We start from the raw sequence: 257,058 nt of genomic DNA, 5'->3' as shown, positions 1-257,058 counted from the left end.
TCCCTCTGTCTTAGAAAGTAGAGGCATGGCCCTTCCCGCTGCAAGGTCAGCTGCTCCCCATTGCCCCACGGTCGCTAGCTGCCCTCCAATGACAGGTCCCAGAGATCGGGTCTCACGGTGGTAAAAGAGCCAGCCTCAATCCCAGGCCTCCTTGCCTTTCATTTGAGGTCAGGAGAAAGCCAGTGTGCCCCAACCTTCTGACTCTGGGAGTGCAGCAAGAGGCCAAGGGACAGCGGTCTTGAGCAAAACCACAGTGCTGCAAAAGTTGTCCACACATCTCTCAGCTGTGTAGGGGTTCTGTGGCCCACTCTAGAGAGTCATGGCCCAGCACGGTGGCTCACGCCGGTAATCCCAGCACTTTGGAAGGCTGAGGCAGGAGGATTGCTTGAGGCCAGGAGTCCAAGACCAGCCTGGGAAACATAGCAAGACCCCATCTCTAAAAAAAAAAAAAAAAAAAAAGGATAAAAAATTAGCTGGGCATGGTGGGCATGGTGGGCAGGGTGGTGCATACCTGTAGTCCTTCCCACTCAGGAGGCCGAGGCAGGAGGATAGCTTAGTCCAGGAGGTCAAAGCTGCAGTGAGCTATGATGGCACCCCTGCACTCCAGCCTGGGAGACAGAGCAAAGCCCTGTCCCTAAAAAAAATAAATAAATAAAAATAAATTGTAAATAAATTAAAAATGGAGAGTTGCCTTTTCTCTATACAGCTTCACATCCCAGGCCAGCCAGCCTAACAGCATTTTCTGCGGTTTCAACTGGAGTGTGGGTGGAAGTATCCTCCTGCCAACTGTAGCCGAGGTGACAGGTTTTGATTGTCCCTTGGCACATGAACAGTGTCTAGACACCTCAGAAGATTGGGACACACTTTGCTGTTAGACACACCTGGGTTCCTATCCCAGACCCAAAGTTGATGCGCCAAAGATGGTGCATATCTGAGCCCCTCTCTCCTCCGGCGTTCATGGAGACAAGTGCACTTCCCTTTCTCCATTGGGGGGATTTTATGAGATGGCAAATGTGCATTCAGGTTTCCAGGAAGTGTTGCTCCAGCACCTAACCTCTTCCACAGCCATCAACAGGGCCTATCTTCACAAGTCATGTTGCAGTTTAAAAAGTATTTTGCATCTAGAACTTTGCAGGCACTTTGTTCCCTTGTTGTAAAATGGAAAATCACAATTTCACCCTCACACTTTACCCAGAGGCCAGAATGAACCCCCTTCAGTTCCTGAAGCACTTCCTGCTTGTGTTAGTTTGGGTCCTGCAAGAAGCAGACACCCATATGGGATGCAACGTGCGAGGAATTTATTAGGGAAACGTCCGTGTGCGAGAAAATGGAGAGGGGGTGAGGAAAGGCTGGGAGAGCTGCCGCCAGATCCCAGAGCAGGTCTGACCATGAGTGAAGAAAAGATGCTATGCAGTCTCATGAAGGTTTGGCAAGGCCACATCTAGGGGTCAGGGCACGGCCCTTGTCTCCTGGAACACGCCTGCATACTCAGTCGCTGGCTGGGAGCATAGACACAGCAGTGACATCAGAGCACGGCAGCTGGAGCTCTCATGGGGCTGTGCTCCCACAGTGCAGTCTTCAGGGCACCCCTCACAGGCACTGCAGCATCCCCTCTCATGTGCCATGCTCCTGCCGACAATACTCTTCTCCACTCTTTGCCTGAAGAATCCTGGCTTGTCCAGTGAGTCTAGAAGCAGAGGCTCCTTCCTCCAGGAAGCCCTCTCTGATCTCTGCCCCCTTTTCTGCCATGTGCTGCAACTGTGTGGAGACTCCTCCTTTCCGCCACTACACAGTGTGTCCTGCTGTCACTTACCCACTCCCCAACCCCAGCTGGCCTTGGGCCTGGGACTGAGCCAGAGCTCACGAATATGGACCAATGGTAAAGGTGGATAGATGCCCCCAAGGCTGGCAAGGGTGTCTGGATTTGGGAGTGCTGATTCTAGAACCCCGCGCCTGTCCCATTATGAAGCCCCCCAGCTCATATTATTAGTCATGGGAAGGGCCTGGGCACCAACTGGTCAGAATGGCAGTAGACATGAGCAGATGTCCACCCTGTCGCTGCCTCAGCTGACACCCAGGATACTGGGGCCCATGCACCCCTGTGCCAGGAAATAGGTACTCAGGGTCCCTATGGATGCTGGCCCAGAAAAGACAGATCCAGGAAGCAGAGTTCCACATCAATAAGCAGGGAGACAGAGTCACCAAGCATCCACTGCAAAAGGGACATCTGAGCTCATCTACTTGATAGTCCCCGCTGGTGTGCCCCACTCACTGAGCTGTCAATCGCCTTAACCCTCATGATCACCAGAGGGGGCTTTGGGGCACCCAGGGTCTCCTAAGCTGGTCACTCCTTGTCTGTTGATGCTGTAGGCTTTACAAATTTTATCCTACTGTACGCATGCCATGACCTTATAAAAATCCCAGGAGGCACCAATTCTAGTCTGACCCCATTATGCAGATGAGGAAACTGAGGCCCAAGAAGAGAAAGGATACCTATTCAGAAGCACCAGGAATGAGGAAGTCTGGGATCTCACCCCAGAGAGCAGCTGGATCCACCATCCTAGAACATCTCAGCTCTGCTGCTACCCACCTCAGTACCCCGTCAACTCTAGTTCCATCCGGGCCTCCATCCCCAGAGCAGCTTCCCCTCCTCCCACCAACACTGTGGCCTGGAGATCCCACATCCCTCCTGACATTCTCTGCAAAGAGTGAGCTCATCTCTCCAGCAGCACCTCCACCTTCTCTGGTTTCCCATCATGGAAAGACCTCGTCGGGGAAGGCATCATGCCGGAATAGGATGTTCAGCTAATAAATATGTATGTGGGATTTTTATTACTTAATAGTTGTAAGGTTAATCGTCGTGGTGAACGCCTATATTTAATGTGTCAATGGAGCTGCAAAATGCCAAACTGAATAGCTTTAACACACATTAGTTCTACTTGTGAATCTACAAATAGGAACCTTGTCAGAAAAGTATTCAAACCGAGATCAGTATTGATTGTGGTCCTCGGGAAAGGCACTGGACTGTGACAGTTTAAAATGATAAATGTCTAGAGAATTATTTGCCCGTATTGATAAAAAGAAGCAGATATAAAGCTGACAGTCTCAGAGGAGGCAGCACTGGTGAGTGTGGCCAGCACATCCAGCATCGTTAGGGGCTTGGAGCTAATCTCCCCTTTGATGTGGAGAAGATCCCCAAGGGATCTGGCCCTGCCCTGTGCTGGGACTTGTAGTAATTGCAAAGGAGGGGGCTCTCTGGGCATGCTCAGTCTGCTCCTGGATCCCTGCCCTGGCCAACCCACTGTAATTTTGGAAGGGAGCCTTCTGCAGAGACCCAAGCGCTTTTCATTCCATTGCTCACCTCCTGCACAGCAACTTTCTGAGGCTCACCGAGCAAGACTGAAGTCCTCAACCCAGCCTTAGAACTCTCATCCCAAATGGCACTGTCTCCCTTCCAACCTCACCACCCAAAGCTCACCCCCACAGAGTCTCTGCAGCAACAAGACTGGCAGGTTGCAGCTCCTGTGAACTCTTCCCCAAAGGCTTCACTCACACTCCCTGTCCATCATAGCTGCGCAAAGCCAACGTGTTCTTTAGGACAAAATCAACCCCCACATTCTCTTCAGGTCTCTACTCCAATGCCACCTCCTCTAGAAGCTTCCCCTGGCTTCCCTAGCTGGAAGAGCATCCCCTCTCACTCTCAGTCTCCTTACCCTGCAATGATATCTTCTGAGTCTACATCACCACCTGGAAAAAATGTTTATATGTTGGTTAAGGTTTGCCCATCTCCCCTACCCACAATGTAAGTGCTATAGGAAAGACACTCTATTATATTCATCACCATGAGCAGTGTCTGGCACATGGAAGGTGCTAGAGAAGCCTTTGTTGAGTGAATGAATGAATGAATGAATGAGTCCTTCAGGAAGCCTTCCAAAGAACTCCCAGCTCAGTGATTATCCATTCCACCTTTCTCTTCAAACTCACTCAGGACCTTTCCTGTCTCTCACCACTCACATCCCTGTTCAAAAACCACCCATGGCTCCCTGTGGCCTAAGGACCGGGCTTGAACTCCTAAGCCTGACCTGCAAAACCATACCCCATCTGGGGCCACTCCCAGGCTCCACCTCTTCTCCTCTCTTCTGAATCTCAGGCTAGGTTTCTACTTCCCTCCTGATGCACAGGATCTGGCTACGCTCTCTCTGCATACCACCTCAAGACTGAGGCTTCTGTGGACATCCTGCGTGACCCAAGTGTGGCTTCATATCATGGTTGGCTCCCAGTTATACAGCCAAGGACCTGTCCTATCCTGTCCACATCCTGGGGCCTGGGCAGCACTGCAGAATCCAGTCTGTATCTGAGCTCTCCTTCTTTCATGGGGACCTTAGTCACTAGCCTAGGGGCAGGCGCTCATGTTCACATGTGCTTCTACATGGGAACGTAGTATCCGGGATGGTGCCCAGATACTACTTTAAAATCCCAGCTCAGAGGGCCTGTTCTTTCCTGAGTTTTCTGCTCTCCCTTTCCTGTCCGTTCTCTCTGTGCACCCTTGTTTCACAAGATGCCGGCTACACAGGGGAAAGCAGAAGGCACCCATGAGATGTCCTGGCTTTTGTTTCCAGTGGTGTAAATCTGTTAGAAGATGTGGAGGCTTTGTGGAGAAAGAAAGCAGGAGAGCCAGGGTCTTAGCAAGAAGCAGGGGATCTTGGAAGAAACGTAAATGTGGAAGTATTGCTCCCAAACCAAAAGGAGATTTCCCCAAGCTGGAGGGAGGAGAGTAGTGAAAGCTATTCCTCGAGAGAGGGACCCTGCCTTCTCTGCTCCTGCTGAGCAAGAGCCCACAGCAAAGGCTCCTGGGGAGACCTCTGGGGGCCAGGGCTGGGGACAGCCACAGAAAGGAGCCTTGTGCCTTAGTCAGGGCTGGAAGGCAGCAGAGAGCAGGCTGTGCCCTGAAGGGGCCTTACAGGCAGGGAGAGTGAGGGCCCAGGGGCCTGAGGGGTGACACCCAGAGGACCCTCTCTCTGACTCCTGGGATGAGCCATGCCCAGAGAAGGAATCTGAGAGGCAGGAGGACAACCCCAGAGGAGCCGAGGTGATGGGTTTCCACCAGCCCCACAGAATGGATCGTGGAAGCAGCTGTGGGACAAGTGATTTGTGTCACCAGCTGAGTGAGAGGACTAAGATTCATGACCTCAGCAGCAGTACTGCTGCCTACCCTGCCAGTCTACACGCCCTGACAGCAGGTGCTAAGCTTCCTCCTCTCTGTCACTTCATACCTGCCCAGGTTGGTGCCCACATGAATAGGTGGGACTTTGCTACATCCAGAGGGCCGGCTCCCTGCACTTCAGGAGATGTTTCCTGCCCACTTCCCATCAAGGAGGCATTTGTCACAAGTGGATCCCTAGGAAGAACCATGGGATGAAGATATAGAGCATGGAACTGCTCACTGCCCCAGCGAGGGCTTCCAGGAGGGGCAGCAGGCAGGCCCCACACTGCACTCACTTTGGGGCCCCGAGACGAGGCCACGTGGGGAAAAGGAGCTGTCATGGACCTTCTTCCATGAGAACACCAGGGTCATCCCGTCCTGCTCCACGTGCTCTTGTCTGCTACCACAAGCTTCTCCTTCATGCCTCGAGAAAGATCCTGACATTACCTAGAGCAGAGGTACCCTGAAGAGGCCTTGACACATCCCAGAGTCAAACCACTCACTGTACAACTACAGGTGCCAAGGCCAGAAAGGGCAAGCTGCTCATCCAACATCACACAGCCGCTTGGCAGATCTGAGACCACAACCAGGTCTCTTGCCTTCCAGGAAGTTACTCCTTCTAGCACCCCACAGTATCTTGCAAGAGTTTATTTGCGCCTCCATGTAACTGCCAGACCTCCACAGCCACAACAAGGCTCTTCTAGTTAATATACCTGCTGAGGGACGTGTGGGTTCAGCAGGAGTGATGAGAAGTGGACTGAGACTCAGAGACCTGGGTTCTAGGTCCACCTGTGGCACGTCCCATGCCTGGGCCTCCAGGAGTCTGGAAGGCTGTTCTCCTCAAGTAGGAGGGGAGGGCCATGGACTAGGCCAACATGAATGGAGGCAGGGGAGGCATGGATGCACGTTAAGAGAAGACTCCAGAATCCACCCCCCTGTGGTCCTCCAAGAGGCTTGTTTCCAGGCAGCTTGTTTTCAAATGTCTTTCACTTGGGGCCTCTGCTTACAGTCATCCCAAAAGAGATTGCCCTATTAAAATAAATAGGTGACCCGCCAGCCCCAGCCTGGGCAGACTCTGTCAGAGGTTACACTGTGGCTCAGTGGGAAGAACTGCACTTGGGCAAAGGATGCCCCAAGACGGCCTTAGCCTCCGACCCAGCCACTGTCCCAAGGCAAAGTTTTGAGAAGGAACAGAAAACCAGCACTCTTTGCAGGCAATGTGTGTACTCTGAAGCAGGCTGCCAGGTGCTCTGTGAGACCACAGTGGTGCTGCCTGGCAAGACAGCTACCATCATCTTTTCTTTAAATGGCCACATCCAGGGCCCTCAGCCTGGTTTGAAATAGCTGCCCCTTCTGCAGAGCATGCCAGGAGCTGCTGCCAAGGAGAATAGGCTGGGCTGGAGTCGAACAGAGACCAGAGCGACACATCTGGCCAGCATGGCTTGGGTGTGCAGGGAGCACTAGGGTAGTGATGTTTCTGGGGTTCTGGGATGACAAGATTGGCAAACTCACCCAGCCTGCCCTCACACTTCCCCAGGCCTGGGCTGACACACACAGAAAGTCAGACAGAAAAAAGTTTCTTTTATTTCTTCTTCTTCTTCTTTTTTTTCAATGTATACCTTGGTTAAAGCCTCACAGACACCAGCACTGAGCTTCACACAGGGAGCACACCATAAGCGAGACACCAGGTATCAGGAGGCATCTAAAAGGTGACAGAAAAGAGGAGGTGTGGAAAACTCCAGAGTTTAGAAGGGACAGGAGTGGACCCTCCAAACAAGGGGGAATGCTTTCAGCAGTTTCTCTCCCTGCACTGTCAATGACCAGGATAACTTTCGAATATAGGGGCGCAAAATTTCAAAGACCTAAAAGTGAGGAAGGAGGGGAGACTTGGAGCTTGAAGTGCCTGGCAAATGAGGCAGCAGCGGAGACAGTGAGCCTTACAGTCTTGAGAGCCTGAGGCCCCGACCTCAGGGGAAGGCGGGGAGACTGCAGCAGGATCAGAGACAAATTGCAGCGAGTTTTCAAGAGGCTGGGGAACAAGAGGTCAGCAACGGAGAGGCCGCCGTGGCCTCCACTGACAGCTCATGCAGTTGATAGACCCCAGAAGGAGATGACCAGGCTCCATGTGGATAGGAGCCAGGGGGCTGCACACCCTGCTCAGAGCTGACAGCCAAGGGGGGCGGGGGACCCAGAAGAAAACAGCTCTGTTGTTTCAACACAGAGAGGACAGCCACCCACTGCCTGGGGCATTCCCGAAGACTTGGAGCCCCACTGGGCCTGAGGAGGCCGGCTGTGGGCAGTTGGCCCCTGGTCTCTGCTTTGCAAGAGCTGTTCTTGCCCCTCTGTGTCTGACTCCGTGGGGTCCTCACACTCCCTCAAGTCGCACTGCCTGTCTGCACAGACGCCACTATTTTTCTGGAGAGATCAAATTCAGCACAATAAAGCGACACTTGTTAAAGGACGTAGCAAAATCTGGTTTTCCAAGCCTAGTACTTTTATCATACGAACACCAGAGACTCTAAGGGATCTTGGAGCCCAGTGGGGGTCCAGTGCTTCTGGTAGCAGAAAACTGCTCTTCATGTATAACCTTCCTTAGAAAGCTGAATGTAGGACCAATGAAAGAAAAGCCACTGTGGTTGGAGTAAAGGAGGTGGGTCTCACCCCTGCCTACCCCCTTCCCTCTCCCCATCCCTGCCAGTGAGCCCCAGTGTTCCACAAATAAGAGTTTGGAAACTGACGGATTTGTCCAATCCCCACATTTTACAAATAGAAAAATGGGATCACAGAGAGAAAAGGGCGCTTGTTCAAGACCACACAGCACTCCAGAGTTTGGGACCTAGAACACAGTAAGAAAGGAACAGTCCTGGTCATGATTTTTCTAGTTTCAGAAAACCATGGCGCATTCAACGTGTGAACAGAGGTCCCGGGAGTCCCCAAACAGTCTTAGGCAAAGTTCCTTCCCCTTGGAGAAGCTGCACACCCTCCAGTAAAAAGAAATCCTCTTATTGCTGCAGAAACTGCTCTTCTCCTTCCTGGACTGCCTTCTTGGGTCTTTCCCTCCCTTTCTTTTCAACAGTCAGAGCAGACGCAGCCCCAAACAGTTCCCCGACACAGAGCCAGGAGCCCTCACTCCTTGCCTCTAATTACCCTGTGATAGATGTTGGCGTTGCTGCTAAAGGTATCTGCGTTCAGGCTTTATGGTCATTTTCCAACAGCCCAGACCTTTTAAACTCTCTTATGGGAGCAGGTTAAGATGATTATGCAGATGGATGGACCCCGGTGCAATATTATGTCAGCAATGGAGATGTAGGAGGTGCAAATGGGCCATGATTACCACCAAGAGGAGGCTGCTGCAGCCACTGCAAGCCGAAGGGAAGTACACAAGATCTCTGGGCTCCAAGAGCAGCCTCAGACACAACACACACTCACACACGCTCCTCCTCAGCCTCTCTAGTTACTTGTCTGGCTACAGTCAGACTGTTCCCATGGAAACGTGAAAAGTCAACCATGGCTGTTGGGATGCCAGGAAGACACAGGTCTGCTGGAAAGAGAAGCAGCCAGAACCCAGGGAGGTCCTGCTCTCCAGCTGACTTGATGGGGCTGGGGGGAACCAAGTCAGATGCAGAGCTGGACCCCAAAGGACAGCACAAAGAGCAGTCCTGGGGACCAGCAGGCTCCAGTCAATCACTAGACAAGGGTGAGGTTACACACCATGGTGTTAATGCTGTGGTCCTGGGCACCTCCTAGAAATGGGCTATGCATTGGGCTCTGTGCTTCCTAGCAGACAAAGCGGAGAGGAAGACGCAGTCTCATTCAGCCTGGTTTCCACAGATAAAAAGGAACTCTCCATAATCGGCCCTCCTTTTCCTGGTTCTAAAGGTGAGAAAAATGTCTCCCAGCAATTTCCTTAACACTCTTCCTCCTGCAATAGGCACAATAACTAGCTTCTTAGGGGCTGCTTCTCCCAACATCCTGCCTTCAATACAAGCCCAGGGTACCACACCTAAGTGGAGCTAGGTGGCAAGGCAATGCTACCTGGAACAGAACACACGGCAAGGTAGGGGATGGTCTGACTTCAAATGAAGGAAAGGCACAGGCTCTTCTGGGAGATGGATGGGCAGCACAACCTTCTGGTAACCCTCCAGAAACAGAGGGTCTCCTTCAGACTGCAGAGTTTATGGTTGTCATCTTGGAAGGGAACCAGCAGGGCAAACATGCTGTGTTCCAAGCAGTGGGTGTGAGTGATGTATGTGGAGCACCTGGAGAAAACAGGTCCCAAACAGCAAGACTTACAGCAGTAGGAGCGTTGAATACATGGTTGCTCCAGGCTCACCCTGGCCTTGGTCTTTGTAACTAATCTTAAGACCACGTGTGAATGGGGTTGATGTTCCATGCTGAAGGCCCATGTCTGGGCTATCTCCAGGGCTGGGTTGAGCCTGGGCCTGAGAAGAAACAGCCATGGGAAGCCAGGGGACAATGATGTGGGAACCAGGACAGGGAGGCCACTGCCTTTTCCATACAGATCCCTCCCCTGAGTCTGAGTTTAGGAGCTTAAGGAAGCCGAGGACCTACATCTTCTGAAGCCAGAAACTGGAAAGAGACAGAAGTGAATTATTTCTTGTGATAGAAGCAGGGAATCAACGCCAGCTCACATTGTCCCACACCATGATTAGAAGACCTCATTAGCCAGGCATCCAGTGTCAGGCACTGTCCTGAGTAACGTGCATTAATCACACTTCCCTATGCCTCATAATGAGCCTGCAAGGGAGATGTAATTATCCCTAGTTTATAGGTGGGGATACCGAGGCCTAGAGAAGCTGTATGACTTCCCCAGCGGTACCCAAGGTGCAAAGGGGCAGGCCTGGCAGAGGGAGCCTGCATAGGAGTCCAATAGACCAAAAGAATCAGCATCAAATGGCCCAGGCTTTGGGGCCAAGCTCATCTGGACTGGAAGCCCAACGTGGCTACACCTTACTGTGTGACCTCAGCCAAGTGATTTAACTGCTATGAGCTTCAGGTTCTTCATCTGGAAGTTGATGTTAATTATACCCATCCTCAAGAGTCATTGTCAAGACGAGTGATGTGATACAGGAAGTGCCCCTAGACCCACCACTGTGGGTGCCCACTAACTGTGAGAGAGGGTCGCACTCTGGGAAGGTGTTGGCTGCCCTGTCTAGTGTATCCCTCTACCCGCAGGGTCTCTGAAGGCTGGCACAAGATAAATAGGCACTGGTGAAATAGCTGGGGAACAAACATGGGGTTTTTTCTTATTGAAAAGCAACATATGCTCACAGAACACGAGAAATGGAAACATGCATTTTTAAAATGTCACGCCAGAGTCCCACCTCCAAAAAAAATAATCCCTGTTCTGCTTTTTCTTTTAGGTAAATCATTCGAGTCCTGTGAATTCCTCTTTCCCAGCCAAGATTTCTGCCCCTGGTATTTTAGCCAAAGACTTCCCCAGACAAACCAAGCCAGGAATTGTCCTGACGCTCAGGCCCCTCCTATGAAAGCCACTGGAGTGAGGACCCAAAGGGAGCTGCCTCATCCTCCATCCTGCTCGGATCTCTGCTGCCCACCCATCACCTCCACCTGCTCTGCTGCAATCAATATGGGAAGTCCTCCCTTCTCAGAAATGCTGGCTACTCAAGTGCTTGCAGCTTCAGAGCTGCCACCATGTGAAGAAAGTGTCCAACTAGACCCTTCAAAACAGAAGCCTTGGGGTGAAGGGAGGAGTGCCCAACAGCTCACTCTGAGATGTTTCTGGGAAGTGCTCCCTACCATGGCACGGTCTCCAGGACCCTTCATGACCTGCTCCCTGCCTGTCCCTCGCCCCTTCCCATCATGTCATCTCCTCTATGCTCCAATCACACTCAGCATCTTTGCATTCAGCCCCCACTTTCATGTTTCATTCCCTCAGCGTAAAATGTTCTTCTTGTGTCTGAGTGGCAAACTCCTACTCATCCTTCAAGGCCCCACTCAGACACCACCTCTTCCAAGCCAGGAAGCTTCCCCTAAATCCCCAAAGTTGGTGATTTGGCCCTGCCCTGTGTTTCCACATCCCTGGGCTTGCCTCCACTACAGTCCAACCACCCTAGTATCACAGCCTGGTCATTTGGCAGAGCAGGAGCTCCTGGCGGATGCAGGATGGTGGCTGGTAACTGTTGGAGAATTCTGCCACCTCTCAGTGAGTGCAGTGGGAGCTGTCCCATGTCTATGCCCCCCCAGGGTTTAGAGCAGGGCCTGGGACAGAGTCAGGCTCACTGAATGTCCAGGGTAGGAAAGCAGGGAGGACATAATAGGGAGGAGGATCATTGGGTGGGGAGACAACAGGAAGCTGAGTGGGTCCCTCCTGTGGGTCTGGGGTTGGCTACTTGGGCCCCCAATGTGATGAAGAAACACCAACTCCACGCTGAGAAAGCTGTTGACAAGCAGGCCCAGCAGGCTGTCTATGGGATGACCACCAACTGCCCTCTGCTTCATCTCACCCCTGTCCCCATCTAGAAGCACTCAGGATAGGCAAGAGGCAAAACTGCTGAGTCGTATGGCCTAGCGCAAGGGAAGAATTCATGGTGAGAAAAATGCTCTCCTCCCCTAAGCCAAGCAGGAGAAAGGCCTCCAGGAGAATCATGCCTAGAGACAGGGATGCCTCCAGCAAAAGAAGATCAGCACCTCCCCACCCTAGCTGGACGCTAGCTGAATGCGGAAGTGGCAAGTGCGGCCTAGGGGAAGGCATGGCATACGCCCCTGGAATGTGAACACAGGAAGTGGTGCCTTCTTGTCTGGCAGTCTCAGCAGGAAGGAGGCTGCAGCTTGCTGTAGAGGCCTGCACTTGCAAAATGAAAACAGACCAGAGTTTAGAGGGCTGGGAATAGGATGGGGGATCACCGACCTCATTTTTCCTGGCTTTCCCAGGAGAAAGGACCCGCGGAGAGGACCTTGAGTCTCCACATACACAAGCACGGAAGTTAGAGCTAGGCAGGAGGTGTGGGCTGCCCAGGTGGCTGCCACCCAGATGAGGTCCTTCCTGAGGGCACACTCAGGAATGAGAGAGGTGAAGTGAAGCTGGACGCTGCCCCTGAAGAACCCACACTCACCTTCTGCATGGAGACTACCACTAGAGAGGAGCCACCACTGGGACGGGCAGACGCACACCAGGCAGATGCAGCCTTAACCAGCCCAAGCAAAAGCCGGCCACCTCACTGAGAGGAGGCGAGTGAAGCAAGATGGTCTCCACCCTTCCCATCCTGGAAAACCCAAGAAAGGAGGAAGAAGAATGGCCTCAACATGAAAAAGCCGTTTCTCCTTCCCCACTCCAAGGAGACGGGTTTGACACAGCGGTGAGACTGCTGTTTCTTGTCAGACCAGAGAAGGTCCTGATACATGAAAGTGGCCAGAAGTTATGGGACAAAAGGAGTCAACAGAGTGAGGGGGACAAGAGAAAACAAAACCTTGTAATAACTCCATTCCACTGCGTGGGATCTTCACTAAACTAGTTACGGGGGAAGAAAGAGAGGCAGATGAAAGAGGTGTTGCAAGAAAGGAAAAGAAAGAAAGAATGGGGCAGGAAGGGAAGGTAGACTTGGACATCAGAAGTCAACACTCAGAAGCAGGCACTAAAGCCAGAACCCAGGTGTCCACATCCTGCTACGTATTGCTAATCCAAGCTGAGCCTCTCAGCAACTGGGCAAGAGCTCCCCTGAACTCCTGGAAATAGGTCTGCATTCCAGGAAAGGGCCCCCACTCAACCCAAGCTACACATCAGAGTCACCTGGAGAATCTTTAAAAAATATCTACCCTGACCCTGCTCAGACCAACAGAACCCAGCCTGGTCAGAGGGCTGGGAAATGATCAGTTTAAAAACTCCTCAAGGGATTCGAATGTCCACCCGGGATTGAAAACCATAAGAAAAGATGACTCTCAAAGGTTGCTCTTTGGACCAGAAGCAGCAGTAGCACCTGGGAACTTCTAGGAATTCAGATTCTCAGGCCCTGCCCCTCCTCCACTGACTCAGAGACCCTGGAAGTGGGGCCCAGCAATTGGTTTTGACAAGTGCTTCAGGTGATTCTGACATGAGTCAAAGTCTGCAAACCACTGGACTAGAGTCTATCTGAAGAGAGAAGGTGAAGCAGGGGAGGAGGGAGGAAGTGGTGGTGTGGGCTGTGGGGTAAGGAGAACTGTGGGAGCATGGGGCAGTGAGGCCCTTTCCAGGCAAACACCCTAGGTCCCTGACATCCCATCCAGGCCCACGTCCCCACGTCCCCCTCTCTCCAGTTATTCAGCTCCCCAAAGACCCGTGGGGCAAGAAGCCATGAGCAGAAGGCATCCTGCAATGCAGAGGGTCTTACTCCAGCACAAAATGCTGAGCTCCTGTGAACACGGTCTATGGATTCACTCTTGGTTTCCAAGGCACGTCAGGAGTGAGGGGAGCTGCTAGCGCTCCCATTAACCAACCCTGATTAAATCAGCTGGGCTTCTCAAAGGGTAGCACCACACAAATGGAAACTAATCATAATAATTTACTAATTGTCTCCAAGCTGGAGTCACTCTAATCTCCATGGACAAAAGACAGCAATTAAAAGTCTTCCAAATTCTGAGAGCTGAGGCTGTACCCTTCTCCCAGCCAGGAGGGTGCAGGTGGCAGGGAGCTGTTCTGAGGACCAGAGAAGCAAGGCAGAGGAAAGGGTACAGGGATGGATGCCTCCTGGATGGGGAGGTAGGCAATGACGAGAAGGTCCAGGAACTGAGGCAGGGAATGGCTGCCACCCAGGCTTACTGCTGGGAGTCCTACAAAAGCTCAGCTTGCAGCGGTCAAACTCGCTGGCCTTGGCTTTTACGCAGCAACTAGCTTCTGTGCCACCTCCTCCAGGAAGCCTTCCCAGGCAGCTGCGTGAGAAAATGGGCTGAACACACAGGTGTGGAGCTAAACATTGGGAATGTTCTATTCCTATGCACCAATGAGCTTTAACCGTGTTTTACAGTGGAAGAATCTGAGGCTCCAAGAGGTACCATGACTTGGCCAAGGTCACATAGTCACCTTGAGAGACAGCTGGGATTAAAACCCAGGTCTCCAAACACAAGACTCTTCTCTAAGGCAGAGCTAGAGGAGCGTGTGGGAAAGTAGCTGTTCTTTTAAAGCACTTTCTACCCAAGTGTCATCTTTTCAACTATTTTTAAGGTAATAAGTTGACAGGAGAGTTGTTTTGACTATGGTGAGAAGTCATTAAAGAAAGCAGTGTAAAAACAAGCCTGTAAGACACACAGAGCAGGCAGGCAGAGGGGTTGGAACTTTCGACACGCTGGCTCCCGCTGAGCAATGCACAGGACCCAACCCCCGGGACCCGCCCCCAGGCTCCCTCCTGCTCACCTCTAAAGCAGCTTCTCTTCTCCAGAAGCCCCCCCTAATCTCCTATTACCAGTTCCCAGACCCACTTATGTGAGACTTGACAGCTCCCTGTCTAGACTGCAGACTCCTAAAGTCTTAATTGCTCTTTCATCAACAGAGAAGGGCTGCTTCTTCGTCAAGCAGCCAACCACTCAGGAGTCCTTGTTGAGCTCCTACGGGGTACCAGGCTGCGCAGGGATTCAGAGATGCCTGAGGATTTGATGGATCATCTGGGGTCAGAGGAGGACAGTTCAGACACTGCTTGGCCCAGGCCTCGTGCCAGATGTGAGGCTCCCAGCAAAAGTGAGACTCAAGCCTTCTAGATGCTGCACTAGCCCCCCTCCGCCCAGAGGGAGGGTGAGGAGAGAAACTGGCTGCAAACAGCCTCCCCACGTTGCCTTTCAACAACCCATTCTCAAGGTGCAACAGCCTCAGAGTCCTCCAGACTGATGCCTTGGCACCCACTCCCCTCAGCAGGGATTCCTGGGCCCTCACCTATCACTCCACTCCTTTATTGGGCACTAGTATGTGCTGGGCACTGTACTCAGCTCTGGGAGAGTGGACAAGATTCACACAGCCCTTATCCTGGAGTGTAGCCTCTAGTGTGGTAGTTATCTGCTAATTTAAGGGTATGGGTTAATGGGTTACTAATGCTCCATGGGTCCAGCTCCCACTGGCTGCCTGCTTTCTCCCTATCCTATCTTCTAGACTCCTCACCCCCAACTCTGAGCCCACATAGGCAGCCCTCTCTCCCATAGCAGTCGGCTCTGGGCACCAGCGCTGCCTTTTCTCCCGGCCCACCCACTTCAGCCTCCGTGCAATGTGCTTATCACCATCTGGCTTCATGAGCTGTGGCTACAGCTGAGTGATGATGCCACGTCTCCTGAGGAAGACTAGGGCATGGGGTCCTTGGGCACCTTTGGTGCCTGTCCCCAAAGGATGGTTCCTCAGGGCTTAGTGGAACCACAACCACCCCCTCACATCCAGGGCAGAAAACAAGAGTCCTTCTCTGTCATCATTCTGGAAAGGATGGTTTCCTGGGGACAAGGCTCTGGGTTGTCACAAACAGGATTGTCAAACCAAGAGCCATTTACTCATCGCACAATTGTCTAAATGTCTCTGATTTTTTAAAAATCATTGATTGTGCACAACGTGTCAAGCCCATCACAGGCTTCCACCTTGAATCCCCACCACCACCTTCTGCAGGGAAGAAGCTGGGTTCAGGGTGGGAAGGGCCCTGTTCAGTAACCCAACAAGCCCAGAGATGCTGGAATCCAGCCCCAGCCTGGCTCCAGGGGCAAACCACTGCCCATGGGCACCTTGCCTGCAGTCGCTACCTTTACCACTACTCTCTCAGCTTCTCCAGGCAGGGGAAGGCATCAGCCTTGCTGCGGGTGCCCAGGGGATGTACTGTGGATTAAGTACCTGAAGCTGTGCCTCGCTCTCTCTCCCAGCCACCACTGCGGCAGCAACTGCAGTCAAGATGAAATAGAGCCTCAGAAAAACCAGCAGAGCTGAGGCCATAAACCATCTCTCTCTGCCAGGAATTGCCCAGTGCCTCTCATAGGAGGGGGGACGACTGTCTCAGGATATGGCAGCTAGAATAGGAGAGGGGAGAGCGAAGAGGTCCCTCCTTGATCCACACCATACCCTGGGAGGTTGGAAGGGGGAGAGGGGGAAAATGGATGTTCTGCTAGACAGAGGCCAGATGCTGTTCTATGGACTGCAAGCAGGGAAAGGGTGGCAGGTGGGGTGAGCCAGTCCCGTCTGCAGCTTTCTGCATTGAGGGACCTCTGGCATTGGCCATATTTCTGTAGGAGAGCCCCATGGTGGCCTAATAACAGAATAGTGAGGGCTGTACTGTACTGATATGTCCCTCAAATCTGCCTGAGGGGGGAATCATACCTTCCAGAGAGGAGAACAATGGACACCCAGCTGAGGATGTGTGTGAGTGTGTGTGCGTACATGTCGGCATTCTCCCAGACACTGCCAAAGGAAGAGATCAATTTAGAGAATTAGAGGCCAGCCCACTTTGCATGGCTTCTAGGAGGCATGTACGGTAAATAAGGATTCGAGAAAAGAAATGTTGCATCATTCAATTAATTTTAGCCTTGAATCACAGCGACTGGGTGGGGGAGATTGTGGGGAGAGAGTAATCAATACCAAGCATTCAGCTTGCTAACATGAAGCACATTTCATACAAAGCTGGACATTTTTCTCCTTGTCATACAGAATTATCTTAATTATTGTTTCAAGGAACAGCCTTATATAGCATCAGCTAGTAGTCTGGGAGGCGGCTCCGAAACTCGTCACTGGAATAATTTATGATTTTTCTTTCTAACATCTTGGTCTTGTTTGATATGCTTGCCATTTCTCCCTGACAGGGAGGTCGATTAAATCACATTTATATTGTAAACGTATGCATTGCTTTTTACCCAAGGCGCTGGATGAAGAGATACAGGGGCCCCAAGGGAGGGAGAAGCCAATCCACTTTCATATTGCAAATTTCTGCTGTTCGGAAGAAATGAATGGTTGCCAGGGAGAACTGGGAATTACTTGAGGATGCAAAATGTTATTTTAGAATCCTTTTGAGAGGGTTTTTCCCTCCCCCACCTCCTCCGGCATTTTCACATCTCTGGCTGCTAATGGGGGACAGCACCAATCTCTATACAAATGCCGAAAGAATGCACTTCACCGGCATTCTTCAGGGGATTGGCCTGAGCCAAATTTGGGCTGGCCAACCTTTAAACAGGCTGCCTCTTGGCCTCAAAGCTGGGCGGGGGACATGCAGAGAAAAAAGGAGCCATTCACATTCTGCAAGGCATTTCATCCTCCCATCAGAGGCTAGATGGGGCCACACTCCGGAAGCTGGTTGTTGGATTTGGGTTGGGAGGGGGCTTGTAAATAACAGAAAGTGTTCAAAATGAAGAGTGGAAAGGTCATTAACGGGACCAGGAAGAAGTGACGCTGCACCATCATTAACCTAACCGAACTAATTAGGAAACATTCAGGTTTTATAAATTATGCAAGACGCTCAATTTATACTTTTTCAAATTCCTACCATAACATAGATAATGAGGGAACATTTACAGTAACAGCGTAACCTAATCAAGAAACCCTTTCATTAGCATGAAATCTTCCAACACGGTGTTTGCGAGCACAACAAACGGAATTATAGAAGCCAGGGGAGGACAGGAGGAAGGCTGGATTGCGGGGAGGTTGGGAGGGGAGTGCTGACTTCACATTTGGCCGAGCCCAGGGATCTAAGAAACCTCCCCCTCCCACCCTTGACATGAAATGTTTTCCCCAGGTTGAGTCTTCCAAAAGAGGCAGAAAGGTTCCACTCACTTCCCAGCCCACTCTGGGTGATTTATAACTGCCTTCTCTGTAGTGACCCTCTAATACTATTAGACTGATAGCCACAGCTCAGACCAGCCCTTTCTCTGGGCCAAAAATACCCACAGAGGTCACGAGTCAGGCTCCCATAGAAGGTGTCATCCTCCATAAATGTTAGACACTTGCCTTCAGTTCCACTGCCAGTTGGTTTAAGCTTGCTGCCAGTGGACAAAACGTAAGGGGCATGGTCAGGGGCTACCATGCAATCACAGAATTCAAGGGGACCCCACCACATTGTCCCAGATCTGTGGAGCCCATTGAACGCCCGCATAAGAACTCAATGCCTCCTGGGGAAGTGGCGTCCATGCTGGAAAGTCAGAAAGGCTCTCAAAGGCTCCCATGGGGAAGAGAAGAGGAGCATTGGCTGCCCCTGACCTCCACCACCACTGGCCCACTCCATAGTGGGTTGAATGGTAGTTCCTGTATTAGTCAGCTCAAGCTGCCATTAAAAAAATACTACAGACTGGGTAGCTTATAAAACAACAAAAATTTATTTCCCATGTTCTAGAAGAGTCCAAAATCAAGGTGTTGGTCAGGTAGCTTTCATCCTGAGGCTTCTTCGTATGGGCTCATAGGCAGCCGAGTTCTCACTCTCTACTCACATGGCCTCTTCTTCCTGCAAGCTCTGTGGTTTCTCCTGTAACAAGATCACTAATCCCATCACCTCACAAAGGCCTCATTTCCAAGTGCTATCACACTGGGGGTTAGGATTTCAATGTATGAATTTTGGGGGGATGCAGATATCCAGTCCATAACCCCCCCATACTCAGAGCATGTGCATGTGACCTTATGTGGGATAAGAGTCTTTGCAGATGTAACTAAAAGGAAGGATTTGGATGATATCACACTGGACTGTCAGAGTAGGCCCTCAATCCAAATCAAGACACAGAGGAGCAGGCCATGAGAAGACAGGCAGAGAATGGAGTGATGAGTCCACAGCCAAGAGCAGTGCCAGCATTGCCAACAGCCACCAGGAGCTAAGAGAGGCAAGGAAGGATTCTTCCCTAGAGCTGTCAGACAGAATGCAACCCCGCTATCTTTTTTTTAATTTTTTATTTTTGAAATGAAGTTTTGCTCTTGTTGCCCAGGATGGAGTGCAATGGCCTAATCTCGGCTCACTACAACCTCTCCTCTCGGGTTCAAGGGATTCTCCCACCTCAGCCTCCCGAGTAGCTGGGATTACAAGCATCTGCCACCAGGCCCAGCTAAATTTTTTGTATTTTTAGTAGAGACGGGGTTTCACCATGTTGGCCAGGCTGGTCTCAAACTCTTGACCTCAGGTGATCCACCCACCTTGGCCTCCCAAAGTTCTGGGATTATAGGCATGAGCCACCGTGCCTGGCCCTGCTATCTTGATTTTGGATTTCTGACTTTCAGAACTGTAAGACAGTACATTTCTGTTGTTTAAAGTCACCAAGTTTGTGGTCATTTGTGACAGCAGCCCAGGAAACCTATATACTCCCTAAGCCTTAGTGTCTATCATCTGCAATGGCAAAAGTATGCCCAGCACATATGAAGCACTCAATCAATGTGAGCAATGATATTGGGGGACCCCAGATCTGCCTCTGAGTTCTAAGCATTGGCCCTAGCTCTAACCCACTAGTGTCTCCTGCGTTCAGAAACTTGAAGACAGGAAACTGTTATGCTAACCATTAAATACCCCTCATTCTTTCTACTGCCTCCTGAATGACATAGTTAAGCATCACCTCACTATTCTGACTGCTATCCTCTGGGCAAGCCAAGGTGTAAGCCATGAGATGAACACAGGTAGAACACAACAGAACTGTCAATTCACTTATTCTAGAGCCATCCATTTATTCACCCATCATTCATTCATTCATTCATCCATTGAACAAAAAATATTAAAGATCTTCTAAGTGGCAGGAGCCATGCTTGGAGCCAAGGATATGGTGCTGAAAAGTCAGAGTCCCTCCCTTTGCTGAGTTTATGCTTTAGGCTCGCCTTCATCCTACTTCTACTACCCAATGAGGACCCCATTTTGTGAGTAAGGGCCCAACTTAGTTCTAAGTTTCTGGAGACCCTGGGGCCTTGTATGGGTCCAAGCCCGAGCATCCATGATTCTGTCTCATTCATCAGGTCTGGCTTCCCCGCCACCACCCTCCTCCCTGTGCACTGGGGATATTTCAAATGCCGCCATGGAAATTACCTTTGCTATAACTGTTCGGAGCATGAGCTTCAATTACCCCATCTCTGGTTCTCTGGCGCAGGGAAACCCACGTCAGCACTGGAGAATGTTCTCTCCCACATCATTACCCAGGTTTCCATGTTCCCTCCAGTAATTTGCAGGCTGCGGACTATAAATTCTGCCAGGAGGAGCCAGGGACTATGGAGTCCTGCTTTCCCTCCTTAGCCGTGTGGGAGGGATGGTTCCTGGGCTTCTCTCCCTCTCCTCTTACCACTTGCAAAGAAAAGAGAAAGAAGCAAAATGTTTCCAAAATTACTCCCAAATGTTCCTCTAAAAACCTTCAGCTGACCCTGAATGCCCGTGAACTATTCATAAGGCGGCAATTTCATAAATCTTAGTCAGTGAGCATAAATCTCTGGTTTGGGGGTGGGGTGGTTATGGCCTCAGTTTTGGCCAGCATTTATACAGTTATTCCCAAACATGTAGCTGTTTGACACCAGAACAGCACATCTGGATAAGAGGTTAAAGGTTTCACATCCAGAGGTTTGGAGGTCAGGCCAAGACAGTGCAAACCAGTAGCTGAGATGACTGCCTTCTAAGGGCATCCCCTTTAGCAGCCGGGGGAAGGAAAGCACCCAAGCCCCATGCCTGGCACCAATTCCCACAAGTCCGCAGAGCCAGCCGGTAGAAAGAGACCTCTCCATTTTATAGATGAGGGAACTGAGGCCCCCAGAGGCCAGAGAAGGAAAGAGCTTAGAATTAACAGATGTCTTGATTAGATTATTTTTGAAGCTAGATGAGGGGATGATGTGATCCGTGTGGTCAGCAGGACACAAGGGTCATCTCCATCCAATGGCAGGGCCAATAGAGGCCTGGCAAGGTGCCATACAGAACTCGCAGGCCTCATCAGTCATTGCAGAACCAGGGATGTACACCCAGCCATAGCTATTTCCTCCACCACAATCGCCTCTCCATCCACTGGTCTATGTTGAGTTTGAATATTGCCCAGCTCTGGAGGTGAGAAGAAGAGGTGTGTATTCACCTCTGAATGTCGGGTCTTAGATATTTCATGGGCACAAGTAAAAGGTCGAGAGGCAATATAGGTTTTAATTGCATCATTTTTGCACTTTAAACTTAATAAGAGTAAGAGGTGAGGGTGCGGGGTGGGAGGAAGTACAAAAAGGGCTGTCTCTTAAAATCTAGATAAGGTTGAGGCTGCAAAAGGAAAATGAGCAAGGCTGGAAGTCCATACAAGTCAGTGCAGAAGAGGCTCTTCTGCTTATTGGCTGTTGCTTATGGTTGCTTGAAGTCCCTGGGCCTTGGTTTCTTCATCTGTAAAATGAGGAGAATAACCACTACCCTTTAGGGTTGTTGTAAAGCTTAAAACACTATGATATGAGCAAAGAGAAAAGCACAGTACCTGGTGTATTCTAAGCATGCCAACATTGTTGGCCAGTACTTAAGGCTGCAGCTAGAAAAGACAGTGTGTGGAATAGCAGGGAGGAGGTGTGGCCAAAGCAGTGGAGGGAGTGGGACTGATAATGCTGTACACATGCAACCTTCCAATGCCACATGGGGAGTGTCAACTTGATACAGTGGGAACACATGACTCACCTTGAGCCTGGATGACAGGATGAAGGTGCTGTTTGGGGGTTATAAAGGGTTTTTGAAGGCTAGAAGATCCTGGTCCACTCCAGAGGACTACTTGGTCAGTGAGTAGCAGTAGTGGTCCTCTTTCTACCAAGGCCATGCCTTGGACATTGGTAGACTTTACACTAGTCCTCCCCAAAGCCACATGTGGTATCCATCTTTGGTTCCTCTGCACAGCATATGGCCATGTATGGCTCTGGTTAAGCAGATATGACTTACTATTAAATATATCTATATCTATGTATCTATACATATATAAAATTATGTGTGTGTATATATATATATATATATATATATATATATGAGATCTCCTCTCTTGCATTATAAACTATAATCTAGAAAGTGGTGCTACAAAACCATTTCAACTTTCTGTCAAAGAGATTCCACTCTATCATCCATTATCCATCATCCATTCTTCATCCATCCATCCATCCATCCATCCTCACATGCTTTTAGCTGTCATATGCCACACAGTAGCTACTCATGTATAAAAATCAGTGTTGTATAATACTCCCTGCTTTTTCCTAACCCCCTTAAAAATAATCTGCCTCACCCCAACCACCATTATCTAAGAGATCGTCTTCTGTACCACCTGACCCTGTCCACCAGACACCAAGCCCTGGTGCTGATCCAAGAGTACTGCATCCATTCGTTGGCCAGCAACCTTTGTTGTATTGAGTTGGATTATAAATTCCTTTCTTAGAAATTGAGATCCAAAGAACTAGGAAACTGTGAGACGTAGCAAAAGGGCCAGGAGCCCAAAGTTCACAGGCATGTAATGGAGAAGCTCAGCCAAACTGGGCTTTGACAAATCCAAGTTTCCAGGGAGTGGAAGTTATGAACAGAAGGAGGAAGCCAATCTGAGGATGGAGGAGGGCAGAACCAGTGTGCAGGGAGAAGCAGTAACACCTGAACAGAAAGAAGCTGCTCCACACAGCACTGTAATTCCTCACTGGGCTCAATCCTGTGAGGCCCCACTAGGGTGCAAGTCCTGCATCTGGAACCCCATGATAGCCTTGTATTCTCCAGGTGCTTGAGCAGGTCTCTATCCGTGGCAATTAAATGAGCCCAACTGAAGGTGTCTGTGATTATGTCTCCAACTAGTCTTTGCCAGTTCACAGGGTCCATCCTTTCCTCCTCCAAGATACACAGGAATATCAACTTTCCAATGCACAGCCCTCTCTTGTGATCTCTGTGTCCTGGCTACAAGTGAAAGGGGGAAGTCACGGCATAGAAATGCCCAGATCCATGCCAAAGTCATTAGCTGCAATATTTTATTGACAGTCACAGCTCACCTGCTGATGAAATGCGAGTTGCCGCACCATGGCGGGACACACTCTGAGCTATTGGATTTTTGTTACCGGCCAGGGACACAAAAGTAAACATTGAAGATGGAACAGAGGAGCAAGCAAAGTTTGTTGGGGGCCAGAAGAGACAGCAACCAGGGAAGGTCAAGGAGGCGTCCCAAAGGGGAGGCCTTCTTAGCTAGATCTTGATAGAATATCCCCTTCGGGAAGGGTGGGGAGAGGGCAGGAAGGGCATTCCGGGCAACAGAATGGCATAGGTTAAGGTACGGGAGCATGAACGCATCAAGCTTATCTGGAGAATGCTGATGTATCCTATCGACCTCAGCTGGACTCATCAGCTATCAGCTGTGGCCACTAATACCTCTGGGGAACATGGGCTGTAGGGGAGAAGGAAGAAATGCAGGCATATTTTCTTTCAAATTCCGTGCTTTGCTCCTGTCTATTAAAGGCCAGTGATGTCACCAGATGTTATTGTTATGTGATACGATATCCTGGGGATGGGCTCCCTCCAAATTTCACAGCAGAGGTGCTTGTGGCCCAGAAAGGTGAAGTAATTTACCTGAGGTCACCCAGCAAGACAATGAAACAGCCATGACAAAGATCCATTTTTGCTAACCCCAGACCCCTAGCATCTTCCACTAGACCCTTCCCAGGACAGCCAGCTGTGAGCATCTTTTGATTCTCTCCCCAATGGACTCTATAGCAAGGCCTTCCAGGGCTTGGCCTTTCATTATGTTTAATGCTGTTTACATATGAGAGAGAAGATACCAAAGGCAGTCAGGAGGTATAAAAGGGCACTCTGTCCAATTTCAAGCCCCTGGAAGCCACATTATCTTCCCTTTCCTTCTCTACTTCTCCCCCAAATCCTCCTGGTTGTTAGGAAAATAATTGAGGGCACCATCTGACTCCCATCTGAGGGCTGGGGCTGGGTCAGGGAACTGATGGCCTCTCCTGGCAGTGATGGAGGGGCTGGAGGCAGAGAGGGTGAGAAATGCAATTTCACAGATGAGTTTAAGGTGTGATGGGGGAGGGGCTGTGGGGCAGAGGGGAGAGGGGATGCCTTGTCACAGGAGGAAGGAGCAATTAGTGTGGATTGTGGCAGAGGGTTATAGCAGCCTCTGGCTGCTCCACAGAGCCTGCAGGAAATTGAACTCTCTTGCCCATGGGTTTCTACAGAGGGTTAGTTCTTTCTTAGGGGAATGGCTTTTCCCCCTACTGATTCTCCCTGTCCTTTAAAATTCAGCTCACTTCCCCCAGGAAGCATTCCTTGACACCCCTCAAGGCTGAGCTACAAACCCCTCCTCACCTACAGTCTCCAGATATTCATCCACCTCAGCCCTTATTGCATAGTGTTGGAATTGCATGCACACATGCGTGTGTGTGCTTATGCATGCATGCATATATGCATTTGTGTGTGTTTGTGTATGTGCGTGTTGATGTGTATGCTTTGGTTCCTCACTGGACATGGGCTGCTTGAGGGGAAGCACCAGATCCATGCCATTTCTGTATCCCAAGAAAAAACCTCAACCTGTGAAGGCTGAACAAGTGAATGAAAAAACTCAAGGGGGAAACTAACAAATGAACTGTCTTCAGGACACCACTTGGAGGACAGGGACCAGCTCTAAGATGATCTGTCCACCCCCACTAGCGCCTAGCTTTTCTGAGGGTAGGGATTTTGTCCAGATCCAACACCTCTGGGAGCCCACTGTATAGAGCAAGCTTTCCCAACCCCAGCACTGTTCACATCTTGGGGCAGATTGTTCTTTGCTGTGGAGACGGATTCCGTGCTTTGTAGAATGTGTAGCAGCATCCCCAGCCTCTACGCATTAGATGCCAGTAGTAGCCACTGCCTCCCAGCTGTGACAATCAAAAATGTCTCCAGACATTGCCAAATGTCCCCTGGTGGGTAAGGTTGGGGGGGCACAAAATAGACCCTGGTTGAGAACCACAGGTGAGAGTATACCTGGCACAGAGTCAGCACCACCTAATATTGTCAACTAAGTGACTGACCTTTCACAGAGTGGAGCCATCTCTGGCTTGCCCAGAATGCCTGCCAACCCAGGACTCTGGCACCTGGGTCAGGACTGAAATGCCAGAGGAGCGTGAGGGCAGAACTTTCAGTCCCCATCCGCAAGATCAGCAGCCAGCACTGCGCAAAGATAGGTTGTGGAATCTGTGCTCACTGCTTTGAGAGAGTTGCCAACCTCCCCCGGCAGGCAGGAGCCACCTTTAACACACTCCAGCCCAGGCCTGAGATGGTAAGGATGGCACTTCCTGCTCCATCACTCAGCATTCACACACCTAACAGAGACTGACTCCAATTCCTGAACAGAGAATAACTACCCCCGTGGCTCCTCTGTGGAGCCTATTTCTCCAACGGTGCCTGAGGTAACACCCGGCTCTCAGGTGAGCTCAGCCAAACTAGGCCAAGTCTTTTGGCATTTTTCCAAAATGCCTCCCTCTGAGATTGATGTGTAATTGTTGTCTCAAGAAGAGGCTACCAAAATCTCCAGCCCCTAAGCCACAGTGGATGGTAAGGAATGGAACTTGGAGGCTCTCCACTTGGTGGGAGAATTGAGAAATTTCGTGTGTGTGCACATGTGTGTGTGTGTGCATCCCATTTACCTTTTCTGAGAGGGTATGAGACTGAGACCAGAGGCTGAAGGCTGCCAGGACAATGTCCCAGGAGTTGGGGGTGGTGAGGAGACAGTTATGACTTGGCTGAGGCAGACAATTGCAGAAGTACAAAGTAGAAGCTGGGCATATTTTCAGAAATTGGACCACCCATCAAGAAAAGTGGAGAATGAGAAGAGCCCAGAGGGCTGAAGGGCCTTCTTATGCAGTCCCTGCACCAATCAGCATCAGCATGCCGGGCACTCTTACCGGAACCAGGAATGCAGGAACAACAATGGTGATCATTACAGGGCTGAGCCTGAGAGGCCATCTAAGGACTCATTCAACTGAATCCACTGGTGTTTTTCCAGCAACTACATTGTCAGCATCTCAAGGGCAGAGACCAGACACCTCACATTATGTTATCTCCCACAGTGCTTTGCATATGCTACAGACAGTGATAAGCGTTTCTGGATCCATGCTTGATGGTTAAGACACCTGATGCACATTTACTTAGAAAAGTGGGCTTTTGGATACAGTTGGACCCCTTTGGCTTTCTGGCTTCAGGCCAGGTATACCTGCGGATTGCTGGGAGACAAGAACCAAGAGGCAGTTCTGACCATTCTTCCATTCAAAAAATAATCCTGAGAACCTTCTGGGCGACCTGGACCCCCTGCCATGTACATCCACCCACAACAGGGAGCTGGGGATACATGATAATAACAGAGAGAGGTTCCCTTCCTCTGTGGTGCTGAACGACTCCCAGAGTGCTAGGGACACAGCCACTACTTGGGAGGGAGTGTGGATGGAAGGGGTGTACACATGTCAGGAAGGCACCAGCTGGACTAGCTGGAGGGCCCTGCCACAGCAATCCTTCTAGCTAGAATCGCAATATACACCCATCCCTCCCACTTCAGCTCACTAAAATAGCCCTTCTCCTCTGACCCTGCCTGCCGCACTCAGCATGCAGACCCACCTGCAGGATCTTCTCCAGGCTCTGGAGGACTGAGACGCCCAAATTACAGCCCACTTTCTGTCTAAGCCATCTATTTACCTAACCAGAAGACCCCTATGGACTTACTAGTAACTGCAGTAATCCATGATCCACGGAGCTCAGGCCCCACAAAAGGCTTTTAACTGTGTAAGGGCCCACACACAAAATTACGTGCCTCTATAAACAACCTGAATCAACCTATATAAGAAGTAAAGAGACTAAATCAGTAATTTTTAAACTATCCAACAAGAAAACCCCAAACTCTGATCGCTTCACCACTGCCTTCCACCATTCAGAAAACAACAAATACCAATTTTTAATAAACTCTTCCAAAAACATAGAGGAGAAGGGAACACTCTCAACTCATTTTATGAAGCCAGTATTACCCTGATACCAAACCCAAAAACATGACAAGAAAACCACAGAGCAATATCACTTATAAATATAGATGCAATAATCAGATCTTCAGCAAAATACTAGCAAACCAAATCCAGCAACATATAAAAGCGTATAAAAAGAATCATATACCATGGACTAATTGAGATTTATCCCAGAGACATAAAATTGGTTTAACATCTGAAAAGTCAATTAATTAATACATTATATCAACAGAACAAAACAAAAATCACATGGCCGTCTCAATAGATGCATAAAAATCGTTTGAAAAAACATCAACAGTTTCATGATCAAAAACATGAAATGAACTAGGAATAGAAAAGAACTTCCTCAGTCTGACAAAGAGTGTCTATGAAAAACCCACAGCTATCTTCATTTATTTTTTGAGACAGGGACTCTCTTTGTCAACCAAGCTGGAATGTAGTGACACAAACATGGCTCACTGCAGCCTCAACCTCCCGCCTCAGCTCCCCAAGTAGCAGGGACTACAGGTGCATGCCACCATACCTGGCTGTCTTGCTTATTTATTTATTTATTTATTTATTTATTTATTTATTTATTTAGTAGAGAAGAGGTTTTGTCATGTTGCCCAGTTGCCCAGACTGGTCTCAAACTCCTGAACTCAGGAGATCTACCTGCCTTGGCCTTTTGAAGTGTTGAGATTATAGGTGTGATCCACTATGCCCATCCTTACTTCATATTTAATGGTAAAAGACAGGGTGCTTTCCTTCTAAGATCAGGAACAAGGCAAGGATGTCTAGTTTTACCAGTCCTATTCAACATTGTACTGGTGATTCTAGCTAGGGCAATTAGGCAAGAAAAAGAAATAAAAGTTATCCAGATTGGAAAGAAAGAAGCAAAACATGAAGACGGCATGACCTTATATAGAGAAAATCCTAAAGAATTCACTAAAACTATTAAAATTAGTAAACAAGTTCAACAAGGTTGCAAGATACAAGATCAATATACAAAAACCAATCCTTTTTCTATATACTGTCAATGAAAAATCCAAAAATAAAATCAAGAAAACAATAATTCCATTTGCAATAGCATCAAAAAGAATAAAATACTTAGGAATAAATTTAAAAAGAGAAATGTAAAACTGTGCTCTGAAAACAAAAAAATATTGTTGAAAGAAATTAAAGATCTAAATAAATAGAAAAAAAAATCTCACGTTCATGATTTGAAAGACTTAATATTGTTAAGATAATAACACTCCCCAAACCAATCTACAGATTTAAGCCAATCTCTATCAGAATCCCAGCTGGGTTTTTTGTAGAAACTGAGAAACTGATTCTAAAATTCATATGGAATTGGACAGGATAAAGAAGAGCCAAAACAATCTGGGAAAAAGAAGCACAAAGTAGGAAGATTCACAGTTTCTGATTTCAAAACTTACTGCAAAGCAACAGTAATCGAGACATTGTGGTCCTGGCACAAGAATAAATGTACATGTCAATGAAATATAATTAAAAGTCCAAAAATAAACCCATAAACCTATCATCAACTGATTTTGGACAAGGGTTACAATATGACAGTTCCGTGGGAAAATATGAATAGTCCTTTCAACAAAATGGAGCTGGGAGAGCTGGATAAGCACATGCCCAGGAATGAAGTCAGAGGCCAGGCACAGTGGCTCATGCCTGTAATTCCAGCTCTTTGGGAGGCTGAGGTGGGCAGATTGCTTGAGTCCAGGAGTTTGGGACCAGCCCGGGCAACATGGGAAAACCCCTGTCTCCACAAAAAATAAAAAATTAGCCAGGCTGGTGGTATGCACCTGTGGTCCCAGCTACTCAGGAGGCTGAAGTGGTAGGCTGAAGTTGGAGGATTACACGAGCCCAGGAAGGTCAAGGCTGCATCAGCCATGATCGTGCCACTGCACTCCAGCCTGGGTGACAAAGTGAGACCCTGTCTCAAAAAAAAAAAAAAAAGAATGAAGTTAGATGCCTACCTCACACCATATGCGAAAATTAACTCAAAATGGAGCAAAGACCTAAATGTGAGAGCAAAAACTGTAAAATTCTTAAAGAAAACCTAAGAGTAAGTCTTTATGATCTTGGACTTGATAAATAATTGTTAGATAAGACATTAAAAGAACAAGCAATAAAAAACAGATAAATTGAACTTCATCAAAATTAAAACCTTTTGTGCTTCAAAGGGCACCACCAAGGAAGTGAAAAGAGAGCCCACATAATGGAAGAAAATATTTGCAAATCATATATTATTTGATAAAACATTTGAATCTAGAATATATAATGAATTCTTACAATGCAATAATAAAAGGACTAATTACCCAATTAATAAAGATGCAAAAGATCTGAATAGATCTGTACTTCAAAAAAAGATACACAAATAGCCAATAAACACATAAAAGATGGTCAATATTACTAGTCAATATCATTAGTCATTAAGGAAATGCAAATCCAAACCATGATAAGGTAGTACTTATACTCACTAGCATAGCTGGAATTTAAAAATCAGATAACAGTGTTGGATGTGAAGAAATTAAAACCCTCATACACTACTTATGGGAGTTTAAAATGGTGTGGCCACTTTGGAAAACTGTCTGGCAGCTCTTCAACTGATTAAACTATAAGGCTACCATATGACCCAGCAATTCACTCCTAAGTAGATACTCAAGAGAAATGAAAACATATGTACATATAGAAACTCACACATGACTGTTTATAGCAGCATTATGTGTAATAGACAAAAGGTGGAAACAACCCAAATGTGAGTCAAAGGACAAAAAGATAAAGAAAATGTGGTGTATTTATACAATGGAATATTATTTAGCCATAAAAAGGGATGAAGTACTGATTCATGCTACAATGTGGATGAACTTTTAAAACATTATGCTAAGTTAAAAAAACCAGTCACAAAATACTATATGATTTTGTTCATATGAAAAATCTGTAGAAATAAAAAATAGGGGCCAGGCACGGTGGTTCACGCCTGTAATCCCAGCGCTTTGGGAGGCCAAGGCGAGCAGACTGCCTGAGCTCAGGAGTTTAAAACCAGCCCGGGCAACATGGTGAAACCCTGTCTCTACTAAAAATATTTTTTAAATTAGCTGGGCATGGTGCTGCATGCATGTAATCTCAGCTACTGGGGAGCCTGAGGCAGGAGAATCACTTGAACCTGGAAGGCGGAGGTTGCAGTGAGCCGAGATCGTGCCACTGCACTCCACCCTGGGTGACAGAGTGAGATTCTATCTCCAGAAAAGAAAAAGAAAAGAAAAGAAAATAGATTAGTGGTTTCTTAGGGGTAGGGATGCAGGACAGGGGTACAGGGAGGTAATAGTTAAAGGATACAGAGGGGGTTTTTTGAGATGATGATAATGTTCTAAAATTGTGATGGTTACACATATCTGTGAACATACCCCAAACCATTGAATTGTATCCTTTAAATGGGCAAATTGTACAGTATGTAAATTATGTCTCAATAAAGCTGTTTTAGAAAACTTTTTTTTAAGAAAAGAAAGAAAAAAACCACATGCCCTCTAACACATGGGATGGGTTAGAATTTTAGCGGAGACATCTTCCACTCTAACCTTGTCATTTTGTGAATTGGGAAACAGGCGGGGCCCAGAGAAGGGTCTTAACCAAACCTAGGTCACACAGCATGTAGGTAGCAGGGCCAGAACTAGAACTGCTCTCTAACTGCCACAGATTTGAGGCTGCATAGATCCTCTGACTCAATTTCCCTATTTGTAAGATGGAAACTCCCCTTCAGCCTTTATCCCCCAAACCCTGGTTCTAGTGCTGAAAACAGAGAGGATGTGTTTAAAGGTTCAGGATTTCAGGGAAGAAGGAGCACTGCTCCTACAGCACGGTTTGGGGTGTCATACTTATCTCATGTGTGCCTGAGCCTCAGCCTCAAGCTCCACTGCTTCCTGGAATCATCACCAGGGCAGGTTAACTATAAAAAGCGATTCTCCTGATCCTGATTCCCCAGACTGCATCTCACAGACTCACTGGGTTCTTGTTTCTGGAGAGTGGCTGTGATGGATTGGTGATGCCTGGAAGCACTTTACAACAAGTGACAAATCATGCTTAATCCTTCTTGTGTTCATTAGCGTGACATTAATCCTGATAGACTCAATTGGGGTATAAGGTGAGAGCACTCTGCACACCCAGTTCTCCGTGAACCACCCAAGTCTCATTCCAGAATAACTGGGAAACCCTTTTCTTAAAAAGTCCACCTGGGATTCTGCAGATAACTGTCTTTATCAGGAAGTGGAGATGTGACTGGGAGACACACTGGCGTCTCAGTGTCCCACTAAGGAGTGGAGGAGAGAGTCGTAAGGCCCTCCGCTGAGGAGGGAGAGAGGGAGGCAGCAGTGTGGGAGGTAACAATGCTGGCTGCAGTGAGCCAGCCCCTGCCTGGGAAGCCTGTGCTTAATGGAGAGGTATGGGGTTCTGAGGTCCAGACAGCAGTCTGGGCTCCAGCCACCACTGTGCCTGCCCCGCAACCCACAATTTCCTCCGTAGCATACCCAGGATTCCCAGACGTCAATGCCCAGCTCTGGGCCTGTAGGAGCTCCTTGTTATCCACAGGGCTCCATCCAAGCTCCTCCAAGGTCCCTGGACCAGGTGACAGGCAACCTGGCATGGAATCACGCTGCACCTCTCACCCAGTGTGCAGCCCAAGCAGGCAGCTTCTATTTGTAAGACTGCAGTTCCCTCATTCTTCAAATCGAAAGAGGGGCATGGTTGGAAGCTAGAACCAGTAAGTCATGTAAATGGATGGAGTGGAGGAGACTGGGGGTAACTGGAAAATGCAGGCTGTATCTAAAAGATTTTGAAAATTAACAAAAGTAATAATAATAGTTAACATCAGATGAGCCAAAGAGATATCTGCAACGGGCATGATCTTGTCTAGGGCCACCGGTTGATGATCCCCGACTCTAGGCTTTTCCCGAGGTCCCTTATAACTTTGATACTCTCTGGTCTTAAAAGCAATCTATTGAACCTCCCCAGCCCTGTCTCTGCCCACCCCCTCACTCCCATATCACCAGGCTGACTTGTTCTCTATGACCCTCTGCACCAAGCTCACCACCAGCCAGCTCTATGCTCTGCACTCATCATACACACCCTATCTCTCTAGGGCCTCTGTCCTAACCCTCCCTCCCTCCCAGGCCCAGGTCAAGGCTGAACTTGTCCCACCAGCCTCCCAAGGCCTGAAGAGCCTCACCTGATTCTCATTGCAATGACTGCAGATGTGGCTCCCAGAGATACATTCATCATTGCAAACTTCTGATAGCATTCATGTGGGCCTTTGGTGACGTGATGACAGGGGCCGCATGCTAAGGTGCAGAGAGGCACCAAGGATAGTGCAGAGGCCCAAGGCACAGTTCACTGATGCAGCGAGAAAGGACCTACCCCCAGCCAGGCAGCAGCCCCTTGTGAGACATGGGTCTGTGTGTTCCTCCACATTCAGCCCCTTTACCCTCACAACAGTCCAGCACGTTTGTTCTTTTACCCCAATTTTACTTATGAGGAAACTGAGGCTCTAAAAGGACCTAAGAAAGGCAAAAAGGGATCCAAAAATATTGGATGAACATTTGTCTTTGTGTTTTAGTAAAACAAAATGGCCACAATCTCCTCTTCCCAGCTAGAGCAGAGAAAGGGATGGGAATGGAGAAATGGAATTCTCACTGGGTCAGGCAAAGTCATCAATATCCTGTTTAAGAGAAATACATGGTTAACCAATTACGACATATGAGCAAGGGAATGGAGGCAACAGCATCCAACTCTCCTTAGCAATCCCTTCTTCCCACAATATCAAAACATTTTGGCATCTTTAAGATTAAGGCAGGAGACAGCCCCTGGCCTCTAATTGCTCTCAGTCAAAGACTGTAGCTAACATGTTATTAAATATGTAAATAATATGAAACCCAGAAGAGAATTAATATTTCATATCTAATGAAGTTAAGATGAATTCTCCTGTGTCTAATTTTCTGTTTTTAAATACATAATGCACTGTGGAGTCCAAAGTGATTCATGGTATTTTATATTGGCTAAAGACGTTCGGGGTTTCTCTGAAGCAGCTTCCTAAATGATTAACCTGAATATTATTATTACAAATAGGATTTGTTTTTTAAAAAATTAATTTTGTAGTTAATCAGAATAAAGAGCATGGTGTTATATGCTGGTGGGCCATTTTTAAATGGGGAAAAGGAACTGATATAGGGGTTACAAATCCTAACACCTAGAGGGGCCTGGCAAATAAATGACTGAAGCAGGCTGGGTGGCAACAGGGAGAGGTAGAGACTATGGCAAATTGTGACAGCACATGCCCTTCAGAAGTAGAGGCCAGAAATTCAGGTTGTTTTTTTTTTTTTGGTGAAATTTACTAATACATAAAGTTGGCTGTTCACACCAACATGGCACATATATACATATGTAACAAACCTGCATGTTATGCACATGTACCCTAGAACTTAAAGTATAATAATAAAAAAAGAAAAAAGTTGGCTGTTAATTCAAATATATATGTATGTATATATATACATATATATATATTTTTTTTTGAGACAGAGTCTTGCTGTGTCACCCAGGCTGGAGTACAGTGGTGCTATCTGAGCTCACTGCAACCTCTGCCTCCCAGGTTCGAGTGATTTTCCTGCCTCAGCCTCCAGAATAGCTGGGATTACAGGTGCACGCTACTGCACCTGGCTAATTTTTGTATCTTTAGTAGAGACGGGATTTCACCATGTTGACCAGGCTGGTCTTGAACTCCTGACCTCACATGAGCCACCCATCTCGGCCTTCCAAAGTGCTGGGATTACAGGTGAGCCACTACGTCCAGCATTTTATATGTGTGTGTGTATGTGTGTGTGTATTTTAAAAACAGAGTCTCACTGTGTCACCTAAGCTAGAATGCTGTGGTACAATCATAGCTCACTGAAGCCTCAAACTCCAGGATTCAAGCTATCCTCCTGCCTCAGCCTCCTGAGTAGCTGGAGTTGCAGGTGTGAGCCACTGCACCTGGCTTTAATTCAAATATTTTAAAACATCATGGATTCAAAAGAAGATGGCCCATGGCTTCCAGTTTACAACCTCCATACTGAGACATATGACTGGAGGGAAATTTGCTACCAGAGACAAGTCCTTCAATCTCTGGTGCAAAGAGTTTCCTCTCAGGTTGACAAGACAATAAACTGGTAAATATAAACTCTGATTAGTCAGCCTTTTAGGAGGGCAATTTGGCAAAATGCACAAAAGTGCAAATCCTTCAACCCACCAGTTCTACTTCAGTTCAACTTCTAAGAATGTATGCTAAAGTAGTAATTAAGAATTGACCAAATTTTTCACTGTAATGATGTTCTTCATTGCTCTGTTTATAATAACAAAAAAAATAGAACCAACTTCAAGATCCAAAAATCATGTCTGATTACTGAATTATATTGTAGCGCAACTAAAAACATTAAAACTATACAGTCTTTGACAAATATGAATAGGGATTTATAAATATGTTTAAAGCATGGGTGAAACAGATTTGTAGTGCAATCATAGTATTGTTTTTAAAAATGGACATATATTTATCTGCCCAGGGAAAAGATGGAAAGGTAACATGCCAAGCAATCAGCAATGGTTATCTCTGGTTTGGTGGTACAATTACTAAGCAAATTCTATCTTTTCTCTTTTTGCTTGTCTGTATTTGATGAATGATTTCACATGAACTTTCAGTGCTTCTGTATAAAGTCAACAAGAGAAATAAACTCTCCATTACATAGTACAATATTAAAAAATAAAAGTGGTCTTTGTTTGGAAGTTCACCAATCTAGATTCAATATTCACTCCTTCACTGAGAACTTTCACCTCCTTGAAGAACCTCACAGTTCTCGTCTGCGGAATGAATCATTAGGCTACATGATTTCCAAGGTCCCTCTGTGATTTGAGGCCACTGTTGAGGGACTTTGGGGGCAGGCCAACTTGCCTATTTATTCACAAGAATTGATTGACTGCCAGATAAGCCTTGTGCTGGGCTCTGGACTCAAGCTTGCCCTCCAAAAACACTCGGGAGAGGAGGGGCAGCACCCCCTCTGCCTTCCCATAGGGTGTTTACATACAGGAGTCTACAAGAATGTGGAGGAGGCACACTTGCTTTGGGGACGTTAAGAAAAGCTTCCTAAAACAAATGATATGTTAACTGAGTTGGAAAAGTTGAGAAGGAATTAGCCATCCAAACAGAGAGGAGGCAGAGAAAGGCATTGCAGGACAAACAGAGAGTGTGCAAAGGGACAGAGTTGGGCATGGGGTGCAGGGTAGGGGAGAGAAGAGGCTGCAGAAGGGACAGGAGCCTGGATCATAAAGGTGCCCTGTTCAGGAGTTTGGATTTAAAACTGGGGTAAAGGGACCCTTGAACGTTTTAAGAATTAGGGAATTTTTTGGACCAGATTTTTGTAAATCCCTGTGGCAGCAGGGAGATGGATTGAAGGGAACAAGGTACCAAAGAGCCTGCTGTCCTATTCCAGGTTGGAGATGGTGGTGGTGGCTATGGAGGAGGTCAGGCTTCAGGACCTACTCTGGAGACAGGCAGAGGAAGGAAGCTGGGAGGGCTCTCGAGTTTCTGGCTTCCACGGTTGGTGGATAAGTACGCCATTGACTGAAACAAGAATGACTGGACACAAGGACAATTTGGGGGAAAGGCCCATGTTCAGTTGTAGGAGCTTGTTGGATATCCAAGTGGACATGTCAGCTAGGCACATGGATGAACATACCTTGAATTCCAGAAAGAGGTCTGGGTTTGGGATTCATCAATGATGGGCTGCAGAAGCTCATGGTAGGGATTAGACGGCCAAAAAGAGAAAATATGAACTGTGCATGGAGGTCTGCAGACCACAGGCACCCAGGGGCCAGATGGAGAGAGAAAGAATATTCCACAGATGGGTAGCAAGAGAGTGTGACGGCACAGAAGAATAAAACAGAATGAAATCAAAAATGGCCAGCCGTGTTGAGTGCTTCTGCAAGATCGTGTAAGAGGAGTCATTGGTGGCTTGGGAGATGCAGAAATGGAGTCCACAAGGCAGGGAACACAGCTTCCTCAAGAAGAGTGAAAGTGTGTGAAGCAGGGTGGCCAGGGAGGGGAGAGCGACAGGAGCTAATGCATGTGGCAGCAACCAGCAGCGTGGTGCCCTTCTAGGGCCAAGCACAGGGCAGGGCTTCCAGAAAGACTGACTCCACTCACCTCCTCTCTCTGTGGAGTCCACTGTGTAGAATCACACTCCTCTCCTTCCCCAGCCTGGCCACCGAATGGGGATGACAAGTACATAAATTCCATCTAGTTGCAGTCAGGGGTTGTGGAAGAAGAATGGCTCTGTGGCCAGTTTTCTAGCAGCCTGAGTAGCACTCTGATGAAATGGCCTCATGCGGCTCTTCAGAACACCGTTTCCAGCCTGCCCAGAGCACTTGCAGCTGGAAAGACAGCCTCCGAAAGGGATCCCGCCTCCATAAGCAGCGAAGGGCTCTCCATGTGTGGCCCAGGAGAGTGGAGACAGGAAGCTCAGGGTCCTGGGAGGTACCAAGCCCTCTCCTCTCTGCACTACATGCTGCCTCTCCTGATCTTGCTCTGACGGCCCAGGGCCATCTTTCTTGAGATCTGCTGACTTCCTCAGCATCCTACTTAGGTGGCCACAGAATGAGCCCACAAGAATCTGAGACAGCCCCTGCTCTAGCCTTTCCCACTGTGCCATGGCACTCCACCAGCCTCTGCCAGGGTGACGTCAACCTTGGAGCAGCAGGAAGAGCTCTGCACCTGGAGTTCCCTAGGCCTGAAAGGAAGCCATGGCTCATGTAGCAGCCACTAATGCTGTTCTTCTAATAGTTCCAGCTCTCCACCTTCTGGACACGTAGTAGGACTGACCATCCTGGCCCCTTTGCTTGGATAGGGGCATGTGACCAGTCTGACCAACGAATTGTAAGCAGAAGTGACGTGCGTGACCTCCAGACCAAATAAAATCTCCAGCGTGAGAACAATATCTCAGATGGCTACAGTTTTGACAGCCTAGGTCCCAGAGGAAGGATGGTGAAATGCAGAGCCCCCAGCTGACCCCTGATGGACAGGTAACATGAGCAGGAGCCAAGCCCATATTGTCTTGACCCACCGAGCTCTGGGGGTTGTTACAGCAGCAAAACCTGGCCTATCCTGATTGATATAGCCTGGCTCCAGGACAACCTTGGGCAAGCACCCGTCCCTCTGAGGCCAGCATCCTCACCTGCAAAGCGAAGGCATGACCATCAGCTGCCCTGAGAGCTGGTGTGGATTGGAGGATGGGGAGCATGTGACATGAGCTGCACTCACACACAGCAGGCACATGTTAAGAGCACCATGCTTCCCATGGCAGGAGGCAGTGCCCCTGGGGCATGCCTATTCCAGGAGCCACAGAATTCTGACAGCTACACAATTTGTCCTCGGGCTCCCCCTTGGCCCTCCCAGAACATGTTCGCTCCTTCTTCCTTATGACAGCCATTCAGAGATTTGAGGAAATGTGGAGTGTGTGTGTGCACATTTGAAAAAAAGAGAGATGGAGAGTTTGAAGCTACCGTCTGTCAAGGCTAGCACATGAGGGGCCTTGTGCTGGGACTGTCACACGCCTTATCAATAATCCTCCCCTTGGGTTTGTGCAGTGTGTATGACAGTCGTCATTGTAGGGAAAGAAAAGAGGTGTGCTGGTATTCTCTATTCTACCCAGGCTGCCTCTCCATTCCTTGCCCTTCCCTGCCCTGCTCCAGCCTGGGAGGTGGCCCCTACTGACTACATCAGTGGCTCCCTCCAGCAGCTGGCAAGGATCTGGAAAGGAGCAAGGAGAGGGCTTGTGCATTTCCTCCCCTCTTCCTTCCTGCTCAGGCCGCCTCCCAGGCAGTGGCTGCTGGCACCCTCTTTTGTGAGTCTGGTTCTCCTGGGGTTTGGCTAGCACTGTCCCTCCCACCCCCACTGATCCTTCAGCCTTAGGGAGGGTCATGACGTGCTACTGTTGCTAGCCACTGAGAGCATCCTCATCTCTTGAGAATTTCCCTGATGCTGCCCACAGAATGACCTTGTCTCTTCACTGGAAGCATCTGGAGTGAATTCTGTTTCCTGCCAGAGCCCTGAATTCACACCCAGGCCTCTGCCACCAGGCCTTGCCTCTCTTATCCCCCAGCCCATCCCTGCCTACCTCCCAGGGCCCCTGCATCTTCTCTCCTCAGCAGACACATCCACTGCATGCACCGTGCTGTGTGGGACATGGTCTGGAGGCCCCTCCCTCCTCCACCTTACTCCCAGGGCATGGAAACTTGGGCAGGGGAAGGCTGGAAACAGTGTGTGGGCACAGCTCTGGGAACCTCTGAGGTTGCTCCCGCTTTGCTCCTTCTCACTCCTTCCCTGACCTGCACCCAGATGGGTGGGGGCCTTGGGCACTTCCTCCATCCTGGCTGACCCCAGAGCTCCAGGGCACCAGGATCCTGGCCAGACCTCAGGGCACAGCATTCTGGGAATGCTCAGAGCCAAGGCAGCCAGGGCCAAGGGAGGCCAGGCCTGTTTCCAGTTTGGCCTTCCTTTGTTTTGCTGTTTCTGCTGTGGCCAGTGTGTCAGATCAATGTCATCCTTAAACCAACAGTGTGCATGGAGCCATGGCCCTCATTGACCATCAATTACCACAGGCCTGTCACCTTTGAAAGCATGTCAGCTGGTGCTCAGCATCCGCTCCTGCCACCTGCACCCTGCAGCTGAGCAAACACAGAGTGACCAGAGCTCGCCAGGGTCAGCCAGGGGCGGCTTCATCTTCCTTCCCCTCCTTGGCCTGATCCCTAAACCAAGGGGAAGAAAGCTGGCCTCCTTGTGGGAAAGGCCCTAAACACTGCATGAGAGCAGGTCTCTGAGTAGCTCTGTGGGTAATGGAAGCAGTTAGCTCAGGGAGAGATTTCTGGGTCAGGCCTGTCTCTGTCACTTATTAGCTTTGGGATCTTAGACGAGTTCCTCCACTTCTAAGCCTCATTCTCATCCCTATTTCACAAAAAAAGAAGGGAGTCTTGACCCTTGAGCTGCTGTAAGGTGCACACTCAGTAACCATAATAATGCAAATATTTCTAGAATGCCTCCCATGTGCATGGCACTGGGCTGAGCACTTGAATTCCACCATTTGATTCCTCCACCATCCCATGAGGTTTTGCCTAGTGAGAGGCCATGGAGCAGAGGAAACCAAGGCTCAGTGTGGCCAAGTGGCTTGTCCAACATCTCACATCTAATGAAGGGCGAAGCTGAGATCCCAATCCTATGCTCTCTGATTTCAGAGCCCTCATAGTTTTTAATCTTTTTCCTTGTTTAAGCTTGCATCTCTCTGGCCTTACTTTTTAAGTTTTTGCTGTGGAGATTTTCAGAGATGAGCAAACATAAAGAGAATAATTCAATGAACTCCCATGGGCCCATTACCCAGCTTCTATGATTACCAACACTCTGCTGTTCTTTCATCTATCCCCATTCCTACTCTTTTTTCTTTTAGGGCATCTCAAAACAAATGCCGGGCATGGGATTCCACCAGTAAATACATGAGTGCTGCAGAGCCTTGATTCCTCATCATTGTCTGACCCTCTTGGATCACTCTCCATCAAGGCTCTGCAGATAGGCGGTACAGAAAGATCAGGGGCCAATTCAGACCTGGGCTCAAACCCCAGCTTTGTTATTGTGTCTCTGTGGGCTTTTGATATATTGCTGCACCTCTCTGACCATCCAGCTCTTCTTCTGTAAAATGAAGAGCATGGTTGGAACTTCTCTGAGTTGTCATGTAAACAAGATAAGGAATGCTGGTGGGCCAGCATGTGGGACAGGCTTAATACACCAGGTTCCCCTTCCTGGGCCCAGTGTATTTGTTTCCTGGGGCTGCTGTGACAAAACACCACAAATGGGGTGATTTAAAACAACAGAGATTTATTCTGCCACAATTCTGGAGGTCCGAAGTCTGAAGCTAAGGTATCAGCAGGGCCGTGCTCTCACTGCAGCCACCAGGGAAGGCTCTGCTTGGGCCTCTCCTGGCTTCTGGTGGGTGCTGGCCATCCTTGGCATTCCTTGGCTTGTGGCAGCATCATTCTGACCTCTGCATCCATCTTCACATGGCCTCTCCATCTGTGTGTCTGTGTCCAAATTTCCCTTTTCTTATAAGAACACCAGTTATTAGATTAGGACCCACCCTGATCCACTGTGGCCTCATCTTAACTTGATTACATCTGCAAAGACCCTATTTCCAAATAAGGTCACATTCACAGGTTCAGGGTGGACATGAACCCAGCACCCCCAAGCTGCTGCCTACTGCTCAGGTCTGGGGGAGTTTTCCAGGGCAGGTCTGGGGACCTCCCATGCTGCCTGCTTGAGACTGAGAAACTCAACTCCTGGAGGAGGAAAGAAGAGTCTCCTGATGCCCTTTGCCATGCACCAGTCGTCCTGGTCACCAGCTTCCCAGAAAGCAGCCACTGAGCTCTGGCACTTGAGAGAAGGAAACCCAGCCTCAAGGTGGCTGCCTGCCACATGCCTTCCCACCGCACTCAAAACAAAGTCCTGTTTCCTGGCCCACAGCCCTTGTTAGGCTCACCTCAGCACCCCCTTTGCCCCCTGCCACCCACTCCAGCCTTCCTCAGGGCCCTAAGTGCCCTGAGCCCAGCTGCCTCCTGGCCCTCGCTTGTGCTCTCGTCTCCACAACCCTTCACCTGGGTAACTCCCGTCATCCTTTGGGCCTCAGCTTAACCATCACCCCCCACCACACACACGGAGACCTTCCTGATCCCACACAGCAGTCCTTCATGCTGTCCTTTCTTGAAACATCCTGTTCTTTCTCTCCAATGCTCTAATCACAATATCTATCCATTCTAGCGTTTGCTTACGTGTGTCCTGACTTACTCCCCCACTTCCCCCACTATAAGCCCCATGTGGGCGGTAACCAGATATCCCATTTACCTCTGCACCCAGCACTCAACACAACATCTGGCACACCACAGATGCCCAATAAACATATACTCACCCACCAATAATGAAGTCACTCTTCAGAACCTTCTAATTGTGCAGGGGAGAGAGGTCAAAGAGAGAGGGGTTTCTTCCCTTGCTGAGAAGGTAGGGCCTCCATCTGGAGGCCCACAAATGCACCTTTGCTGGAAAATCTCTGCTCCTCATGGGCTCCACACACAGCTCTGGGCTTGGCCTCTGGAGTCGCACGGAAGCCCCAACACCTCTGCCCCATCCCTGCCTTTCCTTCATGAGCAGATGGCTCCATGCTCCTCCACACGGGCCTTTCCTTCCCCGTCATGGCAGCCCCAGTTTGTTCTTTTCCTCCCCTTCCATCAGGGTCCAGGCTTCACCCCTTCTCCTTCTCTGCTCCATTTCATCCATGTCCCACCTCAGGTTCCGCATCCAGATCTGAGACCTCACAGGGAGGCATTCCAGGCATTCAAGATGGAGGAGGCCCTTTGGCCTGAGCCACCAAATAAGCCTCACAGGGAGGGGTTCCATGCACTCCAGATAAGGGGGAGCCCTTTGGCCTGAGCCACCACACCTCAGGTTGGCCTGGCCCTTATTTTAGGCTGGCTTCCCCTTGACAATATGTGGGATTTCTGGAGGGGAGGCCCTGGACCCAAAACATGAAGTTAGCAATAGGACTGGCCCTAGGCAGCAGATGAGTGGGAGGTGCCTGTGACCCATGCATGGGAGGCATGGGGATAACATCATGATGTGACCCATGCAGAACTCAAGGCACAGCATGTGTTAGTGGCACCCCTCCCACACCAAGCCCTACAACCCAAAGATGCAGCTCATTTGGCTGCCACACAACATAAGGCCCCATGTGTGCCTACCGACCACTAAAATCCCAAATGGAAAGCCAGAGGACACGAAAGCACCCTTTTACGAGGACAAACTCTTTACAATCCAAATTAGACCCACAGGGTCTAGCTGGGGCTGAGTCCCACAGCCTTGAAGGTAAGGCCTTCACTTGATCCCTGATGACCAGATAGAAATGAGAGATGTCATTCCCTGAACATGTGGCATGGGAGAAAAATGACTATATAGGGACATTGAGCTGGAAAATGCCACAAACATTATCAGGTTCAGCCGTCTGCCTTCAAGTAACAGAGGAACCCTGATAAGACACCTGAGACCCTCACTGGGGAATCATCTGGGCCAAAGTGCCCCAGCGAGTTCGGGTAGGAACCAGGGCCCTGTAAGCCCTGGACAGTGTTTGCTCCACCACTGCTGCAGAAAAAGGCAGCAGAAGCCCATACCAAGGAGGAGGCAGAGAGGATAGGAGGACCCGGCAACACCCATTTACGCCTCTGCCAGCGCCTCTGGGCACTGTCCAGGACACATCCTGTACCCAAACAGCCCTACTCTACTGTGCTGGGAAGGCTGCTCCCAGTGATTTCTCGCTTAGCAAATGAAATTGACCATGGCATGTTAAAAATCTAAAAACCCAAGGAAATGGCAAACAAAGGGACCGAGATTTCAGCCAGTTTTTAAGTAAATAGAACCAGACCTTGCACCCCTGGCCTTTGCTGGTCCTCCTCTCCTCCCTGGTGTGGACATCTTCAGTCGCACTCTCTTGCCCTGAGTGTGCCTTGGGTGTCACTAGAAAACCTGGGCTGTTTAGGGAAAGACCCAGCCCTCCCCAGCTGCACCCCCACAAGGCAGTTATGGATGAGTTTCAAGCAGGCATCATGGAAATGTCACTTCCGCCAGCCGCACCCCTGCCATTCACCCCCACACAGCAGGGCCCTCTTCCCAATCCTGCCTGTCTGAAATGGGAGGCCAGCCCTGGAACTTTTCAATCAGACAGAATTCCCACTGCTCGGCTTTTGTTTTATTTTCTCTCTCTCTCTCTCCCTCCCCAGCATTAGTAATGACTGGCTTGGATGCTGGAATGAGTCAGCCCCACTGGAGGACCAATTAGCTCGTCCACAGGCAGCCCATTAACTCTTCCCAGGACCCCAGGTATCAGGCAGCAGTCTCCCCTCTTCGTGAGCCCCAGGGGCTCCTCCTTTGGGCCCTCTCCAGCCATGACATCCAACCCATTTCCCTCACCTCCTGCCACTCCCTGAATCCAGGTCTCATCACCTCCTCTGGACTTGTTCCCCACCTTCTAACAGGTCTCCCTGCCTTGGATACCATCTCCTGCTATTCTCTTCTCTCCCTAACTGCTTGTACAGTGACTTCATAAACCGAGATCTACTCATGCCACAACCCCGCTCAAAAACTCTCTGTGGCTCCTTATTGCCCAAAAGGGTAAAATTTACTCTTGCCAGACTTGCACTTACTGTCCACTCTAGAATCTGTTGTCCTCCTTTTCTAACCCTCTCTGGAGCTGGTCCCCTATGTGAGCCCTCCCCAGGGCCTAAACACCTACCCAACCCCTGGGCTCTGCACCTTTGCTGCTGCTGGTTCTCCTATTTCGAATACAATCTCTTAACCTGTGGAAATCCAGCCCCTCTCTCAAAGCTTGGCTCCAACCCTACGTACTCTTTAAAGCCTCCCCACCATCCTTCATTCCAAAACCACTCCTTCCATTCAGAACTCTATTGCATTTCTGCCACTCAGCACATAGCAAGTTCCAATTGTAATTTCATGGAACTATTCCTCACAGGCTTGGTCTTCTCAACAAGATTGGAACTTTCTTATCAACAACTTCAGTATTCAAGAATGAGGGATCACTTTAATAAATTACAGAATATCTATATAGTAGATGACTGTTAACCATTAAAAATAAGTGACAGAAGAAAGGATTGAAGATTGATACAAAAAGATATTGATTATATATTAATTTGGGAAAAAAAGATCACAAAACAAGGTACACATGAAGTGTCCAGTTTTGCTTGAAATACATGCTTGCATAGGAAAAGAGTCAGATTCTTCAACATAAGGCTGAATAGTATTTTTTAAACCTGGGTAGTATTATTATGAACCATTTTCTTTTTTCTTATCTGTATTTTCAATAGTAAATATGTATTATTGTATAATAAAAAGCAATAAAATGTGTATGTTTAAGATTGAGGGATTATATATTTTAAAGTACTTTGCGACCAGGAAGATGAGTTCTTCAGGCTCTTTTCGTATTCATCAGAGGGCTGGAAATATAGGGCACACTCATTTTGTGTGTGCAGTGGCAGTGAAGCTGTTGAGGATTATGAAGATCTAGACTTTTCAGCATCCATCAGTCCCAAACCTTTCCTTTTGCAGAGGAAGAAGCCCACGGTCTTTTCATCCTACTCTTGAGCATCTCTCTGGGCCAGGCCCTTTGCTGACAGCCTCACCAGTAGTCCAAAATCCACCATTCAGGAGCTGCCTCCTGGCTTTGGGAAAAAAGCCAGGAGGGTTAGGAGCTTCTTTCATTCCCACCTTTTTAGGTTTTGATCTAAAAAATGAGAGATGCTATTACCAGCCTGATTTAAAGATTGAGAGGAGCAGCACCTGCAAAATACAGCCAGGACAACAGAGTAGACAATAAATGTTTGCTATTATTGCTACAATATACTTGTGTGGTCCTGACAGACTCTAAGTGGGCACTTACCACTGCCATTTTATACTTAACGAAAACCAAGAGGAGTAGAGAACTTAAAACTTATACACATGGCCAGGTGCAGTGGCTCATGCCTGTGATCTCAGCACTTTAGGAGGCCAAGGCAGGCAGATCACTGGAGGCCAGGAGCTTGAGACCAGCCTGGCCAACATGGCAAAACCCCATCTCTACCGAAAATACAAAACTTAGCTGGGTGTAGTGGTGTGCACCTGTAGTCCCAGCTGCTCAGGAGGCTGAGGAACAAGATACCCTTGAACCCAGGAGGTGGAGGTTACAGTGAGCCAAGATCACGCCACTGCACTCCAGCCTGGGTGACAGAATGAGACTCTGTCTCAAAAAAAAAAAAAAGAAAAAAAAAGTACAAACACACAAATCAAATGCACACAAAAATAACCAAAAATCCTGCTCAGAGCACTGCATCTCAGAGATGGAAGAGGCAGATTTCACATTCAGGTCTGTGGACTCTATGGAAGCTATGCTTCCAGTGGTAAACTGCTGTGATATCAAGGACGGGGTTAGGGAAAGAGGGGTGACTTGTCCAAGGCCACACAACTAATTAGGGGCAGAGCTGGGATTAAGCCCAACATATACTTCAGCAAGTCATTTACCAAGAGGGCTTCAGAATGTCTGAATAGAGGTGCCTGGCACCGGAGGAGATAACTACAGGTGGACTCACGTGTCTAAGAGAGAATGGTGGGATTCAGCAGGGAGGCAGCAGGGAGCCGCAGAGGCATGGAAGAAGAAGGAAGTGAAGCAGCTGGCCTGGCCAGGATCAGCTCAGAGCCTGGATAAACTCCCCACTGCAAGGAAAAGGTAAGGAGAGATCCCAGTAGCCCACATCATGGACTCCTGCAATCCTAGCCACGGGAGAGCCCCTTGGCCTTCGTGGGCCCTGAGACGAGTAGAGGGAGCTGTGTGGAATCTGTGTGAAGGTTTTGTTCCAGAAAGACAGCTCATGCTGGGTGCCACACACCCCCGAGATGCAATCAGCTGCAGCACAGCGCCATGTTGAGATCCTAGCACCCACTAGACTGCATCCTGTCCTGGGGCCCAACATCCCCTGCATCTCCATATCCCTGGAGCCCCACTGACATCCTTCACACATCCACCCAGAGACCTGCAGCGTTGTGATGCCAGGACCTGGCCACTCCTGCCAGGTCTCCAGCATTCCAGCCCACACAGTGTGCTACACCCCAGGGAATGAGTGGTGCAGCACCCCAGGGAGGCTTCCCCTGAGACAAAGGGAGCTGAAGCACATGCTCCTAAGAGCCAACTGCCTGGGGCTGATATCCCTGACAGCACCCCCGACCACTCCAGTGGCAAAACTACTGGGCAGCTAGCTGCATGTGTCTTCAGGGGGTCTAGGGATTGGGACATCTGGGTGCCACCCTAGGGCCTGAGGACAGGCTGTCCTCACCCGCCACTGCCATCACTGGCATTTGCATATGCCATTTAGGGACTGAGGACAACCCCATGGCACTCACTGCCACCACTGCCAGTATCTGTGTACGCTACCTAAGGTCCTAGGAATCAGTCCACCTCACCTGCCACCACTGGCACTCTTGCACACCTTCCAGGGTCCTAAGGACAGGCCTGCCCCACCTGCTGAATTGACTCACCCTGCCTGCTACTGCCATCAGCATCCACATGGGTTGTCTTGGATCCTGGGGATTGATCCATCCTGTCTGCTCCAGCACACACTCTCTAGTAGCTGACAACAAGCTTGACCCACCCACTGCCACCACTGCTAACATATAAACAAACCATCTGGGCGTCTGGGGATTGACCCACCTTGTACACCATTCCCAGTGCCCACATACACACCTTCCAGGGACCTGAAGACAGGTCCGTCCTGACCACCTCAACTACCTGAATGCACTGACTGGAGGCCTGGGGATAGGCCCATCCTGCCAGCCACCAGCACCCATGTGTGCCTCTCTGGAGTCCAGGGACTAGTGTATCTAGTCTGCCTCTGCCACCACCACTGGCACCCACCTGCCCACCACTGCTCATGCCTGCACATGCTGCTTGGAGGCCCAAGAGTTGGCCCTCCACCACTGCTGCCACCACAAATAAATACTACACACACCAACCAGGGGCTCAAAGACATGCCCACATACTTGGCCCACTGCTGCCAATTCTGGCATCCAAACAAGCTGCCTGGTGGCCTAAGGACTGGCCCACTTGGACCCATGACCAACAACACCCACATACACTATCAGGGGCCTGAGGACCAGCATGCTCAGCCTGCTGCCACCACCACTGGGTACCAAAGGACTGGCCTGCCTAGCATCCCTGTCCCTAGTAAAGTCTTGCCACAGCCCCTACTAATGACCACTGCCTAAGCCACCGAGGAACTCACAAACACCACTGATGCTGATTACAGATGAAGAAATCATACAAAGACCACACTACTGCAACTATCCAGAATCAAAGCCAAAACACCCTACCCAACCAACACTATAGATACACCTATGGAAAAAAAGTCTTTTCCTACAAAAGCCAATCTATAAAATTGGAAGATGTAATTATTAAATTAAATGTGCAGATATCAATGTAAAAACACATGAAAATGCAAGGAAAATGACACCTCCAAAGGAATACAATAAGCCTCTAGTAATAGTTCCCAACAAAAAGGAAATCTATAAAACACCTGAAAAAGAATTTAAAATAATTATATTTAAGAAACTCGGTGAGATATAAGAGAACACAGAGAAGCAATACATATAAGTCAGAAAAACAATTTATGATCTGAATGAGAAGTTCAACAAAGAGATAAGCATAATTTAAAAAAAAAGAAATTCTGAAAATGAAAAATTCAATAAATAAAATTTAAAAACAATTGAGAGTTAAAACAATAGGCTAGATTAAGCAAAAGAATGTTGAAATAACCCAGTCAGACAAAACAAGAAAAGAAAAAAGAATGAAAAAACCTACATGATATATAGGACACCATAAAGTGATCATATAGTCAAATTTTAGGATTTACTGGAGAAGATATGGGCAATAGTATAGAAAACCTATTTAATGAAATAATAGCTGAAAATTTCCCATGTCTTACAAGAAATATAGACAGATACAGGAAGCTCAAAAATCTCCAAAAAGATTAAACTCAAAAAGTCTTCTCCAAAGCATATTATAGCCAAACCATCAAAAGTCAAAGATAAAAAGAGAATTCTAAAAAACAGCAAAAGAGTCAAGTCACATATAAGGAAGTCCAATTCAACTAACAGTGGATTTCTTAGCCAAAACCTTACAGAACGGGAGAGAATAAAATGACATATTCAAAGAGCTGAAAGAAAAAAAAAAACTGCCAGCCAAGAATACTTTAACAAGCAAAGCTATCCTTCAAACATGAAGGAGAAATAAAATCTTTCCTAGACAAGAAAAACTGAGGGAATTTATCACCACTAGACCAGGCCTATAAGAAATGCTCAAGGAAGCCCTACATCTGGAAGGAAAAGAACAGTACCTACCACCATAAAAACACACAAAAGTATAAAACTCATTTGTAGACCAGATATAAAAGTGACAAAAAGAGAAAGAGAAATGAGTCAAATATTACCACTACAGAAAACCACCAAACTGCAAAAAAACAATGAGAGGAAGAAACTAACAAAGGATATACAAAATAATGATAAAACAATTAACAAAATGACTTGAATACATCCTCACCTGTCAATAATAACCTTAAATGTAAATAGATTAAATTCCCTACTTCAAAGATACAGACTGGCTAAAGGGGAAAAAAGAAACATGAACCAACTATGTATTTGCTACAAGAAATTCACTTCACTTGTAAAGATACACACAAACTGAAAGTGAAGAGATGAAAAAAATATATTCCACACAAATGGAAATCAAAAGTGTGCAAGAGTAGTTAGATAAAACAGACTAATGATCTTTGTCTCTTTTTATCATTTTTGACTTAAAGATGATTATATGATGATAAAGTGATCAATTCAGCAAGAAGCTGTAACAATTATAAATATATATACACCCAACACCACAGCAGTATTACTACAAATAATAATAGTTGAGGACTTGAACACCTCACTCTCAGTTTTATAGGGATCATCTAGACTGAAAATCATCAAAGAAATATTGGATTTAAACTGCACTTTAGGCCAAATGAACCCAACAGACATTTACAGAACATTTCATCCAACAATGGCAGAATACACGTTTTTCTCATCAGCACATGGAACATTCTCTAGGATAGACCATAGGTAAGAACACAAAACAAGTCTCAACAAATTTTTAAAAATCAAAATTACATCAGGTATCTTCTCAGACAACAATGGAATAAAACTAGAAATCGATAACAAAAAGAAACTTTAGAAACTATAAAAATACTTGGAAATTAAATAACATGCTCCTGAACAACCAATGGACCAATGAAAAAATTAAGAAGAAAATTTAAAAATTTTTTGAAACAAATGAAAATAAAAACACATCATACCAAAACCTATGGGATACAGCAAAAGCAGTGCTAAGAGGGACATTTATAACAATAAATGCCTACATCAAAAAAAGTAGAAAGACTTCAAATAAGCAACCTAATGATGCACCTTGAGGAACTAGAAAAGCAAGAACAAATAAAGCACAAAATTAGCAGAAGGAAAGAGATAATAAAGATCAAAGCAGCTAAATGAAATACAGACCTATAAAACAATACAAAAAATCAATGAAAAAAAGTTGGTTTTATAAAATGGCAAGCAAAATCAATAAACCACCAGTGCAACTAACCAAGGAAAAAAGAGAAATGACCCAAATATATAAAATCAGCAACAAATAAGATATTACAACATGATACCACAGAAATACAAAGGATTATTAGAGACTATCAGGAACAACTATACGCTAACAAACTGGGGAACCTAGAGGAAATGGTTAAATCCTTGGACACATACAACCTACCAAGATTGAATCAGGAAGAAATAGAAAACCTGAGCAGACCAATAATGAGTAATAAGATTGAATTAGTAATGAAAAGTCTCCCAACAAAGAAAAGCTGAAGTAGCTTTACTGCTGAATTCTACCAAACTTTTAAAAAACTAACACAAATTCTTCTGAAGCTATTCCAAAAAATTGAAGAGGAGTAAATTCTTTCTAACTTATTCTATCAGGCCAGCATTACCCTGCTATCAAAATCAGACAAGAACACAACAAAAAAAGAAAACTACAGACCAATATCCCTGATAAAAATAGATGCAAAAATTCTGAACAAAATGCTAACAAACTGAATCCTACAACACATTAAAAAGATAACACACTATGATCAAGTGAGATTTAGCCCAGGGATGCAAATCCACATATGCAAATCAATAAATGTGATACATTACATTAACAAAATGAAGGCAAAAACCATATTATATGTCAGTAAGTGCAAAAAAATTTGATAAAATTTAGCATCCCTTCATGATAACTCAACAAACTAAGCACAGAAGGAACATACCTCAACATAAAAAAGGCCACACATGACAAACCCTAACCTAACATACTAAATGGGGAAAAGCTGAAAGCTTTTCCTCTAAGAACTGGAACAAGACAAAGATGCCCACTTTTACCACTCTTATTCAATACAGTACTGGAAGCCCTAACCAAAGCAATCAGGCCAGAAAAAGAAGTGAAAGGCATTCAAGTTAGAAAAGAGAAAGTCATATTTTCTCTCTTTGCGGATAATATGATCTTATATCTAAAAAATACTAAATACTCCACCAAAAAAAACTCTTAGACTAGATAAACAAATTTAGTAAAGTTGTGGGATACAAAATCAACATTCAAAAGTCAAAAAAAATTAGTTTTTTTCTACACACTAGTAAACTAGCTGAAAAAAAGAAATCAGGAAAACAATCCCACTTACAATAACTACAAAAAAGGATAAAATCCCTAGGAATAAATTTAACTCAGGAGGTGAAAGCCTCTACAATGAAAGCTACAAAATACTGATAAAAGAAATTGAAGAGAAAACAAACAAATGGAAAGATATCCCATGCTCATGGATCAGAAGAATTAATATTGTTAAAATGGCCACACAACTCAAAGCAATCTTCAGACTCAATGCAATTCCTATCAAAATGTCAATGACATTCTTTACAGAAGTTTTCATAAAACACCAAAATTCCTATGGAACCACAAAAGACCCCAAATAGCCAAAGCAACACCGAGCAAAAAGAACAAAGCTGGAGGCATTATACTTCCTGACATCAAAATATATTATTAGGCTATGGTAATCAAACCAGAATGATATTGGTATAAAAATAGATATATAGAGCAATGGAACAGAATGGAGAATTCAGAAATAAATCCATGTATTTACAGCCAACTGATTTTCAACAAAGGCACTAAGAACATACCCTGGGGAAAGGGCACTCTCTTCAATGAATGGTGTTGGGAAAACTGGATATCCATGTGCAGAAGAATGAAATTAGACCCATATCTCTCACCATATACAAAAATCAACTCAAGATGAATTGAAGACCTAAATATAAGACTCAAAACCACAAGATACTAGAAGAAAACAAAGAGGAAACACTTCAGAACATTGGTCTAACAAAGACCTTATGTCTAAGACTTCAAAGGCACAGGCAACAAAAACGAAAGTAGACAAATAGGACTACACTAAGCTAAAAAGCTTCTGGACACCAAAGGAAACAATCAAGAGATTGAACAGATAACTTATAGAATGGGAGAAAATATTTACAACTATTCATCCAACAAGGGACTAATATCCAGAATATAAAAGGATCTCAAACAACTCAACATCAAAACAAATAATCCCATTAAAAAGTGGGCAAAGGACATGAATAAACATTTCTCAAAGGAAAACATACAAGTGGCCAATAGGTATATGAAAAAATGTTCAACATCACTAATCATCAGGGAAATGCAAATCAAAACCACAATAAAATATCATCTCATCCTAATTAGAATGGCTATAATAAAAAAAATACTACCAAGGATGCAAAGAAAAGGGAACTCTTACACACTGTTGGTGGGAATATAAACTAATACACTCATACAGCCATTATGGAAAACAGTAAGTTTCCTCAGAAAACTAAAATTATAACTACCATACAATTTCACAATCCCAGTACTGAGCATTTGTCCAAAGGAAAGGAAATCAGTACATCAAAGGGATACTTGCACCCCCATGTTTAGTGGAGCATTATTCACAAGAGCCAAGATATGGAATAAACATAAGTGTCCATCAACGGACAAATGGATAAAGAAAATGTGGCATATATACACAATGGAATACTATTTGGCCATAAAAATGAATGAAATCATATTATTTTCAGCATTATGGATGGAACTGGAGGTGATTATGTTAGTGAAACAAGCCAGGCACAGAAAGAAAAATATCACATGTTCTTATTCATATGTGAGAGCTAAAAAAGTTGATCTCATGGAAGTGGAGCTTAGAATGATAGCTACCAGAGGCTGGGAAGGGTAAAGAGGGAATAAAGAGATGTTGGAAAATGGATACAAACATACAGTTAGAGGAAGTAAGTTCTACTGTTCAATGACTCAGTAAGGTGACTAGAATTAGCAATTATTTAACGTATATCTCAAAATAGCTATAAGAGAAGATTTAAAATGTTCCCAACAAAATAAAGATAAATATTTGAGGCAATAGATATCCTAAATACCCTGATTTGATCATTATACATTGTATCCATGTATCAAAATATCACATGTACCCCATAAATGGGGCTAGCCCATTTATGTTTAGCATACCAATAATGGAACATTAAGCATGCGGGAGTTATTTATGTCCTAATGCTCAAGGTCATCACGAAGGTCTGTTTGCAAAAATTAAAAAAATTGCAACCTCAGGCATAAATGAGTTCATATGTATGATTATTATACATCAACTTAAAAAGACATTTACGTTCATATGTCTTTCAATACTTTAATAAAACAATCAGGGTCATCCTTTTCATGAAAAACTAGTCTTTCAATATTGTGGCCACAGAGATCCAATTCTGGGTTTTCTAGGAATGGGTTTGAACTGGGCCAGATCCCCAAGGGCTGGGTCTGCTTGGAAGGCTTGTGAACACTATGCCTCAGCCATGTCTCAAGGAAGTGCTCAGAAAACAAGCAGTGTCAGGGATGGACACAAGATGAGCCTGCAAGGGGGTAGACACAGTCCCCTAGCGACGACCTTGTTCTCAGGAGGTATGAGCAAAGTCCAGTGGGCCAGGCAGCTTGCATGAAGTAAGGAGATCACCAGGTCAAAGGGGCTTAGACGCCAGCTGCCTTTATACCCCTAGATTGGTAGAGGGCCACATCTGTACTCAAGGGTCCACCAACACCCGCCATGAGAGGACATGTGTGGCTACACCTCAGCCAAGTACTCCTGCTCTACACTTTCTGCTGCATCAGCCATGGCCAGCCAAATATATGACCAGGGTAGTTAGAACTTCAGGTTGATTCTGCTGCTAGCAATTTGTAGGAAAAGGAGAAATTGAATATCCCTGAGGTCTCTTTTCTGAGACACTGTGAAACAGAGAGAGTTGTTCTCCATCCCCCAGGTTAATTCTCAGGACATAACACTACACTCCCCCACTCCTAACTCCCCACTCCCCACCCAGCCACCATCCCCATTCTTTTGTCCTAGCTCATCTCTGAAAGCACCCCAGCACAGTGGAGTCACGTGCACACCATATGAGCCATGGTGGGAGTTCTCATCAGGGCCCAAGCCCACACATGAAGCCTTATCTATCACCACTACACGTGAGTCTGCAAATAAATTTCAAATGTCAGCAAGCAACTAGGAGATGAATGGGTGAATGTAGTCACATGTTCCTTAGGTTTTCTACTGTAAGACAGCACTATATCAGATGTAGGGAGAGAACCATTTATTTATCAGACTTTGACTGAGCATCTGATGTGTACAAGACACTAGGAGAACTCATCCTTTTCCTGCCCCAGAAAGCAAACCAGAAGGACATCAAAGTCCCTGCCTAGCTGCCCATCCAACTTGGTGTTTCTTGAAGCTAAGCATCACTTCTGAGAACAATGAGACATCTACAAAGCTGTGATTTTCCCCCCACTGCATTAAAGATTGTCACTTATTAAAATAAGCACTGTGCTTTACAAAGCAAGCTACAGGACTCAGGCATGCATAATGCAATGCATCCTGCAGCTTTATACGCTCAGCATCCTTGCATCTCTTTCTGATGACCAGCCACTGTGTTACCATTCTTTCCTGTGCCTCTCGGTAACAAAGGAATGCCCGTCCAGGGCACATGATTGCTGTTTGCTGTGATACTGCAGTGAACGGCCCCAGAGTGCCGGAAACTCCCTCTATCTTCTCTCACTGTCAGCCTCAGCACTCCTTCCTTCCTGTCCTTACAGGTTCACAACACCCATCAACAAAAATACATAATCCCTGCCATATTCTTGTTACCCAAGTTCAGGACCCATTCATTCATTCATTCACCAAAGGCTCTCTGAGCACCTGCTCTGTGCCAGGCTCTCAGAGATCCCTAAGAGATCAGAAATGAATAAAGCCTGTCCCCACCTCCCTTCCAGCCACATTTGCAAACCGGGGCAAACCTACTTCACCTGTCAGAGCCTCAGTCTCTTTCCGTACCCAGGTGGGAGGTCAAAGCTGGAATAGTCCTTAGAGATGATCTAGAGTAAAAGTCCCCCAACTATGACCAGAAGGTCAAATCCAGCCTGTCATCAAGGAAAGTACATAAGATCTACATAGTCAAAGAAAAGAGCCCTCCACCTGACTCCCAGGTGGCCACCTCCACACAACCTTCAGGCTTCCTCTTTGGGCCTGGAGACACCCCCTCTTCCATGTGCTCAGCCAAGGAACAAGGATACAGGAGGAGGGACTGTGTCTCGCTCCATGTGTTCCTGGAAGCCAGGGATGTCTGCCTCCCTGTTGTGGGCCCTTGGCCTCTCCTTTGTGCCTGAATTCTTAAATGCCTGCCCCAGATCTGACTGCTCCAAGGGTAGAGTGAGCCTTTGGGGTGTAACTGCCTTCTTCTATCACCTGGGCTCACACTCGGCCCTAGGCCCATGTGCCACACCCCTTCTCTCTGGGATAAAATTACAGCCAGAGACAAAGGTTAGAGGTTAGGAAGGGATTCTCAGCCCACTACAACAGGAATACTCCGTGGAGGTTATTTTATAATCTCACCAACTAGAGAAACAGTCCCTTACACCCCCAAACACAGAGGCCTGGAGTCTGAAGGGGGTTGCTGTGTGATGACTGCAGGAAGTACACAGGCTTTGCACTGCTTCCCGTGGTGTGGACTTGAGCCTGTACATTACCTCTCACAGCCTGAGGGAAACCAGGACACAAATAAGGGGCATTTCACAATGATGTGCTGGGGATTAATGAGATTACAGAAGCAGAGGCCTAGCACAGTGGCCAGCACAGGGCAGATGTTGAGTCAGCCCGAACCTGCTCCCCGAGACACGTGCACACACCACCGCTGGATGTGGAAACTGCAGGCGCCGCAAAGGCAAATAAGTAAGCTGTCCAAGGTCACACAGCTAGTAAATGGCAGGGCTGGGGTTTGAACCTGTCTCCTACGATGGCCTGTGCTTGTTACCTCTTACAGGTAGACAGAAATTAAATCAGTAAACAAATGAATGGACAAGGTAGGGACAGGTGCTGCGAAGAAAACAAGTCAGGTGGATGTGATTGCCTCACGGGGACTGCATTAGATTTGCTTGTCAGAGCTGGCGTTTGAGCAGAGAAAGAGCCAGCTTTGAGAACATCTGGGGAAATACCTGTAGACAGAGGAGGCAGCAAGTGCAAAGGCCCTGAGATAATGCAGTGAATATTCATCACTCTCAGTTGAGGCTCCCCTTGAAAACCAGGGCCTTCCATAGGAGGTAAAATGCCAGATATTTGTTTTGTCAGTGATATGGTTTGGCTGTGTCCCCACCCAAATCTCATCTTGAATTGTAGCTCCCATAATCCCCTTGTATCATGGGAGGGACCCGTGGGGAGGTAATTGAATCATGGGGGCAGGTCTTTCCCATGCTGTTCTCGTGATAGTTAATAAGTCTCATGGGATCTGATGGTTTTATAAATGGGAGCTCCCCTGCACAAGCTCTCTTGCCAGCTGCCATCTAAGATGTATCTTTGCTCTTTCTTTGCCTTCCATGATTGTGAGGCCTCCCCAGCCACGTGAGACTATGAGTCCAGTGTTCTTCTAAAAAGAAAAGGAACCTCTTTTTCTTTTATAATTACCCAGTCTTGGGTATGTCTTTATTAGCAGTCTGAGAACAGACTAATACAGTCAGCCTGCCTTGCAGCTAGCACATGGCTCATTTAGGCTCCTCAATCAGACATGCTGATCCTAGACCTTGAGTCAGAAGTGAGTGACACAAAGGAGCTGGGGCTGTACAGGCTGCAGGCTGACAAGGGTGTCCTTAATGCAGTAACCATATCCAGTCTCTGGGGCAGCTATGGCTATGGCTATGTGGCAGACTTCATGTTCAGTGCCAGCACTGTTGGCAGGGATGGCCATGGTGTCTGCGCCCAGGAGCAACATCTCAGAGCTGCTCTACAGCATGATTGGGGATGCTATTTCTAGCTACATCACCTTTAATCTTAGTTTTCTGGCTTTTTAGGAGATTCAGTAAACTCCATAATATTGTTTTAGTAAATTTATTTTCTGCTTGAAACACCTGAAGTCACTCTCCATTGCTTGCAATTTGGAACCCTGACAGATACATGCCCAGACCATGAGTGCCCACCCAATATCCATGTGCTCCCCTCCAATGCCCAGCCTCCCCTACATTTGTGCTTGGGCTGTGTGACTAGTTCTAGCCAACAGACTGTGAGCATAAGCGACAAGTGTCAATGCTGGGCCAAATAAATTTCCCACCAGGGCCACATTGGATGCCACGCTTTGGGGCAGCAGCATCATAAAATGGAGGGAACCTGGATTCCTGAGTCACTAGGCAGAGAACAGACCTGCCAGCCCATATGAATAGTCCATAAAGAAGAATCAAACACATAAGGAGCTGATCCACTGAGATTCCAGGGTTTGTTATGTTACTGCAGCACAGCCCAGTCTATCCCAACTAGAGGCCAAGTTTAAGGGTGAGAAAAAGGTAGGTGGCATTGAGCACAGTGAACAATGGGGAGAATAGTCTGAAATAATACAGAAGTGACTACTGACTTGGGAAAATTTTTCTTGATTTTATTTTTTTTTTATTTTTTTTGAGACAGAGTATTGCACTGTCGCCCAGGCTGGAGTGTAGTGGTGCAATCTCCGCTCACTGCAACCTGCACCTCCAGGGTTCAAGTAATTCTCCTGCCTCAGCCTCCTGAGTAGCTGGAATTACAGGTGGCCGCCACCACGCCCGGCTAATTTTTTGTATTTTTAGTAGAGACAGGGTTTCACTATGTTGGCCAGGCTGGTCTTGAACTCCTGACCTTGTGATCTGCCTGCCTCGGCCTCCCAAAGTGCTGGGATTACAGGCATGAGCCACCACGCCCAGCCTTCGTGATTTTATTCTAAGTGTGATGAAAAGCCACTGGTAGGTTTTAAGCAGAAGCAGGCATAGCCAAACACCAAGGCAGATTGCCTTCCACACAGCTTGTAGACACAGGGAGCTTAAAGGGGCCTCAAAAGGCATTTCATCAACCCTCAGCTACTGTCTCACACTCTCCCACATTGATGCTTATAAGGAGTTTCCTGCCTCTTCTTGCACATTTCCACTAATAGGAAGTGCATGTCTTTCTAGGACCTCTCATTTTATTTTGGGATTGTGCTGAACTTTTTTTTTTATTATTTCCCTGTGACCTCTCTCTACTGGTAAACCCCAACAAATGTGAACACATCCCCTATTCCTCAGCAGCCAGCTCAGCTCTTCACAGAGCTTGCTGCCCTGGTTCTGCTCTGCTGAACACACAGCCACTGGCCATTGGCCTCCAAAAAATCTATCTCTAGCAGAACTGGATTCTGAAAGCAGAGTAGAGTATGGGATTATGGATCCAGGATCTCTGCACTGAGAGCATAACCAGGCCACTGTGCAACATTCCAGTGATGGATTCACAGGATCTCTTAAGTTTTCATCACCCTCCTTATATATCCCCTGGAGAAAACACAGGGGACATTTGAATCTCTGGGCCTGGTTCCCTCTGCCTGCCCTGGCCCACATCCCTAGCCTAACCTTCAGCTCCATGAGCTGATGCAGCAGGAATTTATTTACGAGCTCATTATCCCTGTGAATCATGTCCAGCTTGAGTTGGGACTAATAAGGAGCTGAGGAGTGGTCTTTCAAGCAGCTGAGCACATGAGGCCTGGGGAGAGGATGGGCCAGGACAAGCAGGGCCTCACTGCACCAGCAGCCAAGAGGGCAGATGGGAGCAGTGGATGGGAGGTGGCTCCTGCCAGCCCTGGAGTTTGTCCTGGCTCCAGCAGTTCTAGGGCTTTTCCAAACTCTGGCTTAATTCCAACACAGAGGCTGCAAATGGAAGATTTGGCTGGCCATTCATTCTTTACTTCTAAGCCCCAAAATACACCAAGGAATCCAAGAGGGGAGAAAAGCAAGTGACCAACATCTTTCTGACTTCTATCCCACCAGAGCAGCCCCTGCCCTCTGGCCCCTGATCCAGCAGTCCCCAGGTGGGAAGGTTTCACAGCGTGGTGTTATTCAAATGTAGGATATGATCATTAATCTATTCAAACTTACTTTACAACCATTGTTTTACTTGATGGCTGCACATAAGTTTAACCATGTCCATTTGAGAGAGAAGGGTTCAAGACTCTGAAGAAACTGGCCCAAGGTTGACTTGCAAGAAGTGGCACAGTCCAGGACTTAAACCCAAATCCTTAACCCTCAGCCCACTACTTAATCCAAGTCTCAATACCTGCCTCTTTAGTGAGCCTTTGTGCATTAGTGAGCCCAACCAAGACCAGAAATACAGAGTGATGTTACATCTTCAAGGTTTGCTCAGGGAAATAAAAACTCTCTGGGTCTTTGAAGCAGGAAGGTTATTTAATACAAGAAATAGATGCTGTGGTAGACTGTAAAATTGGCCCTGATGATTCTCTTCCCTGTATCCATGTGATATAAATTTGAATTCGGCCTGTTCTTGTAAAATGCATTAGTGAGTCCAACCAAGACCAGAAGAACCACTCAGCTGTGCCTAGCACAAATTCTGATCCACAGCATTGTGAACTAAATATATAATTGTTGCTTTAAGCAACTAGGTTTTGGGTGATTTGGTATACAGCAAATGTTATACAGCACTTAACAGAAATTTTGGAATAGCTGGAAAAAGGAAGGTCATTGGATATTTATATAATAAAGGTTCTCTATAAATTTTCAGAAAGTAAAAAAGTTGCAGGATCTGCAGCAGCTCCTGCAAGGATCACAGATGCCCCCAACACTGTTGCTTCAGGAAAATTTTGAGGTTGTTTTAAAATCTGCCATCTGCCAAAGCCCACCACTCTACTCACCACAGCTGAAGGTGAGTAACTCCAGGGCTGGCAGGAGCCACCTCCCATATGGCTTCGTCTTCTTTTCTGACTTCTGAATCTCATGCATCTGCTTCTCATGGAAAGATTCTAACCTGGAACCTATGTTTCATAGATTCCTGGAAATGTAGTTCTCAGGCTTCTAGCCCTTTGTGCAGAGAGGAGAGTGTGGAAGCATTGAGTTGTCACCCAATAATCCAGGCCCAAGAGCCTATTCTGTTCCAGGCATCACTTCTAAAGATGCTTAGCATCAAGAGGGACTTTCTATTCCCCTGTAACTCCCTCTACTACTCCCGATTGGTACTAGTTCTCCCTTTGGAAAGACATGGGCATTATTAGCTCAATTGATTATCATTTAAACTGGTTTGTCAGCTCCAACCCTCGTGAACCCCTATGAAGGTAAGACAATTTCACCTGTGTGCCTGTTATTCTACAGGTTGAACAGTAGAAGGAAGGAACAGAGTGCCTGGATGTGTTCACTAAACCCTATGCATTAAAATCTCCTTGCTTCCTCTCTCATCAGGCTAGTCTAGCACTCACCGCAACCAAGTAGTGGCTGCGGGTGCAGGTACCCAAAGGTGCAGAAGGGTTTGGATAAGTCCCCAGAAATGAGGACAACCTGCATCACTTCCTCAGCTGTCACTCTGCTGACTCCATCCTTCTTGTGTCTGTAGTAACAACTTTTGGGAGGAAGCAGCTGACAAAATCCAGTTCTCCCTGTTGTAGAGATGGAAACTGGTACAGGGTGTGGCAAAGTGTAGCAATGACAAGGTAACAGTGAAGAGCAGGGCCCCTTGGATATCCTCTCTTGGCCCTGAAGCCATTATGTCATACTAGGGCCTAATCATAATAGCCTGGGTTCAAGACAGACAGACAGGATTTGAGGAGAGGGGAGGTTTCTCTTGAGGAGAGAAACCAGTTCCTCTGAGAATTTGAATCTGTAAGAAATATGGACTGCTAGGTGTCTGCAGAACCTCTTTAGCAGAATTTGCTTCCCTGCTCCCCTGAAGGGTCAAGCTACCCAGGGTTGCCTTGATCTTGACCCTCTCCGAACAATCCCATCCACTCTTATGAACTCAATTACCATTGAAATACCCTCGGCTCCCAGATCTATCTCTTCAGGCCCACATATTCAACTGCCTGTTGAATATTGAGACTTGTATTGCCCACAGGGTCCTCCAAGTCAACATGATTCAAGCTCAGGACTTTCATCTAAATCAGTACCAATCATCAATTCAATTAGCAGCAGCATCAAGTCACCCAAGCCAAGTCTTTCCCCATCTCCCAGTTTGATTTCTGTAACCAGCTCTCCCTAATCTCTTGGCTTCCAGGCTTGGTTTCTCCAACCAGTGAGTCCTATCACTTCCAGAGGGAGCTTCCTAAATGCACACTTGTCATGACACTCACTTGACAGAAATATTCTGCTAGCTCCCTAGCCCCCATAGAATAACACCCCAACTCTTTGGTCTGGTGTTCAAGGCCTTCCCTGTGACAGTCTCTACCAACATCTTCAACACCATCACTTCTCACCTCATTCCCTGGCCACACCAGACTGCCTGGGATGCCCAAAGCTGGCTGGCACCTTCATGCCGTTAGCCTGCAACACCCTTCCCATGCCGCTATCGCCCCTGCCCCTCAGTCTGGGCTAGGTGCTCCTCCTGTGGGCTGTCATAGTACTCTGTTCTTACCATCCCTCTTTGTAATAATCTCTAATATGCTTGTTCTACCCCACAGAATTGGGAGCCCCATGAAGGCTGGGACATACCACCAGACTCATCTCTGTGTCCCCAGTCCATTAGGAGTAGACACCAACAAGTGATTGTTAAACAGGAGCTACCCCCAGTGCTGTGAATTTCATAGCAAAGAGTGTGTGTATTCAATCCGTAATAATAGCTCAATACTTTCGTACTTACTGTGAACCAAACAGTTTGATTAGCTCATTTAATCCTTACTACAACCTCAAGAGATATTATTATTATTCCTCTGATTTATAGATAGTAAATTGAGACCTAGAGATACTAAATAAGTTGCCTAGATCATTCAGCTAGCATGTGGTGAAATCAGGATTCAAAAGCAGGTGGTCCATGCCCCTAACCATTAGACATATAGCCTGTCTAGTATATATTCTTCACAGTAAAGTCAGCTCCCCATCACAACAGGGTGAGAGCCAGGGTGGGAAACTCTTCCTCTTTAATCACCTTCTCAACAAGTATACCTTATTCCACAAATATTTTAGGGAAGTGCTTGTCTACTTAAATGAGCTTTCTTGCTGCAAGACTTATCAGAGCCTTTAATATGCCAGCGTGCATATTAAGAGAAAAAAGATAAGTAGCATTTCCCGAACTCATTGGATCACAGAGCGTTTTATTTTCTCAGGCATCTGCTAGGAGTAGCAAACCATGGAACACACTTTGGCAAATGTTGACTCCTGGGTCCCATGCCTCAGGAGGCCCAGCAGCCCTTGTCTTGTGTGAGATAAACCAGATTCTTTCCAGTGAATTTCCTTCCCTGCTGAAGTTAACTCAAGTCAGTTTCCATTACTTACAACAATAGAACCTTGACTGAGTCATGCCCTCACTTCTCAGAAAGGCCAAACCTCTGGAGCGCGCTGGGATTACACTCAGGATAGAAGGCGAGGGAAGTGTCTAGGGAGGCACCAGCCTGTCAGATATGGTCATGGCAGGCTTCATCTGAGACCCACCACAGAGGGGTCATCCCCAGAAAAGCATGCTAAAGTGCTCATAGCTCTTTTTTGTTTTTAATTTTCCTTCCTGGTAAGAAATTTGCCATTTTTACATAAGAACTGTGACTTGTGTTTTCAGATTCCTGTAGCTGAGGTCATGTCCTTTGGACAATTCTATCCTGTTTCTGGCCATTGCCAATAGTTCCCCTCCCTCCGGGAAGTTAAGGGAGGGGGTCACTTGTTCCTCTCCCCCACCCGCCAACTCACCTCAACTCTGACGCATACACACGCAAATGCCCTACTTCTGCTTAATTTCCCTCCAAGCATGTTCTTTAGATGGATGAGAGATTTGAGGGCAGGGATTCTGCCCTCCCACAACCAGTGAACATTCTGTGTGGGTCTGATGGAAAGCCAGAAGCTCTGGCCATCAGAGCATCCCCTCTCCAGGTAATCAGATAGCTGAAGTTTGTTCTGGAGGCCGGCACAGCCTACTTCGAATGCAAGTTGAGCTGGGTTGGATGCTGCCAAGGTGACTTCTCAGAAGTTCATCTAGGAAAATAGAATTGTGCTAGATTTCTCCAACCCTCCTCTTTCAATCTGTCCTGACTGCCTGAGCCATGCTGCTTGGCCACTTAACAGAATACCACAGAATGGGTGATTTATTTGAAAGAAAGAAAGAAAGAAAGAAAGAAAGAAAGAAAGAAAGAAAGAAAGAAAGAAAGAAAGAAAGAAAGAAGAGGGAAAGAAAGAAAGAAAAGAAAGAAAGAAAGAAAGAAAGAAAGAAAGAAAGAAAGAAAGGAAGGAAGGAAGGAAGGAAGGAAAGAGAAAGAAAGAAAGAGAGAAAGAGCGAGAGAGAAAGAAGAAAGGAAGGAAGAAACAAAGAGAAATAAAGAAAGGAAAGAAAGAAAGAGAAAGAAAGAGAGAGAGAAAGAAGAGAGAAAGAAAGGAAGAAAGAAAGAAAAAAAAGAAAGAAAGAAAAGAGAGAGAGGAAGGAAGGGAGGGACAGAGGGAGGGAGGGAGGAAGGGAGGAAGAAAGGAAGGAAGGAAGGGAGAAATCCAACAGGATTAGGATCCAGAGCATTGAGATGAGAATAGCTTTGGGCAGGAGGGGGCACCCCTTTCATTGGAAAAGCTCTAGCTGGCCACCTCTTGACTTTGATGGTGAATCATTGATGCTCTAATGAGTTTGAGTTGACACAGATTTGTGGTACTAACAGTGGAATTCCAGGAATCATCAGTTAGGACACTTCATGGCGCTTCCAGAAACATACTTCTTAGGCAATCAAGCACTTCTAGACACATGTTTTTGTTTTTGTTTTTGTTTTTGTTTTTGTTTTTGTTTTTGTTTTGAGACAGAGTCTTGCTCTGTCGCCCAGGCTGGAGTGCAGTGGCATGATCTCGGCTCACTGCAAGCTCCGCCTCCCAGGTTCATGCCATTCTCCTGCCTCAGCCTCCTGAGTAGCTGGGACTACAGGCACCCGCCACCAAGCCCGGCTAATTTTTTGTATTTTTTAGTAGAGGCGGGGTTTCACCATGTTAGCCAGGATGGTTTGGATCTCCTGACCTCCTGATCTGCCCGCCTCGGCCTCCCAAAGTGCTGGGATTACAGGCGTGAGCCACCATGCCCGGCCAAAAAGCTCACTTTCTTGATGATCCCTATGGTAGCCAGGATTCAAAGATGCCCCCTGCTGCCAATGAACCATGCCTCCTGGTATTCAGATCCTTATATAGCCCCCACCACACTGACTTTGGCCTGGCCATATGTAACTAAGAGAATGCAATAGAAGTAACTCTGCATGACTTCCAAGACTAGGTCATAAGAACCTTGGACTTTGCACTTGGGGTCCTGGGACCCAGGGACCCTCAGTATGCTGTCAAGAAGCTTGAGCCAGCCATGTAGAGAACTCACATGGAAAATGAGTGATGCTGGCCAGACCCCAGCTGTTCCAGCCATCCCAGCCCAGGTGCCAGACATGAAGAAGCCATCTTACATGCAGAGAAAAGTGGAGGCTCTCACACAGTGCCAGCCACCCTCTGTGTCAAAGGCATCCCAACGGAGGCCTGTACATTGTAGAGCAGAGACAAAGTGTCCCTGCTGTGCCCTGTCAGAATTCCAGACACAAAGAATTGCAAGCATAATAAAACAGTGGCAGTTTTATGCTTCTAAGTTTTGAGGTGATTCGTTACACAGCAACAGATAACCAGACAGTCCCCTCTGACTCCTGTAACTTGCAGGGATTCTTCTTTACTAGCTTGCTATCACTAGCCAAACATGCACACTTTGCCTCCTTTTTTTTTTTTTTTTTTTTGAGACAGAGTCTTGCTCTGTCTCCCAGGCTGGAGTGCAGTGGCCTGATCTCAGCTCACTACAACCTCCGCCTCCTGGGTTCAAGCGATTCTCCTGCCTCAGCCTCCTGAGTAGCTGGGACTACAGGCATCCACCACCACTCCCAGCTAATTTTTGTATTTTTTTTAGTAGAGATGGGGTTTCACCATATTGGCCAGCCTGGTCTTGAACTCCTGACCTTGTGATCTACCCGCCTCGGCCTGCTGGGATTACAGGCGTGAGCCACCGCCCCCGGCCTGCCTCTTTTAAATAATAATAATTATAATGAGGAGGAGGCGAGGAAGGGAAAGAAGATGGGGACAAAGAAGGAGGAGAGGGGAAAGGAGGAAAAGGAGGAGGAAAAAGAAAAGAAGGGAAAAATCAGAAGGAAAGGAGCAAGAGAAGAGGAGAAGGAGAAAGAGAAGGAGGAAAAGGAGAAGAAAGAGGAGGCAGAGGAGGAGAAGAAGGAAGAGAGGGAGTAGAAGTAGGAAAAAGAGGAGGAGGAGGAGAAGAAAGAGACACCCACAAGCTGCCCTGTCTCCCATCAGCTTCCACCTTCTCATCTTCCTTTCATGACCAAGCTTTCTGAAAGTGTTTACCATATCCAATTCTGCACATTTCGTTCTCTCCTAAACATCGCATTCGGGCTTACACAGTCACATACTCAATTGAATTGAACGCACTCTCACCGAGGTCACCATGGACCCGATGAACACATCGACTGCACGTCTCCAAATCCTCATCTAAATTCTTAATGTCTTTGCAGCATTCAGGCCAGGATCCTACCTCCTTCTTGAGATGTTTTCCTTGGTGGGCTCCTCCAGTGCAGCTCTCTTCCGCTTTCTCTCTGAGACTCCACCTGCACAGGCTTAGTCTCTGTCATGGGCTCCCTATCTTCTGCTCACTCTCTTTGTTATTTTTGTGGGGAAGCCCTATAGAGGTAGTGTATTCTCGATTTCCAAAGGTATAAAAATGTGTGTAACAAGAAGTTTCCCTTCTCATCCCTGCCTCCCAATGGTGAGGTTCCTCTCCCCAGAGACAACCAACATTATCAGTTTCTTATATATTCCTCCACAGACATATTAAGTAGAAGTGTGCATGTATGCACACATATGTCTACAAATTCTTCCACACACACCCCTTTACTTTTTCACAAGAATGGCAGTATTCTATGCACACTGAAGTATGTCTTGCTTTCTTCACAACAACCTATCTTGAAAATCTTTCCATATCTGTACATCACAGGAATACTCATATATGCATGCACCTGATTTGTCTTAACATCTCTCTTTTGATGCCTATTTGGGCTGCTTTCAGTGTTTGCCATTACAAACAATGTAACAACTCATCTTACATGCATCATTTTTCATGTATGGGAATCTCTCCATAGCATATATTCTTACAAGTGGAATTGTGGGGTCAGAAGCATTTGTAACATCCGTAGATATTCCAGATATCCCCCCATTGAGTTGTACCCCCAAATTTTCACTTCAATCAGCAATGAGTGTCTGTTTTCCCATCCACACAGTGTGTTATCCACTGTTTTGATCTTAAGCAAACTGAGAGATGAAAATGATGTCTCAGTGAAATTTTAATTGTATTTCTCTTATTATGAGTAAAGTGGCATATTCTCCTAGGTTTTGATAACTGTTTATATCTTGTCCATCTATCTTTTGGGTTATTGATCTGTTTTATAGTGATTTGTGGACACTTTTTATGTTATGAGGAAATATGCTTTTTGTCAGTAATATAAGTTACAAATCTTTTCAAAGTCTTTTAGCTTTGTGTATGTTGGGGTTTTGCTACGCAGAAGTTTCGTTTTAAAAGTTAAAATTGGCCAGGTGCGGTGGCTCACACCTGTAATCCCAGCACTTTGGGAGGCTGAGGCAGGCAGATCACAAGGTAAGGAGATCGAGACAATCCTGGCTAACACGGTGAAACCCCATCTCTACTAAAAATACAAAAAATTAGCCGGGCGTTGTGGCAGGCGCCTGTAGTCCCAGCTACTTGGGAGGCTGAAGCAGGAGAATGGCGTGAATCCGGGAGGCGGAGCTTGCAGTGAGCCGAGATCGCGCCACTGCACTTGAGCCTGGGCGACAGAAAGAGACTCCATCTCAAAAAAAAAAAAAAAAAAAAAGTTAAAATTATCAGTCTTTTCTTTTATGGCTTCTGGGTCATGTGTCATACTTAGAAAGTTCTTCCATTCTAAGAGTTTTAAAATTCTCACATTTCTGGTACATTTATTATATTATCATTTTGTTACAGTTACATTTTTGTTTCATATGGAGTTTATTCTAGTATAAAGTATGAGATATGGATCCAACACTTTTTTCTAGATGGTTCTCCAGTTGCTTCAACTCCATTTATTGAATAATGCATATGTGTAATTTCTGGAATTTGATTTTGTTCTGCTGTGTTGTCTAGTACTACATTGTTTTATATAATATAGTTTTATAGTATGGTTTAATACCCGACAGGGCAAGGTAGCCCCTACTCCTTACTATTCTGCTTTCAGATATTTGCTAGTTATTCTTCTTGTCAAGAACTGTGAAGGGTCTAAGAGGGTTTTTACTCTGCCTGCAAACCAGCAAGTTAGCCTGTCCTGTTTCTGTGCTGGCAGAAGACACAAGACTTCTGAGTCAGAGACAAAGGACTTTATTATTCGTGGCAATAGCAGTAGCCAGAGTGTCAGCATTTGTGATGGTTACACAAGCCCCAAGTGCCACAGTATGACAGGTGATACCTGCACAAGCAGTGAGTTGTGTTACAGGAGAAAAACTTTCAGTTTAGAGAGCCTAAATCTTTTACAATGGGCAGTAAGCTTGCCTGATTTTTGCCCTAGAAGGGGACATTATCTTTGTTATACTGGACAGTAAACAAATTGCTCTTTGCTCCAGAGGAAAACACTATCTCTATCTTCCAAACATGTTCACTAGTCTGTCTTTACAAAGATAGTCTGGAACAGAGGTAGTCATTACTTCTGCTCGTGCAGAGGCCTCTCAACACTTATTTATTTTTCCATATGAGTGTTATAATCAGTTTGTCTAAACAACAACAACAAAGGCTTCATTTTTATTGAAAACCTTATTAAATTCTAAATTATCTGAGGGAGAATAGACAATTTTATGATGTTAGTTTTCCATCCAAGAGCATTATTCAAATGTTTTTTTGTCCCTTGGAAGCATTTTAATGCTTTCTCCAGTTAGATTTTGCACATTTCTTGTTATGTTGATTCCCAGGTTTTTTATCTTTTTTGTTGCTGTTATAAATGTGTTCTATTCCCATTTTATCTTCTAACAGGTTGTCATTAATTCTTGCTCTTTAAATGAATGGTTTCCCTCCAGAGTCCCCCCTCTCCCTTCTTCTCTTCTTATTTCTAAGATTTTCCCGGATGATCTCATTCTTTCCCAAAACTTCAGTGAGCATCTGTCAGCCGATGCCTCCATACTGTCATCTCCAGCCCTGGACTCTCTCAGGAGCTCCTGGTGCCTATGCTCTGGACGTCCCACAGGCTCTTAACATCCTGCCAGCTTTGAAATTAAACTTCTCAGCCTTCCCATTAGACCAGCTCCTCCTCCTCCTGAACTCCAGTCTCGGTCTACAGTGCCACCACTCACCCAGGTGCCTCCCAGTAAAAGGGGGAGGCCTTCCTTCACCCTCTTTTCCACTCACTCATCAAGTTCTGTCTATACTTCCTCCTCAGTTTCTCTTTAATCTGTTCCCTGACTCCATCCTCACCGCCATGGGCTGATCTCCACACCATTGACTGAGAAGTCCCCTAGGTGACTACCCAGTCTTACATCTCCTCCCTGGAATTTCTTCCTAGCTTGCTGCAGGAGTGGCCCACGGTTGGAATTATGCCATTCTCCAAAGGCTCTAGGATCAAACAAGCTAGCACGGAATCCAGGGCTGGCTATTGGCGACCTGGTCTCTTTCCCCAACACCTTGAACTTCAAGTCTTCCATTCCTACACTATCCTGCACCTGCACTTCTGTACATCCCTATGCCTTAGCACTGACCTTCACCTGGAGTATCTCAACCCGCCACTGCCTTCTCTACCTGGCTCCCTCCTATACCTCCCTAACAATGCAACTCAGGTGTCAACAACTCCAAAAGACTTTCCAACACTCTCATCTGGATGAGATGCCTTTCGTTCATTCATTCATTCATTCGTTTACTTCAGTAGGCATTTAATTGATTTTCCATTTGTCAAGCTGTTAGCTAGGTACCAGGGATACCAAGATGAACTGAACACAAGTCATTGCCCTCTAGGGACTCACTATCCAAGTATTTGTTATTTAAAATATAGTCCTGAACCAGCACCATTAGCATCACCAGGGAGCTTGTTAAAAATACAGAGACACCAGCCCAGACCAGCTGAATCTGCATTTGGAAAAGAGCCCCAAGTGGTTCATGTGCCTGATAAAGCTTGAGAAGCATTGGTCTGGGTGGTATGTAAACAGAGAAATATGACAAATGAGGTTAAGTGCAAAATCAAGGCAATATATGCAGGGTGCTCTAAGCAGATCATGAGAGAGAGGTAACAACTGAATATAAAGGGAGGCTGGAGGGTCTGGATAGGTGAGCTCAAGACAGAAAGCAGAGTTGGAATTGTGGGGAAGGGGATTTCCAGGCAGAGAGTACAGCTTGGGCAAAGGCATGGAGGGGAGAAAATGTGTATGATAGGTGGGAGTGAAGGGTCCACTGGCTGCTAAATGTGAGGTCTGGCAGACACAGGACGGTGAGAGAAAAAGCACACATCCAGCTTTACTTCCTAAAATTTCACCCTAGACCCATGGCTATCCTTTCAGCCACCCACAGTGAATGCCAGGTCATGAAGCTTGGATGTGCACCTTAAGAGTGGAGTGACACCATGTGCATTTCAAAGGCAGCAATGAAACTGGATTTAAGTTCGAGGAGCCTGCAGCCTGGGAACCTGGCTAGGGGACACAAGTGTGCAGACCAGAGGTGACACCAAACCAAACCAGAGCAGAGGCACCCTGGGTGAGAGGAGAGCGCAGACTCCAGAGATATTGGGGAGGTCAAATTGACAGGACTGAATGTGTGGAAGATGCAAAGAGAGGAGCAGGAGTAATTCTCAGCATCCTGTCCTGGGTTGGTGAAAGTACAAACCAACCAAGGTGGGAGCAGCGGAAGGAAGAACCAGCTAAAGTTAAAAAGCACTGGTATTGACTGAGCACCGGATCTGTGTTGGGCACCACACAGATTGCTTTGTGTAAATTTCCTCAATTAATCCTCACTGGGCAATCCTCAAAGCAGGTACTATTATGGTTCTCAGTTTGCAGAGGAGGACACTGAAGGCACAGAGGGCAATTACTTGTCCAGGGTCACACAGGGAGGGAGAAGGAGAGCTGGGATCTGAGCTCAGGCTATACCCACTTTGGACACCCCACCTGAGGTCACCCCACTTCACAGACTGGCTTTGGACATGCTGAGAGTCAAGGACATGCCAGATTTCCAGTGGAGAAGAATAAGTGAGACAGGCGCTCAGGTGAGCCACTGGGCAGGGTGTCAGCCCTCAGAGGTAGCCAGAGCCCTTGAGTGGATGAGATGATGCAGGAGTAAGGGGCACCAGGACTGGTGGGCAGTGGGTGACACTAACATCCACATAGCTCCCCACTGCCTCTTGGGCTGCCACTCGCTAGTTTAGCCAGAGCCTGACATCATGCAGACACCCAGAAGCTTCAGGAACTGGCCTCTCCCTCAGTGAACCAGGCGTCCCCACCAGGCCAGAGGCTGAGAGGAACAATATCAGAGAGGGGAGACAGATGTGCCAGAGCCAGGCAGGAGCCAGCTTCAGGGGCACCTTAAAGTAGAGGAACCCTGCTCCCCCTCCCACACTTCAGCTACAGTGATTGCAACCCCATCTGCACTTTCCAACTAGGTGGTAATATCATTACTCCCAAGCCGCCATCTTCTCAACTATAAGATGGAAGCACTAGCGCTCTGCTCTCGGAGCTGTCAGCAGAACCACACGTGGTTCTGCTGTGGTGAACCACGTCCTTGCGTGAAGAGGGTACTTTGCAGACTGCAGAGGGATTCCTTATGGCTGGCAGCACCCCCCCCCCCAACATCATACAGTGGAGAGGATCTCCTTGCTGTGGACATCAGGGCTAAAGCTAGTTAGCCCAGCTCCAAAGTCAGGGCTAGGGCTGAGGCTCCACGTGGGAAATCCTGGCTAGGGAAGAAGGAACCAGCATGGGGAGGGGGCCTTTGGGTGGAGGTAGGGGAACTTTAATCACAGACTGAGGGATACCCTGCAGCTCAGCCCCAGCGCATTGTGATAAGCTGGGAGTATGCCTTAATTTTCCCGAGCTTCTGATTTTGCAAAAGAAGCCAGAAATCCAGATCTATAGGTGAAATCTCCAGGTTTTTTATGTAGTTTCTCAAACGCAACTAATTTATAAGTAGTGTAAACACTGGGGAAGAGGGGTACCTAGTCCACACTAGATCCTGTCTCAGATCTAAATTAGGCGCTTTGTCCCTCCCTCAACCTTTGGCAAGAACAAGGGCATCACTTGCTGTGCCTGTGAGTGTATATATAGACATGCCCATGGGTGTTCCTATATTTGAGTGTGTAAGCAGTGCATGGCTGCGCGAGTCCACACGTGATGCGTGTACCTATGTGAACACACTCAAAGACATTTTGGAGGTAAGTCTGTGGGCGAGCACGGCCCCCACGTATGCGTCTGTGAACACGCATGAACAAGCACAGGTGTACAATGCATGACAGCACGTGTGACCGTGGGTTCGTGCACCTGCGAGTTAATGCACATGCATATAGGCTCCGGTATGGGCCGGTGTTTGCAGCCGCTAGTGAGGCCGTCCGGGGGCAGGGAGGCATGACTGTTCCCTGCACTGCCCCTGGCGGGGAGCCGCGTCCTCGCGGGCTGGCTGCCAAGGGAGCGCTCTGGAGGACGCGCATGCGCGATGGTGGGGCGGGGCGGGGCGGCCCGGCCGGCTGGAGGTCGGGCGGCCTCTGCCCTTCGGAAACCAGGGCATCGATCCTGCCCGCCCCGCGCCCCCGCGCTGGCCCACAGAGCGGAGGGAAGGGGAGGGGAGAAGAGTGGGGAGGAGGCGGCGCGGCAGCTGCGCCCCGGGCGCTGCGGGAGGGAGGAGCGCGGCGCGCAGCCGCGGCCATTAGTCACCAGATGTCACCTTCTGCTGCCAAGGCGGCGCCTGGCGCAGACAATGGCCGCGCGGGCCGAGGGGCGGGCCGTGCCGGCCCCAAAGCCGCGTCTCTGCTGACACCTACAGCCCCGCTCCACTTTCCGCCGCCCCTCTGGGCCCCTTTGCCCAGGGCCTTTCCCGCCGCCGCGCCTGGCCAGCACCAACTTCCCCACGTCCCTTCCCCCAAGTCCGCGTAACGCCTCATCTCTCAGGGCACAGCGCAGGTGTCACCGCCTGCATTTCCTGGCTGTCCTCCCTGCCCCTCCTCCCATTCTCATAGCCTCTTCTTCCAACTCGGATACCCAAGAGGGGCTCCCCTGCTTCCCCAGACTGGGCTGTATGAGATCCGCAGGGACCTTGCTTTCTTCTTGTGCACCTGGCACTATGCCTGACACTCAAGGCTGGTGCCTGGGGTGGCACTGGTGCCTTCCAATTTGCAGGGGAATCACGCTAGATGTTGAAGTTCATTGCCACCCACACATAGCTGCACTTGACCCCATGCTGAGATAAAAGCCCTTCACCCTAGAAATCCAACAAGGATCACTGAGCTTTTCCCTGGGTACAGATATCCCCCCAAAATATAAGTGGGAAAATGAGTGCCCTAAGTGTGGCAGATTTTTACAGCTCATTTTTAAAATGTCCCCCACCACAGTGCTTTGAGTCCACAGCCACAGCTCGCATGCAGCATTGGGACCACCAAATGTGGAGGATGAAGATGTGCAGGACCAGGAGTTCCTCCTTGGACCTCAGGACCCTAAGCTAGGAGTCGTCAACTTTTTCTCTAAAAGGCCAGGAAGTAAATATGTTAGGCTTTGCCCAGCCATGTATATTTCTGCCACATAATCTTTGAGTTTTGTTTTTACAACCCTTTAAAAATGTAGAAATCATTCTCAGCTCAGGGACCATGCAAAGGCAGGCAGAGGGCAGTATTTGGCCCTAGTTTGCCTCACCTGTCCAAGACCCGCAGAACACCAGTAGCCAGAGAAGCAAGATCACACGGAAGCACACTAGGGTCAACATCAGTGTCAGAGAAACCTGAGCTGGAATCCTAGGTCACCCTGGGCAGCCGGTGATGCTTGGTAAATCGTGCCACCGCGCAAGCTTAGGGGTAAATGGGAACATCATTAGAACCTACCTTGCAGGTTTGCAGGAAGAATTTCGAGCACAGTGCCTGGGTGGGTGCTCACTGTTTTTGTCCCTCTGTCACTCAGCGTGTATGTGTCTGTGCACACACACACGCCTCTGGCAAGAAGAGGCTGACCCATGATCTCTGGAGATGCTGCCACAAGATAAGGAAGTCTTCCAAGCCAGACAGATTGAAACTGAAATCTTGGCTCTGCCCTTGCCTGGCTGTGTGACCTCCAGCAAAATACTGAACCTTCCTGAGCCTCAGTTTCCCCATTTAAAACCAATAGAATATCAGTACCAACTTAGTCGCAGCATGCCCATCGTGACTTATCGAAGTTACCTGTGAAGGCACTGAACACAGTGCTTGACACGTAAGAAGATGGGCAGAAGGGGTGGCTCACTGTGGCTGTTGTGGTGTTAGCCTCCGTGGTGGGAAGGCAGGCTCCTCCAGGAGAGGGACTGCTCGTTCTGGCACTCCCGAAGGGCTCCAATGTCAAGAATGCAGGGCTCAGCCTGTGATCCAGAGCGTAGTGTCCTTCTCAATGTGGCCTTGAGGCCTTCTTTCTCAATGCTGGTAGCCTGTCGTTGCTCTCTCTGCCTCCCCAGCCCTCAGTCCTCTCAGAAGAGCACTGCCCAGGTCGTGGAGACACAGGCACTCCCGAAATCCCCAAGAAACCCAGCCTCCCTTCTGTTTGGTTTTGTTTGTTTGTTTCCTTTTAAAAATAATGTTTATTTTTAAAATTTGTCTCCGAAAGGCATGCGCAGTGTTAGAAACAATCTGGAAAAGAATAGGAATTTTTAAAATTACCCTTTATCTTACCATCACTGAAAAACAGTGTGACCATTTCGTGCAAGTTCTCCAGGCTTTTTCCTATGCATAGCACACATTATGTACCTAGGTCCACATTTTTGTAAAAAAAAAAAAAAAAAAAAAATGGGAACATATGCTGTATTCTGCAATCTTTTTTTCTTTTCACAGAATACAGCTTGAACATCTCCTCATATCCTTGTCTCCTACATTATTGTTTTTGATGCCTGTATAATATTCTATCATAAAGAGAGCCAAACCATTTTATAAATCAACCATCTATCATCAGAAGCAACACAGATATTTTAAATGGCAATGAGTCAAGAGAATTTCCAAGACTCATGAGCACATCTATGAGGGAGGATAGTCAACCCAGAATGGGAAAATGGGAAGGGGTCTGTATGCAGAGAGAATTTTCTTCACTTTCTCCTTGAGGGTCTCAGGTTCTCCACCAGCAAAGGGCCATATTGCTCTCCTGGACGCTCCAGGAATGCCCCTGAAGCTCAGCTGCTCCCTGGGAGAGGCTTCTTAGCCATAAACATGAAGTCAGCATGGCAGGGAAAAGAGAGCCAGGTCTGCCGACTCAGGGACCAGTGGCCACCCTGTGGTGCCATGCCACACAGCCTCAGTGCCTTGCCCCACTGCCATGTGAAACATGGTGCTCAGGTGAAACATCTCCCTCCAACACAGCAAGAGGAGCCCAGTTGTGAATCCTGGGGAAACAGAAAGTGAAGGGTGAGGCCAGCTGGACTTCCTGGGTCAAGTGGGGACTTGGCAAAATTTTCTGGGTAGCTAGAGGATTGTAAATGCACCAATCAGTGCTCTGTGTCTAGCTAAAGGATTATAAATGCACCAATCAGCACTCTGTAGCTAGGATTGTAAAACGTACCAATCAGCCCTCTGTGTCTAGCTAGAGGATTGTAAATGGACCAATCAGCACTCCGTAAAATGGACCAATCAGCACTCCGTAAAATGGACCAATCAGCACTCTGGAAAATGGACCAATCAGCAGGATGTGGGCGGGGACAAATAAGGAAATAAAAACTGACCACCCCAGCCAGCAGTGGCAAGTTCCTTGGGTCCCCTTCCAGGCTGTGGAAACTCTGTTGTTTCACTCTTAACAATAAATCTTGTTGCTGCTCACTCTTTGGGTCTGTGCCACCTCTAAGAGCTGTAATACTCACCGCGAAGGTCCACGGCTTCATTCTCGAAGTCAGGGAGACCAAGAACTCACCATAAGGAACTAACTCAGACACCAGAGACAGACACAGAGAGGAAGGAGGGAGGGAGGGAAAGAGAGAGAGAGAAAGAAAGGAAAAGGGAAGAAAAACTCTGTGCAGTCAACAACCCTGCAGCTGCCAGGGCAAAGAGGAAGTGTGACAGGCAGGCCAAGGCTGGGAGCAATCTGAGGTCTCTCTGCTGGTCTGAGCTCTCCTGCCATGAGGCTTCAAGCTGGAATTTCTAGTCGCATGACGTTGGGTAAGCCATTTCTCCTCTCAGAGCCTCCATTTCTCTAAAAGTAACAAGGAGGTGAAATAGCTACCCACATACATTGTAAGGCTGTGTACACAGCAAGGACTTCTTAAAGGTTCCTCACTGACCTGCCTCGGCTTCCATGCTGGGCCCTGACAGTCAGATGCCAGGTATCTACTGGGTGCCTAGTATGTGCTGGGTGCCTGGGGTGCAGAAAGGAGGAAAACAAATGGAATGCCTGCCCTCACAGCACTCAAAATTAATGAGCAAACAAAGCATTTCCAGTAAATAAATGATTGTTAAGTGTGTGATATGGTATGAAGAAGTGTTACATACCCTGAGAGTACCAATCACCTCTTGTAGTGGGAGACTCGATGTGTCACCCAGAGGCTGGAGTGCAATGGCACGATCTCGGCTCACTGCAACCTCTGCCTCCCAGGTTTAAGTGATTCTCCTGCCTCAGTATCCTGAGTAGCTGGGATTACAGGCAGCGCCACCACGCCCAGCTAATTTTTGTATTTTTAGTAGAGATGGGGTTTCACCATGTTGGCCAGGCTGGTCTCAAACTCCTGACCTCAGGTGATCCACCCACCTCAGCCTCCCAAAGTGCTGGGATTACAGGTGTGAGCCATCGCGCCTGGCCAGAAGCAGTCATTTCTACGAGAGGGAAGGATTAGTAGGAATAATATACAGAAGAAAAGTCTAGGAAAGGTTGCTGCAGGCAGAAGAAGTGGCCCTACGGTGGAAAAGGACATGGCCTGAGCCGAGGCTGACCACAGACCAGTGGGGATGGAGTGTCAAGAGTCGGGGCAAATGGCTAAAGATGGGGCTGGAGGGGGCAGGGCCTTGCCGGCCATGGAGCTGTCTTGTAAGAGTGTATCAGGCAGGTATGTTTGAGGAACAACAAAGAGGCCACCAATGAGCAAAGGTGAGGTAAAAGGGCACAGGTCAGACACAGTCTGAAGCTAGATTATTCTCAGCTTCATAGGCCATTGTGAGCATTTGGGCTTTTGAGTAAAATGGGAGCCATCGAGAGTGGGGAGAGTTGAGGGGAGGAATGGCACAGTCTGAGAAGTTTTAAAAAGGACACTCTGGAAGTTCCTCTTCCAGTGGAGTGGAGTGATCTCCTAACAGGTATACCCTTCCACAAATAATATCTATAAATTCTGGATATAATACAGAAAACAATTGCTGGAGGGCTCTGAAATAATCAAAATGATCAAAAGACCAGAATGACCAAAAGCAGGCAGATTTTGGAAGGATGTTGAAACTTGTAAGAAGGGACCAGTATGTGGTAAGTTTTCCACTTTGATGACTTTACCCAGAGGGCAGGCTGCAGCTGTGGCCTTGTTCAGGGCTGCTAAAAGTCCAGTAGAAAATGCTGTTTATATGGCCTGAAGAACCAGAGGACAGAACCTAGAGCAACCAGAGCCCCTGGAAAGGAAGGGGGATTTTCTGGAAAGGAAAGTGCCAGAAAAGGCCCAAATTCTGTTAGTAAACTCTGATCAAGTATCTGGCTCACTTCTGAATCACACATGCATAGAGAAGATTCAAGACAACTTGCAACTAAGGCTTAAAGAACTGAGCTGTGATTTGAGGTGCAGCCCACTAAAGGCAAAACAGTTAGTAGTTTGAGTCTAACCAGGTGAAATGCCTGCTAATACAAAGACGTCAGCACTCTTTGGAGGACTATGACAAACTCCAGAATCTCTACAACATAGCATTTCCAGTGTCCAGGATAAAACCCAAAATCAACACACAAGAAATTAGGAAAATATAATCCATCCTCAAGGGTAAAGATAGTCAATGGAGATCAACTCTCAGATGACCCAGAATTTGAAGCTATCAGACAAGTACCACAGTTATTATAACTGTGCTAAACAAGGCAAAAGAAAATACATTCATAATAAATGAAGAGATAGGAAACCTCTAAAGAGAAATAAAAATATAGAAAGAACCAAGTGGAAATTCCAGTACTAAAAAATACAATACCTGGAATATTTTAAACAATTACTGTATAGGCCTAAAACAGAATGAAGATGGCCGGGCATGATGGCTCACGCCTTTAATCCCATCACTTCAGGTGGCCGAGGCAGGCAGATCACTGAGGTCAGGAGTTTGAGACCAGCCTGGCCAACAGGGTGAAACCCTGTCTCTACTAAAAATACAAAAAATTACCTGGACATGGTGGCGCACAGCTATAATCCCAGCTACTCGGGAGGCTGGGGCAGGAGGCCTTGACCCCAGGAGGCAGGGAGCTGAGATCATGCCACTGCACTCCAGCCTGGGTGACAGAGCAAGACTCCATCTCAAAAATAAACAAATAAATAAATAAATAAATAGCTGTGAGCTTAAGTTGATCAACAAAAGCCATTTAGCCTAAAAAAAAAAAAAAAGAGGGCAGGGGAAGGGGGGGTATAAAAGAGTGAACAGTGTCTAAGAGGCCTGTGGGATAACGTCAGAGATCTAATATATGCATAATTGGAGTGCCAGAAGGAAGGAGAGGAATAAGAGAGCATAATTTTTTTTCTTAAGAAATAATGGCAAAACGGCATGGTGGCACAAACCCACCTGCTCAAGAGGCTGAGGCTAGAGGACGCTTCAGCATGGGAGTTCAAGACCAGCAGCCTTCTCAGAAAAAAAAAAAAAAAAAAAAAAAAAGAGAGAGAAAGAGAAAAAAAGAAATAAATAGTGGCAAAAAACAACAACACCCACTTTGCAAATTGGTGCAAAACAAATTTACATACACTCATTCAAACTGCTAAAATAAAAGATAAAAAGAAAACCTTGAAAGCAGCCAGAGAAAAAAAGACACATTACAAAGAGGAACAAAGATTCAAATAACCACAGACTTCTTACCAGAAACTATGGAGGCCTGAAGCAGAACACAGTCATGGGACCTCAGATGGAAAATATTTTTCAAAGATAAAATATAACAATACAACGATAAAAAAGAGTAAAAATTTTTAAATGATACAACAACTATTTACATAGCATTTACATTGTATTAGGTATTATAAGTAATCTAGAGATGTTTTAAAGTGTATGAGAGAATGTGCAGAAGTTATATGCAAATACTATGCCATTTTACATAAAAGACTTGAGCATCCACGGATTTTGGCATCCATGGGGAGGTCCTGAACCCAATTCCCCACGAGTACAGAAGGAGCATTGTAACATCATTTAAAGGGCAAAGAAAAAAAAAAGCTGTAACCCAGATTTCTAAATCTAGTGAAAATATTAGTTAATAAGGAAGGCAAAATACATTTTCATTTAAAAGAAAATGTATGGATTGTGTCACCAGAAGACATGGACTATAAGAATACTAAAAGAAGTTCTTCAGAATGAAGCAAAATAAAATCAAAGAGGCACTGGATCCTCAAGAAAAATAAAAAATAAAAAACATCAGAAATGGTAAAATATTGCTAAATATATAAAATTATAAGTTAATTTTCCTCTTAATTTCCTTAATATGCAGATAACTAAAGCAAAAATGATAACATTGTCTTATAGGGTTTATAATGTATATAGATGTAATGCATATGAAAACTATAGCATACAATGGGGATGGCAAATATTTGTAAGAGGTTTATATTTTACATAAAGTGATAAAGTATTAACTCTAAACTGACTGTGAAAAGTTAAGGACATATGTGTAATCTCTAGAACTGAAAAAAAAACCACTTTAAAAAATGCAAAGTACTATAGCTAAAAGGACAAATAGTTGCGTGAAAAGTGGAATTCCAAAACAATCCCCCTGGCTTCTGTGCAAAGGGTGATAGCAGGCAGACTAGTCAGGGTGTTACTGAATAATCCAGGTGGATGATGTTGCTGGCTTGGACTAGAAGGGAGCCGTGGAGATGGTGAGAGGCAGTCAGATTCTGGATGGATTCTGAAGGTAGAACCCAGAGGATTCACTCATAGATTGGGTTTGTGGTGTGAGAGAAAGAGCCAAGGATGACCCTAAGGCCTGTGATCCTATAAGCTGTAGTGACAGAGCTGCGTTTAGTGAGACTACAAAGAAGACTTTTCTCCTCCCTTTCCCTCCCCAGTTCTCTGTGGCTTCTGAGACCTGCAGCAGCTCCATGTTTGGGAACCAAGCTGGGCCGGAGGCTCAGTGAGGAAAGAGACGGGGACAGAGTCATATGCCACCCAGCCTAGCCTTCAAGTTGGAGCAGGGATGACAGAGCATGTGTGCCTCTCGGCAAGGTTCACGTCAGATCAAAACATCATCCTTATGGCTTCTCCCAGCTTCCAGATTTCCGTCTCCAAGAATCCCTTCCCCATGAGAAGTAATTGAGAAATAATTGCTAATATTTCACAGAGATGGAAGAAGCCTCAGCCCCAGCCTCTGGAAACAAATTAGAGATGTGGATGAGGTTTAGAAACAGAAAGCGGCCCTGCTTCTCATTAGCAGTTGCAAATAAGATTACAGAAAAAATGTTTCTGCCATGAGGATGGCGTCCGCCTGGAAAAAATTAAACCAGTTGCAGGGTAATTTAGAGACCCCGGACCAGGATTCAGATTCTGGGTTGGGGGTAGGGCTCTAGGACTAACTTGCCCCAAATCAAAGAGCAGATCTGCGGCAACCTGTCTGAGCCTCAGTTTCCATGCCAGTTAGATGGGAAGAGGCTGTAGGACTCAAATCTGGAGATGGACAATGACTTATGGGTGTCAGCCACTTTGGGCAGCCAGACAGCCCAGGCCCCACCAGCACAGGTAGCTCAGACTCACAGACATGTGAAGACAGCAGGGAGCACTGGCTTAGAGGTCTTTGCCTTCCCTGGCCTGGCCTAATGCCCCTATATCCTGGCTCCATCCTGAGTAAGAATGGCTGACATTTATCAAATGACAACACTGTTCGGAATTCTTCATGGGAGTACATTTATTTAACCCTCACAACAACCCCATGAGGTAGGTACTATTAATATCCCCACTTTATAGAGAAAGAAAGTAAACTACACAAAGGCAAATTAACTTGGCCAAGGCCAGACAGCAAGCAAGCTGCAGAGCCAGGAGAGTGAACTCAGTCTAATTTTAAAACCTGTGCTCCTAACCACCAGCCTATCTGGCCCTCTGAGGCTTGTGGGGCTCCCTAGCTCTGCCCCCTGACTTCGAGACTGCAGAAGTTTTAGCAGTTAGTCCACGGAAGGTCCCAGGCTCCGAAGGCCCCGTAGACTTAGGTGTGAGTTCTGATTCTACCACTTACATCTACACAACTCTGAGCCCGTGTTTGCTTGTGTGTATTTTTTTAAATTAATTATAGATTTGTCACAGACTTGCTCTAAGGAAGAAAGAAGACCTAGGTATAAGAAATCAGGCTGGAAACAGTGGCTTGTGCCTATAATCCCAGCACTTTGGGAGGCCGAGGTGGGCAGATCACTTGAGATCAGGAATTCGAGACCAGCCTGGCCAACATGGCAAAACCCCATCACTACTAAAAATACAAAAATTAGCCAATTGTGGTGGCACATGCCTGTAATCCCAGCTACTCGGGAGGCTGAGGCAGGAGAATCACTTGAACCCAGGAGGCGGAGGCTGCAGTGAGTCGAGATTGTGCCACTGAACTCCAGCCTGTGTGACAGAGTGAGATTCTGTCTCAAAAAAAGAAAAGAAAGGAAGGGAGGGAGGGAGAGAGAGAGAGAGAAATCAGGCCCTGTCTAAGGGTCAGTTTCTCCCCCTGCAGCCCCATCTCTGGCCAAGAGCTAAAGGACCCTCAGGGATCTTTGAAATACTCTCACCCCTCCAGGCTTGTCAGTCCTCTTCCTGACCCAGCCCCAAGCCCACCCCTGAGTGAAGCCCTCCTCTGTTCTCCCACCTCAAACCCCACCCCAACCCACACGCAGCACTCCTTCCCGGGCACCTGCCACTCCAAGTGTCACCTGTGTGGTCCCCTTTCCATCCAGAAATGTAGCACTCCATGGCTACCTGGTCTTCAGGAGTTTTCCCATCCCTCCTTTGCCATTAAAGGTGGTGTTTGAGGATGGCCAAATTCTGCAGCCTGGCTTTCAAGGCGCTCCCTTCCCTAGCTCGTGCACTCTGGAGAAGCCGACCTCATTTCTGTAACCTCCCCAGGGTTCATTGCCCCTACACACACTAGAGTCTTTGTCCAAATCCCTCTCCCCAGCCCCCACCCAGAAGCCAGGAGAAGCGGATGGATTCTGAAGTACTGGAAGAATATTCTGGCCACAGCTGCCCTGGAGACAGTCCATGAAAGGGAATCCTGAGACCAGGGCAGAGGGATCGGGTTACTGGAGAGCTAATCTGATTAGAGCCAGTCAAAGGGGGAGGGGGTGGGCAGTGGGGACAGGAGCCTTGAGACTGGAAAAATAGAGTAATAGACCGAGATGTTGAAGCCGGATATGGGGACAGGGCAAGGAGAGGACAGAACACATAGGGAACAGAAGGACCTGGTTTCCAGTCCCAGGTCCAGCACTTACCTGTGCCTACCAGCTGGGTTGCCCCGCATAGGCCACCTAAGCTCTCTGAGGCCCAGGATCTTATTTTAAAGTCAGGCCAATCTACTCAGTGCCCCAGGATTGCAGGGGATTCTATAAGAAAGCACAGGGGACCATGGGCTGGGTGCTGAGCTTGGCCCTGCCAGGGCTTTCTAAAGGGAGCTTCCCCTCATCCCCTCTCCGTGGACAGAGCAGGACAAAGTGGCCCCCATTGCACCCTGGGGGCTGGCAAGGACCCTACAGCAGCCAGCAGCTGGGTCTATCAACCTGAGAGAGCCTCTGCCCCCAGGGAGGCTCCTAATTTAATCAGCTTCACAAATCAGCTCGATGGGCTTAATTGATCTTTTTCACTCCTAATATTGTCGCTGTCACTTTCTGAGTTGTGCCTCCCCCAGCCACCCCCTATGTCAGCCAGCTGGAGAGGGAAAAGGAGCCCAGAGGCCACAGTGGGAGGGAGCTGTGGACAAGAGGGTGAGGAGGGCAGGGAGAGTGAGGGAGGACTCAGACTGACACCTCAAGCCAGACTTTGGGGACTGCGAAATGCCATGGTGGGAGTGAAGAGCAGAAGGGCTTCTAGAGATTAACCTGGCTGGGGCATTAAGCGCATCATTCTAGGGCTCTCCGGGGCTCCACTTCCTCATCTATAAAGATCACAGCAGTACTCTGCCTCTCCAGATCCATTCAATCTCCATGCATTTGTTGAACACCTACTATATTCCAGACATGGTGCTAGCTAGACACAGGGAACGATGGTTAGCAAAAATAAACCTGTCCCAGACCCCATCGGGCACTCTAAGACAGGCTGTCCTCCCCTAGGTGACATCCCCATGGAGCACAGACTAGTGGGGGGTCTGCCATCAGTGGAATAAGTACTTGAGCACATGTCAAAGTGCAGCAGTGAGAAACGCTATAAAGGGGAAGTCCCTGGTGCTGTGTGGGTGGATACTGGGTGAGGGTCGGGGTGGGGAGGGCCAGGGAGGGCTCATGGAGGAAGCGGTGCCTGAGTTGAGATTGAAAGAATGAGGTCAGGCTGGGCGCAGTGGCTCACGCCTGTGATCCCAGCACTTTGAGGCCTAAGCAGGTGGATCACCTGAAGTCAGGAGTTTGAGACCAGCCTGGCCAACATGATGAAACCCTGTCTCTACTAAAAATATTTTTTAAAAATTAGCTGGGCATGGTGGCAGGTGCCTGTAATCCCAGCTACTGGGGAGGCTGAGGCGGGAGAATCACTTGAACCCGGTAGGCAGAGGTTGCAGTTAGCTGAGATCGTGCCATTGCACTCCAGCCTGGGCAACAAGAGTGAAACTCTTTCTCAAAAAAAAAAAAAAAGAAAGAAAAGAAAAAAAGAAAGAAAGAAAGAATGGTCAAGTTATCTAAATGAAGAGGCAGGAACAACATTCCAGGCAAAAGCCCTGTGTCTTTAACTAAAGCTGAAAGGGGCTTAAAGCTGACCATGTGGCTGTGAGCTAAGAGGAAAGGGGTGTGGGCTGCATGAGCTTAGATCAGGAGCTCCTATATGACTGAATTCCCACATTTTTTATGATGCCCTATGGTAAGAAACACATTTTGCTTGCTGACCCGGAACGTAGAACACACACATGTGCATACATGTGTAATTACCTGCATACATCCACTTCAAAAAGACTGATGAAGCAGTTATTCTTGCCACATTAAATGTGACCTCTCTGAGAGTTTCTATTCTATTTCTATTCTAGCTCATTCTATGTCTTTGCTTTAAGGTCACAAGCCATGACATTGATTTCTCAGCCCCCTGATAGCTCATGGCTGCTGGTTAAGAGGCCGTGTGCTTGGTAGGGTCTGGTGGGCTGCATTCAGGAACTATGTCCTTACCCCACAAGCAATGGGAAGCACCGGTTCTCTGAGACACTCTAATGAGACTTGCCTGCTGAGGTCACCCTGGCTGCTGCCAGGGGGAGTCATTTGGAGGGGCGGAAGGGGAGTCAGGGGACCAGGGAGGAGGCTGCTGCAGTAGCCAACCCAGAGATGGGGGCAGCTTAGAGCTAACTGGTTTGCAAAGCCATTCAGGTAACAGGTATGAAAAACTGTGCCAACTAGAACAATGTTTTATGAAAAGCTGCCCAATGGCACTGCAAGATTGCCATATCTAGATTCAGGCAACCCAGGTACCAAGACCAGCCGCATCATTTCCCACTTGTAATCTTGGAAAAATCACTTTGCCCCAGTGGGTCTCACTTTCCTAACTGTAAAATGTAATGTAAGAGTCCCTATCCCTTAGAGGCATTGCCGGATTAGATATAATGCAACGTGCTTGGCCAAATGTCTGGCCTGTAGCAAGCACTAGATAAATCTTAGTTATTAATATGGATGGACATGTTAGAACTCATTCAGTCTTCAACGGATTCAGTGCCCATTCAGTGCCAGGTGTGGAAGAGATGATGGGGAATAAAGTCACACAGCCCCTGTTCTGCATTCCTGGTCCAGGGGGCATTTCTAGAACCATAATAGATTTATTTTGGTCAAAACTGATTTTTAATCTGACAGCTGCCAAGCTCACCTGGCTATGCTCTCCCATTTACAAGGTGCTCTCTCATTACAACTGGCCCAGACCAGTTAAGGTTCCTTTTAAACAGGTTGCACCTTCATGCAAACACTTACCTAGTGCCTGTTGCCTGAGCTCAATTTATGCTTGCAGAGTAACGTGACCATTCTGGTGTATCTGGTTTGTCTATGCCATATCTCCTAAACATGCAGCGCTCCCTCTCCTCCTTCCCCTCAGAAGCTTCTGAGGGGCAGAGTTGTGGGGAGGCCAGAGCGACAGCAGGCTGTGCAGCCAGGAGCCGGCACAACAGAGCAGGCTGTCTGCTCCCTGCAAGCCAAGCTGGAGCTGGCAGATGGGGATCAGGGCTGGGACCTTCCTGACAATGATCATCGCCACTGCTGAGGCTCAGTAAAATGGCCAGGAGCAGGTGGGTGCAAGGTCTGTACTACCCACCCTTGGGTTGGGCTCTGGGCACCTCGTCCAGGTGCAGAGGGAAGGCTTGGCCTTCACCCCAGCACCCTCTCTGCCGCCACAGACTCACCAGCCCCAATTTCTGAGTCATGCGCTGATTGACCATTAGGGGACTGACTCTCTCGAGGTCTGCCGGGCTTCATTCAGCAAACTGTTTTCTCATCTCCTTGGCTGCTCTTCCTGGGAATAAGAGGGTTTGTGTGGCTGGCTCTGTCTCTCTCCTTGTCTTGCTATCTTCACGCCTCCATGTGCATGGGTTAAGATCTCTCCTGCATCTCTGCCTTCCGAGGTCTCTAGTTGCATCTCTCTGGCTTCTCACCTGTCTCTCTAAGTCTGGACCACTCTCTCAGGCCTCATTTGCCTTGGGTATTTCTCTCTGACTTGCATCTCTTTGGATGCTGGTGAGCTCTTCTCTCAGTTGCCCCTGTGGCTCCCTATGTCTTGGGCCAGTCTTCACGTTCCTTTTTCTGTTTGTTGTTTCTGTGTTTATCTCTCTCTGCAGTTTCATGTGGCTGAGTCTGTCTCTGTCTGTACCCCACCTGGCATGGGGGAGTGAGGAGGCGTCTCTCTCCGAGTCTCAAGGCACCTGCCTCTGGTGACAGGCTGTCCTTGGAATGAGCCAATTAGACTGCAAAAGTCATCTCTCCACCTTCCCATCCCACCCACCAGCTCCCACCAGCACACACAGAGACACACCTGGTTCCCTAAGCTTTGCGCAGACAACATGCCCAGGAGGAGCACTTGACTCTGCTGAACAAGTCGCCCCTCCCACCCCTAGCAGCTGAAGTTCTCATCTGCTCCACAGAAAGCAGCCCTCAAATGCTGCCTCTGCATCCCACAGCTGTGTGACCTTGGGCACATCCCTTAATCTCTCCTTCCCCTGTTCCCCCAAAAAGGGTCTCAATACAGCATTATGCTGCCTTCTCAACTGACCCCTCCAGGAGAGGATAATGAGGACTCGATACCCATTGGGAAGGCCTTCCCGTTAAAGGAGGAAAACGCCGAGTTTGCCAGCACAACAGCACCCACCTCCTCCCAAGAGGAGCCTCAGCACTGGGGCAGTAATGTCGCTCGGGATCAGAGGTGGGACCAGCCATTTCACCTGGAGAAGAGCAGGGCTGTCCTTCCAGCTCCTTGCTAGACAAGAAGGGAAGAGATCTTCTCCTTAAGAGGCTGTTGCTTAATGAAAAATAAAACTAAATGCAGCCATAGATAGCACACTGATGGTGGGAAAATCTTACTTGACCCCCCCGCCCCGCCGATTCTGTGCCTTTCTGAGGGCAAGAGGAAAATGGAAGTACCCTTATCTGATGGTTCCTGTCTAAGGAGGCAGGAAAATGTCAGCTGGTAATAGGTCCCTATTTTCTTCCAGACATCCACACGGATGCTCCCAGTGTCCAGGAGAGGCCATGCGTGGAGCCTGCAGGAGAGGGGGGCAGTGTGCACCATCTCTAGGAGCAGCTTTTCTAGATGAAGGGCCTAGACTATGGGATCTGCAGAGTTGCAGGAGATGTATGCAGACTCCACCCTCTGGACCAGGGGCTGTGCTGAGGCCAATTGTGTTAGGGAAGGCTTTTAGAGCACAGCTGCACACCAGGCACTTGACATACGATGTATCATTAGTGAGCTCAGCCTCTGATGAGGCAGGTGTCAGTATTAGCCCCCATTTTACAGATGGGGAAGGGGAGGCACAGAGAGGTCAGGAACTGGCCCAGAGTCACTCAGTCCCCTAGCTAGACATGAACCCAGGCAGTCTAATTCCAGAGTGTGCACTCTTAACTACTGTGTGATGTATGTGGACTAGAAAGCAGGACACACAGCGAGCAGGGAAATTCACTCCGTGTGGTGTGGGCACTTAGCACGACTTCTTAGGGACCAGAGAAGCTTCCACTATCATATTTTGTTTTCATTAGTAATGGTTTTTTAAAATGTCAACAATCGCTGAGCCAACTTCTCATAATCAATCCTTTATATTTAAAAAAAGGTCAAAACAAAGTTACATCGTGGATGATTTTAAATGTTTACATTTCACAAATTAATGCTTTTAGCCTTATCAATACAATGCAATAAAAATTATGCTCTTTCCAAGATAGCTACATTATTTTAAAAAATAATGTGATTTCAGAGTGCACTCAAGTAACATGGGCTGGCGATGGGGCAAAAAATGTAAGCGTGGATAATCATCTCTCTTTGAATGTTGTTGCTCTGAGGCTACAAGTCTAACTCTCCTCTTTAGAGAATAACATCAAAAGTCCAATCTGGGAGGAATCAGCCCGATGTTGCTGGCTTTGAAGATGAAGGAAGGTGGCCATGAGCCAAAGAAAGGACTTCTGTTCTACAGATTTGTAAGATAATAAGTGTGTTGTTTTAAGAAAAAAAAAAGAAAGAAAGTTTAACCTAGAGACCCTTCATGAACCTAGCATTTCTTCTCTCCCACTCCCTTGGAAAATACTAAGTATTTACAAAGAACAGAAGTAGTATAGGAAGGAGGTGTGATCAGTCTGTCATGGGGAGGGGTTGGGAATCAATCAAGGATGGTGTCACAGAGGTGTTGACCACTGAACAGGGGTTCTGCAGGATGAATAGGAGTTCACCAGGTAGATAAAGGGGGAAAGAGCATTTCAGACAGAGGGGAAAGCCTGTGTAAAGGCTAAAAGTTAATGAGCAGTCTGTGTAAGGTCACCAGCCATGGTTCAGGATTACCTGATTAAAGCACAGAGAGAAACTGTGGGTGATGGGAAGATAAAGTTCGAGACCAGATCTTGCAGGGACTTCATGGTAAGGCCTACTCTGCAGAAAAGAGAAAGAAATAGAAGAGGCTGGAGTTCAGTTCCTTAGAGGAAGTTTCAAATATCCTGGAAATGCTTAGGCTGGAGGCCAAAGAATTAAGGGAAGACCAGAGTGTGATTATACCTACAGGACAACTTTCCCATTTTTGTGAAGAATTTTTCATTCCACCCAGATGCACGGGGCTAAGAATGTGCATGAAAGTTAACAAGAGGTAATGATAATCAAAGGTGTCTAAGAATGGAATGGGCCACAGAGATAATGGGTTCCCTATCATTGGAGGTATTTAAGTAGAAAGCAAAGGGCTGCATGGCAGAGATGTTGACAGAAGACTCAAACATCAGGTGAAGGCTGGACTAGCTAATTTCTGAGTTTCCTTCCAGCCCTGAAAATCTCAGATACTATTTTGCCTTGTATTAGAATAGATTCAAGACATTGCCTTTGGGGGGAAAATAGTAATCAAAATGTAAATACCATGGGAATAATAGATTTGGCCTAATTATCAGCGATTACTCAGAGTTTGTCATTATTTCCGTACAATATATCCCAAAGTTCCGGAAAACAAATCAAAGAAAGTACCACGGTTGATGCCATTAATAGAAGCAAAACACTTCAAGACGAGAATTTAATTTACTGGGTGAGTTCTTGAGGCACGTTTTTGTTGATGAATATTTATAAAAGTGGGTTAGGCTGGACCTGGTAATGATTGTGAAATATCTTAATGCTGTCCCCCTCATTAATTTACTTTTAATGAATGACTTGGTAAAGCGTAACCATTTGTACGTAATGATTTCATTAATGGCTCTGGCATATGCAACCGTTTTTCACACGTTTGAATGTCACTTGAATAAAATGATACCTTAAATTATACAGTATAATAAAGTATGTTTGTTGAAACGTGACAAGTTTCTGCCTCTTTGTACTCAGGCTCCAAGAATAGGTTGCATTTGGAATAGCAACAGTTTAATGGGACTCAAGTGATGGATTACTTTTTCCATTTCTGAGTTTTCTCTCAAAACTGGTTCCTGTGAACCCTGTGCATGAAAACTTAGAGCCAGAGAACCGCAGTGAGCCCCTCCTAGGCCCCCACCTCACTCTCCTCTTCTCAGTCTTTGGGATTCACTTAAACCCACTCCTAGGAGTATCAGGTCAGCCAGATTATCCTATATAAGAAGAGTGCCTGTGGGCAGAACCAGGCCAGGGGAGGGGCCATTATGGGGATGGGACTCAGACAGAGGAGGAGTTTGGGAGGGGTGTGGCCTGGCCAGGAGGCTGGGCCTGGGGGCCATTGCCTGGTGAAAGCAGCACACCAAAAGATGCTTCCCTTGGCTCACTCTTTCTGTTCATCTCACTGTCTGGCTCTCACCTGTGTCCTCTAAGGACTTTCCAGCCTTGGTCATATGGGGTGCCATCCCAACATAAGTCAGCTTTGTAGAACCAGCTTGGGAAAACAGAGAGGCCTCCACCTATGTAAAATGGGTCCCCTGTCTGTTTCTCGCAAAGTGTTTATCCAGTATGCACCTGCTGGATCTATTTGTTTGTTACTTATTTAGTGCAGGGACCACACTGCTCATGTTTGCTATTGATTCCCCACCCCTGGAACACTAGCAAGTGATCCAAAAACATTTGTTGTCAGAGAGAGAGACAGACAATGAGGAGGGAAGGGAGGAAGGGAGGAATGGGAAGAGAAGAAGGGAGGAGTGGAGAGGGAGGAAGGAGGAAGATGGACTGAATTAGATTTGAAGCATAAAGCAAGGAAAGCCACTGGCCAGGAAAAGAAAAGCTTAGGACCAATGCCCTTGGCTCCATAGAGCAGCCATGTCCCTTCCTGCCACCCACCACCCCACTCCCACCAGGCTGTGCCCCCTGCCCGCTTCACCTCTCCCCACCCCTGGTTCTTATTCCCTCATATCACCATGAAAGTGATGGGAAATGAATCAGGTGTTTCAACAACGATGAAGACCGTATTCCTCTGCAGGTGTATGATGGTATGTGGTTTTCAAAGTGCTTTCCTATCTTTGATCTCTTCAAATTCCTGCCCCGTCTGTCTACCTCATAGGGTTGTTTCATTATTCCCACATTTTTCCAGAGGAAACGAACTCTGTGGAATTAAATGCTGCCTCAAGGTCATGGAGCCAGGAAATGGCTGAGCTAAGACTTCAACTCAGGTCCTGGATTATGCGGCTGAACAGCTTTTAATATTTCTCAGCCACTTAATAGGTTACCTCTCCCAGGAGTGTTTGCATTTTAAAAGACAACTGAGAGAGAGAAATGTATAATCCAAATGAATGAATGAATGGTGTCTAGTGCAAAAGCAGGTGCACAGGTGATACTTTTGCACAAGGGCCAGAGGGACATGGCGGTCCTAGAAGACTCTTAACACGTAGGCTTTCAGGGCCAACAGATCTGGGTCCAGATCGCTTCCATTCCACTTACTGACCCAGTGATCTGGAGCCAGCTGTTTCTATTTCCTGAGTCTATTTCCTAATCTGTGAAATGGGGATGATAATTCCACCTCAAAAGGTTGATGCAAGGCTGACAGGTGTGGAAATTGGCACACAATGGGTGACAGCAAACAGCATCGTTACATAGAGCACCAAGAGAACAGGGCCGATCCACAGCTGGCCTCAGCATGAATGAGGGTGCTGAGCAGGATCCGGGTCCTCACCCAGCCCAGCTCTGCAGGGGAAGGAGAAAGGAAGACAGGAGATGGCAAGCCCAAGACTGCTTCTCCAGGCCCATCTCAGTGCCCAACTCTGGGCTGGAACCACCTATCTTTGTGCTAATTCCTCAGTTATTAGGATCAAGCCCAGATAGGAAGGGCCAGGGTACCTGCAACTACACTGCAGCCCTCATCTCCAAGTCTTCCCCCACCTCCTCAGAAAGATTTATGGAAAGATTAAGGGGCCTTTTTTTCAATATCTATTAATATTCATGGCAGTCTTCACAGCCATCTGCTTTTAACGATTTTGTTTGCAAAGACCTGAGATTAAAATATGGCCTGCTAGTGCTCTGAAGCATCTGAACTGAAGGCGATAAAACAAAGGCCTTTTCAGGAGCTCCTGAGCCTGCCTGTCACTCTACCTGCAGCGGGGGAGACTAATGACTAGTGGAAGGGAGGCTGAGATTGGTTCCGGGGCCAGTGCTCCCCTCAGGCAGGCAGGGTTAATTGGGGGGGAATGAACAGCCCCAGCTCCCTCCTCACCACCATGCAGAGGGGCTCTGGGGACAAGGGGGCTTAGCTAGGGCAGAAGGGTGATGCTGCCAGCATCACAGGGGACACTCAGAGCTTTGAGGGCCCTGAAACCCTGGGATCAGCATTCTGGAAAGAAGGTGGTCAGCACTAGATGTGCCCAGGGGTCCAGAGAGGGCAGAGGGAGCCCCTTACTGTGATGCTAAAACCCAAATCCCACCAGTGCGGGTTTTCAATGAGATCTAAGAAGAAAGGGAAATACATAATCCAAATGAATGACTTGTGCTCAGTTCAAAAGCATGTGGGCCAGGCACGGTGGCTCACACCTGTAATCCCAGCACTTTGAGAGGCTGAGGTGGGAGGATCACTTGAGGTCAGGAGTTCAAGACCACCCTGGCCAATATGTCGAAACCCCATCTCTACTAAAAACACAAAAATTAGCTGGGCATGGTCGTGCACACCTGTAATCCCAGCTACTCATGAGGCTGAGGCAGAAGAATTTCTTAAACCCGGGAGGCAGAGGCTGCAGTGAGACGAGATCGCACCACTGCACTCCAGCCTGGGTGATAGAGCGAGACTGCATCTCAAAACACACACACACACACACACACCAGCATGTGCACAGGTGACACTTTGACACAGGGGCCAGAGGGACAAGGTAGCCCCAGAAGATTCTTAACACAGAGGCTTCCAGGGCCAAAGAGGGCATCAGTGCAATGCAAGCTAAAGCCTAGTGTCTTTGTCCAAACTTCCAAATGCAGTCACCTCAATATAGCCCTGTCTTGCATGGAATCCCCCCTTAGTCATCGATATCTAGGGGTGCTCTTGGCCAAGCTGGTGACCCTCACTTGGCCTCATCCAGATGATGAGTTTTCAGTGAACTTCTAGGATGTGGCTTGGGGACAAGGGCAGGACAACCAGTGGAGTGGGCTGGGGCCAGCCTGTGTGGCTGGGCTGATTGTGCCTTACACAACTGCAGGGGGCACCCCTCCTGGCCTCCGCAGCTGTCCTGAGTGGGCCTGCAGGCCTCCCACCTGCAGCAGCTCCAGGTCTTTCTGCTTTATGTGGGGAGGAGGCTCATTTGACTGAAGGCTCCTGCTGCTTTGGAATGTTTGCAAAACAGCGGAATTCCATTCACTCCTCCCAGTGCACAGACTCCTCTCCTCTCTGGCTCCATTCAAGGTTGCACACTTTCAGAAGATCCCAGCAGGGCAAATGCCTGCTTCCTGGAGCAGGCAGGTGGTCAAAGATGATGGGATTCCACTTGCCTGCCCTGCTGTCCTTCTTGTGCCAACAGGGTCACCTCTTAGTCCAAGCCTCAAACTTCCTGCCCCAGTCTCCTGCCTTCCAGGGTAGAGAGTCACTAGTCTTCTCTACCTGCCTGCTTCCATGGGTCAAGACCTGACCACAAATACCAGGAAAACCCCCTTGCTGATTGCCATGGGAAAGGGAGAATTTGAGGACAGGATCTCCCCGGAAAGCCACTTTACGCTAAGGGAAGAGACTCTGTTTGTGACCTCACAAGGTTGGGATATTCTTGCTTTATTCTGGCTCCCTCCCTACGTATTGTGTCCACTTATGACTCTAGAGTCAGACAGCCTTTTTAAAATGTGGCGGACCCCACCTGCCACGGGTCCCCATGGCCTACAAACATCCATGCAATCTTCTGCCAAGCTTCCAAAGCCGAAGGGAGGGAGAGTGGCAGCCAGCCAAGCCCCCACAATCCTGCAAAGGGGTTTGTCATGCTCTGCCCATAGTAGTACTCCACCTCTTTTGTCAAATCCGATTAGACCCACGTGGAACCCATCAGATCCTCTCCCCAGAGAAACCTGGTTCCTCAGTCTAGGTTGTGGCAAGCTGAGAAGGGGTGGCCATTTTCCTCACAAGCCAGCCAGCCTCAAGTAGAAAAAAAGAGTAAAAAGGGCATGATAAGAAAAGCAGAGGTTGACGGGTCCCCCAGGCTGGCCAATCGTGTGACCAGCAGCTCCTGAAGGCCAACAGCTCCTCCCGCCCTGGTGCCCATAGGATACTTTGTGGAGGCTTCCTTTACCTCCCTGCCTCTGCTGGAGCCACTTTGTGTTACTGTCTAAAATAAGACCAAGGCCTCCAAATACCCACACCTTCCTGGCCTTGACCCTCCAGGTCTCACTCTCTGAGCTCCAGGCAGTCAAAACAGGTCCCAAACACATCCTGAGCTTCTTCCTGGGCCCAGGCTATGCCCCATGCCTGGGATGTTCACCTTCCCTTTCCCCCAGAGGCCTGGCTCAGTCTATACACGCTGCCCCTTCCAATCAAATGGGGTGCCACCTCTCCCTCACTCAGTGCCCAGGGTACCTTGGCATCAGCTTCCAGACAGTGTCTGTCCTCCAGGGACTTCCAAAGTAACAAGAGGGCTGAGGCCAGGAGGAAGTAGGACACAGATATCCTCTCCTACTCAGGTTTGAATCCCCTGCAGTGCCTGGCTCTGTGCCTGGCACTCAGTAGACTGTTATCCCAAAACTGCTTTTTGCTTTGAAATGAGCTCACTGCTCTGTGGGAGGCATTTCTAGCACACACTGATGTGATTGTTTAGCCCTCATGAAGACCCTAGAACAATGTCATTAGATGGGCTCTTGGAGAACGAGTTCAATTCTCCCATTTTACAGCTAGGGAGACTGAGACCCGAACCAGATGCCAGGTCTCCTGCCCCACAGGACCAAAGCTGTCGCCAGCCCATGCTCCTCTACCTCGGAGGCACTCCCTTCATATCACAGAGGAGCACATAAGGCCTCCAGGGGTTAATTTTGGCAATTTCCTCCATTAATCACATCTCTGCCAATCCACTACCAGGTAATTGAGGAGTCAAGAGCCACTGCAGAGAAATGGAGTTTCAATTTAAAAGTCCACCTACAAGTGCCATTTGGGAAACAAGAGGAAAGGAAAGTATGTGTGTACCGGTGTGGAACTGTGAGCCTGTGGGTGTTTATGAACACGTGTGAGTGTGTATGTGTGTGTCAGCGAGTGAGTGTGGGGGTGCCCCATGACCTCTCAGAACAGCCTGGTCTCCTGTTTCCAGGCCCACTCCAGGCCATGCCCACCTGCCCCCGATTCTCCATGGCTCCCCCCATCTGATGGGGGTCCTCAACAGACCACAGCCCTTCAGCAGCCCCCAGCTCCTCGAGGGAAACTCCACCCTCTCAATGAAACCCAAGGTCTGTCACCACTAAGGTACATCCCGCCTACCTTTCCAGAGCCTTTACCCATCCAGTTCTCCTCCTGATACCTCACACTGTTCTCCAGTCACACCAGATGTTCACCACGGATGGGACATGAATGCACCACCATACCTGTAAGTCTTTGCATGAGCTGTTTTTTCTGCCTGGGATATGTGCTCCTTTTCCTCTAACCTTCAAGGCTGCAAACTCAAATATCGCCTCTTCCATGAAGCCTTCTGGTAACGCCAGGCCACTCCTCCTCAGGCAGAGTCAGCCACTCTGCACACCTCTAAATGACAGCTAACATTTGGGGACCACTTTAACTGTGTTACTTCATTTACCTCATCTTGTACCTCCTCCTGTCCAGGACACCCGATTATTGACCCCATTTTACAGGTGAAGACATTCCAGCACAGAGAAGTTGAATGACTTGCCCGAGGTCACACAGCTACAGCAAGATATCCCCAGGATTCAAATCCAGGCAGCCCGGCCCACAGCCTGTGCTTTTGCTCCCTCCATCACATGGTTCTTAGGTGCCCACATGGCACATGACACCTGTGCAGTGTGACACAAGAGAAAACAGAAAACGAGCTACTGTCTGCCTGTGTGTCTTCCTCGCTGTCCCGCTACCCTGAAAGGACCCTCTTTCAAGCCTGTGTCCCTAGCAGCAACTGGGGTCATAGGAAGGGTTCTGAACCATCCAATGAAGGAAGGAGTACTCTACTCGTATGAGTGTGTGTGTGTGTGCGTGTGTGTAGCACAGGACTTTGTGAGAGGGTTATGAAGATGAGTGCCCATAACCACATGTATGGTGTTTGAAGGGGTCTGGGAGCAGATCCGAGTGCGTGTGTGCATGTGTGAGTGTGTGAGTGTGTGTGTGCATGCACCCTCGGGCACGCTTAAGCTTCCCAGCGGGAGGGTAGAGGCCCCATCTCAGCCGCATGAATACTTAAAGCCCTTAAACCGCACCACTTCATCACTGATATTTTTACAAAGTTGTCACAGAGAAATATCATTTTTCTCCCTCCTTTATTTCATTTTCTTTGGGATATAGTAATTAACAAAAGCCGTTAGATGCCAGCAAAACTGTTTCTTTTGAAGTTTCTACATGGCTGTCACCCGGGAGATAAAGGCAGATTATTCAATCTTGACATTATAATTGTGGATGCCAGATGAAAGCCTGGATTAGACACTTCACAGCCCACTTGGAGGGGAGGCTGAGATCACCAGGCGGCGATCCCCCCTCAGCTGGGAGGGCAGGGGAGCTGGGCGGGGGCAGGGGGTACCCCACATTGGGGAGGGGGTGGCTCGCTGCATGGCTTGGCTTCTTTCATTTGAGTTGGATGGTCCCCAAATCACACAGTGTTAGATGGAAGGAACATATTCCATATGGAGGTGGAACAATCTAGAAGTCAGGAGTAGAACTCTTGAGTCTGGTCTATCAGCTCCCGTGCCCCAAGGCTGCCCCCCCCCCACCAGCCCACACCCCCTCCTTGATTGGCAGGGACTTCTTGGCTCCCTGACTGAAGGCCAAGTTCCTCAAATGCGGAGGGTCCGGATCCTCCAAGGCCGTGGACCCCGGGTTCCAGTGCTGATGACTCCCTCACTGTGGCTGGGCTGTGGAGAAGGCTGGAGAGGTCAGGGGAGGGAGAGAGTCATTTGCCTGCATGGAGCCCACCCAATCCCCCTTCATAAAAGAAGTCACCAGGCCAGGCACAATGGCTCACACCTGTAATCCCGCTTGCCCTTTAGGAGGTCGAGGCAGGCAGATGACTTGAACACGGGAGTTTGAGACCAGCCAGGGCAATATAGTGAGATCTTATCTCTATAAAAATACAAAAAAAAAATTAGCCAGGCATTGTGGTGTGCCTGTGGTCCCAGCTACTTGGAAGGCTGAGGTGGGAAGATCACTTGAGCCCAGGAGGTCGAGGCTGCAAGGAGCTGTGATCACGTCACTACACTCCAGCCTGGGGTGAGAAAGCAAGGCCTAGTCTCAAAAAAAGAACCACCAACCAGGGAGAGGGTGAGCAGGGCAGGGCCAGAAGAAGTCCCAGCAATGGAGAATGAGAGGTCACTTTTTAGTGGAGGCAGAAGGGCCAGATGCAGATGCCCTGGAGAGTATATAAGACTGGAAGCTTCTACAGTGACTGATACCGTCTGATTTCCCAGGTCTACCCTGAACCAAATTATAACCTGGAATCTTCATACCCTATCCAGCCACCCACGGACAAGATTTTTGCTCTTCATTGTGTTCATTAATAATAATGTCTGTTAATAAAATTATGAAATGTATCAGTCAGGATCCAACCAGGAACCCATAAACCATGGGAGGTATTTAAAACAGAGGGAATTTAACATGAGGACTGGAGACACAGGTGAGGAGAAACCAGCAAGGCAACCCAGAGACCAGCACCAGCTCTAGACCCTAGGGAGGTAAGGAGGGAGGAAGGAGGTGCTGGTGACGAAGCCCAGGAGCCAGGATGACCCAGCCACCCTGGAACCTCAGTAGGTCACAGAGAGACATGGCCAGCCCCTGAGAGCAGAACAGGGGATGTGGAAGAAGGGGCTCTGAGGACAAATTGAGCAAGGTCTGGCCCGCTCATCAACATTTTGAAACCCCAAGCTGGATTTCCAGTTTCTCTGCAAAGAGCAACGCCAGGCCTGCTTTTTCTTATGGCCACAAGCATCTGAAAGGGATAGAGGTGGTCTCCTTCAGATAGGGCATGCTCCTCTATGGTTTTTCCCAGGTCCCGCCGGGACTGCCTTATTCATTGATGGTACCTATGAGTATTTGAATTTGCAACCCCTGGTTTCAATCAATATACCCATTTTGTAGAGAGAGAAGCTGAGGCCCAACCAAGGGGAAGTGATTTACCCAAGGTTACAGGATGGGTCAGGAGTAGAGGCAAGACCAGAACTTAGAGCCCTTGGATTATCTTAAGTGCAGAATTAATTAGCAAAGATGGAAAGCATCTGTGGAGTGACTGCATCTGTCAGCGGAGAATGACTCACCTCCCTTGCTGTGGCCGGGCTGTGGAGCAGGCCAGAGAGTGGTACTTGCTAGACCAGCAGTGCCGTTGCTCCTGTGTGCCCTGGCCATCAGCCTTGCCATGAAGGCCAGCAGGAGAAACGCCAGCAGTGATCACGAGGAACGACTCAGGCAGGACAGCCTGTTCTGAGGCTGCTGCAACCACTTAGGTGCTATGTGACCACAGCAGAATCCCTCTCTGTGCTCCATAACGCAAGGTGGTTGGGCCCGACGCCCTCCTGGAGCCTTCTCCACTCCACCGGGCTGGAATTCTATTTCCTGGGGAGAGGTGGGAGGAAACCATACCCCCATAGAAGCCAGCTGAGTGCATGAGGGTCCTTAGAAAGGAAGGTCGAGGGGGAGACACTGGGAAACATAAATCTGCTGGCACGGCTCTCTCAGAAAGGGTTTTAATTAATTGTTTTTATACGACATAAGAGCAACTCATTACCGAACAGCTTTGATTTGTGACACCTGCATTATAGATGATTTTTAAATTAACATTTCCCCAATAAAAGGTGTCAGTAGAGAGCTGAAGGCGCCCAGAGAAGTATAAAAGGATAATAGTATGAAAATACAAATAAACACCAGCCCAGCCTAACAAAGGGGGCTGCTTAATCAATTTTACAATTAATTAAGGCTGCCTGGGATGGCTGGGGCCCTGGAGGCAGTTCAAGGTACTGGGTTGAGGGACTCAGGCATCAAATGCTAGGACAAGGGAAAGTGTTTGGGGCTTACGAGAGACCTGCAGTGAGAATGTAAGACGCTCTGCTAGGCTTCCCTGGAAAGGGAGAGAAACAGGAGGCAAATCTGTCCCAATGAGTATCCTTTCTCCCTTTGTTGTCCTGGATTTGTCATGTGTGCATTCAGTATTTAGAGAGCTCCTACAAGCTATGGCAGGCAGAGCAGAGGCACCCAGGTGAGAGGGAGGAGCAGCACACTGGAGACGCTGAGAGCTCCATGTGTCTGACGCAGAGTGAAGGGCAAAGGAGGAGAGAAAACTGGCAGGGTAGGCAAGGGCTAGACTATCATGGCCTCTGAAAAGGGTCATACGGCATTTGGAGTTGTTTTCAGATGTCGTTTGCAGAGTGTAGGTAAGGGAACCACATGAGAAGATTTCCATTTTAGACAGAGGCTCCTGGCTGCCATGTGAATCATACAATAGAAGAGCAGAGGGAGGAAAGACAAGTGACCCAAGCAAGACCTGCTCATGGATGCAGTTCAGACAGCAGTGGCTGAGGGACAGGAACAGACCCAGGAGAGGCACAAGAGCTAGAGCCCACACACATGTGTTGCTGCTGCATGCCTGTTGGAGGAGAAGGGAAGGGGAATTGAGAATAACTCAAGCCAAGGACAGTGCTGGAGAAGCAGCTGTGAACAATACACAGATAAGGTCCCTGCCTTCAGGGGTTTTACATGGTCAGGAGAAACAGAAAAAAGACCCACAAAGGAATGAGCAAAGGACTTGGTAGCTCAGGACTGTAATCCCAGCATTTTGGGAGGCCAAGGCAGGAGGACTGTTTGAGCCCAAGAGCTCAAGACCAGCCTGGGCAACAGAGTGAGACCCTGTCTCAAAAAAAAAAAAAAAAATTAGCTGGGTGTGGTAGTGCACACGTATAGTCCCAGCTACTCAGGAGGCTGAGCTGAGAGGATCACTTGAGCCCAGGAGTTCAAGGCTCCAGTGAGCTGTGATTGTGCCATGGCACTCTAGCCTGGGCGACACAGCAAGATCCTGTCTCTAAAATAAGAAGAGAGAGAGAGAGAGAGAGAGAGGAAGAAAGGAAAGAAAGAGGGAAGGAAGGAGGGAAGGAAGGAAGGAAGGAAGGAAGGAAGGAAGGAAGGAAGGAAGGGAGGAAGTGAGGGAGGGAGGGAGGAAGGAAGGAAGGTAGGACAAGAAGACAAGAAAGTCAAATCAGTTGCTGTGGCTGGGACAGCTGAGAGCAGCACAGTTTGGGACAGGGTAATCAGATGGCTATCAGGGAAGGTGACATTTGACCTGAAGGCTGAGGAGCCAGCCAGACCAACATCTGGGGAAGGGGTGGTCCAGGAATTCATGCAACAAGTGCAAAGGCCCTGTGGCTGGGATGAGTAGGAGAAGGCAAAAAAATGACCCTTAACCTCCCCCATTTCTACTACACTCTCTTAGTTTTATCTTTCTTTTCCTCTGGTTGACCAAGAAGGGTTATATAATTGGTGCATAATTGGCATATAATTTGAGGACTGTACATAGAGGCTGTGGAGCATTGAGAAAAGTTTCCAGTGATCCATGCCAGGCCCTGTCCACTCCTCTCTGGAAGACTTGAGCCCTCCAGAGGAGCCCGTCTCCACCTCTATACCTCCGACTTCCCATCTTGATCACTATCTGCCCCAGACCTCTCTCCTGAACTCCAGACCCACCTGGGGGTCTCACAGGCAATCATCTTCCTCCCAAAGTCCATTTATCCCTCTGTGTTTCCAATCTTAATTAAAGACGCCACCGTCCAACCAGACACTCAAAAGGGAGACCTAAGAACAGTCTTGATGCTCCCTCTCCCTATATCCAAATCCTGTGGGCTCTTCCTCCTTAGAGCTCTTGAACCGATCTCAACCCATTGCATGCCATCCTAATGGCTCTAGCTTTCCACATGTCTTACCTGGGTGACCTCAGCAGTTTCCACTCTCCTCCTATCCATGTACCCTGGACACAGCAGCTGGAGGAGTCCTTCTAAGTGAAAACTTGTCCTGCTGTACAACTGCCAGAAAAGCTTTGGGGACTTCCCTTGCTCTCCAGCTAAAGTTCAAACACTATTGTCATGCTTTTTGGGGCCCCTAGAGTCTAGCCCCTCCCTACCCCCTTGGAGAACCACCTTGCCCACCCCCATGCTTTGGTATCCAGACACAAGCATCTCCCTTCAGCTCTCCCACCTGTTTTCTTTTCTCTCTGCCTGGAACATTTTGGGTGCTCTGCCCTATACCCTGGCCCTCACCATTGTCTGGCCACCTTCAACTCCACAGCCCAGGCTGCAGGCTCGTCAAATCAAATGCTTTTGTAATTGTTTCATTGTGTAGCTCCTCCCAGGCTGTAAGCGCCACCAGACCTGGAACTATTTGTCTTATTTGCCCCATATTCCCAACACCTATGGACAGACCACAAACACTGAATGGAAAAGGAATTAATGAATGGATGAATTAAATGCTGTCACATACCACAACATGCCTCACACATACTAAGAGTTTAGATGGTTAATGAGGTGAACAAGGACCAGCATCCTTAATTTTGCATTATACATTTCATTGGCTGGCTCTCTCACATGTTCCCTAAGAACATCACTCTCCCAGGGTGGTCATTGATCCATCATTTGTACAGTGACAGGAAGAGGGGACAGAGCTCCACTTGAGATAGCATTTCCTGCTTGCACGAAGCCAGTGGGCAATGTGAGGCCAATAGAACGTCTGCACGGTCTGTGGACCAGCTGGTTGCTGTGCTCTCCACGTCACCCCAGGGTCCAAGAGGACATGGCTATCAACAGGGGCTCCTGGCTGGGAGATCTGGGTGCTTTGTCTCCTTTGCATGACAGGCATGTGAGATTGGTGGCCTCTCCCAGGCTAGCCCCAAAACAGGGCACCTCCAGCCCACACTTATGGGATGAGAGGAGCAACTGAACAGCAGGGCTCCTTGTGTCCAACACCAAGGTCAAACAAGTGAGTGTGTCTGAATGGGCTGTTTAAGCAAGGGTGCCTTAAGGCAAATGTTGGGACCTGAGGCTCAGGGAGGGTTAAAGCCAGTAAGTGGGGCCAGTGTCGCCGACAGAGCTATGATGTGTGTGTGCATGTCAGACCCATTCACAGAGCTCCAGGTGGGCTTAGGGTGAGGGTTAGGGTTAGGATCAGTTATCAGAGTGGCTACAGGGAGTTTACCTCTAGCAAATTCCCCAGGCAGACCAGAAAGTAGACAACAAAGGCTGGGGTAGAGGTCAAGTTTAAATACACGGGTCCCTAATAAACAGGAGAGATGGCCTGTGCCTGAAGAAATCTAGGAGGACATCCCAGAGGAGGTCAGCTTGCACTGTGCCCAGAAAGCCTGGGAAGGTTGAAGAGCAGGAAGTTCCTAATCAAGCCACTGCTTTCATCTTCTTCAAAACCTCCCTGTAGAAAGAAGCACCTGTGAAGGGCAGCATTCTCCTCCAAAGTCAGAGACTCAACCATCAGTGGTGCAGCGACTGAAAGTCACAGTGGAAACAGATCATGGAGTCCAACCATCCACTTGACACACGAGAAGACTGAGACCCACAGAGACAAACTAAAGTCATCCTTTGCTGTTGAGCAATGCTCCGAAATGGGCTTCTCCCCACGAACCTGCACAATAGGTTTTACTCTCCTCCATTTGACAAATGAGGGGACTGAGTCCCAGAGGGGTCACAGGGCTTGTGGAGGTCACACAGGACCTGTCAGAACCAGGACTGTCAGAACCCAGGCTGGCCTGACTCCATGTCTAACACCCTTAAGTGAATTTTTCAGTCTTTGGTTCTGATTATTCTGAGACAGAAAGAATAATTGGCAGTTGATGCTAAAAATATGTGTAGCTGTTTTGATTGACAGTATAAACTCAGTGATGTACAAACAGGGAATGATTCTATTTTTCTCAATAACTGATATCAGCTTTGCTTGGCAAGCTCCCACCCCCACATTGGGAGTTGATGAGGAGGAGGGAGGGATGGAGGAAAACACTCTTCAAATAATGGTATCTTCATTCCTTCTGACAGATTTTTTGGTCACATTTTATATTTGTAGCTGTCACTTTCTAATTATTAAAAATTGTCATTGTCTGGTTGAAAGCCACCTCCTGCATGGTGTCCTTGAGCCCTAGTAGCAGGGATGGGGGTGCTGCCACCTGTCTCCCGGCCCAGCCGCTGGTTGCTTCTGGATGGCAAGCCTCTAGCCCTGGGAGGCCAGCTTGTAGCTCCTTATCTGGCATTGCAGAAGACCTTCCAGGGCTGAGCTGACACTTTCTCTACAACCTGTTGACATCAGGAGCCCCCCACCATGGCTTCTCCCTCCCCTTGCTCCTGAAAAGTTTGGGAAGAGGGGCATTGCTGTTCCCCCCTCACCAAGTGAATTCTGCTCTTCTGTTTGTACAGAGAAGGGGGCAGGGGGCACCCTGCTTTTGCTAAGACACCTCTCTCTAAGCAAGCCCTGCAGTAGACGTAGTGGTAGAGATCGCTCACTCTCTGCCAAAATCCAATCTCCCCTAACAAAGTGTGGCCAAGCCCAAAATCGCTGTCCAGACCAGGAGTCAGAAGTCCACAAACTATGACCCACCAGCCAGTTCCAAACCACTAGTTAGTTTTGAACGGCCATGAGCTAGGAAAGGCTTTTACACTTTTTAATGGTTGGAAAAAAAGAATAATATTGATGACACATGAAAGTGATATTAAATTCAAATTTAGGAGTCCATGAATAAAGTCTTATTGGAACACAGCCATGCCCATTCATTTGCATATTTTCTATGGTCTTTGTCAAGCTACAAGGGCAGAGTTGAGTACTTGCAATGGAGAGTATATGGCCCCACAAAGCTGAAACTATTTCCTATCCAGCCCTTTACAGACAGCAGTTGCCAACTCTGAAAAAGACTACACTTCCCAGGCTCCCTTGCAGCTAGGTGAGACCATGTGCTAAGTTCTCACTAGTGGAAGGGGAGTGGAGATGACTTGGGACATCAGGTGCCCCTCCATGCTCTCTTCCAGCTGTGGCAGGACCAGGCATGGCACCTCCCTGCTCCAACACTGAGATTACACCAAGGGTCTCAAGGATGGTGGGGCAGTGGTTTGGAGGACCCCAATCCCTGGATGGCTGTGAGGCTCAGCACTGCCCTGCCAACCCTGGCCATTCACTTTAGAACTGTGCAGTGAAAAAGAAAGAAACTTCAGTCCTCCATAAGCCACTTACCTCATCCTTACCCTGACTAGTACAGATGTTTATGTTCAGCTGGGCACTGTGTCCAGAGTACTTTACCCATCTATGCCAGTTATATTTAAGAATATTGTGGGCCGGGTGCAGTGGCTCACGTCCGTAATCCCAGCACTTTGGGAAGCTGAGGCAGACAGATTGCTTGAGGTCAGGAGTTAGAGACCAGCCTGGCCAACATGGCAAAACCCCATCTCTACTAAAAATACAAAATTCAGCCAGGCATGGTGGCACGCGCCCATAGTCCAAGCTACTCAGAAGGCTGAGGCACAAGAATCGCTTGAACCCGGGAGGCAGAGGTTGCAGTGAGCTGAGATCATGCCACTGCACTCCAGCCTGGGTGACATAGCGAGACTATGTCTCAAAAAAAAAAAATTAAAACAAATTTTTAAAAAGGATATTGTTCTTGTGCAGAAGCCTTGCTTGATAGATGGAGTTGAGCCCCACCTCACATTGGTGCTACTCTATAGAGCTGATAAGATAACTGTTCATATTAGAGTTATTCTGTTTCCAAGGAAGAGAGAGGCTGCGAGTTCAACCAGAGAGACTCAAAGAGAGAAATTACCGACAGTCCCCAACTTATGAGGGTTCCACCTGGGATTTTTTGACTTTACAATGGTGCAAAAGCAATACACATTCAGTCCTCTCCTGAACTTTCAATGGGGCTACATCTCAATAAACCCATCAAAAGTTGAAAATATCTTAAATAAAAAGTGCATTTTTTTTTTGAGATGGAGTCTCACTTTGTCACCCAGGCTGGAGTACAGAGGCATTTCTCAGCTCACTGCAACTTCCACCTCCTGGGTTCAAGCAATCCTCCCACCTCAGCCTCTTGAGTAGGTGGGACTATAGGCATACACCATCACACCCAGCTAATTTTTGTATATTTGTAGAGACAGGGCTTCGCCACGTTAAACTCCTGGGCTCAAGTGATCTGCCCGACTCGGCCTCCCAACGTGCTGGGATTACAGGCATGAGCTACCATGCACAGCCCAAAAGTGCATTTTTGACTGACAGTATTTTCAGCTTACCATGGGTTTATCAGTATATGGCCCCATCGTAAATCAATGGGCATCTGTAGTTTGATATAAAGCACATCCTCACCAGAATACCTAAACAGGAGGCCAGGAGCAGCCTGACTCCATGGGAGCCAGCACCCTGAGACTGTAGGGGAAAGCTGCCCTTCCAGGACTGAGGTCTCTCTCATGGCATTCATTCACCTTTCTGTCTCCTTTCTCAGCCAGCTGGCTTCCTCCAATCACTCATAGCTGGTGATCATGATGAGTCTCCAGCCCTAGGTCAAGCTCATCAACTCTACCCACCTCCAGGCTCAGCTTCTTTCATACCTTTCCCCAGATCGAACTCAGATTGGCCCAGCCCGCACTTTTGAGCCATATCACTCAAATTATATAGTGTGGACAGTCTTTGCTTCAAGTGACCACCCCGGATAAATCAGCAGATGTCCAGGGGACACAGACCTGTGGCACCAACACAGCTGCCACCCACACAGCACACACTGGGGAACAGGGGTTTCCCTTAGCCAGGAAATCGACCTCTCTAAGAGGTCAGAGAGTTCCGTGGCTAAGGGTTTGGACTGTGAGCTGGAATGCCGGGTTCACCTCTACCTCTGACATGCTGTGTAGCCACGGGCAACTTACTGTATTCACTTGTGCTTTGTTGAAATAGGACTCATAACAAAAACACCTGTATCACAGGATTGTCAGGAGGATGAAATGAATGAATACATGTGAAGCCCTTTTAGAATAGCACTTCCTGACATGTAGTAAGCTTTCAGGGAAGGTTAGTGATGCGAATTACTGTCATTATCTGTAAAACAAGAAGGAAATAATAAGTCAAGTCTCTATAAGTCTCTATTCCTTTGCTGTAAAATCTCTCAACGTGCACTCAGTGAATGGTCCAGGTCAGCCTGAGGAAAGCACGATGGTTTGCCCACAGACCACCTCCCTAAGGAGCACAGGGGCACAGGCACTACCATCTGCTGAGGAACCACTCTTTCCATGCCATCCCCATGCTTGGTCCCCTTTACTACTGTGCATTCAGCCTCACCATGAGCTGGTGAGGATAAAGCTGAGAGAGTCAATGAGTAGCCCAAATTCAAAGACTTAGGATTAATTCGACTCACTGTTTCCATCAGAATGGATGACCCAAGGGGTCCACTGCAGACTGTTTGCTTGTCGAGTCTAGTCCATTTGGAGATGCTAAGGACAGAAAAAGGGGTTCCAGCAGCAAGGTATAGCAGGACTCCAGTGGGAGTGGGAAGGGTGGAGTGATGTGGATGGGATGGGAGGAGGCCCAGAAATGGGAAAGGAAGGGCAACACCCTCTTGGGAAAAGAGGGTAAGATTGGGGCAGGCGGAGGACGTGGCCATGAGCTTGGTCTATCCTCCCACATTTGGGTTCTCCAAATGTATGCGGCAGAGTCCCCATTTAGCAAACAGAGCCCTGGCCAGCAACAAGGCCAGCAGCCCTGGGTGCTCATCCCAGGTCTGCCTCCCTGTCCCTGTGTGACCTTGAGAATGAGGCCCTGCCCCTATCCCAGTCCCAGCCACAGTAGCCACATATAGTAGACCAGATGACCTGAAGGGCCGCTTAACTCTGGGTCCCACTGTGGTGATGTCCTAGTTTCTGTTGTGTTCTTAGGGCAGATCCAGAGCACAGGCTGCCCCATGACTCCCATCCAAACTTGGGCCCATGGCATTTCACTCCCCAATTTATTGTATGCTTAAGAGTCATGGAAAAAAATAAATAAAACTATTATCCTCAAAACCCCAGTAGGTCTCTAAATGACTACTCCACTAATTAGTAGCAGCTGTTAATGAAGTGTGCAGGTACAAGCCTAGCCTCGTCAATTAATCCATACATGCTCCTGGGCTGCAGTAATATTTAAAGGGGAAATCGATACTTGACAGCTGGGCCTGGAGAGGTCTCTGTCTGGGTGGGCAGGGAAGGTGTAGCATTTCAAGGAACTTGTCACTAAAATAGCTTATGCCTGGAGCACAGTGCAGGGGCCAGAAATGAATACAGCCCATAAGGGGCACAGGAATGCAGACATGCCTATGGGGAGCTGAGGGAAGCAGGGGCTAGGTGAGCAGGGTGAATAGGCACCTGCTCCCACCATGGGTGGGCAGACAGCCACATGCCAGGCCAATAGGGGCACACCCTTCAATTCTTTTCCAGTTCATCATTGATATGGTTTGGCTGTGTCCACACCCAAATCTCATCTTGAATTGTAGCTCCCATAATTCCCACATGTTGTAGGTGGGACCTGGTGGGAGATAATTGAATCATGAGGGCGGTTCCCCCATACTGTTCTCGTGGTAGTGGTGATAGTGAATAAGTCTTATGAGATCTGAGGGTTTTATAAGGGGAAACCTCTTTCACTTGGCTCTCTTTTCTCTCTTGTCTGCCACCATGTAAGACATGACTTTTGCCTTCCACCATGATTATGAAGCCTCCCCAGCCACGTGGATCTGCGAGTTCATTAAACCTCTTTTTCTTTATAAGTTACCCAGTCTTGGGTATGTCTTTATCAGCAGCATAAAAATGGACTAATACAATCATATCACAAATTCACTTATTCCTGGGGGGTAAGGGGGTTGGAGGGGGGTTGCTATACCTTCCCTGGGCAGACGCCATGATCAAAGCCGCCAGATGAGGCATTATGCTACCTAAGGTTGCCAAGCAAGTAAAAGTAACAATCACTTTCCTGGCCTACACTGGGCTAAACACCTTACAGGTATCATCTCATTTAATCTTTACACTAGCCCAATGAGATGAGAACTATGATTCCCCACTTTTGGAGCTGAAAATGCTGCAGCTTTGAGAAAGCTGGTTATTGGCAAGGGTGGTATTCAAACCCTCATAATCTAAGCTTATGTGCTTAACATACACAGACTCCTAAGTAGTGATAAGCCTTGAGCCCTACAGAACAAAATCCAAACCCCTTGACATGGCTTACGGCATCTTGAAATCTGGCCCCTGACATTAGATTCCAGTTGCTGCTATAACAAAGTACCACAAACTTAGTGGCTGAACACACACAAACCTATTATCTTACAGTTCTGGAGATCGGAAGTCTGAATGAGTTTCATTGAACTAAAAACGAGGTATTGGCGGGGCTGCGCTCCTTCTGGAGGCTCTAGGGGAGAATCTGTTCTGTTGCCTTTTTCAGCATCTTGAGGCCGCCTGCATTCCTTGGCTCATGGCCCTTCCTCCATCTTCAAGCCAGCAATCACATCCCTCCAACCTGTGCTTCCATTGTCCCATCTCTCTCTGACTCTCTTCTGCCTTCCTCTTGAGAGAGCTGAGAAGCCCATCGGGGGCTTTGGAAGCAACTTAGAAACGAGCAATAAGAAGAAGCAACCTTTCTGAACCTTCCCCACTCCACTCACACAGACACATGCAGTTAAGGGCAACAGCCCCTCCTCTGAGCTGCAATGACCTCATGCCAAAGAAATGGCTGAGGTCCGTGAGCCTCTGTCTGATCCATGGTGCATCTCAGCACTGAGCCCAGAGCCCTGCACAGAACAGTTACTCAAAGAAAGGTCCCCTGGGCCAGGGCTCCCTCCTCCATACCAGAGGTGAGGGCACCACCCCAGCCCAGGGCTCCCAGAAGAGGTCATGGTGGCAGTTAGGCAGATAAATAAAATGCATTGGCTCAACAGCTGACCTCAGCTGCTGAAAGCCAGGGCTGCTGTGCTGATGTGCACTTTGCTGCCAATCACATGCTTGGCCACCCGGTCTTACCTATTTGGAGAAAACAGTGAGGGGCAGACAGATCACCCCCTATCGATGAAGAGACCCTGGGCTAGGGGTGTGGGGTGCTTGCTCTGAAGGGTCTGGCAGGAATCTGTCCACGATGCTGCTTGAAGGAAACACTGAGCTTGCTCTTAGCTCAAGCAGTTGAGGCTGGCTTGTTACCATGCAAGAGACACAGGGCAACACCATAATTAGAATCCTGGGTTAATAACCTTCCCTGATTGGACGTTTCCACAGCTCCTCTTCCCCAGCTGTTTATCTTGAGATCGCTGCTGAAGGGGAAGGGAGGAGACTGGGAAACTGTACCAGGGAGGAAGGGAATGGAAGCAGAAAGGAAAAGGGGAAGAGGAAAGAGCCCAGAAGTAGGCTTTACCAAGCAAACCTGGGTCAGGCCCAGAACAGGACACCTAATACCATACGGTGATCTCACCTCCCACCCACCCAGGGCTGCAAATCGTCCCCACCCCGCCCTGGGACTAGGTCTCCTCCAGGGGCCCCATCCTGGTTAATGTCCCCACTCGTCCCCTCCCTGCCAGCAGACTAGATACCCTGGAGTGACCCTGGACTCTTATCTCCTGAGAGGCCCTCTCCTCACACACCAGTCGATCAGTCACCAGGCCATGGCCATTCCAGCCATCCCCTGTCCATATCCTTAGTGCCGCAGCCTTGATGGGGCTCCTGCTACCCCCTCTTCTGGCTTCTTCCAACAGCCTGCTAGTGAGTGGCCCTGCCTCTGGCCTCACCTCCTAATCTATTCTTTTTTTTTTTTTTTTTTTTTTTGAGACTATTGTTGCTCCTGTTGCCCAGGCTAGAGTGCAATGGCATGATCTCAGCTCACTGCAACCTCCACCTCCTAGGTTCAAGCAATTATCCTGCCTCAGCTTCCCAAGTAGCTGGGATTACAGGTGCCCACCACCATGCCCGGCTAATTTTTGTATTTTTAGTAGAGACGGGGTTTCACCATGTTGGCCAGGCTGGTCTTGAACTCCTGACCTCAGGTGACCCGCCAGCCTCGGCCTCCCAAAGTGCTGGGATTACAGGCGTGAACCACCGCGCCCGGCCTTCAGCTGCTAGTATTGTTTTTCTAAAATAGAAATGATCACACTAGCACTTACCTAAACCCTTCAGGGGCCTGCTGCCATGTCCAGGGAAATTCAAGGCCTTCACAGCCTGGACCTCACCTCCCTCACCAGCTCCTTCTCCTCTCACCTCCTCCCTCCTCCTTCCCACCTCCCTCACATCACTGTCCAGAAACTTCATCAGTTCACTCATGGACACGCACACACACACATGCTCATGTGCACACAGGCCCACATGCACACATGCTCTCACACACACAATGCACAGGCACACATGCACACACACACTGCCTTTTCACCTTTCCACTTGCTGTTTTCTCTGCCTGGAATTCTCTTCTTCCCTCACCTTGTGAAGAAGCTCATAGTCTGAAGAAGCTTTAAAAATTTGCTCTAAATCTCGAGTCTCTGCAATTGCATTCAGGAGTCAGCCTCTGTGACCTCCCCACCCTGACCCTGCACCCTCCTGCTGCCCCATCCTGCTCCTCTACCTGTCTCGACCTGGTTTGTGCCTTACCTCCCTAACTAGCTGTGAACTCCTGGCAGCAAAGACCTCCAAGACCACCTCAGGGCATAGCATGGGGCTGGATACCAAGCAGGGAATCCCATAGCCTCAGGCAGTGAGGGGGAAGGCTATCTACAGAGCGGTCCCACACACTTGGTGGGGGAGGAAATCGGATGTCTATTCATAAGCATTGATATTCTGCTGCATTTTCCATCAGGATCCTCCCTCCTTTTAATATCCCTGGTCCCACATGGACCTGAGTAACAGAGGACAGCAATCAGTTCTGGTGTTTACTGAAGTTCAGGAAATGTTACTGACACATGATATGGTTTGGATGCTCATCCCCTCCAAATCCCATGTTGAAATGTGATTCCTCAGTGTTGGAGATGGGCCTAGTGGGAATTGTTTGGACCATAGGGTTGGATCCCTCATGAACGGTTTGGTGCCGTTCTTGAGGTAATGAGTGTTCTCAATCTGTTAGTTCAAGAAAGAGATGGTGTGTTTAAAGGAGCCTGGCACCTCCTCCTCTCCCTTGCTCCCTCTTGCCTTGTGATACACTGGGTCCCTTCCACTTTCCACCATGATTGGAAGCTTCCTAAGGCCTCACCAGGAGCAGATGCCGGTGCTATGTGGTATAGACTGATAGATTGAAGAACCGTGAGCAAAAATAAATCTCTTTTCTTTATAAATTACCCAGCCTCAGATAGCAATGCAAACAGTCTAACACATCTTAACACCTACCAACACCATGGGAAAAGAGTATACTCCTTGATCTTATTTCAAAAGACTTCATTTGAACCAAGGCTCTCTGAAAAACTCACTCTCCTTTTGTGAGAGCTCCAGTTCAGCCCTGCCATCACCGTGACAGTTAACACCCCACAACAAGCCATGATTATCAGGAGGCACAGGAGGGGGCAGCCTGCAGGGTGGCCCTTAGTATAACTCCAGGGTCATTTTTATCATCTTGGGAGCTTTGGGCATCCTACAATATTTACCACCCACTCTTGGGCATTGTAAGTTCTCGAATGAATGTGAATTCGGGCTTGGATGAATTACTTGACATCTTGCCACATGAATCTGCCCCACGACAGGTGATCAAGGAGCCATCCATCCAACTGCCATTCACTCATTGATTCTTCAGATATGCAACAAAAGCCTACTGGTTGCTGCAGTCCTCTAAGGGCTTTGGGTAGAGTAGCAAACCCAGCGGTGAGGTCCCCATCCTCACAGAGCTGAGATTCTAATGTGGGGAACAGAAAGTAGTAAACACATGGTGCAGGGATGAAGAGAAGCACTATGGAGAACAATAGACCGGGGGGGTGGGAAGGCTGGTGCATGGGTGGTTTACAGTGTCACAAGAGGACAATTATTCCAACACCAAGGCAGTGCAGCTCCCCTGCTGCATAAGAGCTAACAAAAAGTAAAATACTAGAGAACTGAATAACGGTGTCTAGTCCTGGAGAAGAATGGGGAAGAAAAGGTTACCCCAACATGCTGCACCATAAGTGGAGAGCTGAGGCTAGCACCCCCAGATGCCATCCGTGCTCCCCAGTGCTCAAAACATTGTGACCCAAACACCCCTCCCTCCATGTGCCTGCACAGAAATACCATCTTGTATGGAGTGTTCACCTGCACACACCCCACCACACAGATTTGCTTTCTTTTCTGAGCTTCTGTGCACCCATGCATTGACCCAAACTCTTCTCTGCCCTGAAATGATCTTTCTTCCTTCTCCTTCAAGTGCCAAGCCAGTCTAGGCTCAACTCAGCACCATCCATAAAACTCTTTCTGCTCAGGCCTCTTACTCCTCTGAGTCCCCAGGCCGTGGGACCCTGGTTAATTCCACTCTGCAGCAATGGCATTTCTGGACACACACTAGCTGCCCTGCCACGGGCCTGTTCATGCTGAAAGACAGTGGCATTTTCTGAATGGCCTCAGTGTCCTCTGTGCTGTCTCAAATGTTGCTGTGCACACAGAGAGAGGGAAGGGCGCAGGATTGGGGGGGAGTCCCACTCTGTGTCAGGAACACTGCCTCATTCATCCTCACAGGATGAGGCATGTAGGGCGCATGGCCACATCGCTGGGGTGAAAAGCCATTTGCGCAGGCCCACACCAGTTAGTGATTAAGCTGGGTGCACATGGAGCTCCCCTGACTATAGACTTCTTTCCATTCTCTCATGCCACTTGGTCATCAGAGGTGGTCGATAGATATTTGATGAGCAAGAGTGACTCAACAAGGAAACAGACACACTGTCTCATCCCCAGTCCCAGATGCCTTCCATGGGCCTCCAACTAGGCACATGGCCAGGCTAGGCTTTGAGCTCAGCCCACTGCCTTGCCTCCAGGGAGGAGAGCTCCTCTGGTGCCTTCTGCAGTGTCGTATTTTGAGGAAAGGCCTTTATCCAACCACTGATTTGACTTCTTAACTCTGTCTTCTAGAGAGTTTTCTAGACCCTTCCTCCAACACAGAAAATGGGAACCCAGTTTACAGGTTCTAAGGCTGTACTCAGTGATAGCCTAGAATCAGCAAGTATCAGGTCTAACGGACCAGCCCTCTGCTCTCTTTGCGAGGAAGGGATTTGACCCCAACAGCACAGTTAGCAAATGGCAGGCTGGGCCTAGGCCCCCCAGCTCCAAGCCTACTGTCCTTCCAGCCACGCCTTTGCAGAGCTCCTCCCCCGCTCATTTAAAATGCTGCTGGGCGTGTACTTAACTAGCTGTGGTGGGCTACACTGGAACTTCTTCTTGACCCCATCCTATGGCTGAGATAAAACGTGGCCATTGTCTGCAGATTCCAGAGACCATGTGGACTGTGGGACTGTTCATTTGCCAGTTAATGTGAGGAAGCTTTCGTCACGCAGCCCAGGACACAGACTGTGGATGCTCCCTGAGCATAATCAGACCAGGGCTGTCATTTCACAAGAAACGGGGTCACAATTATGTTAATAGGAGGCACACGGATTTCTCACCTATCTGAAGGGGAGCTTGAGAAGGAATTAATTCTCACAGTGGTGAGGCAGATTTGATTGCTGATGGTTCAGGAGAAATCAGCCCCAGCCTAAAGTGTGAGCCTCTGTACTCCCTGCTCCCCAGCACTCTCCAGCCTCACCCCTCAGAGTGGAATCAAGCCTCCCTCTGCAGAGCCAGCAGAAAATGGGCTGAGGAAAGCCACTGACAGTCAGCAGATGACAACAGAATTTGCAAGATGCAGGAGTAGGAGGAGAGAAACCTCATTACTCTGCAGGGTGGAGTAACTCAGGAGACCCTCCAAAGATGCAGGGAGCCTCCATGCGGCCACAGGACCCAGGCACAGCCCTGTCACCCCTCTGCAGGTCAAGGGGGCAAGATGCCCAAGCAAGGCACAAGGCCCGATTCTGCCCTTTCCCTTCCCCTCCTTCCTCCAGACCCTTCAATATAGAATCGATTAAAAGGTCATCACAGTTGCAAGTTGTGCTTGATTTGGGGAGGAAGGCAAAAGTTGGCTTTGAGAAATGGGGACTTTTCACCTTCATGGCTCCCTAGTGGGCACTACAGCCTCCTGCCTAGGAACTACTGAGTAGTGGCAAGTAGCTTCCTACAGACGGCTGCAAGGAATACCCCACCCACCCACAGCCCAAACAATCCCCAACAAGGGGTTCTTAGGGACAGGCCACATGAAACAGGACAGAAACCTGCCAGTCACAAGGGTTACAGCACTAGTTTGTTGCAGGATTCACAGACCTAGGTGAAATCTCTGTCCCATGCAGAGCCCAAGATAATGTTAGAGGAAAGAAACCTTGTGAAGCCTACCTACACCATGGCCACCCCCCGAGTGGGCGCGTGCTCTGCCCCAACCCTGCTAGGCTGTGAGGGCAGCTGAGGATGGGGCAGGGAAGGAGATCCATCTCCCATGCTAATTGTCAAATCATAAACCTGTTTCAAGAGGCCTGATCTCCATTGCCCACTGCCAAGCTCACCTAGGCCCATCTACTCCAAAGAACTCATTAAAACAATGACCCCTCAACAAGAAGTCCTGCCTGAAGATTGCCCATCTCAATTTCATTCAAGCCAGAAACCCCAGACTCAAGATTTCCCTCTTGCTCCCCACCCCACCCCCTTTCATCTTGCCCACTCACTTACTGACTCAGATTATTTGCTACTGGGGACCTACCATCTGCTAGGCACTGTTCTAAGTGCTGGGGATACAACTGTGAGCCACGGCCCCTGCCCTCCTGAAGTTTACATTCCCATGAGGGGTCCAGGCATGCAACCCAGCATGGCCACGCAGCTGGAAAGTGCTCTGATGGGAGAAAGGCAGAGCGAGCATTGCAAAGCATGGGAGAGAGTTGGAGGGCTGGAGAGAAAGGAAGAGAGTGCTCCAAGTGGTGGGGATGCCTCTGCCAAATCCTGCGGGTCAGAAGAGCTGAAAGTTCAGCACACCCAGTGGTCAGCATTTGAGGTGAGGAGTTGCAGGGAGACAGGTAGCGGTCAGATCATAGCCAGCCTCCTAAACCACTTTAAGGAGTTTGGAATTCTCCCAAGAGCAACACAGTCTTCAAAGGCACTAACATAATCAGGTGCATAATGGAGGAGGATTTTTCTGGCTACAGAGAATAGGGGAGATCAGAGAGAGCTGCATAGAGGAGGCCAGTTCCAAAACTGTTGTCACGGGTGAAGGCAGAGGTGAGGAGAGGGCGGTGAAAATGGAAAGGCGGCCTTAAGAAGAAGCTAGAACTTGTAACATGCAGTAATGAGTAGCCACAGGAATGGGAGTGGAACCAAAGATACTTCCAGTAACTATTGAGCACTTACGGTGTGCCAGCCACTGCCATAAGCTCTTAGTGGCATCATCTCGTTTAATCCTACAACAGCTTTGTGAAGCAGATATGGCTATTATGCCCACCTTACATATGTGGAAACTTAGGTTCATAGAGGTTTTCCTCTCTGACTTACTTTAGGACAAAGAGCTAGCAACTGGCAGGACCAAGATGATTCAAGGTTTCATGAGAACCAGGTGGGCGTGCATGTCATTGCCCTGAAAGGAAGAAAGGACCCAATGGGCTTGTCTGAGGACTGGAGGACATTAAGGCAGCAATGAACAGGGGAATATGTGAGTCTGAAGCTGAAAGGTAAAAGAGGTAGCTTTGGGAGACTCTGTGTCTAGAGAAAGGAAGCTGCTGAGGAGGAGGAGGAGGTGCTCCATATTACACATGTAGAGTAAGAAGAGAAGAGACCAAGGTCAGAGCTCTGGGAAGCACCAGCATGTTGGAGGTGGGCAGAGCAGGACGGGGAAAGAGAGGGTCAGCTGTATGCCTGCAGTTCATTCTCTACCTGTAGGAGAGACACCCCAGGCAAGACAGAAAGATGACCCCATCAAATCCCCTCATAATCCTTCCAGGGACAGAGCCTCTGGCAAACACTCTAATGATGTTGGCCAGCAGAAGCTCTCTTATCTATGGAATGCTTTTAGCGAGACGTGCCCTATCTGCCTAAAACCGCTCGCGGTAAACAAACCTGGAACCTATGGATTTATGTCAGATGGCTCCCTGGAAAATGTTGTGCAAGCTATGAAACTAGCAGAGAAAAAAGTGAAGATGTTTCAGGACCCAAATAGCTACGCTTTCAAGAAGGATGGCTCGCGTGTAGCACGTAGAGACCCCTAGTGATAAGTCTGGGCCAGGGCACAGCCTAATGTGGCAAAAAAGTCCTGGGAGCTGTATTGTGGTTCAGACTTCACACTTTACCCGGGCCTCACAATTATTTGTATCCTTGCAGTTATTAGTAAGGCTTAGTACTGGTTGAGATCTCTGATTCTTATGAATCCAACTGGACAAGCTGACCCTTTTTATTTTAGCTCAATAACAGAAACTTGGTAAACTGTGCTACAATCATTTGAATTTTCTGCCTAGCTCTGGTGCTGAGCCAGGCTAGTGGAGTAGCTATTTGATTATCCTGGAGGATAAATACCTAGAGACAGAAGAGGAGCCAGGCTAAGATGTGGATTTTGTCCAAACAGAAGCAATAGGACACCACTCAAGGCCTGAATGGAGAAGAGTGACAAGGTCAGACTGAAACTGTTCCTAAGTCACCATGTGAAAAATAGTGGGAGAAGGCACACTTAGAGGCAGATAACCCAGGGAGAGGCCCATCCAGTAGAAAATCTGGGGGGCCCTGGACAGGGCAGGAACAGTGGAAGTGAAAAGCAACTGGGAACTTAAGACCTACATAGGGGTTAGAATGTACAGGACTTGAAGATTGGTTGGGTCTTTGGCGGGGGCAGTGGAAAAGGAGGAGTCGACGTTTCTCCCTTGCATAACTGGTTGGGCAATGGTGCCAGTCACAGGGAAGAGGAACATGGGACAGCAAGCATGGAGATGATGAGAAGTTCTGCTTTGAATGTTTCCACTGTCTGGCACATCCTCAAGAAGGTATCTTGTAGGTAGTTGGATATGTGGTTCTGAAGCTCAGGAGCAATGACTGGGCTGGAGATAGAAAGTGGACTTGTCTTGGTTCATTCATGCTGCAACAATAAAGTACTTGGGACTGGGTAATTTATAAGGACAGAGATGTATTCCTCACATCTCTGGAGGCTGGGAAGTCCAATATCATAGCGTCAGATCTGGTGTCTGGTAAGAGCTGATCAACTCTGCTTGCAAGAGGGTGGCTTGCTGCTTCATCCTCACATAGCAGAAGGACAAAAGGCAAAAGGGGCCCAGATGCTTCCCTCAAGTCCTTTTAAAAGGACACTAATCCCATTCATGAGGGTGGAGCTCTCATGACTTACCACCTTCTAAAGGCCCCACCTCTTAACCCTATCACATTGGGTCTTAAGTTTCAACACACAAATTTTAGGGGAACACAGACATTCAAACCTTAACATTCTACCCCTGACCCCTCAAAATTCATGTTCTTCTCACATGCAAAATACATCCATTCCATCCCAATAGCCCCAAAATTCTTAACTCGTTCCAGCATCAACTCAAAAGTCTAAAGTCCTAAGTCTCATCTAAATATCATCTAAATCAGATATGGGTGAGACTCAAAGGTGTGATTCATCCTGAGGCAAACTGCCCTCTACCTGTGAGCCTGTGAAACTGAACAAGTTACGTGCTTCCAAAATACAATGGTGGGACAGGCATAGGATAGATGTTCCCATTCCAAAAGGGAGCAACTGGAAAAAAGAAAGGAGTAACAGATCCCAAGTAAGTCCAAAACCCAGCAAGGCAAACAGTGTTACATCTTGAAGCTTGAGAAGAATATTTTTTGACTCCATGTCCTGCCTTCTGGACACAACGAGTCAGGGGTTGGGCCTCTGAGGTTCGCTACCAAGGTTGACAGCCTGTGCCCTCTGAAGTGGCAGCCCAAGCTGTACCAGGGCCCTCTTGAGCCACACTTGAGCCTCAGCTGGGGTGGCTAAAGAGCACTGCACCAGAAGTATGAAGCAAAAATTGGAGGTGGCTCTGGGCAGCAAGCCCAAGGTCCCACAGGCACACTGAGCCCCTCCCTTGAAACAGTTCTACCACCCTCAAGGCCCTGGCACTCTGGGCCTGTGATGGATGTGGCAGCCCTGAAGATCTCCAAAATACCTTTAGGGCCGTTCTTCCAGTGTCCTGATGGAAAGCATCTGGCTTCTTTCTGTCCCTACTAATCTGATCAAACAGTCGCTTAGCCACATTGTAGATGCTGTCTCCTGAACACATTTTTTCAGGTGTTACAGGCTGAGAATTCTCCAACTCTTTGAGTTCTGCTTCCCTTTTGAGTATAAATTCTATATTTAATTTGCTTCTCTCTTCCCACATTTTACTCTAAGCAGTCAAGAGAAGTCATGATGCACCTGTATGAGGTGTTGGGGCTGAGATCTGACCTGCATTCTAGCAACCACCCTGGATGATTTTTAGACACCTCAGAAATCACTGAGGTAAGGAACAGGCAGAGGGAGAATATTCCCTGACTGAAAGGGAAGAGGAGGGATAATAAAATCAGAATAATTCAGTGTCATGAAAACCAAGGAAAGATGTTTGCAGGAAGGAACTGTTGAGGGTGTCAAACGTTTCTGCAGGTTTAAGTAAAGTAAGGACTGAAGTATCCCTGGGTGTGGGAACGTGGAGGGCAATGGTAACATGGTCAGATCCATTTGGGAGGAGTATAGGCAGAAACCCTGTTGAAATAGATGCAGGACTGTGTGGGAGGAGTATAGCTCATTCTCTCAATAAGTTTGACTGTGAGTTGGGAAGACAGTGATAAGGCAGAAGCTAGTGGGTAAGCTGCAAAGGGAAGGGAAGAAAGAACTCCATTGTAAATGTGGACAAGATGCAGACATACCTAAATCCTGATGGGAATGGCTTTGAAGATAGAGCAATGAGTGGGACCCTTTAGACCCTTAAGGAGCATGTGATTCCATTAGCCTTGGTCAGTCAGAAGCCAGTGAAACCAGGACAAGGAGGCAGACAATGTTTTTACATTCAGACTTTTGTAGCAAAAGGTTGGTGTCCCCATCTAACATCTTCTATTTTCTCTGCAAAGCAGCAAGAGAAGTTAACTGCAAAGTCAACGAGGTGAAGGTGATAGCAGAGATTTAGAGGGCAAAACAAGCAACAGAAGTGAGGCCATGCGAATGATGTCCCCAATTCCAACAGTGAGTATAGTTTGGCTCAGGATGTATCATAGATTAGAGATGATTTTGTCCAAGTCAACAGAGCCTAGCCAGAGTGATGTTCTGCTTTCTACAATTATCATACTTGTACCCTTCTAAGTCGCATAAAGTCACAGACCCTGTAGTAAATAGAACTTCCTTTCTCCACTTGTCTCCTCAGAGGGGCCAAATGAATGAAACCCACTCTTGATCCAGAAGTCTTGGGAGAAGGATCAGAGGAGGATTCATCCCCAACCTTGGTGCACAGGATTTTGGGGTGCTGCTTCTGTGCTCAGCCTTAGTCATTTAGAAATCCTTAGAGAGCCAACTCACAGCCTTTCCAGTAGCAAAAAGCCAAGTAATTGGAATGGTGGTCATTCCGGCCAAATCCTGGCCCCCAGAAGGTCATGACAATTACATCCACCCTAAGTCACCCCATCCTGGAAGCAAAGCCCCGGTGGTACAAGATCCAACTACAGAGCCAGAAGCAGAAGATTCAGATGAAGAACAACTGCCAGCAGTTCTGTTCTCTTTTTGTTCACAACTTCCAAATAAAGAGGCCCTTTTTCCTTCTCTAATGTCGTTGTTGAGGGTTTAATTTCATGAAAGCCTACAGGGGGTCTCAGGAGAATTAAAGCAGGCTCCATGTAAATTACTCAAGTGAACATGAAAGTCAATCAGCAACACCAAGCGAAAAGGCTCAAAGGAGGCAGAAAAGGGGGTCCACAGGCAGCCAGGGGAGGTGCGGTAACCATGCACAGGCCCTGAGTCTCAGTCTGGCTGTGCACCAGGCCTCCTTGAGGAGCTGTTCAGTAGAAGGGCCTGGTCCCACTTGACCTCATCAATCAGAATCTCAGGGCGTAGAGCCCTTAGATCACACTGATACACTCCTGACCTTGAGAACCTGGGGTCAGGGCCTGACCAAGCCCTGCAAACCAGAAATGCAGTGTCATTGATGGCCAGACTTCACAGTCTCCAAGATGCTGACTCATAGCTCACAAGGACGATGAACAAAGCCCAAATGCCAGCTTACTCATTGCAAACGGTTGCACTGCCTGACCAGCACATTCTTTCCCTGTTGGCTAGCAAACACAGGAAGTCAACGCTTTCGGACATTGCTGGAGGAGCCAGTGGCATCAGGCTCTAGTGTGTTCTTGTTCACAACTGACAGAAGCCCATAATGCAGTCCAGATATTCCACAGGAAAGCGTGCCTCTGGGCTGCCTCATTTTCTGTGCTCCTATTGGCTGCCAAGGCTCCCTTCTGATGGACATGGCCTTCATGTACATTCAGGAGGTGATGTCTAAGCTTTCTGGGCCACTGCCTCTTGCAGGTGACTTTGTGTCTTTCTTCTGCTCCTTTTGAATATAATGGCTCAAAGGGCCATTACATTCCCCTGACATCCAAATCCTTGGAGACATTTCACATTTCAAGTGTAGTGCTCCATCCCCGTTTCACAGGTAAGGAACAGAGGCCAACCTGGGTAGGTGTCAGTTCCAGAGCCAAATGGCTTCCTCCTAAGAAAGGCTGAGGTCTGAGCTAAGCAGGTGGTGGTGGAGATGGAAAAGCAGTAAGAGGCTGGATTACATCAAAGAGGCAGAGGACGACGGCTTCTAACTTGGAAACTGGGTCGGTGGGGTGATACTGACAAGACCAGGATGGCAGGAGAGTGTGCAGGCAGTTGTTGAGTGGTGAGGAAGGCTGTGCTGCCCCTCAATCAGCTGGACAAACAGCACATTCACTGAGGACCATGCTGAGAGCTGCTAGCGGGGTGTGGAAGGGGACAAATGATGTGTGTCTGTTCTGACAAAGCTTTCAGAGCACAACGGGCCTATGACTAACCCTGTCAGTTTATGACTGTTGTGTACCTGTTCCTGGTGAGAACTCATCTGGGCTGTGCTGATAGGACAAGAAAGAGCTCACAGCTGACTACGGCAGTCTCCCTGTGGCTCAGGCATCCCTGTGGAGAGACTCATCTTCCCAGCACCAAGTCAACTATCAGTCAAGACTCTGAGTTGCAGCTTAAGCTGGCTTAATCCAGAAAGAGAATGTAAGATTTCATATAGTAGACAAGTCTGCATGTAGGTCTTCTGGCTTCAGGTCCGGCTGGATCCAGAGGCTCAAACCCCATCCTCTGGACCTGTTTTCTCTCTCTCACTCTTTGATCCTCTCTCTGGTGCACATCTTGGCTTTGTTTTTCCCCTGTACTACACTCACTCTCAGCACACTCTCCCCACTTGGACTCCAAAAACTCCAGTTTGACAGCAAGTCCAGAAAGAGAGTTCTTTCCTCTGTACAACCCCATATAAGACCCAGCATGGACTTTGCCCATAGACCCAACCCTGAACCAATTACTGTGGCCAAGGGGAATCCGATGCACTGATTTGCCAGGCCTGGGTCCATGTCCATCCTGGAGTTAATCCACCCAATCCACCTGGACTCAAAGTGGGGATGGAGTAAATTCCTGAGAAAAAAGGTGTTCTGCTGCCAGAAAAGGGAGGTGAATGTTGGGCAGGCAATGGATGCCTACTATTGTAACAAGCAAAGAGCCCTGTTTAGGTCCAAGGGGAGAGCGATGATGGTCAGAAACCTTCTGGGCCCAGGACCACCCCCTAGGAACCCACCTCCCTCTTTACAGTGCAGCTGCTCTGCTAGCATCTACAGGCTTCAACCCTCAGTAGAAAAGACCCCAAAGGTTTTATGAGTGGGGTGTTTGTTAAGGAAGAAAACATGGAAAACTGAAAGAGATGGGAGAGGGCTTCTCCCAGCAGTCTTATTCCCATTAAAAATTACAGCAAGAAGGAGCTGGGTTTGCCAGAATAAGGTCAGTATCAGAAAGAGGCACAGGTGGGGGTCATTCAGGGCAAAGGAGAAAGGAAGTTTCTGATAAAGCAGGTCTGTAGGGGAGGAAGAAGAACGATGACAAGGGGAAAGGGGTGCCATGGAGGAAAGCCATGAAATAGGGCTGGGTTATGGGTGCAGCCTTTTCGAAATAATGAAAACAGAAAACTTTCTGAGACCTTACTGCCTCACAGCAGGGAACTGCATGGCTCAGATTTCATACCCGGACTTTCCATCAATTCCCCTCTGGCTTGTGAATAGCATACCACAGGATAGAGAATGAGATGAGAGCTAGGAAAATCTAGGTTAGTGCTGGGACAGCTCCATTTCCCATCTAGGGCCAGCATGGGCCCCTCCAGGAAGCCTGCCCTACACACACACTGTTCCCCAACCCTGGAGAGCCTTCCTCTCCTCTCAGTTCCTAAGCCCTCCCCAGTTTCTCTACTACATCCACATTTCACGGAAGATGGTCTTACCTGCTCCACTGGGTCTTAGAAGACCAGTTCACAACACTGTGTAGTTCAGAACTAACTAGGAGTAACTGTTAAAAATACAGATCCTTGGGCCCATCCTTGGAAATTCCAATTTGACAAGGCTGGGGTGGGCCCCAGGCATCTGTATTCTCAACAGGCTCCTTGGGGTCTGCTGAAGTAGAGCCACATCGGAGAACCACTGTCTTACCCGGATTGCTAAAGCTGGAAAGGAACTTCTCTAAGAAGTGAAAGCTGTCAACTAGAACCTGGGCCAGCACACTGTGTCCTGCAGGCCCAACCCACCCTGCTACTTGTTTTTTATCAATAAAGCTTTATTGGAACACAGCCACACCCATTCATTTACATGTCTTCTACCACTACTTCCACGGTATCATGGCAGAAGTCATGTGGGCCAGAAAGACAAAAATATTTACTCTCTGACACTTTCCAGAGAAAGTTTGCCTCCTCCTGAATTAGAAGGTAATCTCTGAGGCCCAGAAATGTATCTCTCTCTGTCAGAGATTTGGAACCCGAAGAACCTGCTTTTTCCTCTTTTTGTCCATGGTCTCACTGCCTCCCCATGGTTTGGGATGTGTTCAGGGCATTTGTTGTTTCTTCTACTCAGAATCCATCGTTCTTCTGAAAACAGCCTCTTAACCTTGGGGGAACTCCTGGCCCTCATTGGATAAGATCTCAATATAACTGTCAATCAAAACACCCCGCCCTCTCCTTGGGCATGGGACCCAAGCTGAGCCAATTCTATGTTCACTTACTGGAATTTAAATCTTGAGCTGAGAAAAGAGCCATTGACAGCCATTAGGTCTCCTTCCTTTCACCACGGAGCCGGAAGGGAGCCCGCTCCCAGGTCCCTGCAGCTGCCCTGGTTATCTGTCCCTCAGACAGCCAATTTCTCAGCCTTTTCTGTGATTCTATGGGTAGCCCCATCTCCTCCTAAAATATTCCTTTTTATAGCAAATTAGACAGAATTTAAACCAGGTGTTTACACCCCAGAAAATCCCAACGGATGCCAAATGCAGGGATTGGATTAGGCCATGAGGCATGCATCTGCCCATTTCACAGATGGACACCTGGCCTCCAGGCAGGAAAAGCAACAGTCATGAGAAGAATCCAGACCTCTGTCCTGTTCCCACAATTCCTCTTATCCCAATGTCACCCTTGATCATTCAAAGTCAATAGCATCAGACAGCATCAATCCCAAAATACAGGCATCATTTTAGAAATTAATAAATACGTAAGGAGGAGCCCTCCTCACACAGAGAGCAGTCATGACAACTCTATAGAAAGAACGATTCCCAACGAGAGCTGTGTGTGTATGTCATGTAATATCAAGAATTAAAAAGCATCAAAAGATCAAGTGGGAGGAACATTAAATATGAATGGGATGAAAGACACATTTCTGTGCACGGAATAATGACTTTAATGAGTTTCCTCACCCAAGTCACGGCATCATAAAGTACAAAAGCCGGGAAAGGGATTGAGGAGGGGAGCGGGGAGTGCAGGGGAGGCTTTGTGTGTGAAAGCGAGATGAGCAGGTAGGTAGGGGAGGAAAAGACAAGAGCTGAAAGAACTGTCAGGGTGAGTTCCGGGCCCTGATGCAAGTCGCCAGATTCCCAGGAGGTGCCTATGGGCACAGAGCAGCAGGACCTCCAGCCCCGGGGCAGCTGACAGTCCCCGGAGCCCCACAGAGTCCCACTGTGACCCAACCCTCGCCCCAGCCCACCTGGACAGAAGTAGTGTGGGTGCCAATCAGTTGGCAAAGCACCTCTGCTGACCTTGGCCACCCAGGGTAACCAGATGGGAGCCATGCTTGGAGACGGTGATTTCCCCAGCGGGCCAGGAGCAACTACACATATGCTATGATCAGAATGCCTGTGTCCCCCCAAAATTCATGTTAGAATCCTAACCCCCAAGGTGATGGTATGGGGAAGTGGGGCCTTTGGGAGGGGATTAGGTCATGGGGGTACAGCCCTCATGAATGGGATTGGTGACCCTATTTAAAGAGGCCCCAGAGAGAACCCTGACCCCTTGCTGTGAGGCCACAGTGAGAAGGGGACGTCTATGAATAAGGAAGTGGGTCCTCACCGAACACTGAACCTGCGAGAGCCTTGATCTTGGACTTCCAGGCTCCAGAACTATGAGAAATAAATTTCTGTTGTTCATAAACTACCCAGGCTATGGTATTTTGCTGTAGCAGCCTGTACAGACCGAGATAACACAGAAGGACATGACATAAGTTTTAAAGGCAGACAAACCCTGGCCGCCAATCCTGGGGCTGTCACCTCCCGGCTGTGAGGCTCAGAGCAGGCAATTTAACATTCCTTCAACTTAAGCTTCCTCGCCTGTGAGGTGGGATGCTGTATTTTCCTCACAGTGCTGTTGGAGGATTAAGTGAGAGGACACACAGAAGCCTGGCCATGAAGAAGATTCCCAGTAACCATCAGTCCTCTTGCCCTCACCCTCCCGCAGGCCATGCACACAGTGGCCGTCCAGGAAGTAGTTGTTTCCAATGTTATTCAGAGTCCACTATCTTCTGCCACGTTCACAGTAGCTCAGGAGACCAGGAAAGCTCGATTGCCTGTTCACACCAGAGACAGAAAGCCGCAATGGCAGGCTGGCAGTGAGGAAAGATGTCTACCTTTGTCCAGCCTTCCACTGACTCAGATGAAGCTGAAGTCAGTGCATGGCAGGCCCGTGCAGAGCCAGCCCAGAGCCCAGGGTGCAATGACTTGGAACAGGTGCATTTCCATGACAACCTTCTGCTTCCACAATGATTGTCATCTTCCTCCTGCATAAGGAAACCCCCCAAAATGCCCAAGCAACATCCATTGACTTCTCAGCCTCCAGCAGTCCAAAGCGAGGCCTGCAGCACTGCAGGCATGGCTGAGTTCCGTGGAGCTGATTGGGCAGTCCACGAGAGGCAGAGACGAAAGTTCCTGCCTCGTCTGCATCATCAGACTGACATGCCAGGAAAATGGTAACAGTAAGAATGACAGAAAGGCTTAAATGGCACTAACTGTGAACCAAGAGCTCTGCATATAATAACTTACTTAATCCTTACAATAACTATGCTAGATAGATTTTATTATGCCCATTTTATAGAAAAAGAAACTGAGACACAGAAAGGTTAAGTAACTTATCCAAGGTCATATAGCAAGTGCCAGAGATGGATTCCAACCGGGATCATCTGGTTCTAAAGTTCATGCTTCTAACTCTGAAAAACTTCATGGAAATAAGCCTATCAGAAGAGGAAGCTGGTCAGAAGAAGGCTGGGATGCAGCGGGTGGTAAGTACCACTTAGAAAGAAAGCAGAGCGTGAAGCCCAAGGAGCCTTTGTTTGCCATCACAGATGCCACTCAGGAGATGCAGCGCAGGGACTGGAGCTTCAGCAGATGATGCAGTCCTAGAGCCTTTGCCACACCTCAGGTTGTTTTTATTGTTCCCTATTTCTCTGCAATGACCAACAGCAAAGCAGTTAACAAGGAAGTCCTGTGGCTTACCAAGGAAGGAAGTCATGGGGCCACCATAACCCGTCTTGCAGCCCAGCTTGGTGGGGTGTTGGGGAGGGATGTCACAGATGTCCATACCCCACCTAGGAGCCAGGGCAGGTTCGGCTGGGGCACTAGGTAGACTTCGGAACTGTGGCAGGATATCCACGTCAGATCTAGATTCAAGCTGTAATAATAATTTATTTGTATCATTGTAATTATTTGTTTAACGTCTCCCAATTGGCTCTATGTGAGAAAGTGAGTGAAGCTATGTCTGTCTTGTTCAGTTCACATCCCCAGCTGCTGGCTTAGAGCCTGGTGTATAGTAGGTACTCAATAAATATTTATTACATCAACGAGCAAAGAGAATAAGTATAAGCCAGGGTTTCTCAACCACAGCACTATTGGCACCTGGGGCTGGATAATTCTGTTTTTAGAGGCCTGGACTGTGCACTGTAAGTTGTTTCAGCAGAGTCCTTGGCCTCTGCACGTTAGATGCCAGCAGGACTCCCTCCTCGAAATAAGAACCAAAAATGTCCCCTGGGGGGCAAAATTGCCCCCCAGCTGGGAATGACTAATATAAACCAATATTCTTGGCTAGTGCCACTAATTGAAAGAGAGAAGCCAAATTTAATCTGCATATGCAGTGGGCAAGGGGGAATCTGAGCCCTAAAAACCAGGAGGGGCTGAGAGGAAGAAGGTGTGAAAGTCGGGGCCACCCACTGAGCTCTCAGATGACTACCAAGTGCACCCTCCAGTTTGTCTCTTGGGTTGTAAGGCATGAGGGCGATTGTGCTGACTTTAACATACAGAATAGGGTAGGTGGGAATGAAGGGGGTGATGGCAGCGTCCAGGAGAGAGAGGTGGACCCAAGACCAGACACCAAGGCAGGACAAAAACAGCCCAGGAGTGGGTCTGAGAACAGATTGGGCAGCAGAAATCCCCACGCAGTTCCCGAACAAGGAATCTTTTGACAGGTGGCCTTGCAACACCGACCCTCTCTTGTCTCCACTTTGAAGCCTGCCCTGTGCAATGTGGCCTCACACCCAGGAGGCCCTCAGATCAAGGTGGTCTTGGCAGATCCTCTAGGAGGGATTAGACCGTGACATTACAGCTACATGACGGCCTCGTTCTTATTACACACACACTCGCCCTGTCTAAGCTTGCGAACTCTGATTTGTTTATTTCTGAAAAACTGTCTCCACGAAGACACCAAGCTGGGCTGCGAGAGATAGCACTGACTCAGCCATTTCCCCATCCTCAGCATAAAAGGATCTAAAAAGAATAATTTAAGCTTCTCTGGAATGAGATCATTTAATGAATCTTCTTGATGCTAAGAGGTTTTATATGCCTTTTTAAAAACCCTTCCCCAAGCACGGAGCTATGATATTACCTTGGAGAGCAGAGAGATGAAGTGATACACGTATGCACAGCACACAGGAGGAAGGAGGTGGTTTCCTTGGCAACAACATCCATGTTCTGGCTTCCCTCGGCTAAATTGGAATATATTGAAATATCTGCTTTGGGCGCCTCTTTTGCGAAGGGAAATGAGTGGTTTTCTATTCAGGCACTCTCAGAACCGCGAGCCAGCAGCTGGGGAGCGATGTTCTGTGAGTTCGATGCATCTGAATGGGGCAAGGCCGTTAGCAAGCTGGCAGAAGTCCCCAGCATTCCTTTGCAAAACCAAACCATCGTTTCCTCAGCCAAGGGAAAATGAAAGCAGCGAACACATGAGGTTCGACTGGCCGGACAGATAGGCTAGGACTCTGTCTCACGCAGTCTTTCTATGGCTACTGCTCTGTAGCTTTCCAAACATACCCAGCTCGATAGATCAGACTCCAAAAGCCTACTCACGATGCGCTTAAAATGGGGAGTGGCTGTAAGAAAAATATAGACCTATCGAAAAAAGGTCCTCAAATCTGATCTGCTCAAAATCCTTGACAATAGGGAGGCAGCTATGCCCCTAAAACACAGTGCCTGGCACCGAGGAGTATGTTAACATCATGTTTGTGGAATTGGACTTGGACTCAGGCAGACCTCGGTTTTGGCCCTGGCTTCACTATTAACATTCCACATGACATTGCACATGTTCCATAAACCCTCTGGCCTCAGTTTCCTCCTCTCTAAAGCAGAGACAAGCATCCCTTCCTATAGAATTGTGAAGATTAAATGGGGTGACCTGTAAAATGCCTAGCATGAAGGCGGCATTCCATTATGGTTACTTTTCCCCACCAAGAAACAAGAAGCATTCTGTTTCTTTCAGATAGGTGAAATTTACAGAAAAGAACAGTGTCTTAGGGAGAGCAGGAACAACCTCACCCAAGGAGCCAAACTCCTTTCCATTTTTATTTTCAGGGTGCTTTTGGAGAGCTGAGACAGCCTAGGTTGGGAAGTGTCTGGATCAGGATGTCAGAAGGGCCAACTCAGTCATAACCACAGAACCAGCCACAAGCCTCAGGGGAAATGGGACAAGGAGACAGCGAGGGTCTGAGGTCTTGGCAGGCCAGTGGCAGGTAGCACCACAGAGACCAATGGGAGCATCAGCCATCAGCTGGGGCCAAGGAGGGGATGCTGAAAGGGCAGGGAGGTGAGGTCTGCTGGGGAGGAGGACCAGCCCCACACATCAGGGACACAGTCTTTATAACCGGCTCTCTATTTAAAGACCCTCACATAAGATTGTACACTATGTTTTGTTGCAATAGCTCATACCTGTCACTCCTAAGAAGGTCTTTCATAAGACTCAGTTAAAATAGTTGCTTCAATGTAAACACATCAGGACCAAGGATTTCCCATTAGAAGCACAGACTTTAATTCCTAGACTGTCATTCTTTCTAAGAAGTCTTATGAACACAAAAAGGCATTTCAGTTCTATGTCTAATATTTATTTGTGTGCCTTTGGGGGAAAAAAAATATTTTCTAAGCCTTGTACTTGTGCTGTACACAATAACCGCCCTTTCCTAAAGTCACAGGACAGCAGTGAGAGTAAAATTAAAAGGCGGGCAGCATAGTGAGTGGGAACACACCATCTGTGTCTTTATATCATATGATTTTATGTATTCTGACCATCTGTGAAAGAGAGGTTTGCTACTTGGCTGAAGAATGTACAAGCTCAGGCCCTTTCCCCCTGGGAAGGTAAAAAAAAAAAAAAAAAAAAAAAAAGAAGAATAAAAATTACAATAATAATTCAAAAGATCCTCTAGAAAAATAAACTTCTACTGCTCACTAATAAATTTCTGAAAAAAGAACATCACTAAAGGGATATTTGTTCTGCAAATTTTAAAATGCATTCTAAATCTGCAATAATTAAAACAGTGTGGTACTAGCAAAAAAAAATTAGCAGACGGAACAATGAGGCAGATTCAATACATAATATATTTAAACTTTAATATACTTTTAAGATAGAATTTCATGTCATTATGGGAAAATATGGACTATTCAGTGAATTATGGCTTGAGGATAACTGACCAACCTACTAGGGAGCAAATTTAAATTCTATCCCTACCTCACACCACATGATTTTTTTTTTTGAGACAGTCTCGCTCTGTCGTCCAAGCTGGAGTGCAGTGGCGCGATCTCGGCTCACTGCACACTCCAGGTTCACACCATTCTCCTGCCTCAGCCTCTCAAGTAGCTGGGACTACAGGTGCCCACCACCATGCCCAGCTAATTTTTTTTTGTATTTTTACATGTTAGCCAGGATGATCTTGATCTTCTGACCTTGTGATCCACCCGCCTTGGCCTCCCAAAGTGCTGGGATTACAGGCGTGAGCCACCGGGCCTGGTCCTTTGGTTTTTTTTTTTTTTTTTTTGGTTTTTTTTTGAGACAGAGTCTTGCTCTGTCACCCAGGCTGGAGTGCAGTGGTGCGATCTGGGCTCACTGCAAGCTCTGCCTCCCAGGTTCACACCATTCTCCTGCCTCAGCCTCCCGAGTAGCTAGAACTACAGGCCCCTGCCACCATGCCTGGCTAATTTTTTTTTGTATTTTTAGTAGAGACAGGGTTTCACTGTGTTAGCCAGAATGGTCTCGATCTCCTGACCTCGTGATCCACCCACTCTGGCCTCCCAAAGTGCTGGAATTACAGGCGTGAGCCACCACGCCCAGCCCACACCACACTTTAAAATAAATTCCAGGCCAGGCACAGTGGCTCACACCTGTAATTCCAACATTTTGGGAGGCCAAGGCAAGAGGATTATCTGTGGCCAGAAGTTCAAGACCAGCCTGGGCAACAAAGCAAGACCCTGTCTGTACAAAAAAATTTAAAATTTTACCCAGGCATGTTGGTACAGGCCTGTAGTCCCAGTTACTGGGGAGGCTGAAGTGGGAGGATCGCCTGAGTCCAGAAGTTTGAGGCTGCAGTAAGCTGCAATTGTGCCATAGCACTCCAGCCTGGGCAACACAGCAAGACCTCATCTCAAAAATATAAAATAAAATAAAATTCCAGATAGGTTAAATATTTAAAAAATAGAGTATTAAAATGAAATATGAAGTAAGATTCACATTATCTTCAAGTTGCATGCCAGACATCTTTTATGCCGCATGTCACACCCTGTCAGCTCCTCTTTTTGTTTCACCACCCCCGCCATGCCACATCTCCCTCTCTCTCTGCTCCCAGCTTCTCTGGCCCAGCTCTTTGGGATACCTGCTGTCAGTGACCAACTCTGCCATTCTGCCGTGTGCACAATATTGGGAGTGCAAGCAGTCCACATCCCCCAGGGAAGCCTTTGATTCTTGTGAAATAAAAACCTTCTTCCCTCTGCCAGGGAGCCAATTCTGAGGCATGTTCTCCAAAGTTCCTGACAGGACCCCAGCAGGACTGACCCCTATTTCCCCTGTGTTGGCCTCCCCTCCTGTCCTGTCTCCCTCTTTCCAGCCTCCCACTCCTCTTCCCTGGAAGCCAATCACAAAATCAACTCTGCAGATAGGCCTTTGTCACAGGTTCTGCTCTTTGGGGGACCCAAGTTAAGATGGGTAGGAAAGACCTAAGTATAGAGCTAAATTGAGAAAACATGAAGAGAAAGGTCAATAGGTTTATTTTCTTTAAAATGTAAAACTTCTGTACATCAAAATATTTCACATATACTCTTCCCTTTCCTTCCAAAACAATTTAGGCTAGAAGCCACTACGTGGGATTAAGCAAGGTTGGCATCTATGCAAAATGAGACAGCAGCCACTGGGGCACTGGAGCACATCATGGGGTGGAGGCGATCACGGGGTGTCAAAGGCTAAGCAGGTCAAAGGGGCCATACATGAGGGTGAGTGGTGGCCCAGTGTGAGTGGCCAAGCCCAAGTGGTGCAAAGGGGGCATCTGAGGAGTAGGGAACAGCCCAGCTTGGGGTGTCACAGCCTGAGTAGGTTGAAGAGGTATCCATGAAAGGAGGTGGCCCAGCACAGGGTGTTGGAGCCAGAACAGGATAAGAAAGGCAGCTCTAATACACTGGTGGGGAGGGTGTCCCTAGGGCAATGGCAGTGATAAGGGATTGGTTACATACAAGGTATTGATCAAATGACTAAATATATTACAGAAGATGAGATGGGAGCCAGATTTTTCACTGTCACAGAAGACAGTTATAACAATGGCCTGGTGTGGTGGCTCACGCCTGTAATCTCAGCACTTTGGGAGGCCAAGACAAGTGAATCACCTAAGCTCAGGAGTTCGAGACTAGCCTGGCCAACATGGTGAAAACTCATCTCTACTAAAAATACAAAAATTAGCCAGGTGTGGTGGTGGGTGCCTGTAGTCCCAGCTACTTGGGAGGCTGAGACAGCAGAATTTCTTGAACCCGGGAGGCAGATGTTGCAGTAAGCCAAGATTGCACCACTGCACTCCAGCCTGGGCAACACAGCAAGACTCTGTCTCAAAAAAAATAAAAATAATAAAAAAAAAAGACTGTTACAACAATGGAAAGGGAGAAAGGCAGAATATACCCTATGGCATGTGATCAGAATTGGAGGCATTAACAGGAACTTTGACATCCCACAGTGCCTCCTGCCCCCACCCTGGCTCCTGTCCCATCTTACACAGATGCCAACCTTGTGTATATATAGATATATGATAACCACTAACAATTATTTTACAAATTTACTCCATTATGGCAACAATTTAAAATTAAGCAAATATGATTTAATGTATATGTATTTGTCTGTTTTTACGCTGCTGATAAAGACATACCTGAGACTGGGAAGAAAAGGAGGTTTAGTTTGACTTACAGTTCTGCATGGCTGTGGAGGTCTCATAACCATGGCAGAGGGCAAAAGGCACTTCTTACATGGTGGCAGCAAGAGAGAATTGAGGAAGACACATAAGCAGAAACCCCTGATAAACCCATCAGATCTCATGAGACTTATTTACTGTCATGAGAATAGCATGGGAAAGACTGGCCTCCATGATTCAATTACCTCCCCCTGGGTCCCTCCCAAAACACATGGGAATTCTGGGAGATAGAATTCAAGTTGAGATTTGAATGGGGACACAGACAAACCATATCATTCCATCCCTGGCCCCTCCAAATCTCATGTCCTCACATTTCAACACCAATCATGCCTTCCCAATAGTCCCCCAAAGTTTTAACCCATTTCAGCATCAACCCAAAAGTCCACAGTCCAAAGTTTCATCCAAGACAAGGCAAGTCCCTTCCACCTATGAGTCTGTAAAATCAAAAGCAAGCTAGTTACTTCCTAGATACAATGGGGGGTAGAGGTGTTGGATAAATACAGCAGTTCCAAATGGGAGAAATTGGCCAAAATAAAAGGATTACAGGACCCACGCAAGTCTGAAATCCAGCAGGGCAGTCAAATTTTAAAGCTCCAAAATTATCTCCTTTGACTCCAGGTCTCATATCCATGTCATGCTGATGCAAGAGGTGGGTTCCCATGGTGTTGGGCAGCTCCGTCCCTATGGCTTTTCAGGGTACAGCCTCCCTCTCACTGCTTTCTCAGGCTGGCACTAAGTGTCTGTGGCTTTTCCAGGTGCACAGTGCAAGCTGTTTGTGGATCTACCATTCTGGGGTCTGGAGGACAGTGGCCCTCTTCTCACAGCTCCACTAGGCAGGTCCCCAGTAGGGACTCTGCTTGGAGGCTCTGACCCCACATTTCCCTTCCGCACTGCCCTAGCAGAGGTTCTCCAAGAGGGCCCCACCCCTGCAGCAAACTTCTGCCTGGGCATCCCGGTGTTTCCATACATCTTCTGAAATCTAGGCAGAGGTTCCCAAACCTCAATTTTTGACTTCTGTGCACCCACAGGCTCAACACTATGTGGAAGCTGCTAAGGCTTGGGGTTTCCACCCTCTGAAGCCACAGCCCAAGCTCTACGTTGGCCCCTTTCAACCATGGCTGGAGCTGCTGGGACACAGAGCACCAAGTCCCTAAGCTCCACACAGCATGGGTACCCAGGGCCAGGTCTATGAAACCAATTTTTCCTCCTGGGCCTCCAGGTCTGTGATGGGAGGGACTGCCGTGAAGGTCTCTGACATGGCCTGGAGACATTTTCCCCATGGTCCTGGGGAGTCACATTAGGCTCCTTGCGACTTATGCAAATTTCTGCAGTCAGCTTGAATTTCTCCTCAAAAAATGGGTTTTTCTTTTCTACTGCATAATCAGGCTGCACATTTTTTGAACTTTTGTACTGTTTCCCTTTTAAAATGGAGTGCTTTTAACAGTACCCAAGTCACCTCTTGAATGCTTTTTTGCTTAGAAATTTCTTCTGCAGATACCCTAAATCATCTCTCTCAAGTTTAAAGTTCCACAGATCTCTAGGGCAGGAGCAAAATGCCACCAGTCTCTTTGCTGAAACATAACAAGAGTCACCTTTGCACCAGTTCCCAACGAGTTGCTCATCTCTATCTGAGACCACCTCAGCCTGGACCTTGTTGTCCATATTGCTATCAGGCTTTTGGTCAAAGCTATTCAACAAGTCTCTAGGAAATTCCAAACTTTCCCAAATTTTTCTGTCTTCTTCTGAGCCCTCCAAAACTGTTCCAGCCTCTGCCTGTTACCCAGTTCCAAAGTTGCTTCCACATTTTCAGGTATCTTTTCAGCAACTCCCCACTCTACTGGTACCAATTTACTGTATTAGTCCATTTTTGCACTGCTGATAAAGACATACCAAAGACTGGGAAGAAAAGGAGGTTTAATCTGACTTACAGTTCCACATGGCTGGGGAGGTCTCATAATCATGGCGGAGGATGAAAGACATTTCTTACATGGCAGCAGCAAGAGAGAAATGAGGAAGAAGCAAAAGTGGAAACCCCTGATAAACCCATCAGATCTCATGAGACTTATTCACTATCACGAGAATAGCATGGGAAAGACAGGCCCCCATAATTCAGTCACCTCCCCCTGGGTCCTTCCCACAACATGTGGGAATTCTGGGAGGTACAATTCAAGTTGAGATTTGAATGGGGACACAGCCATACCATATCAGTACATATATATATATATATATATAAAATAGATGCAAGTGTGTGAATGTATGCTTACGTGTGTGTCCACTGAGAGAACCTGGGAGCTGGAGCTGTGGCACTCCAATAGTAATGAGCACACCTAGGACCCAGATCTTGTCTTCTAAATACCATTCTCCACTAAAAGGAACAAGGACTCCCTGGAGAAACAGCTGATTCCAAAGCTAAGGAGGAGTACCTTGGTTTACCAAAAATTAAAGAATGTTCAAAGAATGATGGGGACAAAATCAAAGAGATACAGAAGCCCACTTGAAGGGGCACCTACTGGTTAAATCCAGGACAGCTTGAGCACCAGAATAAATAATGATATTAATGGATTATAACGAATTGCATCAAACAGAAATCCATGAGTTTATATAGACAAAATATACAAATGAATAAATTGAAAGTTTAGGAGGAACAAGATATTTACACAGTCTCAAAGTACCTCTTCATTTAAAAAAAAGTATTAATTACAAACGAGAAAAAGTAACTTTACAGTGGAAAAAACTGGCAGAAACCATCTTCAAGTGATCAAAGCTTCACTCTCCAGTAAGGAGAGAAATCAAAATCCCACGTGATATGAAGGGATGCAACAAGGAGAACTCAGCATCACTTCTGATATTCCTGCCAAATATGAATAAGCTGAAGCAAGTCCTGAAAAAACTTCAGAAAAACCCACTGACAGATGTTCAAGAAAATAACTGACCTGTACTCTGCAATAGTGCCAAGGTCATGAAAGTCAAGGAAAGCCTGAGGAACTGTCCCAGATAAAGGAGAATGAAGAGACATGACAACTAAATGCAAATGTGATTCTGAACCGGATCTTTCTGCTGCAAAGGACATTGTTGGGACAATTGGCAAAAGTTGAATGGTGTCTGAGGAATAGTTGGTCTTCATGTACAAGGTCAGCATCCTGATACTGATGGTCATATTAGGTTATGTCAGAAAATGTCCTTGCTTGTAGGAAATGTGCACTAAAGTATCCAGGGATGATGAGGCATTGGGTCAACAACTTACTGTCAAATGGGTTTAGAAAAAAAAAGTTCTTTATACTCTACTTGCAACTTTTCTTGCTTTATTTTTTTTATTATTATTTTTTTTTAGACAGAGTCTCACTCTTTTGCCCAGGCTGGAGTGCAATAGTACAATCTCAGCTCACTGCAACCTCCACCTCCTGGGTTCAAGCGATTCTCACCTGAGTAGCTGAGATTCGAGGTGCGTGCCACCATGCCCAGCTAATACTTGCAACTTTTCTATAAGCTTGAGATTATTTCAAAATAAAAGTAAACGCTGGGAGCAGTGACTGATGCCTGTAATCCCAGCACTTTGGGAGGCCGAGGCAGGCAGATTGCTTGAGCTCGGGAGTTCGAGACCAGCCTGCCAACATGGCAAAAACCTGTCTCTACTAAAAATACAAAAATTAGCCGGGCATGGTGATGGGCGCCTATAGTCCCAGCTTCACAGGATGCTGAAGTGGGAGATCACTTGAACCTGGGAGGTGGAAGTTGCAGTGAGCCGAGATCATGCCACTGCACTCCAGCCTGGGAGACAGAGCAAAATGCTGTTTCCGAAAAAATAAATAAACAGTCAAAATAAAAGTTAAAAAAAAAAAACCATAAACATGTAACTGACACACGGGAAAAAAATGCAAAACACAAGATAGAAAAGGGGTCACACATGGTTCCTGAGAGGTAGGCATGGAGGCTTCCCTGACAGCCTCCTCAAATAGCAGGCCCACTGCCAGGCCAGCCTCCGAGATGGAGGGAGAGAAAGAGAGGGGGATGGCTGAGCCGGACCCCCGGGCCTGTCCTTCCATGATTCCACTACACTGGGCTGAGGTTCCTCTGCCTGCCTTGCCCCCAGTTCCCACCCCTACCCCTAGCCCTGGGATGAGTCTCCCTGGTACCAGCTGTGCTTCCTTTTCTGTGTTTTATTTAGACAACAGACGGGAATGAGGTGGGAGGTGGAAGAAGGGGAAAGAAAGGTGAGTTCGAGCTGCCTTCCCCAGCGTTAGACCCCAGGTGGGCTCTGTGCAGTCACTAGAGGTTGAAGCCAAGTGGGGTGCAGAGAGGAGGGAGAGGGAGGTCACTGGAAAGGGGGAGAGCCTGCTGGGGCCCACCATAGAGGAGGAAGGCAAGAGAGGGTGGAGGGGGTGTGGCAGTGGTTTTGGGAAACACTAAAGAGCCCTTGCCTCCCCATTTCCCATCTGCACCCCTTCTCTCCTCCCCAAATCAATACACTAGTTGTTTTTATCCCTGAAAAAGAAAAAAGGGGGTCACAATCTCAACGTATAAACAGTGCTTCAAATTGTATTGAAAAAATACGAATATCCAGATAGAAAAACATGGCAAAAGATGAACAGATAATGCCAAAAAATTAAATGTCCTATAAACACATGAAAAAAGTTTACTTTCTTCTGAAACCAAAGAAATGCAACAATGAAAATGAGATATCATAATTTATGATTCTTCAATATGCAAAATATATTTTAAAATCATATTCCATCTTGGCAAGAGTGTGAGGAAACAGGTATTTTACTTATCGCTGGTAAATACGAATTCACATATTCCTTCTGGATGACATTTTAGCAATTTACATCAAAATCCTTAAAATTTTGCAAACCCTTCAGCAAAAAGGAAAGAAACCTGAAAAAAAAATTGCAAATCCATTACCCTAGTAAGCGTATTTCTAATAATGTTTCTTAGGAAATAGTCACAAATGTTCAAAAACATTTATTGCAGAATTGCTTATAGAGAGAAACAACTTAATATCCCAACAATAAGGGATCAGATAAACTAACCTCAATGCATCCAAACAACAGAATAATATGGCAACCATTTAAAATTATTTAATAAAATATTATTTAGTGACAGCTGTGCATATGAATGTAGTCATACTAGCATTATATTCAAATCCTGGTAGCTCTGGATCCTAACTGCCTAGCTGCAGAGCGTTATCACCTCCTTTGGAAAATCTCCCCAAGTTGTTGTTGAGAGACACCACAGGCACCTCTTGTGCTCAGAACAAGTCTGGCTGGCCCTCCTGTGGGACTGTGAGCTAATCAAGGAGGCACCTGCAGACAGGGCCATCCATCTGGTTTGTCGAGGACTGCACCACTGAGGGACTGCTGCCTGGCCCCCATCCCATATTGTCACTCAGTTCTAGCACTGACCTGATGCTGTGTTGGCCCTGGATCCCAACATGGGCCTCCTTGAGCTCAGAGTCTCCCCAGGCATTTTCTTAACTCCATTCAGGCAGTCTCTGCCCCATTTCCTCTTTCATCAGGGCCAAAATCCAATTCTTCAGGCCAGGCAGGGGTCTCCCCTCTTGTCCCATCTATGTGCTCCAGAAAAAAAAAAAATCTCCAAAGCTCTTTCTCTCCAAATACAACCACAAAAAAAGAAAGTCCCTCCACTCCTACAGAGACAACTGCTGGGGATGGGAAAGGAGGAAAACTAGGTCTAGCCTCAGAAGAATCAGCCAGTCCCAGCTCTGTCTCAGCCTGGACACACCCACAGGTAGAGACTGATGCAAATCAGCAAATATTGAACAAATAAAATGAGTCCATAAAAGCCTGGGATGACCCACACCAAAAGATGGCCTGTGTTTGTGTATTAGTCCATTTTCACTGTGTTTGTGTATAAGTCCGTTTTCATGTTGCTGATAAAGACATACCCAAGACTGGCCAATTTACAAAAGGAAGAGGTTTAATGGACTCACAGTTCCACGTGGCTGGGGAGGCCTCACAATCATGGCAGAAGGTGAAAGGCACATCTCACATGGCAGCAGACAAGAGAAGAGTGAGAGCCAAGCGAAAGGGTTTTCCCCTTATAAAACCATCAGATCTTGTGAGACTTACTCACCACCATGAGAACAGTGTGCGGGAATACTCCCGTACTGGGAGGAACCCAGTATCTCCCACTGGCTCCCTCTCACAACATGAGGGAATTATGGAAGCTGCAATTCGAGATGAGATTTGGGTGGGGACACAGCCAAACCATATCAGTTTGTCTCCTAGAGGAGAGATAATAAGCAACTTATATTTTTTGCTTATTTATCTGTTATTTTATAAAACAACCACACTTGAAATCTGTTACATATTTATTGTAACACAAAATAACAATTATAAAATATATGTAAGGCTAAAATAAAAAAGCCAAGTGGAACGGCTCACGCCTGTAATTTCAACATTTTATGAGGCTTGAAGCCAGGAGTTCGAGACCAGCCTGGCAACATAGCAAGTCCCCATCTCTAAAAAAATAAAAGGAAGTTTAAAAAAGAAAATAAATATATATAAATGAATAAGAATACCCATAACCCACCCATATACCAACCACCCAGCTGAACAAACTGAACTTGATCATTTTGGTGCCTTGTGTGATCCCCCTGATTCTAGTCCCTTCCCTTCCTAGAGCAGTAACCACAAACACCACCATCCTGAACTTTATTCTTCTCACTCCTTTGCCCTTCTTTGTAATTTTACTATACATATTTGTATCCCTAAACAGTAGTTTTGCGTGTCTTTTTATTTCCCATAAATAAAATCACGCTCTGTGTATTCTTCTGAGACCTGCTCTTTTCACTCAACGTTACATTCCTGAGATTTATTCACATGTAGCTGTAGATCGCTCATTCTCCGTGGGATGAACATACACAGTTTACTGATCCGTTCTACTGCAATGAGCATTTGGGTTGTATTCAGTAATGTGGCACGAACATTCTTACCTGTGCCTCCTGGAGCACGGGTCCAAGAGATTTTCTGTGTACTACTCCAAAGGCTCTCCGGGTCATAAGGTGTGGGCTTCTCAGACTTTTCTGGATAATGCCTAATTGTTTCTCATAATGGTGTGACAATTGACCCTCCCCCAGCAGTGTTCAAGCATCAAGGCTGGGATCCTTTTAGAAGTTCAGAATGAGGACTGTCTCCACCATGAAAGGCCTCCTAGGGTACATCTTCTCTGGCTGTTGGAGTTGCTATCAGGCACATAGAGTAATTAAATGGCACTTCTTTCCTAAGAATGCAAATGGCATTTTAGAATAACCTGAATCATATCCTAGTCTCCCATGTCATCTTCTATGGTTCTTGTTCTCTTTGGTCTCTCTGAGCCGTGTTCTTGGTAGAGCTCTTTGCTCTCTGGGGCCAGAAATGCCTCTCCAACGCACCGTGGGAGGAGTCCTGGGATAGACAACAGGAGATCAGGTCCATGGGCCAGTCCCTGCCCCCATGCACCATGTGGGCTTAGAGAGGTCAGCTCCTTTCCTGGGGCCTCTGCCTCCTCTGGGGTGAATGAAGCAAAGAGATCAGCTGGACAGTCTCGGAGGCTCCTTCCTTCAGACTGCACTACTAACTAAGTCTTCCCATTCCTCTGCAACTGCCTGATGAAGTCAGCCACAAAGTGAGAACCGCTGCCAGCCACATCCAGTACCTCACCAGGGGCCCCAGCCGACACACCACAAAAGCTGTCATTTCCTAGGGTCACATCTCTGTCTGGCCTTGGTCCAGGGACAAAAGCTGCATGGGATCCATGTAGTCCTCCTCCCTGCCCTCGTTCCCCTGAGCTGTCTCTTACCCAGAGCCATTGTATAGGGGCTCCCAATGAGAACCTTTTTTTTTTTTTTTTTGAGACAGAGTCTTGCTCTGTCACCCAGGCCTGTGTGCAATGGCACAATCTCAGGTCAATGGCACAATCTCAGCTCATGCAACCCCTGCCTCCCAGGCTCAAGCAGTTCTCATGCCTCAGCCTCCCAATAGCTGGGATTACAGGCGTTTGCCACCACACCTGCTAATTTTTTCATTTTTAGTAGAGACCAGGTCCTCACCATGTTAGTTAGCCAGGCTGATCTCAAACTCTGGCCTCAAGCTGATCTGTCCACCTCAGGCTCCTAAAGTGCTGAGATTACAGACATGAGCCACCGTGCTTGACCCAAATGAGAACCTTTGTGGCCTCCTTCTCTCTTTTTTCTTTCTTATTGTGTTTAAGGGTGGAATCACCATACCTGGATCTGAATCCTGGCTTATTCTGCCTTTTTGGACGTCTGATCTTGAATTAGTCATTTAACCTCTCTGAGCTTCAGCTTCCTAGTATATAAAATGACGACAATACCTGCCCGACAGATCTGTTTTGAGGCTTAAATGAGATCACATACCTGGAGCACTTCACATGGTGCTTGGCACATAGGACGTGCCCAGTGAATGGCAGCTACTAGTAAAACAGGCTCCCTTGGGACAGAGTATGGACCCCATCCGGGCACTAAAGTTAGCCAGAGCTAAGAGAATTCAGCTCTTCCTGATTTGCTCCTATTTACAGAGAAAGAATTTTTGCAAATGTCAGCCTGCTGTTCAGTATTGAAAAGAATGGAAAATGGTTTTACCCTGTTCTTAAGAGAAGGACAGAGCAGCCAGAGAGATGGCAGCAAAGACCAAAGGGAGGCCCACCTAGGGAGGCAGAGACACCTGAGGTCCACACACTGGCCCAGAGAGGTAGCACTGCAGCACCCCGTAAGAAAGCTTTCATGGATATGATGGGAGTTTTGTTTCCCAGAAATTCTCCTTGCACGTTTTGTGTCCCTCTCTTAATGCACTAGTGGCAATCAACCACCTATTGACTCAGTCTGTGTGTGTATGTGTGTGTGTGTACATGAACATACTTTGTGTGCCCTCGTCCTCATCTTATGTCAATCAGCTGAATGCAGAGATTGTGTTGGATTCATCCCTGGACCTGTTAGGAGACTAGTCCAGAGGTTTACATGAGAGCACTCATCAACTCTCATCAAGTGTGGATGGAACACCTATCTTGCTGTGGGCCTGGGGCTTGATAGGTGCTCAGAACAGCTCCTGGCCTTGGGGACTTCTCAGTCCAGTGGGGAAGGCAGGACCATAGTCAACTGTGAGAGCAGTCAGGGTAAAAGCATTCTAGAAGGAAGCCTCCGTCAGAGCAAAATCCTCTATCTCTAAGCAGGCAATTCCTTTTTACGAATGAGAGCTGTTGGGCCCCAGTGGGGGAAAAATAAATTTAAAAAGAGACCAGTAAGACTAAAAGAGGGTCTTTTCATCATGCATCCAGCATGGTGAGTTGGCTGGAGCAGATGCAGCATTGGCTACATGGAGAGGCTTAATGTGATGACTCTGGAGAAATGTGCTGGGGCCCACAGATCATACCAAAAACACAGGACTTCTGTAGGCAAAATGGAAAGCCAGTAAGGCTTTAATATGATAAGTCAGTGTTTTAGCACACTCTCTCTGGAGCTGTATGAAGGATAATTTGAAAATCAAATATATAAAAGAATAAAGCAGTAAAAATAAAAGGATTGGAAGATGAAGTTGAAGAAAGATTTCAAAAAAGAGTACAACAATTCAAAGGGAAAAAATTAAGAAAAAAAGATAAAATTAGAAGATCAATTCAGGAATTCTAATACATAAACTATAGAAGTTCTCAGAGAGATAAAAGAAAAAAAAAAAACAGAGGAAAGAAAGTCATCCAAGAAATAATTTAGGAAAATTTCCCAAAACTGAAAAGCATGAGTTTCTAGACTCAAAGTTCCATCAAGTATTCAATACAATGGATAAATATAAGTTTTCACCACAGCACAGCAAGATTAACTTTCAGATCTCTGGCAACAATGAGAAGAGCTCACAAGCTTCCTAATAAGAGGGGGAAAAAACAGGTAATATATAAGAGACTTAGGAAGCAGAATGGCATTGACTTATTTACATCACTGGAAACAAAATGATAATGTGAAAAGTTCATTTTCAAAAGAAAAAACTCACTCCTGAATTTTATATCCAACCAAATAATCAAGTATGATTTCCAGAAAGGCAAAATTTTTGTCTCCCATGGATTCTTCCTGAGAAGCCATTAGAGGATGTGCTCTAACAAAACAAAGTTGTAAACCAAAATAGATGGAGACTGAACAGGCAGGAAACTCTGACACAGGAGAGGAGGGAAGGGCATCCCTAGGAAGCTGATAAAGGGAGATCCCGGGATGAGACGAGGCCCGGGCACAGAATGCTGCCTGTTCTGAGGGCACCAGGTCAGAAGGCTGTCAGGGAAACTCTTCAGGACAATGAAATTGATAGAGCACCTGATGTGGGTGAAAATATTGGAATAGGCAATCAGTAAAGACTCTGGAGTTGAATTAGTGATAAGTACAGAGAAAGGCAAGCAAACAAAAGAACAAGATAGTTATTAGCTCCTAGGAAAATAAAAGTTATACAAGGAAGGAAAAATACAGTAGGCCACATGGAACTCTTCACCTCTTTAAACTATAAACATGCATACCTTTGACAAAATTTTAGAAAACAGTAAGTTTATTAACACATACACATTAGAGTTCTCCTGCCCCAACCCATGCTGCTTCCCCCAAAGTGCCCAGAGGGGATAAGCTGAACCCAAATATCTTCCTCTGTCCATCTCCAAGCAGGCAACTTCCCTTCAGGAATGGAAGCTATTTGTCCCCAGTGGGAGGGAAAAAAGAGAAAAATAAATCTGAGAAGAGACCTGTAAAATTAAAAGAGAGAAACCTGGTAATTAGTGCTTCAGACAGATAATAAATTCTGAATCTCACAAATAAGGCTTTACGAGTTGAGAGTATAATTGATACCCCAGCCTGGAGAGCCTATCAGATCACCTTAATCCCACTTTTTGTCTTGTGCATTTTAAATTATTCAGTTCCTTTGAAACCTAGAAATACTGCCTTTGTAGAATCAGACAGCTCACTCTACGGGGTGCCAATTTAGGATCTCCACAGTGGGTTCTGCCAGAGATGCTTGCCTTGGTCTGGAGATATGTATCCAGTCAAGCCACAGTGACAGGTGCCGGAGCTCAGGGCTGCTCTGTTCTGTTGGCATTCTGAGGACCCCTCCAACCTGGTGACTCCACCAGGAGACAGCCATCTGTAGGGTACCAGGAAGCATGAGACTGGTACCAGGATGCGGCAGTTGAAAGGCCCAGAATGCTGCAGGCTGCTCAGATCACACCCCCAAGGACCATGTCCAGCCCCAGCCACCATGTTCAGCAGGGAGCAGGTGCTAGTCACTGCAGGCTGGGTGCAGGACTTGGTACCCTCCATTCATGATGCCATTTGATCCTTACAACAGCCCTGTGAAATAAGTGATACTATCAGACCATTTCACAGATGAGGAAACTGAAGCTTAAAGAAGCAAAAACAAAAAAACAAAACAAAACAAAACAAAAAAAAAACAGCCTAAGACGCCACAGCTAACTAGCAGTAAAGCTGGGATTTTAATGCAAGTCTTCCTGACTTCAAAGTCCACTTTATTCTGTTGCGTTTGAGGACTTCCACTGAGCCAGATTCAGGGCTGGGCTGTGGAGATTTAAAGACTAAGATGAGATCTCTGTCCTTAAGGAGCATACCTTGTGTGGTAGTCAGGTACATAGACTGTTCCAACACACTGTAGTGAATTTCTTGATGGAAGGTCTGTGAGCAGAGACCCAGAGGAGAATGATCTGGGGATGAAAGGAATGTGTAAGCAGCTACTTTATGCTCCCTTATTGGGGCTAAGAAAGAACAGACTTCAGGGCACAGGAAGCTGTCCTCAAATCCCTGAAAGGCATGGTCATCTGAACAACCTCCAGGAATCCCACCAGACCCAGTGGAAGGCCAGTGGGCTCTCTGGGAAGAATGCTGGTAGCCTGAGCCAGAAAGGGCCTCTGCAAGAGCGCAAGGTCGCTGGCATAGCCAGATGTACATTGTCAGAAATGCAGCTCAGGGGATTCTTGCACTGGGAGAAGAGGACAAGAGCATTTGTTCTCTGTTCTGCTTGAGCCTCCCCTTCCCGGAACATCTATTACTGCTCTCAGCCAGCTCTAAAATTAGGAGGATAACAGCCCGTGCCCCACCTGGTGGCTGGAAAGACTAAATAAGGAAACCAGGGCTCAGAGAGATTTCACAATTTGCCCAAGGTCACACAGCATGTGAGCAGGGGACAGGGTCTCCTTCACTGCATGGTCTTCCTTTTAAACCAGTCACGTCATTGTTTTTTCCAGATGATCCCATTGTGGTATGATTCAGCTGTGCTCTAGGTACAGGGGTGGGAAGGTGGTGCTCAAGGCAAGGGAGAAAGAAGATTGGAGTCTGAGCTCTCTGCCTGGCAACTGATCCAGAATCATATCTCATCTATACATGCCGGCCCAGGCTTAAGCCAGCCCTGAGCTCAGAGAATTCTGCAGGCTGGTACTGCAGGAAGAAGGCTGGACTTGAATACAGAAGACATGATTTACACCTCACCTTTTCCACCTACTAACTCCGTGATCTTTCACATGGGTCTCAGTTGTGCACCTGCAGAATGGGCGTAATAATTCCCACTCTAAGAAACTGCCAGGGTTAGCTTACACTTCCAATGAACAATATGTGTGACAGCCCTCTATTGGCTAATGTACTTGATGAACATGAGAAGAGGAGGAGGGAACCATGGTGAATTGAAATCCTGCTATGCGTCATGTCACAGGCAGACCTGACATGAAAATTCACATGCAAGCATTATGAAATTGCTCCTGGGAGAACCCAGAAAGGGAGTGGGGAAAACAAGACAGGGAAGGGAAGAAGCCACGCAATGATACAATTACAGGTGAAGTCCCCACCAAGGCCTGATCCTGCAGGGAGCTCTACAGTGTAAATTCCATCTCTGAGTTTGCCCGCCTTGAAGGAAAAGAGCTGGGCTTTCATACTCCGGCCTCCTGATCATTGTCTGCAGGCCTTTCTGGGACACTTCTGGTTCTCAGTACCTTTGAGCAAAGCAACTGCAATAGCCTGCAGGTGTCTCAAGAAGGTTGCAACTGCAAGCTGTTAGGAGAGAAGCATGCAAGCGCTGGGGCAGGGATGCATGGAGCTCATAAAGGACATCCAAGAGGATCTGAGGGCATCACGGCAGAGAACTGGCAGCTTTCACTCTGCAGATCCTCAGAACACATGTTGTCATTTAATTAATATTCAACTCAATGAAGGGGTATTATTAGTCCCACTTGACTGATAGGAAACTAGGGCTCAGAAAAGTGGCTCATTCAAGGTCCCATGGTGCATCAGAGATCAATTCCATCTGCCTCCAAATTCATGCTCCCACCAGTGGTTTTACTGTACTGTCCCTCTGCTTCACTCTCCAGATCCCTTGGCACTGGTCACCTGGACCCTGCTCCCCTCAAGGGCTCCAGTCACTCTGCTTATTGCAACACTCCCATATAGGGACCACAGATCCATGGACTCTGACAGCAATGAAAATTTTCAATGCTGGTGCTTTCAGATTTTTAAAAGTAATGTCAAAGACACAGTGTGGATGCTGTGATGGTCAAGGTCCTCACTGACATGGAAGATGTGGAGACAGTGGTGTTGGTGGCAGAGAGGGTGGTGATCATAGTGGTAGTGAGGGTGGCAGTGATAGTTCTGAGGGTGTTGAGAGAGACAGTGATTAGATTAGTGTGGAGGTACCAGTGAAAGTACTGGGATGTGGAGGTAGTGGGAGGAGGGTGATGGTGGTGAAGATGGTGTTAGTTTGGCTGAGTGGAGTTAGTCATGGTAGTGGAGACTGTGGTGGTAGTGGTGGTAGAGGTGATGATAGTGGTGGTGGTGGAAGTAGCAGTGGAGGTGATGATGGTGATGGTGATAACAGCTGTGGGCAAGATATTATTAGCACAGTGGAGGTGATAGAAGTGATCATGGTAATAGATATGATGGCAGTGGGGGTGGAATTGGTGATAGTGATGGTCAGAGTGATGGTGGAGGTGATTAGAGTGGTGACGGTGGAGGTGATGATGGTGATGTGTTAATATTGGTTGTGGATGTATCAGCGTGATAGAAGTAGTGGAGGTGATGATGAGGGAGGTGAGAAGGGTGGTGGTAATGGAAATGATAATGATGGTGATGGTGGAGGTGATGACGATACTGACGTAATAATAATGATAATAATTGCAATGTGAGTATGGTGAAGGTGGTATTATGAGGGTGGAAACACTGTTTTGATAGTGTTAATGTTACTAGTGGTGATGACAATGACTGACCAGGAAGATGGCAGCTGTCAATCCTGCCTCCCCAGGTACCTGAGAAATACAGAGCCCTCTGCGGGACCAGGGCTGGAATGAGAACACAGCCCGCCATGATAAAGCCAAATCTGCCATGTACCACCTTCACCAGAGCGCCGGAAGTCTGCAGAGGGGGAAGAAGATAGCAGGGTGAGCTAGACAGCGGAGCGAGTCAGTCACACCATATTTCAGGAACAGCGTGTAGCTGCTTGTTAGCAGAGATCTGCTTTCCAACGGCAAATAATAAAATTATGCTTTTTGTGCGGCTAATGAAATGCAAATTGAAGCTGGATGCACATTAATGCAAAGAGTTGAATATCCATTTAATCAGCTCCTCCCTGCAGGGGCCAATGATAAAAATGACAGAGGAATTGCATTGCTAATTCCAGGCCTGTCACATCTTATACGTCCTTACCTTGTAAATCCACTACTCCTGGCTGGCACCTGCCTGAGGGGCCCAGGGTTTATGTTGATCAGGGTTCCGAAATTCTGGGAATCCCTTTAGGGGTGTGGACTAGGATGGGGCTGGGGGGAGCCTGAAGGGAAGAGAGTGAAAAGATTGGATCTTTCCTGTAGTCCCAAAATGAACTGTGGATACCCCTTCTGAGTGCCCCCACCAGGCCAGCCTCTGTCCTACAGGGATGAGTGGGGTGAAGGTCAGGCTATTTCTTCCTGTGTTAGAAATCAGAGCCCAGTGGTCTAATACTAACAGCTAACATGTAGCAACTGTTTACGTGATGTCCAATTCTGTGCTAAGTAATTCACCTGCATCCTTTCATTCAATCAGCACCCACGCGGTAGGAACAATTACTCCTGTTGGCAAGTGAGGAAACTAAGACTCAGAGGTGAAGTGCTTGCCACAGCCAGGAAGAGATCTGAACCCAGACAGTGTGAAAATGAAGTCCATATTCTTAACTAGCACATTATACTCTTTCTTCTGAGGAAAGTGGCACCCATGGAAATAATCCACAGCAGACCACCTGGGGCTCAGAGCCCAGTGATGAGGAGGAGCTCGGAGGAGGGAGAGGTGGACAGAAGGCCAGCTGAAAGAGGCGAGACCAGCTCTGGGAGTAAATGATGGCAAGTTCTGCCTAAATAGTAAGAGGGTAAGAGGCGCTGGATGTTGTGTCTGTTTGGTTCCCAGTCCTGCCCAAGCTGGCAATTTGCGGGTGGAGGAAGCAACCCAGCCCATCGGGAGGTGGCAGAGGGGAATCAGGCCAGACACTGAAGCCCACATCACAGGAAGTCTTGAATACAGGCTAAGGTAGGAGAACCTGACTATGCAGACGGGGCCAGCCATGCACTGGGTCAGCCCAGGAGAGAGACAATCCATGTTGACCTGCAAGTCAATGATTCCAGGGACAGAGATGAAGACAGATTCAAGGGGACAGGTCTGGGAGCAGGTGGAGCAGGGAGGGCTTGCTACAGAGGCAGTGGCAAGAGGTGATGAGCTGCAGGAGGGTCTGCCTCGGCACATCCCATCTGGGCCGCCACTCTCTCTTGCCAGAGGCATCCAAGGACAGCGAGAAAGCACTTGGGCCTTGGATCCTCTCCTCCTCCTTCTCCCAGCACACAAAGCAGCTTTGGTGGGCTCTGAGGGCCTTCAGTGTACTTGTTTAAGTAGAGCCAAATGACAGTGGCAAGAGGTTCTTAACCCTCCCTAATGGCTTCTCTGAAATAGGGGCAGGAGCAGGCATGCTGAGGAGTGACCCACTCTGCCTTCACAAAGCCTCAGCCATGACAACCTGTCTCAGGATTCTGATCCAACCCAACAGGTTCCTTCCAGCTATCATGCCGCTGCTCGGGCAGGAATAGCTTCTCTCTGATGGAACACACATGAGGAGATATGAGATCCCAGGTATGCTGTAAAGAAGAACCTCATCCTGCCAGCCCCACCAGCTAAAGGGGAGATGTCAGGTCCTCTGAGCCAGCCCCGCAGCCCACCCCTTCACAGACACACTGATGGCACTCACCTCAGGGAGTCACCATTTCTACCATTTATTGAGCACCTACTCTGTGCCAGACACTAAGCAGAGGGCTGCAGACTCAGCACTCCAATCAACTCATCTCAACCACAACTCTTTGAGGCAGGGACTATTATTGTCCCCATTTTGCAGCTATGAAAGCAGAGGTCTCCAAGCTTACCAAGAATGTGACTCTACTGACTCCAGAAGTCTGTGCTCCACCGTGCCATTCCCAGCCATGGGCATGGCCTGAGGTCAGCTAAGAAGAAGGGAGCACAGTCACTGTTCTCAAAGACCTTATGAATTTGGGGTGTATATCTTTCAAAAAGAGAGACTATCTCAGATGTCACACAGGTATCTTGTATCTTATAGCTTAAAACACCACTTAAAAAGCAAAGCACAAAGCAGTGTGTTCACTATGCTACCACTGGTGCAAAAGGAAGGAAACGAACATATGTGTTTGCTTTAAAGTAAACACATTCAAAAGAAACTCTTCAGGATGTAGGAAATTGATAGCAGTGTCTAGCTAAGAGGGAGGGAATGGACAGATGGGGCAGAAGGAGCATTTCACTCGACAATCCTCTCATTTTATTTTTATTTTCAAATATGTAAATATATCCACTATTAAAAAAAATCAGAGTTTTTAATTAAAAAATTAAATGTCCGCTCATGAATTTTACAGAAAAGGAGCCTGAAGCTCAGAAGGAATGGCTTGGGGCTGCGACTCACAGCTGGCCAGCCAGAGACTCAGGACAGGCCCTACCCATCCATCCCCTCATTCCACAAGCATTGGCTTTCCACCCCAGTGTCCACTGGGTCTCACACATAGAAGGTCTCAGTTCCATTACCACCACCCTCATCACCTCCATTGTCAACACCTCAGCTATTTCCACCATGTCGATACAATCATGGCCCAACCTTTGTTAACGCCATCACCAACATCACCTTCACCACTACCTCTACCACCACCCTAACATTTCTAGCACCACCCTGCCCATCATGACCTCCAATTCCACCACCACTGCCATCATAACTGTCACCATCATCACCTGCATCACCTCCAGCATGCCAGTACGACCTTGGCCAAGAGTTTGTCATTGATGTGCCTAAGAGCGATAAGACAGAGGTGGACATTGAGCTGCAAAACAACAAGATGAGGAATGGAGAAAAATGTTCACAAAAGTTTTGAGCCAGTGCTTCTCTACCAACATACATATTCTAGATCCTGGCTTGGGATGGGGTGTCATGAAGATGAATGAGACAAGCCTCCCCGCTCGTTAAGGGAAGTCAATATAAAACAGTACGTGTAAAAGAAGGGAGAAGTAACGTTGGGTCTCTCCAGTGGGGAAGAAACTTCAGAAAAAAGAGCAAGCTTTCTTTCACTGCATTTGTTCAAGACCAGGTCTACACCACGTAAGCAATCTACTACATACGTGAGCTGTAGATTCTAAAGCAACACCGTCCACTGGAACTTTCTGCAGTGATGGAAATATCCCATGCCTGTACTGTCTGACACATGTGTGGCTACTGAGTACCTGAAATGCATCTAGTGCAACTAAAGAACTGAGTGTTTAAATTTTTTAAGTTTTTATTCATTTAAATTTAAATAGCCACATGTGTCTCATGGCTACTGCATCAGACAGGGCAGCCTTAAAGTTTCTAGAAGAATAAGAGTGAGAAATGCTGCCAACACGCAGTAGTCACTTGGCTGTCACCAGAGGAAGAGATTTCTGAGGATTGAGGCTAGTCAAAGATAGAATGTTAGCACTGAGGAACTTCTAGACATCAAGCCAAGATTGGGGTCAAGCTGACCTCACCCACCCAGGACAATCATGGACCATCTGATTTCCCCAGAAGCCCAGGACAGCGGTTACCCCTGAAATCACCACTGAACCAAGTTTGGGGTGGCCTGAATTGTCTTTGTTTGGGGCTGTTTGTTTTGAGTGGTGTCATTATTTTATTTTTAAATTACCTATAATGCGCCCTTTAAAAATTCCCTAATTACAGATAGGATAAATACATAATTGCAGACTTTTAAAAAGCACATATTATTTACTCAATACTCCGTAATTACGGTCTTTTCCATGAAATGTATTATTTCCTGGATGGTCCATAATCGCTCCTTTGCAGCCGGCTGGGGAAGGCCGAATTGTTCCTCAGATTCAGTTCATGGGTCACTGGTCCCATCCCATCAGGCAGTTTATGAGCCACTACCACTGGCTGTCAGAGCCCAGCAGGCCCTCGCCGCAGGAAACACTGGGCTTGGTTACTGTACAGGCAGCTCGCTACCACCATGAGCACTGGTCTGGCTGAAGTCGAGTGGGGTTTGGGGTTTGAGGTTGGGGCTCTCCTGTTTCTTTCACAGTTCTTCCAACGACAAGAGGAGTGGCTTGTTGGTCATGAGCTCAGGCTCAAGTTTGGCTGGCCTGGTGTGTATCCCTGCGCCATCTCTTGCTAACCCTGCAATCTTGGACAAGGGCCTTAGTTTGGGTTATACCAGAAGCAGCCCCTGAGCCCAGGATTTGGGTGAAGTGATCCCGGGAAGTCCAGATGAGAACAAATGAAAATCAGACAAGGAAGACAGAAAAGCCACACTAATATGCACTTGTGAGCAGGTTACTGCCACACACACCTCAAGAGACTGCCGAACACAGCTAGGAATTGTCCCCTAATGGTGAGGAAGCTGGGGTGTTTATCCATCAACTCCCCTCCCCCACTTCCTGAGGGTTGTCACTCTGGGCATTAACTTCCCGGCACGCCCAGGCCACCTTGCACACAAGCAAGTCAGCCACTGTCCACCATGGCTACAGGTGACCTCCAAGAAGGACCAAAGGGTTGTGGGTGGGGCACCAATAGTATATGCCAAAGCACATCACTTACTCTCCCCCTGCCTCAGCTCTCTCGTCTTCAAATGAATATAAAAATAATATCTGCCTCCTAGATCATAGTGGGAGAAAGTCAGTTTGAATAAATAGAAGTTGTTATTTATGTGCACCACCACAGATAAGGACTTAGTTCAGCTCCTGGACGCTCTTACCCAGGCCTCCATCTGAGCCACCTTTCGCAGACTAGATGGCAGCCAGCACCAGACCAGAGAGGCTTTCAGGACTAGCCAAAAACTTGTATCAGGCCCTGCAGAGCAGAGCCTGGTATGATAGCAGATTCTTTGCTATGTGGCTGTGTCCCCACACCCCGTTACCCTGAGTCAGACATTACTAGGTGATTCACCATCCCACCCCCTCTTCCTCACTGCGGACCTCCAAGTTAGTCCAAGTACGAGTGGTTTCAGGAGGATGAAGCTTGGCCAGACTCGGGCAATCACAGTAATTCCATTCTCTTCTCCCCCAAGTAGTTAACCTAGGCATTTGACCCCTTTCCAGCCAATGAGGTGTCAAGAACACCACTGGAGAAAGTTTTTCTCTCCCCAAAAAGAAGAGATATTCTGTCTTCTGGCTCTGGACAGTGATGCTTGGTTCAGCTGCAATTTTCTTGAATGAGGAAGGCATAAAACTGAGGACAAAATCAACACATTGACAGTGGCAAAGTAGACAATGGAAAAAAAATCGATACCTTGTTTATATCACTGAACCCCAAAATTGATGAGCCTTGGAACAATCCCAACTCTGGTATAAATAGACAGCCAACACTAACATAGCATTTCCCCTGCGCCAGGCACTGTTCTAAGCATTTTGCATTTGGCAACCCATTTAATCCTCACCAGAGCCAAGTGAGCAAGGTACTATTGCTAGTCCCTTTTATAGATGTGAAAACTGAGGCCCAGAGAGGTTAATTAACTGGCCCAAGGTGATACAGCTAGCAATGATTTCACCTCAGGCAGTCTGGCTTTGAGCTCTAAGCTCTGCCTTAATCACTAAACTCTACTATCACTCTACTGTTCTTGTAACGTGCAAAATTAAACCTCCTTTTTATTTAAGTCATTCCAACTCGGTTTTTCCATTACATGCAGCTGGAAGTATCTTAATTGATACACCTTATTGAGATGAGCCACAAAACAGAATTTAAAATTAAAGGGGTCTGTAAAAGTCTCAAGCGTGCATCAAGAAAGTGGCATCCAGGAGCCCATGTCTCACTCCACTGGCAGAACCTTCCCCTTGTGATGTTAACATGCATGACCAGCCAGCTGTACTATGAGCCAAAACCTGTGCTCAGCATTTATGTAGACCATCTCATTTAATCCTCCAGCCAACCCTGCAAGGCAGGCACTGCCTCCCTAGCTTACAAATTAGGAGGTCATAATATTACTATCTAGTGTGTATTGAACTTTACTCTGTGCCAGCCTCCAGGCTAAGCACTTTCACGCCTTTCTCACCTAAACTTCACAACAATCCAATAAGGGCACCATCATCTTACAGATGAAGAAATCAAGGTTCAGAGAAGCTAAGTATCATGAGCAAGGTCACGAGATGATAGGGAGGGCAACTCGTTCCATCCTGCACACATGGACGTGTCCACACACAGCACATTGGCCCAGCCTTGTGCTATGGAGGAAGCAGAGACAGATGAGCCAAACCCACTCCATCTCCTTGCCCCAGCCATGAAGGGTAACACTCACCGTAAGCTGAAGCTGGCTGCCTCCTGCCTCAGCCCAGGGGTAGATGACCAGCTACCTGCCCACTCTTCCCCTGCAAGATGGCATTCCTGGAGCCCTGCCCATAAGCCTCCAATGACCAGCCATGAGTTAGGTGACTCCCACGACCAGACGTGCCTATTTCCTTGTGGTGCTGATGGCGGCCAGGCAGCACTGATAATGATCTCTCCTCTGCAGGGAGGTGAGCCGTGAACACCTCGCCAAATATCTTCCAGAAGTCCCCGGAGGGGTGCTGGGCAAGGAGGTTCTGCCTTCTCTCTGCATAAGTAAGAACAGGGCCAGGGGTCTCTAAGACCCCTCCCAGAGCTAACTGTCTGTGGGTGTGTGAACCCTGCACAGGGACAATCCAGCTCCAAGTCCCATTTCCAAATAAGCCCAGCCACTGAAGGCCCTCCTGACAATGAGGGGTGTGGGCTCTGGTGTAAGAGGCTGAGGTGCTGCCAGAGGGGCCAGCGTGGGGCATCAGGGGACCTGGGTTCATGCACCACAGCCACTCGCTCACTCACTGTGACCTTGAACCCCTATTAGGGCCTCCAAACACCTCAGTGTTGGACCAAATGGGTGTCGACGTTTAGTATAATATGAGATTGGTCTCCACAAACCCCCACGTAGAAGTACAGTGAACATAGCAGAACCCAAGCTGAAGCTGGGGGTAGGGGCAGCAGAGCCTCAGGGTCCATCCTCAGTCCCTCCACTCCCCTGAAACCCCTCATGTTCCTGGGGAGACTTTGGAGGAATACATCACCTCTGCCCTGTGTGCATGGCACGGCAGAGTGCCAGGGAGTTGACACACCCCAGGAACAGCCTTTACCAAGCAAGAGACAGGAACTGGTAAGTGCCTGCCTGGGCTCCCTCACCCCACAGTGGGGGCGATGGCGAGGTGTGTCCCATGCATCCTCTCAGGGACTCATGGCGGGGCTAAGCCTCAGTTGCCCACTAGCCCCTGGCAGCTATGGTGTGGCGGGTGACCTGGCTCCACAGGTCAGAGGCAGCTGCCTGGCAATTTTGAATCTGAGTTGAGGACATGCAGGTAAAAGAGGTTCCATTCTTGTGATGGCTGCAGCAGCTGCACAAACATCCTGTTTCCAAAGGCCACATGGCCTCAAGGCTGCAAAACTGTCCAGTGCCCCGGCCTGGCAGTGTCCTCCCAGAAAGCCTTGTGGCAAAATTGCAGCTGTGATCCTGCCTGCCATCCGGGCCCCCTGCCTCCTGCCTGAACCTGGTTCTTCGGGCTCCCAGCAATTCAGCGAGTACACGCTAACCTTTCACTAAACCGTCTACTTACATCAGCCACACTCCTTTTCTGTGGCTTAGAACTAAAACCCCAGCTGGTGGACACCCAGGGAACAATGCAAGAATGACCACAAGGTCCCCAGGTCTCTTTCCGGATCCAAGAATCCTGGATTCAAATCACAGTAAGAGGACAACTCTGGAGAGAGGCAAAGGGAGCTGCTGGGGTAAACTCAACCACGATCACAGGCTGACTCCGCTAAAAGGAAGCCCAGCCCTGCCTTCAGGGAACGCCCAGTCCAGGAGGGAGACAGGCATGAAGGCATATCATCCCACAACCCCAGGTGATGGCACAAAGCCAGAGGGAAGCTCGAAGCAGAGGAGAGGGCTGGGGTCAGGGATCAGGGAGGGCTGGCCAGAGAGATGATATCTGAGTGTGGCGAAGTGAAAAAGAAAAGAATAAAGGTGACGGAAACAGAGTGGGCCCAACGCTTCGCAGCCATGAGCAGACTTGCCCAGAGTCCATCGCAGGATAAACCACGAGCCAGTGCCTGCTCTGATGATAAACCTGGGGACAAACAGGGGTGCTCAGGAGGGACCACTGCTCTCTGGGAAGGTCCCCAAGTTTGTCTCTAGCTTATGGGAATTAAAAACATGTCCATTCTTGTGGGCAGGGCTGTGTAAATCTGCATACACACACGCAAACACACACACACACACACACACATGCCCCAAGGAAGGGCACAAAGGGAAAATGGCCATTTGCTGCAGACACGTCTTTGTAATGAGAATTGGCGGTTAGGACAGCACTCATCCCTGTCTTCGAGGTAGGAACTTCAGGGAAGATAAGATGCTCAGCCCAGGCCCAAGGCCACCTCTCTTAGGAACAAGGTTCCTTTCCCTTGTTACTGCTGCTGTCAACAGCAAAGACAGTGTGGGAGGACAGGGGAGTGCCAGCTTGTGAGGTGAGCCACTGGCCTTCCAGCCTCAGCTTTCCCAAACTGTTTGGATGACCTCAAGAGAGTCTCCTTCCCTATCTGGTCCTCAGTTTCCCCCATGTGTACAATGTGGAGGTTAGCCTAGATCTGCAATGGCAAAGAACTGTCATTTTGTATGCCAACTGTAATCAATTGCTAGCGACTGCCTGGAGCACTCAGATGAGAATAATTCTGAGCTTAGCAGAGACACAATTGATTAGTGATGTCTGCCATAGGCACAAGTAGGAGTGGAGGTGGCATGTGTGCTACTCCATCCTTTATCTTCTGAGTCTTGACACCATGTGGGTCTCTGACCTGACTCCTTGGGTTTACACTGGACTCCAACCTGCGGTGTGCTGGAGGCAGCTCACACCCACTCCTGAGAGTCAAGTGTGCTCATCTCTTCCCAACTCTGCATTTGGTGATGTCACATTGGTATTGTGGAATCGGTCACGATGGGGACGTTTACAGGGAACCGTTAAACATTTTTGAGCACACTAGCTCTATCCCTCCCACAGCAGGCCAGGGCGGGGGGAGAGGGGAATCCAGGCAGCCCCCAACAGTCCTGAGCTCTATGGGAATCCGTGTCCCCTGGAGAGTGGCCAGTGCCAGCAGATGCTGGAATCCAGACTGTTCTATCACAGACTCACAACCCCTGCAGCCCACTTTATTCACAATCCTCATCACTGCTCTTGCTGCACAGAGCCCCATTCAGACACTCTACCCCATCTACCCTGGCACCACTCATCCCTTCTTCCTCCAGGAAGCCTTCTGAGACTGCATTCACAATTATTCCTCCCCCACTGAGCTCCCATTTCACTCTGTCTTTGTTGGTGCTGGAAGGAAAACTGCCTCTTTAGAACAGGTTCTCGGTTGAAGACTTACATCTCCTCCTTCCCCAGCACCCAGTCAAGACCCCACATAGGCATGGTCCTTGAATAGACATCCAGGGAGAGGCCAGCTGCGTTATCCACCACCTGGGGCACAGTCCTGACATGCCCACGGTAATCATCCCAACCAGCTCCTCATTTCCCAGATGGGGAAATGGAGGCCCACAACAACATACAACTGCCTGAGCAGCTGAGCTGACTCTCGAACTGAGGTCTCCAGACTCCCATTGTGTCCACAGTTGGTTCCTTCCAGTGGGTTCTTGGTCTCGCTGACTTCAAGAATGAAGCCACAGACCTTTGCGATGAGTGTTACAGCTCTTAAAGGTAGCACAGACCCAAACAAAGAGCAGCAGAAAGATTCATTGTGAAGAGCAAAAGAACAAAGCTTCCGCAAGCTGCAAAGGGACTCTAGCAGGTTGCCGCTGATGGTGGGGGTGGTCAACTTTTATTCCCTTATTTGTCCCCGCCCACATCCTGCTGATTGGTCCATTTTACAGAGTGCTGATTGGTCCACCTTACAGAGTGCTGATTGGCCCATTTTACAGAGTGCTGATTGGTGCATTTACAATCCTTTAGCTAGACACAGAGTGCTGATTGATGCATTTTTTACAGAGTGCTGATTGGTGCATTTACAATCTTTTAGCTAGACACAGAGTGCTGATTGGTGCGTTTACAATCCTCTAGCTAGACAGAAAAGTTCTCCAAGTCCCCACTCCACCCAGGAAGTCCAGCTGGCTTCACCTCTCACCATCACACTGCCTCGGGCACCCTCCCACCACACTGCCTTGGTGCCCTATCACAGAAGCCAGAGGCTATGGAAACAGAGACTGAAGCCCACAGGGGACAAGGGAGCTACCCAAGGTCACAGAGCAGCCTGGGAGCAGAGCCAGGCAGAAACCCAGGTCTCAGCAACCCTCTACGCCAGCATCCTTGCCTTTCCCTTCACACCACCCTGACCTGCCAAACCAGGCCTTGACACCCCAGGGCAGGGCTCTGGGGCACAGCCTCCACCTTTCTCTCCACCTCCAGGGTTAGACAGCACCAAACTACAGGGTCACCCAGCAACCAGGGGGCCACTCTCTCCAGCAGGCTGCAAAGCCCGGGCTGCATTTGGGGCCATCTCCTCCCACCTCTCTTTCCTCCGGCTGCTGCTTAACATGCACACGGGAACCTCTAAGCTGAGCGTATAGATTTCTCTTTGTCTTTGGTGGTAATTATTAGCTGTCTCGGCGGGTGAATGCAGGCAGAAACAAAGGCAGCAAGGGTTGTAAAACCTTTTATCTCGATCAGGCCGCATTATTTGATAAGGTGCTAAGCTAATAGCAACGCATGTCAAATTGTGTTTAGACAGATCGAGGGGCTGGGAATGGAGGGTATATTTGTCTCCGGAAACCTGCACCTGGAAGGATAAAAAGAAAGGCGCACTGATATTCGCAGCCCCGGGCTGAATGCAGACAGCCAAGCCTCTGGGACTCCTGGCTGAAAGACTCCTGGAAAGGGGGCAAAATGAGAGGCTGAGAAGGGAGAGAGTGGGCCGGTACTGTGCTTATTCCCATTCAAGCCCACCTCGGGGCCCTTGCCTGGAGACCCACAGGTTCCCACCAAGGATAGCAGCAAAGGTAGATTCAAATCTGTGTTCCCTGGCTTTCTTACCTCAAGCATTTATTGAACCCCAAACGTGTAAATCTGTCATGTGCTTAACATTGACTGTTACCACCCACAGGATGTGTCATGACCCATATAGAATTAGTACCAAATCACGTGCAGCCTCAAGATGAGGCCCACAAGGCAGGAAAAGTCAAGGGAAGCTTCTTGGAGGAGGTAAGATTTCAATGGAGCCTTGTAGAATGGGAAGAGTTTAGAACAGGAACCTGGGAAGAAGCACCCATCAGCACTAAGCTCTAAGAGCCTCCCTATGAACTCCAGGTGGATACTCGCCTGTCTCCCTGCATCCTGCCATGTATTCCCTGTATTCTGCCTTTCCCAGTCCCTGTGAGGGAGCCTCATTCCAGAGCACATCCAAGGTTGGCCCCTCTGTACCTTCTGTGGAACGCAAGGCAAGATTAGAACAAGATGAGAAGGGGAGAATGCAGATGCCACAAAGTTATCAAAGCCCTACAACGATGCATGTCTTTTGAACCAGTGGCTTTATGTCTAGAATAGTTTCTAAAGCAATAATTTAAAATGTACACAGCCATTGAGCTAGAAGGATGTCCACCACAAGATTGTTTATAATAGTGAAAAAAAAGGAAACAACTTCAATGTCCAGCAATGCAGGATCTGTTGAGAGAAATATTTAGGACATTCACATGGAGCCATTAAAAAGTAACCACTGATCAGTTTTAGTTGAGCTTCTTTCCGGAGCAAACCCAGGACTCTAATGCAAGAAGATTCAAATTTGGAGAGATGAGTGGGGAGGAGTGGGGAAGTGAGACAAGGAAGGAGGGCAGCCAATAATGGGCATGTTTTCAAGCCAGCTACCACAGTGGAACTGGAGCCTGATCCCTCTGGGGAAGCACAGGGATCAATGTAAAACACTTGCCTCAAAGTTATCTCACCCGAGAGGTGAGGGAGCTGGGGCTTCTGTACACCAATCCCTTCAATCATTGGTTGAGGGCTGCTGGGGCTGGAACACAGACAACACCGGGTCCCCTGCATGCTCAGCCTGCCACAGGGCAGCCCCACAGGTCCCTGCAGCAAGAGAAACCAGACACAGGCACAAAGCACAGGTGCCAGCAGGTGGAATTGGGACCAGAAGAGCACTGAGTGGCAGGGCAAAGGGGATGTGGGTCGGGCACTGCCGCTGTCTGCTGCAATCTGTTTCCTACACCGCAGCCCTCCACAGCCAGGCTAAATGAAGACAAACTTGTTTCTTTACTTCAGGACACCTCTTGACATACTAATGGGCACTGGTGAATTTCCAAGAGCATTTCAGTGAATCTATTCGACTGTACATTGAATGTATTCAACCGTACACCTGCCCTGATTTTTTATCTCCCTAGGTGGACCTATCAGGGTCTCCCAGCACACAGCGCTGTCCTGAGCACAGTTTGGGAAATGCTGTCAGAGCTGCCTTCATATTAGCACAGAAAAGTGGAGAAGGCAGATTCTTACGGCAGTTGATCCAAGGTGCTCCCATTTTCTTAATGCGCATAAAACGAGAGTAACTAGCCATTTCTCATCTCGGCTTTGACCCTTGAGAAGCTTTCTCACCCAAGGAGGCACATATGAGAGCACTGAAAGGCAGTGTTGCAATCACACACGTGCGCGCGCGCACACACACACACACACACACACACACACACACAGTGGATGCAATCAAAAAGTCTATCACAAGGGAATGCCTAAATAAACTCTGATGTATGCATGCAAGGGAATTCTACCCAGCCGTTAGAGCAAATGAGTTAGAGCTCTAAACACTGACACTGAGAGGACCCCAAGACTAATAGGTGACAAAATCAAAGTGTAGAACAACACATGCAATATGCTACCATTTCTGTTGGGAAAAAAGCCCATCCAAACACACTAAAAATAAAACCACATATCTCTATATGATATGAATGTGTGTGTACACTTAAAAAAAGATCAGGAACGATATACATCAAATTAGAACTGTGATTACCTCTGCAGAAAAGGGAAGCTCGGTTGGGGAGGGAGAGAGGCGACTTTAGCTTGATCTGTATTGTTTGAATTTTTCTAACAAAAAATGTGTTCCTATATTACAGGTGTAATTAAAAATAAATGAAAATGTTTTACAGAAGAAAAAGGAAAAGCCTGGTGGTATATTCAGCAACATACCAAAATATTTACAGGGTTTATCTCTGAGTGCTGGGATTATGGGTGTTTTTAATTTTCTTGTTTGCTTATCTGTATTTTTAAATTTTCTACAAAGAGCATGCATTGTTTTTGTAATAAGAAGGGAAAAAACATAAAGTAATTTATAATTAAATATCCACTACACAACCTCCTTGTCTCCTGAGCTGGTTTGGACTTCGACTCTAGGCTTCCTAGACATTGCATTCCCAGTGGGATGCCCCAAGGACAGAGGGGGCTGACCCTCCTGAGGGCCAGCTCTGTTATTCCCTCTCTGTGTGACCTCAGGTCCTTAGATGCCTTGTCTGGGCCTGGCTTTCCTCCCCTACCCAACAACAATCCTAAGACCTGCCCTGTCTTCTCCACATGATGTCTGGGACACCCAGGAGACGACCACTGGGCTTTTTATGTAGCGCCCCATGCTTGTATGCAGGTCACAATTCTGATGGCCAGCAGAAGCAAGGGGAGCCTGACCAGAGCCATCGCCACCTGCCAAGTGCAAGGACCCCAGGCCCTGTCCAGGAGGCTGTGGGTCAGCTCCGGGAGCCAGCTGGAATTCAAAGTAGTCGGGCTGCTTGGAGAAACGTGCAAGATGCAAATCAGACACGTGAGTGGCGCCCGGCTGGAAGAACTGTGTCTCCCTCCAAGCGGGGCTCTGAGTGTCAGATTTTCCACTCTGTTTCTCTGTAGCATGTTCTGCACATCCCAGTGCTAAAAATAACTGTGGCGCGTGAGTGGGGGAGCAGCCCCAGAGAGGCTCCAAGAGCCACTGGGGCGGTTTGGCACGCCAACCTCCTTCCTCTGGGCAGTACATGCCCCAGCTGCAGAGGTTGGGGTCTGTTCCCCCAACACAAACCCCTCTCCCCTTTCCTCCCACCTCCTTCCCTGTGTCGAAATTCTTCCTCCCTTTGTGACCCCAGGGACCCAGAGAGCTGGCAGCTCTGGAAATTACAGGGATAGAAAAGCCCAAAAGAGGTCATCTTATCCACCTCTTGGGAGAACACAGTCACCCCTAAATCCTTAAGGACAACAGAGAAAGTCCTCTTAGTCTAAAACCAATCACTGAAATCCAATCTGGCAAATGGTCCACAGTCTCTGCTACTTGGAAAGTTATTCCTTGAGTCTAACTGGGACCTCTGCTGCTACAGCCAAAGCCCAGCTCCTGTTGTTCTCCCACTAGGGAGAGGAGAAAGAGAATCGCTAATCTCAAATTCAGATCAAACTGAACATAGAAGACATGTGTGGACCAGTGGCCTCTACTGTCCTGAGACCCTGGGACTCCCATACCACAGCAAGAAGGAGTTATGTGTTCCTCCCTACTGAGGGTGAAACTCCAGCTGAGCCAGCCTGTTGCCACATATCTATTCAACTTTGCTGGGCACCGTCTGCCCAGCATAAGACGCATTGCCAGTGCTTCTGCACCAGGCCTGGGGAGGAAGTCAGGAGACGCAGAAACCCAAGATGACACTTGCACCCTTAAAGAGCTTAGGGTTGAGTTTGGGACTCAGGTTCATGCCTGGAAAGAAAATTTACTTTGCACCCAACCAATGGCTGAGTGAGATGCAGCAGTCAGTGCACCGCCAAGGGGTGAGAGGTTGGGGGTGTCCCTGGAGAAACAGAGCTCTGAGATACATGACGGGAGTTGAGAGGTCTGAGCAAAAACAGGGAGGGTGAGACCATGGATTTTGTGGACACCAGGGACTACTGAGGGGAGGGCAAGGGCTCTGGATGTCCAAGAGAGGCACGGTGGAAAACAAGGTTGAGATCTGATGGTGAAGCCCTTTGGACGCCAAGAGGAGAGATTTGAACTTCATTCCTCAGGCCACATTTCTTAGATAATATTCCAAAATGGGGTATTAAATAATGATATCATGAAACAAAAGAAGGTGCATGGGGGTGTGGCATAATTAAATTTGGCAAACTGAGAAGGAAGGGACAAAGGAAGCCACGTTTCCCAAACTATTTGACCATGAAGCCCTTTCATCACAGAGATCCTCGTGGGACTGCCATTCTGGTTAACACACTCTAGGAAAAGGGTTTTGAAAAAGCCAGGAACATCATGGCATTATCGCTTTAGGACGTTGGTCTAAAGGGCTGCTGGAGGTCGTGGCAGCTGCAGTGCAGGGCAAGGTGAGACGGGGAGGAGAGGTGCAGGCAGTGGGCAGACCTGGAGGTGGAACAATGGCAGGCCCAGGACAGGCAGAGGGACCTGGAAGAGTCCGAAGAGCCACAGTGACGCTACATGGGACCATGTGCCTTTTCCAAGCCTCAGTTTCCCCTCCTGTGGAATGGGATGGCCTCTTTTCACAAGACAGTTGGGAGGACCCTTGAGTCTGTGTGAGTGGAAAAGTCTGGAAAGCTGGAAAGAGTCCGGAGCTCTTCTATCAACATTCAGAGGAATGGAGGCTGGCGATGGAGTGGTCGGATTAGGACAGAAAGACCAACGATGGATTCAGGAGAGAGCAAGCAGCATGAGGCTGGAAGCCCCCAGTACCTCTATTTCCCTTCTGCTGCCTCATATTTGCATTGTTTCTTCCTCTCCAGCCCCTCTGACCCTTCCTCCAACAATGCAGAGCCTCAGAGAAAACAGTGTGCAATTGGAGGGAGACTGCTTGTCTTCCAGGCCGGCTCCAGCAATGCCATGCTGTACATCTCTGAGCCAGTCCCTCGACTTCTCTGAGACTCAGTTTCCTCATCTGTGAAAGGAAGAGAAGGGCGATGATAGTAACAACGCATTTGAGGTCTCTCCAGGTGCTGGGCTGAGTTCTTGCTTTATGACAACTCAATGAAACAGGAACTATTACCACTCCTGTTCAACACGTGGAAACTGAGGTGCTGAGAAGTGAAGGGAGTTGCCCAGGGTGACACAGGGGGTGATGAAGCCAGGACAGGCCCACTGCAGATGGCTGTTGGGAGGGCTGGATGAAATGGTGGAGAAGAAACATTCTTAAGACTGGCATTTGCTTGTCATCTTATAATGCCATTAAGATGGTGTAGCAGATTGCACTTTCCAAAGATGCCCACCACACCATCACCCATCCCACAGGCTTTTTGGCAATATGACCTTCCCCTCCTCTATAAAGAAGTGGGTTCTATTTCTCTGCCCTCTTGAATTTGGGTGGGTCATGATGATTTTTTCCAAAAGAATAGGAGGAAGAGACCTTGTGCCAGTCCAAGCCTTAGCCCTTAACTAGCCTGACAGCCTCCACTGGCAGTGTCCTGGGAGCTAGCTGCTACATAAAAAGAATCACTACCCTGAGCCCACACTGCTGGGAGAGGCCCAAGCCACGTGGAGAGGCCCTGGAGGATGAGATGCTGCAAGAAGAGAGGCAAAGACCCCAAGAAGCCAGCCTTAGCCACCACATGAGAGACCCAGGTGAGTCCCAGACAACCCAGAGAGCAGAGCAAAAGAAGAAGACATTGCTCGAAGCCCCTCTCTTCTGGTATGGTTGTTACACAGCAGTAGAGAACCAGTCAGATGCGGCCCTCTTTCCACTTTCAGCTCTAAGGCAGAAGGTCGCCACAAAGAGATGAGGAAGAGGAAAGAAGAGGGGTGGAGGGGTGGAGTCAGGACTGCAAGGAGCTGAGGCAGGGAGCTGCCCTCTGCCTCTGCCTCTGCCTCTGGGCCCCAGCCTCGGAATCAGCCCAGCTTACAGCCCTCAGACAGTGGCCAGCCCATGACTTACGATGGGGCGCAGGTCAGGCTACCGGCCCCTCTGGGCTGCCATCTCCTCTCCAGTTACGTGGGGAGCTGTGGGCTGCCCTCCCCTCTCCTGTTATGTGGGGAGCTGTGGGCTGCCCTCCCCTCTCCTGTTATGTGGGGAGCTGTGGCCTGCCCTCCCCTCTCCTGTTATGTTGGGAGCTGGATGGAGTCGACGACCCCTGAGGGCCACTGCAGCTCTTGCATGCTGGATCTCCACTGCTGGGGGGCGGGGCAGGGGGGCGGTCATTCTGGCTGTGGTTCTATCCAGCAGAGCCAGGAAACACTAGGGCTGGTCAGACCCCAGAGCCCTCAGGACATCCCCACCCCTGGGTCTTCATACCCCTAGAGAGGCCAACACCACAGGCCTGAGGGCCAGCAAGTCCAGCCCAGCCAGACAGTGGAGCTGGAGAGCAGAAGGCCACACCTGCTGACTCTCACCCAGACACACTGTGGCCCTGAGCCTACTGGGCCCATGCCAGGACAGGCCCTTTACACAGAAGAGCCTATTTAATCCTCACAGTCATCCGGAGTGCCAGATAATGCTATTATCTCATTTCTCAGATGAAGAGTCTGAGGCTCAGAGACTTCAGCAAAATCACACCACTGCAGTGTGAAGCCAGAATTGAAACCTGGAGGCCTAATTCCATGACTCTCCCTCCCCTCCACTGTGCTTCCGCTGGTGGGTACATCCGCAGACACAAACACACCACCCTGCTCCCCACACAGCCCGACCTGCCCTGCTCGCTCACACACATACTTTCATGTGTGATGGTGCATACGTGTAGACACATCCCATGCTGGTACACACCAGTTCATACGGAAACCCACATTCACACAGGTTGTGTGTGTCGCACACAGACACTCCCATCCCTACACATGTAGACCCAGGCACCCAGGGCCCTGACATTTGCTCACACATACACCCCTACACTCCAGCCCCACAGGCTCAGGTGCAGACATCTGTGTGCATACATCCTCATCACACACGTACACACACAAACACTGCACCTTGTTTAATGATGCCCAGGAAATGAGAGTCATTATTTTTATTTTTTTAAAAAAAAGAGCCTCTCAAATGCCAATAGATTCCAGCATGTTTTTTCAGTGCTAAAAGGTTTTACAAGCAAAAGTCACCCAACAGTGCCACCTGCTGAAGGCTGGCTATTCTCTCCCGTCCTGCCTGTTCCATCCTTAGTAGGGTGAAACCTGTCCTCAGTTTCCCCCAAAGCGCTCAGGACTTGGGAGCTGGGTGGGGGAAGCTGGGGGAGAAAGTGGGTGCAGGTGGACAGAGGAGAGGTTATACCGAGGCAGGGGAACACATGGAGAAGGACTTCCAGAGCAGGCAAGGAGAGGAAGATGAAAGAGAGAGGCCTGCAGGGAGACAGAGAGGCCAGGCAGGGAGCTGAGAGAAAACCATGGGACTCAGAGAATAAGAGAGAGAGCACAGATAGAAAAGACTGGGAGGGAAAGTCTGGCATGCAGATGGGAGAGAGGGGAGGGAGGATGAAAGAGACCCGAGGAAGGACTAGAGGGGCAGCCAGAAATGGCGGAGAGCCCTCCCCAACGTCGGCCCCCTGGACCCACAAGGGGCACGAGCCTGGCAGCTGGCCCTCCCTCCCTCCAGGGGTGCCTCTACTGCAGGGGCCTGAGGCTGCAGTGTTTTCCTGGAGGTGGGGATGCCCCAATGCCCCCCTCAGCCCTCCAAAATGTTTGTCAAGCAGCCCCTGTCCCTAAGGGGCTCAGCTCCCCGCCACACACCCTGCCAGCAGGTCAGGATGAGGCAACTGTCAACAGGAAAGGGCTCTTACCTGAAGTATCTGGCTTCTTAGGTGCGAGTGACATCCAGAGAGAGGATTTGTTCAAGGCCACACAGAAAATTAGGAAGAGTCAGCCCTAGAAACTTCAGGGGCCCACGCACGGGCCTCCACCCCTGTGTCAACTGAGATGACAACCCTCTTCTTTCTTGATAGAATCATGGAGGAAAGAGAGATTTGAATCTGCATTCAGTGGTTCCAGACCACAGGAGAGTAGGGGATTAACCACAAGGCCCCAGGGGGAGACCGAGGCCACATTCTTGAGTCACCATGTCAGTACCCACCCCTCTGGAGTCAGGTGGATCAGAGCAGGACAATCATCAGTCCAAGAGAAAACCACTGACCTTCAACTCATGAGACATTGGCGCTGAAAGCTCCCACTGATCCCTTCCCGTGGGGACACTGAGCCTAGGGGAGTGGGGCATGCTGGGGTGAAGCAGAGGGCCTGAGCAGAGGGCATGAGAACCCCCCACCCTCCCAAGCCAGCTGCCCACACAAACCTCTTGACACTGATGGAGCCAACTCCTCAAAATCCTGAGGTCTGGGCTCCCTAGAAGGTGGCAACTTTGGGGGCTTCATCCTTCCCTTCTGAGGCCTAAATTCTGGTCCTCTTCTCTCTCCCAAGGGGACACTTCCTCCAACAGAAAGGACCCTGGCAGGGAAAGTCTTGGGGTAATTTTTCTTTTTTATGAAACCCCCTGATATCTCCCGTAGCTCAGCTGGAGTCACAAGGAGGCACCTCTCTCACCTTTGTAGAAACACACAGGGCTGCAGAAAGCTGGCTGACTACACAATGCAGAGCAGGTGCCGGCTTGCATCTCATTTACATATGTTTGCATATGCTTTCTTACTTCTCAAAATACCAGGAAACTATCCTCCATTCTCCATCCTATAGCTTCTTGGCATTTACAGTCTCTCCTGACTTACACGGGGTATCTCAATGCTGTGGACTTCCATTTGCTTAGCTAGAGAAGGACTTGGATTATAAATCCAACAGACTCTAAACTCCTTAAAAGCGGCATCCTGGTGCCAACCTGCCCCCTTCCCTCCTCCCAGGCCAGACCATTCACCCCCTCACTAAACATACCCTGTTCTTCTGTGCCAAAAAGAATTGGCTGATGCTGTTCCCCCTGCCTGAAAGACCCTTTCCTCTCCTTCTCTACCTGAAAAGCTCGTATTCAGACATCAAGACTCAGTTCAAATGGAACTTCTGCAAAACTACGGCATGTGAGTTTCTCTATTTTCTCCAGCACCTCCAAGCAGAACAATCACTTCTCAGTGGGCCCCAGCACTTTGGCTCATTAACAGCCAACAACTAAAGGGAAAATTTATTATACCACAAAATGATATTGAATAATACAGCACATGTATTTCCTCTTAGACTGTGAATTTGTTGAGGGCAGGAACCATGGGAGACGCAGCCATCACTGCATAGCCTATAGCTCCCAGCTCTGGGAAAATGACTGCGTAATCATTGTTTGATGAATGGATGAATGAATGATTCTCTCCATGGTCTTTATGCTCACAGATTCTGTGATTCTTCCTCCTTCATGGCTAGCTCAGACTAGGTTAAAGAGCAGTGATATTCTACTCAATATTTTACAACTTGAAATAACACAGACAGAGGGTCCATGTGGACCCTGTCTGCTTTCGAGCACCAGCGCTTCACAAACAAAACCCCAATCAGGTTCTGCAACCCCAGGTGGGGCCTTGGGCCCAGAGGTGAGGGAGGCAATGGGGCCAAGGCTGCTGTTTAGGAAACAAATAACCAAGTGGGGAAATTTACAGTCAGATAATTGGCAGCTCTGGTGCACAGTCAAATGCAGTAAATTAAGTGTTTTCCTGTAAATCAAGTTTATGATTTGCACTGGAGATGTAATTGTTAAAACTGTTCATTTTACCCGCAAATAGCAGTTGAAAGAAACCAATTTAGGAGTGACAGATTGGTTTTTGATTCTAACTGTAGTGCTAAAACAGTTAATTTTAATAACATCCTTTGGACAGGAGTCTGCTTGTTACTTAATATCATAGTCAACAATTTGAAAACTGCATGTTCAGCCACTGCTGCTTCCGCTAAAAATTAATCCCATTTTTCCCCTGAATGGAGGTATTTCTCAGCAGGAAGCAGTATGTCCATGCAGAAGGACTTTCCTCATTTACAGGGTTACAACCCTTCCACTCTGGGGAAGGGAGGCCACAAGAAGGTGAGGTATAGGCTAAAAGGAAACAGGTCCTGGAATGTTGAGGCCAATGGGGACCCTCCCTAATGTAGGAAACCCTTCAATGGCAAAGGGGATCACAATCTGAAGCTCCTGCCTGCACACTTCCATTGGCCAGGATGCCTCCTCTCCCCTGGGGTTCTACCCAGCTCTGAACCCTGAAACCATGTAGACATCAACTCTGAATAAACAGGACAGATTCTATCTTTCAGACTTGTCACCGTCCTCTTTCCCATCTCAGGACACACACCTGAGTCTGTCAACTTTCAAGTCTAGTCTATGGTGTCCAAGACTGGATCCATTACTTTTGTCACTCACCAGCTTGGATCCTAAGCACCCAGTGGGTTCACCGCTCCCAGGACCAGGATGCCACTGGATTATGGGAGCTCATAAACACTTTCAGCAGTTCACTGTGACCCCTGACAGGCTTCTAGTTCTGCTTCCAAATAGTCAGAGCTTCCCAAACATTAGCATGTATTAGAATTACCCGGACAACCTTCTCGTACAGATTGCTGGGCCCTACCTCCAGATTCTGATTTAGCAAGTCTGGGCAGAGCCAGGGAATTGGCATTTCTAGCAAGCTCTTAGGTGATGCTGATGCTGCCAGCCCACAAACCTGGCTTTGAGTAGCACTGATGTCGGAGATCTATGTTATTACCACCATCGCCACCCCACCATTGCAGAGGAGGAAGCTGGGGCCCAGGGGGGCAGGAAGTAGGACAAACAGCATCAGCAGCACAACCTCCTGGGCCTTCCTCCCATGCCCACTCTGGGAGACCCATCCTTTCCCAAGACATTGCTGGCAGGCTCCAGACTCCCAGCAAGGAAGATGTGTGAGTCAGCCCATTTACCCAGTTTTTGTTCAATTAATTTCAAGAGGTATTAAAAAGGAAAACTTTCGTAAAGAAAGGAAAAGCCTGTTCATTTTCATGGCCAGCACTTGGAGAAACAGTTCTTCTGGAGCCTAGGCAATCGTTTGTAGAGTCTATTATAAAGGGAAACCTAAATCACATTTATGGCTCATACTGTAAGGCAAATGTAGGTATTAAAATTGTTCCTTTTAAATGATAAACACCCGCTGAAATGGTGCAATAGAGCTGCATCAGAGACTGTTTTCACCCAAAAGAAACTGACTCAGGAAAGGCAGTAAATAGGGAATTTGACTGCAGTCCCCATAACTGCTGTTTACTGTAAGGAGTGGGGAGGAGGGGCCATGGAGAAAAATTAGCGCGTGGAGACCATGTTTGTTTTTAGCCACTTTAGCAACTTAACTTTGCATGGCTCTGTCTTCTCCCAGATCTGAGTGCAACAATTTCTCCCCGAAAGGGACATGGCTCCTTGTGGGGTGGGTATTTTTGGTTTCTTCTAGCCTGGTTTCAGATAGCTGGGCTTTCGTTTTACTGTGCATATCACAATCGTTGTGGTTTTGCTTTTGAGAGAGAAGTAATAGAAAAAATAGTTAATCACCCATTCATAATCTCTTAAACATTATTTTTAAGCTGATAGTAGCAAAACAAAATGCAATCTTTCTAACATCTTCAAGCAATTACTTGTCATTTTTCTGGTTTTCATAATAAAAGGAAATTAGTTTGGGGGAGGTGGAGTGGGGGACAAACTCCTGACTTTGAGTTTTGGGAAGATGAAGAACAGACTTAGAGTAAATCCTACCCGGGTTTTCCTGATGAAAATGAAAGCAGGAGCCAAGCAAGGGCAAGGGGTGCAATTGGGGGATGGGGCTTCTCCTGGCCCTACCCCTGACAATATGATATAATTCAGAGCTGCCTCTGCCTGAAGAAATTTGGGGAACATACAGACCTCTCTCATCTACCCCAACAAAGCTCAATAAATGAAGAGTCACAGCCAGAGCCAAATTTAGGTCCTCTGAGCATCCGCCATGAGGGATGAATTCACCGTGAGGGGTGAATCTACGGATGGATGGATGGATGGGTGGGTGGATGGATGGATGGATGGATGGGTGGATGGGTGGATGGGTGGATGGGTGGATGGGTGGGTGGGTGGGTGGATGTGTGGATGGATGAGTGGGTAGATGGATGGGTGGGTGGGCGTATGGGTGGATGGGTGGGTGGGTGGGCATATGGGTGGATAGGTGGGTGGATGGGTGGATGGATGGATGAAAATAACCACTGTTTCTTGAGATTTCTTCCATGCTGAGTAAGACGTCTCAAAGTCTAAGTGTGGAAGAACCAGTTTGTTTCATTTCCAATCAGTTTATTTTCCAATTTGTTGGAAATGCTTTCATGAAATAAGCTAAAATGTCACCATCTTGTCAAGCTGCTGTACAAGTATTCTCACTCTCCATTTCTATTATGACCAGTCTGCGGATGGCACCAGTCCTGGGCCCCACTTGGAACAGAACTGTTCTCAGGCTGGCTGCTAGGCACATCACACACATTCATTCACCGTCTTGCAGTCACTCTCTCAGATGGGTGCTTTTATACCCACTTTCTGGATGGGAAACCTGAGGCTCAGGGAGAGTTTGTGAGTTGCCCAAATTCCAAAGCTGATGGCTATAGAGCTAAACTTTAAATTCAGATCTCTTGGGCTCCAAACCTGTATAGTTTCCTGATGCTGGGCTCTAGAACCAGTCTCAAAGGACATGTAGTGGAGGGATGCCCTCCCAGTTGGAACCTAGGGAGGGTTCCTCCAAGGCCTCGGGTCAGGAGCTAGGAGGGGAAGGAGATGCTTGGTGGAGGTCAGGCACCCAAAAAAACAGAAGCAGGAGTGCAGTGGGAGGTTCAGAGAGCCATGGGCCAAGCTAGAGCTGGGCAGGGAGAGGAGATGGAGGGAGCCTGGCCCTGTGGCTACTCTCTGGGGAAGCAGGGTGAGAAGCAGCCCTTGGCCCAGAGCAGAATGATGAGAAAAGTCGGCCACCCAGCTCTCTGCACCTTGATCTTCACTCTAGAGCCTGGGCTTCCCATTTTGTAGAGCAGTGACTGGCATTTTTTAAAAAATGTAAATCTGCCAGAAGACACTCCCATCAGGGTATTTCTTCCTTTAAAAGAGTTTAAGGGACTAGAGGGGTCAGAGCACTCTCATTTCCTGCTGAGCTGCTTCTGTGAAGCTTTGAACACCAAGGATGGAGGGCACAGGGCCGGATGTTCAGAGAGGCCCAGAATGAAAGGGAGGATCAGACAGGGCCATGCCAGCTGCCGTAGCTGGGCCTGGCCGTGCTCTCTGGGGCCGTGCTCTCTGGGGCAAGGCTCACTTGGAGGTACAGAGGCCTCAAACTAGGCCCACATACAGAATCAGGCCTGGGAAATGAGAGTTAACATCTCACTGTGTGTCCTAGGGACCACCTGCCCAGCTCTGTCGTTCAAGATTCTATAGGGAGAGGCTCCACAGATCCTGAGAGCAGGGCCTTCCACTCCCACTCCCACGCCCACCCACATCCTGACACCCAGGAAATTGCCCTGGTCTGAAAGTCCAGAAATCACTCCCATTGTCTCATCTTAGAGTAGTTCCATAGGCAGTGAGGCTGCTCTGCCAGGCTCTATGCTGTGGTTGGGGTGAGGCCCCTCAGACCAGGCCTGGTACTAGAGTAGGTGAGACACAGGTGCCTTAAGAGAGGAAAGCCAGTGTTACGGGTGCCCAGAGGACTCTAACCCAGCTGGAGAGAGGGATGGTCAGGGACGGCTTCCTGGAGGAAGGTGGAGTGGGGGAAGCAGGCCTACCTGAAGCTAGCCTTTCCTAGGGGAAGGAGGAAGGGTTGCATTTTAGGTACACACACACACACACACACACACACACACACACACACTACCACCACCACCACAACCACCACAACTTTGAATGAAAGTCTCCTTTTTCTTCTCCTGGTGAAGAGAAAAAGAATAATTTTCATAACTTTTTGGAGCTGTAGACTAAGCCCTTTACTTCCCAAGTAGGGAAACTGAGGCTCAGAGAGATGAGGTGCTGCACCCACGGTCACACAGCAAGCAGGGCGTGGGGCCAGAAGTCTCCCCGCCACTGTGATTCAAGTTGTGCCTCCCCAGCCAGGCATTACCACGCAGAAGGGAGAGAAAGGCCTCTGGAGGAAGTGGAGGCACGGCTCCCCCTCCCCTGGCTGTTCCCAGGAGAGAAGGAGCTGGGGGAGCAGCCAGTCCTGCGTGGTCCCCAGGGAGCATATTTGCCAAGTGAGACAGCAGGGAGGCAGAGCAGAAGCAGCAGTCACAATATTAAGGTCCCTCACGGTAAACAGGAGCTCTGTTGTTCCAACATCCCCTGCCACTCACCTGCCCCTCCCAGAACCACCCCTGGTGGGGAGAAGGGCTCTACCTCCTCCCACTGGGCTCTCCTTCCCCCTCCAGAAATCCCAGCACATACATAGCTCCCTCCTCAAGAGCTGGCAGCTCTGAGGCCTCAGAGGTGGGAGGGAGATGGGTGGGCAGACTGGCTGGACTTTGGCATTGGGCCCAGCCGCTCTACCCAGGATACCCCACTTCCTTATCTGCTCTGTAGCCTTGGGAGAGTTGGTGACCACAGCAACAATAATAACAATAATGACAGCAAACACTCACACAGGCCTTAGGGGAAGCTGGGCACCCATCCTAAGCAATCTCAGATGTGGATTCACATGATCTCCACTACAACCCGGCCAAGCAAAGGCTGACAACATCCCCACTGCACAGAGGAGGACACTGAGGCTCAGAGAGGGGAAGATACTTGCCCCAGGTCACAGAGCTGGGGAGTGGCAGAGCTGGGAATTGAACCCAGGCATTTCTCCTCTCTTAGCCTTGGCTGTGAGGCTGGGGAGGTAAAGAGCCTGATCCAGACACTCTACACCCTCCGGGGTACTGAGGCAGGGAGAGACAGTCACAGCTGTGCCAGGAACAGAGAGAAGTGGAGGGCCCGGATGGTGGGGCAGCCTGCAGATGGGACCCTGCAGAGGAAGGGCCTGGGCTGTAGGGCACCCAGAGGAAAGAGCGTGAATCCAGAGGGATTCTGAGACACAGGCCAGGTCAGGGGGCAAACAGGGGGTCTCCGATTCAGAGCGACAGCGAGAGGGCATTTCAGGCACAAGTGACAGCAAAGGCTTGGAGATGGAATGTTCCATCGCACAGAATGCTTTATCTTTGGATAAAGCATTATCCAAATGAGGGCCAGGTGCTAGGATGCCAGGATGGGGGCAATGACGCTGAAGAGGTAATGAAAGTACTGGCCATACTTCCAGAACATGCACAGGGCAGGTGCTGGACAGGTACTGGGTAACCGGCACAGCGTTACCCAGCCCTCATCACAGACTAGGGTGGAGAATGGATTCTCACCCATCTTTCAGGGAGAAGCTCCAAGCTCAGAGAGGTGAGTGCCTCGCCCCAGGCCAGCTGCAGAGCTGGTCAGGGTAGAGCAGGGTTTGGGTCCAGGCGATCAAGCCCCAGTCCTGCTCTCTCTTCCGCACTATCCCATCCCCACACCAAGGGCAGCACCGAAGAACATAGGTTGGAGAAGCAGAAACCGAGGTGCAGAGGAAAGGAAGGGGCGAGGACAAGGGCACAGCAACATGAGGCCACACCAGGACTCAGTCCCTGCTCCGGCCTCCCATCTTGGGAAAAGGGGTAGGGCTCCCTAGAGGCCCACTGTGGTCCATGTGCCAGTGTGAGGTGATGGGGAGGGTGCGGGGAGCAGGCCAGTCACAAGCAGCTGGGCCCACTGTTAATGTCATTCCTGGGGTGATGATGAGTGATGCAAAGACCCAGGCAGTGGCTTGAAAAGATGATCCCATCCCTGCAGAACTGCCCCTGTAGGGAGAGAAAGGGTCCCTGTCCCATGTCAAGCAGGGAAGCTGTATCATTCATTCAGCTGACATTGTCTGAGGCCCTGCTCTGAGCTGGCCCTGGGCCCACCAGCTATGCAGCCTTATCCAAGCTCTTCCCCTCTCTGGGCTTCATGAAAGGGCTGGACCAGATCCTCTCATTGATGCATACATATGTGCATTCTCTCCTTCCTTCATTCATTCACCAAGGGCAATATGGACCACAAAACCCAGGCCCTACTCTCAAGATACCCAAGGCTCCCTTTCAGCACCAAGAGTTCAGGTTTCCCAGTGCACTGAATACAGCCCAGCCTGCAGGTCCAGAGACAGAGACCTGGGTTTCTGTTCTGCCTGCCCTTGACTTCCCACATGACCTTGTTTTATTCTCACATTCCACAGACATTTACTGCACGCCTATTACGTGCCAGTCCTGGGCCCTGGGGCAAGCGTTAGTCCACAGAACAGTCACAGGTCCTGCCTTCCAAGAGCCTTCGCTGACTGGGGAGACAGACTACACAAAAAGAAACAAGTAGCCTCCCTGCTGAACCTCAGTTTCCCCAACCTTACAGTGAAATAATGTCAGGTGGGGCTGATGAAGCATGTACTATGTGGCAGAACAAGATGACACCAGCAGCCAGTGACCCTCTATGCCTCTAACTTGATGTGGAACCTCAGGAAAGACCCTTCACTCCTCTGGACTGCGGTTTTCTTATCTGGCAAAATGCGCATGTTGCATTTCTGTATCCAGCTAAAAAATATGTCATCTATTCTTCATCACCTAAAAGCAAACATGGATTTGAGTACAGGAGGTCTGAACCCTGCCCACAAACTCTTTCATTGATCCCTCCAGTCTCATCTCAGCTGCTCATCTGTGATCCCCAAATCTGAGCCCTCACTACTCCCTCTGATCACTCCTGCCTCTGGACGTTCATGCATGCTGGTTTTCCCAGCCGGAATGCCCGTCCTTCAGCTCTTTTCTCTGCCTGGGTGATCCTTTAAGGTCCAGCTCCGAGGCAACCTCCTCAGTTAACTTTCCCAGCTCCCACTTTACCCCAGACAGAAAGAGATTCCTCCCTGGTGGTTGGTCAATTTGTTTTCGCTTATTTTGAAATAAAAGTTTTAAAAATGCCTATGATAAAAATTTTGAACTGTTCATAAAGATGTAAAATAAAAAGATCTCTCCTTCCAAACCTCTCTCAATAACAAAACTATCTCCTGCTAATATTTTGTGTTCTTCCAGAATATAAAGACATATATGTGCATATACAGTAATAATAACAGCCAAAGAGGTCTTATTCTGGCCCCAGCTCTTTTCATGCTCTCTCTATATATTAATGCATGAGATATCACAGCAACTCTATGATGAGACGCTATTATTAGTTCCAGTTTACAGCCTAGGTAATGACTCCCAGAGAGGTTAAGTGACTTGCCCAAGTCACACAGTGGGTAAGTGGCAGAGCCAGCGTTCACATCAACCCATGCTTTCACTTGTCTTTTATACACAAAATGTGTTCATACACACTGCTCTGCTCCTTGCTTTATTTTGCTGAAAATGCATCTCTGAATCTCTCCATATCAGCACATATCTCCATATCTGCCCCATTCTCTCCTAGAGCCGTTGGCATGGAAGCACCATGTCTCACATACTTACGCCCTTCTGATGGACATTTTGGGGTTTCTAGTTGCTGCTGCAAACAATTTTGTAACCCTCAGGCTTGCATCTGTATCCTGATGCACTTCTGCAAACTCATCTGTGGAATGTGGCCCTGGAATACCTGGGCCAAAGAGCATGAAATTTTCAAGTTTTGATAGATGTCGGGGGTGGGGGGCAGGTTTGCATTCTCACCAAGGCTGATGTGCCCATGGTGTGCGTACCCACTTCTAGGATGCCCAGGTTGGGTGTTGGCCCATCAGGGTCCCCTCCCCAAGCTGAGCTCACTCATGGAGGAGCTAGCACTTGTTCTCCTCCAGAACACATGGATGGAGCTGTGGAAGTGTTTGAAGGAAGATGAGGACCTTTTAAGGAGAACCATCTGGAGTCAGTTTCATGCAACAAATGGCAAGAATTTTTTTGGCACCTACTATATGCCCAGTTTTGGTATATAGGAGGCAGAGATCAACCAGTGTTCCCAAACTCAAGTGCCTGCTGGGGCCAGGCAGGTGGCACAGAGGAGAATAATATGGGCTACGTGAAGGGAGGCTGGGAGGGTGCCACAGCTCTGTGCCAGCCAAGAGCTGCCAGGCAAGAACGCGGGGTGGGGAGCCAAATCTGACCATTTTTCCAGAATGCCAGAAATCTGGATATTTAGGTGAATTTATCCTGACCACAGCCGAACACCTGGCACTTGAGGACTCCATAGTTATTAAATGAATAAAAGAAAGAATAAATAATTCCAGGCTGGGCAGGGTGGCCCATGCTTGTAACCCCAGTGCTTTGGAGGCTAAGGCAGGAGCATCACTTGAGGCCAGGAGTTCAAGACCAGCATGGGCAATATAGTGAAGTGACCCTGTCCATACAAAAATAAACAAATAAAATTAGCCAGGCATAGTGGTGCGCACCTCTAGCTCCCAGGTACTAGGGAGGCTGAGGCAAGAGGATCACTTGAGCCCAAGAGTCCAAGGCTACAGTGAGCTATGATAAGACCGCTGCACTCCAGCCTGGGCAACAGACTAAGACTCTGTCTCTTAAAAAAAAAATAAGTGAATTCAAAAAATCAACCTCAAAATATGGAGGAATATTCATCTTGTTTCCCCATCCTACCTTCAGTAACCTTCAAAAAAGCAAGGATCATACCTTACTCCAAATATGTGTCAATTATCCAAAATTACTTAACTGTAAGTATGTGTGATTAGTCTCCATGGTTCCATATTGCGGGTGATCAAGACTGATATGCACCACGGTGCCATGCCCAGGTTTGGACAGTGGGTTTGCTGATCCTTCCTCAAGCATCACCACCCCAGGAGACCTGGGGCAGAACAAAGAGTGCCTTCAAGGTTTACCTTCCAAAGGTGCAGCAAGAAGCCCTTGAGGCTGAGAGCCCAAGAGCAGGCAGGAGCTGGACAAGCTGGGGCAGAGAGAGGGCAGTGACAATTTGGACACACTCCAAGAGGAAATCACCTGGGCTGGGAGCAGGAGCACCCAGGGAGCCTGGAGCTCAGCCTCCATGGAGCTCCATGTCCCCAGGCAATGCTCTTTGGCTCTCAGTGCCTCAGTTTCCCCACCTATAAAGGGCATATTTACCATAACCATGTAAGTTATCAAACAAACCAAGAGCTATTTATATATTTAGGTTAAACCATATGAACTTGTTATTTGGTCCATCAAAAACATTTAAATATTGGCAGCAGCACTCAAACCAACCTCAGAATATCTCCAGGACATTGGGCATAAATCAGGACTATCCTGTACAATCCGAGACATGCAGTCACCCCATGGCCCGTGACCATGCCAACTGCTTTTCCCCACTTATTTGCAATCCAAAGCCCTCCTTCTGCCCCCCAGCCCCTCTGTCATTAGGCTGAGGTATAAAGATTAAGTTAATGGCGGGCGGAGAAAATCGGCTTTGTTGGCAAATTGTCTCTGATATTTATTTTGAACATTAAAACGAATCATTCGGACTAAAGAGGGCTCTAGTGCGTGGCCCATTAAAATGCATGCATTATGTATAACTCTCCCAGCTTCACCTCCAAGTATTATCAGCCTAAAAAGCAAACATGGTTTTTAAAGCCCCTTGTTTACGACATCCCATGACAGCTGATTAATGGCCACACTTTGGAGATCTGAAAGCTTAGTAACCCAAGCTAGAAAATTCAATCTTATTCTAATATAGATGGTTGGGGGGGCGGGAAGAGGAGGGGGGAGTGCAGCAAAATAGGAACAGAGCAGAGCTCTTCAAAACAGATCCAAGCAGAGAGCCATAATCACAGGAGCAGTATGAGCTGGGGCTTCTCACAGGGCATTGTCTGCGTTTCTTAGGGCTGCCACAGAAAATTACCACAAACTTAGTGGCTTAACACAACAGAAATGCAACCTCTTACAGCTCTGGAGGCCACAAGTCTGAAATCAAAGTGTCAGGAGCACCAGGCTCCCTCTGAACGCTCCAGGGGAGAACCGTTCTTTCCTCTTCCAGCTTCTGGGGGCTCCTGGAGATCCTTGGCTTGTGGCTACATCACTCAGATCTCTGCCTCTGTCTTCATTTCCCTTCCTCCTTGTGTCTCAGCATCTTTTCTGTTGCTTATGAGGACACTTGTCATTGGATTTAGGGACCAGCCTAATGCAGAATGATCTCACCTTGAGATCCTTACCTTAGTTGCATCTGCAAAAACCTTTATTCCAAATAAGGTCACATTCTGAGGTTCCAATAGACAGAACTTGTGAAGGGACTCCATTCAACCACCAACCTGCTGCAGGTTTCTTCCAGCTCCCAGCATGGCCCTCCTTTTCTTACGACAGTCTTGGGACCAACCAGGCCTGCAGATTCTACCGGATCCAAGGAAACTCAGCCATCTATTCACACTTGCGCATCCTCCCTGCCACCTCCTTAACTCTGGCTTCAGCCAACCTCAGCACTAATGTCTCTGCTGCGTCACTCACCCCCTTCCAGTGTGTCCCTTTTAAGGAGCCCATCTGGTCCTGTTGCTTCTCCTCTTGGCGACACAATTGCTACCATGGCATCTTACACTTCGCCTTCATAGCCTCTTGCAGCACTTCATTAGTAGAGTTCCTTGTTTTGTCAACACTTACATGTTGGACTGTTATGGCTAGCCTGACCAAATCCCTCCTGTAGCAGTTAAAAAACTCCACCCACCAGGCACAGCCCTGCATGATGGGTCCCGCCTCTCCATCTCAGCCTCCTCTCCTTCCCTCCTCTCCCCTGATCACTCAATGGGCTCCAGCCACAGCAGCCTCCTTCTATTCCTTCAGAATGCAAGCCCAGACCTACCTCAGGGCCTTTGCACATGCTGTTTGCTCCACTGGAAATGCTCTTTCTCCAAATCTTCCCCATCTGGCTTAGGTGCACCAAGCAGGACTCAGTTCAAATGGCACCTGCTGGGAGAGGCCTTTCCTGACCCTCTTTCCACCAGTCCCCAGACCAATCACTCTTCCCCTCTTTTGTTATCTTCATTGCAATTGTCACTGTCCCAGGTCATCTGGCACCTCTGGTTTCATTTTCATTTTGGTTTTGGTTGCTTTCTGATTTATTCTCTGTCCTCCCCAGCTAAAAAAGTAAGCTTTCTGAGGATAGGGACCTTGACTATCTCATTCTCTACTCTCTCCCCGTGGCCTAGGATGCTGCCCCATCACCTCTGCCATCTGTTGGATGAGCAATGAGTGTTTGTCTTCCACAAATTCTATAAACTCCATGACAGGATTAGTGTGATTAGTGTGTCTGTGTCCCTGGAGCCTTGCTCAGTTTCCAGGACAGAGCAAGCTCTTAATAAATTCACTGCCTGTAGCTCTCTCTGTGTTACAGGTGAGAAAGCACCCTTTGGAGAACTTCTAAGATCATCCAGGTTTTCATCTAAAGGCAGCACTGTCAGCTTCTCTCTCTCTCTTTCTCTCTCTCTCTCTCACAAATACACACACACACTCTCTTTCTCATACACACAGTCTCTCTCTGTCTCTCTCTCACACACACACAGTCTCTCTCTGTCTCACACACACACACTTCTCTCTCACACACACATACACACACTGTCTCTCAAAAACACACACACAAACACACACACATTCTCTCTCACACAAACACACATGCACACACAGTCTCTCACACACACACATACACAAACTGTCACTCACACACACACACATACACACATACACACACACATACTCTGTCTCTCTCTGTCTCTCTCTCTCTCCTTGGAAGTCCCCTACATTTATTCACATGTTCATTTTGCAACATTTACTGTGCGCTTGCTGTGACTCAGGCTCTACTCTGACCCTGGAGGTGCGATGCTGAGCAAGCCAGTGCAGCCCTACCCTTGCAGAGCTGACATCCTGGTGGAGACACCCCTTTTTGTCTGTACCTATCCTAAACCATCTCTGGCAGAGCAGCAAAACACATCCCTTTTCTAAGTCTTAGTTTCCTTACTGTCTGATGGGGGCAAAATCTAACCTATCAGGCTGGAAGCCCCAGGGCCAAATATGAGATCTGAGAAATTATTTTGGAAAGGAGAGGCCCCATAGTGTCTCTAGCCTGTCCCTTTTCCTAGTCCCCCTCTGCTCTCTGACTACACCCTCTCCTGTCTCTGCCCATGTCCTAGTGTCCCCATTAGATGAACAGACCTGAACTCAAACCCACCTCTGTGTGCGAACATAAAAAAAATCACCTAGCCTTGCAAAGCCTGCACTTCCTCGTCTGCAAGATGGAGATAATATTGTCTACACACCGGTGTGGGAAGGATAGAACGGGACATGCTTCATAAAGTTCCTGGCAGTCTCCAGGCACTCAGTCATGTTTCTGCTCCCCTGGAATACCCTCATTCCTCCAACTGCCTAATGCCTGCCCATCCCTCAAAGTCCAAGCCAAGTGCCTCTCTTGAGAAGCCCCCTGACCCCCTTCCTGGAGTCCCTCACATGCCCACCTTCTGTCCACACTGCCCAACCCTGTTAGCCACTCTCCGTTTTCCTCCAGGGCACACGTTTGGAGCAATAATCAGACCAGTCCTCAGCATCCCCTACAGTGCCTGATGCTGCTGGACATCACTGATGTGCCCCGGCAGGGGCTCAGACAGAATTTTGATTCACATTTGCTCCCTGACCACCTACTCCCACCAGGCACTGTGCCAGGTTCTGGGGGCACAGCAATGATGTGGTTTCCAAGCCAAAGGCACTCACATCTAGGAAAGACACAGACACACTAGCAAACCCCTCCCGTGCAGTGTTGCACAGGAGAAATTGGGAGGCCTTCCTAGAAGAGCAGAGCTTTCAAGGAGACTTTCTTGGCTGAGTGAAAACATTCACTGTATCAATGTGTTCCTGGAAAGGTTCACAGGGATTAGCGTTTCCACTGGCATCTACCGTCAGTCCACGAGTCCTTAATCCTGACTTCTTAATTGGTGACGGCTAGGTTCTGGTTGTCTGGTCCCTGGTTCTTGATCATGTAATTTAAGATTTGTAAACACACAAATGGGATGGAGTCAGAGACTGTTTACTTCTGGGACCCTTCGTGCCAGTAGGAGGGTTGCTGACCTGAGTCACCCCTTCCTTACTAGGTTTGTTTGAAAAACTAGAATTGTATTGCTTATATATTTTCCAAAACACTCAAAAGGCAGAATGTTTGTCTTGAAAGCTCTTTCTTATCCAGTAAGAAAATATTTTATCCACACATCAATGTCATTTTCCCCATTTGTTGGAGAGGAAGCTGAGACAGAGGGAGGACTGACGGGCCCAGGTTTCCCCAGTGGATCAGTGCTGGGCCAGGACTAGAACCAGGCGCCTGTTGTGCAGCCCAGGACTCTACCTGCATCCTCTGCCCTCACACCAGGGCCCCTGGGAGAGGAGGCATTGCTGTGGGTTTGTCTTAATCAACTCTTTCCTGCCTCCCTGAGAGGAAGGCCTTCTCCCTTCCCAGCCAGTGGGGAAGAGCAGCCCTTCCACCTTCTGAAGGCCAGGGAGGGAGGCGAGGTGGCGCTGAGGGATGAAAGCAGAGCTCCCAGGGAGGTCTGTGAACTGATGGAGGGTTGGTGCCACTGTGCTTGGGAGGCAGTCATTTAGCTTAATAACTGTGAATTGGGGGCTGCAGCCATGACACAGCCATCCCCGGCCCCCCACAGGGAGACTGCTGAGCTGAGCTCTTAGCAGGGCCACCCCTCCCAGGGTGCCCTTTGTGGGAAGAACAGCAATTGCCTGCTTTTGATGTCTGTTCTTATCTAGTCACTGGAGCCGCAGCCCTAACAGTCATCTCCTGGCGCCTGTCCCAAATGCAGGAGCCATTCCTACCACCCCTGCTGGTCCCTGCAGGCCCCAGGGTCTGTGTCGTCAGGATGTGCCACAGTGCTGGCCAAACTGGGTGCAGCTCCAGTGGTGCAGGCTCACATGCAATCTGCCCACCAGCAGAAGAATGACAGCAGCCAGGTGGTGAAACCAGGGCCCTGAGCATAAAACCCAACCTCCTGGGCTGGCACTCGAGATTTTGCCATTCTCCAACCCCAGCCTGGCTTCCAGCAGTCCTGGCTATGCTGTTCTCCTTGTCTAGAATGCCGCAGCCCTTACCCACTGCCATATCCAAGCCCTCTATCAAATCCCAGTCCTAGAGTCTGCCACCAGGAAGCCTTCCATGATTGCTCCAGGCCGCCAAGCTGTCCCTCTCCTGTGAATGGCAATAAAACTTTCTATCTGTCCCACTTACTTCAGACTTATGACATACATGTCTTATTCTCATTTCGTTAGTTATCTTTCATGTAGGCTCACTGAATGCTGACCTGGGCTGTAAGCTCCAGGGCAGCAGGGACTCTGTTTGATTCTCCTCTGAGACCCCAGGGCATTGCATATGTCTTATCACAAAGTGGTACTCCACATATATTTGCTGTTTGCCTCAATTGGGCAGATAGGCCCTGCCAATTTAAACTCAAAGGAGAAAGATTGTATAAATTCGTCCACAACTGAATTCTAGGATGTCTACAAAGAAATGCAGGTTATTTCTTTTGTGCACATGAACAGAGACTTACCTCATGCCTCTTTCTAGAATCCCCTACCCATTTTTCCACCTGGAGAACTCCTGATCTACCCTCAGTGCCCAGCTTGAACATGAGTCTCTCTGGGAAGCCTTCTTTGAATCCTCCAGGCTGACTCATCACGTCCTTTTTACGACCTACAGAAAAACCTGCATTTGAATTCTGTTATGGGCTGAATTGTGTTCACCCCAAAAGACGTGCAAATCCTAGCCCTGGTACCTGTGAATATGACCTTATTTGGAAATAGGGTTCTTGCACATGATCAAGTTAAGATGAGGCTGTTAGGGTGGCTTTAATCTAGTGTGACTGGTGTCCTCGGACTCAAAGACAGAAACACATAGAGGGGAGACAAGGTGAAGACAGAGAATGCCGTCTACAAGTCAAGGAGTGCCTAAGGCTACCAGAAGTCAGGGGAGAGGCATGGAACAGATTTTCTCTCAACCCTCAGGAGGAACTGAACCTTCTAACACTTAGATTTCTGACTTCTGGTTTTCAGAACAATGACACAATACATTCCTATTGTTTAAGCCTCCTAGTGTGTGGTACTTTTGTTATGGCAGCCTTAGCAAACTCATACAAATTCTGCATTTGCCTCTTACTAGCTGGTTGACCCTTGGCAAGCTACTTAAATCTCTGAGTCTCGGTCTCCTCTTTAAAACGGGCATGGCAAATCTCCTTCAAGCCCCCTTCTCTTTTCCCATCATCACACAACGAACCTACATTCCCAGCAACCCTTGCAGGTAGGTGTGGCCAGGTGGTTAAGTTCTGGCCCATAGACCATGGGGTAGAAGCCATGTACCCAGCCCAGCCCAGAAACTGTCCACACAGTCCTCCACACTCGCTCTCACTTCTTCATCTGCAGGCAGAGAACCATGTGGCCCTGGGAGGTGGCAGAGCTACAAGATAGAAAGAACCTGGGCCCCTGATTGACTGCAAGGAGGCTCCCCCTGTGGAGTACTATATTGAACTAGTTCATAAAATGCTGAGGTTTATGCAAAAGCTGTTAATATACTCTAATATAAATATTAGTCATGTAATAGTCTCATGAGCATCAGAAATGTTATGGTAGGCAGTTAATACCATGTTTTTAATATTTTTATATTTGAACTGCCCCACCACCTAACACAAACCAGCACAAAATAGGGTATGAAAAATGCTCACTGAATTTTTGTCAGTTAAAGAGCACTGCCATGGATGCAACTGGCTGGGGCTGGTGTGGCAGGCACTAAAGGAATTCACCAAGACAGTCATAGGTAAAGAAAGGCAAATTTATTAGAGAAAGGGTTGCAAGGGTGCAAAGGGCAGCACAGCAGAGAAGGGGCTGCCTGCAAAGGGGCTGGAGGGAAGTTTTATAAGGTTGTGCTGGAAAGGTTACATGTGGAACAGGGTTTTGGGAACAGGATGTTGTGCTAGCAGGTTGTTTTTGATGAGCTGTCTCCCAGAGCAATTGTTCTCCCCCACCTAGAATTCCTTCCTCCTTGTTGCTTTCTTATCTTGTCAGGATTTCACAAGCACTAGCATCAGAAGTTCTTGGTTGGTTCCAGCTCTGCCCCAATCTTAGGCCAAAGGTTTAACTCTTCCAGTCCTCAATTACTTTGCTTATAAAATGAAAGGGTTAAATAAGACCAAAAATCACATCCATGCTACAGCTCACTAATCAATGAAGGCTTGCTTTCCCCCCAGCCAGCCAAGACTGCCTCAGAATCCCTCTTAACACAAAGCCCTAGAGAGCCCCTCCCAGCCTGAGTTGGCCCTCTAGACAATACACATTAGCCATCTCTGAACACCGTAACCCAATTCTGGAACTAATCTGCCTCAATATCTACTCTGGAGGCAAGAACCTCAGTCTTCAAACTCAAGCTTACAGGAAGAATCCCATTTAGCCTTTTCCATAAATCATTGTAGCTTTGAATTCTGGAGCCCTCCTTCTGCAATGCTGCCTGGAAATGTAACCCTAGTGCATCACGGCCAGGTGCTCTTCCCCCCAGGCAAAAATTATGTGAAGGTCACGGAGTCTTACACAAAATGTAGGCTTTGGGAAGACCTCGGGTCCTCGAACCCCTCTGCTTACTTCAGAAACAATCACTGTTCCCAGCCTTAGTCTTTTTAGGTGCCCTGCACTCTACTTTTGTCCCACACTGGGGCTGGAAACCTTCAGGGTTACTGGAAATCACCGAGCCATTCCTCCTGGTTTGCTGCAGGGAAAGCTGGGGTCCCACTACTTACGAAACCTGCACCCATTGGAGACATCTCCAGGGGCCAGGAAGCACCTTTTCTCCCTATTCCTGTTTCCCTTGGAGCTCTCCCTCTCCCCTTCCTCCTTCTCCCACTTCCAGCATCATCCCCTCAGGGGTGGCTTTAGAAAGGAAAGCCAGGGAAAAAATTGACTTACGACAACTCCTCTTTCCTCTTGGCCACCAGCTACCCCTAGGTGAGAAAACTGGGAGCTGCTGCCTGATTTAAAAAAAAATATATATATATATATATACACACACACACACATATATATACATATATATATACACACACACACATATATATATGTATATGTATATCTGGGATTCAAAAAACATGCAGCCTCAAGCTGAGAAGATTTCTCTTTGGTAAAGGCGTTAAGTATTGTCAGGGCAAATGGGAACAGGCACATAGTTGCCCTTGGAGGTCGTCGCCTTTCTAATCAGTTTTACTTTTTTTCTATATTGATTGGGCAGAGTCTGTACTGAGCTTTGATGTCCCCCAAAATGCCAGTGAGAGTTAGAGCCAGGCATAGTTTGCCATGACGCTTTGTGCTAAGAGCCCTGGAGTCACATCACATGCAGGTGACCCAGTCATGTGGGAGATGTGTCACAGTCATTTCATATAAATGCTGATTATTGTAAATGACTTATTACTTTTACAACTGCCACTCCCATTCTGATATGCCCCCTTTAATGGGAGCAAAAGGAGTAGGGGTATTTCACAGCCATTCCTGGGCAAATTCCACAGGACCCAGTGAGAGAGACACAGAGGTCTTAAAGTCAAATGTCTCTCCGGCCCAGGTAGACTCCAGATGTGTGCAGCAGGTGGGGAGCCCAGGACTGGAGCACACTCACCTGTCCAAAGGGCACAGCCGCCACTCAGCCCCCTCAGCTCCAGGGTGCTTGCCGTCATTGGGGCTGGAGAGACTTCTCATTTTTCTAGAGAAAGTGAAAATTCTGAACTATTAGTATGCAATCTCTGGCTCGTAAAGTGTTGAAGTTTAAAACTTTAAACACTGTGAGATGAAAAAAAATTCATTTCGAGGTGGAATTTGACCCATGGGTTACCTGGATGGCCTCCACCAGCACCTAGGAAGCACTTCATGCAGGTGGAACTTCGCTGGTGCTGGTGCAGGGGTTTGGCTAACAGTTGTGGTGCTATGCATATGTGCATGGGTGTGTGAGGGGTAGTGGGAGGCTTGGGTGAGTTCAAATGGCAGGGTAAGAACAGGTGAGAGTGAGGGGTAATGTTCTTAAAGATGCTGGGTAAATGTCACCTCCTCTTTGAAGCCTCCCTGCAGCCTCCGCTGTCCCCTACTCCATCCTCAGGCAGAAGTAGTCCCTGCTCTGCACTGCCCTGCCCCCAGTATTTTGCATTAAAATTAGCCATTGATGTGTCTAAATATTACACAGGATGCCGAGGTTGGTAGATGGCATCATCTCTTACTGCGGGTCAGTGAACATGCTGAGGATGGCAAGAATGAACGAATGCATGAACAACTTCTCAATGGAGCATCCGCTAAAGGCAAGAGCCCTGCTTGCCTCTCTGCACACCTGATTCTGACTCCTACAACACAGCTAGGTGGGCACGACTATGCACAGGTCTGGGAAGCAATGCATTCCCCTTAGCCAGGCAGCCTTGCCCAGCCTTGACATGGTGAGACAGGTGGGACCAGGCCCTGCAGAGGCAGAACCACTTCTGATGGCACTGTGCAGTGGAACTCCCTAGGGGGCTAGGCTGAGGGCACTCTCTTCTCCCTTGGTTCTATTCCACTTGACAAGCATGCATCAAGCCTGCTTCCTGTATGAGTCCTCAAAGGCCGAGGAGCAGACACACCCAAAGGCCCGGGCAGCAGCACTTCTTGCCTTCCTGACTGGCTGTGCTGGGGGAGCGATGAGGAACAGAACACAGCTCATTGTCAGGCAGAATAAGAGCACTGATGTCCTCTCACCTCGACCCAGCCCTGCCAGCTACTGCTTTGGTGTTACCCCTAGGCAAGTGACTGAAGAGCTCTAGGCCTCAGCATTCTCATCTGCAAATTGGAAGTGATTTAGAACTTATTTCAAAAGGCTGATGTGAAGATGAAATCATACAGTGCTTGGCCCAGGCCTGGCACATAGTGGGTGCTCAATAAAAGGCAGTTAGGAGTTTCATTGATCTCACTCTTCACACATTGTTTTGTTTAATGGAGAAAGGCTGTGAAGTATCACTATTGCCCCATTTTAGAGTTGTGTTAACTGAGGTCAAGAGAGAGAGCCTGCCCCAGTTGCCCAGCTAGTGGTGGAAGGACCGGCGCTTCACCTCCCTTCTCCTGACCAGGAGTTCCATCCTCTGATGCTTATGGTCCACTCTCTTCCCCTCCTCCTAATGCTCCATGATGCACTGTCTCGTGTGGCTGCTGCATGCTCCCTGGGGGTCAGTCTGTCTTGCTTCTTTGCCAATTCTGCATCTATTCCCATGGTCACACCTCCCCAACTCCCTCTCTCCATGTTGTAGTCCAAGGAGTAGGCTTATGGAGTGGAGGGTGCAGTTGTATTCCACAGAGATTCACCGATGGGCCATGTAGACCTGAAGATGCCCAGATTCCAGCCTCAGAGAACTATTTTTTGATTTTGCTGTACATGAGAATCACCTGGAGGGTTTTTAAAAACACTGATTGGTGGACCCCACCCCCATGGTTTCTGATTCAGTAGATCTGGGGTGCAGCTGGAGAATTTGCACCCCTGGTGATTCTGATGCCACAGGTCTAGGTTAGAGCCAGTGGAAGAAATGGGCCCAAGATCTTTGAGTAATCAGACAAAGATGCAAACTCAAGTCATATCCCAGCAAAGGAAACAAACAGGAGGCTGAGACAGAGAATACCAAGGAGAGCATTCACTGCTCATAGGCTGGTCAGGGAAGGTGACAAGGGTGGGCAAAGCATTTCTGGCCGAGGGACCAGCACCTGCAAAAAGGCCTGAGGTAGGAAGAGTGTGGGCCCTTGGATGGAACAGTGGCCAGAATGTAGTAAGTGAGGAGAAGGGTGGGGAATCGGGGGTCAGAGGTAGTTGGGCCTTGGCTGTCTAGCTGGACAGCATTTCTGGCCTCCTGTGTACATGACTGAGGTCTGGAATGCCGGTGAGAGTGATGTCTGCTGCTTCCAATCTGGCACTTAAGAACGTCCTGGGTCCTTTTTCCCTCCCCACAGTGTGCACAAGAGAGATGAGGACAATGCCCTATGAGAAGATGGGAGAGAAATCAGAAAGAGGGCCCCTGGAAGACTGTGAGGGCCGGGACAGCCTGCAACCTGGACATTATTTTTCTAGCTACTGATTTGGCTGATTTTTGTCTCAGCAGCTGAGCTTACCATTGCTAATAAAGCCTGTTCACCTAGCCCTGGCCTTAAGTCCTATACGGGTCCTGGCTGGGGTCCTGGAATTCCAGCTGTTTCCTGTGTGGGACTGACTGCAGCCTCTGGAAATTCACATGGCCTCTCTAGGACTGGGATTTGCAAAGCGGTCTCCAGGATCGCTTAGAGCAGAGCCTCTCAAACCTTAGAGGGCAGGGCTCAGAACCACACAGAGATTTGTTCAAACAGATGGCTGCAAGAATCTATATTTCTTTTTTCTTTCTTTTTTTTTTTTTTTTTGGAGACAGAGTCTCATTCTGTACCTCAGGCTGGAGTGCAGTGGTGTGATCTTGGCTACCGCAACCTCTGCCTCCTGGGTTCAAGCAATTCTCCTGCCTCAGCCTCCTGAGTAGCTAGGATTACAGATATGCACCTCCACACCTGGCTAATTTTTGTATTTTCAGTAGAGATGGGGTTTCACCATGTTGGCCAGGCTGGTCTTGAACTCCTGACCTCAAGTGATCTGCCTGCCTCGGCCTCCCAAAGTGCTGGGCATGAGCCACCACATCTGGCCCAAGAATCTATATTTCTTACAAGCTCCCAGATGATTCTGATGTTGCTGGTCTAGAATGCCTTAAGAGCCACCATAGGCCAGATATGGTGGTTCATGCCTATAATCCCAATGCTTTGGGAGGCCAAGGCAGGAGGATTGCTTGAGGCCAGGAGTTTGGGACCAGCCTGGGCAACATAGTGAGTCCTTGCCTCTACAAAAAGCAAAAATGAATAAATAAATTAGCCAGGCATGGTGGCGTGCACTTGTAGTTCTAGCTACTCCAGAGGCTGAGGCAGGGGGATCGCTTGAGAACAGAAGTTCAAGCCTGCGGTGAGTTATGATCATGCCACTGCACTCCAGCCTGGGCAACACAGCAAGACCCTGTCTCAAAAAAGAAAAAGCCACTGTCTTATGTCATCTAGCCATAATGTCACTTAAACTCAGGGGGTAAACACCATATGTGTAGGCATGCCCTGCCTTGAAGGAGTCAGAAAAATTCACCAGATCTGAGATGTAAAAGGCTTAGATGAGGAAGGGGTGTGTCCCCCTCAGTCCCCTGCAGGAGAAAGACCACCATTAGGAAAGTTGGAAGTCCTGAATTCCACTTCTAACTTGACATATACTCAAAGTCCCTGAGCCTCAGTTTATGCATCTGTAGAATGGACGGATATGACACCTACTCTCTGTTCCTCACAGGATTATTATATGAGCCATACGGAAGTATCAGGAGGGCTGGGTGCCTCCACCAGTCCTGGAAGGAGAAGAAAAGCATAGTCCTTCTGAAAGCTCCAACATCCCTCTTGGACCTCAGTGGGGGCCTGTGTGCTGAGGATGGGGGAGCAAGAAGTCAGAAGGAGCCTGGGTCCCTGACACATGAACCGTCATTCCAGCCCTGGGCTCCACACCAACAGACTTCTTTACAGGAGGAAGAAATTAACTTTGATCTGGGGATGTTTGTTTCATGCATCTGAATCATATCCCTCCAGCTCTAGGCACTTCTCCAGGCTTCTACCCCCTCCATTTCATCTGAGAGCAGTTTGCCTTAGCTTTTCATTTAGTAAAGGTGAAAGATCATTGTGATTTTGATGGTTGTCTCAATGACTGGTATTGGACATGGCAGAAAACCCAGGTGGCTAATACGCTGAGAGCTGCTCACACCCACTGGGAAACTTTTAGTATGCTGGGAGAGGCTCCCTTCAAAGGGGGCTGGGAAGATGTAAGAGGGAGATGGTCAGCCTGCAAGGCTGAACGGTGAGCAAGGTCACCTCCCCCACTTCATCCAAGGCAGGGCTTCTCAATCCCACCACTACTGACATTTGGGGCTGGATGGTTCTCTGTGGTAGGGGCAGTCCTATGTACTTTAGAGGGTTTAGCAACATCCCCCAGGCCTCTACCAGCCAGATGCCGGTAGTACTTCCCCAGTTGTAACAATCAACAATGTCTCCAGACATTGCCATGTGTCCCCTAGGTGACAAAATCACCCCCTGTAGAGAATCACCACTCTAAAGTAGCAGTTCTCCCTGTAGCTTCACAATGAAATCACTAGGGAGCTTTAAAAATATTTACTGAGACCTGGGTCCCACATTTGAGATACTGACTTGATTGGTCAAGGGTGTGGCTGGGTATCGGGATTTTTTGAAGTGCACCAGGAAACTCTAGTGGGCAGCCAAGGCAAGAAGCGCTGCTCTTATTCTTCCTTGGTAGCCAGTTGTTGTGGTAGTGGAGAGAAGGCAAGCACTGGGAGGACTGTGATGTGCCGAGCCTAGAGATTCAATAGGCCCATGAGAGCCAGGGACAGGCTATCATCTATCCCCAGGATGTCAGCCTGCATTAGAACACAAAATAGTCTCCAATTCTGTGCGCCTGACCAGGCTCTGCCTTCTTCAAGTTCACCCAGGTCCCAGGGTTAATCCAACAGGACAAGGGTTCTAGTGAAAGTAACAAACCAACTTGGCCCTTCTTAGCCCATTTCCTCACCTTTGAAACAGGGAGCTGTTTTCAGGTGGTACCTCCAGGCCTTTCTCTGAGGCTCCCTGTCAGTGAAGGCACTTTGACAAGTGATTTTGACAAGTCATTGAAAATGAGTCCAAAGAGGCCCATTCTTCACCTGCCAGAAGCCCTCCCCAGTTGGTCTCTATAAGTCTTGAGCCAGACATGGCAGGCTCCATCTAGGCATGGCAATCTATATAGGGTTGGTATGGAAGACATCATGCCCAGCTGGAGCTGGCCAGGAGCCAGAGTACAACCATCATTTCCCCAGTTCATGGACTAGTGGGTCCAGGACCCACCCACAGGCTCCTGGAGGACTTAATGTGGCCTAGAAGTAAACAGGAAAAGGGCTGGACTCACTGGGTCAAGCACTAGGCAGGGTGCCCTGCCCTGTTGCCATGGAATCACAGTGTCCCCAGCCCAGACAGTTGACCTGGTCCAAGCCTTTGTAAATGCAGGAGCACGGACCAGTGCTGAGCCACTTGCATCCACACCACTACGGAGCTTGCTGAAGACAGTCCCAGGCCTCACCTCCAGAGATTCTGATTCTAAGCCTGGAGTAATGCCAGGGAATCTGATTTTTCAAACCCCCCAGGTGGTTCTGACACAAGGTCTAGGAAGAACCAAATCCTAATGCATCCTTCCCAGAGAGGAAATTCCCTGGCCTCATCATACCCAAAATGTCAGCAGCCTGTGCTTAGTCACTTTTTGGCCCGCCCAGATCTCTGTACCATACAGCATCTTATCTTCCCCGCTCATAAAAGCACTCACCATCAGGAAGCACTATAACATCTTTCTTGGCTCAGAGAGGGTAAGTGACTGGCTCTGGGGTTGCCCAGCAAAGTGGATGCAGAATGGGAACCAGAAGCTGGTCCTCTGCCTGCCTGGGCAGTGCCACTGCAATACAACCAGCACGGTTGGCACCTACTCTGTGCCAAGGCCCGCAGCAGCCTGGGAAGTGCGGGAGGCTGTTTGTGCAAACTGACAGCCTCTGATCCACGTAGGCGCCTGCCTCCAGCTCAGCCTCTAATAATAGCTCTTCCTCGGAATTCCTCCCATCTTGGTGGGAGCGGAATATTTAGACATATCAAAGATTCTCTCCCCTTCTTTCATCGGGCCAACAGTGACATGAAAGGAGTACAATGAAAAGACAGGTCTCTATGACAAGCTTCAGAGAGCAGCCAATTCCCTGACATCCCTCAAGCCTCCAATTGACTCCACACTGTCTGACGGGAGTCAGCGCGGTTACATAATAATAACACCTTCCATTTCCGTGGCGCTATTATGGGGCTTTCACCAGAGTGCTTTCACACGCGCTCGCTTATTGAGCCCACAAAGCAGCCGGGTGGCAGGCAGGGCAGCCATGCTTTGCCCGGTTTTACAAATGAGAGCATTATGGTGCGCAGAGGTTAAGTGACTTGCCTAAGGTCACACAGCAAGTTAGTCACTGATCATGGAGTCCTCTGTCAGGTGGGAGTCTCTAAATCATCTTCTCAGAAAGATAAAGAAGGGTCCTCCCTCGTCGGTGGGCCCACCTGTGCCCCAGCCTCCTCTCTCCTCTCAAATCCTCTTCTAACCCTGCTCTCCAATCATATAGAATTCTTCTTGGTGTCCCCAAACCTATGCTTTTAACACCTCTGTGTCTTTGCACCTTGTCCCCCCCACCTCTGCTTCCCCTCCTTCCTCCTCCTCTCTTCATGACCAGATTCTCTTTATTCTGTTGCACCACCACCTCCTCCAGGTAGCCTCCCCTGATGCCCACCTGACTGAGCCAGGCGCTCCCTTCTCTGTGCACACTTCTGTCCTGTATGGTACTGTATTACAGTCAGCAACCTTAGCAAATCCCTCATCTAAGAACACCCTGTACTAGTGAGTTCAGGCTGCCATAACAAGATGCCACAAACTGGGTGCTATAAACAATAGACATTTCTTTACCCCCCTCTGGAGGCTAGAAGTCCAAGATCAAGGTGCCACTGGGGTTGGTTCTGAAGTGGGCTCTCTGCCTGACTTGTGAACAGCCACCTTCTTGCTGTGTCCTCACATGGCCTTTGCTCTGTGTGCTCACAGAATGAGAGTGAGCTTTCTACTGTCTCTTCCTGTCCTCATAAGGACACCACCAGTCTTATCGGGTTAGGGCTCCACCCTTACAACCTCATTTACTAATTTTTAAGTAAAGTCACATTAGGGGTTAGGGCTTCAACATACAGATTTGGGGAGTGGATACAATTCAGTCTATAACACCCCTCAAAGGCAACGACTGGGTCTGGCTCTTTTCCAAGGAGGTGGTGTCTAGTCAAGACCTGGCCCACAGTGGGGCTGAATAAAGGTCCGATGCAGAAATCCCTTTTTACTAGTCCTTGATGTCACCCAACATCTCTCTGACACCCCTGACAATGGGGGGAGCTCACCATTTCATTACTGATCACTGTATCATGACCCTATGGGAAAGCAGAAGGAAGAATAGGTATTAAAAGGAGCAAGATTAAATGAAAAAATAAATAATAATAATAATAATAAAAGAAGGAATAGGTAAGAAAATGTAGGGCTGAGCGCAGTGGCTCACACCTGTAATTCCAGCATTTTGGGAGGCCAAGGTGGGAGGATCACTTGAGCCCAGGAGTTCAAGGCTATAGTGAATTATAATTATGCCACTGCTCTCTAGCATGGACAACAGAGCAAGAACTCAACTCAAAACAGAAAAGAAAATGTAGTAGGAAGGAAATTGTATTATCACCTTATAACATCTGCCCACAAAGCCTAGTTCGTCCTGCTGAAGCCATTGGAAAAGTTGTCTCATTCTTGTTATTTGAAAACAACGTCATTCTTCCCTGAGTCTTGGTGTTTCAAGCTCATCACTCCTGGATCACCCAACAGCCCAGCAAGTGCCCACCCCTTATCTGCATCCCTGTTCAAGCGAACCCATCCCAGATCTGTGTGTGGAGCTTAACAGAACCACCCACAAGCACCGCTCTGCAGGCCCTTCTTTCTCACTGCCTGGGACAAAAGGCAGGCCCTCTTAGGCTCTTGAGGTTTATAGCAAGGCCAGGCCTTGGAGATGATCTGTTCCCTCACATAGTGCCTGCCTACCACAAGGAATCATCTCAGATGCAGGTTCCTCCAGGAGGTGCTCCTGATTTCCCCTCAGTGCCCCCAACACCCCAGCACTCCCTTCTTGTGTATAGCACAAATCCCACACCAGTGTGCATTTTGCCAGTCACCTCCCTACCACCGGGGTCCCTTAAGGACAGAGTCAGTGCTGTGTTTCTCTCTAGGCCTCCAGCACCCAGCCCAATTGGAGGGTCTTCATCTGAGACACAAGGAGCCACAGTCCCTGCCACAGGAGTCTGTCCCCTGAGCAAGGACACAGGCCTGGCAGAATGGCCAGGAGGCCTGGGTGGGACCAGCCCCTGGGAGCTCACACGGGTGGCCCCCTGGCCTTTCCTCTCACCCCTAAACACGCTGTCCATGGGTCTCACCACTTACCCACGGCTGAATTTTAACAACTACTCCAAGAGATAATGGTTAATTTCACAGAGCTGTGAGTGGAGGCTGTTAAAATGTTAATATTATTTAAATTGTTTTACATTTTCGACAGTTTGAGCTGCAAATATAAATGTTTTCTGTGCTTTCCATGGAGCTGAGCTCACAAAAATGATTGATGAGGCACCCAATATGGAATTTCCCACTTTAAATTAAGAAACGCGACGTGAAGGCGATGAGAAAAATACTACCCTGCCATATGTGGTCCCCGTGGCCAAAACCTCAGCACAAGCCTCGGGCCAGGTCATTTGTCCCTCTGGTCCCTAGTGGCTGCGTGGCCCTGAGTTCCTCCGTTCACCTCCCTGGGCCTCCTGTCCTGTTCTGGAAACGGGGATCATACCTACCAGACCAAGGCACCCCAAAGTTTCCACAGTGGGCTTCAGTTAGCGGGCACTTACCGTGGCTGGCACTGGGTACTGGGTGTTTCCTCTGTACCACGTCCCCTGCCCTCCTGGCAACCATCTAGATATGTGCTACTTCATACCCATTTTACACAATGTGCCCATGGCCAGACATCCAGGAATTGGGGGTGCCTGACTGTCATTAAAGCCAGTACCTCCCGCACCTTAGTAGGTAACTAATAAATGGTGGTTCTTCCCCACATCCCACCTCTCTCACCCGCACCCACATTCCAAACCCTCTCTGGGCCTCTGCTTCCCCACGCAGGTAATCTCAGTGTGGCCCAGTTCTAACTTTGGCTCCATTCGAAGGAAGGATGAGCTAGTGGTGAAAGCCCGGGCTCCACATGCTGAGGCTAGCCCAGAGAGGCGTGGGGAATGTCTTGCCTCTGCCCCCACTTGTGTGCCTGGACTATAGCCCCAAGACTCACGGTCCTCCTGATTGCCATTGGCTCCATTCAAAGGAAGGATGAGCTAATGGTGAGAGCCCAGCCTTGGCATGCTGAGGCCAGCCCAGAGGAGCATGGGGAGTGTCTTGCCCCTGCCTCCTCTTGTGTGCCTAGACTATAGCCTCAGGACTCACAGTCCTCCTGATTGCAGAGCCAGGTCAGCCCCACATGCTGTCTCAGAGAAGCTTGCAGCCTGACCCTGGCCTCAAGCCCCAGAGGGAGCCCCACCTTATCCTCCTCTGTGCCTAGCACAGGGCTGGGCACTGCCCAGGTATTATCTCCAGGGCCTCTCAGGACAAATTCTCAGTAAAGGAGTTGTCATTATACCCATGTTGCATGCAAGCAAACTGAGGCAGGCAGAGGCCACACAGCTTGTAAGCACTGGGGTCAGTTAAACTCCAAACACCACATCACCTCCCCACTGCTAGGTTGCCACCTGCGTCTGAGTCCCCGACCCTTGTTGCACCTTGGGGGATTCCAGTCTTAGCCGTATCAGGCATCATTCATTCATTCATCATGCAGCCATCCATTCCTGGAGGGCCTGCTGTGGAGCAGCCCCCATGTTACTCTAGGGGAGCAGTGGGGAAGGGGGCACATTCGCTGCCCTCCTGGAACTGATGATCAATAGAGGGTGACAGACAAGCAGGGAAGCAAATGGGACAGTGCGGTTTGTGCTGGTTGGGATGAAGCACATAAAGGTTATCAGGGAGGACTCCCTGGAAGAAAGGTGCTCTGCATTGGAGTTTGAACGATAAGCAGAAATTCACCAGCCAAGGAGCAGCGGATGGCTCTCCTGCAGCGAGCACAGCACAGCCGAGACCCCAGCATGAGCATGGGGGCAGCCAGCAAGGGACGGGCAGGAGGGTCCTGGGGAGGTCAGGCTGAGTGCACAATGTGGGCTCCATCCCATGTGAGGCAGTCAGGTTGAGTTTTAAGTGGAAGAACCAGAGGGCAGACATGGGTTCTAGAACAATCCCTCTGGCTACAGTGGGGAGAAGAAATTGGCAAGGTGAGGCCAGAGACCAGCAGGAGGCTGGGGCAGTCCCCCACGAGAGGGGCCATGATATGGAAGGAAAGGGGGTGAGATTGTGAATTCAGGAACATCTAGCTGGGAGAACCAAAGAGACTGGCCTCTGATTGAATGGGGTCCCCAGGGAGAAGGGGGAGCCCGGAAAACTTGGTCAGGCTGCAGTAACCGGGTGGAGGGAAGGACAGAGTGCCTTGGACTACCCATGGACCGCTGTCCTGCAACTCACCCTGTGCTGGGGTCCCCCAACCTGCTCTGGCCGGGGCTGACCTCCACGGGTCACTAATCACTAAATGCACTGTGCTGCTCTGGCCCCATCCCACTGTGCAGTACCTGATCTGCTCCACCCCATCGAGGAATGCAGAAGGGCGGAGGGGGCTCTCAACTCATATCCCTGGGCTCAGTGCGGCCCTAGCTCCTTCAGAGTGACTATGGCCCTCTTTGATGTCAGGTTCCACATCTACTGAACGATAACAGCCACACCTATCAGCGATCATGGGGTTCAATGAGATAAAATCTGTAATGTGCTGAGGTCTGCCTGGGCACACTGACATTCAATACATGGTGCTCTTACTAGCATCACAGCCATGGCTGGGTGTTGCCCCTCTCCTCTCTCTTCCCTGGAGCCAGGGAATGCAGGCTGAGGCCGAACCCCCTCTGTGAGCAGGGCAGGGAGGCAGGCGGAGGGGGATGGCCTGATGGATGGTTTTCGGCAGTTCTGTGATGCATCAAATGTTTAATGGAAGTCAGCCGAGTGAGCCAGCCCTTCCTGCACCACGGGGCACGGGTTTGGGGGCATTCGTCTCCCGCTTCACTGATGTTTGCTGATGTTCCCTGACGTTCCGGGAGCGCAGAAGGCACTTACGTGCTTTACTAAGGAGGGAGGGAATACCAAATGAAGCTGAGACCTCCTTTCCTGGTCTCAGCAAGGACGCACACGCTCCTTCAGGAAAGGAGAAGGAAACTGGGCCAACCTTCCCCAAAGATAAGAGGTCAGAAAGGAGCTCAATGCTGGTGGCCTGTGGGCTCTACCTCTTCCTGGCAGTGTGACCTCGGGCAAGGTTCAAGACTACTCCAGGCCTCAGCTTCTTCGTCTCTAAAATGGGGATAGCAATGCTCCCTACTTGACAGGCTTGTCTTAGGACTAACTGTGGAAACCCATTCCAAGACTTAGAACAGTGCCTGGTGCACAGTAGGTGCTCATCAGAGCTAGCTGTCATAACGGGAGAAAGAGACAGGAGGCACAGGGTGGGGTCCTGCCCTGCTGCTGATCCACGGTGTGGCTGAGTGAGCACCCTGCCCTTGCCCCTGAGGGTCTTGGTCTCTAGGATGCTTCCAGGGCTGCATAGCTCTGCTCTTCAGTTCTGCTCCGCTCTAGCCAGATTCATCCTCTGACCAGCAAGGACGTCAGATGGGTGCAAAGCAACCAAGAAAGGAGTGGCAGGGTTCCGCCACCTCCCATCCTTCTCCCCTCCTTCTCCCCAGCATAGCGCCTCACCTCCCCTCCCCTCCCTGCAGACTGGCTTCCCCAGCCCTCCCTCTCTGCTCGTTCTTACCTCCAAGCCTCTCCTCTCTGCTCTCCTTCATTCCTCCGCTCTCCAAATCCTTCCCACTGCTCAAGCCCAGTTCAAGCCACACCTCCTCCAGGCAGCCTTCCAGCTCAAACGGACACTCCCCTTCCCAGCCTCTCACAGGATATCACCTCTCACAGGCGGTCATCAGCACCATAGATTTTGAAGGGAGCAAGATAGAGTGGGGCAGAATTGGGCAGAACAGGACAGGGCAAGGAGGGGCGGGGCTACTGACCAGAAATGACATGCCAGAACCTGAGCAGTGGGCCATGTTCCCCGAAGTTGTGAGTGAGACGGAGTGTGCCATCATCACAGTAGAATCGTATCCATCCTGTATGGGGCACAGTCCACCTGTCAGGCACGGTCCACATTCAGCTCACCTGGTCCTTACAACCCATTTTGCAAGTGATAAACACTGAGGCCTCAGGTGAGTGAGCTGCACATAGATTAAAAGCTAGCACGTGGCAAACGAGCTTTCTCAGGATTCCCACAGTGGTCAGCACAGGCTCTCAAGCCTCCCTCTCCAGAATGCCTAGAAACATGGCTGGTGCCGGAGGCAGACCGTGAGCTCAGGCAGGGGAGGGTCAGTCAAGGCTATCGCCCCCACTTCTTGCTGGGCCGGTTTTCGTCAGGGGAATTTCACCCACTGGGTCTTAACAGCCACTTGGCCTCTGACAAAAAAATGCTGTGGCAATGACTTCAGTACTCAAAACAATGTTTCCAAAAGAGAGATAGACAATGCTTTGTGCCCCTTCTTCCCCCTTCACAACTTTACAGGGCATTGCCTGCTATCGGATGGTTTTCTGAAAACCCACAGACCTCTCCCACCTCCTCCGCATAGAGCACCGACAGGTGCGGCATGGGTTCACCACTCAAGCAGTCGACAGCCTGGATTTCTAACGGCCAACTTCAATTCTCTCCCCTCCCTCTCTAGCACCTCTCTTTCCCCCAGTAAGTCATCCTAAGCTGGCTGTCCTGATAAACCGGGGGCTTGGGGACTTTCTTCAAGTGCCTTGTAAATGGAAGCATCTCAGACTAACAGCTCTGGGTGTTCAATGAGATTATATTTCTTATTTAAATAGCTGATTGGAGAATTGGTTTCAAAGTAAGATGCTGTACACCCATGGCCTCCTCTGGGCTCCTGGAGAGAAGCAATATTGTGTGGCATTGTGCAGCGGCAGGAGCCTCTCCTTCCAAGCTCCCCACTCCCATTCAGATGCCTCCAGGACGGGGGGAGCGGGCCGCGGTGGGGGATGAAAGCTGCCTCCCCTCCTGGTTTGGGGGAGCCGGAGATTATGCCTTTCATTCAAGAGTGCCTTCTCCAGGGCTCCCCACCATGCTCTGTACCAGTTGTCTTCCCCTCTCAAAGCGACGGGGAGATAAAAGGCAATGTGTTCGCTTCATCCCACCTCCGGGGAGAGCTCAAATCAGGCTTTTGTCAGCGGAGGATAAGCGACACCATTTTAGGAAGGGTTGTTGTTCAGGGAGCTCTGTTGGACGGTTTTGTGCAAGCTTTATCCACCCCCTCCCATGACTCGTGCCATGGTTCCCCTGGCCCCATGCTGGGCTGTGGGCGGGCTGATGCTTCCTCTCTGATCGGTGCCCACAGCCAGCCCTGAGAGGGGTGGCATCACCGTGGGGAGCCGGCAATCCCTAGCCCTTCAGGAAAAATGAGGTTTCACAGAACCAAATCCTGCTTGAATTGTGCTGTACGAATCCTGTGAGGGCCCGAGCTCTTAGCTTAGAGCAAATTTTGCAGTTAATTGTGTGTCAAAATAACGTATTAGAAACAGCAGCGTCTGGACCGTGTGCAATTCCTCTCCTTTCAAGCCTTTGTCTGCCCAGGGCTGGAGGGGCTTGTCAGGGCATCTTTGAGACAGGCTGGTGGCCCCCGTCAAAAGCAGCCCAAGGATTTCGGTGACTATCCCAGAGCCTTGGACAAGATAAAAGACCAGTGGTGGCCTTGAAGAATGCCCGGCTCTGTCCGCAGTGCTGGGCGGGGCCGGTGATCTTCATTACCAGTAGCTGCGGCACAGAGGCGGGCAGTTTGGTATGCCAGGCACATCCAGCGCCTCATGCATCCAGGGACCGCAATCAGGTAGCTGATGGGGATGCAAGTCACATCGCCTGGACCATTGCCGCAGTGAACTGATTCATGCTGCTACTTTGAGGCGGGGAGAAGGGACAGCGGGGCCCTGAGACAAACCAGCCCGGCTTTATTACACAGCTGCTGTTTTCAAGCCAGAATATTCCAGCCTCTCCTGCTCCTTCTCTTGCTGCTGGGCCTGCACTGGCTGCCTACCTGCAAAGAAAGTGCTCGTTCTGGCCCCTGGCTCTGGCTGAACAATGGCATTATGTGATGCATAAAGAGTACCCGGGCAACGGAGACAAGCATGGCTTAATTCGCTCAGTGCCCAGTGGCTTTTGAACGCCCCTGTATTCAGCCTTTATCCTGAGCAGCCTGGGCCTCCCCGGCCTTTATTCCCCAGCCCTCCCCATCACAGTCTTCCTCCAGTTTCCACACAGGTCTGCAATGGAGCTGATGGCCATGAAATGAGAGGCACAAAGGAAGGGAAGACAGGACGCTCTGTCTCTAACCAGGAAAGACTCCTGCTTGTGGGTAAGGACAACCAGGTTTTGGTCTCAGTTTTGCCATCAACTCACGGAGTGGCCTTGGGAAAGTCCCTTTCTGGCCCTTGGCTCCAGGTCTGTGTTTGCAGATAGGAGAGATAGGGACAAAGTTCCAGAAAGGCTTTTCCAACTCTGACATTCTATCATTCGGATACACACAGCTTAGCTCGATGGCATTGTTCTGGCCTCACATATGATGGTGAAGGGTCCTCCACTGTATCAGTGACATTCTCCTTGACTGTGACCTAAGACCAGGCCATGAGTCAGGACAATAAGTGAATGACACAAGCCAAGTGATTTCCGAGGCACGGTGGGGTCACCTGCCCTGCCTGGAGCAGCAGCCACTGCCTACAAGGCAAACTGTCCAGCTTACAGTTGCCTTGTAGGAATAAGAAGCCCAGTCTTGTGAGGTCTTCCCATTTTTTAAAAGAAACCAGAAATGTGAAATGTTATACAAAGTCTCACAATTGTAAAATGTTAGCTCAATTTTTATCAACACTGATAGGTCAAACAAAAATGACCAGAGGACCTTATCTGCTCAGCAGGCTACCAGATTGTGAAGTCAGGACCGGACAAGGTGTATCAGTCCATTCTCACATTGCTATAAGGAACTACCTGAGCCGGGATAATTTATAAAGAAAAGAGGTTTAATGCCTTGTAGCTCCATGGGCTGTACAGGAAGCATGGCTGGGGAGGCCTCAGGAAACGTACAGTCACAGTGGAAGGTGAAGGGGAAGCAGGCATGTGCTGCATGGCTGGATCAGGAGGAAGAGAGGAGGGGAATGTGCCACATGCTTTTAAAGAAACGGATCTTGGGAGAACTCTATCACAAGACAGCACTAGGGGGATGGTACTAAACCATTAGAAACCACCCACATGATCTAATCACCTCCCACCAGGCCTCATCTCCAACAATGGGGACTACAATTCAACATGAGATTTGAGCAAGGGCATAGATCCAAATTGTATCACAGGGCTACTATGTAGCTCAAGTCCAGGAGCTCTGCCATAACACCCTAGTATTATGCAATGTGGGACTCCCAGGACTGCACAAATTAGACTGGGTAAAGATACCCCTATTTGTTTTATTTTAAGGAAAAAGAAAAGAAACCAAAACTGGACCTAATACCTTTAGATCGCCTGCCATCTAATATCCGGGTTAACTCCAGACTGGGCCCCTTTCCAGAGGCAATGGAAATGCTCCAGCAGGATCTCACTTCCTCACTGCCCCATCACCCAACCCGGTGGGGACAGATGATGCCCCAGATTCCCAGCAGCCCCACCCCTGCATGGCTGAGGAAATGCTTCCACCACCTGAGCTTCTACCTGCCCATCCAGACTGGCTCTCTGCCCTTAGGCCCTCAGTCTCCGCATCCTGCCTTCCTGGTCTCCCAGTAGGAGACCTCTGCAGGTACTGTCACCTGGAGAACCCAGAATCTGGAAGGGACCACAGGGGGACTCCAAGCAGAGCTCTGCCCATGGAGCCCACACTGGCTGCCATGTCCCTTCAGCCCAGCTCACAGAAATACATCCTAAGGAAGAGATGCCACATCTACTATACACAGAGGTCTCTGAAGCCACACGTTCATATTGTTTCAACAAGCATTGAACAACTAATATTTGCTGGCACTGAGGAAAAATATTAGGTACAAGGAGCTCCTTGAAGGCAGGGAGAAAAGACAGACTCTCATACACAAGTTCAGTTAGATAACAAGCAGTGAGCAGGCAACTGGGACTAAATGCTACCATCTTCTGTATTGATAGAGGGATCACTGTATTATAGCACCACACTCGGATGTCAGAAACATCTTGGCCAGACACAGCATTAATACAGGAGGCATGAAGCTGACTCCCTACTCATCACTGCAATACAAAGTCAAAAAGCCTCTATAGCTCTCCCAGAACATGGATCAGATTGTTATGGGAGGTGAGAGAAGAACGATGTGATATTTAATCTGTTCTCTAAACATACACAAAGAGACAAGAGGTGAAAGGGCTTGGATGGTTCACTGAGGGAGTGGTCCCAAACTCCAGAGTAGTTCAGGCTGGGTGGAGCAGTGGGAACATAGAAGAAGAGAGTTGAAAATAAAGTGAGAAAGTTCAATTAGGACTTTCTCCAAATCACAATGGACCCCCGGGCAGACAGAAAAGTTCAAATTTTATTCTGTAAACCATAGGAAGCCATTGAATGTTCATTAAGGGGGGATTCCATCAGAACTGCGATTCAGAAGGAGCCTCCACTGGCTATGTGGAGAGCAGACTAGGAGCTAGAAGAGTGGCCAGGAGATGAAAGCAATGCACCAGGGAAGCGGATGATGGCCTGAACGAGGGCAGTGGTGATGGGATGCACAGGAGGTATATGTCAGAACTCATACAGAGAAAGAATCCAAACAGCTTGGTGGGTGGCTGAACATTCTGGGTAATGATCAAAGATGCCTGAAGTGTTGGGGAGGATGACAATGCCGCCTTCAGAAGGAGGAAGAACAGGTTTAAAAGGGAAGAAGATTTCAGACTCATGCCCTGGATGGATGATCAAAGACCAAGCAGCAACCTCAGGGCTTGTCTATGTGGGTTGGAGGGCCCTAGAAGAGCTTGTTGCACAGGAGGAGTGGTCTGGGGCCCAGGGATACTGGGCTGCAGAATCTCACATGGGCACCATGGAGGAACCAGCAGCCCAGAAACACTCCCCAAGGCCCTGTCTAGTGGCCCTGGGCCAAGCTGCGAGCTGCAGCCTCTGGGGCCTGTGAAGCCCTGAGTACCTCATGGGGACTGTAAATATTTGCCTGATTAAGAGCCCCAACCAGAGACTCAGCAACAGCTCCTCCATACGCAGTAATCGACACATCTTCCGTGGAGGGCTTAGAGAGGGGAAGCCATCTCAAGTGATGGCACTTCACACTCAGCACTTGACATTCCCAGGCACTCCACAGGCATTAGCTAATTAGTCCTTGAGTCTGTTTAGCCCCCAAAAGAACTCCCAGAGGTTCCATTCATGCCCCATGTGCAGGGAGTTTCACACCCTTCTGAGTCAGGATCCAGAGCATTGGGGAGACAGCTTTGCAGATAGCCACTCGCCCACTCACTCCCTTGCAGAGAAATCAAGTGTCTGCAAGGGAGCCGGAAAGAAGAAGTTTTCACTGTGTCATATTCTTCCTGGGAAAGAGATAGGAGACAGAGAAAGGGACAGGAGACCAGTATCTACTCAAATCCCTACTAGTAATGCTCACTGCAGTTTATTTTTCTCTGAGCATTTTAAACATCTTCCCATTTAACCCTCAAAATTATCCTATGATATACAATGTGTTTTTTAGATTGAGCTCTCCCAGGAGGAGTCACTGGGGCAAGGATTCAGGTGTAAGCAATTGATCTGGGATTTGACCCCAGGAAACACCAGTCAGGAGAGGGAAGAAAAGAAAAAGAAGGGAAAGAAGCCAATAAAGTGTGTTTTGGAGCACTCCACTACTGCAGGCCTATGAGGCTTCATCACCCTGGGCCACTCTGGAGATCTGCACAGCACACCTCAGTCACCCCACTGAGGGATGAAGGAGCTGGGGGATGTATCCTCCAACTCCTGCCAGTCATGGGTTGAAGGTTGCTCCCAGTTGGGAGAATGGATTAACTCCCCCCACAATGCCTGGCCTGTGCCATGTACACACATACTCAAAACAACCTGAAAGCCCTTAGACAAATATCCACAGGTGCTTGTGTCAGAAGTCTCCAGGTTGGGTACACAGGAACGGTGATTGCCAAGAGATATGGACAAAGCACCGATAGCATCTTTTACGATACCACTATTCCATTTTAATAGATGAGAAACCTGACGTTCAGAGATGGGACCGAATTTGGCCAAGATCACACAAGTACAAAGTGATGAAACCTAAATTTAGACCAAGCCAGTTTGCCTCCACTTCTTGGTTCATTTCGCTACGCACCACTATCTTCCAGGCCTAGCTTCCCTCTTCTCCCTTCTTTCTCCTTATCCCAGACACAAAGGACAGGGCTGTCTGCTAACAGTGTCTCCTCTCCCTGAACATGCCTCTGAGATGCCTGACTCTTTCCAGCAAGTGTCCTTGAGATAAGGCTTGATGACAGATCTGTCTATTGGTGAAGTCTGAACCAGGTGGAGCACCCTTTCCTCTGCCACGCTTACTGCTGCTTACCAAATCCCCTTTTCTTTGACCCTTTAATTCATTTGATAACTTTGAGATGCACAGACCTGCAGGGCTTCAAAGAACAGTAAATTTCCCATCCCGAACACCACAGCCCTTGCTGCTGGGTTTGTGCTTTGTTTTTGCTTGCACAAGCCAGTGGTGAGCATTTATCGCTGGTTAGAGAATTGAATTTGGCAGGAGAGATTTCTGTGCATTTGGGGGATTAATTTGTCAAGCACCTTCGCCAGCAGAAATGCTAAGGATGGCAGCCAAGAGTAGGGTGGTGCAGGCAGTCTGGCAAACATAGGCCAAACCCTCTTTTGTAGCTGGTTCTCTCTAGCCCTGAGAAGAAATGCAACATCACTCAGCTTTCACACCCCAGGAGCACGGCTTTCCCTTAGGCACACTGTCTTCTCCCCAAATTAGCACTGTCTCATCAGGGGCCAACCCAACAGGGAAGCCGGGGTTGAGAAGGTGGTGGGGTGGCCAGACAGAATGAGGGGACCTGGGAACTAGGCATGTTCCCCTGGGTGGAGCACATACTTGGGGCCTGCCTATCAAGAATAGCAAATTCACAGGTGTGACAGGAAGTGAGAGAATGAGCCAGGAATGAGCATCAGGTGGGGTCGGCTACAGTAAGGAGCAAGAGAGTCCCCAGAGGTCTCAGAAATGCAAATAGGTAGAGATCTGGCAAGCAGACTGGTGGGTATAATAGTCATTGTCATTCAAAGGTGTGCTAGAGACAGCTTATACCACTTCTCTAGAGGCAATTGTTAAATTTTCAAAAAGTTTGCAAGCCAGTTGCTAAACACAGCCATTATTAAAATGTAAATCCTATAAATTTAGAGTTAAATTGTATTAAAATCAAAAGTTAAAGGATACTCAAAATATATCACTATGCTTTACTATGATCTATATTGTTAAGTTTACCTAGGAATCCTGTGTCTGTGTGATGGGAATTCTGTACAATGGTGACTGTCACATATACATCTCTTCCCAACCCCAGGTCCAGCGTTGGAACATTGGTAGCTTGAAATTGACCATATTGGTAGGATTTACACCAAGGAAATTGGCAAACGCTAAAAATTAGGACTGTTTTTGTGAAAGCCAGTGTTTAGTAGAATTTACTGGCACACTACTAGCAATTGCTACCCTGAATCAAGGCACTATCTACCCTGCATCATGCTAAATGTCTCACATTCGTTATATTACAATGTAGGCATCACACACCTGTATGGCACGCCAGTCGTTAAAATATTGAATTACTTTCACTTTGGTTGCTAAACAGCTGCTGTCCCAAGCCCCGGCATGTCCTCCTTCCACCTTAGCCACCCCTGCCCTCCTCTGATACCTCTAAAGGTTTGCGCCTAATCCTGCTGTAAGACTGGAAGACTGGCCAGTGCTCACACAATACAGGCTGTTCATATTTTTACCATAATCTCTACTTACATTTATCCTACAAGGTGGATATTATTATCATCCCCTTTTTACTGATGAGGAAACTGAGGCTCAGAGAGAAACCAACTTGTCTTGAGCCACACAGCTAGCAAAATACAAGACCTGGGATAGAGCCTAAGTTGACCTGGGTCCACCCAGTGTTCCTAACCATTGGGACACACCATTTCTCAGCAGCATGGAGGTCTGGGGTCTGATGGCAGGGCCTGGGCCCATGAGGCCAGGGCAGTTCAAGAGGTCTCACAGCTGGGCCACTAGACACTGTAGGAGCTAAAGGGATGGCTAGGGAGGGCCAGGAATTAGATACTCCTCCCCTTACTTCCCCTGTCTTGCCTCTCCCCTCCTCTTCCTTTCATATCATCTCCTCCCCTCCCCTTCTGTGCCCAATCTGAGTCCTTAAACGGCAAAGTGTAAAACACCATATCTGCCCTCAGGAAGCTTACAGTCTGAGCTAAGGAGAAACTGCCCATACCTATGAACAATATAAATACTAAATATTTGATTACATCACACAAGCCAAGTCACAAAGCAGGTGTCACGGCTGAGAGACAACAAGGAAGCTCTCAGAAACTGAGGGCCAAACACTCTCATCTATTAGGCAATGCAAAGATTTTCCTGTTACTGCAATTCTTAGATATAATGTGCATCATTGTAAGAGTGAATCACTAAGTTAGAAGCTTCCTGGAGGAAAAATACTGCCTCATCAAACATATGCCACAATGGTAAGAGCCATCCTGATTTCAGAAGTGTGCATTGTAAGGCAGAAAAATATATCCTCATGCTCCAAGGTCACTAGGACAATGGATACAGCAGAAAGTCAGTTCCCTCAAATCTCGCCTTGTGATTCATTCATTCACTCATTCAACAAATATTTTTGAGAGCCTGGTGCTGGGGACATGGCAGACAACAGTAAACGGGAGACTGGCTTCCTGCTCTCCCAGAGCTCCCATCTGAGTGGAGCAGACAGCCTTTATGTTAGTAACACAACATATAAATATGCACTTACAAATAGGAATATGTGCAAAGAAAGAACAGAACTGAATGTTGTGAGACAAAGAACAAAGAGGAAGGAAGAGCTTTGAGCAGATATCCAGGGAAGGCCTCTCAGAAGAAGCTCCTGCAAAGGAGGATGGGTGAGGAACAAGCTCCAGGAGACGGAGAGGACGTGCCATGGACCCAAGGGGCAAGGAGTCCAGGGTGTGCTCCATACTGAAGAAAGGCCAGTCCAGTGAGTGCAGCAGAAGCCACATCAGCTCAGCCGTATGGCCATGGCAAGGGGTTTTGGTTTTAATCTGAGTGCAGTTGGGCGAATTTAGGTAAAAGTGACATGCGGGGAAGTGGCATAGGCTGATGCAACTCTTGGAAGAATCCCTCTGGGTGCTGGGTTAAGAATAGGCCCATTGGGAGTGGTGGGAGGAGTAGAAGTAGAGAAACCAGAGACAAGGCTAGTGTGGTGCTCCCAGCAAATGCAAACAGTGATGGCAGTTGGGACTAGGGTCGTGGCCATAGAGAAAAGAGTAGGTTGATTCAAGCTTTGAAGAGAGCCTGGGGCATGTTGTGATTGACTGCACATGGGAGAGAGAGGGGTGCTTCATGGGCATTGCCCTCCAGTAGGCGGAGTTGCTGCTCACTGAAAAGAAGCTTGTGTGGGCAGACCTCCTTCTCGTCCCATCCCAAGGGAGGTGGAAAAACGACCAGGAAGAGAAGACACTTTTAGAAGCCTCAGGAGAGCCTGAGAGAGCAGTTACTGATGCTAACTGAACCCTTCACTTATTTGTCCTCTATGTGGCAAGACCCACAATGCACACTCCAAGGAGTAATATACAAAATTAATGCTGTACAAGCATATAAGATGAAGAAAACACAACTCTTCATCTGGTCCTGGGAGGCTTCGTGGAGGAAGCATTTTCTCTCCTAGATCTAGAAGGACAATAGAATCTAAATAGGTGAGGAGGATGGGAAGGGCATGCCCTGACAGAGGGGACAGTGGGGGAAAAGGTGGGCAGGTACAAAATAAGGGACATTGGCCTTGGAGCCAGTAATCTGTTCCATCTCTCCCTCTTCCCCTGGACAGCCAGCCACCTTCTTGGACTATTTTATCTGATCCAGGTGCTGCTGTTAGAGTCTTATCATCTCTTCCTTTTTTAACAGCATACTTAGGACATATAATTGACATATAATAAATGACACATAATTAAAGTGTACATTTTGGTAAGTTATGACATACAGAAACCCATGAAACCATCACAATTAAGATAATGAACATATCCATCACCCCCAGAAATTTCCTCCCACCACTCACTGCCAGCCCCTTGCCCTCAACCCCGAGGCAAGCACTGATCTGCTCTTTGTCATGATAGACCAGCTTGCATCTTCTAAAATTTATATGAATGAAATATATATCAAACTAAGTATTACTCTTTTTTCTGGCTTCTTTCCTTATGCATAATTATTTTGATATTTGTTTATATTATTGCATATACCATTAGTTCATTCCTTTTTATTTCTGAGCAGTATTCCGATATATGGACACATCACAGTTTGTTTATGTATTTACCTGCTGATGGACTTTCAGGTTGTTTCCAGTTTTTGGCAATTACAGTAAAGCTGCTATGAACATTTGTGTACAAGTCTTTGTATGGACACGTGCTTTCTTTTCTCTTCAGTGCGTAGCTAGCTGTGGACTGGCTGGATCATAACTGTAGGTACACATTAAACTTGATAAGAAATAGTCAAACTGTTTTTCAGTATTTTACTTCCCAGCGGCAGTGTATGAGAGTTTCAGTCCCCATATTCTCACCAACACCTGGCATGGTCAGTCTTTTTCATTTTAGCCACTCGAATAGGATGTATAGTGATATCTCATTGTGATTTCAGTTTGCATTTCCCTAATGACTAATGATGTTGAGCATCTTTTCATGTGCTTATTAACCATTTGAGTATATTCTATAGTAAAATGTGCATTACAATCTTCTGTTTGCTTTTAATTAGGTGGTCTTATTTTTATTGTAAGCTGCTTTTATATTACAGATGCAAGTTCATCAGATACACGATTTTTGTGTATTTTCTCCCAGTTTGTGACTTGCCTTTTAATTCCCTTGACAGTATATGTCAAAGAGCAGAAGTTTTTCATTTGGATGAAGTCCAATATATTATTTTTTTCTTTTATGGATTATGCTCTTGGTGTCATATTTTAAAACTCTGCCTAAACCAAGGTCACAAAGATTTCTCCTGTTTTCTTCTGGAAGTGTTATAGTTTTAGGTTTTACATTTAGATTTGTCATCCATTTTGATCTAATTGTTACATGTAGTGCAAGTTATGGATCAAAGCTTTTTTTTGCATATGAGTATCTAATTTTTTTATCATCATTTGTTTTAAAAAAGACTATCCTTTCTCCACTGAATTGTCTTTGCAACTTTGTCAAAAAATCAGTTGTCCGTATATGCATGGGTCTATTTCTGGACTCCCAGTTCCATTTTGTTGATCTATTTGTCTATCTTGATGCCAATACTACACTGTCTTGATTACTGTAGTTTTATAATAAGCTTTAAAATCAGGCAGTGTTAGTCCTCCAACTTTGTTCTTTTTCAAAATTGTTTTGGCTATTCTAGGTCTTTTTCATTTCCATATGAATTATAGAATCAGCTTGCCAATTTCTACAATTTCCATACTGCTGCATACTCCCTCTTTCTACTTGGATAAGAAAACAAATAAGAGGGAAAATCTGAGCTGGGTTGGATACCATGACTCTAAACAAAGTAGATACTCAGGAAGACTGAATTGAACTGAAGAGGCGAGCTCCGCATCTCCAAGGTGGAACAACAGTGGTTTTGTCCTTCAAACAAATATCATGCAGTCAAAGATGTTGGATCCATCAGCCCTCAGCAAGGCTGTCCCCTTCCTGAGAATTGCCCCTTTTTCCTCCATCAGAACACACTTTCTTCTGCTCTAGTCTTTCCTGGCTGTTGGGTATGGCTCCTGCCCCTGGAGAGCTCTCATAATGTACCTGTTATCTTCTACATCTGGGTAAACACAGACTTCAGAACAGAAAACCCAGTCCTCAGTGGATACTGGGAGGAAAAGATAGAAAGAAAAGGAAGAGTGTGCACTGGGAAATCCAGTGGAATACTAATTGAGGGGCATTGGCTTAGTAGCTTTAAGAATTTGTTTTTATGGGTTTCTAGAAATAACAATAGTGGCTCCCACGTAGAACATGCCAGGCTAAGCTTTGCTTTGCATGAATTTTCTCATTCAGGCCTCGTAAAATCCAGTGGGGGACAAGCATAGTCATGCCCATTTTCCTGATGAGTTGAGGCCTACAGAGATTAAGCAACTTTCCCAAGTCATTGCTAGCAATGGCAGTGCTGGAGCATGAATCCTGGTCTGGTCTGACTCCAAAGTCCACACTCTGGACTAAACCCCAGGGTGATTCTGCCTTCAGGGATGGGAAATGGAAAAGCCCCATAAATGTATGCAGTCAGATTATTAACATGATTTAATGAGCCACTACGATGAGCCAGGATCGTACCCAGGACCATCTGACACCACCATATGTGATTCCACACCCAGGCAAGATGCCTGACTCTCCTCTAGCCAGCTTGAGAAGCTGCCCCCGATGAGAAATGGGAGGCCTAAGGTGATGGATTTGAAAACAGGGAGGAAGACCTGGAAGGACCACTTCCTTTGAGAAGAGGGTCATCTAGCAGAATCTTAACCCCTGGAGGCTTCTCTAACTGCCTTAGGCACAGAAGAAGATCCATTGTTTCAGGTACCAAGTGGCCAAGATGGCATAGCCTTGGGCATGGTTGGATCAGGATGGGAGTCCTTCTCATCAGGTTCTTTCCAGGTGACAAATACATAGCCACCCACACCTTCAGGCCCACATTTCCCCTGCTTAGAAGCCTCCTTACTTGAAGAGAGTTCCAGCAAAAGCCCCAAGTCACATCCTTTTTGTCCCAAGTAGGCTCATTTCACAACCAATCCATGAGATGCTATTGGGCCAGGCTTGAGTTCTACATCCACTCCTCAAGGCAGAGGACAGAAGCCAGCCCAGTCCAACCCCACTGCCTGAGAGCAGGAAAGTGATGAATTCCCAAAGGAAAACGGAAACATCATTGCCAGAAGATGGCAGCGCAGCAGGCAGAACATCAGATGTCCCCTCTGACTTCTCTCTGACCTGGATATCCACGGCAGATCTGCTCAGTTCACAAGGCATCAACCACTAAAACTGTGTTTGTTTTGTTGGCCACTCCCAGTATTGATTTTCACCAACTCTGAGACTTGCCAGCTTCAAATTGCATGATGCTCCTTCTCTGTCTTCTTCCAGCCAATGAATTTCAAGGTCTGGCACCTGCAACCTGCAGAAGGCAGGGGCTTCTTTCTGATTTAACAGGGATCCTATTTCCGATGTACATATTTCTGTCCTCCATACATAAAAACTGTATTTTCTTTCCTAGAATTGTGGCATATAACTTGATCTGAACTTATAGATACCAGTAGGGATGGTGAGAAGAGGTATTGGGGATTAGAAATGTATCCAAGCACCTAGGCTGCATGGTCACTATACCCATTGCCCTCTACCTGGGAAGCATTTGGACATGGCCAGGAAACAATGCTTACATCAGCAAGTTCTTAACCCTCTCACCAAATGTCCTTGCAGAATTGCCCCTTGTTCTAAGCCCTAACAGGGCTAAGGGGTTTCTCCAAAAGCTATCGTTGGCTCCAATTAGCTGGCCAATTTAACAGGACAAATGAAACCGAGTTGACCGCCTGGACATCCATGATGAGTGACCAGGCCCAAAACTCCTGAATCTCCTCGGACCCACCGCTGCCCAGCCTCCAGGGCAAAGAACCCCAAACAGGGTGAAGCAGATGCCTCCCTCCTGGGGAGAAACGAGTGTGTAAGATGTTTCACATGCAGCAGCAGTAGCCACTGCAGCAAAAAAGGCAAGTTCAAAGGTAATTGGACGAGGAGTTTTAAGCACGGCTGTTCCCGTAGCAAACTGTTTCATGAATACCCATCGGGATCTGTCCATATGGACAGCAGAAGGGTTCCTGCTGTTCTTTTGCTAATAAAAACTGTTGTGATTACATTTCCAATACTCTTGGAACGGGGCCTCCGTGGGGCCGCAGCGTGACGTGCTGAGAATGTGTCTTCCAGACTGATGGGCAGCACCGCTCCCTGCCACAGAGGGGTGCAGAGATTCGCGCCCACTGCGTGCAAAGGGAGGGTCCTTAGGGCAGCGTGGGGCTGAAGTATCTGTGTGAGTGTATCTGTGACTGCGTAGTCTTACACACCGTGCACACGCACAGGAAAATCTTAATTCATGGAACAACCTTCTATAAGTGGTTCCAGTTACTGGCATTTTCCGGTTAATTAGAGGTTAACCTGCAATCGCTTATTTCAACCTCCTTGTTGAAGTGCATTAGTTTAATTTCACCCTTACCATCATGCCTGAGCTCTGGATGTTGTGTCTGGTAGGAACAGCCTCTCCTGAAGTCTCTATCAAAATCCTACCCCATCCTCCCTGTCCTGAGTCAACTCAAATGCTGTCTTCCCTGTGAGGCTTTTGCTGACTTCTCACCCTAAGTGGGAAAAATTTCCCTTCTGAACTTTCCTAGTCCTCCGGGGAATCCCCATACAGTGTTTACCACTGTCTTACTGGGTCACAGAGTTCTGGGTTCTTGTATTTTCTCCCTTAGGAAGCTCCTTGGTTCTTCGAGGTCATTATCAGTACTTTGCCCCTGAAGCCCAGGTGCCTGGGACACACTAGGTGCACAATAATTGCTCATTAAATAAATGAATTAATACAACCTAAAGGTTTAGGAGGCTGGGTTTGATAAAAATTCAATACTTTCAAAATACTAAAAATTTTATAGTTTCAAAAATATATTCCTACTTTTCGTTATTGTCTTCATTCTCATAAAGGGATTAAACATTATGAAAAAGTTCAATTAATTGGGTGTGTGTTGATCAAGAATGCATTGTCTGTAAATCCAGACACTTGGTACACACATATCCACAAGACACACCAAAATATGCATACACACCTAAGTATATATGTACACAAAAATATACATGGCATTACTGTTTTTTAAAATCTTCGATATACAAAAATTCTAGTTTGCAAAAAAGAGACAGCCATTATTCATCTTCTTAAAAAGTTCTTGTTTCACTTAAGGACTCATCCCCATTCCCCTTTCAGAGCTGGCTCTCCTGCTACATTTGAGTGTTTGTTTATTGACATTAATTGCTTGACTACAGGGTGAACTTCACTTAAGGATAATCAAACTGATGATGAAGCACCGCTGAGAGAATTGAGCAAAGCCAATGGGCAAATGAAATTCTCTTTATGAAAAAAAACATTCATTTACATACTTGTTAAGACCAAGGTTATAAAGTCTAGCTATGCCACGAAACCAGCCACATGACCTTAAGTTTGTTACTTAACCTCTCTGAGCCTCAGTTTCCCTATGTGTTGAGAGAATCAAGAAGATTGGTAAGGTAACTGATGTTCAGCATAGGAACTGCTCCCCAGAACACAATATAAATGGAACTTGAACAAAAATATTTTCCAGAATCTAGGAAACATTAGTATCCTCCCCATGCCATTACCATCAACTTTTGCAGGTATCTAATGTTCACTTTGCAGTGGAAATCACCCCAAAATCTCTGTGGCTAAATGCAACAAAGGTTTGTTTCTTGCTCCCAGAGCCAGCTTGAGGCTGAGGTAGACTCTGCTCCACATAGTCACTCAGGGATCCTGGCTGGCAGAGACTCTTCCACCTAAAACTCTCAGCCTCTTCTATCACTGCAGCAGGGGAAGAGAAGTTGTAGGATGTCACACCAGCTCTTCCATACTGCATCCCAGAAGTGACTCACCTTGCTTCTACTCACAGAAGCAGAAGCAATCACGCGGTTCTGGGAGAGCAGATGGACTCTCAGTGATGTGATCACCACTGTCTCTGCCACATCCTAGGCCACTCCTACTCCCCTTCTACAGAGTCAGCTAAGTTACTCCCTCATCTACATAAAGTAAAACCAGAATAAACTCCATAAGGTTATCCTCCATAAGAAAACCAGCTGGGCTATTCATGCTCCCATTCACCGGGCCAAGGTTGCCAGTCCTTGCCATAAGGCCAGTGAAGCTCTCTCCTATAGGACAAAGAGTCTGGTTGGATGCCAGCTCAGAACTAAACCAACTCAGCCATTCCTGGGCATTCACTACTCCTAGGCCAACCAGGTCACCCTGCTACAAAGGACTACTCCAGTCAGACCCCCGCTTCAGGTACCTGCTATCCTTGCCAGCTTCCTGCTTCTGTCCACTGGGAGGACCTGTGCCTCCCAGAACACACTGGCCATCCCCTGCCATCACAGCCTCCCAAGGCCCCCTCCTCTCTAATCTCCAGGCCTCTGCCTACAGTTCTGATGGCAAAAAGGGAAGGTGACCAACTTCTCTACCAAGAAAGCAGAGAAATTTCCCCTTCTGCAGGAAAAGAGTGGCTTTAACCATGAGACAGGGAAGATGTGGACTAATGCCCACCCTTGTCTGTGCTCCCAGGTGAGTCATATCGACTCTGAATGGATAAGAGAATGAACGAATAAATGAATGTCACAGGACATTCCTAATGAACATCTATTTGTTTATTTTTTGTGTGATGTCATCTGATGTCACACATCAACTGATCTTTGTTCCTGCTAGAGAATCAGTCAAGATTGCTGAATAAAGATTAAGAATATGGACCGGGCACAGTGGCTCACACCTGTAAACCCAGCACTTGGGGAGGCCGAGGCGGGTGGATCATGAGGTCAGGAGATTGAGACCATCCTGGCCATCATGGTGAAACCCCATCTATACTAAAAATACAAAAATTAGCTGGGCGTGGTGGCGTGTGCCTGTAATCCCAGCTACTCGGGAGGCTGAGACAGGAGAATCGCTTGAACCAGAGAGTGGGAGGTTGCAGTGAGCGAGACCACGCCACTGCACTCTAGCCTGGCGACAGAGCAAGACTCCGTCTCAAAAAAAAAAAAAAGAATAAGAATATGTGTGGCTAATTTTTTAGCATTCATTATGCACTGGGCATAATAAACATGGTCTTCATTTGCATTAGCTCTTCTGATCCTCACACCACAGCCTCATGAAATAGGACTATGATTATTCCCGCATTACAGGTGAGCAAACTGAGGCCTAGAGTTGGTTATGATAATAGCCTAGGTCATCCAGCCAGAAAATGGCAGCACCAGGCTATGAGCTCAAGGATCTGTCCAATCTCAAACCCTATGTGGGATCTGGGAACCATCCAGTTACAGCATTTGGTTGGAATTCAATTCAGTCAGAACTTAAGCACCTGCTACAAGCTCGTGAGGTCTCGACAAGATGACATAGGGAATATGAAGAGGAGCTTGTGAGCCAGTAGCGGAGGTATGACGTGCACATAGGAGCTGTGCTAAACCACACTCCACCCCCATGGCATTCTGCATTGTATCATGAAATGACCCATGAGTTCACATTCATCTGAAAGAATCAGAAAGGGCTTCCCAGAGAAGGTGGCATTTGAGCCAACTACAGAGCCTCAAAAGAGAAGGATTTGTGCAGGCAGGTGGTGGGGCAGGATAGGCCAGGGACTTACAGATTGCACAATTACTACAACAATGACAACTTAACTGAAAGAACCCTGACCTTGGAATCCCACAGCCTAAGTTCATGACCTCGGTCACTCACACAGTGCCTTTAGGCATATCCTTGCATTTCTTGGAGTCTCAGTTTCCTCATCCAGAACACAGGGATAGTGATCATGATGCCACACTCCAGACCCATCGGGAGGATGCAATAGGAGATGGTTGTAAAAGCACTGGGTAAACAGGAAATGCTGAACAAATGTGGATCATCATGGTTGCTATGGCTATACAGAGGGCACTGAAGGGAGCCACACTCCCAGCCGTGAGCATCACGATGAGGCAGAAACCACTGGTGATACAAAGGAGGCAGGTCGTACCCTGCCTGCGCCTTCATCACAGAGAGCTTGAGACAGAGGCTCCGAGGAAGGGTGCCCCATTGCTCCTGGGGACACCCACAGATACAAAACACAGCTTAGGCAAACCTGAGGTGTTCTTTCCGAACACCAGGACTAAATCCCAGTGACATGGGAGGGATAGTGGGATGCAGCTGTGTTTCCTAAATATAGCCTGACTTCAGCTCCCCATGGAGCCTCGGAGCCTGAGCCATCTTCCAGGGCCGGCTCTAAAAATAAAGCTGCAAACAGCCCTTACACTCTGCTCACCTGTTCAGGGCCCACAGGCTGATAGTCTGCACCTGAAGAGTTAGCAGAAGAGGGTGGAAATAAGGCACTGGACCATGGGCTGACTCTGTGATCCCTGGGACATTTCTGAGGACACAGGACTCTCTGGTCCCCTCTAAAAAGTAAAGTTGGTGAATAAATGTAATGTCACTGACTTCAGTAAGGATATTTTTTAAGGACTGCACTTAGCGTCTAGATCTGGCTAAGTGCCAGTAAGACATCTCAGTTCACCTAAAGTATTCATTATTCCCACTTTACAGATGAAGAAACTGAAGCTGCCCAGTGCAGTCACATGACCCAGCTAGGGTCACACTAATAGGAAACAGGATGTCACTGTATCTTTCTAGACCAGACCCCCTGAATCTTACACCACACAGCCTGCCTTCACCCTCTGCTCTCACACCATTCACCACCTCCATCAGTTGAACTTGCCTCCTTCTTTGCCTCCTCATCCCACACCCTAAGCCACCTTAGTCTTCCCCAAACAGGCAAGAAAGTGATGTAGGCTGTAAGGTCCATGAGGGAAGGGATTATGTGCGTTTTGTTATCTACTATGCCCCAAACCTCTAAAAAAAATGCCAGGATAGAGACAGCACTCAGTTAATATTTGTTGCATAAATAACCCCTCTCTCAAATCCTAGATCCAATCTATTATGAATCCTGTAGGCTCTACATTCAACACATATCCAGAACACTTACTAAAATGGCTCAAGTTTAAAAGACTAGGCATAGCAAGTGTTGGTGAGGATGTGGGGATTGATACTTTCATATGCTGCTTATGGGAATGTAAAATAATACAGTCACTCTGGAAACAGTTTGACAGTTTTCTGTCAAATTAAACACTCACCTACCATGTGATCCTGCCAGTCCACAGCTCGCTATTCATACAGGAGAAAAGAAAGCATATGTCCATACAAAGACTTGTACACAAATGTTCATAGCAGTTTTACACATCGTTGCCAAAAACTAGAAACAGCCTGAATGTCCATCCACAGATGAATGGATAAACAAACTGTGGTGCACCCACATATTGGAATTCTACACAGTACTAAAAAGGAATGAACCATTGATGCATTCAACCACATGAATGAATCGCGAAATAATTAGACTAAATGAAAGCAGTGAAAGAAAAAAAAAAGAGTACCTAGTGTATGATTCCATCAGTGCAAAATTCTTAAAAAAAGGAGATATACCTAATGTAAATCACAAGTTAACAGGCGCAGCACACCAACATGGCACATGTATACATATGTAACAAACCTGCACGTTGTGCACATGTACCCTAGAACTTAAAATATAATGAAAAAAAAGGCAAACTCACCTATAGTGATAGAAAGAAGATTACTGGCTGCCTGGGACTCGGAGGAAGGTGAAAAGGAGGGTGCAAGGTACAATGAGAATGAGCAGGAGAGAGGGTCACAAAGGGCACAGGAAACTTTTGGGGGTTATGGAAATGTTCATTATCTTCATTATTGTGATGATTACATGGATCTATACATGCACATGTTAAAAGTTATCAAATTGTACACTTTATGTGCAGCTTATTTGTTATATGTCATTTATACCTCGATAAAGTCATTTAAAAAAATATATTCAGGCTGGGTGCAGTGGCTCGCACCTGTAATCCCAGCACTTTGGGAGGCCTAGGTGGGAAGATCGCTTGAGTTCAGAAGTTCAAGGACAGCCTGGGCAACATAGCAAGACCTTGTCTCTACTAAAAAAAAAAAAAAAAAAAGCCAGGCGTGGTGGCACACACCTGTAGTCCCAGCTACTTGGGAGTCTGTGGTGGGATGATTGCTTGAGCCTGGGAGATCAAGGCTGCAGGGACCTATGACCACACCACTTCACTCTAGCCTGGGCAACAGAGTGAGACCCCCTCTATGTGTGTGGTGGGGGGAGTGTATAGGTGCGTGTGTTGAAAACCAACCATTTCTCACCACCCCCATGGCAAGCTACCCTGGTCCAAGAACTACTACCTCTTGGATGCCTCACTGTGCAGGCCTCAGCCCTGCTGAAATTGCTGCTGCTAGCAGAACATGCCACTCTCTCTGCAGTGGATGCTTACCAGGTCCATCCACTCCCAGATGATAACAATTCACAGCTGCTCCTTCTCCAGAAAATTACACTGAGCTGACAGGAGTTACCTTGCCAGGGAGGTTATACTTCCACCCTAGGGATGGACACCCACAACCCCTGACTGATAGAGGGGTACAAAAGTCTGGCCCCCTTGCTTCAAGAGCAGATGACGTTGCAGTGTGATTCATGCTCCACAGCCCACCACCATGGATCGGGCCAAGCCTGGACTCTGCCTTGCTGAGCTCCTTCCCTTCCCCATCCTAATTTACTTCCTCCTCTCCAGGATTTTTTCTGAAGAGCACTCTCTCAATAAATCATGGGAACCTGAACCCCTTCTCAAGCTCAGAGAACCCAACCCAAGGCAGTTGGTGCCAGAAGTGGGCCTAAGAAGCAGATCCAAGGATGAGATTCCCGGATGGGCCACTCACAGGCCTGGTGGTAGGTGGAGAACTGGGCATTCGGAGCAGGGGGCAGCTGTGTGGCTGCTGAGACTTTCACCTGTGCTGGCGGGGATGGGGCACAGGTGGGAAGTGCACAGACTCATGTGGTACCTCAGGAGTTTGAGAGACAATGGAGAAAGAGTCAGTAGAAGGACCGTCAACGTGGGTAGTTGTTGCTGAATACGGATGCTTTGAAAAGAGAAAATGACAAGCTCAGGACTATCAGGCATCAGTGTAAAGCAACTGTGAGAGGCAGAGAGCTTCTTCAACAGTATTTAAAGGGACCCTCATCTCTTGCAATTGGACAGCAGACCCAGGTGAGGTCTGGAAACAGGACATAATTGTCAGAGTAGCAGAACTTCAGAGAAAGTTGCCTTCTCCACCTCACAATTCTCATACACCAAGTCAAAGTCCTAATGGGAAGAAGTGAGACCCTGAAATCTGGGAGAAAGATATCTATATGGGATACACTTGAACTCTTGAATCCCCAATCCTCCTGGACTCCCTGGGCCTGCAAAAAATGCTCACCCCTCCTTGTTGGAAGAATCCTCCCCTGCCCCCTGCCTTGATTTAAGTTTGTATAGAAGCCTCAATGAGGCAAGCTCCTTAGAGCACAATGCTAGCCCTCTTCACGAGGTATCCCTGCCTCCCTTCCTGACCACCACAGCCATAACCACGACCAAATCACAGCCTGGTTTCACAGGGCAAGTGCTTGACCTACTAAGGGAAGAGAGGGATTTATCCAGCAAAGGAACTGTAAGACCTGCCTAATAGGAAACAGCAGAAACCAGGAGAGTGTATATGAAAGTGGATGCTGAAGGTGTTGAGTCAAGAGGAGAAACTGAATATAAAGCTGGATAAGAAAAATTTTGTTGATATAGGGGCATACCTCATATCACAGGATTTAACACCCTGGCAATGACTCCAGGAGATGATTCTAATATGTTGCTGGGATGGCTTCCGGAAGCTGCTACACAGACTGTGAGAGGAGTCCAAAGACTCTTATATTGCTACTATATAATGCCATATAGCCCTCAAAATCTCAAATATTTACTTTCTGGCTTTTTACAGAAAAAGTTTGCTGACCCCTGATATATAGTGTTGGTTAATAACAACATGATGTTCCCATGATTCAACAAGAGTATCGCTTAATCTATAGAATCAAAAGAGATGAAGATTCAATGCAGTCCCTATCATAGTCCCAATGGCCTTTTTTGCAGAAATAGAAAAGCCAATCTTCTAATTCTTGTGGAATTACAAGGAGTTTAAAGTAGTCAAAACAATCTTGAAAAAGAAGAACATATATTCAAAACATCCTAGTCACATGACTATAAATTCAAAGTGGAATCACCAAGCAGTTTGCACTACATTTCTAATATGAGTGTAGGTGGGTATCAAAACAAGACAAATGTTGTTCAGGGAAAAAACCTAGCAAGCTTAAGGTTAAACAAAAATAAAATTGCTTTACAAGTTAAAAAAAAAAAAGAAAAGAAAAAGAAGAACAAAGATGGAGGACTCAAACTTCCCAATTTCAAAACTTACTGCAAAGTTACAGTAATTGAAACAATGTGGTACTATCATAAAGATAGACAGATAGACCAATGGAATAGAATTGAGAGTCCAAAAGTAAACCCATACATTGATACCCCATTGATTTTCAAAAGGGGTGCCAAGACCATTCAATGAGGAAAGGATAGTCCCTTCAACAAAGGACGCTAGAACAACTAGATATCCACATGCAAAAGAATAAAGTTGGACCCCTACCTCACACGATATATAAAAATTAGCTCAAATGAATTAACAGCTTAAATATAAGGGATAAAATTATAAAATTCTTAAAAGAAGACTTAGGGTAAATCTTTATAACCTTGAATCAGTAATAGATTCTTAGATATGACACCAAAGACAAGAGCAACAAAAGCTTTATCAAAGTTAAAATTGTTTTTGCAGCCAAGGACATTATCAACAAAGTGAAAAGATGACCCACACAATGGGAAAAATATTTGCATATATCATATATCTGATAAGAGTCCAGTATCCAAAATATACATAAAGAACTCTTAGAAGTCAATAGCAGAAAAGACAACCCAATTAAAAAATGGGCAAAGTGCTTGAATCAACATTTTTCCAAAGAAAATACACAAATGGCCAACAAACACATGAAAAAGATGCTCAACATCATTAGTCATTTGGGATATGCAAATCAAAACCACAGTGAGGTACCACTTCACACCCACTAGGAGGACTATAATCAAAAAAAACAAAAAACAAGTGTTGGCAAGGATGTGGAGAAGTTGCAACTTCCGTACATTGTTGGTGAGAATGCAAAATGGTTCGACCACTGTAGAAAATAGTTTGGCAATTTCTGAAAAAGTTAAACATAGAATTGCCATATGACCCTACAATTCCACTCCTAGATATATACCCAAAATAATTGAAAACAGGTACCAAACAAGTATAGGTACATGTATGTTCATAATAGCACTACTCACAGTAGCCAAAGGTGAAAACAGACCAAATGTTTGATATATGAATGAATAGATAAGCTGTGGTGTATAGATATAGATGTATAAATATCAAGATATATACACACACAATGAAATATTATTTAGCTATAAAAAGGAATAAAGTACTGATACATGCTACAACATGGATAAAACCTTGAAACATTATGCTAAGTGAAAGAAGCCAGATATAAAAGGTCATATCTTTTATTATTCCATTTATATAAAATATCTACAATAGACAAATCCAGAGAGATAAAATGCAGATTGGCAGTTGCTAGGGGCTGAAGTGGGGAGAAAAACTGCTTAATGTTTGAGGGGTTTTACTTTGGAGTGATGGAAGTGTTTTGGAATTAGTGATGATAGGCGTACAACATTGTGAATGCACGAAATGCCACTGAGTTGTTCACATTAAAATGCTTAATTTCATGTTGCTTGAATTTTGCCTCAATAAATTATTAAAGGAGAGATGAAGAATGGATGAGCAAGAGGCTGGGATTAGAACACTAGCCAATTATGGCCCTTGCAGGGCCCAGAGGACACACCATCTTCCCAGTGGATGAGGAGTGCACTGGTGAGGGGACAATGGCACTGCAAATAGACTCAGTACTGCCTGTCCTCAGTAGGCTTGGACAGAGTTGGAGATGTTGCTACAGAACTGGGATCCCTAGTAGCAATGGGGGTGCTAAACTTATGATGTAGCAGATACATGGTGGTGGCACTTGACTTTCAAAAGCAAAGTCAGTGGATTTACCATGCGTGCTTCTAAGTCAGAATGGCAGCCAAGAAAGTAGGGCCCTGACCTGCAGACATCTATGGCAGGTATCAGCAAACCACAGCCCTGCAGGCCTAATTCTGCTCACAATCTGTTTTTATAAATAAATTTTTATTGAACACAGTCACGCCCATTTGTTGCATATTATCTACGGCCGCTTTTGTGCTACAATGACAGAGTTGAGTCATTGCAAAAGTGATTCTATGTCCTGCAAACCCTAAAATATTTACCATCTGGCCCTTTACAGAAGTTGCTTGCTGACCTCTAATTGATTAAAATGGCTAATAAAACATGACATTCTCAGGATTCAACCAGGGTATCATTTAATATATAGAATCAAAAGAGTTCAAGAGTGGATGAGCAGGAGACTGAGATTAGAAACCCCATTGGAAAGTCATGGTCCCATGTCCAGTTTCCAGATCTAAACCACCTCTCACATCCTGAACCCATCAACTGAAAAGGAGGATGGGTCCCCATAAGAAAGACCCCTGCGATGCCACAGTAAATATGTACAGTAGTTATTTCCCAACTGGATTTATGGCCATTAACTGAAGAGAAAGGGTAATTACAATGGGGAAATGGAAAATCCAGACCTTCTGAGGGATGTCAGATACAGGATCTAAGCTGGTACTGAGACACTGAGACCCAAAACCCCATCATGGTTCCTCCATGGTAGTAGAAGCATATGGGGTCAGGTAAAAAATGGAGTCCTGGGCCAGGAACTGCAAGGTCATTTCCAATTCCAGAATATATGATTGCAACATATATACTTACTAGTTGGCAGAACATCACCATCGTTTCTTGGCCAGTAGATTAAGAGCTCCTGTACTACAAAAGGTTAAGTGGAAGCCTCTGAAGCTGCCCCTATCCCTGGGCCAAGAGGGTAAACCAAAAACATAATCACTTCCTAGGGGAATGGCAGAGATTAGTGTCACTTCAAAGACAAAAAATGCAGAGGAAGCCGAGCATGGTGGCTCACACCTGTAATCCCAACATTTTGGGAGGCAGAGGTGGGCGGATCACCTGAGGTCAGGAGTTCAAGACCAGTGGGACCAACATGGTGAAACCCCATCTCTACTAAAAATACAAAAATTAGCCAGTGGTGCACGCCTGTAATCCCAGCTACTCAGGAGGCTGAGGCAGGAGAATCATTTGAACCCAGGAGGCAGAGGTTGCAGTGAGCCAAGATCACACCACCGCACTCCAGCCTGGGCAACAGAGCAAGACCCTGTCTCAAAAACAAAAAAAAATGCAGAGGAGATGGTCTGGATCATATGTCCCATTTAATACACTAGCCTGGCCCCTGTCATGGCAGATGACAGTGAACTATGACAGACTTAACCAGTTAGTAACCCATGTGCAGCTTCTGAGCCGGATGTGGGAATTATCCAGAGCAACTTATAGTTGCAGGTAAGTGGTATGCAGCTATTGATCTGGCAAATGCTTTCTTTTCCGTGTCCAGCAGAAAGAAGTAACTAAAACAGTTCACATTCATACCCATGAGATGAACAGCAGTATTCACTCAGTGCTGCCCTGGGGGTCTGTTAATTCTCCTTGATTCTGTCAGACTATATCCAGAGGGGCTTGGGCCATCTGGGCATTCCACAGAGCATCACAAAGGTCACGCTGATGGCACCCCTGATGACATCACGTAAGTCAGGCCTTTCTGAGTAAGGAGTAACAAGTGAGATACAAGTATTCACAAAAGCAGGTGGTCAACCCTACAAAGAGCCAGAAACCTGCCAAAGTTATTGTTTTTAGAGGTCTCAAGGTCTTGGGGATGCTGAGAATCCCCCCGCCAAAATAAAAAACAAGTTAGTGTGCTCTGTACCTTCTACCACTAAGAAAGAAGCAAATACATTGGAGGTAGCGTATTTCACACTTAGGAATATTGCTCCAACCCATTTGCCCAGTGATTCAAGAGGCTGCTAGTTTTGAGTGAGGTCCAGTGTAAAAAAGTACCAGGCAACAGATTCAGTTGCCTGGTACTGCAATTGCTGTGATACAAGCAGCACTTCTACTTAGGCCATGTATTAGTCCGATCTCACACTGCTTTAAAGAACTGCCTGAGACTGGGTAATTTATAAAGAAAAGATATTTAATTGACTCAGAGTTCTGCATGGCTGGGGAAGCCTCAGGAAACTTACAATCATGGTGGAAAGGGAAGCAGGCACGTCTTACAGGGAAGCAGGTGAGAGAGTGAAGGAGGAACTTCCAAACACTTATAAAACCATCATGTTGTGAGACCTCACCCACTATCATGAGAACAGCATGGGGGAAACTGCCCCCATGATCCAATCACCTCCTTCCGTCGATGCTTTGGGATTACAGGTCTCTCCCTTGACACATGGGGATTACAATTTAAAATGAGATTTGGGTGGGGACACAGAGCCAAATTCTATCAGGCCATATGATCCAGTAGACCCCATAGTATCAGAGGTATTTGTGGTAGAAAAAAAAAACATCTTGTAGAATCTCTGCAAGTCCTAACAGCAGAGTCATAAGCGGACCTAAAGGGTTCTAGAACAAAACCATGCCATCTGCAGCAGAGATGTATACACAGTTCCAAAAACAGCTTCTAGCATGCTACTGGAAAAGACTCTGGTAGAGACAAGAGTATTTGATCGTGGAACACCAGGTAACCATGAGACCAGAACTGCCCCTCATGAGCTGGGTACTGTCAGCCCCACTGCCAAGTCAAAAAGCCAACAACCCATCGAACATGGAAGTGGAAGATCCGGGATCAAGTTCAGACAAATGCAGAGGGAAGAAGTAATTGAACAAACAGGTGGACCATACTCCATGTCACCAAACACATTTGTGTCAATGTCTTCCTCAGCTCACATATGGTATTATGGAGGTTCCCCATGGCCAGCCAACAGAGAAAGGAAAAGTTCAAGTTTTGATCCTAGATGTTGGCACAAGCTGAAAATGGAAATTGCTGCACTCCAGCCCCATTCAGGAGGGCTCTGAAAGGCAGACAATGCACCTAGTCACCTGAAAGACAGCAGGGAGGGGAAATTCTTGAAATGGGAAAAGCTTCAGACAATGTGCCTGGTCACCTGGTCATCCACTTTGTGCAGAGAGAAAAGTGGCCTGAGGTAGGAATATACATAGACTGGTGGAAAGTGGCAAATGGTATAGCCTGTAAGTCAAGAGTCTGAAATGAACAAGGCTCGAGATCAAGAACAAGGAAGTCTTAGGTAGAGGTGTATGAATGGGCTGTGGGAACGGACACATATATCTTTGTATTGTATGTTAACACACACCAGAGAGTATCCACTGTGAAAGACTAGACAAGATGACTTAGCCAGGCAATATTAGCCAGCCTCAGTTCTTGGCCACTGTTGTCTTACACAATGAGCCCATAAACAAAATAATCATGATAGCAGAGATTGAGTTATGCATGAACTCAACAGCATAGACTTCTCAACAAGATTGGTCTAGCTACTACCACTGCTCCTTGGGTTAACAAATCAGTAGGCGCAGGAAGGGTTGCCATAGTGTCAGGGGTTGTTGGCCCTGAACATCAAAAGGAAGTGTGGCTTGCTGCCACATGAGACCATGGAGAAGTGTGTTTGGAATTCAAGTGATCCACATCCACTGGGTTGTCCCTTGGTACTCCTGTGCCCAGTGTTATCTATACATAACCAACCATAATCTAGTAACCAGGTGCACAGGCCTTTAGAGGTGATTGACTGGGTCACCCCACTAGGCAAGCCACCCAGCCCAGCAGAAGTGCTAGCCAAGCATATGAAAAATCTAAAGCAAGTAGTAGAAAAAGATATTGATGATCAATATTGGCCTTGAGAGCAACTTCAGCAACAGAAACTATAGTTCACCCCACTAATCCTCTTCTTGTAGGTTTCCTCAGAAACGTAACCACAGAATTCTAGAGAAGCTGAGACCAGGTGGAGTGAACTGAATGTGAGAATCAAAAGAACCTGAGAGGTGCACGTGGCGGATTGTGCTATATGTTGTTGGTGCCTTGCAGAGATCCTCTTTTACAAGCAAGGCACCCATCTTCCAACTGCTGTGAGTGTTGGTTACTAATAGCTCGCAGCTGCCCCCTTTCTCCAGCAGCTCTTCCTTAGTTGATGGGAGATGTTGCTTTGCTCAGAGGTTATACAACTCTTCCCAGAGAATACAGTCCACAGGCAGTGCCTGATTGACATTGGAGTATAAAATGTCACTCCTTTTCCCAATGGATAAGAGAGGGCTGCAGTCTAAGTTACAATTCAGGGCTCCATTATCCTCATGGATCAGACTTAGGCAAGACTTCACATTGACTTTTCCTCCTTCACTATCCTGTTTTACTCCTTTCATTAAAGGCTTTTCCTAGTAGCACTCCCTCTATGATTCACATGCATCCAAATACCTGCCTCAGGCTCTGCTCTAGGAAGCAGGACCAAGATTTCTTTTGGCTGTGTCTTATGCATCATTGAAGCCTCACCACCTAGTATCATGATGCCTAGCACAAAATAAATCAATGCATGTCTGCATGCATGAATAAATCAATGAAATAATGAAAGAAACTGGGGAAACTCAGATGTCAAAGATTTGCCCGAGGTCATCCACATCATAAGTAGCCAAGCCTTAAACATGCACCTTTTGGAGACAGCCCCTGGTATAGTAATGCCTACATGAATGAATGAATTGCAGAAGGAATTTGTGCTTAAATAAAGGTTGTCCTCTAGAAAGACTCATTCTAGGCCCCTATGATTGACCAACTAATACAAATGACTCAAAGTCTTGAAAGCTTTAAAAGGAGTATGGAAACCAATATTTTTCAACCCCTTCTATGTGCCAGGAAAATAACTTTATTTCAACTTAATAGTAACTATTTTGGGTAGATTTTCTTAACATCCCCATTTTCAGATGTCCAAGGGATGTCCAGGAAAGCAGGGATTTCAAACTCAGATGTCTGTAAGAATCAGGTTGGTATGAGGTGAGTAAAGAGGCCCAGTTAGAAGGCATCTGAGAATGGTGGGGACAATGACAAACCAGAGACTGCATTGAAATGGAGCAGCCTCTGCTCAGCTCTAGATGCATGATGTGCAAATCACTCCTTCTGATTATTCAAAGGAACTGGAAATCATGATTTTTATGTGCAGTCTGCTAATTTGTAACTGTTAGTAACTAATTTGAGAAATTACAAAACACTGTGAGAGCCATATCTGACCTGTGGACCACTGGATTTCAACTTCAGTAGTCAAGGATCTAAGCATTAAGAGACATTAGAATAAAAGGCTTAAGGTTTCTTAACATCCAATATTCTGCCCTTCTGTGTCTCCAAAGCACCTTCACTGCTGTGACCCCAGATCTGTACAGAGAGGCTTTCTCCTCTCCTTTCCCAGGTAGGACCCCCCCTTCCCCATAATTTTTGCCCGCAAGCCTAGAGACATCCTAGTGCTTCCAGGATCTAGTTTCGATTCCTCTAGGGGAGGGAGGAGTAAGCATTTCAGGCCAGAGAAAAGAGATGTCTAACCCCTGACATCATCATCATTCCTCGTGCCTTTTGAGGAATTTCCACATGCCCTGACCTTTTCTGTCCCTCAGCTTGGCCAAGTGGTGTTACGACCTTCCTGACAGGTGCAGAAGCTGAGGCTCAGGTAAGTTTGATGGCTTATCTAAGGTAACACTACAATGTTGCTGAGACTAGACCTGAGTTTCCTTAGGTTTCATCTAGCACTTTTGTCACAAAGCCACACCATCCATGACAACAGCTTCCCCAGAACAGAGCTGGAGCAGCCACACTCAGCTTTCAGCCCAGGGAAGTCCAGCTGTCATCACACACCACATGCACCCCAGAGCCAAAGATGGCTCTAAGGGCCCTACTGCCCTCATGTTAGGTCCTTTGGGAACACCCCACATACACACACACACACACACACACACACACCCCACATACACACACACACACACAAATGGAGCACTAGATTGCTGACTTTTATCATGGCCCTGCTATCTGTCCCCAGTCTCCAGCTGGTACTGAGAGGTTCATCTGCTTACTGAAACCCTGGGCATTGAAATGGCCAAGGAGGACTTTGTAACCACTGACTGCTGCTGTTGCTAAGAAACAGGTCCTTTAAATTCAATTTACAAAAAAAAATAGAGTGAGCGAGCAAGTGAGCGAGAGCAAGGAAGAGATGCTTGAACATCTGGTTATCTTTCCAGCTGTCTCCGGTGACTATGGAAATGAGATAAGGACATTCCAAGATGGATGCTGCCCCTCTTCAAGCCAACTTTCCTCTAGGCTAATATTTTAGATCAACACTGGGTTTGCTGGGGTGGGGGTGTAGGAGTCTCCTTTCAGGAAACTCAGTAGGTTGAACAAATTCCGGTCACATTCCCCCTCCAGGGCAGATGCAGTCTCCCCGCAAAAGTCAGCTCCCTGGTCCTTCTGTTTGGTGCCCCCACTACTTCCACTGCCAGAATAAATCATTCCGCATATTTGTATAATCCTCTTCAGCTTACTCAGGATATTCACACATGTTACGTTAGCTCTTATGGAGTCAATATTATTTTCTGCAGATCACAGATGGGGGGGGGAGGAGTATGGTGGTTGGAAAACACATTTATCAGGAGTGGATGGGACATGAGTCCTAATTCCTGCTCTGCCAAGAATGGGCTCAGCTACTCCCTTCCCTCTTTGGGCCTCAGATAACTCAGCTATAAACTGCAAGGTAGGGTTAGACTATGATTTCCCACAGTGTGGACCATAGAATAATGCTCCCTGGGAGGTTACAAGGTGCTTGGTGAAAAAAAATTCTCTGGTCATGCAAGTTGGGAAACACTGTGTTAAAGTCAAATAGGTCTTCTCATGTCATGAACTGAATGTTTGTGTCTCCTCCCTAAAATTACACATGTTGAAACTCTGGTTCCTAATGTAATGGTATCTGGAGATGAGGCCTTAGGAAGGTAATTAGGTCACTAACACCTTCATGATGGCATTAGTGCCCTCATAACAAGAGACAGGAGAGACGCTGCTTTTACTCTTTCTCTGCTCTCTGCCATGTGAGGACACAACAAGAAGACAGTTGTCTGCAAACTGGGAAGAGAGACAGTTACCAGAACCTGCCTGACCATGCTGGCATCCTGATCTTGGACTCCCCAGCCTCCAGAACTGTGAGAAATAAATGTCTGTTGTTTAAGCCACCCAGTCTATGGTATTCTGTCACAGCAGCCTGAACTGTTGAGATACCCTTACTATAAGATTACCCAAAGCCTTTAATGCTTTAATGTGTTGTAGGAATCTCCAAGAGTAATTATCTTGGCTTGGGTTCCCCCCAAAACAGGCTATAATGCAAGGAATTGAGTGCAAGCAGTTTGTTTGGAAAGTGATCTCAGGAAACTTTAGTAGGAAAATGAAGAAGAGACAGGAAAGAGAAAGCAGCCATAAAGCATAAATACCAAGCAAGTTATCTCTGTGAACAACTGGAACTTAATCCCACCAGGGATCTCTGGGCAATGGTGGGGAGCATGTGCCTCAGAGTTAGTCCACACTAGGAGGGTGGGAGCTGGGGTAGTTATACACCATTGCCAGCCCATCATTGCTTGAGGGCTGTTCTGTCAGGAGTTGAGAGGGGTGTCATTAATTGTCTAGCACTTCCCCTTGTTTCTGAAGCATAAGCAGAAATCCCTCAGGCAGAGATGCAGATACTGGCAGTTGAAAATCTAGCCCAGTCCACTAGCATGGTAGGGAGGGAGATATAGGCAAGACCCTTCCTATAGCAGCTGCTATAGGAAGATGGAGTTGCAGTTTCCAAGGATTATTTGATCAGAAACACTTTAGAGGAAAAGCTCCCAGAACTCATGTTCCACGAAAGAGTCCATGGAAAGCTCAAGCTAGGAGCTCTCCAAGGGCTAGACAACACTAGAAGTCTGAGGCAATAACCTTATAATGACCAAAGAGTCACTTCTGCTCACCATCTCCTGAAAGCTGGGGAGACGGATCCCGACAGACATAGGACAAGTTTGCCTCTAGCCTGCTCCAGTTCATCCAGAACATTCTACCCCAGTTCTGAGACCCTGGTCCCTGATCCCAGTCTGAATCATTCTAGCCTGACCTCATACCTATATCGTAAATTCCTGCTAGGGCAGGCTTATGGTATTCCTGCTCCCAGGGTTCACTATGCCTCCTAGGATTCTTGGGTTGACCAAACACTGGGAAATGATTTTCCACTCACTTCTCTCCTTCCAGCAGTCAGTAGGACCTGCAGCCTTATTTTTGAAAACTAACTAATCATACTAATATTAAGAGAAGTGGTAGCAGGGTGGTTAATAGTATAGATGCCTGGGATCAAATTATACCTCCACCTTTCACTACCTGTGAGGCCTTCAGCAAGTTACTTAACCTCTCTGTGCCCTGGGCTTCTATAAAATTAGAGATGAGGATAATACTTTCCTTATAGAGTTATTATTAAAATGCATTACTTATTATTCAAATGTAAAGCACAGTGCTTGGGACAGTAAGTTCTCCATAATGACGTCATAACCCTATGACAGCAGTTAATGTTTAGTGAGGTCTGATTGCATTTCAGGCACTGTGCTGTGCATTTATATGCTTAGATCATTTAATCCCAGCTACCTACCTACCTACGTACCTACCTATGCTATTGTTCTAATTTTATTGATGTGAACCTGATATTCAGAGTAGCCTGTTCATGGGCCCAATGTCACTATGTGGGTAAGCAACCTGAAAAAAAATCCTTTAAGTCGCCAGAAATGGTTGTCTGATGGTGGAATCTCAGGCATCATGAAATAAGGTTTGGTGTTGCTCAGAGGCTACCTGAGGTTGCCTTCCAGCTGATCTCACCATGGCTGGTCTTTTTTTTCCCCTCATCCCAGAAATCATGGTTCTTCATGGGCCCCAAGATAAATACCTGATCCCATTTGGAAGTAGAAGCTTTCCACCTCTATCCTCTCTTCCTTTCAAAGCCTGACCTGTGACATAAGGCCCTCTTCTTCCATGAAGCCATCTATGATTCTTTCCACACCCAACTGTAAAGAAGTCTCCCTTCCCCCAACCCCCACTAGAGTACTACCCTTGTGGGACACTCCTTCGGCATGTTGACCTTCTGACACCTTCATGTGGCTCTCTTCTCACGTTTGATCTCATGAGCAGGTAAGTTTGCTGCATAAGGCAGAGGCATTGCCTTAAACCCCAGGCTACAGTGCCAAACCCAGCTGCCATCTGTCACCGGTGGTCGATAGAGTCAAGCATCCTAACACTGAGAGGGACCTGAAAACCATCAGGCACCTCCCCACACACTCTCTCCCTGAGTTTTATAGAAATAAAACCCAAGGTCCAGAGAGGTTCCAACCTGCCCAAGTCACCCTGAAGGCAATGAAGGAACCAGACTCAAACCTAGGATTCCTGACTCCCAGGCCAGCGCCCTCACTCTCAGGACCCAGAGGACTGTCTCCAGCATGATTTATGATATTAAATCAATAGATAATATTTCTAGCTCGAACACACCCCCCTTCCCATCACCACCACCCCTCAGGACCCTGAGTCCCCTTGCATCAACCTGGCCCACTTGCTTCTCCTCTCCTTCTTGTGACTTCTCTGTAATTCCAGCTCAGTGTCTGCAGGTTTATGTCCTGAATGTCAGCCATTAGTCTCCATTCTCCACACTTGCAAATGAGAGGGTTAAGATTAATGAAGCATCTTCTCTCAATCAAGAAGTCATTTCAGGCTGTGCTTTTAAGCCCAATGAGTTGTGCAGATAAATTAATACCATTTGATTTTTTTATTTTCCACTGAAAGATTTGTGGGGCTCCTCCCTACCCCCATTCTCATCTGAGGAGCGAGCTTGCTTCCAGCCACTTCCAGTTCATCAGCCACAGAGGGTGGGACCCAGGGGAAGACATCATTTCTCAGCACTGCAGTCATGCCCTGGGTAGTTACTCATAGGAGCAATTGGGTAAGGGAGAAGTAGGTGATGTAACTTCTGGGGTCTTCCCAAACTCAACACATCCATGCCTAACAGGACACAAGAGACCCTTCTCCCTAAACTAGCAGACAGAGCCTGGGTAGGCAGCGGCAGTATTAATCACGTGGGCCCAAACCAGCAGTAATTGCAGAGTAATAAGCCCTTGGTGTGTGGTGGGAGGCACAGAACTGAGCTTTGAGCTAAGCCAGGGCAATATTCAAACTAGCTGATAACAAAGTACAGCACAAGCACCAACCGATCAGGGCAGATGCCCACCCTAAACCTCATAAGACCATAGGGCAAATCCAGGAACTATCAGCTGGAGGTGGCATGTGTTCTTCCCAAGAGATGAGAAGGACTGGGGTATTGCGAGAGAGAGAATGAGCAAGGAGAGAAGACTGGAACATGGTGGAAGTTTAGAACCCAAGTCATAGAAAGAGTTGAGGTACATTTTAAGAAAAGAAAGAAATGTCTAATCTTAAATTCAAGTTGTGTGTGTTTTTGCAATATAAATCACTTCTTCTTCACACCCCTTCAGTAAAGGCATCTATGCACACACATGCCTTGATAAAACGGGGTGTGTGTGTGTGTGTGTGTGTGTGTGTGTGTGTGTGTGAAAGGGAGGAGTAATAAGGGAAAGAGCTAGTCTACATCAGGTTCCCCATATTTGTGGACAAAATACTACATGACAGTACCCTAAGTCATCACTAACCTGAACTAATTCAGCAGAAGATTAGAGCCAGATAACCATGAGCCACCCAGAAATTTTTTTAAACTCTTTGTGTCACATTTGCTTTTACAAATCCATTCAAGATTCAAGGAAGCTTGGGCTCAAGGAAATCTTCTCCAGATCTTAACAGGTAGAGTGATCCAAGGTGACACGTAGGTTACATATGCAAGACTGAAGCCACTCTCTCCACCACAAGCATCCACTCCTTCCCCCAACATGTAGCTGAATGCCATCCCCAGCCAGCAGGGCCAGCATCTGGCATCATCTTTGACCTTGTGTTCTTACTGATGGTGGCCAACACTGTCAGATGCCCTTCCAGCATCCATTCCCCACTGTTAGATCCATTCCCCACCTCTTCCCAGCTACCACAGGCCTGATTTGCCTTAGGGTGGCACTGTGCCCAGCCCAAGGAAATGGATTGCAACTGGTCTGAACCAATCGCAACAATCCCATTGCTCACATTCCCTGCCTTCCTTGCAGTTAGGAAAGGCCACATGACCCAGGTCTGGCCGAAAAGGCCGAAGTAAAAGTCTGCCAAAGATAAGCCTGAGCATTTAGTTGGCTCTTTGATACAAGGAACTGATGGGCTGGCACTCCCTTCCTCTTCTTCCTGCCTGGGATATAGAGGAGATGTTTGGAACCCTAGTAGCTATCTTGTGAAGTCAATGACATGGTTGAAAGGACATCAGAAACATAGACTCTGACAGTACTCAGCCACTGAACTGCTGCCTACAGCCACCTGTTCTCAGATGTTTGTCACATGAGAAAATGAGCCCTATGTCTGTAAGCCCCCATCAGTCAAGGCTTCTGTGTCTTACACCTGAACACATCCTAAGAGATGCACTCCTCTTTCCACACATCCAAATGGTCAACAAATTCCATCAGCCCAACCTCTCTTTGAGTCCCTTTGAGTCCCTGCTCTCCACCTCTGCTCAGTCCAATCATCCACACTGACTCAGAGAAGTCTTTTTAAAATGCAGATATATGTAAAGTGCTGCGGTGGCCCCCAACGATTTATGAGAGGATTAAATTTAAGCTTCTCAATAGGGCATTCAGGGTTCTTCATGACATTAACCCACCTGTCTGCAAGCCTCATCTCCCATTATGCCCACACACTCACCCACTGTATTAGTCCATCCTCACACTGCTATAAAGAACAGTCCAAGATTTGGCAATTTATAAAGGAAAGAGCTTTAATTGACTCACAGTTCTGCATGGCTGGGGAAGCCTCAGGAAACTTACAATCATGGCGGAACAGGAAGCAAACACATCCTTCTTCACATGATGGCAGGAAAGAGAAGTGCTAAGCAAAGAGGGAAAAGCCCCTTATAAAACCATCAGATCTCATGAGAACTCACTCATTATCACAAGAACAGCAGCATGGTGGTAACTGTCCCATGATTCAATTACCTCCAACTGGGTCCTTCCCATGACACGTGGGGATTATGGGAAGTACAATTCAAGATGAGATTTGGGTGGGTACACAGCCAAACCATACCATTCCACCTCTGGCGCCTCCCAAATCTCATGTCCTCACATTTCAAAACACAATCATGCCTTGCCAACAGTCCCCCAAAGTCTTAACTCATTCCAGCATTAACCCAAAAGTCCAGGAACAAAGTCTCATCTGAGACAAGGCAAGTCCCTTCTGCCTATGAGCCTGTAAAACCAAAAGCAAGTTGGTTACGTCCTAGATACAATGGCAGTATGGGCATTGGGTAAATACACTTGTTCCAAATGGGAGAAATTGGCCAAACAAAGGGGCTTCAGGCCCCATGCAAGTCTGAAATCCAGCAGGGCAGTCAAATCTTAAAGCTCTGAAATCATATCCTTTGATTCTATGTCTCATATCCAGGTCACACCAATGCAAGAGGTGGGCTCCCATGACCTTGGGCAGCTCTGCCCCTGTGGCTTTGCAGGGTATAGCCCCCCTCCCACCTGCCTTCACAAGCTGGCATTGAGTATCTGCAGCTTTTCCAGGCACATGGTGCAAGCTGTCAGTGGATCTGGGGTCTGGAGGACCCTCTTCTCACAGCTCCACTAGGCACTGCCCCGGTGGGGGCTCTGTGTGGCTGTAAGCCCACACTTCATTTCCACACACCCTAGCAGAGGTTCTTCATGAGGGTGCCCCCCTGCAGAAAACTTCTGCCTAGACATCCAGGCATTTCCATACATCCTCTGAAATCTAGGCAGAAGTTCCCAAACCTCAATTCTTGACTTCTGTGCACCCGCAGACACAACACTACATGTCAGCCACCAAGGCTTGGGGCTTGCACCCACCAAATACACACCAGCCACATCAAACCACTCCCCATAACCCAGATACATGAGGTTCTCTCAGGTCCCATGCCTTTGCACATGCCATTCACTCCATCTAAAGCCCCTCCTGCTCTCTTGCTCTTGGGGGAATCAAAGAAGGCTTTATAGAGTAAGGGACATTTGAGCTGGACCTGAGAGGACGAGTAGTTTTCTGGTGTGGTGGTCTCTCCCTTGTGCTTCAATAGCAAGTCTGTTCCTATTGCTGCCGAAGCACTGGCAGAGCTCTAGAAGCATCTGTTTACACATGTCTCTCCTTCTAGAATGTGATTCCTGGCTAGAAGGGTCCCACTCCTTCCTTCTCTCCATCCTCAGCACCCAGCACATGCTCAGTCCAGAATTGTTGCCCTATCTGTCATTCCCACAGGGATAGAAATGTATTCAACCAGAAAAGCATTAGAAGGCAAAAGCAAAGCTGATAATAAAAAAAAATAGGTGGATGAGAGGCCACATGCAAGACGGTGTTGATGAAGTTCATGTTTAACATAGGAATGTGGCAGGAGACAAAAATGTGGGGTGGGATAAAGGCTAAAGTCTTCAGGTTCAGTGTCTTATTTCCTGAGTGAAGCTTGTCCATGCTGTTTTTACAGGAAGATCCCATGCCTGCTAAATGGGTCAGTGTTATCTCACAGGCAGGTACCCACGCCCACATATATTCATGCATACCTAATAACAACAATGATCATGATGATTATGACGATAAGGGTATAGGCAGATTAGCATTTATTTTCAAGCTGAGAAGCATCATATCTATACCTGGTGCTACCAGTTCCCAAAGGAAACTGGTACTTGAGTTTTTATTTATTCACTCAGCAAACAGAGCACCTCCCATGTACCGGGACCTATGCTGGGTGCCAGGGAGACTGAGTGGATTCAGTGCAGCCCCACTGATCTCAACAAGAGAAAGCAGTTGTTGCAGTCAGGAGTCACAGGAGATTGTTTTCATCCAGAACATGTCAGAGGAGCATAAAGAAGAAAGGAGGAAATGACATTTTAGCTGAGCCCAGGAGAGATGGGATGTGGGCGGGAAGAGGAACAAGAGGGAGACCCTAGACAGAGGACGCAGCGTGACTGACAGCCCATCTAATTTTCTGCTTTATTTGGCACTGCTTTCACGGCTTGTCAATAAATATTTTCTGTTTAAAAAAAAAAAGCAAATGGCATTTAGAGCCTGGAGTGAGCTAGAAAGGTTAGAGTGATAGATGGACCACCAAAGGGAGAGTGCAGTGGGGACGTGGACAACATTTCCAGCCGGAACTGCCTTGTCCCGGGAATTTGGACTTATTCAACGTGAAAGCATGGAGGTTTTCTGAGCCTGGTGACAACCACACCTTCCTGGACACAGGGGATGAGGCCAGGGGCAGGGAGCTGGCAGTTTCTTTGAGGCTGTGAAGACTGCCACCTGTTTCCAACCTGCTTCTTGCTCCCACCCATTATTCCAAGGCTCCTTCTGAGGCACCCCTCCTGTGCAGACGCTAGCATTTGGGAGGGGAGAAGGGCCAGGAAACACCATGCTCACATAAAATCATCCCTCTTCTCACTGTTTCCCTTTGCCAAAAAAAAAAAAAAAAAAAAAAAAGGCCTTTGGTTCCTGTCCACAGTTGTGCTGCTCACACATGTTCATCCTGGCAGGGACAAAGACGCTGGGGCTTCTCTATAGAGACCCACACTGGCTGGGTTGGAGGGGCAGAGATGGCAACATCTGTCCACAGCAGAACATGGCAAAGTGCATCGCTGCAAGTGGATCCACCTGGGAAAACTCCGTACACTGTGACATGAGGCTGAGGGAGAGCAAAGCTCAGAAAACCAACCAGCAGCAGGTGAAACCCAGTCCTGAAAGAACCGGAACCCAGCCTCTGGCCATGCCCCTCGGTTGACTCACAATCCAACCGCCCCATCTAAGTGTCTGTTTTATTTGGTGCTGCTTTAATAACTTGTCAATAAATATTTTCTGTTAAAAAAAATGTGTTGGCTTTCTTACAGGAACATGTACTCTCCTGATATCAAAATAGCTAAATCTTCATGATCCAACTTTTTAACAAGCTGATAGACGTCCAAAGGGGAAATATATCCTGAAATATGCAAAAACATGATGCCCCCCACCACCAAAAAAACCCCACAGCCCACAGCAGCACACTCCAAATTCCCCAGGCCCCTTCTCCAGAGCCCTGGAAACCTCCTAACCCTTGGCAGCCAGGCGGTGGAGCCCCCCTTCTCCGCCCCAAATTCCCACCATCTGGCATTTTTGTCTGCAAAGCATAGGCCCTTCCACCCTGGGCTGCCTGCCCACCCTGTGGATGGAGCCCAGGCGCTGGTGAGGGCTGCCCGGACTTTGCCTCCCTGCCGTGGAAACAAGACACACACACAGATAACACTCTGAGCCTCCCAGTCCTGCCACAGCCAGCTGAGACAAGGCCTACCTCCCTGACCAGCTCTTTCCTAATCCCACCTTCCCCACACAGCAGCTAAATGTTAGGGAGAGAGAGAGGGAGGGAGGAAGCGCCGCAGGGGCTCCAGCAGGACTGCCGGGAGGAAGCAGGCCCTAGGGAGGGCGAGCAGGCAGGTAGCAGAGGGGCCTCATTTGCTGGACCATCTGTCAGGAGCGAAGGAAAGGCCCCCCGCTCCATAGCCCAGGCCCTCCGCCTGCACACGCACACACACACACTCACACAGACCCATGCACACATACATATGCAGCCACATGCACATGTGCACACATCCACAGAATCCCACACACATGAAGTTTCACTCCTACACATGCATTCTTTCTCTAGTGTACACACACATATGTGCAGACACATATGCACACATACACAAAACTGCACACATATAAACATGCCTCTCCAGCTATATAGTCAAATGCACACTCACAGCCATCCATACACCTATGCACAGATATACACAACCATACACACTCATACCCACATGTAGTCAAATATGCATGTGTGTACTTACACACATAATCACATAGCCCCACACTCTTACTTTCTCTCTCATGTGCACACATATACTGCCAAGCACATATACATAAACAAGTGTGCACATACTCATGCTGGAAAATACACAATACACATGCATGCACACATGAACAAATGCACGTAAGCACATATATATCTATTCCTGCCCACACTCACATGCACTCATACAACACACAGATATACCTATACACATAAATACACACACACACACAATTTATAGACATATACAAGTGCTCACATACATACACAACTGTGTGCACATACACAAACACACACCTATATATGGTCATACACACATGCACATACACACACATATTCACACAACCACATCCACACACATGCTTATACTAACACAAGCATTTATGTATATAGTCAAAAACATATGCACATGCATACATACACACCCATAACTATACATACACATACCCATGCACAAATACATGCACATACACATGTTCACATACATGTGCTCGTATATACACAAACACACACATATACTCATGCACATACTGTCATGCAATCACACACACACACACAGACACATTCACACACATTTTTTCACACACATATATACATCCATACACACATTTATACAAGTACATAGGGGCACACATATGAGCACACAAATACTCAACCACATGCATGTACACAAACACATATCTATACCCATTCTGTCTCTCTCTCTTACACACACACACACACATACACACACACACATACACACACACACACAGAGGCTCAGCCTGCTAGCCATCTTTATTTTCCCTTAAAGAAAAATCAGGCTGAGTGCAGTGGCTCACGTCTGTAATCCTAGCACTTTGGGAAGCCAAAGTGGGCAGATCACTTGAGCCTGGGAGTTCGAACATGGCGAAACCCCATCTCTACAAAAAAATACAAAAATTAGTTAGGCATGATGGCACATGCCTGTAGTCTCAGCTACTTGGGTGGCTGAGGTTGGGGGTTCTCTTAAGCCCAGGGAGGTCAAGGCTGCAATGAGCCCTAATCGCACCACTGCACTCCAGCCTGGGCGACAGAGTGAGACACTGTCTCAAAAACAAAAAAGAAAAAGGAAGAAAGAAAGCAGGGGGAGACAGGGAGGGAGGGAGGGAGGGAAAGGAGGAAAGAAAGAAAAGAAAAGAAAGAAAGGAAGGAAGGAAGGATCACATTATTAGCCACCTGTAAGCCAAGAAGAAAGACAGAAAGAAAGAGAAAGAGGAGAAAGAGGAAGGAAGGAAGGAAGGAAGGAAGGAAGGAAGGAAGGAAGGAAGGAAGGAAGGAAGGAAGGAAAGGAAGGAAGGTAGCTTACACGGTCCAGAGTAAACTACCAGCATCACTCCAGCCCATCAGGAGTATCCAGCCGCCATCTTTGGGATGAGGAGGCAGAGGCAGAGATTGCTAAGAGAATTGCACCAAGTCACATAGCTATCAAGTGGTGGATACCTCTGGCTCCATGGCCAGAGCTCTCTCCCCATTGTCATCCTGCCAAGTTCCAAGTCCTTTGCCTCTATTATCTGGGCTCCCTTCATACTCTGTACCCCTTCTTGCCACCCAGCGGTCCTCCACAGCCATGCCAGGCTGTCGCTCTTGTAAGGAGAGCACAGGGTGGCAGAGACTGGGTAAGAGTTTAACACCAGAATGAGAAGTGCTGACAGCAGCCCTTCTTCTGGGGATGCTAAAAATGGAAGGAGGAGAGGAAGGCAACTAACACATATCGATGGCTTTCTTACTTGACTTCTGTGCTAAAAACAGCACAAGAGGGAAAGCAGGTACAGACCTGCATTTCTGACTACTTCCTTTGCCTGAGGGACTGTTAGGACACTCTACTTGATTGCTATAGGGGAAATAGCAGGATGCTCCAGTACAGAGCACCGAGTTGATTCAAATCCCAGCCATACCACATCTTGCTGTGTGATCTTAGTTTCTTATCATCTTTGAGCTAAAACGGGATCATACCTTCCTTGCCAGGGAATTGTGGAGTCTGATGAAATAATGCCTGAAATGTGGTTCCCTGGTGCCTGGCTCATGCTGAGAACACAACAAGCCTTAACTATTTTAATCTTATTAACTATTATCTGTATTTCAAAGTTTTCTTTAAAAAAACATAATCCTGGAGAGAACTCTAGATTATCTCAAGGTAGATTCTATTTTGAATGAACTAAAATGGTGTCCACTGGCTGGACTCTGCTGTCAGTATTTCCTGGAGGTGCCGAACTTCCACAGTTATGTGATTATCTTCCCCAGGTGTAACCATGGAGGAGGCATAGCCCCTGCTCCCAAGGAGTTTAGATTCTCCTAGAGAAGAAAGACACATTTAGAAATAAACACAATAAAAGAAAGAAGATGAAAAATGAAGAAAACAACCCATGCCCATTTGCAGGTAAGGAAAATGGAACTCTGAGAAGCAAACTGACTTGCCCAAGGACACACAGCTAGAAAAGGGCAGAGCAGGGACTGGAGCTCAGGTCTGTCTTGATGTCAAATCTCATGCTTTTTCCACCGTGCATAAGAGCTCAGAGGACTCCCATTTTAGAGGAAATATAAACTCTAGTAGGTTGGGGTGCTGGGCTCCTCATGGCATGGTCTAAACCACTCACAACAACCCAGACTTAACGAAAATAAAAAGGCTTAGAGAACAAAGAAAGAAGATAAAATGGGAGGTCTTAAATCTCTCCTCCATAAACACACAAAATATATAAACAACCCAGGAATGACCCCCTTAGGAGATAACAACACCATCCATTTTTACAGAGGGACTTACAAGACCCAAATAAATGGGGAGGCATATCATATTTCTAGATTTGAAAAGTGACTATGGAGAAAATGTTCATTTTTCCAACTTAGCACATGACTTGAACCAATTCTAATCAAAATCCTGAGGGAATTTTCTTTAGAACTTGGAAAAATGATTCTAAGTTTCATCTGGAAGAACAAATAGATAAAATTGGGCAGAAAAATATTGAAGAAAGGAATATCGTGGTAAAGAACTAGGCATATTGGCTATGAAACTTATTTACACATCTACAAAATTTTTAAAAGTAGTGTTAGTGCAAGAGCACACAAGTCAATAAAGCAGAATGTGTAGCCAGAAACAGGTGCTAGTGTATGCAAGAACTTAATATCAAATCAAGGCTGCATCACAAACCAGTGAGCACACAATGGATGATTCAATACACAGAGATGGGGAAATTGGATACCTGAGAAAAAATCCTTTCAGAGCTTCACCTTGTAACATTACCTCAAAAAAAAAAAAAAAAAAACCCAAAACTCAAGAAAAATGAAGCTGAATACTTAGGTTCTTTCTAAACACAAACAGTGGGAGGAACCACGATGGAAAAGCTCAAGATTGAACTATGTAGAAATTTGAAACTTCTGAAAGTCAAAAGTCAACATATGACAATGGTTGAAACTAGATGATGGATAAGGCAGGGCAGGTGTCATTATACTACTCTCTGCTTTTGTGTATGTTCAAAACTGTCCATGGTTAAAAGCAAACATTTTTTAAAGTTTTAGAAATCAACATAGATCTACAAGGCAAACAACCAAAGCAAAAAATGCCTTCACCACCAACGTAGTACAGGAACCATTATCTTTCAGATGCAAAGAACTTCTGCAAATGACTCACATTCACTAAAGCATCAGCATATAAGAATGACCATTTGTTGATTATCCTCTCAGCCTCCAGTCCCCCTTCCTATTCCTCTTAGCCCTTGATTTTCACTGAAGTACCCATAAGGTTCTAGGGAGGCTGACTCCATCCCTTATACCTGCGCTGGAGGAGATCATGTGACCTGGCTCTGCCAGTCAGTGCATCAAATTCCCTGGCCACTGCGATTGGCTTAGGAAGAGGCACGTGACCAAGTGAATCCAAACAATGAATTTCAGGGCTTCTGGCGGGGATTCAGCGACAAAGAAACTCTTTCTTTCATGTTGGGCTTTAATGTAGTCCCAGGAGATTCTGGGAGAACCTTGGCACATGGGAGTGGGAAGAAGCCCCCTGAGAATGACGCCAACGCCAGGAAGCAGAGCCAAAGAGTCAAGAGCGAAAGAAGGCTCTGTGACATTTTTTGAAACCTGGATCAAATTCCACTTAAAGCTAGACCCACTTCGGTATAAATACATTCGACTAAAAAAAAAAAAATCCCTTTTTTGAGGGGTTTCTGTGACTTGCAACCAAAAGCAACCAAACTAAAATAAGCTAAATGAGCCTAAATGTGTACAGATCCGCAAGCATGCCTGCCCAGCAAGGAGCAGATTTTGTACGATCCCCACAGGTGGGCAAGGAAGCTCCCCTTTCTCAGAGGGAAGTCTCGCCTGCTCTCTGGTTTCTGCTGTGACTCGTCTCCAGGCCCCTCGCAGCCCCCTTCTCTCTCCCTCCATCCAAGGGAATAGACTCAGACAACAATTGGGCTGGAATTACCTGGAATTACCACAGAAAGATAGGTTTCCCTCGGTAACATGCCTCGCTCAGCCCAGGAAAGCAGGGAGACACCTGGGGGCAGGTGCTTGTGGGTTATTCAAGACCCAGAATCTCCCATTTGAAACTTCCTCCTCCTGTCCTGAGATTGGAAAGCCGATAAGGAAGCCTTCCAGCAGAATGCAGCTTCTGTGGGGGTAGTCAGCACTGAATGGGGGTGGTCGGGAGAGGAGGCGGATGTCACCTGCCATCCAACTGTGACCTCTTCAACTTTACAAGGCTAAATTGAACTCTTCTTCAGACACCCAGAGAGGACCAAACTCTTGGTGACAACTTTTGGACAAACTTGATGACCAATATATCCATCCACAGCAGTGGCCCTCTCTTTGTAGACCCGGAGTGCTCATCCCTACAAGCAGGGCCCCTCTGGGTATCTCAGCCCCTGAAGTGGCTTAATAGTGTGATATTGGGGCCAGTGGGGCTATAGATCCTCTCCGTAGCGTGGGGAGGCCCGGCGATCTGAGCTGCCCACTGTATGTGGCCTATCTAGAGGACCTAGAATGCTCAATGCCCCCAACTGAAATTCCAGATCTTTGGACTCTGCACAAAAATGAATTTTGCTAAGTTTGCTTCCAGGAATCCTGCTTTTACAAGCTAGCTTGTTTCCATAATCACTTGTGTCTGTTTTTAAATTATTTCCTTTCCTAGTTTTTATTATTTGCATTCTTTCTAATTACATTTTAAGAATATTTGGTAAAGAATGAATGTAACACATATAAGTTAAAATAAATAATATTAAAATGACTGCCCCTCAACTCTGCAGCCAACTTAAAAGCTAGAACATCACCAGTAACTTGCATCTACCTACCCCATCCCCAGACTTTCCCCCACCCAAAGTAGCCAAATCTTGAATTTTATGCACATCATTCCTTTATGTTTTGTACATAATGTTTTCTCATATAAATGAATTATAAAATTGGACTCATACTACATGTAGCCTTCTGTAGGCATACTTATTTTACTCAATATTATGTTTCTAAGATGCAGCCATATTGTTCTGGATAGCTGAGATTCATTCATTTTATTTGCTGTATAATATTCCTTGGTGTAAATGTATCCTAATTTTACATATCCATTGGCCTGCCTACAGACATTGGAGTTGTTTGCATTGTTGAGGTTTCTGTACTGTACTCACATGCTACTATAAACATTTTTGTACACATCTCATGGTGTCCATATGCAAGAGGCTCTCTGGACTGTACACCTACAAGTAACATGGCTGGGTCAATGGATATTCAAATGTTGAATTTCACAAGGTAGTATCCAAAGCATTCTCACATTCTCTCTTTATCTGCCTGCAATATTGTTTCCCATTATCACTCCCCAACCAATAAAAGCATTGATTATAAATCCCTGCCCATACCTATGGCTCATAGTGCATCACTGTGTAGAGTATACCTCCCTGCCACGTGACTTGTGTTAGTTGGTGGAACATGAGCAGATGTGACAAGTACTTTATCTAAGCCAAAACTTAAGGAGCTGCCACAAAGTTCTGCCTCTGTTCTTTTTTCCTCTGCCATGAGAACATCATGTCCTCGAGAGCCATTCTACCAGGCTGGATCCTAGGATGAACATACCTGGAACACTGTTGCAGCCAACATAAATGACAAAAGAGAGGAGTGAGAAATAAATTTTTATTGTCATAAGCCATTTAATTGTTTGTTACTGCATCATAATATAGCAAAAGCTGCCAGATACAAGACAATCAACAAATATTTACTGAGCATCTCCTACACATCAGATATTGTGCTAGGTTCTGTAAAAGCATGAATTCTTTGAGAAAGACAAAACCCATGACCCTACAAAGTTCACACTCCAAATAAACAGCAGATCCCAAAGGCCCTAGAGACTTTCTAGGATAACTCCCAGAGACAAACTCATCAGTTAGGAGCCTTTCTGTTAAAAATGACATACTTGATAAAGAAACATGAGAATTGATTGATTCTCATAAGCAGGGATAGATCCCAGAGCAAACAATATTATCAGGGCCCATTCTCTCCATCTCCCAGTTCTGTTTCCTCTATGTTTGTCTCTATTCTCAGACAACCATTCCTTTTATGGTGGCAAACTGGCTACTCCTTTGTAATTCAAAATCCTGGGCCTGACTCCGAGAGCCAAACTGAGTCACAAGCCCATCCCTGAACCAATCAATGTCCAGGGAGATGGGATATACTGATGGTTCAGTCCTGGGTCATGTGTCGTCCCCAGAGCTGATGATAGTGTCATCCTACCCAAAACTCATGGGCCAAGAATAGGGTAGGGGTAGATGCCCTGTGGAAAAATCGGGGCACTCTTGCCAGAAGGGAAAGTGGATGCTGGACAAGTGAACCACACATTTCCATGCAGCAAGCTCATTCCCCCTTTCTAGTGGTATAGTGGAACTGGCTTATATTGTCCTGTGAAAGACACATTTCTTCCAAACTCCACATTCAGTGATATCACATTGGTAGCATGAAACCAGCCACTGTGGGAATGTTTACACCATGGAAATAGGGAAGCGCTACAAATCAGGACTTGAATTTTCCCAGAGAACTGGTTGTTACACACTTATCAGCATACCACAGCCCCCAACACCAAGTGTCCTGTTGGTTATATTTCCAGCTCTGCCCCATGATGCAGTGTCACTTGGACCAGTCCTTTGCTCTCTCTGGGCTTGATTTTTTTCAACTGCAAAGTGGGGAAGTTGGGCTCACTTCTTCTGAAGTTGTATTCAGCCTCTGACAGTTTGTGAGTCTATGAGGCCCTGGAAGGGATGTGTGTGTGTGCATGCACGCTTGTGTGCATATGCACACGCATGGATGTGAGTTTAAATTTGCTTTCCCTGCATCAGAAATCATAAATGCAGGCATTGGCTATAAACTCCAATACAATTTGGTGAGCTATACCTCTTCACTTGGGCTATTAAATCATTTTCCCTCCAAAGGTACACATGTTGTGGCATAAGGAGCAAACTGTTGGCAGATGGTGGAGAAACTTCACAGGCCCATAACTGAGACTTATTTTCATACATTCGTGCCAGTTTGAAATCTAATTGCCAATAAAACAATACTGTGATACTGCCACATCTAATACCTCCACCACTCTCCAAAGTTACACTTGAATCCACTAGTAAATTCTAATCTCCCAGAGAAAAATATTTCCCCCTCTCCGTCGGAAAAGCAGCACTATAAATCCACGTACAGTGGTTCATTTTCAAATGCAAACCTCCCTTCCCTGGTCCCCAAAGAGCCCTTACTCGGCTAATGTTAGTGCCTGCCTGAGAGCAGTAGATATTCTTTGTTTACTTGACAGAAGCACAGATGTGGCTTGGCAAGCCTGTGGTGGGGTCTTTTGCAGAGAAACACTTTGATAGGCCAGAGTAGCCACCCACTTTCAAGTGACTCAGTACTCCGCTTTGATGCTATTTGTTTCAATAGTGGGGAAATGGCCCGAGATCCACTGCTACTTGATGAGCAAGGGAAGGTGGAGGAGCCCAACCTCCCCTCCCTGCTCTTCTATTCTCACTCGCCTAATGAAAAGGTTTGAGGATAGATTGATTCAGATCAATTTGAAGCTGTAAATAAAAAAAAATCGGCTTTCAGTGGGAAGAAGGAGCATGTGGGGTGGGTTGGTTTGTGTGCCCTGAAAAACACAACCTGTCACCTCAAATCACGAGCCTGCTAGAACCAGTAATAGCCATCCTTCTCAAATTAGAGCTGTGCCAGTTTACAAAGAAATAGTTTTTTGTGTTTTGGATTTTTTCTCTTTTTTTTTTTTTTGTTTTTTGAGTCAGGGTCTCCCACTGTCACCCAGGCTAAAGTGCAGTGGTACAATCATGGCTCAGTGCAGACTTGAACTCCTAGGCTCAAGCAATCCTCTCACCTCAGCCTTTTGAGTAGCTGGGACCACAGGCTCACATTGCCATGCACAATAATTTTTTTTTTTTGTAAAGCTAGGGTCTCCCCATGTTGCCCAGGCTGGTCTCTAACTCCTGGGCTCAAGCAGTCCTCCCCTCAGCCTCCCAAAGTGCTGGGATTACAAGCATGAGCCACTGTGCCTGGCCTTACGAAGAAATAGTTCTTGAGGGTTGACTCTGTGGCAGGTCTGTGCCAAGCCCAGAGATGCTGCAGTAAATGTAGCAAATATGGTCCTTGCCCACATAGTCTGTACATTACCCCTAGGAGGCAGATTATTATTTTTCCTGTTTTACAGATAGTAAACTAAGGTTCAGAGAGGTTAATTCTTCCTTCAGGATGCACAGTGATTGGCAGAAGTGAAATGTGAACTCGGATCCAAGTTCACTTCTTTTGTTTCAAGGATTAAGTGAGATAATTAACTAAAGAAGCTTCCTGAAGTCCAGTTCCCTTCCTCCTACCCCCACCCCACCTCTGCCTGTGGTCCTGGCTCTTCCACTTGGGGACATCTTCCTCACCTTGCACACAACAGACCTTTAACTATCTGAAGATTGTTATCATAGCTTCCTGGAGCTTTTTCCCTTTTGCTTGCAAAGTACACTTTGTTTCTTCAGACATTCCCCCAAATCATGGCCTGAACTCTGGACAGGGTTTCTCAACCTTTCATTGGCAAAGGAACCATATGGAGAATTTGCTGAAATACAAATTGCAATTCAAAGTTTGCAGTATCCAATATTGGTAGCCACTGGCTACATGTGAATACTGAGCACTGGAAATGTTGCTAGTGCAACAGAGAAACAAAACTTTTATTGTATTTAATTTTAATTATTTAACTTTTAAATTAGGCTGGGAGTGGTGGCTCACACCTGTAATTCCAGCACTTTGGGAAACCAAGGAGGGTGGATCACTTAAGGCCAGGAGTTTGAAACCAGCCTGGCCAACATGGTGAAACCTCATCTCTACTAAAAAATACAAAAATTAGCTGGGAGTAGTGACACGCGTCTGTAATCCTAGCTACCTGGGAGGCTGAGGCACAAGAATTGCTTGAACCCGGGAGGCGGAGTTTGCAGTGAGCCCAGATCTCACCGCTGCATACCACCTGTGTGGCAGAGCAAGACTCTGTCTCAAAAATATAAATAAATAAATAAATAAATAAATAAATAAATAAATAAAACTTAAATTTAAAAAATAAGGCAATATAAAATATTTTTCACTAAACACAACTTATTATTTTGGTAGGAATCTATTTCATTTTAATCATTAAAAAATGAGCATCTGAATTGAGATGCACTGGAAGTGTAAAATACATACTAAATTTCAAAGACTTAGTACTTAGGGGGAAAAAGAATGCAATATCTCATTAATAATGTGGTTATATGGATTACATGCTGAAATGATAATGTTTTTGATATCTTGAGTTACCTAAAATATATTATCATCTGGGCATGGTGGTTTGTGCCTGTAATCCCAGCTACTCAGAAGCCTGGGCAGTCAGATTACTTGAGCCCTGGAGTTCGAGACTAGACTGGGTAACATAGCAAGACTCCATCTCTAAAAACAAAACAAAATAAAATAAAATATATTATTGGCTACTAGAAATTATATATATTTATATATATACATATATATACACACATATATACACACACATATACACACACACACACACATATACACACACACACACACACACACACACACATATATATATACAGATGCTCCTTGGCTTACGATGTGGTTACATTCTGATAAATCCATCATAAGTTGAAAATACTGTAAATCAAAAATGCATTTCATATATCTAACCTACCCTAACAAGCTAACATCATAGCTTAGCCTAGCCAACCACAAATGTGGCCAGAACACTTACCTTAGCCTACACTGGGCAAAACCGCCTAACCTAATGCCTATTTCATAATAAAATTTTGACCACTTCATGTAATGTATTAAATACTGTAGTGAAAGTAAAAAACAGAATGGTTCTATGGATTCTCTAAGTATGGTTTCTACTAAAAATGTATTGCGGCCCACCACGGTGACTCACGCTTGTAATCCCAGCACTTTGGGAGGCAGAGGCGGGTGGATCACTTGAGGCCAGGAGGTCGAGACCAGCCTTGCCAACATGGCGAACCCTTGTCTCTACTAAAAATACAAAAATTAGCCAGTAGTGGTGGCACATGCCTGTAATCCCAGCTACTTGGGGGGCCGAGGCAGGAGAATTGCTTGAACCCAGGAGGCTGAGGTTGCAGTAAGCTGAGCTCACGCCATTGCACTCCAGCCTGGGCGACAGAGTGAGACCCTGTCTCAAAAAAATAAAAGTGTATTGCTTTCGCACCATTGCCAGGTCAAAAAGTCCTGAGACAAACCATTATAAGTCAGGGACCATCTGTATGTCAGTTGTCCCTCAGTATCTGTGGGGGATTGGGTCCAGGACCCTAAACACACACATGGATACCAAAATCCATGGATGCTTAAATCCCTTATATAAAATGGTGTAGTGTTTGTATATAATGTACATACATTCTCCCATATACTTTGAATCATCTCTAGATTACATATGATACCTAATACAAAGCAAATGCTATGTAAATAGTTGTTAATGCTGTATTTTTTAGGGAATAATGATGAGAAAAAAGTCTGTACATGTTCAGTAAAAATGCAACCACCCAATTTTCCTTTTGTGGACATTTTTTAATATGTTGGTTGAGTCCATCGATGTGGAACCCGTGGATAGAGAGGGCCAGCTGTATACACACATACACACACACAAAAGGTTGACATCACATTTCTACTGAACAGCCATGGTCTACATCATACAATAGCCTGATCATCTTTTCTTGGGTTGAGCTCTAGCTTGTCAACATCCACTGACAACATGTGGTCAGGACACTACACGCAAACTGATATGGCCCGAGTCTATTGAGTATCTTGCATGAATTTTGGGGGTAACCACTTCACATCCACACCTCTGTTTTTTTGAATGACCTAATGTCCTGCCAGGTCTCCCCTAGCCTTCACATGTATTCTCTAGATTTTTGAAATGTTACCATTTTCAAGACATTACAATTTTCCCCTTCAGTTTCTCCTGTTTGTTTCAGCCCATTCTCCCTGCCAGTCAGGGTCTCCTTGCATCTTGATTCTGTCACTCAGCATATCCTTCTCAACCTCACAGCTTCCTCATATTTGATAAGCTTGCCTTCATGTCTTCAACCAGGGCAGCAATTAACTTGTTGATGGGGATAGGCCACATCTAGAAACTTATCTCTGGCCTCCAGAGTCCTGCTTCCAGGTTGACAGCAGCCCGTTTATCAGCACCCTTTGGGTACCATTGTTCATGCTGGCTGGCTGTGCCATCACCCAAAATCTGCTCCTTCCTCTATCTGCAGGAAGGCAAAAGAACTTGTCGGCAACTCAGCTGAAATTCCATTGCCAGGAAATTGCCCTAAGGAAATAACCATGGATGTATGCAAAAGTAAAACCATAAGGAAGATCATAACAGTGCTGTTTATAAGAGAAAATAGTAAGGAATAACTTGCATGATGTCTGCACTAGGAATTGGTTAAAACAGAATATAAGTCCACTTACTAGAATGATCTGCATATTTTTAAATGATGTTGTAGAAAAATATTTAATGACATGGAAAATTGTCCTTAATATATTTAAGTGCTAAAATCATATTATAGAACGATACTCTTTTAGGTATGTATTTATATATTTGGAAAAATGACTGTTACAAAAAAATACACTGAAATGGTAAACATAGTTATCTCTCAATGATGAAATCAGTTTTATTTTCCATGCTGCGAGATCTGTTTGCATTGCCTTGTTTAATACTTACGATTCTGTGGAGTGGGTGGGATCATCTGCCTTTTACAACAGAGCCCAAAACTGAGATTCAGAGAGATTACCCAGCCTGTCCTAGGCCCTTCAGTGTAAGCACAGGGCCACTAGAGACCCAGTCTTTCCATAGGCAAAACCAGAGGGCTCTTCCCCGAGATTTACCACCACCCTCCTAGAGAGTGGGACTTGAAGGGTATGGGATATCTGGATTTCTACAAAATGTCTAATTACAGCCAAGCTTCCATAGTTAGATCCTCCCTTATCTATTCGAGAACGTGGCTTCAGCAACCCATCCTCCCTCTCCTATATCACGTTCCCCTCTCTACAGAATCATCCCTTTCAGCACATAAACACACTATCGGGCCAGGCACGTGCCTCACACCTGTAATCCCAGCACTTAGGGAGGCCATGGCGGGCAGATCACCTGAGTTCAGGAGTTCAAGACCAGCTTGGGCAACATGGCAAAACCCTGTCTCCACAAAAAATACAAAAAGTAGCCGGGTGTGGTGGTATGCGCCTGTAGTCCCAGCTACTTGGGAGGCTGAGGCAGGAGAATTGCTTGAGCTCAGAAGGCAGAGGTTGCAATGAGCAGAGTTCACCACATTGTACTCCAACCTGAATGATGGAGGGAGACCCTGTCTTAAAAAAAAAAAAAAAAAACTATCATAGTATCAGCCAAGTGTGGTGGCTCACACCTGTAATCCTAGCACTTTGGAAGGCCAAGGCAGGAGGATCGCTTGAGCCCAGGAGTTTGAGACCAACCCTGGCAACATAGTGAGATTCCATCTCTAGAAAAAAAAAAAAAAATTAGCCAGGTGTGGTGGTACACACCTGTAGTCTTAGCTGCCTGGGAGGCTGAGGTGGGTGGATCACTTGAGCCCAGGAGTTCAAGTCTGCAGTAAGTTATGATTACACCACTCTACTCCAGCCAGGACAACAGAGCAAGACCTTGTCTCTAAATTTAAAAAAAAAAAAAAGTTTATTTAAATGCTATTTTCTTTTAATTAAAGAAAAAAAAACAGCCTCTCCTAACCCCACTTTCCCCCCCAATTACCACTCCATGTCTCTCCTTCCTTTTTCAACAAAACTTCTTGAAAATGGAGCACAAAGAAGTTCAACAAATGGTGCCTGATATGGTTTGGATCTGTGTTCCCACCAAATCTCATGTCAAATTGTAATCCCCAAAGTTAGAGGTGGGGCCTGCTGGGAGGTGGCTGGATCATGGGGGTGAATTTCTCATGAATGGTTTAGCACCATCCCCTCTGATATTGTCCTCACGATAGTGAATAAGGTTTCTCCTTAGATCTGGCTGTTTTAAAATGTGTAACACCTCCTTCCTCACTCTGTTTCTACTGCTCCTACCATTGTAAGCTACCTGAGGCCTCCCCAGAAGCTGAGCAGATGCCAGCATTATGCTTCCTATACAGTCTGATGACTGGCCACAGGTACCCACCATCGGTGTGTGCCACAACCTGCCTAGACAGATGGGCCTTGTACCCCTTCACTCTCTCCAAGGATGGGGCTCTTTCTCTTGGCTGCATCTGAATGGGCAGGAGACAGAATTATTCCCTGCATTTGCTTTACTGACACCTGGAGAGGGTATGTTCTCTGGGTGAGGGCCAACATGGTTGGAGAGTAAAGAATCTGATCTTAGTCTCTTGGAACACAGGAGAAATTCTCTAATTCAGCTTTGACAGTGAGTAAGGCAGATGTCTGTAATTTTACATTTGCTATACAATTTACATATTGTCACCTGGTAAAATTAATGGTGCCTCACTGCTATGGACTGAATTGTGTCCCCAAAAATTCATATGTTGAAGCCCTAATCCCCAATGTGATGGTAGTTGGAGATGGGTCTTTTAGGGAGTAATTGGGGTTAGATGAGGTCATGAGGGTGGGACCTTCATGATGGGATTAGTGCTCCCTATAAGAAGAGACTCTAGAAAGTCTCTCTATCTTTCTCTCTCTCACTCTCCCTCGTTCTTACTCTCACTCTCCCTCTCTTTCTCTCCAACCATATGCACTGCGAAAAGGCCACGTGAAGACACAACAAGAAGACAGCTATCTGTAACTCAAGGAGAGAGCCTCACCAGACACCAATCCTGCTGGTACGTTGGTTTTGGACTTGCAGTTGCCAGAACTATAAGAAATAAATTTCTGTTGTTTAAGCCACTCAGTCTATGGTATTTTGTTATGGCAGCCCAAGCTAAGACACTCAGTCATTTAATCCGATGTACAAAAAAAACTGATGTGTGTAATCATAATATTTTGGAGATACTTATCAAAAATATAATATTTATTAAGACAGTTAATCTTTTCCATCAGTCAAACTTTAGGTGCAAAAATGATGACTCAGCAATTTCTGAAGAAATAAATGCTTATGAGATAGGATAGTTCAGTGCTGTTCTCATGCATCCTGGATCTTTATACAATCCCCCTCCCACCTTGATCTTGGGTGTGAGGCAAGAGCCCTCTTTTAAATTTCCAGGGAAATTAAAAAGAACATAGGTTCTTTGAAAAAGACCAAAGCAGACTTGAAGTGGACAAGAAATTAGACTTCAGGAAAGAAATGAAAGAAAACAATAAAATTAATTATAGAAATGCAAACTGTGTTATTATAGAAACAGTTATAATAGAAACAGTAAGAAGTAGATACAGGATCAAGACGTGAAGACAACTTTAGAGAAATATGCAAAATAAAAAAATCAAAGAGATAATCTCTATTGGTAAAATGACAGATATTCAGGACAGATAAATTACATACAGCAAGTGCTTTCTTGATGTTCCTGAATTTAAAAAAAAAATTCATAAAGCAGAAAAATAGCCAAAGATATGATAGAAAATGCTATGCTTTGAATGTGTCTCCCAAAAGTTTATGTGTTGGAACTTAATCCACAAACAGTGTTGAAAGGTGAGACCTTTAAAAGATGATTAGGCCATGGAAGCACCATCCTCATGAAGGGACTAAGGCTGTTATTTGAGGAGTGGGTTAATTATCTCAGGAGTGGGTTCTTGATAAAAATGATGAGTTCAGCCTGATTTCCTCTCTCTGTCTCACACACTCTCACCCTCTCTTGCCCTTCCTTGTGATGGGATGACCCTCACTAGACACTGGCACCATGCTCTTGGACTTCCCAGCCTTCAGAACCATGAGCCAAATAAACTTTTTGCCTTATAAACTACCCGGTCTGTGGTATTCTGTTACAGCAGCAGAAAATGGACAGAGACAGAAGACAACATCCTAAAATAAAGAAAGATCTGAAACTGCAGATAAGATTTGCAAAGCTACAGTTTGTGCTCTCAGACTAATTTACTCAAGAAATAAAAACTCCAATGGGCAACCCAGCAAAGAAATCAAGTCAGCTATGAGGGGACACAGGTGAGCTTGCCTCAATGTTCCTCCCTGCAATAGTCAATGTCAAAAGATGAAAGGAAAACTCACAGAATTCAAGGGTTGGAAGTGGGCAGGATATGATCCATGATTTTTATAAACCCTGTCAAAGTGTCACCATGTATAAAAACAAATGGGAATTTCTCAGGAAATATAGCACCAATCAAACCCTTCCTAGTGATAAGATTTAGCCAACCAATAAAGGAACCCAAAAGAGGCCTGGCCTTACTAATTTGATCACTGATGGGCTGGGAATACCAGCTGGGCAGTAAGAACCAGCTCCAGGGCCTCTGCTGGGGACTTCAGGAAAAGGGTACTCTGTCTTCTGCTGTCATTGTTTAGCTGGTAGGATGTACACCTGAAGCAACTGGTGACAATTTTTGGAGACCTTGCCTCAGAAGTAACCCAACACAGAAGAAGCAAAGCCTCAAGATATTTCTGATAATAAAACAGGTCTAGCAATGCCTGGATTCTCATATTTTCAATTACTAGTGTCAATAAATTCCTCATTTTTCTTAATCTAGCTGTGTTAAGTTTCTATTATATGAGTTTGTTTCTGTTGTGGCTAGGACCTACAGGACAAGGCTGAATACAAGTAGAAGGGCAGACATCCTTGCTTTGTACATGATCTTAGAGGGGAAGCATTCAGTCTTTCACCATTAAGTATGATGTTAGCTGTGGGTTTTTCATGGATTCCTTTATTAGGTTGAGGAAATTTCCCCTCTGTATTAGTTTCTTAAGGCTGCCATAACAAATTGCCAGAAGATTCATGACTTAAAATAACAGAAATGCATTATCTTACAATTCTGAAAGCCAAGGTCTAAAAATCAAGGTGTTGTAGGGCGACGCTCCTTCCAAAGGCACTGGAGGAGAATCCTTTTTTGCCTCTCCTGGCCCCTGGTGACTCTATGTATTCCTTGGCTTGTGGCTGCATCACTCATTTTCTGCCTCCATCTTCTCATGAACTTCTTCCCTGTGTCTCTATGTCTTTTCTCTCTTGTAAAGACTCATGTCATTAGATTTAAGGCCCACTAGAATAATCTCATCTCTAGATCCTTAACGGCATCTGCAAAGACCTGTTTTCCAAATAATGTCACATTCACAGGTTTTGGAATGTGGACATATTGAGGAGGAGGGCACCATTCAACTCACTACATCTTCTATTCCTAGTTTGTTGTGTGATTTTACTATAAAAGCATGTTGCATTTTAAGTGCTTTTTCTGTGCCTACTGACATGATCATGTGGGTTTTGTTATTCATAATATTGATATGATATATTGCCTTGATTGATCATTAGATGTTAAACCAACCTTGCATTCCTGGGATAAATGCTACTTGATCATGGCATATAATCCTCTGTATATGTTGCTGGACTTGATTTACTAGTATTTTGCTGAGGATTTCTGCATCTATATTCATAAAGGATATAGTCTTTAATTTTAGTTCTTGTGATGTCTTTGGTTTTGATATCTGGGTAATATGGTATCTGACTTCACAGAATGTGTTGGGAAGTGTTTCTTCTGCTGCTGCTATTTTTAAGAGTTTGTGATTGTTACTAATTTTTCTTTAAATATTTGGTAGAATTCACTAGTGATGCCATCTGGCCCTGGTATTTTTTTTGTGGAAAGTTTAATTACTAATTCAGTCTCTTTACTCATTATAAGTCTGTTCAAATTTTCTATTTCTCTTGAGCCAGTTTTTGTAGTTGGTGTCTATCTAGGAATTCGTTCATTTTACCGAGGTTATCTAGTTTGTTGGCATACAGTTGTTCATAGTATTCCCTTATAAGCCATTTATTTATGTAAGACCAGTAGTTACATTTTCTTCTTACTCCTGATTTTAGTCACTTGATACCTCTCTTTTCTTCTTAGTCAGTCTAGCTAAAGACTTAACAATTTTGTTATTCTTTTTAAAGAAACAATTTTTAGTTTCCTTGACTTTCTCTATTGTTTTTCCATTTTCTATTTTAAGTTCATTGAAACTTGGTTCATGGCATAGCATGGTCTAAACTGGAAAATGTTCCATGACTACTTAAGAAGAATGTATATTTTGCTTTTGTTGGGTATTCTATAGGTATCTGTTAGGTCTAGTTGGTATAGAGCATTGCTTAAATCTTCTATTTCCCTGTTGATCTTCTGCCTTGTTGTTCTATCCATTATTAAAGGTGGGGTATTGAAGTCTTCAACTATTATTGTTGAATTGTCTTTCTGCCTTCAATTCTGTCAGCTTTTTGCTTCATGTATTTGAGGCTCTGTTGTCAGATGCACATATTTTTACAATTGTTATGTCTTCATAATGGCCTGACCCTTTCATCATTATGCAGGTCCTTCTTTGCCTCTGGAAGCAAGTCCCATTGTAAAGTCTATTTTATCTGCTAATAGTATAGATGCTCCAGCTCTCTTCTGGTTATTATTTCCATGGTATATTTTTCCATCCTTTTACTTTAACCCTATTTGTATTTTTGAATCTAAAGTGTGTCTTTTATAGATAGCTCAGCAGTTTATTTTAAAACAAATGCCAAACATCACATCATTTCCTCTGTAAATCCTTCTGTAGATATTTCTAAAGGATTGGGACTTTGTACAAAATGTAAACACAATACCATTATCACAACCAAAAAAATTTCACAATAATTTTCTAATATCAACAAATACCTGGTCAGCAATTAACATTCATTCTTGAAATTCCCCACTCACAGGCTCCTAGACATAGCCCTCTCCTGGTCTCTGCTTTATCTTGAAGCAATCTCCTCTTTCCATGGGCTACAATTCTTGTCTAAATCTTCAAAAGATATCTCTTTTCCCTGAAACTCTGTCTTAGCTCTCTGATCTTCCATCTCCACATCCTTTCAGGCAACACATCTTTTTCTTGGGGACCAACAATCAGCTCAATATGAGAGATATCCAAGATTTGTTTCCATGCACAAGTTTCACACTTTCATCTGTCTGATGGAGCATCTGCATGGGAGCCCCACTTCAAACTTCACATTTCTCAAACTTAACACCTGATCCAGCACCCAGACTTGCTCTCCTCCCATCTTCTTCATCTTGGTCACTCACCAGCATCCTTCTAATCAGCTACACTAAAGATTCCTGTCATCTCAGCCACCTGCTTACCACATCCCACACGAGCCCACAGGCACACAATCCTGCCAGGACTGCCTGTTGGTGCCCACCACTACCTGTCTCTGCCCATTTCCCTCTGGTACATCCTTGGAGTTTCCACTAATAGGTTGGAATTGTCCAACCTAATAGAGGGGACAAAGATGACTAAGCCACAGTCCTTGCCTTCCAGGAGTTCACCATTTTGATGGGAGCCAGAACACAAATAAGAAAAAAGTCTATTTTTCAAAACAGATTTAAAGCTCAGCAAAGCAGCAACAAAAGAGACAAGAGAAGGATTCTCCAGATGCTTGAAGGATAAGTCTATATTTTTATTCCCATTTTATAGGTGAGAAAAAGAGGCTCAGACATGCTAATTATTCTCTCAAGTTCTCAAGGGTAGTAAGTGATGGAGCCAGGACTTCAAGCCCAGCCCATCTGGCCTCCGAGTAATATACTCTACCATTGTCCCCGCTTGGACATTCCTCTTTGGCTAGTTGCTAGACCCACTCTAACTTTGTTTTCCCTATTTCAAATGGACTCAGTGGCCTCTAAGGTCCTTTTCAGGCCAAGGAGGCAGAGAGCATAGTTTGAGTTTGCAGTTCTTATAGTAAAGCAGGCATCTCTCTCCTCTGCCTGTAAAGTGACACCCCTGTAAAGTGACAGCGAGGGAATTTAAAAGGCATAAACACAAGACAGCAAAGAGAACAGGGATAGAACATCAATGGAGAGAAGATTTCACATATGTACTGAATACAGAAACTGATTAGAAATTGATGACGTAGGATGGAAGAAAAGGCAGCCTAGAACACATGGGAATGGGGTTACAGCCAGTGTGGAAGCCATCCTGCCATGTCCCATCACAGAGATGTTTGAGACTCAAAGTTGCCAGGTAAGAAGGAGGGTGGGAGGGCAGAATGGGGGTGAAAAGGGAGGGGGTTAAATTGAAGTTTTTATGAGGAGTGCCTCCCTTTCCCTCCATATCCAGTTAGGGAAGGATGTGAGAAGGAAGTGTGTGCTCTCAGGAACTGGAATAAACTACCTGGGAAGGCAAAAGACAGCTCATGTGAGTATTGTGGCCTCCACCTTCTGGTACTGAAACTCTCCCATGGTATTAGTAATTTCCTGCTCACCCTCCAAGGGGGAATCCTGCAAGCCCTATGTCCTCAGAGCTCCCAAGCACCTCTTTCTTATACACAAAATGGACAGCTAAGGATCCTCAGCCATTTGAGGCAAGCCTCCAACACCAAAAGCAAGAGACCAAGAGACAGAAAAACAGATCTTTGAGGAAGCATCTCTAAAAAGCAGAGCCAGACAGAAGTTAAAGTGGTAAAGGCAAATTTTATTCAGTACTATTGCAATTGGGGAAAAGAGTCCCCAGAATAGAACTAGGCTCCATTCCAAATACAGCAAGGACAAGTGCAGATTTATAGCCAAGGAGGAAGGAGGTCAGTGAACAGAAAATTACTAAGGAGGCATCAAGTGTGGGAGAATTCTGGCTGAAACACTCTAAAAGGATTTCTGCTGAAGGCAGTCCAGGTAATCAGATACCCTGGGTAAGGAGCAAGGATTTTTTTTATCAGATTCATGAGTGATCAAGTATCAAGGGTGAGGGATTCTTGCTAAACTAACTTAGCACAAGGCTCTTTGCCAAAATAGAACTTTGCAAGGAAGCACACAGATGGGCCTAAGAAAAAGTTCAGACACCTACATTTTGTCAAGCAAAGAATCTCTGTCAGAAGCTATGATAATTCAGTAAATGGAAAAGCAGAGAGAGGCCAGGCACGATGGCTCATGCCTGTAATCTCAGCACTTTGGGAGTCTAAGGTGGGCAGATCACCTGAGGTCGGAAGTTCAAGACAAGCCTGGCCAACATGGCGAAACCCCATCTCTACCAAAAATACAAAAATTAGCCGGGCATGGTGGTGTATTCCTGTAATCCCAACTAATAGGGAGTCTGAGACATGAGAATGGCTTGAACCCAGAAGGTGGAGGTGAGCCGAGATCACGCCACTGCACTCCAGCCTAGGTGACAGAGCAAGGCTCTGTCTCAAAAAAAAAAGAAAAGGAAAGGAAAGAAAAGCAGAGAGATTCAAGAGGATATTTAATTCAAGAAGCAAGAGACATAAGACATGAAACAAGTACAAAGTATGATGAAAAACAGAACAAGAAAAAAGTTGTTGGAAATTTAAAATAAGATTATTGAAATAAAATTTTCCATAAGGGTTAGAAGACAGTCAAGGAAATTCTCCATAAAGTATATGTGCAAAAACAATTGAGGAAAGAATCCAGTGATTCACCCAAGAAGTCTAAAGAAAAGGCGAGAGAGGAACTTCATCAGAGAGATGTCTTCTGACAGTGATGGGACAGGCATTTCAGACAGAGGGAACAGCATGCACGAAGACACAGAGGCCTGAGAGAGCACGAGCTGTTTAGGAGACTACAAACAGTTCTGTGTAACAGAAGGACAGGATGCCTGAAAGGAAAGGAAAGGCAGTGAGATCTGAGGTAGATCCAGAAAGGTATTGTGAATAACACACAAAAGTGTTGGCCTTTAACCTACAGGCTTGTGAGAGTTTTTTAAACAGAAGAGTAAGATGATCAGGTTCGCAATAAGGAAAGATTCGTCTACAGTCCAAAATATAAGACATGAGCTGTTCCAGTTACCAGTTGCTGAGTGACAAATCACCACAAACAGTGGCTTAAAACAAAACAACAATGGTCTTGGCCAGGCGTGGTGGCT

The 257,058-nt window shown here is 47.3% G+C and overlaps 5 long non-coding RNA genes and 1 pseudogene across 6 annotated transcripts, besides 14 other annotated features; all 6 read right to left on the bottom strand.

Annotated features, from left to right (window-relative positions):
- Window positions 1-6,930: 6,930 nt before the first annotated feature.
- On the bottom strand, window positions 6,931-7,047 carry LOC124902568 (uncharacterized; annotated as a pseudogene).
- Window positions 7,048-43,742: 36,695 nt separating this feature from the next.
- On the bottom strand, window positions 43,743-72,541 carry LOC124902468 (uncharacterized). Of its 2 annotated transcripts, none has more exons than XR_007062212.1 (2): window positions 72,433-72,541; window positions 43,743-44,461 (listed from the first exon to the last, which is right to left on the bottom strand). It is a non-coding gene; the product is annotated as an uncharacterized LOC124902468 (long non-coding RNA). The 2 variants fall into 2 exon arrangements; XR_007062211.1 differs by lacking the exon at window positions 72,433-72,541 and adding an exon at window positions 59,080-59,118.
- Window positions 45,787-46,288: an enhancer, noted in NCBI's record as "H3K4me1 hESC enhancer chr10:80088023-80088524 (GRCh37/hg19 assembly coordinates)". NCBI's record gives its function as "activates a minimal SCP1, AML or CMV promoter by ChIP-STARR-seq in primed H9 embryonic stem cells {active_cell/tissue: H9 hESC(primed)}" and the evidence as "EXISTENCE:reporter gene assay evidence [ECO:0000049][PMID:30033119]".
- Window positions 70,889-71,498: a silencer, noted in NCBI's record as "silent region_2518". NCBI's record gives its function as "represses an Ori minimal core promoter by ATAC-STARR-seq in GM12878 lymphoblastoid cells {active_cell/tissue: GM12878}" and the evidence as "EXISTENCE:reporter gene assay evidence [ECO:0000049][PMID:35858748]".
- Window positions 80,959-81,890: an enhancer, noted in NCBI's record as "H3K27ac-H3K4me1 hESC enhancer chr10:80052421-80053352 (GRCh37/hg19 assembly coordinates)". NCBI's record gives its function as "activates a minimal SCP1, AML or CMV promoter by ChIP-STARR-seq in naive H9 embryonic stem cells {active_cell/tissue: H9 hESC(naive)}" and the evidence as "EXISTENCE:reporter gene assay evidence [ECO:0000049][PMID:30033119]".
- On the bottom strand, window positions 94,341-107,212 carry LINC00595 (long intergenic non-protein coding RNA 595). Its single transcript, NR_073447.2, has 3 exons — window positions 107,068-107,212; window positions 95,060-95,155; window positions 94,341-94,959 (listed from the first exon to the last, which is right to left on the bottom strand). It is a non-coding gene; the product is annotated as a long intergenic non-protein coding RNA 595 (long non-coding RNA).
- Window positions 106,442-106,990: an enhancer, noted in NCBI's record as "H3K27ac-H3K4me1 hESC enhancer chr10:80027321-80027869 (GRCh37/hg19 assembly coordinates)". NCBI's record gives its function as "activates a minimal SCP1, AML or CMV promoter by ChIP-STARR-seq in primed H9 embryonic stem cells {active_cell/tissue: H9 hESC(primed)}" and the evidence as "EXISTENCE:reporter gene assay evidence [ECO:0000049][PMID:30033119]".
- Window positions 106,991-107,541: an enhancer, noted in NCBI's record as "H3K27ac-H3K4me1 hESC enhancer chr10:80026770-80027320 (GRCh37/hg19 assembly coordinates)". NCBI's record gives its function as "activates a minimal SCP1, AML or CMV promoter by ChIP-STARR-seq in primed H9 embryonic stem cells {active_cell/tissue: H9 hESC(primed)}" and the evidence as "EXISTENCE:reporter gene assay evidence [ECO:0000049][PMID:30033119]".
- Window positions 117,633-118,832: an enhancer, noted in NCBI's record as "MED14-independent group 3 enhancer chr10:80015479-80016678 (GRCh37/hg19 assembly coordinates)". NCBI's record gives its function as "activates an origin of replication core promoter dependent on BRD2, BRD4, P300/CBP and CDK7 cofactors, and independent of MED14, by STARR-seq in HCT116 cells {active_cell/tissue: HCT116}" and the evidence as "EXISTENCE:reporter gene assay evidence [ECO:0000049][PMID:35650434]".
- Window positions 121,817-122,330: an enhancer, noted in NCBI's record as "H3K4me1 hESC enhancer chr10:80011981-80012494 (GRCh37/hg19 assembly coordinates)". NCBI's record gives its function as "activates a minimal SCP1, AML or CMV promoter by ChIP-STARR-seq in primed H9 embryonic stem cells {active_cell/tissue: H9 hESC(primed)}" and the evidence as "EXISTENCE:reporter gene assay evidence [ECO:0000049][PMID:30033119]".
- LINC00856 (long intergenic non-protein coding RNA 856) lies at window positions 121,909-125,929 on the bottom strand. The gene is made up of 2 exons (NR_038985.1): window positions 125,484-125,929; window positions 121,909-124,277 (listed from the first exon to the last, which is right to left on the bottom strand). It is a non-coding gene; the product is annotated as a long intergenic non-protein coding RNA 856 (long non-coding RNA).
- Window positions 124,076-124,145: an enhancer, noted in NCBI's record as "active region_3617". NCBI's record gives its function as "activates an Ori minimal core promoter by ATAC-STARR-seq in GM12878 lymphoblastoid cells {active_cell/tissue: GM12878}" and the evidence as "EXISTENCE:reporter gene assay evidence [ECO:0000049][PMID:35858748]".
- A 14,890-nt stretch (window positions 125,930-140,819) lies between the features above and the next one.
- Window positions 140,820-145,494, bottom strand: LOC124902467 (uncharacterized). Its single transcript, XR_007062210.1, has 2 exons — window positions 141,904-145,494; window positions 140,820-141,628 (listed from the first exon to the last, which is right to left on the bottom strand). It is a non-coding gene; the product is annotated as an uncharacterized LOC124902467 (long non-coding RNA).
- Window positions 156,979-161,921: an enhancer, noted in NCBI's record as "VISTA enhancer hs1974". NCBI's record gives its function as "enhancer in: heart[4/5]" and the evidence as "EXISTENCE:transgenic organism evidence [ECO:0001131][PMID:17130149]".
- Window positions 158,142-158,642: an enhancer, noted in NCBI's record as "H3K4me1 hESC enhancer chr10:79975669-79976169 (GRCh37/hg19 assembly coordinates)". NCBI's record gives its function as "activates a minimal SCP1, AML or CMV promoter by ChIP-STARR-seq in naive H9 embryonic stem cells {active_cell/tissue: H9 hESC(naive)}" and the evidence as "EXISTENCE:reporter gene assay evidence [ECO:0000049][PMID:30033119]".
- Window positions 161,961-162,517: an enhancer, noted in NCBI's record as "H3K4me1 hESC enhancer chr10:79971794-79972350 (GRCh37/hg19 assembly coordinates)". NCBI's record gives its function as "activates a minimal SCP1, AML or CMV promoter by ChIP-STARR-seq in primed H9 embryonic stem cells {active_cell/tissue: H9 hESC(primed)}" and the evidence as "EXISTENCE:reporter gene assay evidence [ECO:0000049][PMID:30033119]".
- Window positions 170,793-171,292: an enhancer, noted in NCBI's record as "H3K4me1 hESC enhancer chr10:79963019-79963518 (GRCh37/hg19 assembly coordinates)". NCBI's record gives its function as "activates a minimal SCP1, AML or CMV promoter by ChIP-STARR-seq in naive H9 embryonic stem cells {active_cell/tissue: H9 hESC(naive)}" and the evidence as "EXISTENCE:reporter gene assay evidence [ECO:0000049][PMID:30033119]".
- On the bottom strand, window positions 181,480-195,369 carry LOC105378375 (uncharacterized). The gene is made up of 4 exons (XR_946096.3): window positions 195,308-195,369; window positions 183,322-183,405; window positions 182,622-182,683; window positions 181,480-181,827 (listed from the first exon to the last, which is right to left on the bottom strand). It is a non-coding gene; the product is annotated as an uncharacterized LOC105378375 (long non-coding RNA).
- Window positions 194,216-198,741: an enhancer, noted in NCBI's record as "VISTA enhancer hs2223". NCBI's record gives its function as "enhancer in: hindbrain (rhombencephalon)[4/6] | midbrain (mesencephalon)[3/6] | forebrain[5/6]" and the evidence as "EXISTENCE:transgenic organism evidence [ECO:0001131][PMID:17130149]".
- Window positions 197,241-198,105: an enhancer, noted in NCBI's record as "H3K4me1 hESC enhancer chr10:79936206-79937070 (GRCh37/hg19 assembly coordinates)". NCBI's record gives its function as "activates a minimal SCP1, AML or CMV promoter by ChIP-STARR-seq in naive H9 embryonic stem cells {active_cell/tissue: H9 hESC(naive)}" and the evidence as "EXISTENCE:reporter gene assay evidence [ECO:0000049][PMID:30033119]".

The sequence above is a fragment of the Homo sapiens genome, chromosome 10 (assembly GCF_000001405.40).
Source record: "Homo sapiens chromosome 10, GRCh38.p14 Primary Assembly".
Lineage (NCBI taxonomy): Eukaryota > Metazoa > Chordata > Mammalia > Primates > Hominidae > Homo > Homo sapiens.
The sequence above is the reverse complement of the archived record's forward strand: the minus strand, read 5'-3'. Positions and strand labels throughout refer to the sequence as shown.